A 206058-nucleotide genomic window follows, 5' to 3' on the forward strand; every position below is an offset into this window, starting at 1 on the left:
GTTCCAGAGGCCCTCCGTTAGGCAAATCTCAGTACCACAGACCCCCACCTCTGACCCTGATTCTCTCCAGCTGTGGGTAGAGGCAGGGTAGCTAGCTGTGCGCCGACAAGCCTCAGGCTGAGTAGGAGGGGTAAACCCCAAGGAGGTGGGGTCACTCCGCCTGGCCAGGGGACAGATGAGTAGGACCACAGGACCCAGCCGCAAGCTTTCTGTGCGGGCAGACAACCGTGGCTCCTTAGGAAAAGCGCGGCAGGCCCTGCGCACGCGCGCCGCCAGAGTCGAGCCGCTTTGTTCCAGGGCTACCTGCGGATCCATTCACCTCCTCTGTCCCGCCCACCCCCGAACGGGTACCGCCCTCTCGCGGAGGCCCCGCCCACTTCCCGCGCTGGGTGGAACCGACGGCGGACCCCGCCTCCTTTCCCCACTGTCTCCTTCGGCTGCGATTGGCCACCTGCGCGTCGCACTCCCGCCTACCGCGAAAGTTGATGGGTGTACTGGGAAGGAGGTAGGGAAAAGAGAGCCGATTATAAAGGAGCGCTCCTCCTCCCACCCGCCCCTGTGGAAAAGTCACGTGCCGCTTCACTCGGCGCCTGTCACCACCCCGCTTGGAAAGCTTTCTTAAAGGGCTCGCTCTCTCCTCCCAGGGCTGGTCCTTTCCAGGTTTTCTCCACTCCTGCCCACCGTGGGTGGCGCAGCCCTGGGCCATCCTACTCTGCCAATTGTCCAGGTGGCTCATTCCGGATCAGGCCTGCTGGGGTGAGACCCCTCCAAGGTCTCAGAGCCTGTGGTTATCACAGGGACTATGCAGTCGCCTGAAATGATGACCGTGTCTGGCACGTAGTAGGCGGTCAATTTCCTTTTGTTGAATGAACTCACTGAGAGAATGAATGAATGGGGTTGACAGGAGGAGAGGATATTGGCTCAGCGTGACCGCCCCATCCCCGGGGAAACTCCACTTCTGTGAATGTGGGGAGGGAATGCCAGGCGCAGGACGCATCCAGGGCAGCCCTTCAACATAGGTCCGTGAAGAACTGGGAGCACGGGTCTACCGGACCCAGGAGGGCGTCTTGATCGGGCCCCCTAAGTGGGTCGTACCCAGTTCCCGGCAAGGAGACAGTCGCGGCGCTGAGGCGGGGCGAGGGCCCAGGCGCAGGTCTCTCGGCGCACCCGGCCGCGAGCGCGTCGGCGTACCCTGTGGGGAGGAGCGGTGGCGGCGCGGCGCCTTTAAGGCCGGGTGCCGGCCCCGCAGCCCCGCCCCCCGGAGGACGCTTCGGCGCGCGGCCTCGGGTGCCGCCGTTTAATTGGGGCTGTCAGGCCGCGGCGCGCGCGGAGGGCCGGGCGGGACGGAGGCCGGGAGGCCGGGGCGGCGGGCGCGCAGCTCGGCGGGAGGCGGGCGCCCAGAGACGCGGCTGGGGCCCGCGCGGCCCGGGCGCGGTCCCTGGTCAGGGCTGCCCGGCCCCGGCCCCGGGCCACCCGCGCTCCCCATGAAAAACCAGCTCCGCGGCCCCCCAGTGCGGGCGCCCATGTCGGCCTCGGGGGCGTCGGCGGCTGGGGGAACCGGGGCGGGGTTGGAGCCCGTTGCGGGGTCCGGCGCGGGCACCGGAGCGGGAACGGTGACGGGTGCGGGGGCCATGCCTTGCAAGAGCGCCGAGTGGCTACAGGAGGAGTTGGAAGCGCGCGGCGGCGCGTCCCTGCTGCTGCTCGACTGCCGGCCGCACGAGCTCTTCGAGTCGTCGCACATCGAGACGGCCATCAACCTGGCCATCCCGGGCCTCATGCTGCGCCGCCTGCGCAAGGGCAACCTGCCTATCCGCTCCATCATCCCCAACCACGCCGACAAGGAGCGCTTCGCCACGCGTTGCAAAGCGGCCACCGTGCTGCTCTACGACGAGGCCACGGCCGAGTGGCAGCCAGAGCCCGGCGCACCCGCCTCGGTGCTTGGCCTGCTCTTGCAAAAGCTGCGCGACGACGGCTGCCAGGCCTACTACCTCCAAGGTGAGGGCAGCACCGCGACCCGGGTCCGGGATTAGGGCTCTAAAGCGACTCCCTGACGCCCCCGCCGGAGGCTACTTTCTCTCCCAGCGCTCAGCCTGCCCCGCTGGCGCCACGTCGCCCCCGGCCCGCATCCGCCCCTCGCGGGAGCCCGGCCCCCGCGGTGCGGGTTTAGACTGGCGTGGGGTCCCCCTTTGCAGCCCTTTCTCGGCACGATTCGAGTGGGCTGAACAAACTTCCCTGCTTGGGCTTTCCTTTGTAACTGTTATTGGGGCCATGGCAGCGTCCAGGTTCCAGCTGAGCCCCTCAGAGTAGGGAGGGGCCCCCTCCTGGGACCCCAAAGGCGACAGGGCACCCAAGTCTAGCTCCTCCAGCTTGGAATGTGTGTCCCTGGAAGTCGAGGGGAAAGGCAGGAGCCTTTTTCAGCACCATCCCGGCTCCCAGAGCATAGGGACCATTGGGATTGGGGGACTCTAGGCATTATTGCATGGGTCGTGCTGCTTGGGGATCACTGCCTCTTGGAGGCGCTTGGGGCGCGGCTGTAAGCAGTGTCCCTTGCCCCAGCCCTGGCTTTCCAGGGCCCCCAGTCCCCAGCATGCCGCCTCAGAGCTTGTGGAAGGGGGAGGCAGCGCTGGGGGGGGGGGGGGCGAGTGGCTGCAGCCGGTGTTTCCAATTAACATTCCAAAATGGCCTCTCGCTGGCAGTGGGGCGGGCAGGCAGGGAGGGGAGAGGAGGCCTGCGGCACCCTCGGGCGCAGGGCCCATGCTTAGCAGCAAGGCGCTCCCCATTTTTAATCCCTGTAAAGCCCCCAGCGGTCCTCCCCCTCTGTGGGTCCAAGGCTGGGGGATCTTGTGTTCTAAGGGGGAGTTCTGGAGAGGTGGGGCTAGGACCCCTTTTATAGACCTGTGCCTGCTGGGGGAAAGGGCCAGCCAGTACCTTCACACTATCCTCCCTGACTGGTTGGGGGTGGGATGCAGGCTCTGGACTTCAGGTCAGGAGGCTGGAGCCCTCTTTGCCTTTGACCCAGACACAGCTCTGACTTCTGCAGTCTCATCTATAAGAGGGGTTTGCAGACCCACAGGTGCTGGCCTGAAATGGTGTTGTCTGCTTTTCTTTAGCACTTAGCAATTATTGGGCACCCATGGGTGCTAGGTGCACATGGGAGCTGTAGAAGAGGCGTGATCTAGGGCCTGTCCTCAAGTGCCCTAAAGCTGGTGGTATGGCTGGAGCCTTGAAGCCTTATGAGTAGGGTATGGAGCTCAGACATGTTACTTTACCTCCTGGGGCCTCAGTTTCCTCATCTGTGAAGTGGGTCATAGGGTAGATATGGAGAAAACAGGAGAAGGTACATGTATACCATACTTGGCACAGTGTGTGTTCGCCGTTATTGGTGTTATGGTGCTTGACACAGGGCGCCGGGGCCATCATGGTCTTGTGCAACCCCTTTGGCCTGGGGCCACTGGCCCGTGACACCGACAGTCTCTCACCCAGACCCTGTCTCGCCCTGGCCACAGGTGGTTTCAACAAGTTCCAGACAGAGTACTCCGAGCACTGCGAGACCAACGTGGACAGCTCGTCCTCGCCCAGCGGCTCGCCACCCACCTCAGTGCTGGGCCTGGGGGGCCTCCGTATCAGCTCGGACTGCTCGGACGGTGAGTCAGACCGAGAGCTGCCCAGCAGTGCCACCGAGTCGGACGGCAGCCCTGTGCCATCGAGCCAACCGGCCTTCCCTGTCCAGATCCTGCCCTACCTCTACCTCGGCTGCGCCAAGGACTCCACCAACCTGGACGTGCTCGGCAAGTACGGCATCAAGTACATCCTCAATGTCACGCCCAACCTGCCCAACGCCTTCGAGCACGGTGGCGAGTTCACCTACAAGCAGATCCCCATCTCTGACCACTGGAGCCAGAACCTCTCCCAGTTCTTCCCCGAGGCCATCAGCTTCATCGGTAGGTGTTGCTGTGCTCTGGGCAGGGTGGGTCGGCAGGCGTGTCAAGGTGTGTACCGGACTCCGGGTGTCACCTGCGCCTGACTAGGTAGCTCTGGGCCTGTCGAGGCCTGTGTGTGCCCTGCATGTGCCAGCATGTGCCCATGGGTGTACCCATACCTGCTGTGAGTCACCGAAGCCCTCAGGGCCAGAGCAGTCCCCTGAGCCCTGGGCTCCCCGCAGCTGTCGGCACCTCATGGCCTCTACCGTGCTGCTTGGGATTTTCTGGCTTTGCTGTTTCAGGCTGAGCAAGCTGAAACATCGCAGCTCTCAGGCCTCCCACGGGTCTCGCCGGCTCCGTGTCACGCGTCGGCACACATGTCTCTACAGAATGGGTCTGTCACAGTGCCTTTTGGGCTTCGCTGTGTACCTGAGGGGGCTGAAGGGTGGTCTGGAGCTAAAGGCCTACCCAAAATGGGCAGCTGTTGGAATGTGGGGCCCCAGGTGCTCCCGGCAGCGTGGGGGACTTGCTTGGAGAATAGGGGTTGTAGAGAGAATGTGTGTGAGGGGGAGACTGAGGAAGGCCTGTTCTGCTGTCATAGAGCCTTGTGAGCCCCGACAGCCCCAGCCTCAGTTGACTTGGGCTCCGTGAGTCGCCTTATCTCTGACCGCCCCTCCTGCTTCCTCCTCGGCCAGCTGGAGGCTGTGGCCTCCCCTCTCACCCAGGGTGCTGGAAAGAGACACAAGATCAGGGTGAATGGAAACCCGGGGTTCCCTGAGCCTGGTGACCCAGTGTTTTTGCCCAGCTTTTGGTGGCAGGGAGGAGGTAGCCAGGGCCGTCTTCTCCAACTGGCAGCTGTGTCCAGTGGAGGGCGTTTTGGTGTCAGCTGGGCTGGGCTAGCTTTAATAACAGGAAGTGGGAGGCTCCCCCATCTCATCCGCTTACTGGGAACCAAAACTAGGTGCCTGGCTGGGAGGAAGGAAGGAAGCTGGGGCCTGGGGGAGGGGCTGTGACTGGGCCTGCGGAGCTTCCAGCTCTGCCCAGGAGGGCATGGCCAGGGGCTGTGGTGCTGCCTCAGCTTCTGCGCTGCTCCTCTACTAGGCAGGGGAGTTGAGGGGACCCCAGATTCCTCAGGGCTGAGCCTGGTTTGTAGGTGCCTTTATCCTTCTTGAAGGCCCCTCTACATCTGGGGAGGGGGACAGGACGGGGTGTAAAGGTGGGGGGACCGTATTCCCCATTTGACGAATGAAGGAATTGAGGCCCCAGCACCCCATAGGCTGCAGTGGCCCAGAACCCAGCCCAGCACCCCCACGGCTCAGCCACACCCTGGAAGGGCTAAAAATAAAGCCAGTGGAAGCAGTTTCACTTTGGATCACCCGGAAGTGGGTTTGGGGGCCAGGCGGTCCCCATATCCTGGTGTGTCACCACTGGAGACTTGTCTCCATCACCTCCTTCTGCCCCAAATCTCAAGGTCAGACCACATGGTTCGACACAAAGCCACAGTATCTGTCTCTTCCCCTGCTGGTCTTGTCCCCACTCAGTCCCCAAGTCTGGATTAAGCACCTACTGCATGCTTAGCCCTGGGTACCCTCCGAGGGGGTAGGGGTGGGGAGGAGACGCTCTGCCAGACCAGAGGCAGTGAGCACCAGCTGAGGAACAGTCTGTGACAATGTGGGTCGTCTTGTAGGAATACACTGATTGAGTGCCAACTGTGTGCTGGTTCCCAGTGGGCTCGGAGTCAGGGAGGTGGGGAGCTTGGGGGCCGTAGGGCTGCCTCTTGTTTATCTATGTCCCTGGCACAGCTGAGGCACAAAGAGGCAGCTGCCCTAGGGTCCAGGGGAGGACAGATTACAGGACTGAGTTGTTCAGTGGCTCAGCCAGTATTTATTGAGCTCCTACTGTGTGCGAGGCAAAGGAGTCTGAGAGTGGCACTGGGGGAAGCTGGGAGGGGTGGACGGGAGGGTTGAAAGACCTTGGTTGGTTGTGGGAGATGTCACTGGCAAATGGGCCTGCTGGGGTGACGTATAATACGTGGGGTGGGGGTCCTACTTAAGCAAACCCCACTTGTGAAACCTCAGGCGTGGCCATCACCCCAGTCCCTGGCTATTCAGGAATAGGGCTAAGGCCCTGAGGACTGGCTGGGCAGGGCAGAGTGCAGGGCTGGGCCCCTATTCCCTTGTGGAGGGGCCTCCCAAAGGCCTGTTTCCCAGGAGGGGGTTGCCCGTAGGTGCCCAGGAGAGCAGGCTCAGTCCCCACCCCCAGGTCATGGGCTGGCAGCGGTGGGTACGATGAATTAGGAGGAACCTCTGTGTGGCCTTGGGCTGTTCACTTTGTCTCTTGTGCCCGTTTCCGCATTTATAACATTAGCTTACTAGCCTGGTGCCGAGGACCTGAGAGGGTGCAGGTGACACCCTCAGCACTGTCGCAGCATTAGCAGTGATTACGTCGTCACAGTCAGTCGCATTTGTGGAGCTGTCACTTGGCTCAGGTCCTTACAAGAGCACTGTTAATACGGGGGCCCATTTTATAGATAAGTGAACTGAGGCACAGGGATGTCCAGTGGCTTGGCGGTAACGAGTGGCAGAGTCCTCTCCACAGTCAAGCTCTTGACCTCTGCCCCCAGTTGCAGTCTCACCCATGTGGGACTGCACCAGGTCCCTCCAGAGTCAGGCACCAGCCAGCCCGTGACCATGCCGCCCTCTGTGCCCCAGCCCTGCCTGCTGGCTCCTTGCAGGAGGCGCCTCCCTGATGCGTGCCTGTGTGTTTCAGACGAGGCCCGCTCCAAGAAGTGTGGTGTCCTGGTGCACTGCCTGGCCGGCATCAGCCGCTCCGTGACGGTCACGGTGGCCTACCTGATGCAGAAGATGAACCTGTCGCTCAATGACGCCTATGACTTTGTCAAGAGGAAAAAGTCCAACATCTCACCCAATTTCAACTTTATGGGGCAGCTGCTGGACTTTGAGCGGACGCTGGGGCTGAGCAGCCCGTGCGACAACCGCACCCCCAGCGAGCAGCTCTACTTCTCCACGCCCACCAACCACAACCTGTTCCCACTCAACACCCTGGAGTCCACGTGAGGCCAGGGGCACCAGTGGGCTGGGTGCCGGCTCCTCCCCCACCCTCCACAGGGCCGCGTGGGCGAGCCCGTCCTGCTGTGTCTGTCCTGAGGGACCTGGACACCGCCTGGATCCAGGCTGACAAGTGGCCGAGCTGCCCTTACCATCCTGGGTGGCAGAGCCCACAGCAAGGCCTCCGTCTGCAGGACTTTCTGGCGAGGCCGCCGGCGCTCAGACACGGCTGCGGGGGGTCCAGCGAACCTCATCCTTGGCCCAGGACACTCCATTCTGCTGAGGCCCAGTCAGTCTGGCTGTTTTTTAAAGACACCCACGGACCTGAGTTTACGTTTTACTTTCGGCAGGTAAATCCAGGCTCCCTGGAGCAGTGTTCACATTCTGATTGTTCTTTTTTCAATGAAAAGTGTTATTTTCAGGCTGTACGCAACAGTGGATTGTATAAACCAGTATTTCATCCCTTTCTTGATCCTGTGAGAGAGAGAGAGAGAGAGAGAGGTGTTCTCAGTTTTGTTTTTCTTCCTATCTCAAAAGCGATTGGTCTTTTGTTTTCTTTCTTTCTGTTTTTTTAATGCAAAAGACAAACCCCGTGTTGATCTTGACCAAATGCGTTTTGCACATGTGTGAAGCCTCCGTTTCTGCAGCAGGCCCTTCCTGAAGCAGTGGCTTGCTGCTCTCAGCATCGGCCCCTGTCGGCCCACATCTCCCACCTTGGCCCAGCCCAGCCCAGCCCAGCATGGCCCTGCATGGGCCTGTGATGGCCACTGCAAGTTGTCATGGGTCAGCTGGACAGGTGGCCTTTGCAGTCTCTGCCCTCCCAACTGCCCCTCTGGTGGTCCCTGCAGACTCCCCAAGGTAGGAGACGGGAGGCCCTGCTGAAGGTGGGGCCACGGGGGACTGCCAAGCAGTAGCGTTAGCCCTCTGGGCTCGGCCCCTAGGAGGGCCTGGACCCTGGACCCTTTTCTATACAGACTCACTACTTCTGTCTCTTTCTCTCTCTCTGTTTGTAACTGAGAGTGGAGGCCCAGGGGCTGGGGGAATGTTCGGTGGTGGGGGCCCAGCCTTGCTTCCCGTTTCTGTCCCTCACCCTAGCTGTTGCTTTGGTTCAGCTGCCACCCCCAGCCCGCTTGTCCCCGTGGAAGCCTGCCCAGCGCTCTTCTTGCCCATGCCTTCGACTACCAGGAAAGCCGTACCCATTTCAGTCCCGGGGCAGGCACAGGGGGCAAGGACGGACAAGTGAGAGGGATGTCAGGCTCTGTCCGCGACCCCCACCCCCTCATCCAGAGAACAGTGCCACGGATTCCGTTATCCTCCTCCAGTCTTGTTCCTTCTCCAGCCTCGGTTCTGCCAGGTGTCAGGACTGCATGGGGGCCAGGCAGGGGGAGCGGGCGGCCAGTCCCCGGCAAGCCGGCGCTCGGCATGAGCGAGGCCACGGCCCTCGGCCCCCCTGCATCTTACCTCACAGGGCTTGTTTTCAGGGATTCTTTAAGGCAGCGGATTAAAATCTTGCCACAGTCGAGAAATTGACAAAAAGCTTCCATGCTGTACATGGTTCTCTTTCTCTCTTTTTTACTTTTAAAAAGAAAAACCCAGAAAGATGCATCAGATTTGTGTAAATGAGGGTATGCCAAGAGGGTGGCCAGTTTTGCTTTATGATCTTATGAAGGAAAATTTGTGACCCTACGTATATACACACACACATATATATATCCCGAACCAGCAACGGGACTTTGTTTATATTGCAAATAAATATTATTTTTTCTTTAAAATGAGTTGTGTCTGATAAGGGCAAGGGCTGGGGGAGGCAAGAAGGGACACTGGCTGGCATCGCAGCGCCTGCCCTGTGTGAGGCAGTGGCCAGAGTCTGCGTGGTACTTGCTTTGACCCCTCAGAGGTGCCCATAGCTGAGGGAGCAGCCAGGCCTCTGGGAGAAGCTGTGTGTGGGCATTTCCTCAGCCCTGGGGCACTGGCAGACAGGGGCATCAGCTTTACCTGTTGGCCTTTGCTGACTGGTTGACAGGAGAAGGAAGCTTGGAGAGGTTTCATGGCCCAAGGTCCCACAGCTGAGCCCTTGCTCAGCCTGAATCGCTGAGCTGTCTGCTTGGACATCGTCCAGGGGCCCTGGGGCTGCAGGGGACAGAGCTGCTCCTGTGGGTGGGATGGTGGGGTGTCCATTTATCACCCTCTCCCCCGGCCCCCACAGACCCTGGGACACCAGTGGGACATGAAACTTGGTCAGGGATGGGTCAGCCCTGTTTTGTCCCTTTGGAGCTGGGTGGCCTCTGACAGGTTCCTGAGCCTCAGTTTCCACCACTGTAAAGTGGGACAGATCACACCCAGATACCCAGAGCTTTCTGTGATCATTTCCTGGCCTAGGCCTGCAGGGAGGAATCAACATCCACGCAGTTCCCTCCTGGGGCTCAAGGACAGGCTGTGGGCAAGAGGAGGGAGCAGAAAAGGGGCCTAGAGAAGGGAGGTGGCCATGGCCTGGGGGAGTGGCCCCCAGGGGGCAACACAGCCCCCTGTTACGGATGGGAAGGGCTGAGGTTTCCTTTGCCTCTGGCTGGATTGACAGCCCCATTGGGGACTAGAGGCCTTGGTGCTGACTTGGTTTCTCCCTTTCTTCCTTTCACCTGGCTTTATCCCTTCCACTGTGACCAGCACTGGACTGGCCCTGAGCAGGCGGGTAGGTAAGTGGGCGAGCTGGAAGGGTCAGGGCAACTCAGCGCCTTTCCAAGGATTCTCCCAGCTGAGATGCCCAGGCTCTGCCTTCTCTGTCCCTGCCCCATCTCTGCCCGGAGTGACCTCTAACCAACAAGTCACACCTTCACGCATATGGCGAGGGATAGCGGGCAGGTTCTGTAAACAAAGGGTTCTGGGTTCAGATCCCAGCTGTGTGGCTGCCAGCTCCTCACCCCTGTCCCTCAGCCTTCCCATCTTTAGAATGGGGGAACACTGCTGGGTAGCAAGCAGGCCTGTGGGAGGGTGTGGGTTCTCGCAGCGTCGGCAAAGGGGTGGATGGATGCTAGCTACTTTCACTCTTGGGCTTCCTCGGGACCCCGGTCCTTCTGTGCCAGGGGCGGGCAAGGGGGTGGGAGCCCGAGCAGGCAGAGATGGGGCCTTTGTTCCCTGTCACTGCCTTCATCCAGGGCCGGGGAAGCCCGTGGGTGCTGGGCTGGGGGCTGGGCCCTCGACAGGCTGAGGAAGTGCCTGGCAGTGCCAGCGTGCCCAAGCACAGGATGGAGGGAGGCAGCCCTCAGGAAAGAGGCCACCCCCACAGGGCCCTTCCCAGGCCAAGTGGCCTCTTTTAGCCTCAGTGTCCTCATTTGGAGAAATTTGCACCTCAGCACTGTGGCTAGTTGAGGTTCCCTTCTGGTGAGAACAAAGGCCAGGCCATGGCTGGTGGCTCTCTCTGTGACTTTGGGTCCTTGTTCTGTGACCTTGGACTAGGTTATGCTTACTGTGGATTCTTATTTCCACCCTGGGTCCCAGGTGCTCACTTCATGGTTCCTCTGGTCTGTCTCGTGGTCAGTCCAAGCTCCTGTTACCCCACCTTGTTTCTGCTTTGCTGGCCCCAGGGGCCTGTCCATCTCAGGCCATCTGTGGCTGAGGGCCTTGGAGCCTGTGTCCCCTGAGCTCCTGGACACCGGCTCTCTGGGGTCACAATCCGCTTTGTCTCTGTGCCCTCAGGCTTTCCTCCTGGCCCTCCTAACCCTCCTAACCCTTTGCCTCCCTTTGGGTCCTTGTTTCTGCCTCCACCTCAGCCCATTTCCCAGAGACACTCTTACCCATTTCTTAGCCACTTCTTGGTATTCTCCTGGGAGGAGGGTCTGACCCATTCACTCACTCATCACTCGCTCACTCACTCACTGGCACATTCATTGCGCAGCCATTTCCTGCGGGATGGGCCTTCCCAGGAGTGGGAACATGCCCCAGGGAAGTGCAGTGACATCAGGCAGGGTGGCAGGATAGTGGGGCCCTTGACTTGTCTTCTCATAAATGAATCAGGTGCAACCGCAGAGTGACTAAGGCTGGACCTGAGCAAGAACCTGTAGCACTGCAGAGTCCTCACCCTGCAGGGGGTCGGACAGGAGACCAGAGAGACATGCATATTTCCCTAGGGTGGTCTGCTCTGAGCCTGGCGGAGGGGGAGGCGGCTTCGAGGGAGCGGCCACCCCACAGGGCCTTCGCCACAGTGCAAACAGAGTCATCTCTTATGAATAGGGCAGCAAGCCCATGGTGGCACCTGCTGCCACTGCTGCTTGGCACACTCAGGCCTGCCCCCGGCGCTGTCTGCACTGGGCCTGCGCTCTGCATCAGCGTGGGTGTGGCCGGGAACAGCAGCCCCCATACCTAGCCCTTAACAGAAGCCAGAGAGCCTGACGGGGGAGCCAGATATCTGGAGGGAGAGGGAGGATGTGAATATGTTAATCTCTGGGTGCCCCAGGAGCCTGGGTTACATGGGTGGGGGGGTTCTCTGGTCTGGTCTTCGCCACATTTCCCCTGCTCGTTCTGGGCCTCACCTGGGCACAGCCCTGTCACCTCCTCCCAGAGGCCTCCTGGGATCGGCCCCCTCTGACTCCTGGTACCCAGCAGACATGAGAGCCCAGGGAAGGTCCAGAATCATCCTGCTCCCCTGCCCCTAACCCTGTACAGACAGGGAAAGCGAGGCTCTGATGGGGGGTATAGAGTGAGACCGGGAAGAAGTTCAGCCTCACCCCCTGCTGCCCTGAGTCTTTCCACCCAGGTCCTGCCTCCCCCATCAGGCTAGGAGCCTTCTCCCTCTGGCCCTGTGAAGGACCAGATACACATGCATGGGCGTGCGCATGTACACACACACACACACACACACACACACACACACACACAGCCCCCTCATTTCTCAGACAGAACAAGCCCAAGCAGGTCTCAGAGTGATTGAGAGTCGCCTGCCTCTGACTCCATCCTCCTTTCATCTGGGTGCGGCCTGAGTGAGGTCATCCCTTCCCAGGCACGGCCATTAAAGACCATCATTAGCAACGCTCCAGAAGTAAGATGAGTCGCATTGTCCCTGGCTGGGTCACATGAGCCACAGCAGGCAGCACAGGACTGCAGCCCCTGCTAGAACCTGCCTTGCTCAGGCAGCCAGCTCCCAGAGCTGCCCCACACACCTCCAGGGACCGTCATCTACTCTAGCCTCTGTGTGTCTGCACACTCGCCATCGGCCCCTCCACACACGCACCTCCTCCTCTGGCCCTGGCCTCTTCCATCCCTCTGCAGGCAGAAGAGAAGTTGAAGCCCCTTTTCTAGGGGTGGGTAGACCAGGGAGAGCCGGGTAGTGGTTCAGGGGGCAGGGGAGACCCTCAAGAGCTTTCAGCCCAGGGCTGACAGAGTCTGGTTGTCACTAGAAAGATCCCCTCGCTGCTAAGTGGAGAATAGCCTGAGAGGCAAGTGTGCAGGACGGGACAGTGAGGAGGCTGGGACAGTCATTCACTGTGGGTGATGGGGGCTGGGCCTCCGTGGCATGTGAGGAGAAGGTGAGAGAAGGACCAGCAGGACTCAAGCCTCCTGGGAGGTGGGGCCCATGGTGTGAGCAAAGGGTCCCAGCTTGTCTGATTCCATGGCCCGAATGCCAGCCACCATGCCATGCCGAAGGATGGGGCTTAGCCAGCACATGTGGGATCCCTGGTGGAACCCGGGCCCCTGGAGCATGAGTCCTACTCACCCGCCCCCACCCCTCACTGTGCAGTCTCCCTCATCCTGGAGCCTCTTTTCTGAGACAGCACAGCCCTGGCGGCCACTCTCATGTGAACAGTGGGGACAAGAATTATGGATCTAAGAGGAAAACGCAGGTGAAGGGCCTTCCTCTCAGAGGAGGCCTTGGGAGTGCAAGTCCTGCTGCTGCTGCTTTAACTGTCACCGCCCCCTGCAGAGGGCACCCCCACCCCAGGCCAACCATTGCTGATTTGCTGTGTGGCATCGAACCAGCCTCCCCTACTCTCCAGTCCTCAGGTTCCCTGTTTGCACAGGCAAGAAATGAGAATAATGACCCCAAGGGACTTGGTTCTGTTCCAAGGGTTAGACAGGCTGGCATCAAGAGTAGGCTAGGAGCCACTGCCAGCCTGCGGAGAAGGCTGGAGTCCAGAGCTGGGGGGCCAGGGCTGGGGTGCGGACTTGGGCAGGGACCTGGCTGGGGAGAGGTGGGTCAGGCCGGGCCCCTCTCGGCCCCAGCAGACCCCTTTGCTGCAGGCCCTTGAGGATACTTCCTCCTCGTACCCATTTGCCCTTCCTCCCTGCCCAGGGAACGCCCCTGCAGGGTTCTTTGGTCCTGAGGCCCAGAGAAATTTAGAGTGCTGCCAAGCCAGAGGGCCCCCCCGAGGGGCCGTGGCCCCCGTCACAGCCCCACTGTCCATCCCTCTCTGCCCCCAGCCTCTGTCTGGGGATGATTTGATCATGGACTCTGGGGCATCTTCCTGGGGCTGCCAGCAAGGGCCCAGGTCGCAGTCTGCTCCCTGTCCCTTATTTCTTTGCTCAGCCTCCCTTCACTGTTTGCCCAAGACCCTCCTCACTCTCCCCCAGAACCACCACGTCCTGCCCAGCCTCAGCCTGAAACCGAGGCTGATGGGGGCTGCTGCCTTCCCTCCCCCACAGAGCCAAGAATGGGGGCTGGGGGTGGTGCTCCCGCTCAGCTCCCCTCGTTCTGCTGCCGCTGCCAGGACCTAGGCCCCTGCAGCCCTCTCCCCTGCCCCTGGGAAAGAGGGAGGCTGCACATGGCTGCCCCTCCGTGGTCGCTAGGCACTCAGGTTGTCTGGGTTCTGCACCAGCCTTTCTGTCTCCTGGGCTGGGACTCTGACTGCAGTGCGTTTCAGGCTCTTTCCCTGGGCCTTGTGCCCAGAGGTGGCATTTCCAGGGCAAACACCTGGGATGCATTTGTCCAATTGGTTTCCGAAAGGAAAGCAGGATCGTTAATCTTTTATGTTTGGCTATTATTGTACCATATTTCCCCGAAAATAAGACCTAACCGGAAAAATAAGCCCTAGCATGATGTTTCAAGAGGACATCCCCTGAACATAAGCCCTAAAGCGTCTTTTGGAGCAAAAATTAATCTAAGACCCGGTTTTATTTTCGGGGAAACACAGTAGCTGAAGGAGAGACGCCCCTCGTGGTTGCCCTGCCTGGGAGTTTCGCTGACGTATCCAATCCTCTGATAACTCTAATTTCAGTAAGAGTTATAATAACAACACACGTGCACGGCCCTAGCTCTGGGCCAATGTGTCCGGCTGTTTTGACGTGATACACTCATTTAGTCTTCCCAGCAGCCCTCGGAGGGAGGTGCTGGATTGTCCCCGACGGGCAGACAGGGAGCCAGACAGAGCAGCAAAGCCAGGAAGGGTTGGCACTGGGGTCTGGGCACAGGTCTGGCTGCCTCAGGACTCCACGCTCTCAACTAACTACCCCCAAGCCTGAGAGGTCGAGGGCAGCTTTGGGCCTTTGAGCCTCTGACCCCTCCCAATCCTGATACCACCTGGTCTCCTACAGATGCCAACCCCAGAAAAGCAACATCTCCAGGGAAGGAGTGGAACCCCCTTTAGAAGGGATTGGGGGGCATGCAGGAGACCCCTGGGCCCAGCAGAGAGGCAGAGAAGGAGGACTGGCTGGGAGGCTGGGGAGCGAGTGTCGAGTCAGGGCAGTCCTGGCGTGTGCAGGCTGGAGGGGCAGAGTCAGAGACAGCCCATTGTCGCAGGTAAGGTGGTCTGGGAGGCTTCCCAGGGAAGGGGGCATCTTTCGGTAAACAGCCCCCTGTGGTTCCTGCCTCTAGGACTTTGCACATGTGATTTCCTCCCCCTGGAATTTTCTGCATCACCCACCACCCGCTTCGAGCGGCTACCTCTGTCTACTCTTTCCTCGTGCTTAGCTCAAATGCTTCATCCTCCAGAGAGCCTTGCCAACCTTCCCCCCGCTGGGGCTCTGGGGCCTCCTCTGGCTCCCATGGCCCTCGTGCAGCCCCACACCCTGGAGGCCCTGCTGGCCAGGGTGCTGGGTCCAGCTGGGCATCGTCAACCACTGTCTGGGACACCTCTGGGAACTTGCCCAGCTCTGCACGTCGGGCCTGCGTGACCTGAGCACACGGAGGTGTGTCAGTCCCACAACACACACCTCACTGCATCCTCAGGTGTCCGGGTACTGCTGATTCTGCGCCTGCCGGGCCTTTGGTGGTGCCCAGCAGCAGGGACTGGCATCTCTGCCCCACTGGCTGCATCTCTTGCCTCTGAACCCGTTCTTGCTGCCTCTGTGCCCACCATGATCACCTGCCTCCCGCTTTGGGTCTGGAAAAGGGTCTGGCAGCTCCTGTTTATAAATATCTGCTACTGCCACAGCTAAGTGGCAGGGTCTGGAGGCCACGCTAATTGATTAATTAAACCCTCTCGGTTAATTAGCTCCATCCCTCCGGGGAAAAAAGTCTCGAGCTGGAGCCAGAGCCTCCTCTGGGCTTGAGGAGGTTTCAATTGGCTTGGGTCAGGCTGACCCTGATGCCAGCTGCTGGGGTCATGGAGAGTCGGGAGGAGAGTCGTTCTAGGCACTGGAGCCAGCCAGGCCACCTGGGGTGGGGAGAAGGGGGTTCCAGCTTCAGCCTGAACCTCCTGATGACCTCTGCCCAGCCTTCTGGCTCTTCACCTGAGCCGCAGAGGCCAGAGGGCCCGGAGAAGGAGGGAGAGGGGGGCACTGGAGGGGGCAGGTCATGTGGAAGCATAGGAGTGGAGGCCAGCCCTGGGCAGATAAAAGTCTTTCCTGTGGTCTAAGCCACACTGGTCAGCGATCCCACACAGGAGCTGAACGAGACGCCAGGGTCTGCACAGCGAGGGCCTGACTCTGGACGCCGCAGGCCAGGCAGGTTGGAAGCCAAGAAGGGACCTCATCAGGTGTGGGTGGTGGAAAGATCTCAAGGGAGAGTGGAATGGAGGGGTGGGAGCTGGCAAGGAGGGGGCTTCAGGTGTCCAGAGAGAATGGAGGTCCATCCGGTGTGGCACTTGTGACGAGAGAGGTCTAGCCTAGGTATTAGTAGACCAGCTACTGCTGTGTGGCCTGGGGTCATGCAATTCCCTTCTCTGGGCCTCTCTCCCCTCATCTGCAAGGTAGGGGAGAGGTTTCCGAGGGCCCAGCCTCGGGATGTGAATGTCACTGTCATGTTTCCTTGCCCCAGGACAAAGCACCTTCTTTACTGGTCCCCCAGCTCTCTGTGGCACTTGTGGGCATCCTGCTTGCAGGGTTCAGATGTATGTAAAGAGCAGAACCCAGCCCCAAACACTAGGGCACCCCATTCATGCTCTGCAATATCGTGATGCCAGACAGGAGAGCTCAGGGGAGGGAGCGGGCCACCATGGTGTGTGGACACCTGCGCTCAGGCTGGCCCTGGGGGCTGGGGGCAGGAAACTGGCCATGGGTAGGAGGCCAAGAGCCCAGGACACCGACCGCCACAGGCAGCAGGCAGGGCTGCAGCCTTGGCACAAAGCCTGCTCTGGGCTGGTCCTCCAGCTCCCTGAGTGGCTGCCCAAGTGGGAACAATGACCCTTTCACGTCACGCCTCCTCCAGTCACAGCAACTTTGGCGCCGCAGGACAAAGGGGCCATTTCATCATTGTTGGGCTGGATCAACAGCCCGCCTGCCTGAGCCCTGCTGCCCCCAGCCAGCCCAGACCCAGGCACAGAGGCTGACTGCCCAGCCTGGCTAGAGCCCGGCACCTTCTCCCCATCTGGCCTGGCCACGTCCATCCCAGACACCCTCCTCACCTTCCTAACTTTTCCGTCTAGTTCAGTCAGAGCTGGGTCAGAGAGGGCCACGATGAGGATGCCAGGTTCTGCCCCTGGTCCTTCTCCTCCCCAGCCTTGGTCTCCCTACCTGCGGGAAGGAGGCCAGGTGAGATGGTCTCCCAGACGCCATCCTCATCTGCAACCCTGAAGAGTGAGACTTCCCACCTGTGCTCCTGCCTCCAGCCAGGGCTGGTCCCCATGACGGCAGAGGTGTGGAGGGGCCCCTGGCCCAAGGGGTGGAAAAAGCAGAGGAGGCCTCTTAGTCCAGTCCCTGCCGGGCCCCTGCCTAGCCTCTGCCCCATGACTTCCTGTGGTGTGAGCTAGCTCAGGCCACCTTTGCTTGTCCTCGGGCTAGCCTCAGCCCTCCATGAGGACCTGGCTGTACAGAGGCCAAGAGGGCCAGGACACTACCCAGACGCAGCCCCACCTCCTGCCTCCTTTTGTTAGGGGAGACCCATGATTCCTCCCTTCTCCATTCAGCCAGGGTTTGCTGGGGCTTCCCAAGAGCGAGAGGCCACGCCTTGGGGGAAAAATGCCCAGTCTGGGGGCCAAGACAGAAACTGCACCTCCTGGCCCCTTGGTCAGAGCCGGGTCAGGGAAAAGCCTGAGAATCTGGACATCAGGGCCGAAGGCGCCCTCAGAAATAGGGGGGGCTGTGGGGCAGAGCGGGGGCCTCATGGCAGGTGCCCAGAGCCTTGGCCTGCAGCAGTGTTGATAAATCACCACCCAGTGGAGGGCAGGGAGGCTCAATCAGCTGGGCCAAGAGAGCTCGACCAAGGCCAAGGCTAGGGGATCACCACTGGACACGTCTGCATGGAGAAACCGTCGACACAGCCAGCTCAGGAGAGGGCCCTGCCCTCTGGGCCTGGCTTGCCCCTCCTTCTCAAGGAGGGCTGAGATCTACCCTGGTGGGCTCTTTCCCCCGGACACCAAGAGTGGGCCAGACTGGGAGGGTGGGCTCTTGATGTTGGGGTGGGGGAAAGCCAGGGGCATATAGGTTCCAGTTTTCCCACTTCACAGATGAGAACCCTGAGGCTCATAGGGGTGAGGTGGTCAGTCTAAGCCACACAGTGGGGGTGGGGGGTGCCCCCCCAGCAGACACTCAGCCACTGGTGGGAGGGAGCCAGACACGGGCTGGGCACCGCTGGGGCGTGGTCTCAGGATGAGCCACCTGGTGCTGGCCATAGGCTGGTTGTTGTGTATGGTTGTGGGGGACCTACAGGGCCAACCCCACTCCCTGCTTCCCGCAGCTCCTGTCCCCCCAACCCTGCCCCGCCAGGCCCGGTGGCACTGCACACACATTGCCCATTTGCCCTGTCTCATTTCCTCTAAGACCAAAGAATCACCCTTCAGGGGACTGGAGCCTGGCACTGTTTGTAGGAAATGCCCGGCCCAGCCCTCCCCAGAGCCTGCCTGCCCTGCAACCCCCTCATCTGGGTCCCCAGGAGCACGTGATGGGTTGGAGGGTGCTGTGCTCAGCCAGGGCCTATGTTAGGCAGTCTGGGAGAGCAGGTAGACCCTCTCCCACCCACACATGGCCAAAGACCCCTTCCGTTCCGGCTGCCAGTCTTGCTGACCCCCAACCTCAGACCCCTGGTGCCTAAGGCCTCCCCCAGCCACTTAAGCGCAGGACCCTGGGAAGGAGTTAAGGGCTGAGACCCTGCTATGACTCCAGCAGCAGTCGGCCAAGACGTGGGCTCTGAGCACAGTTTCAACCTCATTCAACTCCAAGGCAGCCCCTGAATTGTGGCCTCCAGGGAACAGAGAGGTTGAGGCGGCCTCAGATGCCTGGAGAGAGAAGTGGGAGGCTAGCCTGGGGTCACTGAGGGCTTCCCCCTGTAGGATACCTGGATGATCTCCAGCTGCCATGGGGGAGAGCCAGGGGGTGGAGCTTCAGGCAACTTCCGGATGTAGGTGGGGCCTCAGCTCCAAAAAAAAACACAAAAAACAGCCCCCAAGTCTCCAGGCTTTGCCCAAACCTTGGACTCCAGCAGCAACAGTCAGCACCTTCCTAAGCTGGAGCTGTGCTAAGCAGAGGAGGCGACTGAGGCCTCAGGGAGCGGCACGGCTGGCTGAGTGTTGCTCGGCAGGGCCCAGGAGGCTGAGGCTCTGGATTCTGGCTCCAGCTCTGACCCTGAAGGGCTGTGAGCCTGCAGCTGGGTCCCCACTCTCCCTGGACCTCAGCCTTCCCAAGTGTAGCCTGGCTGGACTCCTGGGTGCTGCTCCGACTCAGACACTGAGTCTTTATCTAATACCTGCTGGGCCAAACACACTGGGCTCTATGAGCCAAGAGACCCCCAAATGGTTACCCCATCTGCCTCAAGGGTCCCAAGGGTGAACTCCACCCTGTCCTCAGCCTCTGTCCTCGAAGGCTCACTCTGAGGGGGCATAACGATGCTCTGAGGAACCCTTCCCTCAGCCCCAAGACTCCTGAGTGCCTCTCTCTGTAGATGTGCACCCCGCTACTGCCCTGGGCTCGGTGAGCAGCAACAAGCTGTGTGACCCAGGGACAGCCCTGCCATCTCTGGGCCTCTGCTGCCACCTCTCCCCAGTAAGCCCATGGCCTCCTCAGGGGCTGTGGTCAGCGTCAAAGATCTGTGATGAACAAAAGCTGTGGAAACAGGTGGGTCACATATGCAGCTATGTCCCAATAGGTGAGTTCTGTGGCACGGCTGAGTCTAGCTTTGCAGTCAGACTGGTTTGTAGTCCCCCATTTAGAAGGTCTCAGCTGTGTGTTAGAAGGTCTCAGCTGTATGTCGCTTCACTTCTCAGAGCCTCACTTAAATGTGGTAATAAAGATACCTGTTTCCCCAGGTGTGGGAGTGAGTGTCTGAGGACCAGGCCCTGGGGCGCAGTCATTGGGGTGGCTGCTGCAGTGGGGTGCAGGCGCTCTGGGACACCTCTCAGCACACTGCTAGCCCTGGGCTGGGGGTGGGTTCCCAGGGCCTCGCTCCACGGGGAGAAGGCCCCGGATGCACCTTCAGGAGCTGTCCAAGGAGCCCCACTGTGGAGTGGGCCCCGGCCGGAGGGCTGAGGTGGTGGGAGTGCTGTCTTGAAGATGGGAGATGCATTCCGGTGACCCTGCAGGTGGGTGGAGGAGCAGGTTCTGGACCACCACACCCTGGGGCTGGGTCTCAGGGGACAGAGTGCAGGGAGAGGGACAGGGGTCAAGCTCTGAAGGAAGGTGGTCTCAGGTGGTGCAGGAGTGGTGCAAGACTCTGAGTGCTGTGATCCGAGCCTGAACTCTGGATTGGGGGAGTCCTGGGGCTTCAGCCGCACTTGTCCTCCCAGGAGAATTCTGCCTCCTGGGTATCTGGGACCAGCAGTGACCCTTGCTTAAAGTTGAAGGCTTCACACCAGCTCTCCAAACTCCTCTGCGGGGCTCGCATTTTACTGTCTGAGTGTAGAAATTGAGGCCCAGTGAAGTTCCATAACTTGTAACTTGTGGGGGAGAGGGGCCACCCAAACCCCAGCCCTTGTCTGGGCAGGAGGGATGGAATGGGGTGTGTCATGTGGGGCGGCCTGCGGGGTCTCTGGTCCCGCTCCCCACATAAGAACGCAGGACATGGTGAGGCCAAAAAGGAACACCCACGGAGCCATAGATGGGGGAGTCCTACCACTATAGTCTTGCTGGTGGCTGGGTTGGAGACATAGGAAGCAGGAGACACAGAATCCGCCATCCACACTCTGCCGCTTGCTAGTTCAGCCACCATCCTCTTGCTAGCCCCCATTTTCCTGCTAGCATAGCCACAGCAGCTGTATCAGCAGCCAATGGCTCACTGGTTACAGCTGATGGCCAACCAGCCACAGCTGATGGCCATCCAATCACAGTTGATGGCCATTCACTACCTGAGCCAGCACCCTTCGACGTGAGGCCGAGCCTGGAAACTGCACTCCTGGCTCTGTCCCCACAGGGTGGTTGGTCCTGGGGTCAGGCCCAGCCTCAGAAGGGCTTAGGGACAAAGCTGCCCCAAGGCCTGGCTGCATTGACTCTCCCTTCTGTCCCCAGCCAACTCTCTCCTACTTGTGCTGGCATTGTCTCTTCCGGGAAGCGGCCCCGGCCCCAGGCTGAGTTCGGTGCACTGGCTGTGCCCCCGACCCTGCCCACCAGTGCTTCGATGGCTTGTCTATCTGCAGGGCCCCCATGAGACTCCAGGAGGACAGGGCTGGCCTGCACACTGCTGTGTCCCCACAGAGGGAAAGGGTGGGTGAGGCTGTGGGCCTTGACGTCCATGCAGGTGAGTCCTTTTATCACAGGGGAGCCCAGATGGCTTTGTCCCAGGCCACAGGTATAACTGAGCTTCCAGAGTGGGGATGGGGTGACTTCTCCCCCTCATAACTGCCCAACAACCCACCAAGGGCATGGCGCCCAGAGATGCTTTCTAGAGGCCATTTGGTAACTTGAATCAAAAGGCCTAAAAATATGCATAACTTTAACCCAGCAGCCCTGTTCCTGGGAAGGTGCCCTGAAAAATCACCACTTGGAGGAAAGCAGAGCAGTCAGTCTCTAACTCACAGTCTCTAACTGTGTGCTCCATGTGAGTCCAAGGGACAGAAACACAAGCTGCTGGGCCAGGAGTACAACACAGCGACCAGGTAATGAATCCTTCAGCACCATGGGCTATCTCAGGAAGCTGAAGACATACCTGCTTCCCAGGAGCCCACAGGCCAACTGAGTCAGGGAAGAGGAAGCTACGCATAGTCACCCTCCTGTGTACCAGGCTGTCCTAGGCACACGTCACCTTATTGCATCCTCATGGGAAGGGATTCTTCTCCCTATCCTTTGGGCCACAGAGCGGGAGCTGACAAGGAGGCTGAGGCACGAGCCAGGGAACAGTGATCCTGTAGGCAGTGGGAGGGCTTAGAGCAGGGTGTACACTGGGGTGGGGGGTCCCCTCCACACACAGTGCCTTCCGACTGACAGTGCTGTCGCAGGTGCTGAGGGGCTCTGCTCCGGCCTCTGCCAGCCACGCGGCCTCTGCTGCAGCCTCAGGATATACCTGGAATTCCAAAGAGGAGCTGCAGACCGTTTGCCCAGCGCCTCCGGGCTCCAGGCCAGGCCGGGCACGCCCCTCGCTCAGCGCGTGCTGCCACTGCATTGGCTCCAACCTCAGGGACCCCGCATAGAGAGAAGGGGGGTGTATTCAGCTGTAGCCACCCGCTCCTGCACCACGTGGGAAAATGGGGCTGGGGCAAGGGGTTCACCCACTGGGGCCTAGAGCCACACCAATGTGCTTGGTGTTCTGTCAGCTCAGAAATCCTAAGATGCAGCACAGAAAACCCTGTGCAAACTGGCCGCCCTCCGCTGAGGCCCCGGATGCTCTGTGTGCACTGAGCAGGCCTTCGTAGTCGAGTTGTGCCTGTAGGGGCAGGACATCTGCAGCTGTGTGACCTTGGGCATGTCGCTAAGTCTGCAAAGCCTCAGATTCCTATCAGGAAAATGGGGACTATCAGAGCAGGGCCTCAGAGGCTTAGATGAGCAGTGCAGGGTCAGCATGATAATAACACCTCCATTTATTGTGGCTTTGCTCTCTGCAACCAAAAAGTCTCATGAGATAGATGTCATTCTCCCCATGTTTCAGACAAAGAAACTCAGCTCAGCAAGGCTGAGATGTACCCTGTTCTCTGGAAGGAGTGATGGCAGGGGGGAATGGCAGGGAATGCTGTCCTGAGGGGCAGGAAAGAGGTGGGGTCGGGGCCAGGGGCCTGTCTAGGCTACAGGACCAGGAAGGAGGCCGACCAAGCAGGAGCAGGAGCTGGGCCAGCTTGTTGAGAGCACAGAGTGGGGCTGGTCCTGGACAACCTCCCAAACTGCTAGAAAGGGAGGAGCTGTAAGCAGGAGCTGAAGTCCCAGGTCTGTTCTTAGCAGACGTCTCTCCTAAGCCCCTAGCGTCTGCTGTGGGGGCTCCCAGGAGGCCCTGGTCCGCACGGCTCATTAGTGCAGCTCATCCTGGCCACGTACGAGACAGGCCAGTTATAGCTGAGGAGGAGGCAGGCAGGCGCCAGGAACACAGGGATGGGGCCTTCTCCAGACCCAGGCTGCCCCTGCCCCTGGGGCGCCATCGTAGCATCACCTCACCTCCGAGTCTCAGCCCAGGAGAACCAACCACTTCTCTCCAGCATGCACTTTGGATCTGGCCAAGCCCCAATCTGGAAGTCATGGAACATGAATGGACGTGTTGCCCCAGTCCCCAGCAAGCCAACACTGGGGACCTCCTCCTGGGCGGCCTTGTGATGAACCTGGCAGCTTCCACCTACAGAACAAGCACCCACTCCAGCCTGGAGATCCCAAACCAAAGGCCAGCCTCACGTTCTCTTCCCCAAACCCTGCTGGGCAGATGTCCTGAGTCAAGACTCAGAGCAGGCCCACCTCGGTTTCCTGTCTCCAGCCCTTCTCTCTTCTCACCATGTGACATCGTTTGGATGTCCTCAGTCTGGAGCCCCACCAGGCCTGGCACCAGGTACCTGAGAGGCCCCTGTATGCCTGGGGGTGGGGTGCTGGGCATGGGAACAGTCTAGACCTGCTGAAAGGTGCAGAGTCAGGGAGAGCTTCTAGGAGGAGGGTCTGGAAGGAGGTGACCAGCTTCAATTAGGGAAGGGAGGCAGGAAACCATCGTAGTCTAGGAAAGGTGAGGATGGGGCCATCCCTGGGGATTGGAGCTCAGGCTTTGGGGTTTTCCACTGGGACGGTGAGGTGGCCAGACTTGTAACCAGTTCTCAGAGGGCTCTGTGGGAGGTTGATGCTTTCCCACACCCCGTCAGGCTAAGATGTGCAGGACAGCTCTGAGCAGGGTGGGCTGCGGGGACACGTGGGTCAGACCCGGGGGCTTCCTCTGGCCAGTGCAGGGTTCAGGCAGCCATGATCCTGGGCCAGTGTCTGGCCGCCCCTTTCTCCACTCAGGCCACAGGTTGCCTGAGAGAGGCAACAGGTTCAAATCCTGGCACCAGCATTCTCCAGCTGTGGCTTTGGGCAAGTCAGTGTGCACGTCTGTCAGCCAAGGAGAGCAATAGTGTTTAAGCAAAGGCTGTGCGTGCTGGAGACGACGATGGGCAGGAAGGGCCTGGCTGCGGAGCCTCTCGCAGTTGTTAGCAGTTGTCTCCCAGCTTCCTGGTCCTGTCTCCCCAGGACCTGTACCTTCAATCTGCCGATATCTTGCCCCATTTGACAGACAGGGAAATGGAGCCTGGCATGGTGCCCTGACTGGCCCAAGACCACAGCAAGTCTGTCAGCCTGACCCCAGATGGATGCCTGGAGGCAGCGTGGGACTCCAGGGCAGGAGGGAGGACACCGTGTATGACTGAGGCAGCATGACATGTCACCTGTGTGGCTGGTGCCACCAAGGACTCAGAACCTTTCAGAGGTGAGAAGGAGGTGGGAGTAAGCAAGAGAACAGCAGAGAGGAAGAGAGGGAGGAGTGGGACTGCTGGGGCGGGCAAAGCCATGACCCTGCCCTCCTGCCTGGGGAGTGCTAGGGCCCCAGCCAGGACTGCTCACCTGGACCTGCCCCAGCCCACCTGAGCCCCTTCATCCTCAGCCAGAGAGAGAGAGAGAGAGGAGAGCAAGCTCTGGCGGGTGCTCTGTGAGGAGGTCTGTGTGGGCAGAAATGCAGAGAGACCTAGAAGTGTGGTTCTGGGCTCTCTGGGTGCCCCCGAACATGTATGTGCTGGGGTGTCCATCTGCCCCCAGTGCTACCTGGGTTTACGTCTGTAACAACACATGCCCCACATAAATGGTATCGATCTGTACCTGCGGCAGCTGCCTTCCGCCCATGCTAGGCTGGGACCACTTCCTGCGCTGGCTCCCACGTCCACCTCGCTGGGGTCCTGAGTGGATCTGATCGATGGGCATTTCAGGTTACCCACTGACCCCCATGAAGGGTTCTGCTGTCATAGACGCTGTTGCAAGGAGCGTGCCCACGAGCAATGGGACATGCGCTGGCGAGCGTCGCACCCCCTTATGAGTGCGTACCTGGGTGCCGTTAGTGTTATTGGTGCGCTGTGCCTCTGGGCCAGGGGTTTAACCCCTCCAGGCCTTGGCTCCTCATCTGTAAGACAGGGATGAATAATTGTGCAATAACTGTGCAAACCTAACATAATTGGGCACAAGAGCTCAGTGGTAACTACTCCTCGCACTTATTTTATTGTCGATATTGTTATCATATGTCCCCCGAGGGGCTGGACCACTCAGTGTGGGGTCCCGCTGCCAGCAATGCACCCCCCCACACACACGCACACAAATGCCAGGGCCTCTTCCTAAGGGTGGGAATTTTTCTGGGGAAAGCTGCCCAGGCACTTATCTCCTGAGGATTAGAGGCCTGTGCCCCCTTGGGTTGACATGAGGTGACATAATCAATGTCAAAGGTTAAAAACCCTTCAATACCTGAGGTTCCAATGAGCCCAGCTTTGGACAGGTGCCCTCAGCCAGATTCAAGGAAGGGCCCCTCTGGGTGTGGGGACTTCTAGGGGGCTGGGGTGCTGGGCTGGCCTGCTGTGTCTGTCTGTCCTCCCCAGCACAGGCCCTGTGGGCTCCTTTCTGCATGACTGCATGTCCCTTCCCAGGCCTGGGACCCTTTCCTGCACATTCCTGACCCCTCTCCCTGCCCAGTATAGCCCAGGATAAAGAGGGCCCAGAAACCCCAGAAGGTGGTCATGGACAGAAAGGCCCCAGGTTTCCCTAAAACCCCCCAGGCCCCCCATTGCTGCCAGATGAATCCCAAGGCTCCCCAGCGTGCCCCCTCCAACCCTCTGGCTGGTTCTGGGTCAAATCCACTGCCTTGGACATTGGGGCAGAGAAAGGAGAGTCAGAGTTCATCCCTGAAACCAGCCCTGGTCCCTCCAACACCCTGAACACACCACCCCATAGAGACCCCGACAGCGAGGGCTGCAAATGTCACCACTGGGGGGCCATGGTGAGTCCAGCTCCCACTCCAGGAAAGGGGTCACCTCACTCCTTCCTCCTCCCCAGACCACCTCTGCAGTCCAAGGCCTGGGCTCTTTGCTTGGCTCCCCAAAGTGGAACGGTCTCTGATGGGACCAGTGTGAGGATGAGCAGGCTGTGGGCAGGAGTGTCCCAGGCAGGGGGACATAAGATCAGTGTTCACGGCCCCCAGGAAAGGGTTCATAGAAGGGAGCCGCCATTATTTATACTCATGTGTTTGCTCATTATCGACTTATTAATTTGTTCAGAAATGTTTATCGAGCTTTGCTGAGTGCCAAACAGAGAGCTGAGGTGAGCAGAGGAGCCTAGAACATTCTGACAGTTTTGGGGTGTCAGCTTTTGACTGGGCAGAGGGATCCCAGAGCTGTTCTCTGCCCAGTGGGTTTGTTATGGCCTCTGCTGGGCACCTAGTGGGTTTATTCCGGGCAGAGTGCTGTTCAGTGGTCAGCTCTGGACACAGCTCTGAGAGCCCTGAGTATAAACCGTAGTTGAGCCACTTCCCAGTGGTTTGGACTTGGGTTGGTGACCTCACCTCTCTGGGCATTGCCTCCATCTGGAAAAGGAAGACAGGGCAATGCCTGGTCCACAGGGGAGACAGGACAGGACAGAGGCCATCCAGGCAGATACCCGGCATGTAGTGAGTGGCCAGCAATGTAGCACAGTGTGGACTGCCCTCCCACCTTGTGTGGGAGGGCCACGGCCGGGTCAGGATCCTGTGCTGGCTCCCTCCGTCAAGAGCAGCCCAAAGCCCACTCTGCTGGGCTTCAGTTTCCCCATCTGTAATGGTGAGGCAGAGTCACAGAGCCCGGCTGTGGGCACTGCTTATGAGAGAAAGCATGCTCCACACCCGACCAAAGCACAAGCTCCTTGTTCGAAGGGCACCAGGCTTTCCTGTGAGGTAAGACAGTGGATTGTCCAAGGTCAGCAGGGATAGGGGCAGGGTGTCTGAGCAGCCTCAGTGGGGGGGCCCAGTGGCTCAAGGGTGGGGACATAAGCCCTCCCAGGTCCTCTGAGTGACCCCAGGTTATCTCCTCCAGACAGTTCCTTCCGCCAACTCTGCCCTCTGGCTACTGCTTATCTCCCTGATAAATGGCCCCAGTGTCCTGACAGAGGAAGAGCTGTCAGTGTCCTTCAGGGCCCTCCCTACTGGCAGGGCCCCGCTGGGTGAGGACTGGGGCCTCCTCATGTCAGCACAGTGGCCACTGAAGACTCCAGGCCACTGACCAGAGAGCCTTGCCAGGTGGGGATGGGGCTCCAGCCCCAGGCAGGCTGGCTGCCTCACTGCCAGGCGTCCTCTTGGTAAGGGCCCTTGGGGACTCTGCCTGAAGCAGGAGACAAGGCCCTGTCTGGGGAACCTAAGGGGAAGACAAGGTTTTGTTCTCACAGATCCCTCGTTCTCTCCCAGAGCCCACACCCCATGCGCACCCCCACCCAGACAAACGGAACCCTGACCTGGCAGCAGGGAGTGGCTGCTTTGAGCTGTGATGGGCACATGGCCCTTATGTGACCCTTGGCAGAAGCTGGTTGGGGACTGGATTTCACGGACAGGCTGCAGAATGGCGTCCTGTGGAAGGTGTAGGCGAAAGCAGAGGAGGTGACCTGCCTGTCTCTGTGGGGTCCTTTGGCCCATCCCAGCTCTAACAGTAGCTTGAAGGCTGGCCCCAGAGAGCAAGAGGCACTGGCCCAGGGCCCTAGCAGAAGGAGTCTCGAGGGCCCCAGGCTTCGTGAGCCTTTTGGGACCTTGCAGGACAGGGTCAGTCTGTGCCTCTTTGCAGAGAGCAGCTGTGCTCAGAGGTCGCACATCCCCCAGCAGGAAATGTCTCCCCTTCCCTTTAGTCAGAGGTTGAGGCTCAGGTCCATTGATCCTGCTTTTTCCTCCTGGTTTCAGCCTGATGCCGATACTGGCAAAGGCAGTCTGTCTGTCCACAGCCGGTTCCTCAGTCCTCGGCCAATGGGGCTGGTGCTGAAGAAATAACTATCAATGACTGAACCTTGGCTCCACATGAATCTTTGATACCCTAGGTTTTTGATCCAAATATATGTCATTGAAAAAATGTTCTGCATTTATTTGGTGCCTAAGTAGCTCCCAACACATGGCCAGTGTCACCGCAGTTAACTTCAGGGCTGCCCCAAACCAGCCACCGCCAGTGACACTGGGGCGGGCTCAGGTTGGTTACATTTTAGGAGTCCGTGTAACCATCTTTGAAAAACCCTAGGCATGTGGGTATGAACACGCATTTCCAATCTTACTAGCTGCACATGCCTGAATTTAAATTTCTACTAACAGAAACACTGTGGTTTTTAAGTTTACTCATCACTATCTATTGATTGCGCACCTGCTCTGGGCTCATCTGGGGGTGAGACAATGGGACCCAGAAGCAACCAAGAGAACTGCCCACTCTCCATTCTCCATAGTGGGGGCAGAGGTCAATCAATTAAACACACAATTAAAGATCTAATGACAGGTGCCATGAGTGCTCCGAGGAGCAGTATGAGGTAGCAGGGGGCCGTCATGGTCCAGAGGCTGGGAAAGCTGACCCTGAAGAGTGAGGAGTTACCAGGTGAAAAGGGAGAGGTCATTTTCCAGGCAGAGAGAACGACCTGGGCAAAGGCTAGGAGGCCAGAGAGGCTATCAAAGCCTGAGAGTGTTTAATGCAGTTCAGTGGAGGAAGAGAGTCGAGGTCCAGAAGGAGGCTGGGGGTGTGGGGCAGCAATGGGGAGCCATGCAGCTCAGGCAGCAGGAGCAGGAGGCCGGAGGTGACTTCCAGAGGTTCTTCTCTAGCTGCTGGGTGGAAGGTGGATTATGTGGGATTATGCTTCCCAAGTCTGGAGATGATTTTGCTGAGATGCAGGGATTTTTGTTCTCTCTTGTCACCCCCAGGCCTGTCCAGACGGCAGGCTCCTGAGGGCAGGGGTCAGGTCTGTATCTAATTCATTTCTGAGGGCCCAGTGACTGTCACCAGGACAGACACATGGCAGGGGCTGAACAGAAACCTGCTGAGTGAGGCAGCACACCGATCTGGTGCCCCACCTATCTGTCCATCGATGCCAGTGGACCTGTCTGTCAGGCTTTGCCCACTGGCTCCTGTCCTCAGCCAGGTTGGGCCACGCCGGACGTGCTGGACAACAGGCCAGGCATCCTGGAAGCAGACATGTGGTTCTCCTCTCGCTCTGCTCCCACGCTGGCCGGCCGCTGGCTGGGGAATGTCTGGCCTGGGAGCCCTCCCAGCCCTTAGGCACAGAATTGCAAGTACCATCCACCTGGGACAGATCAGATTCAGTGCCATGCAGCTGGCAGAAGCCCAGGGCCCTGCCCACAGAATCCACCCTGGCCTCAGCCTCACCTCAGGCAAAGGAGGTGAAGCTAAGAGGTCAAGGGCAGGGTAGAGATTATGGTACAGAGAACCCTGGATGGGAGCTGGAGGGGAGCAGCACGTCCTCCTCCTCAGGAAGAACTGCCCAACAGGTGCAGCTGAGCAAATTCACCACAGACAGTCGGGAAGCAGTGAGCTCTCCGTCCTAGGCGGTGTGCAAGCAAGAACAGGAGCTGGAGGAACTCCCAGGTCCTCTCCTCCACTCCACGGTAAGAATCACCCACAAACATATCCTGCTCCACTGAGCCCTAAAAGCCACCCCTTCTTGCTCCTGGGGCTGTGCTGTCCTGCCCCCCACCCTCACCTCGCTTGCTTCTTCTGTGACACAGAGTGGGCGAGCTCAGGGAGGTGTTTTCCTGTCATTCTCTGCACTCAGCACCACACGTTAATTGCACTTAGTCTTAACATCTATAATAATTTTCTTCTGAAGCAAAAACACGAAAAGTCCCAAACCAATTAGAAAACACCTAGGGAGGCACCTTAATTTCAGGACACAGAGAGACAGTCATGCTCCCATGTTTTCCTTTGAGTAAACTGGATTATTTCTCCAAAGGCCCGAGCCCATCTGGAAGGGGGACCCCTTTCTCTGCCCCCCACACCCTTTTTCACTAACCAGGAGTCCTGGTGTGAGGCTATGCGCCCAGCTCTGCTTCTGTACACACCTCCATCCTCCTTCACTCCCCTGCTCACAGACCTCCTCCTCCCTTGTACTCCAGATGAAATCCAGTCCCCTCAACATGGCTGACAAGGCCTTCCGGATCTGAAGGAACCAGTGCCTCCACCCACTTCTTGATGCCCACCCCCTCGCTCTCTGCTCCTGGCCTTTGCACCTGATGGTCTTTCCTCCTGGAAATGTCTTTCCCTCTCTCCCCTGGCTAAGGATACATTCATTCTCTGGGATTCAGTTTATATACCTCTTCCTCCAGGAAGCTCTCCCTGACCTCATCAAGGCTTCCCACAGCCACTGTGTACTCCCTGCCACAAGCCTGCTCACTCTGTCCTGTACCTGCCTGGTCATGTGTCTGTCACCTCCATTGCTGCTCAGCATCCCAGGGCCCAGCACAATGCCTGGCACAGAGAATAAGCCAGAAAGTGTTTGTTGAATGAATGAATGAATGAATGACCCCGCAAATGCCCTCAGAACTCTGGGTTGGGCCTTGACTAGACATCCTGGTTCCAAGCTCATTGTAAAACCCCAGGAAGGCACATCCTTGAGCCTGGATGCTGATCTGGGACCTGGAGATCCCTGTACCCCAGGGCGGGAGAGTGTTTGTGCCCAAAATTCTTTTCCAACATGGTCCTATTATTTGAGGATAGACCAACCGAGAGCCCTCCATGAGCAGGAAGCTGGAAGGAGAGCTGGGCCTCTGCTCTCCCACCCAATCCCCAATTTGGAGGACATGCAGTCTGTAATTTGGAAGGCTAATTTGGTCTGGGGTTAGGAAGGAGCTCTCTGTGTGCTGAATGATGCCACACACTCTCAGGGGAGGAAGTATCCTCTTTCTAGGGACCTGAGGTCTTTGCTCTCAGGCACAGGCCACACTGCCCCAGTGTAACCCCCTAAGGCCTAGGCTGAGATCCCTAGAGAACTGGGTAGCGAGAGAGGGAGAAACCTGCGGTCCAGCCTCCTGGGCCACGGACTGCCCAGACGGGTTACCTTGGGTCAGTAGGCCCCAGACATCAAAAAGAACCAGTAGGGGGTCCCCAAGAACCAGGGCCACATGGTAGACAGTTCCCCAGGGTGCCCCAACCAACAGGATGCCCTTTCAGCTGCTCAGGAGAAACACTAGGGAAACGGGCACTGTGAAATGAATTAGATACAGACCTGCCCCCTGCCCCCAGCACCCACCCACCTCCAACTCCTGCTGCTCCCTGAGCCCACCCAGTTACTTACTGTCCCACCCGGTATGACAGGCCATCATGCTCTTTCCAGCCTTTGATCACCTTTCACCTCCTCCCTGTGAAGCCCTCTGTGACCACCTCTGGTTCCCACACCCCTGTGCCTCCCGTTTTGTGGCACTGAACATTCCACCCTACAGGGGCCTGGTTGCCACCCCCATCGGGATATGGGTTCAATGAGCGTGGGACCTGGTCATGGTCACCTTGGTGGCCCAGTACCCTACCCAGGGTCTGCCTCAGCATAGTTGGTGTGACAGGACAGGCAGAGAGGTTGCTCCACTCACAGCTATGTGGCCTTGGGCCAGGCACGGGACTTCTCTGTGCCTCAGTTTGCTTGTCTGTGGGCCAGGCACACAGAAGTACTTCAGTATTTGATGAACAAGTGAATGAATGAATGAACAGGAACTTGGACTAGATGCTCTCCAAATCCCTGGTGACTCATAGCCCCTCCCATGTCTCCCTCTGCATCTGAACTCAAGGCTTGTCTGCTGAGGGACGTGTCAGCAAGGACTGGCCTGGACCTTCGATGAGGAGAACGGGCAGGAGGTCAGGGAAGCTGAGACGCTGGGACCTTGACAAGGTGAGAGGTGACAGAGTCTCAGGGAGGGTGTAAAGACCTCAGGGTGACAGGTACAGTCCCCATCCCTGAACATACTTGTGTTTGAGGACCCCAGCCTGCCTGGGGGCCACACCCCATCCCCAACTCACCCACACCCCAGTGGCTTTTCCCCAAACTTCTGCTCAGCTCCAAGCGTCTGTCACTGGGGCTGGTGATTCACACGCTCCATGATTCTTTCCTCTTCCAACTAATTATAGCTCCTGGTGTTTTTCCCCCTGGAAAAATGTCTTCTTAAAAAATATATCCCCAAGCCAGCAGTAATTAATTTGGTAAGCTTCACGGTGTGCAGTTCAGACTGACGCTGAGGACAGGAAGGTCCCAGGTGTGGAGGGATATCTTCTGTCCAACAGGAAGGAACGGGTACAGGATGCAGGGTGGACACGGCACCCTTCAAGTAACAGAGGCTCAGCCCATCCACCACTGCACCCATCGTGACTCTGGGAACCCGGGGGAATAGTAGTCACAGTAACAGTAAGGGGACTCTGTTGAGCACTACTGTGCTGGGCACAGTGCCACGTGCCCAGCCAGTGCGTTGACACTTCATCCTCTGACATCTGCCAAAGCAGTCCCTATTGGCCCCACTCTGTAGAAGAGGAAACTGAAATTCAGACCTTGCCAGAAGCTCAGGGTCACACAGCCACCAGCCCTCAGTGGTGGGGTGAAATATGAAGCCCGTGGTGTTGGGGGTTGGGACCAGGGGGAGGGACCGTGGCCAGAGGCCTGAGCAGAGGGAGGGCCCAGGGCCATTAGACCTTCCAAGGCGCAGGCAAGCACATGGCCCTCTGGTCTGCGTCTCCCTCCCCTGCCTTCTGGGAATCACAGCAGTTCCCCTGGAACTGGGCCAGAGCTGAGACTGCAAGTGTTGTCTGAGTGCTCCGTGGGGCCCAGTGAGCGGACATTGGAGCAGATGTCTGAGCAGGCATCCAGGCCAGGTGGGAAGCAGACATTGCCAGGAAGGGTCCCAGAGAAGCTGAGATTCCTGACACTGCACCAGACAGAGATAGAGAGGGGCAGAGATGGAGACTAAAACAGAAACGCAGGTCTGAGCCAGAGAGAAAAGGACAAAGATAAACCCAGGGAGAAGAGACAGAGACACAGGGTAGGGGACTGAGCAAAGAGGGGGCAGCCAGAGCCGCAGACTGAGTAGCAGGGACAGCTGAGATGGGAGAAGCCCCCAGGCCTGGTGTGGCAGAGGGCCTGGTTCGGTCAGAACCAGAGGACTGGGATCTAGGATACAGCTGGGAGAAGAAAGTGGGAGGAGAGAGATTGGAGGCCCAAAGCCTTTACAAGGTCAGGCTCTGTTGGCAGGGCCTCTAAGGAGCTAGGGCGATGTGGGCACTCCAGGCCTTCCATGGGAGTTGGGAACATGAACATGGTTCCTCTTCATCTCTACCAATCCAGGAAGACTGCCTGGGGAGGTGTCCCCAGAGTGGATGAGCGCGTGGGCATTAGGAGAGCTGAGAGTGCATGGGGCGAGTGAGCAGGTGGGGCCCATCCTGGGAGAGGCTCCCCTAGAACCAGCTCTTTGAGGCTGGCCTGGCCCCCCCATGTCAATCAGTGCAGAGGCAAAGCCCCTCCCCAGGGCTGAGGAAAATCCAGCCAGGGCTAGACCATTTCTTTTCCTGAGTGAGGAAGTGAAGCCCTGGGGCTGTCTGTGTTGTCAGCCTGAGGCCAGAGGGCTCTTGCCTGGTGCTGCAGAGCTATCTGCCTCTTGGCTGAGTGGGGACGAGGGGGAGGCAGGTCCAGAGCTCTCTCTCAAGTCCAGGATGTTGGGCAGCCTTCTCTGCTGTCAGGCTGGGACAATCCCCCACACCCTGTTCCCCACTGGCCATTAGGGTATATACCCACTTTACCAGCCCCCAAGGCCAGGGCTCTGTCCCCTTCTCAGGTTTCTTGGGCAGGTCTCTCAGCCTAGGACAAGACTGCGTGTCCTTTCCCAGACCCTCAGGACAGGAGCTACCTGCCCCCTCAGCCCCTCCAGGCCAGGCAGGGCCCAGCCCCAGCCCCCTGGCCCTGCTCTGCCTTGGCAGGCCGGGAGGTGTTGACAGCCTCGCTAACCATGGGCAGACAGCCCCCGGTTCCAGCCATCACCTCCCCCAATTCCTCTGGACACCTGACACGGCCGCCGCCTGCCCTGGGTCAGGGCCCAGTGCCCAGGACCTGTAAGCCAGGCAGCTGTCGGGATTTCCGGCGCGGGGGGCCCCTGGGGCTGACGCTCAGCTTAGTCTGCACTCTTCTGGGGTCTATGTCTGAGTCCTGGAGCATCTGTCATGGGAAAGGAGGGGATACAGCAGGGAGCAGGTGGCGTGGGTACCTTTGAGCCCAGAAGACCAGCACAGGCCCCCAGGACGTGCCCTTGAGCCCCAGGAATAGGGGAAGAATCAGCTGCTGATTCCTGGAGGGGTTTTCACCGGTGCTGGAGAAAGGTGCCTGGGCGGGCTCCTCACTCTTGGTCCAGGCGCCTCCGTGGGCCTGGAACGCTTTGAGTGAAACATCTGTTTCACGGGTCCCCAAAACAAACCAAGAAACCTCCTTTTGTAATGACATAACAGGATGCAGGCTCTGGTAGATGGCGAGCCCTAGTTTCTTCATCTATAAACTGAGCTGCCAGGAATTCCCACCCCAGAGAATGCTGAAACATGGGTGGCTATGCTTTAGGCGCCCAGCTCCCACCAGAGGCTGCGAACTTCCTCCTGGAGCCCCCTTCCCCCCTCCTGACAGGAGGAGACAGGCAGCCCTCAGCCTCCAGACCCCAGCCTTGTCGTAGCCTAGGGCAGAGCAAGCTGAGGTCTGAGGGAAGGAGCCTGCGGCCTAGTGGTGGACCCCTCCTGGGTGGGACCACCAGCGAGCCCTCCTCCTTGGGTCTCAGCAATGGGGATTGAACTGGTCCATTGCTCTGACCTGGGCTTCCCAGGCCACTCCCCCCCAGGGCTCAGTGACCCTCTACCCCCACCCTGGCTCCTGCCCCTTTTCAGGCCAGCCTGGCCTTTGGCCACAGCTCCTTGGACAAGAAGAGGAGAATGCCTGGCCCACCCCCACCTCAGATCGTTTTTTAGCCCCTGAGGAACTTGGCGTCCTCCCAGCAAGGGTGCGTGGGTCGTGGCTGGGTATTAATAGCTCAGCTGGAGGAGGTGACCGGGACTTTCACAGCCAAACCCTGGAGGCTTCACGTCCTGGGCGGGCAGGACTCTTATCCACACGTCCTCTGCTGGCTCTCCACCATTCCTGTCCTCTAGGAGTTCTCACAACCCTCCAGCCCCAACCCGCCTCACACACGCCTGCTTCCCCACTTGGTGGAAGCTGCCTGTGTCCCCTTGGGGAGGGGAGACCTCTGGGGTCAGAGCCCCAGTAGTGGGTGAATGGCCTGAGGCTAGTCTCTGACCAGGCCCCGTGGGAGATGAGAACAGAGAGGCCTGTGAGAAGGCTTCTTCCTTGGTGCCCTTCTCCCTGCCCTGGCTTCTCATTCCTGCTGGCCTGCTCCACCCCCAGCTCCCCCACTGGCTGCTCTGTGGGCTTGTCCCCAAATGTCTGTCCACGCTGGGCCCAGAAAGGAGAAGAGGCGGGAAAACCCAGCTGGCAGAACAGAGGCCTGGAAAGGTGCCTGGGACAGTGCTGCCTACTGCTCAGGTGGGCAGCTGGGGCCTGACCTGGCGCACGACCACCTCGCAGGGGCAGCTGGGGAAGTGGCGGGGCCCTGGACTGTGATTGGGGACCTAGAGTCTTGGCGCAGTTCTGCCCCTGACCCCCACACCCCACCATGCCATGGAGGTAGCGAAGGGACATGAGTCCACACCAGGCGTCTCACACCCCTGCCTCGCCATCTGTCCTCACTGTTGGGTCATGTACCCGCACCCCGAAGTTCACAGTCATGAGAGCAGAAGCAGGGAATCCTGGTGGAGCATGATCAACATGGAGATGGGTGCCGTGATCATCCATGTCTCAGAGAAGAGCAGCTGAAGCTCCCATCCCAAGAGCAGGGGCTGGGGCCGGAGGCCAGGCCCCACCTCCTCCCGTGGCCTTGGACACCAGGTCTGCTCCCAGCCCGTCATAGTCTGTGCGGTCCCTGGAAGCCCCGCCTTGCTCATCATAGGTACCCCTCTGACCCTGGTCCTGCCCCAGCTCATTTCTAGGAAATAGGAAGGCTGACCTCTGCCCTCTGCACTCTGACCCTACCTCATCCTGAATCCTGACCTTGACCCTAGACTGAGCTTGGGTCTCCATCCTTATCAGGTTCTGAGCAATGGGCACTGCCCTCGGACCCCTGACTCTGAACAACGGACAAGACTGAAACCCAACCTTCTCATCTCTGACCTCAGCTCCAGTTTAAGGCTCAAGCTTTAGGCTCAGGTTGAATCTGGGCCACCAACGGCTGACTCCCACCCCAGGCTGAGCCCCCAAGCCAGTCCCAGGCCCCGCTTCCCTGCCTGAGCCTCCGTCCTGGGCTCACCCCGGCTCCCAGCTCCCAGTTTGTCATCCTGGAGGAGGCACCACGTGCCCCTCACACTCACTCAGCCACCCCCACTCTGAGTTTTGAAGCAACCTGACACAAAGAGCACATCACACCAGGCGGTTTACGACTTGGACGAGCAGAGGCTGAAAACATATGCTATTTCTGGGCTGGATCTTGTTGGTTTGGGCTGCGGGGGAAGCAGAGTCCATGGCACAGGGAAAGGAAACAGGCAGATGGACCGTCATGCACACAGATGCCACATGGTGGGGTACAGGGACCCTGGGTAACCTGGGGCTGGGACCACACTCCCCTGGGGCAGACATGCAGGCACCCCCACACGCCCCAACCTGGAGGAGAAAAATTATGATTAATGTGACACTCCCCCCAACTCCTGCACCTTGTTTTCTTTCTAGCTTCGGAACCCACATTCCTGGTGGCTCAGAGTGGACACTGGGTCTGAGTCCCGGCTCTGCTTCCCACATGCTTTGAGACCTGGGTTACGCTGCTCAGCCTCAGTCTCCAGTCATCTCAGCACCCTCACCAGAAAACTGGAATATGATGGTACCTACCTCTTGGGGTTCTATGAGGACAGAATGCAATTGTGGAGGCAGAGTCCCTGTGCATGCCTGGCACCGGATGAGACTCACGAAGAAGCAGCTACTAGTATTTTATCGGAGATCAAAGTCCAGCTGCTCCAGCTGGAGGGTCAGGGGCCTCCCCCTTTGCTCCCACAGGAGGGCTCCGGGGGACACAGTTTGGAAACCCTTAACCTAGATTCTAGGCTGGCAATAAGACCAAAAGTAGCATTAGCTGACAATTACAGGGGGCAGAACAGCGTGAGATTTGTCAACATGGAATTCGGTCACAGAATTCTCGAAACAGAGAAGCCCCAGAAGCCAAAAATCTCAATGTCTGAAGACACAGTGCTCCCCCAACTTCCTGGGCCAAGAGTAGTGTGGACTTACCAAGAAAGGACGGATACCTGCTCAGACAGCAGACTGGGGAGCCGGCACTTGCCCATTGGCTTTCTCCTGGGTATCCCAGAGCATCCAGGAAGGGGGGGCCCTCCAGCTCCACAACGAGCCCCAAAGCCCCCCATTTCCTGGCATTCCCTGCTTCCCCACCTCCACTAGGCTCAAGTGTCTGGAAGGTCCAGCTGCTCCTGGACACCCCTCCCCCACCTGATCACCTCTGTTGACCCCTCCCAGGACCCAGCCCAGCTGCTGAGGTCCCTTGGGGTAAATCCCAGGGGACCATCCTGGCTCCCTCAGCCTCTAAGGTCTGTACAGAGGGGCCTCTGGACACATTGGTGACCTTGAGCCGCAGCCCCTTTGGGCCTCCCTTTCTTCACGAGTGAAGAGAAGGAGTTGGCACCATTGGGAGAAGGTGAGCAGCCGTGAGCTGGGCACCTACTGTACACCAGGTGTTTTGCCTTCATCGTCTCCGATTCAGGAAACAGAGGGTCAGACAGGGAGAGGGACATGCCCAAGGCCGCACAGCTGGGAAGTGGCAGGGGAAGGATCTGACCTAAAGCTGCTGCCCTGAGAGGAGAGGCATGAAGGGAGGTCCCAGATGTGGGGCAGGCCACCCCTCAGTGGGCAGCAGCAGAGACCTACAGCCAGCACATGCTCAGCCCGCTAGAGGGGGGACCGCCCAGCCTCCACCACGGCTGGCTGAGCCCCACGCCCGTGCTATTCCCACACGACCTTTCCCGGTGGCTAATGAGGACCTGGGCACCACTCAGTAATTGGCCTCCTTAGGCGGCTGGGGATGCCCTGGGGAAGGGGTGGCGGATGCTAGGCCCTATGGGGACAGGCCAGACAGCCTTCCGTTAATTACCTGAAAACTCCGACAATTAGGCCGCCTGCCACCCGCCTGCCACGTCCTGCTGGCCCCTAATTACCCACGGCTGCCGAGCAGGCTGGGAGTGACCTGGATCTGGATGGAGGACCAGCCACTGCCATCTCCCATCCCCCACCCTGCACGCATCACAGGCTGGGGACGTAGAGCTGGGGTGCGTGTGTCTCTCAGGGATCCTCCCCTGAAGCCCCCATTCCCAGGCTTAGACCCTTTCCATTCACTGTCCTCCCTACCAGAAGGCAGCACCGGCAGAGAAGAGCCGATGCCAGGAGCCCCTAGAAGCCCTCAGGGAAGATGGGTGGGCTGCTGGGGGAGGGGCAAAGACCCAGAAAGGGGGTCCAAGAGGAGTGGGGGGTGATGAAGTGGCTGACCTCCCCCTCTGCCTGGCTCCTCCAGGGAAAAAAATACTGGACCATATTTACGAGTAAGTAGAAATGGCCGAGAAGAGGAAGCTAAGAGCTCTCCCATGCGCCCTGGCCCAGTCCAGAGAATGCTGGGGGTCTCAGGCTTGGCCCTGGGGAATCCCCTCACTCAGAAGGGGCAATGGACCTAGACAAAATATGCCCTGGGTATAGCCTGTGGTGTTGGGGGAGATGTGAAGAGAGGGGCCTGGCCTGGCTGGGGTAGTCCTGGAAGGCCTCCCAGAGGTGGTGACCTTTAGGCCAAGGCAGGTGGCGGTACACTGTACCAGGCAGAGGGAACAGCATGATTGAGGGTCTGGGGTGGATTCACCTCTTCTGAAAGCAGAGACAGAGATTCAGGGCACTCCCTCAGCAAGCACCTACCATATGCCAGCCAATTGGGGGAGACAGGTAGACCAGCTGTGCCCCAGGAGGGTCAAGCAGGAGAGCTGGGATGGACACCATGGGGTCTAGAGTGAGGCTCAGCGGGTGAGTAGATGCACTGTCCCTCTGCCTGAAAGTGCTGGCAGCCGCCGCCTCCGCAGACAAGGCCTGAAGGAGAAAGTCTGATCTGGGGGTGTGGGCCTCCTCCCACGAATGTCCTTAGTCGCACTAAGCTGGCTTGTAGAAAGTACCTGGGCGCCCCTCCCTGACCTATTTCCTTTCCTGGTTTCTGTGCTGGGATTGAAAGTCCCTTCTCTCGTCTCCCTGGGGCCTTGGGAAAGATGCCCACTACTCAGAGGGACACTCCCAGTCCTGAGAGGTCAAGAGGCTGAGCTGAAGTCCCCCAGCTAGCTGGCAGGAACGGGCCTCAGAGCCATGGAGATCCCGGCCCAGCCAGCAAAGGAGCCACTGCAGCAATGTGCTCACCAGCAGGTGACATGCTGGGTGCCCTCCCCTCGAGAGACAGCATGGGGATGGCCCTCAGGAGCTCACAGGTCACAGGTCTGGTCACAGACAGGGCGCTGGCCGGGGATTCCAGGCCTGGGGATTCTAGGTGGAACTAGACTTTGTGGACTTTGCTGGGACTTGCTACCTTCACCTTAGCCTCGAACCCTGACTCCCTGAGCAGTGCTCCTTTTCTCACACCCAATTCAGAGGCTTGTGGGAAGCCATCATCCGAGCCAGGGAAATGGGGGTGCACTTGCTCTGCCGGGGATACCTGGTGGAAAACCTGGGTTGGGGCCCAGGGGTGCCCTTTCCACGCCTGTTCCCTAGACAGCCCTCACGCGAGCCTCAGTTTCCCATCTACCCCATGAGGCTGTAATGGGAGGAATGAAGAAGTGGCAGGAAGGCTTTATGAGCTGCCTTTGCTGTGAGTGCTAGACTCTGAGACTCAGTGTGCCTGGAGGTCAGAAGCATAGTCTGCGGGGCAGAGCCGCTGGACCCCTCCTGTCCTTTCCACTGGTCTGGGCTTGCTGACAATCACTGCGTAACTGCCTTTTGCTCCATAACCCTAATTGCCATGGCTAACCAGGTGTTTCCTGCTAAACACGTTCATTGGCTGTGTGGTGTATGGGGCCTCCAGACCTGGGAGACTGTGACAGGAGCTGGACCTATGGGGACTGTGCCCATGGCTCACAGGGTCCAGGCAGCTCTCCATCCAGCGGACTGCAGGCTCCCCTCTGATTAGGGGCCACAGGGTCACAGCAAGGCCTGCACACGAAAGACAGGACTGGAAACTGGTCCTCTCCTGGGGGAGGGGCTAAGTGCCCATAACCCCACCATCCAGCTCCAAGAGTCGTGAAGACCATGTGCACCTTCCTTTACAGTCTGCAAAGCATAACAATGTAGCATCTCCCAGGTGGTGGCGGTGGTGGCCTTCCTGTATGCCAGGGCCTGTGCAGGGTGGTCTGCAGTGTTCGTTCTCCCCATCTTGACTGCAGCCCTGGGAGGAGGGGCTGCCATTATATTGATGAGGGTGTCAAGACTCAGAGAGAGTTCATTGCCTGAGATGACACATCCTTTTTTTTTTTTTTTAAGATTTTTATTATTATTGGGGAAGGGGAACAGGACTTTATTGGGGTACAGTGTGTACTTCCAGGACTTTTTTCAAGTCAAGTTGTTGTCCTTTCAGTCTTAGTGGTGGAGGGTGCAGTTCAGCTCCAGGTCCAGTTGCCGAACCAGCAACCCTGTGGTTGAGAGCCCACTGGCGCATGTGGGAATCGAACCGGCAGCCTTTGGAGTTTGGAGCACGGAGCTCCAACCACCTGAGCCACTGGGCCAGCCCAAGATCACACATCCTTAATTAAGTGGAGGTACCAGGCCTTGAACTAGGCTCAGCCTGACCCTCGAGCAGGTGCTTCGCAGTACTACCAAGAATGTGGGAGTCATGGCTATTTCTAACCGATGGGCTGGGGTCTCAGGTGGGGGCAAGAGTGTACCTCAGAGGACCAGGGCCATGCAGAGGGTATGGCAGGCATGGGGCTCGAGCTGGGGAGCGGGAATTGAAGTCACCATTCTGGCTGGTCTTGGCCCTTTACCCTCCCTACTCTTTGGACAGGGCCAAGAGCACCAGGTTCCCCTAGGGCTGAGGTCAGAGCCAACAAAGGACAGTGACCCCTAGCGGGCAGCCTGCAGGTGAAGGGCCAGCTGCAGAGACTCATAATTGTATTGTAGTGCTCCCGTCTTGTTCCTGCTGCCAAGAGTCATCAAGCCACGAGTCCCCCCTCCCCCCTCCGCCCCCCACAATCCTTCCCAATCACTCATGTCCCACCGTGGTAGCACTAAGGGCCCTGGACTGAAACCCAGTGATGGGAGCTCCAGGACGGCAACAACTGTTCTCTTTCACAGTTTGGCAGCTGAAACAAAAGCGACACTAAATGAATATTTGTTACATGAATGGATGGTTGGATGGAGGGGCAGCTAGATAAATGGATGGAAGATGGCTGGATGGACTGTTGCATGATGGGTTGGATGGTTAGATGGTGTATTCGTTTCCTATTGCTGCTGTAACAAATTACCACAAATTCAGTGGCTTAAACCAACACAAGTATTAGGTTGGTACAAAAGTAATTGTGCTTTAAGAAGTTAAAAATAATTGGAAAAACCGCAATTACTTTTGCACCAACCTAATACTTACAGCTCCACAGGTCAGAAATCTGAAGTGGGTCTCACTAGGCTCAAATCAAGGTGCTGACAGGGCTGTGTTCCTTCTGGAGACTGTAGAGGACACACTTCCTCACATTTCCAGCTTCTCGAGGCTGCCCGCTTTCCTTGTCTCGTGGTCCCATTCCTTCATCTTCAGAGCCAGCAACGTCAGGATGCGTCCTCATGCTGCCATCACATTCTTCCTTCTGGTTCCCTCTTCCCCCTTAAGGACGCTTGTGATTACATTAAGCCCACGCAGATAACCCAGGATAATATCCTCAGAGGAATTGGTCCCAGGACTCCCCCTCCCCACCCCTTGTGAACACCAAATTCCACGGATGCTCAAGTCCCTTTATGAAATGGTGTAGAACAGTGCATGCAGTCTGCCTTTCGCGTCCACATTCCCAACTGCGGATCAAATATCCTGTTTTTGACCCGCAATTGAGTGGCTCCACGGATGCGAAACCCACGGGTAGGAGGCCCGATTGTACATATACAGATAGGAGGGCCGATTGTACATATACTGAAAGAAATCTGTGTGTAAGTGGACCCGTGTGGTTCAAACCCGTGTTGCTCAAGGGCCAACTGCAGTTCTTTCCTTGGCTCCATGTTATGGTTTAGGGTCCACCCCTGCTGCTGTGGGGGCTGCAGTGAATTTCTCAATCCTGTCACTGGGTATTCGTGCTGATGTCAGTTCCTCCTTAGGAACTGTGCTGCTAAAACCATCCCTGGGAGTGGGGTTATCATTATTGTTCCCATTTGCTTGTTCCCATCGGGGTGAGTTCACACTGCCTCTCTCCCCCACCGCCTGCACCCACAGGCACCTCTAAGGCACACTGTTGCCTAGAATGAGGTCTAGGTAGGGGCCCAGCTGCAGCAACTCCATACTGCTCATGTCTGGACCATACCCTTGCCCCTCACCTTGAGTCACCCCCATAAGCACTGGTCCCCCAGGCCCTCTGTTCAGAAGACGAAATGGAGAACAGACTCTGTAGTCAGCAGTTCTGGGTTCAAAGGTCCAGTCCATCACATACAAGCTGTATCACCTTGGGTGAGTCACATCTCCTTTCTGAGCCTCGGCTTCCTTGTATGTAGAGTGGGGGTAACCTGAGGACCCTCACCGAACATCACAGAGCACTCGGTGAGGGCATGGGGAGCCGCCCTTGTCCCCACTCCTGGTTTCTCCTCGGCTGCAGCTCCCACTCCCCAGCCAGCCCCAAATGCTGTCAGGGGTCTGCAAGGGCATCCGACCCGGCCCTTGTACAGATGAGGAAACTGAGGCACAAGCATGAAGGGCTGACTGGTCCCCCAGCAGTACATCTCCCACTGCCTCTGCAGGGTCTGTGTGTGCGAGGGAAGGCCATGGTGTCCTCTCTCCACCATATGACTCTGGACCTGCCCTTGAGCCTCTTGTGCGCTCTCTCCCCTCCCTCCCTCCTTCTCTCTCTCTCTCTCTCTCTCTCTCTCTCTCTCTCTTTCTCTGGCTCTGTCCCCCCTGAGGTATAAAGGGAGGGATGGCAGTGAGGGCAGCAACAGCGACATCACCATCCTGAAACCAGGGCCAACAGCCCACTGTGCAACATGTCCACAGCCTCCTGCCTGGGCCCAGCGGTTACCTTCCACCCTCCCAAGACCACTCAGATCCCCTACTCTCCCTGACGAGCCCCACTTTGTGCCGAGGACCCCAGGTCCTACCTGACTTAGGGCCTCCTGGACCTTGTTCTGAGGGCAGGTCACAGGATAAACCCTCTCAGCCCTGCACCAAGGGGCTGACAGGGAGCTGATGCCTCCCCAGGCAGATGGAGGAGGTGGGGTTGGAGGCCCCAACATGCCCGGGAGTAAAGTGCTTAATTCTGCAGACACACCCAGTTTTCAGATAAGGAGTCGGGGCTCAGTGTCCCACAGCCGGGAAGGAGAGGGGCAGAAGGCGTCCAGATCTGATCCCCTGCCATACGGCTTGCATTCAACAGTCCTGCCCTGAGTGTATGTGGGGGTCTCCTGCAAACACACTCTGTGCTGTGCTGGAAGGAGCCCACTGCTGCCACTGCCGCCCTCCATGATGCGAGTCTGGGATCTGGGCCAGCCTTCACCCCAGCTCTGCTCCGGAAGCACTGTCCTTGGGGAGCAGGCCTGGAGAGAAGTGGGTGAGAAAAGGCCACGTTCCTTTCCATGTCCTGCAGCCCTTCTCCCCACACCCACCAACGCTGGCTTTTCTCGGCTCCTGTCAGGGAACACCGCTTCACTGCTGCAAAGTTCCCTCCAGGTCCCGCCCCCGCAGCCCCCGCAGCCCCTGGCCCAGTCAGAGCGGGAGCACAGTAATTCCAGTTATTTTTAGCCAAGCCGCATCCTCCAGGAGATGCAAGTCAAGGGGAAGCCGCCCCCACGCCACCAGGAGCTGCTTGCGGAAAATGATCGATTAAAACCAGCACTGCCAGGGCCCCGTGCCAGGCAGCAGCCAGTGCTGAGGCAGCCGAGCCAGGACCCAGGCCTCTCACCCGCTGGCTCCCTGCGCTGGGGCAGGGCGGGTCGTTAGCAGTGGCGGGTCCCCACTTGCCCTCACTGCCACTCAGCAGCTGCTCTGGGGCCACCTTCTCCTGGTCCTGTCCAGCCACCATTGCCCACCGTGAGGAGGGCATCCCGGGCCACACCACTCTCCCATTCCCTTCTGGGCAAGGTGCCTTGGGGGTGGGCAGCCTCGTGTTTCCAGAGGAGATTTTGGGGTGGGGAAGGACCCCATATTGCCTGCCTGGCCTTCTAGCTGTTTGAAGCCTTGTCCCAGGAGGGCTGCCGAGTGGTGACAGAGACTGTGTGCCAGGCCCCAGTAAGTGCTTGCAGCCTCCCCGTGAGCTGCCAAGTAAGTAGTGCCCTCCTCCCCCCTCAGGGGTGAGGACGCTGAACCTCAGGACGGTTGAGTGTTGGCTCATGACCCAGCTGCTAAGTGTCACGGCGGATCTGGGTCTTGTTCTCCAGCCTTTCCCAGTGGGTGGACCATCAGTGCCAGAGAATGTAACTGCCAACTAACGAATGAAGGGCGCAGACATAGAAAGGCAGACTGATCAATGTTGTATTGGGGGTGAGGTAGGCCCCCCACTCTCTGCCATGCTTGCCAGAGCACACTCCACTAGAGGGTCACGCCTCAGGTGATGCATTGCCGTCCTCTTCCTGTCATCAGTGTGAGTCTCAGGCAGAGTTCAAGCCCGGAAGAGCTTCCAGGAGTGGCTTTGGTAGAAGATAAGAAGCTGGGTGACCCCAGGCAAGTCACTCCAACTTTCTGAGCCTCAGTGTCCCCATGTGCAACACGGGATTAACAAGAGAAGCCACTCTGAGGGTGTGGAGCGGACCAGCGATAACTGATGCAGAGCTGCAGGCTGTAGCCTCCTGGGCCTAGCAGGATGCCCCTTCCTGCTCGGGACCCCTGGACTTAGGGTTGTGTGCTGGGAAGGGCACCCACTGTGGGCCAGGCCTCTGGGGCTTTGGGAGGCCCCAATCAGCGGTGGTCCAGTGCCAGAGAGCCATGGGGAAAAACACCAGCCTCTGCCTGTCCTGCCCCCTGTATGCTCCCATCCCCTCCCCAGCTCTGCCTGCTCTTACACAGTCTAATGCATGCCTCCTCTCCCAGGAAGGCCTCCAGGTCCCTCTTCCCCTCCCCAGAGGCTCCTGGCCTGGACAGACCTCTCTCTGTTCTGCATCTTGGGATGCTGTGCCCAGGGCTTCCTCCCTTTCCAGCCCTTCATTCTTCTTTTCAGATGCTCTTTGTGAGAAAGGAGTCTCCTTAGCTCCATTTTGTGTTTTTCACCTCAGAGCAGGGGTGGGAGTGGGGGAGCCACTCAGGGGTGCAGTCCTGCCCTGTCAGACCCCCTCATATACCCACCTACTCCATCCCTCCTTTCAGAGGCAGAGGCCATCACAGAGGATGCCCCCACTCTGGACATCTGTTGGCCAGAGAAGCCAGGGGTTTCTCCCTGTCACCTGGAGGTTAGCATCACAGGGCGCCCTCCCTCCGCCTCACCAGGCACACACCAGCCCATGCTCCTCTGGCTCCTGGTGGGCGTTGGGACCACTGTAGCTCTCCATTTGGCTATGGGACCTCTAGCACCAAGGCCTCCATCTCCACATCAGGGAATCAGGGTGATAGGACCCCCATCACCTCCAGAGGTTGCTGTGCTGTCTCTCGAGGTCACAGCCAGGCTCCAGGGGCTTCCTGCCTGCTCAGCACTGGGTGCTGTCTCCCCACTGTTACAAATGAGGAGACTGAGGCTCAGAGAGGTGAGTCACTCTACCGGTGAGTGGCAATCAGAATTGGAACCCAAGTCTCTGATATCAAAACCTGCTCTTTAACCCCCAACTGACATGACCTCCAGGAACTTGAGGTGGACCAGCAGGGCTCTACCCAGGGGTACCCACAGGCTCCACTGTCTCTGCCCTGACCCCTCTCTGGGGGAAGACACTCCCCCCACCACTACCACTACCAGGAGCTTGGAGCCAGGGGAGACCCAACCTACCCCGGAGAAACTGCTGAGAATAGGGGCTTGATCCTTAGGTGGGGCAGTGCGGGGATGGACACGGGAATCGGGAAGTCAGAGGTCTGGGAGGATCAGAGGCTTCCCGCAGGAGGGGGCTCCCACCTGCAACAGCCCGCTCCATCCACGGTCCCATGCTGCCCCCGTGCGGGCCACAGGCTCACATTCCCATTTGGGGACCTGGGGACGCTGCATCACTCCTGGGCCAGCCCTCCTCCTCCCCCCCAGCCCCCAGAGGGAAAAATCAGAGACCTGGGCTGTGATGCATCCCAAAGGCTGCACCTCTGAACCTCTGCCGGGACTGCCGTCTCTTCCCGACAGCTTCTGAGCCCCAACCTGGCATCAAACGCTGCCCACTGTCTTTCCTCCTCCCAGGAGTTCGGAATCCCACACTCTTGGAGGGAAGTGAACTTAAGGGTTTATTTTCCGACTCTCCACTCCATATTTCTACCTCCATCCCCATTAATTCAACTGCACCCCCCCTAGTCTCAGGGAGCTCACTATCTCTGGGGGCAGCCCATGGTTTGGAGGGAATTCTGATTGCAGAAATGACCCTCGTCCATGGTGCTGGTATTTGCCTCCCTCAGTCACAGCTCTGCCATCTGGGGCCACACAGAACCAGGTGGCCTCTCACTTGCGAATTTCTAAGCAGATCCAAAGATCCAATGCTTAGGGCCTCCTCTTTTCTGCCCCCACCCCCAGTCTTCTCTCTCACAGACAAAACATCCTGGTTCTGGTAACCCACTCATGGTCCCTCTTATCTGGGTACACCGGTGGTCCCTGTCTCTCTAGAGCTCGACTGAGGAGACCCAGCACCCCAGAGGACTGTCACTTCCTTCCATCCTGGCCCTCCCTTGGATCCTGACCCCATAGTTAGCAGTTCACTTGCCATTAACACATTCTTTCCCTAAGCACTGTCCCCCTCCTCAGATGCCTGGAGAGCAGACATCAGGCTCAGTAGAGGAGCTGACTCTCTATGAAATCCTTCCAGACTGACTTGCCTCTTGCCTCCTGATTCTGCCTTCTGCCTGGACTTGTGAAATGTGTATATTTAATTCCTCAGACATTTACCTGGGACTCCTTTGACATCTGGTGGTGTTTATTGACCTCAGAATAATGTTTTTAAATGTGTAAAATAAAATTACAAAGGATTTTCTTGAACAGGAAAAGATGTGCACAAATTATGATTGAGTGAATAAAATCAGGTTATGAAGAGCTTGTATAATGAAGTTCCATTTATGAAGAGAGAAAGGGTGGAAGGGAAGGGAAGGGAAGGAAAGGGAAGAATGGAGGAAGGAAGAGAAAGGAGGCAAGCTATTGCATACATACAGCTGTCTCTGAATCTGCCTCCCTGTCAGACTATGGCTCTGTGCTTTGCTCTGCCACTGTCATAACAGCTTGGAAAAACCGAGTCCTGAGCTGGTGTCACTGCTCACTTTTTAGCAGCCATGAGAGCTAATGCCACACTTAAAGTCCTCACAGCCTCCTCTGTTGGCCTTTACTCTGCTTCTTTTTCTCAAGGGTGCAGCCATCAAACCTTCTCCTCCCTGTCCCAGCCTCTGGCCCCACACCTCCTACTCCCTGGGCTGGCAGGCATCCTGCTACCCCCACCGCCTGCATCCCCATCTCTGCCCACCAGCTCCTCCACCTGTTCTCAACAGCCCTCAAGCACTTTGCTCCTGCAGAGACACCTTCCTCTCTGGCCTCACCTGTTTCTCTGTTGGCACAAGGTCACTCCTTCAGCATCTGAGCCTGCCCCTCATTCTCCTAACTCATACGTGCCAGATTTCTGTCCCCCTTCTCAGGAATGTTCCAGTAAGGAGTGGCTGCACGTTCTGCCTCCATACCCTCCTTTCCCCTCACTCCCAAACTCTGCAATGTGCTTCTGTCACTCTGTGTACCTGCCTGGCCAAGGAATGTCTATCAACAGATGTTTATGAAGCTCCTGTTCTACATCAAGTGCTGTGCCAGGCAATGGGAAATGAAAGTGACCAAGGCAGTCCCAAACTCACGGTGCTTGTGCCAATGGACAAATACACAAGTAAATAAAGACCATCACTAGAGTCTGGGAAAGTTCTATGAAGCAAGCAAACAGATTGAGAGGACACAGAGTAACTGGGGAGATGGGGTTGAGCATCTGTATTTTAGATAGGGAGGCCTCTCCAAGAAAGCACACCATCCAAGGAGCAGGGAGGAGGTGGTCCAAGTGGAGGGAAGTGCAAGTTCAAAGGCCTTGAAGCAGGAATAAGCATTTGTGCTTGGCAGGAAAGAAAGAAGTCCATGGGTTTGGACAGAAGTGATAAGGAGAGGGTTGCCAGGGTTAAGGGAGGTAAAGAATTGATCCTGGGGGCTGGCCAGGTGGCTCAGGCGGTTGGAGCTCCATGCTCCTAACGGTGAAGGCTGCCGGTTCAATTCCCACTTGGGCCAGTGGGCTCTCAACCACAAGGTTGCCGGTTTGTCTCCTCAACTCCCTCAAGGGATGGTGGGCTGCACCCTCTGAACTAACAACGGCAACCGGAACCTGGAGCTGAGCTGCGCCCTCCACAGCTAAGATTGAAAGGATACAATTTGACTTGGAAAAAGGCCTGGAAGTACACACTGTTCCCCCAATAAAGTCCTGTTCCCCTTCCCCAATAAAAAAAAAATCTTAAAAAAAAAAAAAAAAAAGAATTGCTCTCCAACTGAAGGGAAAGTCCTTGCAGACTTTAAATGACAAGATCTGATTTGTATCTTAAAAAGTGCTCTCAGGTCCCACTGCTGTGTAGGGGTAAGAAGTGGAGAGGGCAATAAAGTCGTCAGGAGGCAACGCTTACTCGTTTTGGATGTCCAACAGGCATATCACACATAATGCATCTAAAAAGAAATATCTGGATCTGAAAACAAAGCAACAAAACCCCCCGTCCCTCCCCCAATCTTCCCCATTTTCGTAAACAGCACCACCATTCACCCACATGTTCCAGCCAAAAACTTAGGGGCCATCCTGGCCTCCTTCCTCTCTCTCATCTGCATCTCAAGTCCAGTCTACTCTCTTTCCTTATCCACTCCTCTCCTTCCCTACTGCCCCCACCCGGGTCCAGGTGCCATCACTTTCACACGGAGCTCTGCACCAGCCTTTTCACAGCCCTTCCTCCTCTCTTCTGCCCCTGATGGTCCACTCTCCACGCAGTAGCCAGGGGTACTTTTTAAAAACACAAATCTGTCACTCCCTGTATAACACATCCGTCAAGGATTCCCTTCGCCTTCAGGCCTTTCATGAGACCTGGGCCCAAGAACCTGGACCAAAAGGAACAGGTGGAGAAGGAGTGTGAGTGGAGGTAAGATCGGAAGGGGCGGAGCCAGGCTCGTAGCACCGCCTTCCCGTTTGCTTCGTGCCCTCCCAGCCTTAGGAACCTTTCTTCCTGGCGCCAGCGGAAGCTTTTCCAGTAGTACCTTCCGGCCTCGACGACCCTATTTCCCGTGCTGCACCTCGGTCTTCCTTCTTCTCTTCCGGTCCCAGGGTTTTGGGAGTTGCGGGCTTGGGTGAGTGCTGGCCGCGCGGCATCCGAATCCATCCACCACGCGCGGACGGCGGTGGACGCAAGCCCCGGGGAGGACAGGGAGACTGGCTACCTGGCTGTAGGGAGCGGAGGCCGTGGGACGGGGGCGGTGCTCGTGGGTTCTCGAGGAGTGGATGAAGGGGGAGAACTCGGATTTGGGATGCGAACGCAATCTTGCGGCGGGGGCGTTTGGTTTCGGGGCCCCACTGCCTGAGTTTTCGAGGACTGGCGTCCGGTCGCGCGCAGTGAGTCGAGGCGGGTGGAGGCCGCAGATTCCTGGCATCTGTGCTGCAGCCTCATTCTGGCTTCTGGTCTCACGTTCTTCAGATCAGGGCGGCAGACGTAGGCCCAGCCCGGCGAGTCCCCAGCCCTGATCTCCACTCTGTTCCTCCAGGTGCAGACATGGCCAAGTCCAAGAACCACACCACGCACAACCAGTGTAAGTTCCTCCGGCCCATCCTCCATCGCACGCCCAAAACTCTGGCAAAGATTAGGGATATTGGAGCAGGGCAACGAGGCACATTTCTAGTGTGGCCCTAGTGCTTGTTTTCTAATACTTGTTTTCAGCCGGTATTACCTTTGGGGTTATAGATTTAGAAGTTGGGGTCCTCCGAGATACCCACAGTGCTTTGCACTCCGTGATAAGGAGTTTCTCAAACCTCAAGAAGACCTGCTCTGGATGTAGTGGTTCTCTTAGGCTTTCCAGCTGTGGTGTTGGGTGGTCTAGGTCTTTAATAGGAGAAACTTCTTTTTTTGTCTAATTCCTTTTCTTCCCCACAGCCCGAAAATGGCACAGAAACGGCATCAAGAAACCCCGATCACAAAGATACGAATCTCTTAAGGGGGTGAGTGTGTGCGCGGAATTACATACAGGTGTGTCTGTCTGGCTCCAGCTGCTCCGCTGGGGCCTGTGGTGTAGCCTTTTCCAGCGTCACCATCTGCCTGTGCATCATTATTAACTGCCCGTAGTCTTGCGTGGACTTCATGCTCTGCCAGACCCTAGTAAGCTTTACTTGGCCATTTCCAGCCCAGGATGGAACCCCTGGTCCGGTATAACCTGCCTTCTTAGGGCAGTTTGTCTGACTACGTCCATTGCCCAGCCAGAGCACTTCCTGGGAAGGAATGGCCTTGTCTGTGTGTACCAAGGTACTATGTGTCTAGGGTACTATGCGTCTTCCATGCCACATTGACCAGACAGAGGAGCTTGATCTGACCCAGTGCTGGGCTTGGGAACAGCTTCCCCTCCGGTGCCAGGGAGTGCTAAGGATTAACTGAACAGGCTGAGGCTGTAGGGTCTGAGTAGAACTGAGCCCTGTCTTCATTCTGCTGCTCCCTGTACCCTTGGTGTCTTCCTCCTTGTTTGCTGTTGTACCAGGCTGGGTATTGAACTGACACCTTCCTTTAAGGGGGTGGGGTGGCCCTGAGGAGGTTTCAGGATTCAGCCATAGCCCTGCAACCCTGGCAGAGGGCACAGCTTCTGCACTCACATTTCAGTTCCTGGGCTCGGGGCATGTAGCCCTGAGAATGTGCTGTGTGGCACTAGCAGGTGCAGTCTTGCTAGGGTGGTACGTGTTTCTCTGCAGACACTTTGTTTCAGCATTTAAGGTTGACTTGATGCTGTGTAAACCCTCAATAGGCCTTGGCTGGAGCCTCCCAGTGTCCTCCGTACCCCACTAGTGGTGACTTGGGGGTCCCACAGGCCATACTTACAGCTTCTTGTGCCTGCCTTCCAGGTGGACCCCAAGTTCCTGAGGAACATGCGCTTTGCCAAGAAGCACAACAAGAAGGGCCTGAAGAAGATGCAGGCCAACAACGCCAAGGCCTTGAGTGCGCGAGCTGAGGCCATCAAGGCCCTCGGAAAGCCCAAGGAGGTCAAGCCCAAGATCCCAAAGGGCGGCAGCCGCAAGCTCAGTCGACTTGCCTACATCGCCCACCCCAAGCTTGGGAAACATGCTCGAGCCCGCATCGCCAAGGGTCTCAGGCTCTGCCGGCCAAAGGCCAAGGGCAAGGCTCAAACCAAGGCCCCAGCTGGTCCTGCAGCTGCAGCTCCGCCTCCAGCTCAGGCCCCGGGTCCCAAAGGTGCCCAGGCTGCCACGAAGGCTGCAGCGTAGAGGCCTCTGTCTGCCGATGGAGGACGGAGAGACTGGGGGACCCTGAGCTGCTGTCTGCGTGGGGCTGGTGTCCTCCTGTGCTAATAAAGCTGAGGCAGGATCTGGCAGTCAGCTTGTGTCTGTGATCCCAGGGCTGCAGCTGGGGTTCCAGTGGGGTTTGTACCTCCATTTTGTGTGGGAGGAGTCCGGCCTTCTCTGGATGGAAGGGTGTGTTTGGGCATTGGGAAGTAGTTCCCTGGAGTACAAGAAGGGGACCTAATGAGAAATGGTTGGGGACCTTAGTGAAGCTGGGGCACAGCTTACTGGACTGAGCAGGCTGGCGAGGAAAAGGACAAATCCCAAACATCCTTGTTAGGCTTTGAAACAGCATAGGAAAGGGAAGGGACGCTGCTGAAGAATTCTGCCGCACTCTGGCCTGAGGTGTTCCAGGCCCTTTCTAGTGTACCTGGCCAGCATCCACTGCTCAGCTTGTGCTGGTCCCCCAAGTGCTAGGAGTCCTGGGTGTGCAGGAGGGACTGTTCATGACTTGACTGCTGCTGGGTCACAGATGACACCATTGTATCCTGCAGGGAGGTCTGGCCAGATGAAGGTATTCCTGGGCAAGTGGGCCCCTGGAAGTCTACCTAGATGTACAGCAAATTCTTGGAGAACTGGGCATGCACCAGGTGATCTGTTTACCCAAACCCCCAACCAGTAGGGGGCTGGCAAATTGACTACACAGACCCTCTCCCCTTGAGCAAGGGCTCCTAATATGCTAGTCTGTCGACATTGCCTCTGGTTTAACTCAAGCATTTCCATGTCGGCGGGCTAATCAGTCCATTACCATAAAGCTTCTGGAAAAGGTACTGTGTTTCTGTACCCCCATTGAAGAGAGTGACCAGAGGTCACATTTCAAGAACACGATATACATGAATGGGCAAAAGAACCCAGTACTGAATGGAGGGTCCATCTCCCCTATAACCCACAAGCATCTTGGCTGGTGGGACGGAAGAAGGGTATCTAAGCCACAGATGGGATGGCTAACTGGAAGACCTGCCTTGGTCGGGTGGACAGAGGTGCTTTCCGGTGTCAATACATTTAAATAGCTGACCTGTGGGGCCTATAGCCCCACGTGCCAGATGAGGAACTCGGACTGAGGCACCCAATACAGTAAAGTTGTGGAAAAGGGCACAGCAATAATTCCGACACTTGCCATGGCCCAACGGGTCATGATAAAGAGCGTGCCAAACCCTACTGTCCCTGGAACTGGAACTACTTAGTGGGATCTGCAATGGGACCTTCTGCCTGGTTGCAGCAGTTAACTTCGTGCCCCTGGATAAGGCTCAGTCTCCAGTGGGACCATCACCCTAATGTAGTCAGGACCCATGGACGTGCTATATGTGAACTGGTCCCTGCACCATTGAAAGGGGGTCATGGTCTGGCATATTCTGCCTCCTATTCACCTCACGACAGAAAGCATCACCTCTCTTGGCCAACTCGTATGCTTTCCACGGCCTGGCCACATTCCCAAAGCCACAGCTACATTCACATCCAAAAATCAGGTGACAAGTGTCATTAAATTGGGAGAAGACCTCCCAATTTAAGTCCCAACGGTGTTTTTACCTTCCTGACCTTGGACTTCTGCTGTCCCTGTGGCATCAGCTACAGGGAGGTACCTGTGCCATCATCCAAACAGATGTGTCTCTTACATCAGATGAATCTGCTTATAGCTCTTTGTTAACTCATGAAATCTCGAGTAAAAGCCCACGGGATCCAAGTCTATGTGACCCATTAGCACACTGGTTTGGGTCCTGGGGGGCATGGTGGAAAAAATTGTTACAGGCATGGGTTGCTTAAACTGCCTTTTTTCTTGCATGTGTCTGTATTGTTGCTGTGGGCTGTCTCTCCAATGTGGCCCATTGGTGACCAGATGAGCCGCCTTCCTGCTACTGAAGCCTCTGGCTGACCACTCAGGCCCCTTGAGGGAGAGGCAGGCACGTGAGACTGTAAGAGCTGGTCATAGGGGGTGGGGTGTGGGGAGACGGTTCCATGACATGACCACTGCCAACTGCCAGACTTGTAAACTAGACCTGGGCCCTAACAGAGGTTGCTGCCCGTAAATGCCCTCAGACTGTCTGAGCAACGCCTCCCCTCTGCCCCAGTGTCCTGCCCCTTATCTGGAACAGGTCACGCCCCAGAACCCCTATCCATCCTGCACTGTTCTATATAATTCTTTAACGCCTGCCATGCTGCATGGAGGATATCCATGTCATTTTGCTGCCACCCAAGGTGCACCTCATATGTAAGTTCCCTTAATCAGCTCTATTAATTGGCAGACTGGAGTGGCTGGCCGGTCTTCAGTCTTTCTCCGCTCTCTACTTAGAGAGGTAGCTTTTCTGTCTTGGGGCTTTTTCCTGGGTCTGTGTGTCGTCACACTGGGAGGCAGGGCAGTGGTGGCACTGCCTTATGACTGAGCCACACTCGGCCGTGTCCCCCCGGGTCAACTGTTTCAGCTGCAGTCAGTCCTCTGAACAGCCAGTGAAGGGAATAATAGTACAGAGGTGACTGGCTCCTATAGAAAGCACACTGCTTTTGGTCACACTTAATCCTCAAACCAGCCTTTGAGTATGGTGGTCACGTACTCTGCTCCAACCGTGGGTACTTGGGAGGCTTAAAAATGGTTGCTATTAATTGTGCTGGGGCAGACAGTGCAACCCATGTCATATGGTCCCCCTATCTCTGAGTCGGTATTACTGTTATCTTTGGTTCACAGGTAGGGTAGCTTGTTCAAGATCACGGAGCTAGGAAGGGACGGAGGTAGCATGGAACCCAGGCAGTCCGTGCAGGGCCCCAGGAAGTTTGCCCAACCAGGGTTAGGCAGTGAGCGCTTGACTGTCACCCTGGCATGCTCTGTGGGTGGCCCACTGCCCCCACCAGCTGGTGTCAGATAGAAGGTGTGGTCTTGAGAGGGACCAGGAGGAGGTTTCGTGTCCTGAAGACGGCTTGGCCCAGCCTGAGATCACCTGGTCAGATGGCTTCTAAAGTGAGCCCTGTCCTCTAGTCCCCAGGATGGGGTGGGAAGACGCTCCTTTCCCAAGTCACCTTGTTCCAGTCTGAAAGGGGAAGCCAGACCCCAATCTCAGGAGACCCCAGGTCAGGGGCTTCAACTAGGCTGCCTTAAGGTCACAGCCAGCTTGCTGCCCTCAGCCTCCAGCTTCCACATGGAGCCTCCCTCGTGTTAGGAAGCCGTTCCCTCGTGGGTAGGAAGCAGTTCCCCAGTTCTTGAGTCTTAAATCTTGACTCCATTACCTCTAAGCTGTGTGGTCTTGGGCGAGCAATTCTAGCAGAACTTCTAAAGTGGGGCGCAGTGAAAACTACATCAAAGGGCTGCCGTGCGGGCTCAAGCAAGGTGAATGAAGCTGGCGGAGGTCCTGGCTCCTTGTCAGAACTCCATGAGCAGGGGCCATTATTCCTGTTTGGACTAAGCCTGCAGGCCCCAGAACCAGGCTCTGGGCTTCCCTTCTGGCCACAACGAGCTTCAAAAGCCAGTCCTTGTCAACTGTGCTCTGTGCTCAGGAAGGTCAGAACAGGGCTAGATCAGGTCTCTGGGTCACAGCCGACTCAGCACTGCCCGGGGCCCTAGCAAGACTGACAGACTGAAGCCCAACTTGTGGGCCCCTCTGTACACACTCACCCATGATCCCTGCCCAGGGTGCTGAGGACCCTAAGATGAACCGCCCAGGTTGGCCGGGGCTCCTTCCCCTCTGTGACCAGAGCAGAGGCCACACCCCCTTCCTGTCTACTGGAGGGTTTGACAAATGCTAGCAGTCATACCTTGCCAGCTGTCCCTCTGCCTGCCCCACATCTGGCAGGGGCCCTGCTGGCCACCAGGTCTGGTCCTGTCTCTGGATCCTGAGGGTGCTCCCAGAAAGCCAGGAGTAACTCCCTGGGATCTTTGTCTCGGTGTCCCCTTCAATGCGAATGGTGTACCTGACATCACAAGTCACATATAGATGTGGTGGCCACTGAGAACAGTAACTATGGCCCCTCGTTGCTGGACACAGATGTGGCTAGGTGGTTGGTACAGGACGGGTGTGCTGTGGGGAAGGACACAGCAGCATGGAGTGGTGGCAAAGTGCCCAGAGCCAGGCTCTGTCCTCATCTGTGAAATGGGATGGTAACAGCATGTCCCCAAAGAAATGGGAATCCATGTGCCATGAAGTCCCCTGTCCACACAGACTTTATTGTTAGGCGGGGGGAGGAGGGGTCCTTGGCACTGGTCATGGTGGAAGTTCCGGGGTAGAGGCTGGGAGCGCGTGGCTCAGCTGTCACTGGGCAGGGCGGGCACGCTGGCCAGGGCAGGCAGCAGCTGTGTGTATATGTCGACCCCACGGAGGAACACAGCCTCATGCAGCCGCTCGTCATGGTCGTGCAGCAGCACTGGTGTGCGGTTCATGGGGGAGAAGCCCAGAGCCGGGACCCCCACCTGCAGGCACAAGGAGGAGCTGTCAGGGGAGCAGCCAGCGGCCAGGACCATCCCACTGCCCACCCTACTGCACGCAGCTCACCGCGCGGAGATAGCGGCTGTCAGTGGCAGCGGGGAAGATCTCAGGCTCCAGAGTGAGGTTCCTACAGAGGGAAGAACCTGGTAAATGGGGGACAGAGAGAGGAGAGGGCAAAGGAAGGCGGAAAGAAGGTAAAGAGAGCCGGAAGGGGGAGAGGAGGGCAGGACGTGGTGCTCACATGTCCTTGCAGACGCCGCTAAATGCTGCCCACCAGGGGTCTGAGTCATCAATAGATGTCACTCGGGGCTTCGTCCACTTCTGCGGGGAGGGGAAGGATGGCAGGATCAGGACAGGATCTAGGCATCTTGCCCTGGCACAGGGCACATCCCCACCCCCACCCACCTACCCAGATAGCCAGCTGGCCAGTCCAGCCACAGGCCTTCTGCCAGTTCCTCAAAGGCCACAGGTCTGGGACTTTCCCCTGGCCTCCAGTTACTTACTTCCTGTCCATCCTTCAGATCCTAGCCAAGTGCCCTTCCCCAAGATGGCTCTTCCAGACCTCAGGCTGGTCCAATTACAGGTCTCCGAGTATGAGGTCCCACCCCTTCTGGACCATATGTGTGCATACTTACATAGAAGTAATATGACATAAATATTTGGTTCCTGTCTATTCCCCGCTTCATACTGTAAGGACTAAGAGGGCAGGAACCGTGTAGAAGTTTCCTGCCTGCACTATTTCCCAGCAGCCAACAGTGCCCTCCACAAGAACGTGTCTCAGAGCTAAAGCAATGCACAGATGTGTGCAGGCACACCAGGCACACACTCCTCCAGTGACACTCTGCCAGCCCAGTCTCCCCAGCTCCCACAGCTCCCCCATCACAGGTCCCAGTTGGTACCTGAACAAACTCGAAGGTAACCCCCTCGCCAGCTGCCTGGCACCAGCTCCACAGCTGTTCCTCAAAAGCCTATGAGAGGGGACATGAGATGATCTGTCAGGCTCTCCCTGAGCCTCTAGGACAGGATTGAGACCCAGGCTCCCTCCTCCAAACCCAGGTGGAGATGGCACCTTCAGGTCCACATCCGGTGCCACACGGAAGTCAAAGCTGGCGCTCATGCTGGCAGGTACCACGTTATAGGCCACGCCGCCCTCTAGCTTAGTCAGGTTCACGGAGGTCACAGCCCCCTGTTTCAAGTGGGGGTTTGACTGCAGCCTGCAGTGGGGGCCATGGGCAGGGGCAGCAAGAGGGAACCACAGATAAAAGAGGCTCGGCTTCCCTCCTCTGACACCCTCCTGCACCCACCCCTCTCCCAGGCTGCCTCACCTCTGCCTCTCCTTCTCCCGGAAAGCCAGGATCGAGCTCACAACCTTGTGCTAGGAGAGTGTAAGGTTAGGTGTGAGAATGGCCCCAGGATAGAGCCTTGGGAATTCCCAACTGCCACCCACCAGTCCAGTGTGCCACCCACCAGCTTCTCTGCGGCTGTGTCCTTGATGAATTGTGAGCCGTGGCCAGGCTGTCCAGTGCTTGTGACCCGAACCCCTGGGAGATGCAAGGGGAAGGGGTGCCGTCAGCATGGGAAGTGCTGGGAAATCACTCAGCCCTGGGGCGGGCACGTGTTTGCCCCTCATTTCAAGCTCTCCTGGCAGGGAGAAGGTACAGTATAGGGCTGATATCTGCCCCAAATGAGGGCCTGCCCTCAGAAGCTCAGGAAGGAGAAGCCCAGGAAGGAAGGGGCTGGGAGGCAGAGACCCAGGGTTCCAGGCCTACTTGGGCCCCTGCCTCTTCTGGCCGCCACCTGAATAGTGCCCCCCTCCCTCCAAGCCCATACTCACACCAGGGGCTCCGCTCACTGTAAAAGACAGTGAAGGCGTCAGTGGGGTTGGCCAGGCCTAAGGAGGGAGGAAAGGGGGTTCAGAGGGTGGAGTGGTCCCGCCCCCACTAGCAGCCTGCCCTGCTGGCCACTCAGTGACCTGCCCCCCTGCTCACCCTCATCCAGGGCGAAGCCAGCCCTCAGGGCCTGGAACTCAGGCCTCTGTACAAACAGCTCCATGCCTTGGTGACCCCCAATCTCCTCATCTGTAGAAGCATCAGGGATGTGAGATGAGGGAGCCATTCCCCAACACAGCCGCCCCCTCCCTAAAGGGCCCCTCCCCGAGCCACTCCTACCTGGTACAAAGGTCATGTGGATGGTTCTGGGGAAATGGCGGCCTTCAGCCTTTAGCCTCCTCACAGCCTCCAGGTACCTGAAGGGCAGTGAGAGGGTGTAAGCCAGGTGCTGAGGGAGCCACCAGATGCTCAGGTGGGCAGACTGGAGCCATAGGCCCTGGGCCCTGCTCTGTGACAGTCTGGCAGGGGACTCAGGAAAGTCCCTGTCCCTCAACCTCCCTGTCCATGCAATGGTCACAGCAGTAATGCCTGCACAATGTAAGGGGGACATCTTGAGGTCCCTCGGCCTTGAGGTTCTCCAATCACAGCCCAGGCCCATTGGGTGGTTCCAATGGGCCAGAACTGTGGGGGACTGGGAATGCAGGACACTCACTGGATGCTGACACACTTCATGTCCTGGGCGCCCCTGGCATAGATGTAGCCCTCAGCATCCTTGAAGGCCTCAAAGGGGTCATGACTCCAGTGTTCCTGGGGGCAAGGGTGGGAAGAGGAACCCTCAGTCATTAATCCACTGTGCTCAACAGTGGCCCTGCCCCAGGAGCCCACTGTAGGGTGGGGGTCACAGAGGGAGTGGTGAGGGATCAGAAGGGGGCTGAGGAGGACAGCAGATTGCCATCCCTCATCTCTGCCTCCCCCCTCCACCCTGGGCTTGAAAATGTTGCTGAACAAAGGCTGCTTGAGTGGAGTGATGCTGAATGAGGTAGAGAGTCAGCGCCAGGACCTGCCTTGGGAGGCTCCCCGGGGTTGGTCAGGTTCTGCCTCATCTTTGTCCCTTGCATCACCCCACACACACACACACACACCTTGAAGACAGGTACCACATCCGTGTGGGAGTTGAGCACAAGGGAGGAGAGTTTGGGGTTGGTGCCTGGCCAGGTCAGCACAGTCACCACAAGGCCAGGTGCCACCTAGAGAGGGCCAGGAGGCGGGGTGGTCAGTGCAGTGTGAGCAGGTGTCCCAGGCCCCCTCCCCGCCCCTCCCCACGCAGGGCCCCAGGCTCACCTCCACTTTCTGACAGCCCAGGCCCAGCTGGCGGGCTCTCTCCTCTAGGAAGGCCACGGCAGCCCCTGGGGACACAGAGTCTTGAGGCTGCTTCTGCCTACCCAGGCCTCCCCCTGGCCAGGAAGAGCTTGGGGGTACATCCAGAGAGGGGAACAGACCCAGAAATGGGCTGCTGCCTCCTCAACACAATTCCACATTCCTCAGAGACACCTGCATTTCTGTCCCCAAGGGAGAAGATATTTTTGGCCAGTGACCCTTTGTGGAAGGCCAAGTGGGAAGTTCAGGGTTAGAAGCTGGTGTTATTGTTATCTTCCTTAAAGGTGGGGAAACTATGGTGCAGGGACATGAGAGTCACCCAACATCTCCCAGCTGGAAAATCACAGCAGGAATTTGGACCCGTGTACACAATTCCCAGCCACCAAGTTTTATTCTTTAAGGGCTAGGGCCTTTGTTCAGCCCCCCTAGGCTTCTGGAGGCCTCTTCTTCCACGTGGCTGCCCCAGTCTTCCCCACCCAAGCCCTGGGCAGTATGGTGAAGTTGTTCCTTTACTAGCCACCAGGAATAACTTTTGGAGCACAGCCTCTACAGAAGAGGTTCCTGCACAGTCTGGAGAGACTGCAGAGCAGTGTGTTGACCTAGGGGATGTTTAGAGGAGTTGAGGCGCCATTTGGGGCATTAGAGTGGGGCTCAGATGGGTGACAGGAGGTGGAGGCTGGTTTAAAGCATTGTGCCCACCCCACAGGCCCTGGGACCGCCGCCTTCTCACCGTAGTCGGGCTTGGGATGGACGGTCCGGATGCGCAGGTACTGACGGAATAGTGTCACGGATGGGTGCTCACCCTCGCGACCCTGGCTGGCCATGGCGCTGCGCTTGGTTAGCTGGGGGCAGAGAGAGTGGCTACCTACTCCTCCCAGCCGCTGGAGCCCAGGGGACTCCATTTGTACACAGCCCCTGCCCAGAAGGACACCTTGTTTCGTTCGGAGCCCCCATTCTGTTTTCAGGGGCTGTGCTGGCCACTTTCAACACATTTCCTTATTTAACCCCAAAGGGCCCCACGAAGTTTGTTCCTCTGAATGCCCACTACACAGAGGAGAAAGCTGAGGCTCAGAGTTTCGGGGAGAGCTAGAGAGTAGCTGAACTAGGTTTGAAACCAGACATTGACTCCCCCGCCCTCCTCAAAAAAATTTCTCCCCAGTTGTTCAGATTTCTTGCCAGGGAGCCCCAGACCCCCCTACCCTTCTCCAGGGCCCCACACCTCGCTCTCTGCAGGTCTTGGGCCGGCGATCCCCTGTCAGCGCCCAGCTGGGACTGTGGCCGGAACTCAGGGTCCTGCGAGGTCGAAGGCTCACAACCAGTCCCCGCCCACCACGTGGCTGGACCGGGATCGGGGGCGGGACCGAAGACTGCGAGTGTGGGCGTCTCCGCCCACCGTGGTTCCAGCCTCCGCCTGGTAATCCGAGGTCCGGATTCCAGATCCCGGGGGCCGCTGCTTCAGCCGCCAGCTCCTCCCAGCGGCGGAAGGCGAGCTCCTGGCTGGCCCCGCCCCCACAGGCCCCGTCCCGCCCAACAGGACACGCCCCCCAGGGCCCAGGGCAGCGAGTTCCGGATGGCCCCGCCCCCAGAGGTCTCCACCTCCTGTAGCCTCCGGATTGGGCCGAAAGAGAGGAGGGCGGGCCCTCGCTCTCAGATTACAGCGCGCAAAGTCCTGCGGGAGCTTGCCTTTGCCTGCTCCCCCTACCCCTCCCGCGAGGGGCCTACTTCTCCCCTTTTCATGTCTCAGCTCCTAGGGAGGGCTTCCCTGACTTCCTCGGTCCCCTGGGTGGAGAGGTTATTGGTTAATATCTGCCTCCCACTCTGTAAGCTCCAGGAGGCTGGTTCATGTACCCGCAGGATTCTGCCCCTGCCAGAGCACAGAGCAGACACCCGGACACCGTGCCAAGAATGAAGGATAAATGGACGGACAGACAGATGCATGTGTGACTGCGGTGTGATCGTGTGAACGAGCTGCTGTGTGGGCAAATCTAACATTGTGTGTTAGTGGGTATGGCAGTGTGTGTGGTGGTTGGGTGTGACAGCATCAGTGTGACAGGATGTCAGTGAGGATGTAACCATGATGCTGTATTGACAGTGTAAGAGGTGGGGAAACTACACAGAAGCGTACAGGTAGCACACTCTTGACAGACCCTGTGCCAGACTCCCTAGGTCTTCTGCAGCCACCGGAGACGGTGGATAAAGACACAGGTATCCCCCTGGCCACCCACACACTGCACACAGTTATAGCTGCTCACTTGTGTGCTGGGTTGCCCTTTGCACTCTCAGCCAGTTTTGCCCTCTGCTCCAGGAACTGAGTCAGCTTGGGAATGCAGGGTTGAAGACTTTAACCTCAGGGCCCAGAGGTGGGCAGGGAGGGGAGGGGAGGGATACACCCCAACCCTCCTGGGGTTTAAATCTGGGCTGCTGACCCACACATACCCAGGGGCAAGCAGAATTGTGGTTCACCAGCAGTACCACGTTAATTGTTAAACCACATTCCCCACCCCCACCTCTATACATCCTGCTCCCTTTGGCCTGTATTCCTGACTCTCTCAGCTCCGCTGCCAGGCCCTGGATTTCCCACCAATCGCAGTGGTCATGCAGCAGTAGTAACACCCCCCCCACACACACACACAGGAGCACTGTGTGGCCAAGAGCTTCACTTACCCAGACTCATCCAATCCTCAAGCCACCTCCTGAGCTAGGTGTTACCATCATGCCCATGTTACAGATGAGGAAACTAAGTCACAGAGTGGCGAGGGCAGTCAGCCCACTTCATAAAGTAGCCCATGTTCTTAGCCTTCCCAGGCTGCTGAAGCACTCCCTCCCACTCCCGCCCCACCTGCAGCAACACCAGGAAACAGGACCTGTCACTTCCCGGGCACGACAAAAATACTTTTATTTATTGCGCCTGTGAGATGAAACGAGAGGTCCTGACTGGGCCTGGCCCTGTGGCCTCTGGCCTCTCATCCCAGGGGCTGCCTCCGTGGTGGGGGACTGGTCCAGACCCTCCAAGCTCAGGACAGGCCTGGGGCCTGGGCAGTGGGTAAGCTCAAGGCAGGTGGTCAAGGAAGGCAAGGAGGACAAGGTGGAAGTCTTTCGGCTTGTGGAGGTAGCAGGCATGGCCTGCGTCCTGCAGCTTCACCACGGAGTGGTTGGGCAGGTGGCGGAGCTGCTTCAGTGACTCCCGAGCCAGGACGCGGTCCAGTTCCCCATACAGGATGAGAGTTGGGGTCTGCAGGGCAAGGCAAGGGGCTGTGATCTTGGGGCCTGATGGGGACTGGCCCTCAAGCCACCTCCTTAGGAATTCTTCCCCAAACCCATCTCTTCCATCCAGATCAAGGATGGGTCCATATGTCCTCCAAGTGAGACCTGAGTCCTTACCCCCCCCCCGCCCCGGTGACTTGAGCCATGATAGGAAGCCAGGGCCTTTGGAGACCCTTCTCCCAGTACCTTCACAGCCCAGAATTGTTCCCGGGTGTAGTTCTGGGTGGAGGCAGGTGCGATGGGCACAAATCCGTGCAGCTGGTGGTGGCCTCGCATCAGGAAGGGCAGGGCATAGTGGCCGCTCAGCGAGGGGCTCACCAACACGGCATTCTGCACCTGCAGGTCCCGCAGCACACGCTCCAGCAGCTCCGCCCGCCCTGCCTCTGTGCTTGCCTCTTTCGAAGGTGCTGAGTTCCCAAAACCTGGGAGCAGCAGGAGGCACCAGCTGAGGGAGGCTGGGAAGGGACTTCTGCCCACCACAGTGGGGGAAAGCGATGGGGAGTGGTGGCACATGGCACATGCTGCCCCAAACATCCCAGAAGCTGTTTTTTGTAATATGATAGGCCTGCTAGAAAAACAACTTTCATTCATCATATCAGCACAAGTGAAAAAGACTGGTAATATGCAGTGTTGGAGAGAATGTGGGGAAATGGGTACTTTCATATGTGACTGACGGGAGGATAAGGCCACATAGCAGGGTTTTTTTGGGGGGGATGAAGGGTAAGGTAATATTTGTCAAAATTTAAAAGATGTCTGTCCTTGACCTATCAATTGTCCTTGGTAGCTACCCTACGGGAATTATTGCCCACACACTCAAAGAAGCATGTCCAAAGATGCTTTGGCTTCAATACTTGAGCATTTCAACTACCACTGCAAACTACATCAACCTCCATATTCACCAGTGGAGGACTTGCCAGATAGAACCTGTCCATCCCTCTGATGTCATATAGTGAGGGTCATAGCGACTGGTATGATCCACGAGACATGGTATATGCGGAGAAAACCAAGTTGCAGACAGATTTGCTAAGCAGGCAGGACACCAGTGATGTTTACAAGCCCTACCACACAATCGTGCATATTGTCTCTATGCATCTCTATGTATGGAAATGCCCCAAAAGGGTCTGGGACCCCCAAACTGCTTAGAATGGTGAGAGGGAGAGAAATGTGTCATGGGGCTCTGAGAGCGTCACTCTTACTTGAATTTTTAATGACAAGAGTGGCAGCATAAATCATTTGTACAGCTGAAAAAAAGCTCCCGAGTTTGTCATAAAATATAGTGAATCTCCCCAAGCAGTCACAGAGAAGTGAGTCACGTTTCCATTTGTTCTGTGACGTGCAACAATCCACACTGTTGTTTACAAGGTAGAAAATAAAGACACAGACCTTTCTGTGTTGCCATCTTGTGTTGCGACCTGCCACTGTTTGTTCAGACACTGGGATCCAGATGCCCCCCAGTCACATCTTAGGGTTTTCCTACCCCTCCAATTCCCGCTTCTGGGAAACTGCCCCCTTGTACCTGCTGCAGGCTTCCTCCCCAGACCCAGGGGTGGGGGTTCTCACCTGGGAGGTCAAGGGCCACGGCCCGGTAGCCCCTCTGTGCCAGCAGCTGCAGTGTGCCCAGCTGCTCCCATGTGTGGGAGTTAAAGGCCCTTCCATGGAGCAGCACCACCTCCACCCTGTGGGCACATGGCAGTGTGGGTCCTCAGGGTCTGGCAGCAGCCCACTTTCTTCCTAGGCTTAACCCCTACCCTCCCAGGCCCTGAGCACCCTTAGTTGAGCTGGGGTCCCACATAGGGACTCCCCCTGGGCCTAGTCCTCCCACCACACCCTCGGGTCAGCACCCACCTGCGTGCCCGGTGTAGGGGGAGCACCTCGCGGTAAAAGATGGGGGAGTTGCCAGGGGTCAGACCAGCCAGGATTGTGACATTGGGGTCTCCCCAGAGCCAGGAGGTCTGCTCAGGGAGGCCTGGCAGCCCCACATACAGTAGCAGCATGAGCAGCAGGCCCAGGCCCAGCAGGGCTACCTGGGACCGGCTCATGGAGGTCTGTACCACAGTCTGGAGGAGGAGAGGAGAGGAAGAAGAGGCTGGGGCTGAGCCTCCACGAGGCCCCCTGGACCCTATCCCCAAAGCCCACCCAGAAGCCCCCAGCAGGGGAAAAACTCAGCTCTTGTCCTTTCCCCTGCTCTGGGCAAGGGTCTGAGGGTTCACACGCAACTACTCCACATGCCAGGGCAGGGCTCAGTTACCCCGCAGCGTGAGAAGGAGCATCTGAGATGTCCCCTGGCACACAGCATGCTCAGTGACAGTATCATCATCGTGCCAGCTAATACTACTTCCGTTCATCGGGTGCTTTGACAGCCAGGCCCTGAGCGTGGTCCTTCACATAGAAGGGCTCATGAATTCACACAGCAACATTGGGGAGCAGATATGATTATAGGTCTCTCACAGATGAGGGAACTGAGGCTCAGAGAGCTAAATTCTCTGGCCCGAAGTGCAATAAGCAAGGAGGGGAACTGGGATTTCAACCCAGGGCTGGGTTCCTAACCACTGGGCCACACTCGGTTTGCCAAGGAAGAAAGCATGGTGCTGGGAAGTGGCGGAAGAACTGGAGCCTTGCTGGTGGACAGAGTGGTGAGTGCTGTCAAAGGCGAGACTGTGTGTAAAAAGACATCCTGTAGAGGGCATGTTTGGAAATGGTTCTTTTTATCACATTGCCTATAACAATGCTAAAATCAGAATGTGTTTTACAACTCATGGGAATATTTAATGCTCCACCCCAGCTGATAGTAAGTGGGAGGAGGGCTTGTGGGGAATCTGTGAAGGAGGAAAAGCTGAGGCATGAGGGGGTGTGGGACCAGGGAGTATGGTACCCTTAGAAATGGAAAGGGCAGCATGGAGGCTGGAGAGATGAATGCCACCCGCCAGCTTCATGCCAAGTGACCTGCTCATGGACTCCTCCAGTCTGGGGCCTTTGCCAGGCCAGAGGACAGACCTCTGGACCCGGACCCAGACAGAGCAGTCAGCCCCGGCTTTGAGATTCTGCTCTGCCACGTCCTGGCTGTGAGTCTTCAGTTTGTCAGTAAAATGGGCAGAAGGATAACCCTGAGGCTGCCCTCCCAACCCTCCTGTGAGATTTCAACAATACAGTGGACTCCAATCTGTGTAGTCCTGTCATCATTTTGGGAAGCTAGGAAGAGCATGCCTGCTTGTTCCCACATTCTAGTAAAGACATCTTTATTGAGTGCCAGCTGGGCATTGGCCTGATCTAGGAACTGGGGACCCGTCTCCAGCTCCACCCACCTCTTTGGGGATGTTTCCCGAACTCCCACCCCCAGGCTACCGGATCCGGTGGAGACCCAGGAGCTGAGCGGAGGAAGAGCGCTCTCCATTCTTCCTTCTGACCCGGAACAGCTTAGGATGCACGCCTCCAACGCGGCGTTAGCCTAGACTCCCATCAGGCGGAGCATCCGCGCTGGACGTCTCCTTGTGGTGGGCCTGGCGCGCAGGGACGCCTCTCCCGGAAGGGAGGGGCAGGACATCGGCCGTTGCCTTGGCAACCCAGGCAGCAGCTGGCGCACTAAACCTTAACCCGCGGTAGTGAGCAACCTGGTCTAGCTACAGATACGGGGGGCCGGGGGCTGGAGACGTACCCGCGTTAGGTCCTTGGCATACACATAGACAATGACACAGGTGTACACGCATGTACACAAACTTAGAGTCTTGCCCCCACCCACTTTTGTTTTGCATTAGCTATTCCCTACACGTACACGCAGCTTCTTTGAACATGCACTGGCCTGTGTGCAATCGATGCTTTGAAATACATACCCTCAAAATCAGGAAGACAGACGTATAGACACACACACTTTCAAAATCATATGCAGACCCAAATTTCAAGCACCGTCATACCCACAGCCCTAAAACTACACACGCACACAAGAAACACACATGCACAGGCCGACAGACGGACACACACAGACCCTTAGAAATACACACAGGTGGTACCCTCAAAATCACAAGCACACAGAAATACACACAGTAGATAGTATATACAGACAAAAAGCGGGCGTACAGACCAATACACCATCCAACATAGGCACAAGGAACACTGACACACACCACACGGACACACACGTACACCCAGATGCCCAAGAACACACGCAGGAAAACGCACGCGTGCACACACAGCACACGAACTCACGCACACTCGCTGCCCAGCGCCTGCCCCTCCTGCAAGACTCTGCCCCAGGACGCCGGGGCAAGGGGCGGAGCAAGGATGGCCAGCCCCCGGGCACCCTGCAGACCTCATTCCCCGGGGACACTCACCGGGCGGACCGAGATGACCGGGCCTGCCACCGCGGAGCGGGCCCCGCCCACGCGGAACCAACAGCCAAACAGTGCAGCGACCATGGCGCTGCCTCCGCGGCTCTGCAGGCGCCGGCGGGCACTAGGAGGCCGAGAGCGCGGCCACCGGGGGCGCGCTTGCGCAGTCCGCAAGCCTAGTAGCCTTGATGGGAGTAGGGGTGGGGGGCTGGGGGCGATGCCCCAAAGTCCGCAGGCCTGGTCTCCCCGTTCAGGTTTTTAGCATAGTTTTCGGCCTGAGAGCCAGGGGAGAGCCACCCAGCTTCTTCCCACTGGAGCATCTCCACCTTCGCGCCGTCTTTCTCATCTGTAAAGTGGGGTGAAGGATAAGGGTTGTCTTAAGCACTTAAGGATCGGTCAAGCCTTGGCACAGTGTCTAGCAGCGAGGTCTCGTTGTGTGCCAGATATTATTGTTAGGCAGCAGCTCCAGGTCTCGGCCCAACGACTTCCCTGACCTCACACACGTTCACTCGGTCAGAGTTGTGGTGGCCCCTGGGCTCCTTCACGTCTCTATGACACCTTTCCTGGTTGGTGAGGTGCGACCGACGTCTGCTTTGCCCCTCAGACTCAGGCACTGCGTGCCACCTGGCCCAGCACGGAGAAGCTGCCGGGAGCGCGCAGAATTCACTCTTTTACTGGCACCCTGCGAGGTAGGCAATGTCACAGCCATTCTACAGGCAAGGAAAGAGGCTCCGAGGCGTTGGGAAAATGATCAAGGCTACCTGGCTGGACATTGGCAGAACCTCGCATTCAAACCTGTCTGGCCTCAACTGCATGCCTGGCACACAACTCTGGGCCCTGGCAGTCCAGGCTGGGGATGAGGAAAGATGGGAGGAGAGAGCAGCAGGGATGCGACCCCAAAGCAACTTCTCAAGCCACGCCATATGCATGTAGGCAGGTCGCCGAGGGCCTCGGGGCTGCACCCAGTCTGGTGCTTGGGGCACGTGGTGCCAAGGGGCTTGAGGAAACTGAGGCCGCTGTGAGAACAGCACTGACCGGCCCTGCGGCAGTTTGTGGCCACAAGAGGGCGCCCCAGAGCACGGCCCGGCCCCCGCACAGGGCCGGGCCACCTCCCTGCTTCCCCGCCCCAGCCCCTTCCCAGTTTCCCCGCCCCAGTCCCCATTCGCCGCCAGCACTCGCCAGCCTCCTATCTGCTCGGGCCCACGCAACTCCCCAGGTACTTGCCCTGCACCCCCGACCCTCTCTTCCTCTCTCCAGTGAGAACCTCCACCAACCCCAAGTTTCTCCACTTGCGATCTCGTTTCCTTGGGTCCCTTTCCTTGGGTTTGCCCCTACCGAGCCCAGCGAGCCGGAACCGAAGTCCTCAGAGAGGCGGCGCCGGTGACGGTGCCCCTGACCGCGGCGTCAGCGCGCTGAGCACTCCGCGTCCTTTGCGGGCGGGAACTCCAAAGCCTTTTCCAGCTCAGCACTCCAGTTTCCTCTTTTCAGGGTGTTTTACTCCAACCATGACCCCCACCTGCGGTGCCAGCCTCCCGCCCTGTACCAGTGCCTTTGAAGAGGACGAGGTTGATAAGCAAGATAGCTACTTACTATTGACTGAGCACTTACTTGCTTAGTACTAAGTGCTAGACCCGCTCGGAGTGTTTTACACACGTGGCTTCATTTAATCCTACCAACCACCTATGAGCTAAGTATTACCCACATTTGTAGAAAAGGATAACAGTAAGAACAATAATCGTAATGGGAGGCCCATGTATTGAGTTCTTTCCAGGGACAATTCTTTTCTTAATTTTAGCTCACTAATTCTTGGCGTGGTCTTTATTATCCCATATTTCAGATGAGAAAACTGAAGCCCAAGGCCATACAATTAAGTGAGCGTCAGAGGCAGAAATAACACCTACCTTTTCCTCACCCCCAGAGCATGTTCCTACAGTTCTGGGAGCCTCCTGGAGGCCTCCTTGCTGCTCCCCAGGGACCCCCGTGCTCTCCCTGGCAGCCTTTCTGCTCCACCTGGGCAGGCTGTTCTGTGGGTCACCAGCCTGATCTGAACCGCAGGCACTGCACCAGCACAGCGGCAGTATGGCAGGCGTGGAGCAGCAGGAGGGCACCATCCAGGTGCAGGGCCAGAGCCTCTTCTTCCGGGAGGTTCGGCCGGGCAGTGGGCTGGCCGCCCGCTTCTCTGTTCTTCTGTTGCATGGCATCCGCTTCTCCTCTGAGACCTGGCAGAATCTGGGCACGCTGCACAGGCTGGCCCAGGCTGGCTACCGGGCTGTGGCCATTGACCTGCCAGGTACTTCTGGGGCAGGCTTCTGGACAAAGGTGGTTGGGGATTCACTGGGGACCCATGGCTGGGGGCTGGGGAACTGGAAGGACCTAGCCAGGCGGGGCCCTGAGCTCCACAGGGAGCAGTGCACACTGCAAGGACCTCAGCTTCTCTGGTCTCAACCCAGATGTTGTTTCTGGCTGTGTTGCCAGGAGCAGTGACTCAGGTCTCTGAGCTTCTGTCTCATCTGTGATGGGAGACAACCACACTCCTTTTGAGGTTTAGCTCTAGTGAGAACGCAATGAGATTATCCATATGGGTATGTGATCAGTGACTGACACACAATAAATAATTGGTGCTCTGCCAATTGGAAGGAAAATATTTTGACAGAGCCATACCATAGGCTCTATTAGAAGCCCTGAGGAGTGAGACTGAGTTTCTTGGCACCTTTGGGGGCAGGGCAGGGTCTGGTGGGTGGCTAAGCCCCTAGTCATGATCCCAGATAGAAAGTCCTAAGCTGGAGGGAGGCAGGGGCAGCCCCAAGCTGTCCACCATGACTGGAACTGGCAGGTCCCAGCCCCTGGTGTCAAGTGTGGAAGGCGTGGCATGGCTGACCTGCTGCCCTCACTGGCCATAGCTATAATGATTTCAGTGCCCAAGGGCGGGCCTCCAGGCCCTGATGGGATTGGTTTTGGCAGTGAGTTGGCCTGAGCTTCAAGGATAATGTCTTAAGCTAATCTTTCTAGGGGAAGATAGGGACCTACTAATTGGAGGGGAGGTACGTGTGCAGAGCCAGCCCCCTCAGCTACTGTCCCCAGGCACTCACCCTGCTAGCCCTGCCAGAGGTGCCTGTTAAGTAGTTAACTCACTTAATTTTCACAACAGTCTTAAATGGCAGATACTTTTGTTATCTCCCTTTAAGAGATGGGGAAACTGAGCAGGCTAGAGGGCTGCGGAGATTTTCCAAGGTCACGTGGGTGGTAGATGGAGAATTGGGACTTGGACTCAGCTGTGTTTGACTTCAGAGCCTGATTCTCTCCAGGGCGCTGCACTGCTGGGGGAGATGGGCATAGATATGAGGGAAGTGCCTTATGCTTGCCACAGATATGACAGAATCTAGGCTGTTGTAGGAATAAACTCGGACGTACTGCTTGTTGCAGGACCGTGGCACAGAGAATGACCTAGGAGGGCTTCCTAGAGGAAAGGACCCTTTCTCCCCCATGTTCCCACTCATCACCCTTGTCTTGTCTCTCCCACACCTGAATCCCTGCAGGTCTGGGGCGCTCCAAGGAAGCAGCAGCCCCTGCCCCTGTCGGGGAGCTGGTCCCCAGCAGCTTCTTAGCAGCTGTGGTGGATGCCTTGGAGCTGGGCCCCCCAGTTGTGATCAGCCCGTCGCTGAGTGGCATGTACTCCCTGCCCTTCCTCACGGCGCCTGGCTCCCAGCTCCGGGGCTATGTGCCAGTGGCCCCCATCTGCACTGACAAGATCAATGCTGCCGACTATGCTAGTGTGAAGGTATCACTGTGTGCGAGGCTGAGAAGCCCCTGCCAGGAGCAAGGGGGGGGGCCCTCCCAGGGCCTTTCCTCATGTGGGGGCCAGGTAGCCAAAGGGTGGCTTCTGGGAGGAGCTGAACCACTCAACACTGCCTTTTTGGTTTTCTTAGCATATTACTGTGCCAAACCCTGTGCTAAACGGTGTGCTAGGACAGACAGAAATCCATGCCCCCGGCCCTCGGAACTGGCTCCCTCTACCCCACTGGGCCAGCTTATCTCTCCCCCTCATTTGGAGTATTCCCAGGGAAAGACGGAAGTGATGGGGAGGGCTGGAGCTGATCTCTAGGAGGCTGGGGCTGGTGTGGCTGGTCCTATTGACTCTGTCTCCCTCTCCTTTTTCTAGACCTCGGCTCTTATTGTATATGGAGACCAGGACCCCATGGGTCAGACCAGCTTTGAGCACCTGAAGCAGCTGCCCAACCACCGGGTGTTGGTCATAGAGGGGGCGGGGCACCCTTGTTACCTTGACAAACCTGAGGCGTGGCATACTGGGCTGCTGGACTTCCTGCAGGGGCTAGCATAAGGCGCAGCCCTGCTGAGGGGGTGGGCTGCTTGGCTGCCTGACGCTCTCTCTCCATGGGTTCCTGCTTAGCATGCTCATGCAACAGGTGTGTCTGTCTATCTGGGTTCTTGTCTTTGGGGGTCTATCTGTCTTTTTCTTTTACTCTTTTTCTTGCAGTGAGACTGAGGAGGTGAAATCAAGAGAAAACAACTCAGGAATGAAGGGACGTGATCTGATGGAGGGTAACCCGTTAGATGAGCTTCTGCTATAAGGCTGTCCTGCTAGGCTGTACTCCTTCCTCTGTTCTGCCCAGCCTCCCCCTCCTACATCCCACCTCCTCCTTTGGCTGCTCTACAGCCCCTACCCCGCCTCTCAGGTCACAGATACCTACATGCCCACATGCATGTTTACATATGTTCCCAAATATGACCCAATAACATAGGTACATGCACCTCTGACTGCCATGCATGCTCAGGTGCAGCTTTGCATTGCATATACAGATACACATGCTACTTGTGCTGCCACACAAGCACTTGCACAGGCATGCGTGACCTCCCAACCATGCAGCACCCCACTGTCTGGAAAGGTGGGGACCCCATGGGCCAGCCCTTGCAGGAGATCCTCTGCCAAGCTTAGGATATGGCCTATGCTGAACTCCATTCACCCACAGGTTGCAGCTGACCCCAGATTAGAATTGCCCCCCAAAAAGAGAGTATTACCCCTTTGACCCTCAGATTTCCCTGCTTTTCCTCCTCGTTCTGAATGCTCCACACCTCCCCAAGTTATTAGGCCTGGGTTTTCTCAGCTAAGCTTGTTTCCTGCTCTGAGGTTTGGGGGGTGGGGAGCAGAGTGGAGGTCGGTGAAATAAAGTGATGCAATTAGACCCCACAGGCTCTTGCTGTCTCCAGAGCGCCGCCCCTCCCCCACGCTTGGGACGGCCACTGTGGGCCCCGCCCCCACCCTGGCGGGACCAGATGGTCCCCCTGCCCTTTGTCCTGCAGGCCAGATGGAGGGGAAGGGAGATTGGATTCCCCTCCCCACCCCCACACCCCCAGGTGCCAAGAGACTCAGCTGTGGGGGGAGTAGGTCAGTGGGACCAGGCTGAGCCGATTATGAAGGAGACGGGGAGGTAGATTTGCTCCCCAGGGGGCGGCGGCACGGGGTGCAGTCGGGGAAGAGAGGGCCTGGAACAGCCCAGCCTCTCCCTACCCAGTCCCTACTAGAGTACTCAACTGCGTCGCCTCCCTTGCGACCCTAGCCCCAAAAGGAATTCTGGGGGTAGCTTTTGGGGAATCACGGGCGGGGTGCACGGGTCGCACCGCTCTCAGGCTCCTCCTCCGGCTGCTTGGGTAACCTGGCCTGGGCGGATGAGGGCCGGGCCTCGCGGCAGCCCTAGGATGGTTAAGGGGTGCGCGTCTTGGTGGGCGAGAGCCCCGTGCAGGGATGGATGGCACAGAGCAGCACAGCCGGGAACTCAGCCTGGCAGAGGGTGAAAGCTCGAGCTCGGAAGGGCCAGAACCAGAGCCAGGCAGCGCGGGGGCTGGCGACCGGGCCGAGGCCGGAATGAGGGTGCAGGGGGCTCGGTGGAAGCGCAGGGCAGTGATCCCGCCGGAAGGATGGACTCGCGGCCGGTGCAGCTCCGGCGGCGTTGGGAGGACAGCTGCTGGGCCCTGCGCTTCGGGCCCGATCCACCCTGCGCCCCCCACCCCCAGAGGCTGGAGGAGCTGCAAGGGGAGGGTCGCCCAGCCCTCCCGGAAGCGGCCGCTGCGCGGGGCGCACCGCGGCGCGCGGGGCGGGGCGGGCGGCTGCGGCACTGGGGCGACTGGGGCGGGCCCGGCGCGCTGTAATCGGATCCGGGGAGGGCGCGGGGAGGGGCCGGGCCGGGCGGGCCGGGGGGTGGGGGGGGCGCGGAGCCGGGCTCCGGGCCGGCCGGGCTCCGCGCCTGTCAAACCCCTCATTGTTCGCAGCTGATGTCACTCGCAGTTGTGAGCGGCCGCCTCTCCCGGGGACAATGTGGGACTGAGCGGCCCAGCCGCCGCGCCGCCGCCGCAGGACAGCCCCAGCGAGGTAGGGCGCAGGCCAGGCGGGGCACCGCGGGCCGCGAAGTTTGGGGGTTCGGCCGGGGGCGGAAAGCCGGCGCCCGAGTCCACAGGCCAGGGTCCCGGGTTTGGGGGCCTGGGAGACAGCGAGGACGACGCTCCCTGTCCCACACGGGCCCAGGCCTGCACAGGTGGGGGGCGCTGGTCGGCCAGAGGAGCCCCCAGCACCAGGGAGGAGCTTCCTGGACCGGAGACCCCAGATTGGAGGCCTTCATCCCACCTGCTATTTCTGTCCTTTGGACCTGCTCTTCTTTCGACCTCCTGGCCTGGGTTCTGGTTCTGCTCCATCTCTGTTCTCATCTGCCATTCCCCTTCAGGTCCTGGTTGGGCACACACCCCTTCCCATTTTCTACTGTTTTTGGTGGGACAAAACACAGACTTCCAAGCCAGGGGTGTGCGGAGATGACAGTTGGAGGCTCAAGTGGTCCCTGGTGCCCTGTGGCTCTCAGCCCCTCAGCTCTGATCTGGCTCCTTAGCTGGAGTAGGCTGGGGAGGGGGTCTTTGGCTACTCACTTCAGCCTGGCCCTGGTGCCCGCCTGGTCAGGAGAGGGAGGCGCCCGTCTCCTTACTCCCCTATCCCAGGCCCGCCATCTTGAGACCTGTGGCACCCAGTGCCCCACCTGGTCCCAGCACCGTGGGGAGTGGTCTTCAAGGGATGCACCCAGAGTAAGTTGCAGTCCCTCCTCCCAAAATGTGGGCTCTTGGTCCCCACCAAGCCCAGGATGATTACCTTCATGCTGGACTATCAGGGCATATGTCCCCAGGGGCCCTCTTTCCCACACCCACACGAAGAGCTCTTGGACCCCTGGGAGCTTAAACCTCAACTCTGGCCTTCACTGTTTCTTGGAGTTACCCTCATTGCCTCAGGGCCAGCGCCTAGGATCCTCTGCTTTTCCCATCTGTAAGTCCCCTAGCCCCTCCGGGCCCTGGAACCCTCTCAACCTCCAAGGCGCCCCCATCCCAGCCCCCACCCCCCCACCCCCAGCCTTCATCAGCATGCAGGCTCAGGCTGCCCAAACACAAGGGGATTGTTCTTCTTGCATGCTCAGGGTGGGGGGCTGGGAGCAGGCGGCCCACACACCCTGGCAGGCCAGGCCACAGGGAGGCTGGCTTTGCCCCGCCCTGTGTCCCCAGACAGGCTCTGTCCACCCTCCTTGTTCCTATCACTGCTCCCCCTCCAGCCTCCATCACCGTTGCCCAGTGGCGCAGACCTCTTGAGGAAAGAGCTGTGAGCCGCACAGGTGGAACCCCTGGGCCCTCCCAGCTCTGTCAGTTGCCTCTCATATAGCCTTCCAAACAAGCCCCTTCCTCTCTGGTCCTCAGGCTCCTCTCTCGTGAGGCCTTCCAGCTGTGACAGGCTGTCGGCTTTGTGAAACTTATGCCACACCCCAGCTCTTCTTCCAGCCCCCGTTTCCCATGGGGAAACCCATACTGGGTCCCCAGAAGTCTCAAAGCACAGCACACATCCTTCACCCCAGTGACATGCCCGGGGAGCCCCAAGACCCAGAGAAACAACAGGAGCAGGGGTGCTGAGTGCTGAGGAATGGGAACTGGGAATCCTGTCCAGGCAGATCCTGGCGCTCCCATGTGGCTGGCCCCTCGGTCCCTGGGTCTTCTTACCCCATCTTCACTGTTGCTCTGGGACCCTTAGCCCCATCTCTGGTCCCTAATGCCTCCAGGCCCTGTGAGCCCTATCTTCTCCCTGCACACTGAAGCTGGTTCTGGTTCCTGCCCTCCTCTCCATATTGTGGGAAGATAGGCTCGTAAATGCCCAATCGGGACTCCTTTGAGTTGCAGGTATATCTTTGGGGCACAGAGGCCTGAGTGATCATATTTGACTTGGAAGGTTGGGAGGGGCTTCACAGGGGAGGGGGATTTGAGAAGGATTTTGACAGAGTGGGGAGGATGGGCATTTCAGACTGGGATCAGCCTGGGCAGAGGCCCAGAGGCCGGGAGGTGCCAGGCGTGTTCTGCAGCCTGGTGTGTGTGTGCGGGTGGATGGGGTGGAGATGAGACCACAGAAGTTGGCAGAAGCCAGATCATGAAAGGCCTTGAGTGCCTGTCTATGGAGAGCAAGCTTTATTCCTTGGGAACTGGGGAGCCAAGGATGGCTGTTGAGCAGCAGTGACTCGGTCTCCAGAATGGAAGCTAGAGATCTTTCTCATTTTGGGTGAGGTGAGGGGATGGGTACCAGTGGGTGGGGCTGTACCACAAAACTGCCCTTTCTCCTGGAACCCAGTCTGGGCCTGGGCCTGCCTTGTTTTCCCTTGACTCTGAGGACCCTTGGGGGGATGCCTAATGGTGACCTAAGGAGACTGTCGCATTTCTGGCACCAGCCAGCTTGTTACAGCTTCCCTTCCCTGCCTAGCACTGAGTCTACAAGACAGCCCTGGGTCAAGAGGCTAGAACTGGTGGACCCCGGTCTGCTCCCCTGTAGGCCCCTCCTCCCTTGACTCTCCTAATAAGTAGATGTGAATGGCTTTCCCTGGTTGAGAGACTGGGCGAATGGGTCCAGGTCCAAGGATGTTGGGGCAGTTCTTGTGGAGGCCTAGCTAGTCAGGATGGGTGAGCATGCCCAGAGAAGGGGACAATCAGGGAAGTCGGAGTCCCTCAGTGCCCCCCGCCCCATGCCCACCCCTGCCACGCCCTGCCTCGCTGATGCCGGAGCCTTTCCCCAGCATCACTGGGTGTGGCCAGCATGGCTGCTTTTGGAATAGAAGTAGAAGGGAGCTGCTAGGTTGGGGGCTGGAGGGGTTAAAGGCGGTGTTGGGGGATGTGAGGTGGGGGTGAACTTGGAGACTGGACCCCTCTCTTTCCCCAGCCCAGGTGGGTCTCCAGGCCCTGGTTGGTCCAGACCCTCTGGCCAGCAGAGCTGAGGGAATCCCCCAAGGGGCGGGCCAGTACACTTGAGTTGCCTGGCCCCAGGAGCCCTCCCCTCCCCCGGATTGTTCTTACTCCAGAACAAAGCCAGGGTGGACACTTGATCCCAGCATGTGGGGGGAGCTGGCTAAGCCCCCAGCCCTTTGATTGGGCAGCTGTCATGAGAGAGAGAGAGAGAGAGAGAGAGAGAGAGGCAGCTGGGGGGGAGGGGCAGGAAGGGGCAGCCACCATCGCTTACACAGCTGTCATCCCCCCTCCACCCCCTCCAGCCTGGGTGGCAGGAAGCCAGGGACAGAAGGAGTGGGCACTGGGTCTGGGGAAGGGTCTGGGGAACAGGAGGGAACGCCCGAGGTCAGAGGCCTGGTCTGAGCTGGGTATGATCTGCCAGGGAGCCCTGCTGACCAGAGGGGGCTGGGCACCCCCAGAGGTGAGCTGGAGGTCAGTGTGGCTTGACTCGTAGCTGCCTTGTGGGTGGCCTAGTAGGGACCCGGGGCCCATCAGGCTGGAGCAGCACATAGCTCCCTAAAGCCCCAGTGAGGGCAGAAGGGGAGTCAGTATGCCTAATAGGGCTGCTTGGTTTTAGGGCACCTATGAGAATAATCTGACAGACCTTGTTCTCTCCTAAAGACAGGAAAGACCTTGTGGGTCCCTCAGAACAGGAAGGACAGATAAACCAGCAACTCCCCGTATTCTACCTCCTGTGCTCGCACATGCACACACACACACACACACACACACACACACACACACACAGCACAGGTGGGGAAACTGAGGTCCAGGTCAGGTGAAGGCCTGGCCAAGGTCACCCACTGAATGTGGGGCAGTGGGGCTCTGCTGAAGACCTTATCTCTTTCAGGGGAGGAGCCCCAGTTTGGCCACATTCCAGTCCTTTTGTCCTCCTGTTTTTCCTGGAGACTTAGACCCACAAGAGGTGATGTGGAAATGGTCTGAGGACACTGTCAGGTCTCCCACTGCTTACCACCCCAAAGGGGTCCCTGAGACCCAGAAAATTCTGGAGCTTAAGACTATGGCTCTAGACAAGTCGTCAGTCCTTTCTAAACAACCCACGTCGGCTAGCCAGGCAAGGGTCTCAGAAACTACCAAAGCCTGCTCCCTACCACTGAAGAGCCCCCTTCTAGGAAGAGGACTGACAGATTCAGATGGAACAGCCAGAAAGGGGAGGCAGGCAGGGCCTGTGACAGCCCCTCACTAGTAGGCTGGACCCTGCTAATCTCAACGTGCCTCAGCTGCTGTGACCTTGGGCAGGTTACAGACCCTCTGTAGGCATCAGGTTCTCTTTCTGTTTGGTGCTACCCAGGATGTGCTGAGCACCTTCTCTAGTCTGACTCTGGCCTGAGTGCTGGGGACACAGGAGAAGGTGGCTCTCTTGACTCCTGCTCTAAGGGGCTCCTGCACTCGGCTGTCCAGGGAGGCAGAAACCGAGGGCGTCATCACAAGCGCTTTGCAGGGAAAGTGCAGGCAGCTGGGGGATGTTAGCAAGGACGGCCAGCACAAGGCCGGCCAGGGTGCCAACAGAGCACAGTCCCTGTGCCCACCGCTGACCTCTGTCCTCTGGAGAGCCTATGGGCAAAATTGGAATGGAGGAAGGAGCAGATGCTGGGGAGGCAACAGTTACTGGGCTTGGGGGGACAGGGTTGTCACCACCATTGTACAGATGAAGAAACGCCTCGCCTCGTGCCATGCAGGGGCTTGCGCAGGCTTCCTGAGACAGAGCCAAGCTAGGAGCCCCCTTTCCTATTCCATGCCCACACCCTGGCCAGCAGGAGAGTTCTGAAGAAGGTATTGGGCAGAGCTCCCTGTCAGGGCGGGGGGCTGAGGAGGAAAGTGCCCAGAGGTGTCCGGGTTACCCCAGGCCCAGCATTCCTCCTTTGCCCTCGCACCCCCCCCCCCCCCAGGCAGGAGGGATTTACAGTGTTAGGGCTTGGTTTTGGCTCAGACTTGGCACCAGTTGGTCCCACAACCTGTGTTTCTCCCCTGGTTGTGGTCCCCCAGTGAACTCCCCACCAAGGCTGAGCTTTGGCGGGAGTCAGCCGCTGGAGGAGAGGGATTTCCAGGCAGGATTAAGGTTCAGGATTAAGTCAGGGCCTGAAAAGGGGTCTGATGGGGAGGGCTGGCTGCTGGGCTAATCCCAGCAGCTAATTTCTGGCTCCTCCTTCCTCCATCAGTCACGGGCCTTGACATTCCCCAGCCCCCCAAATCCCTTTCTCACCCATCACTCAGTCCCGAGGAGAAGCATTCCCTCCATTTTATGAGTGAGGAAATTGAGATTCAGAGCCCAAGTGATTTGTTTCTGGCATAGTATAAAGTGCTCCCGGCTGGGAATGTGGTCAGCCTGGCTACTTACCTCCTCAGCAGATAGGAGAAGGCCTGAAAAACCGCTGTACAGACTGCTGGTCCCCAAAACACTTCTCCGTGTCCCCCAGTGCTGAGTGAACCCCGCTCAGCGCTGTCTGCAGGCAGCCTCTGTTTCAGTGAGCTCTAGTGGACAGGAGCAGCCTCTGGGGCTGGGGCTCCCAGCTTGTGCCCCCAAGCCTTTGCCAAGCAGAGGGGAGGCCGGCAAGGGGGCCCTCCTAGAGCCTCACTATCTTCACTTCCACCCTCCTTTCAAGACCTGCCATGGCTCCCCATGGCTCTGGCCCTGCACACCAGTTCTACTGTGTAGTAACCTTTCAACCTCAACTCCCCTCCAAGGCCCAGTCCACATGGCTCCCCTCTTCCAAGAGGTCACGGAGGAGGCTTCCTTCCTCTGGATTCCCAGAGGCCTAGTTCATTCTTCTCGTGTCCTTAGCTCATTTTAATTCTCATAGCCCTTTGGGGGTAGGACTTGGTTTCCCTTTTGTCCAGATGGGGAAGCTGAGGCTCAGATGGGTTAAGTGAGAGGTCCAGGGTTACACAGCTAGTGAGATGCACACAAGCGCACTGGTCAGTGGGACATTTGAAACATGGTGTCCATGCCGTCTCCTTCTCTGGGAGTTTGGCTAACCCAGCCCTGGGGTCCCCGTGGAAGGGCAGGGGAACTGAAAGAGAGCTGGGCTCCTGTGTGACCCGTTTTCTGCTGCCCCTGCCAGAGCCAGCCAGGCCGCAGCGTGGACGTACTCTCAGGCCGCTGCGGCCCCGGCCCCGCCTGACAGGATGAGCAGCTCAGATGCGGGGCTGGAGGAGGAGCCGGAGCTCAGCATCACGCTCACCCTGCGGATGCTAATGCACGGCAAGGTGAGTGGAAGACAGGCTCTGCTACGGGGTGGGAGTGGCAGAGGGCGAGGCCTGGCTACCAGAGTATGATCTCAGGTGTCCTGTCTCCTGCGGGGGGCGGGGGACAGGGCCTGGGCATTGGTACCTCCCTGACCCCACTCTTGTCTTATTTGCAGGAGGTGGGCAGCATAATCGGGAAGGTAGGTGCCCAGTTCTGTTCTGTGTGTCCCCTTCAACCTGAGGCCTCTGTCCAGGAAACGTGGCACCAGCCACTCAGGCTAAGAGCTTTTCTCTATTTTTGTCTCCTGCAGAAAGGAGAGACTGTAAAGCGGATCCGGGAGCAGGTGAGGCTGGGGTGTGGGGAGGAGCCCAGGGCACCTGGTTTGGAGGGGAGGGGTGATTCCTGCCCCACCTTCTCCCTGGACCCCACTGTTTGGGACGACCAGTGAGTGCCCCTAGAGAGTGGCGGTTTACGGCTTTGCTGGGGCCTGTGAGTGGGGCAGGCAGACATGCTGCTGGCGAGAAAGCGGAGAAGCCCCGCTGCCCGGCACTTGTTCTGTACCCTCAGAGCAGCGCCCGCATCACCATCTCTGAGGGCTCTTGCCCCGAGCGCATCACCACCATCACCGGGTCTACGGCGGCTGTCTTCCATGCAGTCTCCATGATCGCCTTCAAGCTGGACGAGGTCTGTGGCTGGCTGGGGGGGAGGCCAAGGCTGGTTCCCCGGGAGAACAGGGGTCCGACTCCATATAGTGGCTGTGGTAATGGGGAGGCCAAGCACAGGCAGAGCTGTCACATAGGACGGGAGCTGGGGGACGGCCTCCCTCCATGGTAGGCAAGCAGCAGGGGTGGGCAAGGGCCAACCCACAGCCTTCCTGCTCAGGACCTCTGCTCGGCTCCTGCCAATGGTGGGAACGTCTCAAGGCCTCCAGTGACCCTGCGCCTCGTCATCCCCGCCAGCCAATGTGGCTCGCTGATTGGGAAGGCTGGCACCAAGATCAAGGAGATCCGAGAGGTGAGGGAAAGGGGACACCACCCCCAGGGAGCCCCACCGTCCAGTTGTGAGAAGGGTCCTGGGCTTCTGGCATCCTATCCCTTGGGGAGCTCTGAACCTGGGCAGCCCTTCTCTGGGCTATGAGAGCAGCCAGACGTGGCCCCTGTTCTCTGCTTGCAGACAACAGGTGCCCAGGTGCAGGTCGCAGGGGACCTGCTCCCCAATTCCACAGAGCGTGCTGTCACCGTGTCTGGGGTGCCTGATGCCATCATCCTGTGCGTGCGCCAGATCTGCGCTGTTATCCTGGAGGTGCTGCCCTGGGCAGGGGGAGGGGGCAGGGGCGGGGCCTGGGCCTGCCTGTGTCAGGCCCTGAATCCTGTGCACGTGACGCCACGTCAGGACAGGGCGGGGCTGCAGGGATGAATCAAGCTGCAGGATGGGGGATGCATTTACCTGGGGTCACGGGGAGGGCCCTTGGGAGGTCAGGGTGGCCTGAGAGGGTCCTGATAGAGCTGCCCATTTGTCCCTTCCAGTCCCCACCCAAAGGAGCCACTATTCCGTATCACCCAAGCCTCTCCTTAGGTACTGTCCTTCTGTCCACCAACCAGGTGAGGGGACTAACAGGAGGGATGGAAGCATTACTGGAGAAGGGGGACTGAGATGGTGGAGGGGATGGGAGGAGGAATCGGGGGTTCGGGGAGAGGCAGCCAGGAGTGACTCTGGCCAAACTGCCCTGACCTGTCTTTGTAACTCCTTTGCATTCACTTTGTCCCCACAGGGCTTTTCTGTCCAGGGCCAGTATGGAGCTGTGACCCCAGCTGAGGTGAGTGACCACAGCCCAACGCACCCCTTCCCGAACCAAACCTCCTCTGACTTCTAACCCCTCTTCTTTGGCACAGGTCACCAAGCTCCAGCAGCTCTCGGGCCACACAGTCCCCTTTGCCTCACCCACCATGGTGCCAGGTGAGCCGCCCCTGCAGAAGGAGGCAGGGGCAGATCCCAAGGGGCCGTGCAGCCCTCCTGGAATGGATGTGGGGAGGCAGGTAAGGCCCAGAGCCACCCTCAATCCTCTTCTCACCCCCAGGCCTGGATCCTGGCGCACAGACCAGCTCGCAGGAGTTCTTGGTTCCCAATGACGTGAGCAGGGGAGGGGGTGGTTGAGGGTGGGTGGGGGCCCCAGGCCTGGGCTTTCCTAGGGTTGAATTCCGCTCTCCCTCCAGCTGATTGGCTGCGTCATCGGGCGCCAGGGCAGCAAGATCAGTGAGATCCGGCAGATGTCAGGGGCACATATCAAGATTGGGAACCAAGCGGAGGGCGCTGGAGAGCGGCACGTGACCATCACAGGTTCGCCGGTCTCCATCGCCCTTGCTCAGTACCTCATCACTGCCTGGTGAGTGTAGGGTTGGGGGTGGGGGTCACAGGTCACGGGGCTCATGTGCACAGGGAGGGTGGGGAGAGCTGACCACCCCTGCCACCTCTAACCTGCCCCATTCCCTCCCTGCTGCCTCATCTTCCCCGTGACATCACCCCCCCCATGTCCCATCTCCCCATCCTTGGTTCTTCTCCCTGGGTCTTTGGCCTCCCCATTTCTCCCCTCACCCCATACTGTATCTGCTTGTCCTTTCTTGCATCCCCACTCTTCCACCTTTCCCTTCTCGCCAAACACATCCACCGCGTGTCATTGTTTTCAATTCCCCTCTCCTATCTTTCATCTAATCTCACCCCTGTATTTGCCCTCGTTGCCCCCTGTCTCCTTGCCACCTTCTCCTTCATCTCCTCTCTCCAGTCTAGAAACGGCCAAGTCTACCTCTGGGGGGACACCCGGCTCGGCCCCTGCAGACCTGCCTGCCCCATTCTCACCACCCCTCACGGCCCTGCCTGCAGCACCCCCAGGCCTGCTGGGCACGCCCTACGCTATCTCCCTCTCCAACTTCATCGGCCTCAAGCCTGTGCCCTTCTTGGCTCTACCACCTGCCTCCCCAGGGCCACCGCCGGGCTTGGCAGCCTACACTGCCAAGATGGCAGCGGCCAATGGGAGCAAGAAAGCTGAGCGGCAGAAATTCTCCCCCTACTGAGGCCGGCTGAGGCACAGGCGTGGGAGCAGGCAGGACCGCCGGCAGGGGCTACCTCTGCACCCTACCTGCTCAAGGAGACTCCAGCCTGGGGTCACAAATGCCACTAATGCCCAGAAGCATGGATGCACCCCTGCCTGGCCCTGGTCTGTGGAAGTTCCTGTGCTCAGAGTGGGGGCAGTTTCTGGCCCAGGGTTCTGGGAGCTGCAGTTGCCCCAGGGTAGGGGGCTCCACCCCCTCTAGCTCTGTGCTTGGATGCAGGGAGTATCCTTAGTGCCCCTATTTTGGGGGTCACTCCCTATCCCTTAGGGCTTCCCAGCCAACTGCCCCCTTGTGGGGATCAAGGAGCAGGGCTGGGGATGGCTGGGGGCCATGCTTCTCTTCCCACCTCCCTGCAGATTCCTACTGCTTCCACTGATACCCTTTTGACTGGAATGGACTGGCTGGGCTTGGCAGAGACAACCCAAAGAGGGGGCACTGCCCAGCAGCTGGGGGAGTGGCATGGGGGCAGGGCTGAGTTCTCAGCAGCAGACACTCTGTACAGTTTTTTCAATCCCTGTTTTTGAATAAATATTCTGCGACCAGGAAGCTGTGAAACACTGTGGGTATTGGCGAAACTTCCAGATAATGGGTGCAGCCGAGGCCCCAGGGACACCCATCTGTGAATCCACCAGGCCCAGTTGGGCCTCAGCCCCTTGCACATGCCAGTTCTGGAGCTTCAGGACCTTTTGGGGGGACGTGTCCAGTCTCCTGCCTCTAGCACCATATTGATCCGGTTGTTTTCTGGGCACTTTAGAAGCTGATGGAGGAGATCCAGTAGCTTTGTCCAACCTCTCCTTGGTTCAGCTGTCAGGGAAGTCTTTGAATGTCTCTCCACTGGTTCCTCCTGCTGTGGCTATAACCTAGCGCCCGCCCTGCTTCGTCCATCCCTTTGGCTGTGAGCCCGTAGGGCCCTCTTTGTGATCCTGCCCATCTCTGCTCTGTCCTTGGCCTGGGCATCATCCATGGGTGTCCAAACCACTGGACACTGGAGAAGCCCTCAGAGATGGTCCAGGGTCCAAAGGGAAAACTGAGGCCTAGGGAAGGGTAGGTATGTGCACAAGGCCATGTACAGTTAGGCCCAGAACCCAGGATTCCTAGCTCCCAGAAGCCTCTGGGCCTCACCAGGCTGAAGGCCCCCTTTCTTCCTGTTCCAGAGCCAGAAGTCTAAGCAGGATACCTGCCATAACCTGTGCAGGAGGCTGGACAGATCCCTTCTGATACCAGTCTCTTTTCTCCAGTCTCAGTTCAGCATATGAGACAACTCTCCTTTCAGGTGGGCTTTGGCATGCTGAGGCTCTCCCCTCCTGCCAAATCCGGATCTTGTTCTGGTGCTTCAGAGGGGCCTAGGGCAGGGCCCTCTGGAGGTCCCTGGAGGTGCTGCAGGAGTGCCCGCGGGTGCCAGGCCCGCAAAGTGCAGGCTCGCGGAGGCCGACGCAGCGCTTGGCGGGCGAGGCGGCCCAGTCCCCGGCGCACGGGGCGCTGCAGCAGTCCATACAGGAAGGGGTGAGCCGCAAAGGCCGTGTAGGCTACCCAGGTGACGGCCGCCTCGGCCGCTGCGGCCTGCGCAGCGGGCGCCAGACACGCACAGCCGTACGGCAGCCAGCAGGCTGCGAATTGGCCCACGGCCAGTGCGGGGGCCAGGGCTGCTTTGCCCCCCGGCAGGCGAGGCCGGAGGGGCGGCAGGATGGAGAGGCGACTATCCAAAGAGTCGGAGCGCGGCCGGGCTCCGCGCGCGGGCGGCAGAGGCCCCAGGGCAGCGCGGCGCGCCACCAGGAAGATGCTGCCATAGGCGCCGAGCAGCAGGAGGGCGGGTAGCGCGAAGGCCAGCATCGCCCAGAGCGGTCGGAAGGGCCCGAGGCCCCCGGCCAGGACAGAGCAGCGGGCTGGGGCTGGGGGCGGTGCGGGCGGCGGTCCGAGCAGGGAGAGCGCGCCCAGCAGCACCGCCGCGGCCCAAAGGGCCGTGAGCACGAGGCAGGGCGGAGGCCGCGCGCCGGGCCGCAGCGGGTGCACTATGAAGCGGTAGCGCGCGAGGCCCAGCGCCGCCACGCCGAGCGTGCAGGCCGGCAGCAGCGCAGCCGACAGGAAGCGCGCGGCGCGGCAGGGAGCGGGGCCCAGGCGCACGCGGCCCAGCCCCGGCGGCGGCGCGGCCAGCAGGCCCAACGGCATGATGGAGGCGGCCGCCAACAGGTCCACGATGCACAGGTGCATCAGGTAGAGCGCGTCGCGCAGTCCTGGCGTGCGCAGCACCACGACCAGCAGCACACCGTTGCCCAGCAGCGCTGTCGCCTCCACAATAACGGCCAGGATCAACCCCATCGAGCCTGAGACTTCGGTGGCGTTCAGCCCTGTGGTGTTGGCCATCCGAGAGCTCAGGCTTCACCCTGTGCTGGGATGCAGAGAGCGAAATGGAATGCCCCCCTTCCCCGTTCCCATCACCCGGTCCTTGCTCCTTTGGCCCCTCACCTCATAGGCTGCCCAGGCCCTGGCTCCGCTGCCCAGGCGGCCATGCTCTTGGGGGCTTGGCTCGCCCCATGGAAGGGTGCAAGGCTGGGACTGCAGCTCTCTCCTCTGTCCCAGTAACTCAGCCCCTGCTGGAGATGGTACTGGCTGTCACTCTGATGTTGCCCTTTACAGACACACAGAGCTGGCAAGGGAGGGGCAGGACCTGGCACCAGCCCCCTGGGTCCTAGCAGCTGCCAGCTGGAGGCTGGAGGCTGTGCTGTGTAATGTTGGGGGTGCCTCTGGAAGGGGCCTAGAGGTCGGTGGGATTGGACGGAAAGGGCAAGGACATGAACACTCTGAGCACGCAGTTGTGTATAGATTGGACTTTTGGGGACTATGTTAATGTCCTATGTATTGAAAAATAAATCAGTGAAGATGAGGAAAACCCCCTAAAAGTGAATATAAGCAGAAACAAATGAACCCGCCTGTATTTCAAATGAATAACATGACCACACTGAAGGGAATTAAGTAACTAGTCCATGTAACATTTGAATTTTCAAATTCATTGACCTCAATCTAAAGACAGACAAAGAGAATCTTGAATAAAATTCCATAAATCTTGATCCCTGCTTAGAAAGTTTGTTTTTTATAATGGTATGGGTGTAGCAATTCGGAAACTCCTTTTTGTGTGGGATTGAGCAAACAAATAAATAGATTGACGTTGATGGAAACCAAGGTTCTTACTGTTAGAGGCGGGAAGTATAAATATGGAACTGGGCGAGAATGGAAGATCCCTGTGGCGTTGGATTGGAGCTGGAGAAATAGATGCAGATGTGTTTGTTCATTTACACATACGTACTTCCTGGCTCTCTTGCCACAAGTAGGTATACAAGAGTATAACTACGGCCCAATCTTGGATTCTAAATACCATTTCCTGCGCTAGGGAACTAGGGCTCCTTGGAGAAATGGCTGATTCCAGGATTGTGTAAGATGAGCCTGGAACATCTTGTGATGCCAGGAAGTCAGGAAGTGCTCAAAAAGTGATGGAGACACAGGCGTCAGCTTGAAGGACCTTCTTCTAGCCAAATCTGGGCCAATTTGAGGCTCAAAATAAATAATGATAGCAATGGATTATAACCCATTGCCTCAATAAGTATCCACAAATCAATACTGATGATAAAGGGGAATATTAATTAATAAGTAGAAAAGAAATAATGGAATTAGATAACTACCATTTGCAACCATATTAGCAAAAATCTATTCAGGTTATTGATTTAAGTAAAAATCATCAATGGCTGTTCAAGCTAGTGGGTGACAGACGATAAAGAATGAAACATTTACACTTCAAAATATTTGCCCACAGATTACTGATTAATTAAAAATCAGAGAAATGGTAACTTTCCAGTGGAGAAAACTGGTGGCACCACCTTAATTAAGCCATGAAAATTAGTTCACATCACCAACAATGGAACATGTCCCTCCAGGTAGAATGCCCTGAGGACACATCAGGTATGTTATGTTTCCACCCAAACTGCAGTACCTGAATGTAATCATGACAAAACATCAGACAAACCCAAACTGAAAGAGATTTTATAAAATAACTGGCCTGTACTCTTCGGGAGTGTCAAGAATGTCAACATCAGGGCAGGCCCAGTGGCTCAGGTGGTTGGAGCTCTGTGCTCCTAACACTGAAGGCTGCTGGTTTGATTCCCACATGGGCCCGTGTCAGATGGCTCAGTTGATTGGAGTGCGGGCTCTCAACCACAAGGTTGCCAGTTCAACTCCTTGACTCCCGCAAGGGATGGTGGGCTGAGCCCCCTGCAACTAACAATGGCAACTGGACCTGGAGCTGAGCTGCGCCCTCCACAACTAAGACTGAAAGGACAACAACTTGAAGCTGAACGGCACCCGCCACAGCTAAGATCGAAAGGACAACAACTTGACTTGGAAAGTCCCAGAAGTACACACTGTTCCCCAATAAAGTCCTGTTCCCCTCCCCCCACAAAAAAAGAATGTCAACATCATAAAAGAAAAAGGCTGAGAAATGGATTCAGATTAAAGGAGACTGAGAGACATGACAACCAGATGCAGTGTATGACCCTGGCCTGGGTCCCCACCTCTCTAGTCCGGTACCTTGTGTTTGGATAGGGTCACCTGGGGTGGTAACGGGCACTCCTTTCATGATGGCAGAGCTGAGCCCCTTGGGTATATGCTCAACTTGTTTATCATGCTCAGATGTAAGACACCCATGGATGTTTGATGGCAAGATGTGAGGAATGTTTGATATGCCTGGCCATGTCTGGGCTAAAGGACCCAATCACCAGGTGGGTCCCCAAATGACCAACAGTTCTGAGCTGACAGTGAGGGTCACTTTTGAAGGCTCAACGATCCGAGGAGGCAGTTTGTTGCAGTGATGGACGTAGATGGACCAGGGTGGGTGGGGGTGAGTGTGGGACCCACATCAAGCCTGGAGTGGGGCTGGAGCTGCCATGTGATATGATGAGAAACAAGGCCCAGTTATGGTGTAGCCGCAGCATGGACAAGCAGAGACTGGGGCTGAGTGGACGAAATGTTTAATAAACTTGCCTGTGCCTCAAGTTCAGCTTACCTTGGTGACCACACCCCTTGGATGAATGGTCTGGGCCAGGGTGGACGGGTGGGGGTGGGGTGGGGGAGGGGATGTGGGATCGCGCCCACTCTCAGCCTGTGCCCCTTTCACTACACAGCATCTGTGTCCCAGTAATAATGCCATTCCTTCATGCCATCACCTTAGGGGGTGAGATTGTGAGGCAGAGCAGTGCCAGGTTGGGCAAGCATTGGAGTGTGGGGGATCACTGGGACCCAGCAGGGAGATCTGGGAGCAAGAAGGGGTGATATAGGGGCACCAGAGATGGGCAGGATTTGGGATAACAGTTGGACCCCCCCCACCCCGGAAGGGCCCCGGGGGCGGGGGGGAGAGGGAGACAGGCAGCTCAGAGGTGCATCTCCAGCAGGTACCGCAGGCGGCACTGGCTCTCCTGGTAAATGAGGTACTCGCTCTGGGAGAATGCGGAGCGGTCAAACTCTGGGCAGGGCACAGGCCGGCCCTGGGGCACCGCCACTTGCCAGCCGTCGATCTCCAGCTCAGTGTCCTGGGTCGGATCTGCAGTGCACACCAAGGGTCACTGGTCCTTGGCCTTACCAGTAAGTCCTACCCCTATGTTCCCCACTTCTGCCACAGGGAATACGTGCTCATTCCCAACTTGCCAACCTCCAAACCACGGCATAGACTGAGCTTTCTGCCTGGACTATCCTGCCCCATTTCTCTGACTGGGAAACACCTACTCATCTTGCAATGCTTAGTCAATGACACCTCTTCTTTGAAGCCCTCCTGGATGACCAGAAATGATTTGGTGAATGATTGCAGTGAAGAAGCCTGTTTCTTTTTGTGCCTCTCCACAGCCCCTTCTCTGCTCACCTCCCCGCTGAAAGCATCCTGGTCCCCTAGCTCAGCCCCATCTCTATCCTCAGGCCTGCCCAGCTTCTTGGGACTCACCGGGCTCTGTGCGGCCTCGGGCGATGACACTGTCAAAGCCGGGGGGTGGCTGCTTCAAGCTGGGCTCGTCCATGGTGATGTGGTGCTCTCTGCCCAGTGCCACCTCACTCAGGAACATGTAGCCAATGCGGTGGCCGTCGCAGTGCATGCCAGTAACTGGGGGACACAGAGGCTCAGGCTGGGAAACTCAGCCCTCCACTGTATCTCCTTTGATTCTGCTGCCCCAGCTCAGGAATGTGCCCACTCTTTCCCCGTCCTTGAAACACCCGCTTGTCCTGGCCTTGCTCCCCCACTCCTCGGCTCCCTGAGGCCAGGCCTCTGCAGCCCCTGCCGCCCTCACCAAGGTCTGCAATGGCCTCCCAGTGACCAAATCCGGGGCGGGGGCTTTTCTCCGTGACCTGCTTTGCTGATTTTGCCACAAGCGTCTTTTACCTCCTACGCTAGGACACCTTTGCACTGGCTCTCCTGAGGCCACCCTCCCCTCCTTCTTAGGCTCTGTGCCCTCCTGTTGGACCCCTTGGCCTTGGGCAACCTCAGACATCCTAGAACATCAGTCTCATCTGCTCTTGGACCTTGGTCTCTTGGATGGGTGGGTATTGGTGGTCTCAGACGATGGCATCAGGCTGAGCTGAGGAGCCAGTCTGGGGGTCATCTCAGTGAGGATAAGTCTAGACAGAGTCATCAGACTGCCCATCTCTGGTGCCCCCATATCACCCCTTCTTGCTCCCAGATCTTCCTGCTGCATCCCAGACACTCCAATCTTGGGGGTCATCAGACACCTTTGACCCTTTCCACGTGCTGCCATACATTGTACACATTGCTGTCTTGGATTCTCTTCTCCCCACCCCCACTGCCCTGGCCTGATGAGAGCACCGCCCCCTGGTGCCTGTGGCCTCTGTCACTCTCCCCATGGCTGCTGCCACTGAGATCCTGCTATGTACACGTCCAAATGGGCTCCCCATCGCTCTCTGGACAAGGCCCCCTTTACGCTCCCAAGCCCCCGCCACACCAGGCATTTGCTCTAAGCTTTACTATCAGGACATGCTCGAAGGCCCTGATAGCACAGCCTCCCCGCCTCTGTGCCAACCCCGGGCCGCTTCACCTAGAAGGTTCCTCTTTCACCTCCTTCCCAGGTCTGGTTGGCACGATCTGCATGGCATGGCCTTCTCTAGGAAGCTGTAGCTCTGGGTCCCCCAAACCCCAGGAGGCTGCACAGAGCACTTTGGTCAGTAGCCTTTCAGGGTTCCTCTCCAGGAGCCCCCACGAGCTGGGTAAACACTGTGCCCCATCCTCCTCAGTCCCCACACTGTCCCAGGGCTTGGCCCGAGGGCGCCTCACCATAGTTAGCGGACTTGCTGTTCTCCGAGGCGAAGTAGATGCCTTTGCCAACACGACCACCGGAATGCGGCATGATGCGGAGTCCACTGGTAAGGATGGCGGCCACCACAGCCACGTTGGTGCCATGCCACAGTAACTTCCGATTACCCAGCTTGGAATGGGCCTGGAACCTACTTCCCTGAGCAGGGAGGAGGTAGCAAACGGGAGGGCGAGGCCATCCCAGCTCAGGTGCTTCTCCTTGCTGTTCAGACGACCCAACAAGGCGGGGTCCCTCGGGTCACTCACACTGACACACACACACACACACACACACACACACACGACCTGGGGCTGGCGGAAGCTGGTCAATGCTAAGACAATTCACTAAAGGGCAGATAAGCCAAGGTCATCTCCCTAAGAGTGAGGGTGGTGACAGGGGAGGGAGGTGACAGGTGGGGGACTCTGTCTCACCTCTCCTTCTCGGTTCACTTTCCAAACATGTTGAAGAGTAGGGCACCTGTAGTTGCCAGTCTGTTGTAAGTAGGTATGTATCACCTGCAGGGGGAGCAGAAGCTGGGTGCCGAGGGCCAGAGACGTGTGGATGAGCCCGCGTTTGTTACCCTGTCCCAGAGCGCTCCTCAATCCAGAGAGACATGGGGAGAGAAGGCCAAGGGAGAGGGACACCTCTGGGTATCTGGAGGGTACATGGGTAGAGGGGTGGTGCTCACTGCCAGCTTGGCTCCTCCGGGGTCCCAGTCTACCTTGTATTCGGGCGCCTCTGGATCCAGCAGCTGGAGCTGGCACTTGAGGAGCTGGTAATTTCGGTCCAGTGGGTGTGGCACCTCCTCCACCTTCTCCTCCTCGGGGGCTGCCTGCAGGGTCTGGGCCAGCTCGATATCGGCCAGCACCTAAGGCGGCAGGCACTGGCAGCTTGTCTGTGCACTTGACTGCTGGGCTCCCCTCTCCTTCCCACACGCCTGGGACCATGGCCCCCCACTTGTCCGCCCACTGTTCACTCTTGCCCCGTCTGTCTGTCAGGCCTTCTCCTCCCATCCTTTGGCCTGCCCATCGCGGTCCCTCACGGGGCCCTCTGGCCGCCACCTCCCTTGCGCAGTCTGTCTGCTGGGCCCCCACCTCCTGCCCACCTGCCGGCCCTCACCAGCAGCATGTCCTTCTTGGCCTGCAGAAGCTCGGAGGAGTTGATGGGTGGGGGCCGGTTGCGGCCAAAGTTGTGGGGAATGACGGTGTAGAAGTGGGAGGACAGCTCCTCCAGGCTGCGGCCACCATCGGTGGGGGCTTTCAGGGCCACCTCCAGTGCCTCCAAGGCCTCAAAGCCCCGGGCAATCTGCTGCTTGCTCAACTTTCCCAGGGGCATCTTCTTCACATCTGGGGAGATGGAGAGAGTGGGGAGACTCAGCTCGTGCCACCCCTCGGCCCTGGCCACCCTGCCTGGCCCCTCTCCTCTCACCCAGGTTCATGAGGGCCATGGCGTCATTGAACATATCCTTGCTGAAGATGTTGGCAATGAGCTTCTGTGTGGCTGCGTCCAGGGAGCAGGGCCGCACCTGCTGAACCGTGGTCTTCACTGGGCCTCCGTCCACCTAGGGCAGAGGACACATGTAGAGGGCAGGGGCAGCCAGGCAGGGCACCTGCTCCTGGAGCAGAGCCAGGCAGTAGACACAGATGGGCCAGACTGAGGCCAGAGGGGGGTGGTCTGTGCCTGAGGTGGCACAGCTGGGCAGTGGCAGAGCCCAACCGGCTGGGCCTCTCAGTCCTCTCCCAGCCCAGGGATCACCCCCCCTCCCTCGCCACTTCACCTGCACCACGGCTTCCTGGGCTTCGTCCTGTCCGTGCACTTCGATAAGTGTGTACTTGCCCGGATGGGCCACAAATTGGTCCCGCTCCGCCCAGCTGTTCTTGGTCTTGTCCCGAAATTTCTTCTCAAAGTCCTTCTTTGCATCCTCCAGTGACTTGAAGGAGCTGAGCTTTGACTGGCCCACCTCTCCCTGCAACCAACAGCCTTCAGGGTATGCCCATCACAGTGCCCACCATAAACACTCATGCCAGGCCCTGTGCCGAGTAAGCTGTGGCGACCCTGGGCAGCAGGGGACAGAGGTGCTGAGCAAGGAGAGGCGGAGAGGAGGCAGGCGCGGGGTAGGCAGGTGGCGCTCACCACACGGCCCCAGCGGTTCCAGCAGCTGAAGCGGCCACCCTCCTCCAGCAGCTGGATGATGTAGAACTTGTTGTTGTTATTCCCGATGTTCGTCTGGTTCAGGGTACAGTCGTAGTCTTCATGCACCTGGGGCCGGAGGGGTGTGGGGACGTCAGATTGGCTTGGGCTGCCCCTGGGTGGGACAGGGTACACGGCTGCACACTGACAGAGGTCTGACGGGGACAAGAGGCAGACTGTACCGGAGGGAGGCGGGCCCTGCCTGAGAAGGCTTGAGGGGGTCATGGTTCTGCCCTAAGGGATGAAGTCTGAGGGGACATGGCTAAACTATTGGGGGAAGTTCTGGGAGGACACTCTGTGCCCTGGGTGGGGGAATCGGAGGGAGACATGGTTCTGCCCTGGGGGTGTGACAGGGATACAACCCTGCCCTGTGAGGGCTCTCAGGGGGACATGGCCTTACCCTGTGGGGCTGGTTTGAGGGGACAGCGGTGAGCCCTGGGGAGGCTGAGGAAGTCAGAGCCCTGCCTTAAGTGTGGTAGGGGAGGCCTGAGCAGCTCAGAGGACCACCCTGGGGTCTAAAGCGCAGACACGACCTGCCCGGATCTGATGGGATACAGCTGTGCCTGACCTGTGGGGTCCTGAAAGAACACAGCTTACTTGGGAACCTTGAGCTACGTGGCCAGAGCCAAGCCCCAGGGGAGTGGGCTGAGAGTATTTGTCCCTCGGAGTGAGCAGGCACCAGGCCTCTCTCAGGACTACAGCTTACCTGGGTCCCGGGGCTGCTGCTGAGTGGACATGCTGTGTCCACTCGGATTATGCGCTTCTCCCTGGGTGCGGCCCTGAGGGCCTCAGCAGTGGAGTGGAAGCTGTCCTCCTCTGCGTCCTGCTTCTCCTTTTTCTTCTCAGGGCCCTCAGGCTGGACAGGGAGCTTGCGCTTGGGAGCCATGGCTGTTCTGGGGCACCGAGGGGGACCTCAGGCTACCATGGTCTCTGTACCCACCTGTCTGGTACAGTACCAACTTACCCCAGGTGACCTCCCACTGTCTACCCTGCCTTCATTCCCATTCTCAGCCCCAGACCAAAACCAGTTCTCTGCATCCCAGATCCACCTCTGTCCCCAGTCACGGGGGCCGGGCCAGAACCTTGTCCTGTCTGCCCACTCCAGGCAAGGCAGAGTGGTTCCTTCTCTCTAGCTCTCCGGTGTGTAGGTAGGTGGTGGAGAAAGTGAAAGGAGAACCTTCCCCTCCCTCCTCTGGGCTCCTCCCATCTCCAGAGCACTCCTGCGGCACTGCATACTTCTGCCCAATCTCAGCTACCTCAGACCTGGCATGGCTGCTGGGCTGAGTCATCCCAGCTATGGAGGAGAGTGGGCAGTGTCTGCTGGGGGTCAGCACCCCTGGGGCCAGATCTGGCTCTCCATTGCTTGGGACCCCGTGGTACAAAAACCCTTTCCAATAGGCTCAAAAGTTCTGGGGTGCCAGCCAAACCCCCAGACCAGTGGCCTTGAACTGCCAGCAGGCAAGGGCAGTCCCACCCCGCCCTGCCCGGTGAAGAGCTGTGGGCAGGGCCATAGGTCACTCACCTAAGAGAAGCAGGGACTTGGGAGAGGTGGTGGCACCGGGCCCAGTATCAAAACCTCCCACAGCAGTCCCAGTTCTAGGAGGCCCTCTAGCAATCCTCTGTCAGCCTTAGGTGTGACCTAGGGAGGGACTTCCTGACAAACGCCAGAGGCTGGGAAGAGTGGGAGTGGTGGTGGTAAAGGATTCCAGCCATTTGGCTACTAGTCGGGTGAGTCAGAGGGCAGGGTCAGGCCGATGCGGGAGGCCTGTCCCACGAATGGGTGGACACTTGATCTGGACCCTGCTAAGGCCCAGGGGACTGACGCGTCCTTGGCGCTGCTTGTCTGGCCTGAGGCAGGCAATACGTGTCCACCTGTTGCCCAGTGACCCTGGGCCCAGATGCAGGCACTCCCTTCCTTTCTCTGGGGCTGCCTCAGTCATCGCCCCCCTGCAATTATCTAGTGCCAGACTGGTACACCCTTGTCACCGCCCCTGGCGGGGTGGAGTCACGTTCCGGGACTTGGAACCCCTCATCTCTGGCTCCCCCCAGCGTCCAAGGGGCGAAAACGCAGAGAAGGCCCCCTGGTCCATCCCTCTTTAGACGTCATCTAAGTAGAGGCGCGGACGAGCCACAGCTTTGGACCGGAAGGGCGGGGAAGAGGCTTGCTTCCAATAGGAAGCTTGGCACGGGAGCCTGTGGGAGCTCTGGGAGGCGTGGTCACGAGCGTTAACCCAATGGGCGCTTGGGGGCGTGACACAACCTAGCGAAAGCTCCAATGGAGCCGTGGGAGGCGGGGACCGCCGGGCGGTGGGAGCCTATCCCTGCACAGAGTCTTGCCAGGCAGCGGGGTTCGGACGCCACGTGAGTGCTGTCCCGGCGTCTGCAGTACACACGGTGGGCAGCATGTCGGCCACAGCGGTAGCTCGAAAGCGCGGAAAGCCGGCCACGGGGGCCCGGGTCGGTTCAGGGGCCGGCAAGCGGCGGCGAAAGGTGAGCATGGCGCTTCTGCGGGCCGGGATCAGATCTGCTACTGGGACCACTGTCATTCCACCTGTATCCCACCTTCGTCCCCTCCCATCCCTTTTTCTGTCCCCTCCCGAGCCTTCTCCCCGGACTCCACCTGGAGTCAGCTTGTGGCTCTCTCTGCTGGCCAAATCCTGGAAGGCCTTGCACTTGAGCCGGGGCCACCGCCTTTCCCAGTCCCGGGGCTCTTGAGAGACCGGAAGGGGTCCGTCAGTGCCGGAGTGGTTGGGACCCCTGACCCAAGAACGGATCATATAATTCCCAGGCCGACTCTGCTGGGGACAGGGGCAAGACCAAAGGTGGCGGCAAGATGAATGAGGAGATCTCCAGCGACTCCGAGAATGAGAGGTGAGTTCTTCCTTTCCACCTGGTGGAAGGCAGCACTGAGGCCCATGGTGTATGGAAGAGACTCAGTGAATCGGGGCAGAGCTGGGCCTAGAACCCAGGATTCTGGCCCTTGACTCTCAGGTCTTGGCTCTTTCCTCCAGTTTCTGACCCTGAGAAGTCTCATCTCCTCCCCTGCACAGTGTCTGTGTGGGGAAGACCCCCTCAGCCCCAATGGGAGACCAGTGAGGACCTACCTCCCTGGCTCATGGCAGGTAGCTGAGCACGGGCTAGACTGACTTGCAAGGAGGGAGGGATGGAAGAAATGCTCGCTAGTTCTTCATTCTCTTTTCCCACAATTTTACAATTACTGATCTCCCTCCTGACTGGGAACATCAGCCAGGGACAGGCTTCACTGTTGAGAGTACAGAGATGGGCAGGTGAAGACTGAATGTGTTGTAATGGGATGTATGTCTTACAGCTGTGTATTCTGGGGATGGGGCCTGGGGAGATGAGGACAGTCCCTCATGGAAAGGTAGGGAAGGCATTCAGGGATCAGAGACAGTCTGGGGTGTGAGTGTGCCAGAATGGGAGATGGAGGGGACAGGAAGGCAGGTGGTGAGTGCATCCACATTATGGAGGGCTTTGAATACCTCCCCCTCATTGTGTAGGTGATGGGGGTGGGGCATGCTGCGAGGTTTCACAGGGGGCCAGCAAATGTCAGGCCTGACCCTGTGGAATGGAAGCTCTCAGACCAGAGAATCCTGGGCCTTCCTTAAGAGTTGGCTTTAGAAATTCTGCTTCTAAAACTGATTACTTGTTGGCCTTAACCTGCTCACAGAAAGACTTAATATACTTTTCTTAGTCCCGAGGTTATTGTGGGTGTGCGTGTGCCAAGCCCTCTGCTAAACACTTTAAAATATTTTAAAATGTGTTGTGAAATATGTTAGATACAGAAGAGTTAGTGAAATGTATTTGTACTACAGAGAATAATGAGGAAATGACGAACCTCTGCACCTACCCCCTTGGTTAAGAACTAGACCGTTTAGACATTTAGAAGCCCCAACTGCCATTCCTGATATGAGTTAGTCATTTCTTTGGTTTCCTTCCTTCCTTCCTTCCTTCCTTCGTTCCTTCCTTCCCTCCTTCCTTCCTTCCTTTTTCTCCTTCTTTATTTTTTTTTTTTTTCATTTTCTCATTCAGGTATAATTTATATACAGTAACATTCACCTTTTGTGAGTGTTGACAGATGCATATAGTATAAGTCCCACCACTGTCAAGATATAAAGGGTGTCCTCACCCTCCAAAATTCCCCCACTCCTTTGTAGTCAGTTCTTCTCCTTCCCCACTTGTAACCATGTCCCTAGAGTTTCGCCTTTTCCAGAATGTCATGTGATTAGAATCATACAGTGTATACTTGTTTCGATTTTCTTTAGAGTTCTGTCTCCTGTGTGTGAACCCCCAAACAATAGATTGATTAGTTTGGGTAAACCAAGTAGAAGTCCTAACCTTGGCTGTGCAGGGAAGGGCAGCACCAACCCTGTTGAAGGCTTACTGGGCACCAGGTACTAACTGGTCTCAGGAGCATCGTCTGGTGTTGAGAGTTTCCAAGGTCATTTCTGGGAAAGTTTAGGTCAAGGTCATAAATGAGACCTGGGAACCAGGTGGGCACCTGACAGGGACTAGATGTCTGTAGGCGTGTGATCAGAGGGAATGGACTGCCCTGGGTTTTCTCCTGAGTTCCCGTGACCTACCTCCAACTCCCAGGAGTAAGTCAGAGGAGGACTCAAGTGAAGTGAGTGTCTCAGCTGGTCTGGGGTCTGGGGCATAGAGGGGAAACCAGCACAAGTTCAAGCCAAGACGAACGAAGCTTCAGGACAGAGGATAGCGCCTTGGTAATGAGGATGGGGTAATGACAGACCCAACATGTCTGCCTCTGGGGTCCTTGCATCGGATCTGGGCTGGCTACTCCACCATGTCTGGGGGTGGTTGTTATTCCGGGAGCTACCTTCCCTGTTCTCCGGGTTGGGTGTCCTGTTTCCTGTCTCGTGCTGTCCTCATTCTTAGTGTACCCTCTTGTTTGGGAGCCCATCCTCCATCCTTAAAGAAGGAGAAAGGACCAGTTCTGTGGCACCTCAGACATCTGACCATATCTTCTCTCATAATTGATGGTTTTGCTGGCATTGAATTCCGGGGGTTAGCATTTTCCATCAGGATTTTCGTGTGCAGCACGCGTGTCTTCCTGCTGTCAGTGTTGTTGTTGAGACGTCTGAAGCCATTTTGATTCCTGACCTGACCCTTTGTACACGACGTGATTTTTCTCAGGAGCCTATAGAACCTTCTCTTTCCCTCTGGAGTTGAGAGATTTCTCAGTGATGTCTTTGAGTTTTGGGTCTGTTTTCACGCTTAAGTCGGGCACTGGGTGGGCCCTTTCAGTTGGTGAGTCATGTCTTCAGTTTTCTGCATGTGGCAGCATCGGCCATGAGGCTTGGTAAGGATGGGAGCGGGGAGCTGGCCGGGGGAGCAGCCAGGAGGCATGGTCCTAGTGGCCAGAGGAGTGGGGTGAGTCTCCTGAAACCCACACCCTTCTGCCCACAGCCTAACTCCCAGGAGGACGGAGGAAGAGGAGGGTGAGGAGCTGGAGGAAACCGCACAGGAGAAGAAGCTGCGCTTGGCCAAACTCTACCTTGAGCAGCTCAGGCAGCAAGGTGAGCATGTGGGCTGAGCAGGTGAGGGGCGGGGCCTGACCCTGAGCCTGCCTGCTGTGGCCCCAGCCACCTGATGGCTGACTGACGCAGGTACGCAGTGGGTGCCCTGTGGGAGGGCGGCCAGGAGCTCTAGTGGGCTTCTGGGGACAGGCCAGACCTTCAGGGGGCTTTCACTGATCTAATAAGTAAATGCCCTCCCTCCTCTTTGCCCGAGGTAGCCTGAACGACCCGAAGGACACAGCCTGTGTTCTGGGCCAAGTCTGAGGTGACAGGGGAGGATGAGAAGGGAAAAGTGGGGTCTCGGCCTGGGTTTACGTGGTCTGGTCTGTCCTACAGAGGAGGAGAAGGCAGAAGCCCGTGAGTTTGAGGAGGACCAGGTGGCAGGGCGCCTGAAGGAGGACGTGGTATGTGTGGCTGGAGGGTGGTGGGAGGAAGGGGTGGGGCTGGCCTGGCCCCTGGGACCTCACCCCTCTCCTCTCTCTGCAGCTTGAGCAGAGGGGCAGGCTGCAGAAATCGGTGGCAAAGGAGGTGAGTGGGCAGAGCGCTTTGGTGTGAGATTGGAGGGAACTGGTGGTCCCACCCGGGTAGGTGGGCAGATGACCCAACTGGGGATTCAGGTTGTGGGGGTCTTTCCTCGAGAATACGGTGGCACTTCTACCAACAGGGCCAGGTCAGGGTCTGGTCCTTATAGCCCTGGGTTCAGTTTCCATCTGGGCAGGGAGGTGGAAGGGGTGGCATGTGTGTGTATACGTGTGTACATGTGCATCTGTGTGTCTGTGTGCGTGAGTGTGCGTGTGTGTGTGTGTGTGTGTGTGTGTGTGTGTAGGGTACCTTCCCGCCCCCAGTTGCAGTGACCCAGCTCTGCCTGCCCAGATCCAGACCCCAGCCCCGGCCGACATTCGAATCTTACGGGGTCACCAGCTATCCATCACATGTTTGGTTATCACCCCCGACGACTTGGCCATCTTTTCTGCTGCCAAGGACTGCACCATTATTAAGTGTGAGTGGGTGCCTGGGTGGGGGTGCAGCCCCCAGGGCTCATCCGGGAGGGCTGGTCTGGAAGGAGGGAGTTATCAGGGCAAACTGAGGCCCAATAGGGAAGCTGCTTCTGGAGGCTGGTTTGCTCCTAGTGAAGTGTTTTCTGGGTGGCATGGAAGCTTCTGTCCAGAAGTGGGGCTCATCAGCTCCCTGTCACTCATTGGAGACGATTGAGCAGAGGCAGGATGATGATTTAATGGGAACTGACGCTACACGTGGGCAGCTGGACTAGCGCCCCCTCGAGGCTCTGCACAGCCCTGGGAGTGAGCTGGTGCTCGTGGGTTCCCAGCCGCCTCCACCCACAGGAGTAACAGGAAGAACTCACACGTCAGTCCCAAAGCGGTTTCCTGTTCCTCCTCTTCTGGGCTTCATGGCTGTCCTTTAGGGTTATTGTCCCCATTTAACAGAGGAGGAAATTGAGGTGACTGGTCCAGGGGCTCACAGTGCCTGAGCCACGTCTCCTGCCCTGAGGCCAGGACTTCTCCCAGGGCCCCATGCTGCCTTTGAGTAGTTGCCGGCCAGTCCTGTCCCCCATCCCAGCAGCCTCTCTTCCCCCGGTGTCAGGGAGCGTGGAGAGTGGACGGAAGCTTCACGTGATCCCACGAGCCAAGAAGGGTGCCGAGGGGCAGTCCCCCGGCCACAGCAGCCACATCCTCTGCATGGCCATCTCCTCTGACGGCAAGTACCTTGTAAGGCAGGGCAGGTCCTGGGGGTGGGGGAGAGGTCTGGGCACACAGTGGGTGCCCGTGGCCATTGTCCTCGTCCCCACAGGCCTCCGGTGACCGCAGCAAGCTCATTCTGATTTGGGAGGCCCAGAGCTGCCGGCACCTGTATACCTTCACGGGACACCGGGATGCCGTGTCGGTGAGGAGCTGGGCCTCCTTGGGCGGACATTTAGCAAGCACCTGAGTGGGCCAGGCTTGGTGCTGGGTCCTGGGGAATGGGATGAATGAGGCAGAGCGTACCTGTCTTCGGGGGCCCTGTGCTTTGCTGTAGTGAGCAGCACTGTAAAGGACCAGAATGGGGTAAAGGGACAGGAAGAGCTGGGGGGACCAAGTCTGAGAGGACTATACCTGCTCCAGGACAGGTGAGGGCAGGAGAGCGTTCCCCTGGCTCCAGGTAGGGCTGCACAGAAGTGCCCCACAGAACGCTCCCGGGGAGCTGGCTCCCTGTGCCATGTGACTTGTCTTTGGGGAAGTCCTCCTTGGGCCTGACCTCTGCCTCGCCTGCTGTAGTCCAGGCCCCCTTTGCTCTATCCCTTAGGGGCTGGCGTTCCGTAGAGGCACCCACCAGCTCTACAGCACGTCCCACGACCGCTCTGTGAAGGTGTGGAATGTGGCAGAGAACTCCTACGTGGAGACGCTGTGAGTGTGTGTGAGGAGAGGGTGTGCGGGTGTGTGTGTGCGATGTCACTACTGACGCCAGGCCTCTCTGTGCCCCCTCCAGCTTTGGGCACCAGGACGCTGTGGCAGCGCTGGATGCTCTGGGCAGGGAGTGCTGCGTGACAGCTGGGGGCCGGGACGGGACTGTGCGCGTGTGGAAGATCCCTGAGGAGTCCCAGCTTGTCTTCTACGGCCACCAGTAAGGCGGTGGCAGCCGCGCAGGGCGGGGCTCCATGGGCGGGCTGGGGCTGGATCATGCCCCTCACTGCTCCTTTCTCCAGGGGCTCCATAGACAGCGTCCAGCTCATCAACGAGGAGCACATGGTGTCAGGCGCAGACGATGGGTAAGCTGCCTTGCGGATGTCTCCCACCACTGCCCTGCTCCTGGACTCCCCTCGTAGGGTCGCTCCTGCTGCGGAGCTGTCGTAACCTCTTTGCACAGATGGGGACACAGGCAGAGACCTCTGGTGCCCTTGTCTGCGTCCCACAGCTGGTGTCCACGTGACCCTTCCCACTGTGTGGCCTTTCTGCCCTGACCCCGGCCCCCTCACTGACTCTGCTCCCTGCTCCCTGTTCCTAGCTCTGTGGCCTTGTGGGGCCTTTCCAAGAAACGGCCACTTGCCCTGCAGCGTGACGCCCATGGGCTGCGTGGGGAGCCGGGCCTGGAGCAGCCCTTCTGGGTGTCGTCAGTGGCAGCCCTGCTCAACACAGACCTTGTGGCCACAGGTGAGTGTCCTGTGTGGCTAAGAGGGACTCCCAGGGTGGGCTGGGCAGCGGTGCTCACCGGCTCCCTGTCCCCCAGGCTCCCACAGCTCCTGCGTGCGGCTCTGGCAGTGTGGGGAGGGCTTCCGGCGGCTTGACCTTCTCTGCGACATCCCCCTGGTGAGTGGGGCTTGAATGCTCGGCCCGTCTTGGCCACACTCCCAAGGCCCTTTACTGTTTTTTCTGCCAGAAGGGCGCCTCCTCAGAGCAGGGCACTCTATGACTTCTCTTTAGTCCCAGCTCCTAGCGCTGGGGCACGGCAGGAACCCTCCCTCCCTCTCCCTCCCTCTCCCTTTTCCCCTCCACTCCCCTCCACGTCCTGGCCCTGTCCTCGGTGCTGGGTACAAGGCAATGAACTGTGGGCAAAAGCGTGGAGGGCCTGGCCCTGTGATCAGCTCCGCATGGCTGGTGCCAGATTGATGCCACGCTAGGGAGTGTGGATTTTGGTGACCTAGGGGAGAGTGGCAGGTTCTGTCAACGACATCTGGTGACCGTGCAGAACTTACGTCAGTGGGGATGGTCGTGGGGTCCCCGGGCCTCACAGCCAGGAGCCAGGCCCTGGGCCATAGCGACACTTGGTGGGTGTACACTGTCTCCTTAATCCTCGAAATTGCGAGGCTGGCGCTCTGCTTCCCCTTCTCAGCCCTGTGGCGACTGAGACCCTGAGGGGTGAAGAGTTGGCCCAGGTGGTAGGAGGCTGAGCGGGGACTGAACCCAGGCCTGGTAGGCCAAGCCCTTGACCAGCATGCTTGGCCTGTGGTGGGGGAATCTGTTCTCACATCCTATTACGTTGTCCCTCCCTCTTCTTAGGTGGGCTTTATCAATAGCCTCAAGTTCTCCAGCGCTGGGGACTTCCTGGTGGCCGGGGTGGGGCAGGAGCACAGGTATGAGGCACCCCGGGAGGGGTGAGGGTGGGGCAAGGGGGCACTGGCTGGGCGCTGGGTGGGAATGGCAGTGGAGACTGCGTGGGGCGGCACCAGACCTCAGCTTCTTCCCTCTCCCCTGCAGGCTCGGCCGATGGTGGCGGATCAAGGAGGCTCGGAACTCTGTCTGCATCATCCCACTCCGGAGGGCTCCCAGGCCCACGGCGGTGGGCTCCTGATGGTCCCATCCCCTTTATTTAAGTCCTTCCCAGGCCATGCCCCGCCCTCTTTGTATTAAAAGCATGCTCTTTTGGGCCTTGTCTCCTGCAGCTTCTTGGGTAGGGAGGGAGGAGGGCCAGCAGGGACTGGGTTGGAAAAGGCCTGGGGCGGACCAAGCCTCCAGCAGTCTGTGCTGCCCGTCTGCTGGCCTGCGGGCTTTTTGTCCTTTTCCAGGGAACTTGAGGATGGAGCCCTCAGCTGACTCCTGGTCCCTGCATGTCCTCTGTGCCTCATTAGGCCTGCTCCCCACCCTCTGCTCTGCTCTGGGCTGGTGGGGTCAGAAGCTAAGAAGCCCCACTGTCTAAGTGTGTAAGGGCAGGCTGTGGGGTCTGAGAAGTGACGTGAAGACAGCCAGGCCTCCAGGTCAGGCTGCCCTGCCCCACTCAGGCCAGATCAGGAAGCTGAGGGGACAGACTGCCCTGGGGTGGCCGTGGGACACTGTACGGCTTACTGCTGGGGGCAAGGGCAGAGTTGGGAATGGCTCTGTCCTTGATCCAAGTGACAGCCCTACTGCATGAGCCATTGCAGCAGTGACCCTGGCAGGTAAATGTGTCAAAGGAATGTTCTGTCTCCTGACTTCACCCAGTGGATAATTGACTCCTGCCCTGGGGTGAAGTGAACGGGGGGAGGTAGAGAGGCTGACTGCAGGTACAGAAGTGCCCGGAGGTCTCCTCGGTGGCGAAGAGCTGGGGTGGTAAGGATTCTGCTCTGACGTTTTCCTCCACCTGCTGAGCCTGTGGTTCTCAAGGGGCACCGTGGTCCTCTTGGGGTGGAAGCCCCTCACTCTTGAGGCCTCCCCTTGCCTTACATTCTCCTGGTGCCACAAGGGTCTGGTTCAGACTGAACCCCTGAAAATCCTCTTATTGCTGATACAATTCACTCTCCATGTCCTGCCTCAAATTGAGCTCATGATGGCATAAGCTTACCACCTGAATAACACGCAAGCAACCCTGAAAGGCCCCTTAATATATGAACCGTTTTCCTATGAGCACATTCTCATGAAGAAGCTCAAGTTCGAAAACAAATGTCCTTGAAGTTGAAATAAAATGATTTCTCCTATGGCTTCTAGTCTCAGCCTTGGTCAGCTGAGACTTCTTGTGATAGCTGGATTCTTAGTTACAGTGAAAAACAAAATATCCCATCTTAACCACCTTTTGAGTGTGCATTTCAGTAGTGTTAAGTATATTCACATTGTGCAATGGATCTCCAGAACTTTCATTGTGCTTCTGAGACTATAAGCATTAAATACTAACTCCCCATTTCCCCCTGCCCCAGTCCCTGGTAACCATTCTACTTTCTGTTTCTATGAATTTGAAGACTTCAGACAGCTCATATAAGTAGAATCATACAGTATTTTTCTTTTTTCGCTTATTTGGCTTATTTCCCTGAGCATAGGTCCTCAAGGTTCATCTACTTTTTTAAGGCTGAATACTATTCCAGTGTATGGATATACCACACTGTGTTTATCCATTCTTTGGTCAATGGACATTTGGGTTGCTTCTACCTCTTGGCTATTTGTGCATAATGTTGCTATGAATGTGTGTGCAAATATCTGAGAACCTGCTTTCAGTTTTCTCGGATATGTAGTCAATCTGTATTGCTGGATCAAATGGTGGTTTTACTTTAATTTTTTGAAGAACTGCCATACTGTTTTCCATAGTGGTTACACCACTTTGTAATTACACCAACCGTGCACAAGAATTCCAATTTCTCTACATTCTCGACCATATATACGTTTTGATAGGCATCCCAGTGGGTGTAAGGTGGTATCTCATTGTAGATTTGATTTGCATTTCTCTAATGATTCGTGATGCTGACCGTCTTTTCATGTGCTTACTAGCCATTAGTATCTCTTTGGAGAAATGTCTGTTCAAGTCCTTTGCCCATTTTTTGAATCAGGTTTTTGTTTTTGATTGAGTATATCCTTTTCGGTGTTTGCTGAGGTTCTTGAATCTATAAATTTATACCTTATACCAAATTTGGGAAGTTTTTAGCCTTTATTTCTTCAAAAAGTTTTCTACACAATTTCTTCTTCCTTTCTGGGACTCCGATAACATAAATGTTAGACCTTTTGATACTGTTCCACAGATTGCTGAGGCTCTATTTTTTCAATATTTTTCTCCGTTCAGATTAATTTCTGTGCTCTATGTTCAAACTCACTGACTAATTTCTCTGTCATATCCATTCTGTTAGTGAGCCTGTCAGTGAATTCTTTATTTCAGATATTGTAGTTTACAGTTACAAAATTTTCATTTTATTTTGTTTTTTGTTTTATTTTTTATGTTTCTTCTGAGAATGCCTCTTTCCATTCATTGAGAAAGAGTTTGCCTTTATCTCCTGGATGATGGTTATAATAACTGCTTAAAAGTCTTCATGTGATACTTCTAACATTGTCTTTTTCTTGAGAGTCAGATTTTCCTGCCTCTTCATATGTTGAGTAATTTTGGATTGTATCCTGAACATTTCCTCTATCAAGGAGATGGTGTTTCAGGAGCTCCTAGCACCACCACAGTGGCAGTGCAGCTATGGTACTTAACCTGAGGGCAGAGCCATGGGAGAAAAAAGAAAAACACCAAAAAAAAAGTTAAAAAAAAAAAAAGGAATGGACGCTGTCCATAGTCTCTGCCTTGAGGTCTCTTCGTTCTTTCTTTCTTTCTTTTTTTTTTTGATTCTCTGTTAAAAAAGAGGGGCTTTGTCTTGGATTATGTGCTGTCCATACTTGTATAGTTCTGTACTTTGGGCTGCCCTCAAATTACCTGGAAACTGGATCTGATCGTTCTTCAAGTTTTGACTTTCTCCCCAATCCATCCGTTATTGTTTACTTTTTAGAGTCTGGTTGCTTTTTGTATTCTAGTCAAAGTTTTTGGTTGTAATCATTGAGAAGGATTGGATGTAGTACACTTAGCTCCATCTTCCTAGTACTGGATTCAATAGTGTTTAAAGAAAATTTTAAATATGAACTTTTCTCTTTACCCACACATTTACCACTTCTGGGCTTATACCGTGTTTCTCCAAAAATAAGACCGGGTCTTATATTAAATTTTGCTCCAAAAGACGCATTAGGGCTTATGTTCAAGGGACCTTGTCCTGAAAAATCACGCTAGGGCTTGTTTTCCGGTTAGGTCTTATTTTGGGGAAACGATATTCCTACCTGCTGATCTGGGTTTCCACTTGGGGTCTCACTGTATATTAGTTTTGCATGTTTTAAAACTTCTTGTAAGTTGAATTGTACTATTTGTGTGTGTGTGTGTGTGTGTGTGGCTTGTTTGGCTCAACATGATGTCTGTAGGATTTATCCATGTTGTTGCATATATCATTAGTTCTTTGTTTTTTATTGTTTAATAATATGTCATTTTATGAGTATACTCAAAATTTATTTATCCATTCTCCTGTTTATAGTCATTTGACTTGTTTCCAGTATTTGGCTATTACGATTATAATGCTGTGAACATTCCTGTACAAGCCTTTTTATGGACATACATTTTCATTTCTCTTGAGTAAATACCTAAGAGTGGAATTGCTGAGTCATAGAGTAGGTGTAGGTGTAGGTGTGTGCTTCATTTTATTAGAAATAGCCACACTGATTTCCAAATTGGTTGTTCCATCTTGGCAACCTTTGGTTCTCATTTTTTCCTTTTATTTCAGTCAATCAATGCGAGTATGTTGCGGTTTAAATTTTGCCTTTCCCTAATAAGTAATGATGTTGAGCAACTTTTCATGCGTTCAGTGGCCATTTGTTTATTTTCTTATATGAAGTATTGGTTTAAGCCTTTTGACCATTTTTATTGGGTTGCTTATCTTTATTATTGAGTTGTAGAAGTTATATTCTACAATTATATTCTGGAAGAGTCCTGTCATGTATATGTATTGTAAATGTCCTTTTCCCAAGCCTGTAGTCACAGGCTGTCTTTTGATGAACAGAAGGTCTTAATTTGGATGGCATCCAATATACCAGTATTTTATACTTAGTGCTTTAGCTGTCCTGTCTAAGAAATCTTTGCCAACTCCAAGGTCACAAATTAATTCTCATGGGTTCTCTTCTAGAAACTTTATAGTTTTAGCTTTAGTTTTCTTTAGGCCTATGATAGATCTTGAACTAATTTTTTTGTCTACGATGTTAGGGGTCAAGATTCTTTTTCCATTGAAAAACGCATTTCCTTTTTGCATTGAATTATCCTGGTACATTAAAAAATCAATAGATTATAAATGTGAGTCCATTTCTGCCTTCTCTATTCTGTTTCATTGATCTGTTTGTCTCTTCTTACACTAAAACCACGTTGTCTTGATTACTGTAACTTCACAGTTTTTTAGGACAGTAAACCATTGTCTTGAAATCAGATAATGTAAGTCCTTCATCTTTGCACTTCTATATCAAGAATTTCCCAACTGTTCATTGATGTATAGAAGTACAGTTGATTTTTATATATTGCCCTTGTATCTTTCGATTTTTGGGGTGCTTTTTATTTTTATTTTTAAGCAGCATTATTGGGATATCATTCATATTCCATACAGTTTACCCATTCAAAGTGTATAATTTAATGGATTTTAGAATATTCACAGATATGTGCAAATAACACCATGGGTACCATCCATGCTTGCTCGATTCCCTTACTCTAATAGTTTTTTGGGTAGATTTCTTTGGAAATTTTAATGTACATATCATATTGTCTGTGTATCACTTTAAAAAATTTTAGGCGTTTTATTTCACTTTCTTGCCTTAGTGTACTAGCTAGGACCTCAGTCCATTGTTAAGCAGAAGTGGTAAGAGCAGACCTTTTTGTTTTACTTCCATATCTTTATTTTTTAATATTTTCTCTGAGTATAGAATTCTAGGTAGACTCCTCCGGCAACCCTGCCCACCCCACCTCCATTTCTTTAGCACTTTACAACGTCATTCCATTTTCTTCTGGATTCCATTTGTTTCTGATGACACGCTATCTGTCACTTTAATTTTTCTTCCCCCAAATGTAATAAGACCTTTTTCTCTGGTTTTTAAAGATTTTTAAAACACTTTTTCAGTAATTTCACTGTTGTGACTATATGTGATTTTATTTGCATTTTTCATGTTTATATAATTTTTTACTTGACTTTGAGCTTGATAATGCTTTCTTTTGTTACCCTATCCAGTGAATTATTTATTTTGGATATTGTAATTTTCAGTTTTAGAATTTCTATTTAGTTTTTGTTCTGTTTTTTAGAGTTTCCATTTGTCTGCTGAAATCCTCCATTTTCCCTGCCTTTTCCTCTAAATTCTTTGTCCATTGTATTCATATTTACATCATATCAGTTATTTTAAGTCCTTGTCTGCGAATTGCAACATGAGTCGTTTATGCTCTGCTTCTGTTGATCTTTCCTTTTGATTACAGGTCACATTTTCCTACTTCTTCAGGTGTCTCACTTTTTAAATTGTATGCCGAACATGGTGGATAAAAGCAGAAGAGACAGAGGGAGGTCATTTTTCAACTAATCAGGAGTTCAATTGGGTTAGGCCTTGGGATGCCACTTTAGTTGCTTCTCATCCAGCTCGTTTCAAGTGTTTTGAGGGTGGGATAAGACCTCTCTCTTCCTAAGAACTGTGGAATCAGCACTGTGAGACCTGAGATCCCTTTCTGCCATCCAGCTCAGCCACTGGCTCTGTGCTGCTGCCGACCCAGCAGAAGTCGCATGGGGAGAAGGATGTTTGCAGAGAACTCACTCTGTGTGGGGCCTTCCCAGATTTCAACAAACCTAACAGCTCATATGCAGCAATTGAGAGTTCAGCTGGTTTGTCCCCTACCCAGCAGCATTTCTGTGTATGTGGAAGACCCACCCCTCCATGTCCCTGTATCCAGAAACTTGGTAAATATCCACAGGCATGAAAGCAGCCATCAACCTCTGTGCAACTAGAAAGCAATAGTCCCACTCTGGAATTTAGTTCATTTATACTTCTCTTTTTTCTCTCTCCGGCTTTATTGAAGTATATTTTGTTTGTTTATTTAATTTATTTAAAGTGTACAGAAATGATTTCATATAAGTATACTTTGTGAAATTGTTACCAATCAGTTTGATTAACACATCCATCACCTCACATAGTTACCTTTTTTGTGTGTGGTAAGGATGCTTAATATCTACTCTTTTAGCCAATTTCAAGTATATACTTGTATAGAGTATTATTAACTACAGTCACTGCTGTACCTGAGAGCCCCAGAACTTACTCATCTTATAACTGAACACTTGTGTCCTTTGACCAGCATCTTCCAAATTCCTCAGTCCCTGCTTACCACCATTCTGTTCTGTTTTTATGAGTTTAACCTTTTTTTTAAAGATTCCACATATAAGTGAGATTATACATATTTGTCTTTCTCTGACTTATTTCACTTAGTATAATGTCCTGTAAGTTCATCCATGTTGCAAATGGAAGGATTTCCTTCTTCATGGAACGATAGATAGATAATATTCCAAAATCTACCTACCTACCTACCTACCTACCTATCTATCATCTATCTAGCTATCTAATTTTCTTTATGCACTCATCTACTGACAGACACACAGGTTGTTTCCATATCTTGGCTAATGTGAATAATGCTACAATGAATATGGGTGTGAAGATATCTCTGAGTTAGTGATTTCATTTCCTTTGGCTATATACCCAGAAGTGGAATTGCTGGATCATATGGTAGTTCTATTTTTAATATTTTGGGGTACCTCTATACTGCTTTCCATAGTGGTGGCACCAGTTTACATTCCCACAGTGCAAAGGGTTCCCTTATCTGCACATCTCCAGGACTTGTTATGTTTTGTCTTTTTGATAATAGCCATTCTAACAGGTGTGGGGTGGTATCTCATTGTGGTTTTGATTTGCACTCCCTGATGGTTAGTGATGTTGAGCATCTTTTCGTCTACCTGTTAGCTATTTGTATGTCTTCTCTGGAAAAATGTCTATCCAGGTCCTTTGCCTATTTATTTTTTTTCCCAAGTCAAGTTGTTGTCCTTTCAATCTTAGCTGTGGAGGGCGCAGCTCAGCTCCAGGTCCAGTTGCTGTTTTCTAGTTGCAGGGGGCACAGCCCACCATCCCTTGGGGAGTTGAACTGGCAACCTTATGGTTGAGAGAACGTGCTCCAACCAACTGAGCCATCCAGGAGCTCAGCGGCAGCTCAGCTCAAGGTGCCATGTTCAATTTTAGTTGCAGGGGGCGCTGCCCACCATCCCTTGCAGGACTCGAGGAATTGAACTGGCAATTTTCAGAGTTAAGAGCACAGAGCTCCAACTGCCTAAGCCACCGGGCTGACCCCTTTGTCTATTTTTAATCAGGTAAGTTATTTTCTTTGCTATTAAGTTACATTTTTATATTAACCCCTTATCAGATATATAATTTGCATGTATTCTGTGCCATTACATAGTTTGCCTTTTCATTCTGTTGATTGCTTCCTTTGCTGTGCAGAAGCTCTTTAGTCTGATCTACAGGAGCCCCTCCTTATCCACAAGAGATATGTTCCCAGTGCATGTCTGACCATGGATAGTACCAAACCCTATATAGACTATGTTTTTTCCTATACATACATACCTATGGTGAAGTTTAGTTTATAAATCAGGCACAGTAAGAGATTAACAATAACTGATAATAGAACAATGATAACAATATACTGTAATATGAGTTATATGAATGCGGTCTTGCTCCCTCTCAAAAGATCTTACTGTACTGTATTCACCTTTTCACACAAAGGAAGCACTTTATAGGTTCTCTTTGGCGTATCCAAATTTACAGCATCATGACTCTTGTACTTTGGGGCCATTATTAAGTAAAATAGTGTCACTTGAACACAAGCACTAGGATGCCACAATGTCAATCTGATAACTTAGATGCCTACTGAGTGACTAAGGCGTGGATAGTGTATACAGCTTGGATACGTTGGATGAAAAGATGATTTGTGTCCCGGGTGGGGTGAGTGGGACAGCACAAGACTTCATCACACTACTCAGAACCATGCACAATTTAAATTTTATGAATTGTTTATTTCTGGAGTTTTCCATTTAATATTTTTGAACCATAGGTGACCACAGATAACTGAAACTATAGAAAGTGAAACTGGAATTAGGGGGTGGGTGACTTGTTGATTTTTGCTTTTGTTATTTGTGCTTTGGTGTCATATCCAAAAAATCATTGACAAGACCAATGTCAAGGAGCATTTTCCCTGTTATCTCCTAGGAGTTTTATGCTTTCATATCTTATGTTTAAGTCCTTAACCCATTTCAAGTTGATTTTTGTGATTGGTGTAAGATAGGGGTCCAATTTCATTCTTTTGCTGTGTATATCCAGTGTCCCTAGCACCATTTATTGAAGAGACTATCCTTTCCTCATTGTGTATTGTTGGCTTCCTTGTCAAATATTAGTTGATCATATATGTAGGAATTTATTTCTGGGCTCTCAGTTCTGTTCCATTGATCAATGTGTCTATTTTTATGCCAGTACCATACTGTTTCAATTACTCTAGCTTTGTAATATAGTTTGAAATCAGGGAGTACGATGTCTCCAGCTTTGTTCTTTTTCAGATTTGCTTTGCCTATTCAGGGTCTTTTGTGGTGCCACATAAATTTTAGGATTATTTTTTATTTCTGTGAAAAATGCCATTGAGATTTTGATAGGGATCGCATTGTACCTATAGATGGATTTGGGTGGTATGGATATGTTAACAATATTAACTCTTCTGAATCATGGGGTATCTTTTCATTTATTTGTGTCTTCTTCAATTTCTTTTATCAATGTCTTAATAGTTTTCAGTGTAAAGATCTTTTACCTCCTTGGTCAATTTTATTCCTGAGTATTTAATGTTTTTGATACTATTGTAAATGGGATTGTTTTCTTATTAATAATTTCTCTTTCCAATAGTTTGTTGTTAGTATATAGAAAGGCAACTGATTTTGTATATTGGTTTTGTATCTGGAAATTTTACTGAATTTGTTTATTAGTCCTCACAGTTTCTTGGTGGAGTCTTTAGGGTTTTCTAGATTTAGGATCATGTTATCTGCAAATAGAGATAATTTTATTTCTTTCTTTCCAATTTGGATGCCTTTTATTTTATTTTATTTTTCTCCCCTGATTGCTTGGGCCAGGACTTCTAGTGTGATGTTGAATAGGAGTGGTGAGAGGTGGCGCCTTGTCTTGTTCTTGATCTTAGAGGAAAAGCTTTCCGCTTTTTCACCATTGAGTATGATGTTATCTGTGGGCTTGTCATATATGGCCTTTATTATGTTGAGGTTCATTTCTTATCTACCAAATTTGTTGAGTTTTTATCATGAAAGGATTCTGAATTTTATCAAATGCTTTTTCTGTATCTACTGAGATGGTCATATGATTTTTATCCTTCATTCTGTTAATGTGATATATCATGATTATTAATTTGCATATATTGAAACCTCCTTGCATTCCATAGATAAATCCCATTTGATCTTGGTGTATGATCCTTATAATTTGCAGTTGAATTTGGTTTGCTAATATTTTTTTTTTTCCTGCTGGGTTTACTTTTATTGAACAAGTAGTTGGACAGACAGCAGTGTGATCAGGAAGTTAGCAGAGCACAGATTGGGTGGAGATGTCTCTGTGCCTTCCAATCACAGAATCGATTAATACAAGGAAAGACGGAGAAGACTGAAAGTCCGTGAGCCCATTCCCCCAACAGCTCTCTATTGTTTTCTATAGCTAATAAGATGAGCTCTGAAGAATTCTTTGTATATACATATGGTGAAGGCAGGCAATTCAGAATAGAGGCATCCATTTTCCCTCATGGCTTTCACCAATCCTTGCAGCATTTGTCAGAGGCTAGCATGCTGAGAGGTGTTGTTCCTGGGCTGCTATTCTCACACCTCCCTTTGATGCATGTGTATGTATTAGTTTGGCGTATTAGGTTTTCTTGAGAGAGTATGCAGGGGTTGTTGCATGTCTGGCCATCATTACCACAGACAGACTTTAAATTCTTTGGGCTAAGGGAACCCATCCTGGGCAATACTTGGTAGTGTTTGCACATCTCAGAATCTTCTTGTTGAGCATCCCCAAGCCCAACACCGCCGGCAGCTGGCCTCAGCTCGCCACCCAGCCACTCGCACCTCCAAGCCCAACATGGGTGGCTGCCATCCACAGATTCTTCTGTGGCCCACCCCAGGCGGCCCAGGCAGGACACACACTTGGTTTGCTAGTATTTCTTAAGAATGTTTATATCTATGTTCTTCAGGAATATTGGCCTGTAATTTTCTTTTCTTATAGTGTCCTTGTCTGGCTTTAGTATCAGGGCAATGCTGGTTTATACAATGAGTTTGAAAGTGTTCCCACCTCTTTAATTTGGAGAGGCAGGGGGGAGTTGAGAAGGATTGGAATTAATTCTTCTTTAAATGTTTAGTAGAATTCACCAGTAAGGCCATCAGGTCCTGGTCTTGTGTTTGTTGGGAGGTTTTTTGTGTTTGTTGGGAGGTTTTTTGTGTTTGTTGGGAGGTTTTTAATTACTGCTTCAATCTCCTTACTCACTATTGGTCTGTTCAGATTTTCTATTTTTTCATGATTTAGTCTTGGTAGGTTGTGTGTTTCTAGGAATTTATCAATTTTTTTCTGGTTATCACCTTTTTGGCATTTAGTTCATAGTAGTCTCTTATGATCCTTTGTATTTCTGTTCTATTGTCTCTTCTTGCATTTCTGATTTTATTTATTTGAGTCTTCTTTCTTTTTTTCTTAGTCTAAAGTTTTGTCAGTGTTGTTTATCTTAGTTTTGTTGATCTTTTCTGTTGTGTTTCTCATCCCTATTTTATTTATTTTTGCTCTGATCTTTCTTATTTCCTTCCTTTTGTTAACTTTGGGCTTAGTTTTTCTTGTTTGTTTTTTCTTCTAATTTTTCAGGTGTGAAGTTAGGTTGTTTATTTGAGATCTTTTTCCTTAATGTGTCATTTATTGCTAATAATTCTCTTTTAGAAATGCTTGTGCTGCACCCTATAAGTTTTGGTATATGGAGTTTCCATTTTTGTTTGTTTTAAGATATTATTTAATTTCTCTTCTGATTTTTCTTCGATTCATTTGTTGTTCAGAAGCGTGTTGTTTAGTTTCCACATACTTGTGACTTTTCCAGGTTTCCTTTTATTATTATTTTCTAGTTTCATATCACTGTTATTAGAAAAGACACTTGGTATGATTTCAATCTTATATTTGTTAAGACCTATTTTGTGACCTAACATGATCTATTCTGGAGAGTGTTGTGTGTGCACTTGAGAAGAATGTGTATTCTCATGCAGGTTGATTAAATATTCTGTATATGTCTGTTAGGTCCATTTGGTTGAAGTATAGCTCAAGTCCAATTTTTCCTTATTGATTTTCTGTCTGGATGATCTATCCGTTGTTGAAAGTGTAGTGTTGAAGTCCCCAACTATTATTATATTGTTGTTTATATCTCCCTTCAGATGTGTTAGTAGTTGCTTAATATATCTGGGTGCTCCAATGTTGGTTGTGTGTCTTTAAATCATTATATCCTTTTGATGAATTGATCTCGTTATCATTTTCTATGACCTTCTTTGCTTCTTGTTACAGTTTTTGACTTAAAGTCTATTTTGTCTGATATAAGTGTACTAGCCCTGCTCTCTTTTGGTTTCCATTTGCATGGACTATCTTTTCCCATCCCTTCACTTTCAGCCTCTGTGTATTCTTAAAGCTGAAGTGAGTCTCTGTTAGGCAGCTCATCCTGGGGCCTTATAGATTTCCCTGGGCATTGTATGGCTAGGCAAGCAATTTAACTTTATCCCTTATGGGACTCATTGGTAGCACTTTGGTGTATATACCTGTCTTTCGCTTTATATACATTTACAACATGTATGTATAATTATGTATCTTGATAGTTTTATTTACTTAAATGGGCTCATAATGATCTTCAACTTTTTCAGTTATAAATGCATCTTGTATACACTTCCTCACCAGTACATATAGATCACATTCATTATCTTTAACAGTTATTCCATAGTAGGAAGGCACTGTAAACCATTAAATCAATCCACAGTTTTACCAGCTGGAGATAGTACCAATGACTGACTATACACCTTTATATGAATGGGCGAGTATTTCTGGTATCTTGCTTTTGTAGTCAGGGCTTTGGCCATTTCCAGCAGAAAAGAATGGACAGATTTTTGTCTTTTCCTTGGAGGGGGCTCAACCGTTGGGAGCCATCCTGGTGCCTGAGTCATAGCTGCCCTTGTGACATCATAGGTCTCCCCCTTCACTCTTTCTACCCATTCCATGGCTAGAGGAACACAGATCTGAGGGGATTTGAACCATCTATACACTCAATCCATGTGGGACCAATGGTGAGTAAGAGATAGACACACCAGGCTTTTAGGGCTGTCCTGGTAGACCTCTCAGAATGGGGACTCCCTGACATCTGAACACTCTTGGAGGCCCTGGAAGCTGGGGATGTATGGGACACTGAATGGAGAGAGCGGGAGAGCAGTCTAACTCTTGCCTTTCCCCTAATTGCTGATTGCAGGAGACAGGCCAGCCTAAAAACGTTGATGAGCACACTAAAGATGAGCCTCAGCAGGTAGGGGAGCCCCCGGGTTCGTCCTCGGCACCACGGACCTCAGAGAAGAAGGAAGAGGTAGGAGGCGCACCGGCGTGGATGCCTCTGGCCCTTGTGTCCACTGCTTGTGGCCAGTGTCTTCTGCATGGTTTGGAGTTAAGAACAGGCATCAACTCATTCTTGTCTGTCCTCTTTCTTCATGTCTTTTTCAGCCTAACAATGTGAATAAGGTTGAAATGAAGAGAGCAGATGATGCTAATAAGAGACCCAGAGAAATATGACCCTCTTGACACACAGGGCTGGGGCTGAGAATGTGGGGGCCATGTTTATAGAATGGAGTGGCCAACATATGGGAAGCTGGGCTTAATCAGCTGTGTGTGTGTGTGTGTGTGTGTGTGTGTGTGAGAGTGCGTGTGTGTTTGCTTGTTAATTAAGATTTAAAGTGTGAAAGTCACGAGAAGTGAAGATGGGGAAGAAATAGGACAGAATTTTATGGGGCAGAAGAAAGTTTTAATACTATGACATGCCGAGGAAGACAGCATGTTATGGACAAATGAAAGTGCCGGATTAGCAAAAGTTGCTGCTTCTCCAGCAGGTGTGTGGGGTCTGAAGGGAAGGGTCATAGACCCTGGTTAGGTAAACATGGTAATCCTTTGACCCATAGATCCTGGTGTTCTTGCCCCAGGCTGGCTTAGTCCATCCATGTTAAATTGGGAGCCAGGGCAGATGTCCCCAATTTTACAGATGGGGACTCTAAGATTCAGATGTCAACATGCTATGTGATGTGCCACGTCCACTAACCAGGGAAGGACAGAGACAGGTCACCTACCGGGTCTTCTGGTTCCAGCCAGTGCCCTGCCCGGTGCTCTGAGGTTTAGAAGAAGGGGTGATTGTTGATAGGGAGCCAGGGTCCCTTCCTGGCAAAACCTGGGGCTGAAGTGGGTGGGGACCATTCTCTGAATGCCCTCTCTTTTTCCTTGCAAGAACCCAGGAAACCAAAATAAGCTCCGCACTAGTAATCTGGCAGTAGTAAAGATCCAGGCCTGGTGGCGGGGCACCCTGGTGCGCCGGACGCTGCTGCACGCCACCCTCGGAGCTTTAGTTATTCAGCGCTGGTGGAAGCAGATCCTGACGAAGTTGCTGGAGAAGAGGCGGCGGGCGGCGCTGGAGACCTTCACACGCGAGGAGTGGGCGGCGGTCCGGCTGCAGTCCTGGGTCCGCATGTGGCGCGTCCGCCTGCGCTACTGCCGTTTGCTCCACGCCGTCCGCATCATCCAGGCCTTCTGGCGGTGCCGCTCCTGTGCTTCCCGGGGTTTCATTAAGGGCCACTACCGCGTCACGGCCAGCCAGCTGTATCTCGAGATAGAGATCTTGCTGGCCTCGGGGCCTTGCATTGTAACGGAGTGTATTCCCCTCCCAATAAAGCAGTGAATTGGTCTTTTCCCCACCTCTCCTTGTTGGGCAAGCTCCAGGAGGTCAGGGCAAATGATGGCAGATACTTCGCATCCATGTGCCTGCTCTGAGCAGCGGGCAGGGATTGTCTGAGGCCCGAGGTGCTCTGAGGAGAAGGATTCTGGGTCCTTGTCCAGACTGAGCAGAGAGGTGATTGACTGGCAATGCCTGCCGTAGGTAGGACAGTTGAGGGTACAGATCTGCCATGTTGGCCAATGCAGAGGGCATTGATCATGTCTGTCTGTGTAAATGGTGCCTCTCCCCAAGGCTGCGGATGATGGAAGGCTTGGGGCGGGTGGTGGCCAACGGCAATGGCGGCACATTTGCCAGGAATTCACCCACCCAGGTCTCCTTGCTCGTGCTCATGCTATGGACGGGAGGAGGTGAGCAGCCTCCGATTGCCTGCGCCCAGCTCACAGGTCAGCCAGCAATCACATCCTCTCAGTGACCTCCTCCAATAGCTCCCGACTCAACTGGGGCCGTATCCTCCTACTTGGCCCTCAAGTCAGAATCTGAGACCCAAACTGGAAGTCGTTAGAGTGCATAGCCCCAGGTCCCATTCCAAGTTCAAACTCTGTCCCTCACGCTCCAGCCCCAAATAGAGGCTGGAACTCAGACTTCTCCAGACCTGGTTGGTGTGGGAGGTTCCACAGATGTGGCGATGGAGAAAAGGCATTCATTCCACTGCTAGCTGAGCCCTCTGGTGAGTGGCAGGCCCCAGGCTATCAAGGACCTGGAGCTGAGAAGGCATCAGCTATGTCTTCCTCCCTCTCCCCAGGCCCAGTCTCTGCAAGGGCTGGTCCGGGCAGAGCGGGGACTTCTGCCAGTCCCTTCCTGTGAAAAGCTGCCATTTGGGGTGGGATTGGGGCCTAGGTGATGATAAAGGGCCAATTAAGAGGTCAAGGTGAGGCTGTCCCTCTGCCCATCTGGGCCCTGCCGTCCCATGGTTTTCTGCAGGGTCTGGGGTCTTGGGCTAATCTCCATCAATGTTGCAAACTCAGAAGCGCTTTGCTTGGCCATGCTCCACTTTCTCTGCCCTGATGAGCTGCTTCCTCAGCTCACAGAAGTTCTGAGACAGTGCCCAGAGGCCTCAGGCTCCAGCTTTCTGTTTTGTATGGGGCCATGAGCTCTGTATTTATCACCCTGTCCCTTCATGTCCTGCCCTGTGTCACTCAGGCCCTGGTCTCTCGCTCTGAAGGAGTTCTGCTTCCTCTCCTCGCCTCCTTTCTCTCTTGTGTCCAGTATCTCTGAAGAAAGAGCAAGGACTTTGGAGCCAGACCGACCGAGGTCTGAGCCCTCTCTCTCCCACTCACTGCCATATGGCCGTGAACACGTCATTTTCCCTCCTCTGATCCCCAGTTTCCTGAGCTGTGAAGTTGGGCTAATGAGCCTCACTTTTCAGTGTGAATGTCAAGTGCCATAAAAATTCAGCATCAGCAACAAAACAAGGAAAGGGGTTGCACCCACAAACCTTAAAAACTGGCAGCCAGAGACTAACAGCAAATTCTGGGGTGGAGTGGCAGCCCACTGAACACACGGAGGTGTGCACATCATTACTGGGGCCCAGGCCCCCTCAGTGAACAGGGATAGGGACGATATGTGTGTGCATACACACAAGCACACACATTTCTATGTCATCTGTCTGTATTAAAACAGATGAGTTCACACTGATACCTCCAATCCCAACCTAAAATCAAAGTGTTCCTGCTAGTCTCCTTTTCTTATTTCTAGCTCCTGTCTCCAAGATGAAGAAATTATCCTTAATAAGTTTTCTCCTACTATCCTTAATCATTAACTTTCTTATTTGATCTTCCCTGTATGTAACTAATCTTCCATGACTGCTGCTGGCCTCGTTCCCATGCAGACCCTGTCCCCACCCTGTTAGAGCTCTGACCGCCTGCTGGGCCCTTGCCCTCTTCGTGTAGCTCAGGCTCCCGCTTCCCTCACTGGTGCTGTCCTGTGTGAATGCTGCTCTCATCCAATTGGGCTGACAAGAAATGTCAGGGCGTCCTCTGCAGACATCCTCCTCACTGTGCTCAAGTTCTGACTTTACCACTACGGATGCCCTCCTCGTCCTGCCCCAGGACAAAACCCGTTAACACCATGACCTTGGGCCCTCGTGCTTGGACTCCCCGTTCATGCTGCCTGGGTTCCCACACTCTGCCAGCAGGCCCCTGTGTGGACCCCTCCTCCCCGGTCAGGGTTCTGTGCTGGGCAGACCTGATGCGAACCCCTCCTCACCCTTTTGAGATCCACACCCCACTCTGGGCCACGGTGGCTCTGTCCCCACCAGGTACACCTACGATGCACACACTGTCCAGCCTAGTGACTTTCAGAATGAATTGTACAGGAAGGAAAGGGCTAAAAATGAAGGAAAGAAGAGGAAACTAAGTTTTCAATAAAAAAACAGAGAGACAAGCCACCTGAAAAAAGAAAACTGCCAGTCACTGGCTAAATCTGCTGCCATGTTTTGATCCCAAATCTCAAGGCAACATGACCACAAAGGAAACTCAGAAAACATAGTGAGAAAATGGGTCAAAATGTTTGAGCATAGGCTCAGGTCTTTCTCTCTTAATATCAATTCATATGCATAACAGAAAGAGCACTTTTTTTTTTTAATCTTTAAGAGTACCTAAAAAATTAGTTACTTCAGTAGACAGAAGTTATGTTGAGTCATTAAAGGACAGAAGACAGGTGTGAAAAGAACAAAAGAAAATTATTCAAAACTCTAAAAAAGTGGAGAGTGGCCATGAGTCCCTCCAAGCTTGGAGTTAACTGGTCCAGGGAACAGTAGGGGTCATGGGCTGCCTTGGGGGCTGGTTGGAATACACTTATAGGGATAGTCGCCGACTCTCCAGATGAGCTATGCAGTTGGCAAGAAAGGGCCTGTTTCCAGGGAGCCATGACTGGCCTGGGAAGAGAGACGGGGCTGGGTACCATGTAACACTCTTGAACAGGAAGACCCCTGTCCAGGAGACTACCCACTCACATCCTACCCCTGACAGCCCACATCTCCCCTGCAATCCATGGAGTCAGGGACATGACACAAATCAACAGGCACAGGGGAACTATCAAAACAGATGAGCACCCAACCATGAATCACCAAGCTTTGAAGGAAACCAATGGCGTGAAAAAGCACCCCTACACTCAACAAGCAGAAACAAGATGGCCAAGGGAAAGACTAAGAAGGCAATTTAAAGACGTGAAATTAATATTCCCAGTGGGTGGGAGGAGACATCTTAGGTATGAAAGAACACACCATTATTAAAAAGAGCCATTTATGGATCTTAGAAAGAAACAATGTTAAAACCTGATGGATGGGATGAATGGCTGAACGGATGTAACTAAAGTTCAGATTAATGAGTGGCAAGTTTGACGCGAGGAGCTCTTCTGGAACGCAGCACAAAGGGCAGAAAAATAAAAAGGTTAAAAAAAAGTAAACGAAAGAACCATTGATCCAGAGGTTCTGGTCATGGTTGAATTGGTGTTCCCAAGAAAGGAAGTCCAGAGATGGAGAGCAGGGACAGTCAAAGCATTAATGAGTTTCCCAGAGCTTAAAAAGACTCAGTTGACCCCAAAAGGTGAAGGAAAACAGATGGAGCGCCAAACGGGTCACAGCACAATCTCAGAACTGATAAAGATAAAATACTTAAATATTGAAAGAGGAAAAAAATTCAACAAACTCTCCACTAAGGAATAAGTCTCAGATTGACATCAGTTTTCTCAAAAGCAAGGAGAAAGTGGAGAGACATCCTCAAAGCTCTGAAAGAAAAGGAATTTACGCACTGGATGATATACCACCTAAAATGTCATTCAAGTGTAAGGGCAAAGTGACATTTTTATCAATTCAAAGACATTTTTATTAATTCAAAGTTTACATCAAACATCTCTGAAAATATTTCTGGGACATGAACTCTATGACAAAGAAACATGAATCCAGGAGAATGACACAATAAGTAGTGATGGGTACAGATGCCAGTGAAATTTATTTTTACAAATAAGATTTTTCTATTAAAAATATGTATATTTGTATGCCATATGTATACTATCTCAGAGGACACCAATATGAGAGGTTGCTGGAGGCAGAGAAAAGAAAATTGGCCTAACATCCTTATTTGAAGCGATAGATACCAATTTACTCCAAGTCCTCCACAACGTAAAATAAAATATGTGTTAAAACCTAAGTGTAAGTAGAAGAAAAGGAATAAGATGCATAGCTCCTATATAAATTAGAAATTATATTCAGCTAAAACAGAATCTAAAATATAGTGAGTCCAAAAATTTAGAGATTTGTTTTTTACATCACATAAAAGAAGCCCGGGTCTGGTATGGCGGCCTGGATGCATCCTGGAACTAAGCTACAATTTTCTCACCCTCTCCTCCCTACCATCTTAAGGAGGTAACCCTTGTTCTCAAAATGGTTATTGGAGAATGCTGGCCATCACATCTACATTTCAGGGAAGAAGAGAGTTAAGGTAAAATGACAAAAAGGACCCCTTTGAGTCCTGAAAGAGCTTCCCAAAAGACACACCCATTGACATCTGATTGGTCAGTGAGTATCACATGACCACTCCATGCAAGTGAGGCTGAGTAATGTCCACCCTCCCAAAATCAATTCTTTTGGTGAAGAAGAAGTGAGGTGTGGATATGAGTATGCAGCTTACAATTTCAAAAACAGTAGAAGGAAAAAACTCACCAACCACAAAACGCACTGAAAACTCAATCCATCTAACAAGAGACAGAAAGAAAAACAGACCGTAAGAAAATACGACAGATTTAAAGCAGAAAATAAGATGGCAATGAGTCCACACATATTAGGAATCAATGAATGTGAATTGGTAATATCCACCTATTAAAAAACAACGCTCTCACATTGGCTTAAGTAGCTCTTGCTTGTGACGGATGTGGAGATGCTCTACCCAGACTCCCCTTCAGGGACGGACCTGCTACCTCAGCTCCCAGGAATGCTGGCTGCAGCTGTCAGCCCCTTCAGGGGTTGCTTCAGTTGCAGAGTCTGCCTCACCTTAGGTCTAGCCCTTCAGTCATCACCCACGATGACTGATTCAGGTGGGGGTACAGCTGTGTGCTGCTTAACAACAGGGATACACTCTGAGAAATGTGTTGTTCGGCGATTTCATTGTTGTGTGAACATGACAGAGTGCCTGTACACAAACCTGGATAGAATAGCCCACTACACACCTAAGCTCTGGGGGAATAGCCTGCCTCTCCTAGGCCTGCTACTATACTGAAAACTGTAGGCATGATAACACAATGGTACATACTTGTGTATCTAAATATATGTAAATACAGAAAAGGTACAGTAAAAATATGGTATAAAAGAAAAAAATGGTACACTTGTATAGGGCACTTATCATGAATGGAGCCCGCAGGACTGGAAGTTGTTCTGGGTGAGTCAGTGAGTGACTATGAGGCCCAGGACATACTGTGCACTACTGTAGGCTTTATAAAAACTGTACAAAAACAACATGAGATTAAGTCAAACACAAGCAAAATTATGCAATCAAGAGATGCAGCGAGCAGGAGCTGTATGAGGCTGCTGCTGGCATAACCTGGCACACTGTTTTACAGCAAACTGTTTTCCAATAAGTAGAAAGAGCACACGCTAAAGCAATGATAAAAAGTATAGTATAGTAAATACCTAAACCAGTAACATGGCCATTTACTATCATTATCAGGTATTGCATGCTGTATATAATTGCATGTGCTATACTTTTGTATGACTAGCAGCTAGCAGTGCAGTAGGTTTAGCGATACTAGCATCACACAAACACGTAATGTGTTGTCCCACGATGTTACAATCACTACCATGTCACTAGGTGATAGGAATTTTCCAGCTCCATTATAATCCTATGGGACCATCGTCATATGCGCAGTGTCAGTGACCAAAAAATTATGCGGCACATGACTGTATAAAGATCTGACCATTTGTACTCAGTGTGGGGCAATTCTGCTGGTCCGTTTCAGCATCAGAACTTTCTGTGTTGCCTGCTGAGGCTGTCCGTCACGTTACAGGATCTTCCTCTACCCATTCTGGTGTCCTCCCTTTTCCTCCCATAGGTGTTGATCCCAAGGACATTCTGTAATAAACATCCTGAACACTAGACTCCATGGCAGGCAGTGTCTCAGCTCCCGCTTCCCTCATAAGAACGCAGGATATGGTGAGGCCAAAAACGAACACCCGTGGAGCCACAGCCAGGGAAGTCATACCACTATGTTCTCGCTGGGGCTGGGTTGGAGACACAGGAGGCAGGAGCCACACAATCTGAAATCCGCAGTCTGCTTTTCTCTGCCCACCAACCAACTTGCTAGCAGCAATCCGCGCTTGCTAGCTCAGCCACGGCAGTTATATCAGTGGCTAATGGCTAACCGGTAACAGCTGATGGCCAACTGGCCACGGCTGACGGCCATCTACTACCCAAACCAGCACCTTTCCATGTGAGGCCAAGAGCCTGGAAACTGCACTCTGGGACTCTGTCTCCACACTCCATCTCAGGGTCCCCTTTCCCGGAGAAGCCAAATTGAAATGACTGATGCAGAGGTTGTCTGAGAAAGCAGGTTATGAGATGGGGCTTTGAAGTAGGGTCACTCACTTCATCTTTGCCTGGTTGGCAGTGAGGCCCCAACACTGGTGGTAAGTGGAGCACATATAGGCTAACTTAACGTGGTGGTTTAAATGTTAACTCTTTCACAGGTAGTGAACTGGCGTCACATACAGGAGGCAGGGAAAGCACTAGCTGGTGTGACATAGCAGGTATTTGAAAGGTACAGGGCAATTAATTACAAAGGAGCTGGTTTCTATTTCTAAGCTCCATTTGAGCTCTAGAAAAAGACAAAATGCTGAGAGCAAGTAATAGTCAATTAAAATCAAATGTGAAAGTCAGAGGGCCTGACTGATAGCATATAAAGAAGCTCCTATGTGCATTGGATGGATAAAGAAAGCTGAGGGGCAGGCCTAGGACTAGGACTTAAGCTTCAGAGTAACCAACCTCTTACGGTTAAGCTCTCCACCAAGATGGGGTGCTTTGCCAAGATCAGGGCAGGAGAATGAATGAAACTCTGACACATGGGATGGAATCATTTGGGTTGATGGCTCCCCCAGACTTGAATTCCCAAATCACCCTGAACCATTTGCGTCTGAAGAAGTGTGACACTCCTCCCTGAGCTCACGGATAGCAATGGGAACAGACGTTGGGAAAGTGAAGAAGCAAATGACATAGGCAGGTAACCTAGACTGTCAATCACCCCCCTACTGTTTTGCTACCATCCCCTCTCAGCTCAGATGGGCTTATGGGGAATCTCTTGGGACAGCTGACATAGAGGAAAATGTCTGAGCCTGGTTTATGGATGGTGAAGCTTACTATGTTTATGCCATCCCCAAATAGATAGCAGCTGAGCTACAGCCTCACGCAAGGGTAGACTTGAAAGGCAGTGATGAGGGAAAGGCCTCTCAATGGGCAGAGTTTCAGGCCGTGCACCCACTTTGTGTAGAAAGAGAAGTGGCTTGAGATAGGAGGTATATATTATATACTTTTCAGCATTGGTGAAAGACTTACTGGTCAGTTTCCTGGAAACACTGATGAATTATATGATGATTAACCATAGGCTTTAAGTTCTTTATATTTTCATAAACTTTGTAAATTTGTCCAACCAAGCCTTTTTTTCCCAGTCCACAACCACAATCAGTTTTATCACATCTTAGCAGATTCCACTTCAGGGTGTACTGAGTTAGTGTTTTCTCAACCTCTTCAACAAATATTTGTATTTGCGTCATGCAGACTATTCATAGAGACTAAATTCCTCAGTCCCTTCAAACTTGGCCTTCACCCCTTCAATGAACAACAGTTGAACTGTGTTGGTAACAGCTGTCAACTCACCAAGAGTCAAGGAAATCCACTTGAAATCATTTAGCTTGTTTTTTTTTTCATGGTCTAATATTTTAGTTGTGGGGAGATTTTAAATTATTGATTCAAATTAATTTTGAGTTACAGGAGGCTTGTTTTTAATTGATTATTGATTTTGTTCCAAACGTCTTCAACTCTTGGAGCAGCTATTCTCATTGAAAGGCTAGTAGTATTAAGTTTATTTTCTCTGGACACACTTTTTTTTTTCAGCTGCTGCAATTAAACATGATTTAATTAACTCACCACTAGTAAACATCTTTTGTCACTTGGCTAACAAATGAACAATTTGGAAACTTACTTTGCTGGCAGACTCATTTTCACTTTTTATTTTTGTGAAGAAATCCTGCTGCGATGAAATTTAAAGTTTAAAAATCCCTAAATGTTATGTTCATTGCTATTTTGGGAGTTAGGAATATTGTGGATTGCTTAGTCTGGTGATGTAGATGTATACTGTTATATTCTTTTAGCACAGCTATAGTGTCATTGCGTAATGAACACAATGCTTTGCCATTTTAAAAGTGCGACATTTAAAGTCCACTTTCCTTGTTTTGACGTGATGGATATGCACTGGTAATAAAATCTCAGTTACAGCACAGCAATGTGTGTGGTTGCTTGAACCCTTATCATCAGGGGGAGGGGAGGGGCCTGCTGCCACACTGCGGGGGCAGGGAAGACCACGAGTGCTGCTTGGGTGGTCCACTGAAAGATCTGGTGCTTTGCTGCCCAGGTGTAATGGTAGATGGATACAATCATGGCCTGGGAAGAACATGGTAACCAGAGAATCAGTGCCCTCAAGGGCGAGGGTCTGGATCACTGTTCCCCTCACAGGCACACTGCCTAGACCAGCAGAAATGCCAGTCAAAGGTGAGGGGAATCTAGAAAGGGTGGTAGAGGAAGGCAAAAGGAGCGCGGGTAATGGCCTGAAAATAAACTAGCAGTGGGGACTGACGTTTGTCCTCCTCACTCTTCACCTCTAAGTTTTCCCAGCAGACAAGACTGACTTGACTCCCGAAGAAGCGATTTTTAAAACGTACAAACTTATTATGGGGAGCAAGTAGATCTGAGTGACATAAAGGGGTGCATTGTAGTGGATGTAGGGGGTCCTCTCGGCACAGCTGATGGGAAGATTAGCTGCTGCTGGGTCACTGCTGTGTCCCTTACTGGGGCCTGCCTTGGCCATGGGGAAGAGATTTGATCAAGGATATGTCCTCTCCTAAGGGGAAGCCTGCAGCCAGTGACTGACTGGCTTATGATTGGTGTTATGTGTTATGGGTTGAATTGTGTTGCGCCCCCCCCCCAGCCCCAAAATATATATTGAAGTCTTAATTCCAGTGCCTCACAAGGGGACCTTTTTTGGAAATGGAGTGTTTGCAGATGTAGTCAAGTTAAGATGAGGCGATTAGGCTGGGTCCTAACCCACCAGGACCGCTGTCCTTGCATAAAAGGGAGCAGACACAGATGTGCACAGAAAGAAGACACGGGCGTGCTGTGTGAAGGCGGAGGATTGGAGTGACACATTTATAAGCCAAGGAATTCCAAAGATTGCCAACAATGAAACCACCAGAAGCTAGAAGGAAGCAAGGAGAGACCCTTCCTTCACAGCTCTCAGAGGGAGCTCGGCCGGCCAAGATACTGGTTCTGGACTTCGATATGTTCCTATCTTCCCCACCCCCTCACCCCATTAACTCCTTACTGACACCCCAGCCTTAAATGGCCTCCTCCTCTTCTCTACACCCCCCACCCCCGCCACAGCTCCACACTGACCTTCCCCATATTCACTCTACACATTGCAAATGTGTTCTTCAGTGACCCTGGAGGCTGTGCCCCTGGGAGGGGACCAGAGCCTCGTGATGACCAGGTGGGGCAGAGGTGGGGCCCTGCATGTGCAGTGGCTGATGCTTACCCATCTCCTGACTGTGACCTTGAGGGGAAGGGAAGGACAGTGGAGTACTTGAGGCCACTTGAGCCTGAACTGGGGGCCCTGGCTGGTCCTGGGGGGGCTTCGTCGGTTTTCTGGCCTGTGTGGATCCAGCTCTCCCAGGGGCCCGATAACTAGGTCACCTACAGATAGGCCAGATGTCGGAGGCTCAGCCACGCGAGGGAGTTTACTCTGTTCCCCCAATTCCACGAGCCTCATCACAGATAATCATTGCTAATTTATGCACATGTTTTCCTAATCTCCACCCCCTTTTAAAATAATGTCTTTACAGGGCAGCTGGTTAGCTCAATCGGTTAGAGCGCGGTGCTGGTAGCACCAAGGTTGCTGGTTTGATCCCCACATGGGCCACTGGGAACTGTGCCCTCCTTAAAAAAAAAAAATGCCTTTACAACATGTGTATAAATAGATGCTTATATTGAGTTCTCCGTGATTTGATGAACTTGCTAATCGTGCTAAATCTCGTACCGAATTCTGTATCAGCACCAAGAGCACACTCCTTCTTTCCCCTTGTTACCCAGTATTCCATTGTTATGAATTGAAATCCATTTAGTGAATACCAGCCAGGCTCATTATACACTTTTGTGTCAAGGGTCAGTATTTGGGGCGTTCTTTGTAGCCAGGATCCTGGCCATGTGGTAGGAAGGAAAAGAAGGTGTCTTAGGTTTTCCTTAGAAGGGGCTCCGCTGTTGGGGGGCAGCCCGGTGCCTGCGTCATAGATGCCCTTATGACATCATGGCTGTCTCCCCTCCTCCTCTCCTGCTTCCAGAGCTGTGGCTGCAGGAGATCAGACCTGAGGGCGATGGGAACATCTAGCCCCTAACCATGGGTAATTTAGTGCAGACCTGAGGGGACTGGGCCATCTACCCCAAGCCATGGGCATTTAATGTTTTTTAAGAGACAGTCAGGCGCTTTCAAGCTTTCTGGGAGGGCAGTACGTTTCCCATAGTCACCTCAGGATGGGATCCCTGTTCTGTGCTGAGGTCCTAGGAAAGGTCAGGAAGCTGAGTGTGTGGTTGACTTGGCACCTCGTGGTGGGGAGGGCACTTTTACTTTCTCCCATGTTTTTCTCTCTAGACTCTGATTACAGAAGGATAGCAAACCTTCCAAATTCTAATCAAAGAGAATGATGAAGTTATAGTGATAGAACAGAGCTTGAAAGAGCAAAAGCAAACAGTGACTCCACCCTCACCACTGCCACTTCCGTCCCCTCCCCTCCACAGGTGGCTGGGTCTAGTCTCTGCTGTGTTGGGGAGGGGCTTGACTTGTGACATCTCTGACCCTCGTAGTCCAGTGGAGTGACCCAAAGGTCTGTGACCGTGTAGTTTATTGTCTAGAGATGCTGCAATGTGAGAACAGGGCACATAACGTTATTTCAGGACAAGAGACGTAAATCCAGGTGTGCCAGGCAAACGAGAATGAGTGCTCTCCATACACAGAGCTGGAATGACAGAGATTGACGGCCCCCATTTCCTCCTTAGGCTGAGACACGTGGGTTTACCAACATGTGTGGATTGTGTCGGGGCAGGTGGGGGGCAAAGAGTGTGCACCCAGACCACACAGGCCTGGGAGTTACAAGCTAGGGGCTGTGTTTGGGGAATGCAAAGTCCAGTGCACAGAAAGACTGGGTCTAGAAGTGTGTGTGTGTGTGTGTGCGCGCGCGCGCGCTTGCGCTTTGTACTGATGCATGTGTTAACTGGTGTTTAAGTTCTTACGTGTGTGAGGTGGAGGAATCTTAATACTTTGGTGAGGGAGAGGGGAGGCAGCAAGTCTTGGGTTTAACCTGAAATTAGAGGTGAGAGGGCAGGGGGAGCAAACGATGCTGTTTTTCCAGCAGATGGGAGGGGCCGGAAAGGGAGAGCCCTGGATGTCAGGTAGTGGTCAGATCCAGGTTTCACCTCTAGATCATGGTGTATCTTGCTCTAGACTGGACAACCAGGTCCATGTAAAACCGGGTGAGGTTGCAGGCACAGGTGTACCTCCATTTTATAGAGGGAGACCCTGAGACTCAAAGGGCAAGATGATATATCCATTCATCAGAGTGGCATAAGCAGAACACTTACTAGGTCGCCTGGGTCTAGCTGTTGTTAATAGCTCTTCTGAGTGGCAGAGAAAGGGGCGATTGATGATAGGGGATCAAAGCCCCTTCCTGGGAGGAATGTCTGAGTTTCCTAAGTGTCCATTTTCTCTTACAAGGCTCCAGAAGAGTTAAGATCACTATAACGCAAAAGGAAGCGGCCGTGTCCATCCAGGCCTGGTGGCGGGGCACCCTGGTGCGTCGGACGCTGCTGCACGCGGCGCTCAGAGCGTGGATCATCCAGCGCTGGTGGAAGCAAAAGCTGGTCACGCTGTTGGAGAAGAGGCAGCGGGCAAACCTAGATTCCTATGTGCGGAAGGAGTGGGCGGCGGTCCGGCTGCAGTCCTGGGTCCGCATGTGGCGCTTCCGCCTGCGCTACTGCCGTTTGCTCCACGCCGTCCGCATCATCCAGCTGTATTGGCGCTGGCATATTTGCCATAACCGTGGTTTTATTCAGGGTCATTACGACGTCAAAGGAAACCAAATGAATCTTGAACTCGAATTCTCTTTGGGCTCACAGGCTTGTAGGATGCAACAGTGCATACCCCTTCCAATAAAGGAATGACCAGGTCTGCACTCTCTGCGTCCCCAGCCGTCAGGTCTATTGCAAGGCGATCATTGAGCTAATGAAGGCAAATACGTGGCACCTCATAAATCAGGTCTGAGGAAGCTGCAGGTCCCGAGCGGAAGAGGATCCTGAGAACCTGGTGCTGGATGAGCAGGGCGTGTGATTGATTAGCAATGTCTGCCCTGGTGGGACAGTTGGGGATTCAGGGCCACCGAGTCAGCCAAACCCAGGAAACACCTTCAGTGTAAATGGCACGCTCCAGCTGTTTTGCAGCATGGAGTCCTGTGTCAGCTTTTGCTCCCCAACCAACCTTTAGAATACACTATTTTAAAATTTGTGGTAAAGTACACATAACATAAAATTTACCATTTTAACCATTTTTAATTAAAGAGCTCAGTGGCATTAAGCATACTCACATTGTTGTACAACTATCACCACCATCCACCTCCAGAACTTTATTCATCTTGCAAAATTGAAACTCTATCCATTAAAAATAATTCTTCACTCTCCCGTCCCCCATTCTAACTTTCTCTATGAATTTGATTACTCTAAATACCTCATATGAGTGGAATCATTCAGAATTTGTCCTTTTGTGAATGATTTATTGCACTTTGCATAATGCTTAAGGTTCATCCATGCTGTAGCATGTGTCAGAATTTCCTTCCTTTCCGTCCCTGAAGAATATTTCACTGTATGGATGGACCACATTTTGTTTATTCATTTGTGGATGGACACTTGGGTGGCTTCCACCTTTGGGATGTTGTGAATACTGCTGCTGTGAGCATGGGTGGACGAAGATCTCCTTGAGACTCTGTTTTTCAGATTCTTTTGGGTGCATACCCAGAAGTGGAATGGCTGGATTACATGGTAATTCCATTTTATAATTTTTTGAGAAACTGCTATGCCATTTTCTGTGGCATCTATACCATTTTACATTCCCATCAACAATGCATAAGTGTTCCTATTTCTCCACATTTTCATCAACACTTATTAATCTCTTTTTTGTTTGTTTTGATAATAGCCATCCTGTGGGTGGTGCTGTGGTAGCTTATTGTAGTTTTGATTTACATTTCCCTAAAAATTAGTGATATTGAACATCTTTCCATATGCTTGTGACCATTTGTATATCTTCTTTGGAGAAATATCTATTTACATCCTTCACCCATTTTTTGAATTGTTATATACAAGTATATATTTTTTAAGTTGTAGGTGTTCTTTATGTATTCTGGATTTTAACACCTTATCAGATATATGATTTTCAAAGATTTTCTTCTATTCTATGGATAACTTTTTCACTCTGTTGTTTTTGTCCTTTGATGCACAGAAGTTTTAAATTATGATATAATCCAGTTTATCTATTTTTTTCTTTTGTTGCCTGTGCTTTTGGTGTTATATACAAGAAATCATTGCCAAATCCAATGTCATGAAGATTTTCCCCAATGTTCTCTTCTAAGAGTTTTATAGTTTTAGCTATTAAGTTTAGGTCTTTGATCCATTTTGAGTCAATTTTTGTATGGTTTAAGGTAAAGGCCCATCTTCTGAACCCTTCAATATGTGGATATCCAGTTTTCCTAGCACCATTAGTTGAAGAGAATGTCCTTTCCCTATTGAGTGTCCAGACACTCTTATTGAAGACCATTTGAGTATATATGTAAAGGTTTATTCTCAGCTCTCTATTCTAGTCCATTGATCTATATGTCTGTCTGGTTTTATGCAGATATCACACTGTTTTGCTTACTGTAGCTTTGTAATAAGTTTTGAAAGCAGCAAGTGTGAGACCTTCAACTTTGTTCTTCTTTTTCAATATTATTTTTGCTATTCAGGGTCCCTTGAGATTTCATGTGAATTTTAGGTTGGATTTTTCTCTTTCTGCAAAAAATGACATTTGGATTTTGATGTCTTTCCGTTTATTTGTGTCTTTACTTCTTTCAGTAATGTTTTGCTTTCCAAGTACAAGTCTTTTACCTCCTTGGTTAAGTTTATTCCTAAGTATTTTATTCTTTTGGTACTATTGCAAATGGGATTGTTTTCTTAATATCGTTTTTTGGTTTGTTCATTATTAGTGTATAGGAGTGCAACTGATTTTTATGTGTTGACTTTGTATCTTGCTACTTTGCTGAATTCATTAGTTTAAGCAGTGTGTGTGTGTGTGTGTGTGTGTGTGTGTGTAATCTTTTAGGATTTTCTACATACAAAACCATATTATCTGCAAACAGATAACTTTGTTTCCAATTTGTATGACCTTCATTTCTTTTTCTTGCCTAATTGCGCTGGGTAGGACCATCCAATACAATGCTGAATAGAAATGGTGAAAGTGGGCACCCTCATCTTGTTCCTGATCTTAGAGGAAAAGGTTTCGGTCTTTCCCGTTGAGTATGATATTACCTGCGGACTTTTCATACGTGGCCTTCATTTTGTTGAGGTGATTTCTCTCTATTCATCATTTGTTGAGTATTTTATCAAGAAAGGGGGTTAAATTCTGCCAAATGCTTTTTCTGCAGCACTTGAGATGCTCATGTGTTTTCCCCCCTACAGTTAATGTGATACATTACATTGACTGATTTTTGTATGTTGCACAACCATTGCATTTGAGGAATGTTTCTTACTTGGACATAGTGTATAATCATTTTACTGTGCTGTAGAATTCTGTTTTCTAGTATTTTGTTGAGGATGTTTGCATCAATATTCATCAAGGATATAGGTCTGGAGTTTTATTTTCCTATAGTTTCCTTGTCTGGCTTTGGTATCAGGGCAATGCTGGACTTATAAAATCAGTTAGGAAGTATTCCCTCCTTTTCAACATTTTGGAAGTGTTTGAGAAGGATTAGTAGTAGTTCTTTAAGTGTTTGGTATAATTCAGCAATGAAACCATCAGGTCCAGGGCTTTTCTTTGGCAGGAGTTTTTAAAAAATGTTTTTAAAATTAAATTTATTGGGAGTAACATTAGTTAATAAGCTTATATAAATTTCAAGTGTACAATTCTATAACACATCATTTGTATATTACACTGTGTGCTCACCATCCAAAGTTTAGTCTCCTTCCGTCACCATACAGTTGACTCCCTTTACCCTCTTCAACCACCCTCCACCCTCTAGGAAGTTTTTGATTACTGATTCAACCTCCTTACTAGTTATGAGTCTATTCAGATTTTCTATTTCTTTGTAACTCAGTCTTGGTAGGTTTTGTGCTTCCAGGAATTCATCTAGGTTATCTAATTAATTGACATATAACTGTTTATAGTACTCTCATAAATTTTTAATTTCTGTAGATTTGGTAGCAATGTCTCCACTTTTATTTCTGATTTTAATAATTTGAGTGGTGTCTTTCTTTCTTAGTCCAGCTAGCCAGAGGTTTGTCAATTTAGTTGATCTTTTCAAAGAACCAACCTTTGGTTTCATTGATATTTTTTCTCTAATGTTTTTCTATTCTCTACTTGATCTCTGTTCTAATCTTGTTATTTCTTTCTACTAGATTTTGGTGTAGTTTGTTCCAAAATTACTTTGAAGGGTGAACTAGGTGCTAGCATTGGTGCATAGCTTCCCCAGGGGGGTACTTCGAAGGTGACCATAGTGATATTCAGCAATGAGGTGTGTAGCACTTTTCTAGGATGAGTTCATGAACTTAATTGTCCGACCTCGTATATGTAGCCAACATTGGAGCACCTAAACATTTAGAGAAAACCTTAACAGAACCAAAGGGAGAAATAGACAGCAATACAATAATAGTAGGAAACTGCAAACCCCACTTTCAACACCTAGGCAGAAAATCAATAAGGAAATAATGGCTGAATAACCCAATAGACCAAATGGACCTACAGACATATACAGGACAGAATACACAGAATTCAACAGCACCAGAATACGCATTTTTCTCAAGCATGCGTGAGACATTCTCCAGATCATATATTAGATCTCAAAACAAATCTTAGCAAATTTAAGAAGATTGGAATCATACCAAGTATCATCTCTGATCACAATGGTATGAAACTAGAAATCAACAACAAGAGAAAAATAGAAATATTTACAAATATGTAGAAATTATACAACACACTCCTGAATAGCCAAAAGGTCAAAGAAGAAATAAAAATGAAAATCAAAGTTCTTGAGACAAACAAAAATGGAAGTACAACATACTGAAACTTATGAGATATACCAAAAGCAGTTCTAAAAGCAAATTTTATAGCAATAAATACCCACATTAAGAAAAAAGAACGATCTCAAATAAACAACCTAACTTTATACCTTAAGGAACTAGAAAAAGAAAAACAAACAAACAAAGAACAAAGTGAGCAAAAGGAAGGAAATAATAAAGATTACAGGCGAAATAAATGAGAATAGTATGACAATAGAAAAATACCAACAAACCTAAGAGTTGTTTTTTTTGAAAAGATAAAACAATTTTGGCATGTCTTTGGTTAGACTAAATAAGAAAAATGAGACAGGATTCAAATAAAATCATGCATGAAAAAGTGAATATTATAACTGATACCACAAAATACAAAGCATCATAAGAGACTACTATAAAGAACTATACACCAACAAATTGAATAACCTACAAGAAATGGATAAATTCCTAGAAACATACAACCCACCGAGACTGAATCATGAAGAACAGAAAATCAGAACACACAAATAATGAGTAGGAGATTGAAATAGTAATAATAATAAAAACAACCTCCCAGTGAAGAACAGCCAAGACCACATGCTTAAATTAAACATGTAAGGCCAATTCTTCTCAAACATTTCAAAATAACTGAAGAGAGGGAACACTTACAAACTGATTTTATGAGGCCAGCACTACCCTGATGTCAAAATTGGACAAGAACACTACGAGAAAAAAAAAATTACAGGCCAACATCCCATATGAACATAGATGCAAAAATCCTCAACAAAATAGTAGCAAACTGAATTCCACAACATATTAAAAGGATTACCTACCATGACCCAAAAGGATTTATCCCTGAGATACAAGGATGGCTCACATATTCTTATCAATCAATAAATACACCACATTATCAGCATGAAGGATAAAAATCATCTGATCATCTCAACAGATGCAGAAAAAGCATTTGATAATATCCAACTTCCTTTCATGACAAAATTTTCTACAAATGAGGTATAGAAGGAACGTACCTCAACATAATAAAGGCCATATATAACAAACTCACAGCTAAGATCATACTCAACAATGAAAAGTTGAAGTCTTTTCCTTTAAGATCAGGAACAAGACAAGGGTGAGCATTCTCACCCCTTCTAGTCAACCAAGCATTGGATGGTGGTGACAGAGGCACTTTTTGCATTTGTTTTGAGGGAACTTGCAATTAGTCGCTGAAGCAATTTTACAGTGACCGTGTTAAAATTCTTGTCAGATAGTTCCAATATCTGATTGATTTCAGCATCAGTTGATTGTCTTTTCCCATTCAAGTTGGGATTTTCTTGGTTCTTGGTATGATGAGTGATTTTCTGTTGTATGCTGGACATTTTGGGTGTTATGTTAGGAGGCTCTTGGCGCTATTTAAATGTTCTATTTTAGAAGGCAGCTTCCAGTTTAGGTTTAGCATATAGATTCTGGCCAACTTTTGTGGGTTCTGTTTCCAGATCTGCATTTTTTTGGTTCCACTTACAAGGGGTTCCCTTCTGGTGCCACCTGCAAGGTGGAAGGCATTTACCTGGGTCCCCTGTTGTCATTAGAAAGAGAGTTAAGAATGTTGTACCTCTGGGATGGAGAGCAATACCCTGGTCTGTTCTCTGATCACCTGAAGGCAGTGGGTTTCACAATCTATCACAGGCAGTGACACTGGAGGAGGAAAGGGCCTTCCAGGACTACATTTTGCTGTTGGGTGGAGGGCCAGCAGATTCCTGTTCTGGATCTTCTGTGGCTGGAGAGACAGTCAGAGCCCTGAGTCTGGATTGTCTCTGTCACTGGGTGGAAGGTCAGCAAACACTAAGCCTGTTGGAGCTGAGGTGCAGGAGGGTCCCCTTCCTCTCCGCATCTAGTTTGGGTGGGTGATAGGTTGGCCTGTCCAGCTTCTGCTGTTGCTGCTGTGGGCAGATGAGGCCTGCTTCTGACAGCAGATGAGGAATTAGGTGGGTTGACGCCCCTGGATTCTGTTGTTACTGCACGGAGGACAGTTCGGGCCATGCTGTCAGCAGATGTGGGGTGTGGAGTGGGTGGACAAGCCTGGGTTCCACTGTTGGTACTGCTGTGGAAAGATCATGCCTGCTACTACCAGTGTGTGGGGTGTGAGATGGGTTGGCTCAGCTGGGTACTGGTGTAACTGCTGCAGGCGGCTCAGTCTGCCACTGCCACTAGCTACGGGTCTCCCTGCTTAGTCTCCGCAAGGCTTCCCCTTCCTTTGCCTAGAGATCACAGGCTGTTACTGTTTTATTTCCCCTAAGCCTGTTGGTGGTTCTGGGTTGCAAACATCTTTAGTGTTAAGTCTGAGATATACAATAGATAAAAAGAAAACAGCAAATTCATCACGGTGTACCTTTTAAAGTCTTGAAGTGCCTACATTTCAGAGTCCTTTTATGATTGTCTGTTGAATTATTTTCAGAGTATTTAGCTTGTATTTAGGGGGGACAAGAAGGGAAAAGTGAGCCGACACCATTTGTGCCAGAGCTGGAAGCTCCCACTCTTACTTTTTAACCAAACAAACTGCAAAACTTTAAGTTCACACACACACACAAACTGTACCCATAGAAGATTCATTTGTAATCACCCAAAACTGGAAACAACCCCTAGGTCATCCAAGTGGTGAAAACCTCTGGTAACATCCATACAGTGGAATACTACTCAGCAATGAAAACAAGTGAGTACTTACAACACCACTGAGACATCTCAAATTCGTTATGCTCAACGAAAGAAGCCAAACTATTGTTCCTTTTATATGACATTTTGGAAAAGGCAAAGCAGTAGGGCCAGAGCACAGATTAGTGGTTGCTAGTCTGGTGGTGGATAGTAGCTGACTACAAAGGGGCACAGGGGACGTCTGCTTTATGTGTTTTGAAGCTCAGTTAGGTTCATACACATAGTCCAGGGTGGTAAGGGATTACTGTGAGTGTAGAGAGATATAATATTGAGTCATATTTTTACAAAGTTCTCATCTATTAAAGATATATATATATAGTATTTCTGGATTACATTTTTGGATTACATGATGTGCTTTTGTTGTTTGCCTTTAAAAAATATTATGTATTTCAATGAGGGAGTAGTTAACTCTGTAGCCCACTGCAGAGAGGATACATAAGGTAAGAATAGAGAAATAACCACTGGAATATTGGTGATGTTAATCAGTGCGGTCTCAGTGGAGTGGGAGGGATAAAAGCCTGTTTGGAATGGGTTGAAGAGAAAGTGGTAGGAACAGAAGCAGAAACAGTGACAGCGTGTTTTGCTATAAGAAGCAAAGAAGTTAATCAAGGACAAGTCCTTAAATGAATCAAGGACATATTTTTTTAAGATGTTGGAGGTAGACATTGATAACTTGGGTCATGGGGTTATGGGTACAGGTTATCAAATACCTTTAAATGGTAGCAGGGGAGGGGAGGAGCTGGCATTTTGATGGGATCAAAGACCATTTATTTCAACTGGAGGGAAGGCAGTAGTGTGGTCCAGATGGAGCTGGGATGTAGAATGAGGTGGTAGGAAGATGGGGGGGTCCAGTTTGCTCTTCGGTTAAATGTGTGGTAACATACATCATCATCGAGTTCCATAAAAGAAGAAGTGGAATTGGACATTTGGAGAGGAGGTGGAATGAATTATTCAATGCAGAAAACAGAAATGCACACATACCAGAGGAATTTACTGGGAAATTTGTCCAGTGGAGATCTGTAGTCATGAATGTAACTGAGACCATCGCTCATGGTTCTTTGTTTTGCTTGAGCCATGCTTGCTCTGCTAGGCACAGAGCAGGTAGATGGTTGACTCCATCCCACACGTTTGCAGAGAAAAGGCCAAGGGAAGTCAAGATGACAATAATTAACTGTAGAATCTGAACTGGGTAAAGAAAGATGCAAAGGCATGTCAAGAGTGAAGTCTGTAAAAAAAATTGGTAGAGTCCATACAAACATTGCTGAACCGGAGGGAGAGAGTAAAGCCGTCAGAGAAGGGAACACTAGAAAAAGTGATGGGGGCAATAGTACAATTGTTGGTAATGGTGAGGTCGAGAGCCATGCTGTCCAATGGAGTAGCTAGTAGCCACTTTGGCTATTTAAGCTTAAATTAATTTCAATGAAATGAAGGTAAAAGTTCAATTCTTTAGCTGCACTTAGGCACACTTCAAGGGCTCCACAACCCTGGGTGGCTAGCTGCTGTCATATTAGATAGCAAAGACATAGAACATCACAGAAAATGCTGCTGAATAGCACTTTGCTTTACTCTAACCATAGGAGCGAGGGGCTGAGGAGGGTAGCAAAAAAGGTTTATTAGAGGTAAGAATTAAGATTGGTAGGGTTATCTTGGCCAATGATAAAATCACCAAGAACGGAGACACGAGTCGGGATGGGGGTGAGATCAGAGGGTGCTCTATTGCATAGCCCTTGAGGAGTTCGGGTGAGGGAATTATGGAGACAGAGATGAAGTGCCATGAGTTCTTGTTTGCCACTAATCCCAGGGTTACCACCAGCTCATCAGGGTGCCCCGACCCCCTATCACTAAGGCCAGCCTCCTGTCTTTCTCCTGAGGCTGAGTTGCTTTGCTCCCAGACGGGTCAGCCAAATGTTGGCCTTTTCTCTAGTGCTTGTCAAAGGTACCTTGTCTGAGGTATCCCAGACCCCAGCCAATCCCCGACCTCAGGCGGACAGAGAAGAGCCTCAGAGTCCACTCTCGTGTGCAGAGGCTCCCGGAGTCTTCAGGAAGACGCAGCCCACCTGTTTCTCAGATCCCTGGGTGAGAAGAAAGGGCTGGGGCTGGGGCTGGGAACCAGAGCTTCTGGCTCTGTGGTCAATCAGTGCAGGTTAGGACCTCGGTTTCTGTTTTGACAACTGAGTAAGTAGCACATGGTAATTGTCAGTCCAGAACGGGGTCCATGGGCACAGGAGGAAAACCACGTGGGAATTTTTTCCCAGGGAGAAGAGGAGGCAGCATGGCCTAAGTCCTACAATTTCCAATAGCTGGGGAGGACCATGAGACACACCACACCAGGATAGACATTTACTGGGGACGGGACAAACTCCCCCTTCTTGCTAGCCCTTAGGGGTTGATTATTTCATTGTGGAACTGCAGGTGAGTGGCTGTGACGACACAGTAGCCCCGGAGGAGAGCACAGGTCTGGCAGTTTTGGCATTGCCAGTGGCACTGGATGAGGTAGATGGCGTTGAGCACTTGGCGGAATCGTCAGTGGATGCACCACATACTGACCAAAGACTGGAGCTTGACCACTGCCCTCTCTCTGTGTAGTTAATCAGTGCTGCCCTCTGCTTCTTATGCAGCAGCCTTGCCAGGGTCAGCCTCCACCAGCACTGAATGACCCTGGCCCTGAGCGCTGCATGCAGCAGTGTCTGGAGTACCAGGGGCCCCACCACCAAGCCTGATCTCTGTGGCTGCATTTATTCTTTTTTCAGATTTTTTTCTAGGCAGAGATAAAAGAAACCACTCAGGGAACATCTTGCCACCAACTTCCAGGGTCTTCCTGGAAGGATCCTGGGTTCCCTTAATAGTCAGCCCTTCTTAGGAGAATTCAGAGGAATTAACAGGAGGTGAGTTCTCATCTGCCACTACGGACATATCACCTTGCCCTCAGAATCTCGGTATCCTCCTGTTTAAAGTTAAATACTCCATGGACCTCACAGGTGCATGGATCAAAGGACAAGCCACTAGTAACTAGAGGGGTGCATTAGGGATGTGAGGGCCTTTGTCCATTACACTCTATCTCTGCAGTGCTTACGGGTTTGGGAAGTTTGACCTCATAATGTTTTCACTGGTATTCTCTGCTAACCATCATCGGCTGATTTTTCTCTGTCACAACTATGTATTTACATACTGTGGTGGGGTTTCAGCACCCTGATCCCATCCTTTATCCCAGCCTTCCCACATTTTGAATATTCTACTCTCTAATTCAGAGTCCTCACATTCTCTCCTCCTGGCCCCATGCATTTCTTAATGGCTTTCATTCTCTCCATTCACTCTTCATGTCACAGTCACACCCAGACCCAGACAGCCCATGCTGAGAAGGGAGCGGAGGAAAAATGAGCGGACATTGAGTCAATTCCTGATTATTTTAGACTCTGGATCCATAAGAGGCACAATTCCACACCCTCATGACACAGACAGAAGTGTTCTGGACATCGCTTCACTACATGGAGACTTCATTCACCTCAACTTTCTTTTTCCTCTTCTGCAATTTAATTATTTCTTCCTTGTCCTTGGATGAAATTAAAATTACATTGCCTTGTGTCTGTCATCAGAATTAAACGGGGAAATGAATGGATGAATTAAGACTGCTGTTTCTCACTAGGGCTCTGCGCAAAGATACCAACTGCCTCAGCATCCCCTCTTTTCCTGAGACTTATGAAGTCCAGGGCCATTCCCACCCACCCCTAGCCTGCCTAGTAGATCTGGCTATGTCTCTCACACACAACTGAATCCCCATGGCTTGCGCCTAGATGGTTCATTAGCTTTGATTTCTCTATTTCCCAAGGTTTGGCATGAGTAATATGAGGGGGAAAGCTATGAGTTCACAGTTGCATTATGACACAAGGATTAGAATATCTGCCACACAGTTGAGTATTCCTTAGAAACAAGCCCCATGGGAACTTGTACTACCTGTCTACTCCCCCCCCCCCCCATTAAAGATGTAACAGTTCAGTGGAAAGGTAGGGCCCTTGAATGCCATTCCATACCAGGGCTCTCCTCCAATGAGGCCCATTCACATCCTCCTCATTACCAGTTACAGAGGAAAGCAAGAGGGACCATGGCAGTATATCTCCTTACAGCTCTCCAGTGTGTTCTCAGACTTAGCACTTCCTGTCTGCCCTTGATTCAGGTTTCAATATATCAGTACACCATAGGAAACTAGAGAGAGAGAGAGACCAGATGAATGTAGAAAGCAGTAAAATAAAGATAAAAAACTTAATTAAATAGAAAACAAAAGTGGGTAGTAAAAAATAAAGCCCACCCATGTCGGGCGTGGGGCTACTTAGCAAGAGGTATGTGGCATGCTGAGACCAGATGTTGCTTGTTTTGGGTTTGTGAACCTTTGGGAGATTTTAGGAAGGGCCATAGCATGAGCCCAGACAGGACATTTGTCTGGAAAAGCCACTGGAAGCAGCTTGGGTGGGCCTGCAAATTGGATGGGGTGGGAATCTCAGGGAATCACCAGGGTAGAGCAAACAGTGTTAACCAGGTCGATGGAGAATCAGATATGGTGGCCTCCTGCATCTGTACACTGGGAGGGCTCAACAAAGGAATTATGGCTTCTGCCAGCACTTTTATACCAGAAAAATGACTTTAAAACAAAGGCTATAAAAAGAGGCAAAGAAGGACTCAGTAATCCCACTTCTGGGTATCTATCCAAAGAAATCCAAAACACTATTTCAAAGGGACTTATACATCCATATGTTCATTGCAGCATTATTTACAATAGCCAAGATATGGAGGCAACCTCGGTGTCCATCAATGGATGAATGGATAAAGAAGTGGTATATATACACAATGGAATATTACTCAGCCATTAAAAATGAAATCTTGGCATCTGCAACAACATGGATGGACCTAGAGCATATTTTGCTGAGTGGAGTAAGTCAGACAGAGAAAAACAAATGCCATGTGATTTCACTTTACTTATATGTGGAATCTAAAGAATAAAACAAACAAAATAGAAACTGACTTATAGATATAGAGAACATTTTGATGGTGGCCAGATAAGGCTATTCAACTGCGGGCCCTAAAGGATAGAAAGTCAGAGACTGGGATGATTGAAATCAATATTGTCACTGTGGTCAGTTATGAATGATGACAGGACTAGGACAGTGCCACCCTAAGTGGGAAGGAAGCATGTTGTCACCACTGAGATAAGAACAGAGATTGAGAGCAAGCATTTAGAAACTGTTACAGCAAATTAAAATGGTAATTTTATGTATGGCACTTAAAAACAAGACTTGTATTTTGAATGCCTTTTCCATTTATTTTGCTCACAACTCATTTTTGTTGTTTTATAAAATAATTGGTCTATGATGGATTGGACATTTTTTTTAAAAAAAGGTCCATCCTCACAGAGAGCTTAAGAAGCCATGGTCTATATTGCAATCGTAGTAGCGGGTGACTAAAGTAGGATGGAGGTCAAGGTCGCTGGAGGTGAGAGGCAAGGGGCTTGAGGACATCATCCATTCAATGCTGAAGTCACATCTACAGTGGAGGTAACATCAGTGGGAGCCCTATTTGTGTTCAGCACCCTGGAGAAGCTGGTTCTGAGGACGGTGGATGGAGGCAGAGCTGACGTTCCTTAAGAACATGAAATCTATTTCCTAAATAGTGTCCAACTTAGCAAGAAGCTTGCAATGCCCTGTGCCGAGTCATCACTAAGGCCAGCCTCCTGTGCTTTCTCTGGGCTGCACTGCTTCCAAGACAGCGAGCCAAGTGCCCGACTTCTGTCTGGGGCCTTGCCAAGTAGAAAACTAATGGGTGCAAGCCCCCGCTTGCCTGATGGCAGGCTGATGGAGACAACTGTCATAGGAGGAGATGCCCAGAGTCTTCAGGTATACAAAGCCCAACCCCTCACAATTGCAAATTCAGGAGGCAGGATGGTGCTGGGTTGGGACACCTGGCTCTACCTAGAAGAGGACAGCCTTAGGCAGCAGCTTCTGGTTTGGACAGAATCAGTGGCATATGGTCACTGTCCAGAACTGGGGCCACAGACACTGAGGGGTGGGGCAGGGGCGAGGTATCTGCATTGAAGTCTTTCTCCAAATAGAAGAGGAGTGGCAGGGCCTGAATTTGGGGGATCCCTGTGGTGTGGGAGTCACTGAGACACACACGACCTGGTCAGAACTTTACTGGGCAGGGGAGCCACTTTTCCACTCTGCAGAACCATTAGATTGATAGGATCTTGACGTGGAACCCCAGGTGTTTGACAGCACTTTCATACCGTGCCTGCAAAACCTCGTGGTTCTGGAAGGCGAAGCAGCTCTTTGGGGCCCGGAGGATGCAGGCGATGTTGCACATTTGGCAGTAACGCTGATAGCACTGACACATGCGCACCCAGGACTGGAGCCTGAGGGCCGCCGGCTCCTGACGGCCATCTAGCTCTTCAGCAGGGCCGGCTGCTGCTTCTGCACTCGCCTCCACAGGAGCGTTCTCCACCAGACCTGAATCACCCAGGCCCTGAGGGTGGCCGCCAGCAGGGTCCTTCGTACTAGCGTGCCATGCCAACAGGCCTGGAGCTGGCAAGCCTCCTTCACTCTTGCTCTCTGGTGTTGTTGTGCAAGACACTAACCAAGCAAAGCAGGGGACTCCCAGGGAATTTGTCGCCATCAGCCATAGCTCTGGTGTCTGCCACTAAGGCCCTCCAACCTTTTCTCTTAGTCGTTAGCCTAGGAGACCTGGGTGGGGCTTTGCCTCTACTTCCATCTTGTCTGTGGTGGGGTACACATCTGCTCACCCCTGAGTCACAGTGTCCTTGTCTATAAAGTGGGGCTATGCTTACCCCGTGGCCTTCACAGCTTCGTGGAAACAGTGGAAAGACTTTCTGACCCAGAAGACCCGACGTGGGTGTGAACCTCAGCATTTACGGCCTGCACGTCAGCCCACGTTCCAGCCTGTGAAGCTGCCTCCCGATGCCTCACACCATGCCACAGCCCCCTGGGGGTCTTCCCCTCACCTCCCTTCTTTTGATTTCCGCTACTACCTCTCAGTCACCCCACATCCTTCTGCACGCATGCTACCCCTTCTGCAGCTTTCCAGTCCCCACTGTTCTGTGCCCACCTCCCACATGGGCGGTTGGCATCCTGATCACCTATTCTCTCTCCACACTTAGCACAGCTCACTCAGATGGGGACGGAATTTATGGGGACAGAAGAGCAGCACTGAGCTGACTCCTGCGGGACCAGAGATGGATCCTCCATGTCCAGGGACTCTGGGATCAGAGGGTCAATGGTTTGTGGTTCTCTCATGCACCTGGGCCCCACCTACCTTTCGCCTCTCTCTCTTGTGCATTCTTATCTAGCTCAGACTTCTGCAATCAGAATGATGGAGAAAGCACAAGTGAGGGCCAGCCTCTGTGCAAAGTCCCCACTGCTACAGCTCTCCATTCTTTCCCCGAGTCCTTTGAGGTCATCTGGTGCTTCCCTCTGCCATGGTGCATCTCCCGCCCCTGGGGAGGGGGTGTCTGACTAAGTCTTACACAGCATCTATTGCCCATGGCTCGGGGGAAGTTGTTCAGGTGTTTCCACCCCTTCTGGTTGCTGCTCCATTGGCCCCGGCAGAGGCAGGAAGGGTGAAAGAGGAGGAAACCGCAATGATGTCGCCAGGGCACCGATGCCCCAGGGACCAGGTTGCCTTCTCCAGGCTCACAGAACGATCTGTGACTGCGAGCTTTCAGGGAGCTGAGTTGGCAGAGAGGGCTGGAGGCCTCTCCGTTCAGCCTACACACTTTCAATTAATCCCTTCATTTTAGCATAGTGCTTCACTTCTGCCTCCAATCATACCTGAAATTCCTGGGTCCTATTTCTGAACTTCTATAGGAAAGAGGTATGTAGCACTTTTTCTAGGATGAGTTCGTGAACTTAATTGTCTGACTACATATATATGGTAATATATTGAGAGAGAGAACCCACTGTTCCAGTTCCTGGGAACACCTCACTGAACCCCGAGTCCCTGCTGTCCTGGAGCTCACCCTCTAATGCTGGGGAGAGAAAACAGGAAACGTGGCAAAATAACCTCAGGTATTGCTGAGGATTTTCCAAACAGGAAAGCAGAGTGAGGAGCTAGAGCATACAGTAGAGGGAGGGGCAGCTGTTTTCATAAGGTGGTCAGAGAAGGCCTCCCTGAGAGGAAGCATGGAGCAGAGACCAACCTGGTGAAGTAAGAGCTCCATCTGGAAGACCACCCAAGCAATGGCAGCAGCAAGTGCTGAGATGGGACTGTGCTGGAGACAGTGAATAATCAATCGCCCAGCACTCAGGGAGGATTGAGAGCGTGAGATGGCCAGGCTTAGACTGCGCAGGCTCCTGCAGACTGCAGGGAGGGCTTCTGGAATTGTTCTAAATTTAAGGGGAGGACATGGAAGGGTTAAGAGCATCAGATGACACAAGCCTTCATGCTGCACAAAGACAGAGGGCGCCATTCACAGAGACCACACTGTGAAGGAGCCTTGCTGGAGTTGGCAGACTCAGTGGTCCTGCAACCCTAACTCTCCTACCAGGGCAGACATTGCTAATCAATCACAGACCCTCTTCATCCAGCACCAGGTTCTCAGAATTCTCCTCCACCCTGCACCCCAGACAACCACTGCTGCTTCCTCAGAGCTGACCTGCGAGATGCCCGGTGTCTGTCATCATTTGCCTTGTCCCTTTGCTGAGACAAGGACTTCCTGGAGCTTTTCAGACAGAAATCTGGTGACGCACAGTTGGAGCAGACCTGATCAGTTCTTTATTGGGAAGGGGATGCAGTCTGTAATCCGACAAATCTGTGACCCCAGAAAGATTTCAAGCTCAAGTCCCAGCTTGTTTGCTGTGAGTTCGTACCTGCCTCGGAGAAAGCCACAGGTGTGGCAGTTATGCCACCGCCAATACACCTGGATGATGCGGACGGCGTGGAGCAAACGGATGTAACGCTGGCGGATGCACCACATGCGGACCCAGGCCTGCAGCCGGACCGCCGCCCAGGTTTGCCGAGCGTACAACTCCAGCGCCGCCCGCCGCCGGTCCGCCTGCAGCTTCAGCAGCACCTGCTTCCACCAGCGCTGGATGATGGCAGCCCTGAGCGCCGCGTGCAGCAGCGTCCGGCGCACCAGCGTGCCCCGCCACCAGGCCTGGATCTTTATGGCTTTCTGCTCTTTACCAGTGTTTTTCTTTACCTTTGAGGGGAGGTGATGCAAGGAAAAAGCAGAGATACTCAGGAAATGTTCCCCACCCACCTCCGGCCCGCGTGTGCCAGGAAGGGGTCGTGATCCTTTATCAGCAATGGCCCCTCCCTCAGAAGTTCAGGAGCACCGGGCATGGCCCTGTCTGGAGCCAGAAGACCGGACAGCGTCTCTGCCACTCTTGGCTAATGGATGCAGACACATCACTTGTTCTCGGAATCTCAGTGTTCTCATCTGTAACGGGCACACCTGCCCTACAATCACTGGGTTAGGTGGACTGGGTGGGCAGGCCAGAAAGAGACCACCACGATCTCTGGGTCAAAGGCTATCATGTTCCACCTGGGCTTGACCACCTACCTGCGATGCAGACCCCTTCCCTTCAGTACCCCCCGCCCCCAGGCTGCAGAAGTGGCATCCTTTGCTCTCCTTTCACGCAGGACTCCAGCTCCAATCCACAACCTCCTGTGCCTCTCTGCGAAGTCACAGAAGTCTCCCTGCTCCGTGCAGTCTCGTCTTTCTCATTTATTTCTCTTGCTTGTTATTTTTCTTTTTTTTTTTGGTTCTCACATTAATCTTCAGTCAGCACACATGTGCACACACACACACTCCTACATGATTCTAGACTTGGGTTTCCCTTTATTTGGCAATGTCTTCCCCAAACACAGCCCTCACCACCCCACTCCCCAACTTTGGTCTGATTCCCACTTGCCAGGGTTTCTCCCCGCTACAACCAACTCTCCATGTCTCAGTCACCCGCCTTTCTCAGACAGTAGCAACTAGGAGAAGAGGAGAGCCAAGGAGGAGTCAATCCCTACACATTCCAGGTCTGGATAGGACAACCATTCATCCTGGCTGACCTGAGACATTCTCAGCTTATGATTGTTGTTCTTGCGTCATAATTCATGGCATTGTCTTTCACACACAAATGTGTCCTGGTTTGGATGACAATTTCCATAATGATCCCATGCTATGGGCCACAGACATCACCTATCCCTCCTGGGTGATTTGGGTCAGAGACAGTGCAGGTGGGGGTCACTCTCACCCTCAACTTGGAGGGCCTCCCCAGACCTACCTTTGGTGGAGGAGGTGGCTTTTCCTTTTCTTCTTTTTCTTTCTTTTTCTTTTCGCTCTTTTTTTCATCTGTCCCAAACTCTGGTATTACGATTTCACAAAACTGGCCGTCCTTCTGTAACCAGAGTTCAGAGGGGAAGGTATGGGCAGGTTGTTCTCTGTACAACACTGTGCCACGCCCACCATCTAATCAACTTCCTGCCTTGCCCAAAGCCCTGGATGCAGGACTCACATCCCAAGTTAACTGTGGAAATCACCTTCCCCTGTTAGCACCTTGGGTGGACTGGCTTTCTCTTACACAAAATCGAATGCCCATGGCTTGGAAACAGATGGCTCAGGTCTCCTCAGGTCTTTGATCCTCTAAGTCGTCCATAGTTGGGAGCTTGATGGTTCCATTGGCCTCAGGTCTGAGCTCCTCCAGCCATAGCTCTGCAGGAAAAGAGGAGGAGGGGAGAGAGCCATGATGTCATAAGGGCAGCTATGACGCAGGCACTGGGCTGCCTCCCAACAGCGGAGACTTTTTTTGGCAAAAATGTGGAACATCTGTCCATTCTTTCCTGCCCTAAATGCCCCAAATTTGGCTAAAGAGGCAAGACTCTCGAAATACTAGCCCATTGGCACAAATGTGTATAAAGACAATCATTTCAACCTGGTTTCAACCTGGATGAAAACATAAATTTGAGACAATTTAAGCACTATCAATAAGGAATTCAATTACATGGATTTCAGTTCAATCAAATAATGGAACCACATGATTAGAAAGAATGAGTTTGGAGTAAAATTCTTAAAAGGAGATTTACAAACGGGCTAAGAAGTACAGGAAAATACGTCCAACCTCATCAGTCACGAGGTCAATGAAAATTAGAACCACAATGAGATACTTCTAAACACAATAGAGAATGGCTAAAATAAAAAATGTTGAGAACACCAAATAGCGGCAAGGATATACAACCACTGGGTCTCTTATGCACTGCTGGGGGTGGGGTGGGGGGAGATATGAAACAGTAGAAACACTTTGAAATGGTTTGGCAGTTTCTAATAAAGTTAAGCGTATATCCACCCTATAACTCAGCAGTTCTACTCCTCGGGATTTACACGAGAAAAGTGAAAACTCACATCCACAAAAGATTCGTGTATGATTGCTCATAGCAACATTATTCAAATAGGTCAAAATAATGTTCACCAATAGGTGATTAGACAAAGAAATTGTGGTATATTCATATAATGCAATAATAAGCAGTGATAAAAATAAACAAATTTCAGATACACACAATAACATAGAGGAATCTCAAAAATCTTATGCTAAATAAAAGAAGCCAGACACAAAAGAGTACTTAGAGGATGATTCCATTCATATTAAATTCTAAAACAGGTAAAACTAAATTATAGGTAAAATAATTCAGAATAGAATTTATACTTAGGGTAGGGCTATAAGAAGCATTGTTTGCAACCAGCACAAAGAAACAAAGAGAAATGTGTTATATCTTGTTTTGTGTGGTGATTACTGGGGAATATAGAATTGTGAAAACTCATCAATTAAGAAGCACTTAATAGAACCACAAAGAATGAGTTTGTTCACTATGCATTGACATTGAAAGTGTAAGTAAAACAAATTGAAGAACAATATGGTCCCTATCTAGATACATATTTGTATGTACGTGTTATAAAGGCACTATTTTTAAAAGGAGGGGATCAGAGAGGTATACATTATAAAAACTTAACCATAATTACCTTCGATAAGGATAGTGGAATTAGGTGGACAGAGTAAATTTCCTTGTTTTATCCCCTGTGTCTGGCCCATCTGCCAGGTACCCAGTTATCAGCCTCCTGGGAGAACTTGAAGCCCCCCGGGACCAGCCAGGGCCCCCACCTCAGGCTCAAGTGGCCTCAAATACTTTCCTGTCTTCCTCTTGCCCTGAGGGTCTCAAGGTCACAGTCAGGATATGGGTGAGGTGCAGCCACTGCATGAGCAGGGCCTCATCTCTGCCTGCTCCTGGGCTTTGAAGACGCACCTGAAGCCACAAGGTCAATGCTGAGCAGAAAGGCCCCTGGGAAGGACTGGGGGTTATCGAGAGTACCTGGCTCCCCCTGAGTCACAGCCCCAGGGGTCACATTTGGAGTGTGGAGGGTAAGTATGGGGAGGCCGGTGTGGGGCTATGGGAGGATGTAGAGAAGAGGAAAGGCCATTTAAGGCTGGGGGTGTCAGTGTGAAGTTAACGGGGGTGGGGAGGAAGAATAAGTTGGAAGATGGGGTAGGTGGTGGGTGGTTGCACCAGACAGGGAAGGCATGGGAAGCACCTCCGTCCGCCAGGCTTCTACCTCTGGATTTCTTTCTTAGTTTATATCATGGCCTAGAAATTTTAAAAATGATATTGTTCCTTTCCAGTTCCTTCAAGTAGAAATTTAAAACATATTTTGATTAGCTTTTCCAGTTATTCTCAGCAGAAGGATTAATCCTCGTTACTTAGTACACCATTATCAGAAGTGGGAGTCTCTTCTCTGCTATACTTTTCTTCACTGCTTTATTTTCAACTTCTCATCTCCTTTTGTTAGCAAAATATAGGTGAGGTGTGTTTGTTTTGATTCAGCAAGAAAATCTCTGTATTTTTAATAGAGGAATACTGCAAATTTACATTTATTATGATTTCTAATATGCCTAGACTTATTGCCATATTGTTTCATGGTTTCTATCTAGCATCTTCTCTTTGTCTTTTTTCACGTTCCATATCTTTGTTGAATTGGTTGAATTTTCTTTGGGATCTTATTCCTTTAACTATTTTAGAAGTAGAGACCGAGACTGCTAGTTGCCTAGCCAGTATCCATTTTTCTCATTTTCCTAACTAATAGAACCATAATAATTTGGGGTAGCAGTATGTCCAGATTAGGGAGGAGGGGGAAAAGATGACCTTCATCAGCCTCCCTTGCAGCTAGGGATGGTCATGTGGCACTCACTGGCCAAGTAGATGTCAGCAGAAATCACTGGTAAGACTTTTGGGAAAGCCTGTAAAGACGCTGCCTCATACTAGGTTGGTCTTCTTGCCCTTTGTATTTACTCTTTGTTCCTGAAGTGTACACATGAAGGCTGGCACGCTGGTAGCCATATTGAGAGTATGACGACACGGATCCACTCATGAGCATGGGAAAGTAGGGCGATAGAATAAGTCTGGATACCAGCCAGGGAATGTCCACATCTTGGCTTTTTCTATGTGAGATAAAAATCTAGTCTTTTTCTATGTGAGATAAAAATAGTCCTCTAATTTGTTTGAGCCGCCATTGTCTAGGTTTCTATTGAAGCAACCAAATACAATTTGTAACTGACATAAAAGTGATATTCTTTTTTCCAAATGCACTTCAATATTAATATTTACTGTCTTTTGTAATTTGCTATTAACCTCTGGAGCAAATCATTATCTATTGCCTCCTAAATCAAGCAAGAACTTTAGCCCAATTGCTGTTCCTCTACTCACCCTCCGAATCTGTCATGGTGTTATCATGTTGAATATTATTTCGGAACTGACATGAAAATTTTTACAGTGAAGTTGTTTAGACTTAAGAATGAATTTTCCTGGCTTCTCTGCTCACTGCTGCTGCTGTGCCATTCCCGTTTTTCACTGTGATGGAGCTATTGCTCGTAAATATTTCTGGTCAGTATAGTAAACTTTCTGGATCTTCACATATATGAAGTGGTCTTTCATTTGCCATTACATTTTAATAATATTTTGAGTGAGTTCATAATTCTGTGCTGACAAAGTTATTTCTTCAGAAAGTTGGGGATGTTTCTTTGTTTTCTTCTTGTACCCAGTGCTGCAGCTGAGTTAGCTGATGTCAATTTGATTTACGCTCTGGTGGGTAAACTTTTTGGTAGGTTTTATTTTCTCTTTAAATATTTACTTTCATCAATTGTGACTGTGTCACAACATGTTTTGGGTGCATCTGTTTTAAATCATCTTGGTGCAGTTGGTCAACTGTCTTAAATTGTGATTCTTTCTAAAGAATCTTTTTTTTTTTTTTTTTTTAAAGATTTTATTGGGGAAGGGGAACAGGACTTTATTGGGGAACAATAGTCAAATTGTTGTCCTTTCAATCTTAGTTGTGGGGGGTTCTCTTCAGCTTCAAGTTGTTGTTCTTTCAGTCTTAGTTGTGGAGGGCGCAGCTCAGCTCCAGGATTCGAGGAATTGAACTGGCAACCTTGTGGTTGAGAGCCCACTGGCCCATGTGGGAATCGAACCGGCAGCCTTCGGAGTTAGGAGCACGGAGCTCTAACCGCCTGAGCCACTGGGCCGGCCCTAAAGAATCTTTTTAAAAACTCTCTCATTAATGATTGCAAACTCTCTCATCAATGCCTTGAATGTTGCTCCCCACCACTTAACTTAATTCAGAAAGAATCTGGTCCAGCAAATTCTTCCTTATGTACCTTGTGTCACCCTAGACCATCTCACATCTCCTGCATGTGGGCCACGTGGGAACCACCCTAGAGTTGTTACCTCGCAGTCATGATCACACTCCTTCTAAGGACATGGTCTCTGAGAAGGCAACCTGGAAACTAGCTTTGCAAGCAGAGGAGTCTGTGGGGGGAAAATCCCAGCCCTGCTTTTGCCCCTGACTCACAAGTTCCTTCTGCATTGCTGGAAAATTCTCAACCACTCTCTCTAGGAATTTCACATCTCTGTGGCACATCTCCCAAATTGATCTTTCTGACTTCTTCCCCCTCCCTCACCCCTTCCCTTCTCTGCTTCTGCCACACCAGCCCCCTTGATGTTCCTCAAACATGCTGGGTACGTTTCTGCGTCAGTGCCTTGACACTCAGTGACACGCTCTCTGATCACCCATATAAAAGTGAGATCTCCTCTCCATGCAGCATGTTCTGTCTTCCTTGCTTGATTTTTCTCCATAACAAACATTACCGTCTAAACACTTTCTAAATAACTGTTCCATAAGGGTGGGAATCTTGCCTGCTTTTTTCCTTAGCCCCCACCACTTCGTGTGGCACTGAGTGGGTGCTCAGTAAACAAGTGATGAGTGAATACATTTGGTCTAAATAAATGCCACTGAACATAGGCCACTTAGTCCTGGGTTACAGATTAGTGCCTTCCCTTGGCCACAGGACCTGGTCGTGGATTCCAAGCAATACCAAGCAACACGAACTTTTGGTCAGAGCGTCATTCATTCATGCATTCATTCATTCAGCAATTGTGGAACCCCTACTACGTGCCAGTTACCATTATATGCATTTGTTAAAGCAAAGAGTAAGACAGGCAAAGTCTCTATATGCATGGAGGTCATATTCCAGTAAGGGAGACAAACCAACAGATAAATGTGCTTTCCATGAGTTGGGATAGGTGGCCATTTGTGTTTCTGTGCACTGACAAAGTGTTCATGGATCGCACTATCTAGTTTTAACACCAGCCCTCACCACCATGGGTAAGTGGGTTAAAAAGTTTCCTGCAAAAACCTTAGGCTGAAATCTTACTAACTTGCAAGCAGAAGCAACCAAGATAACCCTGGTGCTGATAAATTTCTTGCCTCTAGAGGGAACTCTTTATCAGCCAAAATAGGTAACATGGAAGAAGCGTTCAGAAAACATGTTTTGAAACATTTCCTCCTTTATGTGATTTTGCTGCCAAAAGGAACGTGGTTCACTCATAAAAACTCTTATAGCTGAATGCTTAAAACTTTATAAGTATAATTTCCTCACCTACTTATTAGTTACTTATCTCACTCCCCCAACCCCACAAAAATTGTATAGGTTTTAAATCTATTTGTTAAAAATATCAAAATGTAACACCTTTTGATTTGTTTGTAGAATAGCTGACTGTCATTAGGAATATCACAAATTTTATCCAGATTTCAATAAAAAAAACCTTTACATAATTGGTGGATACAATTAGAAAATGAGTGTCCTGAGGTCAGAGGCAGACTCAATACCACCAATTTGCTTCCAAATCACAGGTCTTTGCCAGTTTCAGCAGCCATTACAATCAATACCAAAGAGAGCTGAGCTTACAACCCAGACCAGAAGATCACTGTAGGACAAAGGGTTAAATCAGGATTTCCCTCAAATGAGAAGAAAAACCAACCACCCAGGCCAAGGACATGAAGAGACAGTTTCATAGAAAAGGAAACAGTAAGGAAAAGAGGATTCTGAACATATGCAAAAATGCTTAATTCATCCATAAAACAATCAAAGGAAGATCGGTGCTGACAGGTCCTCTATTTTAAGGGTAACGATAAATAGGCAGTATAATATATTGTTGGTCAGAATGCAAACTGGCAAAACGTCTTTGAGTAGCAATTTGACAATATACATCAAAACTAAAAATGCACAGACTCCTTATACAGCAATTCTACTCTGCAAATTTTTCCTACTGAAATATTCCCAAAAGTTAACACCCACTTGACACGAAAATCAGATTAGGTCAGGACAAGAAGTGAAAACTATAGGCCAGTTTGACTTATATAAACATTAGCAAACTGAATTCAATAATGATTTCAAACAATACTCAAATCAGGATTTATCCCATGAGTACAAAGGCATTGGTCATTGTGTTCTGAACTACAAACAGCATAAGCTGATCCATATTTATTTAATCAGAAAATAAAAGTACCGAAAGAATATTTAGTAGTTCACCAGATTTCCAGGAAGCCTTGGGGACTAAGCTCAGACAAAGGCACATGCACAAACTACACATCCCAAACCACAGAAAATACCACACCACAAAACCGGGTGGAAGAACATTCCACCACTGGCACAAGGAATGCTCTCTTGGTTCTCTGGATCCAAGCTGTCGATTGTAAATCCCTAGTGGGTACATTTGATTGGCCAAACCTGGTCATACGTCTGCCCAGCAGCCAGGGAAACTGGGAAAGCAAGAAACTGGCATTTTTCAGCTCTATAATTAGAAGCAGGTTGTCTTCCATCAAGCCAGATAAGAAGGATAGTCCCCAAACATGGGGAAGGGGTTCAGGTGCTAGGTAGTCTAAAATATGGCCAAGGCCCACAACTGTGAGGTTTCCACAGTAAAAAAAATAAAAATAAAAAATCTAGTGATGAAATTTATATTAACAGACTAAAGAGGAAAATCATGTAATCTTCTCTGCAGCTGTAAAAAGAAATATTTAATAAAATTCTTTATTTAAAAAAAAACCATTAGCAAACAACCTAACTAAAAAATGGACCAAAAACCTTAACAAATACATCATCAAAGAAGACATACAGGTGAAAAAATAAGCATATGATATTTGTTCCACATCATACGTCATCAGGGAAATGCAAATTAAAACAACAATCTGCTAAACAGCAGCTATGAAAACCCCACAAATAACATCATACTTAAGGGGAAAACACCAAAAGTTTTTTTCTCTAAGATGAGGAGTGAGACAAAGATACCTGCTTTCATCACTGCTATTCAACATTGTACCGGAAGTTTTATCCAGGGAAGTTAAGCAAGACGATAACAAAAATACATAAAAAATGGAAAGCAAGAAGTAAAACTATCTGTATTTACTATTAGTAAAACTAAGTGTTGGTAAGGATGTGACGATTGGTGGCAATACAAAATAGTTCCCCTACCATGGAAAACAATTTGGTGGTTCCTCAAAAAGTTAAACAGAGGAACAGATCCAAGATGGAGGAAAAGACAAACACTGTGTGTGCTTCTTTCTGTGAACACATTAAAATTACAGAACAATCAACCAGGAGAACCATCTGAAGTCTGCCAGAACAGAAGTTTTATAACTAAGGATATAAAGAAAAGCCAAGTCAAGACTGGTAGGAGGGGCAGAGATGCAAAACGGGCTGGCCCCAAACCTCTGTGCAGCGGCTGAGAATCAGGAGGGATATCTCGGCCATGGAGGTTCCCCCAAGAGGACTGAGGGACCCCAGCCCCACACCAGCTTCCCCAGCCTGGGGTACTGGTTCCAGGAAGAAGAGCCCTGCATAACACCTGGCTGTGAAAAACAGTGGGGATTCTGACCATCCAGGTGGGACGGAAGGCTGTGGGAAACCCAGAAGTCCTCTTAAACAGCCTGCGCACAAACTCACTCGCTCGCAGCCACTCACCTTGGGCTCTGGCAGAGGGACGGTGGCTCAGGAGGTGTTGGAGGCATTTCAAGACGAGGGCTGGAGGACAGTTGCCATTTTCCCTATGAAGGGGCCTTCTCCTTGCAGCCAGCAGGCAGACGCCATCTTTCCTGGGTTAAGCCCTCCCCGACAGGCCAAATCTGAATCTGATTGGCGTGGTGAGCTCCGCTGCTCCACCTGGTGAGCTCTGCTGGGACTCCACCCCAGCCAACGCTGGAGGCACTTTTCTCATGAGCAGCCAGCCTGCCCAAATTGCGCTCTTTCTTGGAAAACTATCAGAGTCCATGGGCCCCAGGCAGGCAGTGACTGACGTTGGTGTGCTCTGAGACTTTTGTTGAGTAGCTCCAGGCTCAGCACTGGCACCAAACCGGAATCTACGTTAACCTGGTGACCACGACTCTTCCCACTCTAGTGACTCCCTGAGACCCTGCCTCACTCAACTCGCCTACTGCACGAAGCTTTATCAGTGGCTGAATCTTAAGGAGCCAGCAGGTGGCAGCAGGCCTTGGTGTATCCTGACTTTTTGCAGAGCTACTCCAGACTCAGTATTTGGGGCAGCCAATCTCAGTTCATAGCGTGGCCTCTCCCATGTACCTCCAACTTGAGCACAGGAAGCAAACAACCGCAGATCCCTTTGTAGTGCCTACCAGGTAGTCCCCAGCCAGTCACAGGCAGTGGGTGACCTGGGCTGCACCAAAGCCCCTCCCAAGAGGCCCCAGAACCAACATACTTGGAGTTGGCCTCACACCACAGCAGAGCACCAGCTACTTAGCCCCACAAGTGGCAACATAAAGGTGGATTCAACAGGTACCAGAGCCTGCTGGGGCGAATCCCACCCAGTGGGGTAAGCTCCCCTCAAGGCAGCCTGTATGCTGTGGGCGTGGCCAAACGCCACAGCCAATCAGCCTGAAGGCCAATCCCACCCACTGATGTGCCACTAGCAATCAAGGCCCAACTATAACAGGGGACACACACAACCACACAAGGGACACTCCTGGAGCACCCATAACAGGTGACCAGGGAGACTGTGCCAGGGCCCCACAGGGCACCTACTACATAAAGCCACATGGCCAATACTGGGAGACATAGCATATCTACCTAATACATAGAAACAAACACAGAGAGGCAGCCAACATGAGAAAACAAAGAAATACATCCCAAATGAAAGAACAGGAGAAAACTCCAGAAAAAGACAAAATGGAGGTAAGCAACCTACCAGAGACGGAGTTTAAAACACTGGTTATAAGGATGCTCAAGGAACTTAGTGAGAACTTCAACAGAGAGATAGCAAGCATGAAAAAGGACATCAAAACCATAAAAAAAGAACCAGTCAGAAGTGGAGAATACAATAACTGAAATGAAGAATGCACTAGAAGGAATTAACAACAGTTTAATGAAGCAGAGGATCGAATCAGCAATTTGGAAGACAAGGTAGCAGAAAACACACAATCTGAACAGCAAAAAGAAAAAAGAATCCAAAAAAATGAGGAAAGTTTAAGAGGCCTCTGGGACAACATCAAGCGTAACAACATTCACATCATAGAAAACAACATTTACATCCAGAAAGAGAAGAGAGAAAGCAAAGGATTGAGAACCTATTTGAGGAAATAATGACTGAAAACTTTCCTAACCTGGCAAAGGAAATAGACCTACAAGTCCAGGAAATGCAGAGAGTCCCAAACAAGATGAACTCAAACAGGTCCACACCAAGACACATTATAATTAAAATGGCAAAGTCTAAAAGCAAGGAATCTTAAAAGCAGCAAGAGAAAGGCAACTAGTAATTTATTAGGGAGGTCCCATAAGATTGTCAGCTGATTGCTCAACAGGCACTTTGTAGGCCAAAAGGGATTGGTACAAAATATTCAATGTGATGAAAAAAGATAATGGCAGGGCCCCCCAAAATGCTAGGAATCAATAAATAAGGTGACTGGTTAATCCACGAAGAGACACAAGCATGGGAAGAGGTGAAAAAGAGAGATGTGGCTAAAATGTGTATGGACAGGACCTGATGTGCAACCTTGTGTGCAGGTGGGCGGAGCCTAGTGATGGGCGTGACTAACAGTTGAGGGTGGGGCTGAAGACTAGGGTGGCCTAACTGATACATGAAGAGACTCTAAAGACCAGGGCCATGGATACACAAAATTTGAGTAAGGCCAGTACAGGATGGATCTGCCCAGAGGATAATGAGCAGTGTCTAAGGGTGAGTGGAGGGTTGAAAATAAGATGGACGGGGCCTAGAAGTGAGAGGGCAGGGCCACCAGGACTAGGCCCCCTTTCCTCCCGCACCAGAGGTGGAGATAGGAGTAAGAGGGTCCTCCATTGAGCGTCTGTGTGTTCTTCCTCCCCCGATCAGTTAGAAAAGGCAGCCGTAAAGATTCAGTCATGGTGGCGTGGCAAGGTGGTGCGCCAGACGTTACTGCACGCAGCACTCAGGGCCTGGGCCATCCAGTGCTGGTGGAGGTCCATGCAGGCCAAGATGCTGGAGCAAAGACGGCGCTTGGCACTAAGACTCTACACCTGCCAGGAGTGGGCAGTGGTGAAGGTACAGGCACATGTTCGCATGTGGCAGGCCCGCAGATGGTTTCTCCAGGCACGCCAGGCGGCCTGCATCATCCAGGCTCACTGGCGATGGCATGCCAGCCAAACCCGAGGCCTGATCCAGGGCCGCTATGAGGTCAGAGCCAGCAGGCTGGAGCTGGACATCGAAATCCTCATGGCCTAGGGCGCTGGGGGGCCAAGGAGACTGGATCTGTCTTCTAATAAAGACACTCCCTGAACTCAGTCTCGCCCTTTGGAAATTAGCCCCGTGGACGAGGGATTGGCCCCTAACCTTCCTGCTTTCCACCCCAAAATGGTTCCTTTGCACGGTCTATTGTCCATCCCAGGGCAATCCACCCTAGGCCCTCACTCCTAATGCAAACCTGACCAATCTTGTACCCCAAAGAGACTGCAGGGCCCAGGTCAGGCTCAGTCACTTCAGCCAGCCTGATCCCTGAACCCTCCACAAGTGGGGGTGGGTAGGCCCTGGGCTTCAACTTCCTGTAGCCCCTGCACACACATCTCCATTCAGGGTAGGTCACCAGAGAGTCTGGCTGCAGCCAGAGCCAGCTAGGAAGGCCAGGGTTCCATAGGCTGTGCTTGGCAGGGCCCTCGGGGCCACTGCAGCTCTTGGCAGGGAGCCAGGAGGACAGGGCACTCCAGCTGAGCAACAGCAGGACAGGTGCTGTGCCTCACTGGGGGATAGCCAGCCAGAGCCAGCCCCTGGGGGAGGCCAGGACGGGAGCTGAGGAGCAGCAGCTCTGCCTGCTGCTTCCCTCCCTGGGGGCTGAGAGACAAGGCTTCCCTCCCCTCTGCTGGCCACTTCCTGGGAGAACCGGGCATAGGGTGGGGGAGAGGGGAGAGAGCAGGGGGAGAAGGTGGGGAAACAAGCGGAGGAGAACTAGGGGTGGGCAGGGGGAAGGGCTGTCCCTCTGCCCTTGGAGGTCACTGGTTTGGGGATGCAGCCTCTGAATCCTACCACATCCCCAGGAGCAGCTGCGCTGGCCTCCCCCCAAGATCCCCTCGCTGTCCCCGCCTTCCACAGACTGCCACACCCTCTGCTTGGCCTGCCTCCAGTGGTGCTGATGGTGTCTGCTCTGCTGAGTCTCCTGTCATCTCTTGGCATCTATGGCTCAACAAGCTCTGTACATGATCTCTCAGTCTCTGCTTTGTCGTCCATGCCCAAGGTCCCTTACTCTCAGCCTGTGTCCCTCAGGTGCTTGTCTCTGAGCCTACATCCCAGAAGTCTGAGGTACATGACCCTCCCCAAGGTTTTGCGATGGGCGGCCTTGCACAAGAGGTGGGAGGACCAGTGTGGGGTTGCCCAGGGGTCAGAGGTCTTCATGGGCCTCGCAGCTGGGTCAGGCTTTCCCTCTCTCAGGCCCCTGTGCATGTGCACGCATGTATGTGGTTAGGGTTCAGGGGAGGTGTCTCCAGAACAGCTGTGGCAGATGTGCAGATTCGGGGATCAGCCTGACACCCATCACCTCCAGTAGCTGCAGATGGCAGGGATGCAGCCAGGTACCTTGGAAAAGGGACCCCCGTCAGACACAGCTCTCTCCTCCCCCTCCTCACAGCAGTGAATGGTAGGAAAGGAGTGCATGCTGAACAAGACCAGCCTGGTAGGTGCTACTCTTGTAGTGAGAGGTGTTTAAAACATGGTCTGGCAAGGGTTTGACTCTGATTGTCAGCCTACACTGGACAGTGGAATCCCCTGAGACACAACAAATGCCAATGCCTCGGCCCAGCTAGAGGTTCTGCTTTGACTGGGTTTGAGGAGAGCCCGGCCCTGGAACTCAATGGGTGGTCACAGATTGGAAACCTCCGAGTTAAGCCCTTCCTAGCAGAGGTTATACATCTCCACTCAGCCCACGTGATTCGTATCTGGTGACGGGGATACAAACTAGGTCTGACCTGGGCAAACCAAGAGGTATTACCAGCTGATTGGTAAGCCTCAGAGTGCAGAGGAGGGCAGGGGACAGGGCAGGTAGAGGAAGGTCCAGCCACACAGGAAGATTAGAACCCAGGACCAGGGAAGCTGAAGTTTAAGGAATGGCGGTGACCTGCAAATACATTAGATATAGAATGAATATTAAATAATTAGTTACTGTTACAGAATAATTTAAACATGATAAAATTCGAGAATGAACACTAACTAATGCTATTTTCTCAATTTCTCCACAAGGAATCAATTGATACGGTCTACAATGAAAATGTGGTTAATAAAAAACATGGTGCTGCAAGGCAGCCAGAGTGAGTCTCAGATTTTGTGAATCAAACTCACAGAACAAGAGGCTGCCCAGCCTCAAGGTTATTTTGCTTGGAGAAGGGATCCAGAGCGGGGAGCCCCGGGCCCCAGGGCTCTCAGAGACCCAGACGCAGCGTCTCATGCTTCATCCCTGAAGGGGGGGAGCTGATGTGAGCGCGAGCCGTACCAGCAGAGAGAAGTTACCTAGTACCTGTGGGTGTCTGCCTGGCTCCCATTGTTGGGTACAGTGCGTTACTCCCAGGCCGGATGCAGCTGGAGGGCCTGGATCACTGCCTTCCGTTCATGGAGCAAGAAGGTTGACAAGGGCTCAAACTTCCCTCAGATGCCCTGAGACTAAAGGCATGTTTGCCTCCAGATGTCACTCTGTCTCTTTTCTTAAACAGGGCTCTCTGCGGGTGGGGTGGGAGGGAGAATCTCTTTCGTGGTGAAGAAATGTATGTGAGGTTCAAGAATTCTTCAGTATCATTTCAGATTCATTTTCTTCAATTAGAATCAAGTAAAATTAAATTGTCTTCACTGAAAAAATAGACAGATGGCATGATCCCATTTTTACGGAAGTATTTCTCTCTCTCCTTCTATCTGTAAAAATGCACAGAAATCTAAGAGGCTATACCAGAAATGATAATGATGGTTATATTTGAATGATGAAACTGGAGGTAATACTTTTATTTTCTTTTTGTACTTTCCTGCAATGCTTAAACTGTTGATAGGGAGCATATATTGTTATTACAGAAAAAATAAAGTGATTTTTCTTAAAGAACAAAGACCAAACCTGACTTTTTGGTGAGAATCCTCAAGGTTTAAATCTTCCATGTTTTACTTTCTGTCTCATTTCCCTCTGCCCTCCCTTTGCACCCTCCCAGTTTCTACTTCCCTCTAACCTCCCACCTTTCTTCTGCTTTCTCCAGACCCAGCCCCTCTCCCCCAGGCTGAGAACATCCATCTTTAGTGGCCCAGGCAGGAGTGGTAACTCCTTTCCTTTTTCTGCAGGAGGTTAGGGCGGGGACACTTTCAGAGGGCTTTGATACCCTCAGGGAACCCTCCTGTCCTCTCTATTTCCTGCCACCCCCACACCAGGAGAGGAAGCAGGGCAGCCAGGGTGGGTGTTCTGGTATGAAAGAAGCTGGGGGGCAAATTTTCCCACAGGGTCTGGGGTCCTACCGCCTAGGTGGGCGGCAAGGATAGAAAGAGATTCTTCACTGAATACGCTTTGTTCCCCCCTTTCTGGCTGTGAACCATATTAATCACTACCTTTAAAAAATTATTATTGGGGCGGCCGGTTAGCTCAGTTGGTTAGAGCGCGGTGCCCTTAACAACAAGGCTGCTGGTTCTATCCCGCCTGGGCCACTGTGAGCTGCGCCCTCAACTACTTGATTTGGAGCTGATGGGTCCTGGGAAAACACACTTAAAAAGAAAAAAGTTAAAAAAATTATTATTACATTTTAAGGAAAATTCCCCTGAGCCATGCGAAGGGGGGTGACTTTTCAGGTGTGAGAGGATCAGAGCCCCATCATGGCCTGTTCTCAGGCTGGGGCAGGGAACAGCACTGCTGCAAATCCCATGGGGTGCAGTGCTCCCAGGTCCGGCTGCTGCGGGCTGCACCCAGGCCTGGGTCATTCGGACCAGGGATCTGGAATAGACACACCCCAGGAAGGTTGCCAAAATTAGCAAATGAAAACACAGGGTGCCCCGTTAAACCTGAATGTTAGATAAACAGCAAAATTGTTCAGTCTCAGTATATCCTAAGTATTGCATGGGATGTACTTATACTAAAAAATTATTCATAGTTTATGATATTCAAATTTCAGTGGGCATTCTATATTTTATTTGGTACTCCAAATATTGGCTGGTGAGGAAGAGCCACTCCTGCAATTTGCTTTTTTCAGGTTTCTGTTTTCATGTTTTTAATTGTTAACCCAAATTTCCACAGCCTCTCCTGCCTATAGGTTGATGCAAAAGGATTCACTTAAAAATGACGAATGTCCTTGGCCTGCCCGTGTGCCATCGCAGGCCCTTGTCCCTCTGAGATACAGTAATCTGGGGCCGCCCCAAAGCTGCCAGGTCCTTCTCTTCCTGTTTGGGGTCAGTGCCCGCCTGAAAGGTCACAGAAAGGGCGGTGGTGGCCTGACAAGCCGTGTGGCCAAGACTGTTCCTCTGCGCCCTCTGCTGGTGAGCCCCAGGCCTCACATGGCAGGATGCCCAAGGGCACGGGTCTGCAGGACCCTGCCACCAGGCCCCAGCTCCTCCAGTGACTGGAGCAAGGCGCCCTCTCCCATCTCTCCTGGGCCGATCACCTCTCCCCTGCCCAGTCTCTGCCCTCCCTGCTCATCTCCTCCTTCTCACAGCTCTTCCTGGCTTCGTAGACACCACCTGGTCCTCCCCATGCCTCTTCTAGGTTCCCTCACACCAAATGCTCAGCCTGACTCCACGCTGACAAATGGCTCCTCCAAGTGCCAGACAGGCCCGCCGAGGCAAAGCCCACAGTTCCCGGGGTACAGTCAGCTGCCCCTCCTGCCCCATTACCCACGCCACCCAGCTCCTGCACTGGACTGCCAGAGGAGCCTGCGTGCACATAAGCCCCTGCCTTCGCACCTTGGCTAGTCTGAAGTGGCTCCTTTAAAAGAAGATGCTCATTCATTTCTGTGTCCCCACCAGGCAGGGCTGGGTCTGGAGCTGGTGGCCACCAGGTCCTAACATCAGGCACAGAGCAGAGACAATAAACTGGCAGCATGGAGGTTACGAGGCTGTGGCTGCTGTGACGGACCTCACTGGGTCACGGGCAAGGAGTGATTTTTTAAAATAAAGACACTTTATTTATAGATAATACAAAATAAACCACAGGACAAACTACTGTGCAGGGGGAGGGACAGCCCCCATAACGACCCCCTCCCCACCCCAGAATAACTTACATAAAAAATTTGAAAGGCCCAAGGAGCGGGGAGGGATGGGGCTGGAAGCACCTTTGTTGACGGGGTTCGGGGCCTGCAGTCCTTGGCCACCCTGTTCCAAAGCCAGGTGGACTTTGGCTTATTCCCTTCTGAGCCTGGCAAAGAGGGGACACACTGCAAGGGCAGTTGGTGGCCGTTGCAGAGGCTCCCTGGCCAAGGACCTGACTTCTGACTCTGAAAGGTTGGAGTAAGTAGGTGGGTAAGTGGCTTTGGGGGCGGGCGTGGGGTTGGCGTTATTGCAGTGCTCCAGCCAGCTTCCTCCTGGCTCTGGACATGTGTCTGCATGGGGTTCCGGGCAGCAGCCATGCCGAGGCAGGGGTCTGGGGTCCTCAAAGCGATGATGTTGTTGAGTCCACCACCTCACGGCCATTGCAAACTGTGGGGACAAACTGGGAGCCAGACCCTAGGAAAAGGAAGCCGGAAGTTGGGATACAACCCCAAGGCCCTGCATGGAGGGCGGGAAGCAAGGGTGACAGGGCTGCAGAAGGAGGTCCCCAAGCCCTGCCTCTCCTGTCCAGCCTCATCTAGGGGCACTGTCCCCAGGCAAGGAATCTCAGCAACCCAGGCAGCGGCCCCCATGCGGAGGAGCAGGTGGGGAGGCGCAGAGGTGGGGAAGAGCTTCGGGCAGACACTAACCTTGGCCGAGGCTGGAGCTGGCCCTGGTGGTGGCGCTACTGAAGCGGCTGGTGGGTGCACGGTGGCTCACCACGTTCTTCTGCGGCTGGAAGAGGATGATGTGCAGCTTGGGCGCGAAGAGGCAGCCGAGCACCACCGAGCCGCTGAGGCTGACGGACACGCACATGGTGGTGGTCTGCACCTGCAGGGGGAGGTCACGAGTGAGCCTGGCCCACAGGCCTGGGCCTGACCCAGGAACCCCTGCCCAGGATGTGGGGTAGGGTGTAGGGGGGACAGTAAGCATCCAACACTGGGCCTTGGTCCATTCGCCAAGCCCCAAGGGGTTTCTAGGAAGCTTGGGCACAGTGCCAGCATCAGCCCCAGTGGAGCGTCTTCCCAGGGAGACCGAAGTTCCAGCTGTGGGGGTGAACATGCAGGGGAGCTTGTCCATGTGGGGTGTGTGTGCAGGTGTGTGTGTGTTTGTGTACAGGCATGCAGGTATGGAGTGCACGTGTGTAGGTGCATGTATACGAGGTGTGACAATTAAGTTCGAGAACTTGTAACGATGTTGCTAACCTTTTTTGATATCAGAGGGATTATTCATTATGAATTTGCACCAACTGGACAAACAGTTCACCAAGTTTACTATTTGGAAGTGCTGAAAAGGCTGCGTGAAAAAGTTAGATGACCTGAACTTCTCACCAACAATTCATGGCTCTTGCATCACGACAATGCACCAGCTCACATGGCACTGTCTGTGAGGGAGTTTTTAGCCAGTAAACACATAACTCTATTGGAACACCCTCCCTACTCACTTGATCTGGCCCCCAATGACTTCTTTCTTTACCCAAAGACAAAGGAAATATTGAAAGGAAGACATTCTGATGACATTCAGGACATCAAGGGTAATACGGTGACAGCTCTGATGGCCATTCCAGAAAGAGTTCCAAAATTACTTTGAAGGGTGGACTAGGCACTGTCATCAGTGCATAGCTTCCCAAGGGGAGTACTTCAAAGGTGACTGTAGTGATATTCAGCCATGAGGTATGGAGCACTTTTTCTAGGATGAGTTCGTGAACTTAATTGTCCGACTGTGTATCGTGTGTGTGTGTGTGTGTGTGTGTGTGTGTAGGGGGCTGAGTGTGCAGGCACGTGTGTGCAAGTATGGGATGCATACGTAGGTGGGACAATGTGGGTGTGTGCCAGGTGTACCAATGTGTGCACATGTGAGTGTAGGAATACATGTATGTGTGTCTGCATGCATATGTGTACAGGCATGTGTGTTTGTGCATGCATGTGTATGTGTTGCAGACACATGTGTGGGTACTGTGGGTATGTCCCAGGTGAGTCCTTAGCTGCCTGTGATTGGCATGCAAATGCAAATCATATGCAAATGCAGGCTAAGTCAGAGCATTCCCTCCCCAGCTCTGGCCTCCGCCACCCAGGCAGGTGGCCCAGCAGGTGCAAGAGCAGCCAAGCCCAGCCTCCCTGGCCCCCAGCACTGCCCACCATACCTCTGTCCTGGGGGAAAGGGCCTTTGCAGGGGCTCTTGCCTTGATTTTCCTGTTCCTTTAATTGTTAAGATTGTCAGTTCAGACCCTGCTCTACACTCCCAAGCTGAGTGACCTTAGACTCTCTGAGTCTCCGTGTCTTCATCTGTAAAATGGGGAGAGCCACGGAGTTTACTCCAGAGTCCTGAGGATCCACCCAGATGCCCCTTTTATCGTTCAGAGGCCAGCTCAGCTGTCACCTCCTCAGAGAGGCCTTCCCTATCATCCCACCTGGAGCAGCCATTGCTCCTTGAAGCTGAGGAGACCCACTGCGACACTCAGTGTCAGCTGGAACTTAGCTTGGAAGCCACCGACTGGGGTCCTGTATTCACCTGCTTTACCCCTCTAGCCCTGTACCCCAGCTCTCCTCCCCCTTTGCTTCACCTTCTCTGCCTTCCGTGGTGTTATCTCTCAACCCCAGAGTTGCAGTCCCCCAGGGGGCACCGTGCCACACTGCATGGCTCCAAGGGACATCAGAGCATGGTACCTTCTGGAGCTGCATCGCTCTGTAGCCCTGCCATTCCCATTCCAGCTGTCTACCTTCACTTCCTCCTCTGTTTCCACCATTTCTGCCTTCCCTCCTCAGTGCACACCCTCTGCTCCAGTCACCCGCCCCCATGTACTTAAACCTGCCTGTCCTGCAGAACCCAGTTCCAGGCTCCTCTTCCAAGAAGCCCTTCCTGGTTCTCTACACACACACCACCACAAACACACCCTCTCATCTCTACACCCACTGGGGCCTTTTGTCAACCTAAACCAGTCTAGCATTTCCTGACTTGGCTCTTTAGTCAATCCCCTGGTCACCCACTAGCCCAGGAACTCCTGGAACAGAGATGAGGTCTCCCTTTCTACAGCCAACCTCGCAGTGGGACAGGACAGAGCCTCTGCTCATTTGGACATAGCTTGCACCCCCATCCCCTCCCAAACTAAGGGATGACATCTGAATCCTGACGTCTCTTCTCAGCTCCCTGTAACTCCTCCCCCTCCCAGTCGATTTCCCCAGGCCCCACTCAGCCTTCCCACCTTTCTCTGCGGTCCAGTCCCAGCTGGGCCGCCACAGCTGTGTACCCCAGGGTGAGCATTAACCTGTTGGAGCCTCCGAGTTATCAGAAGATTGAATGAGGTACCAGGAAACAGAAGGCCCGTGTCGTCCTCCCCCCACCCAGACTCTGTGATGGGCAGCTCACCCGGTAGTCGCTGGAGGTGACGTAGAAGATGGGCAGGAAGGCCAGCCAGATGATGCACGTGGTGTACATGGTGAAGCCAATGAACTTGGCCTCGTTGAAGTTTTCAGGGCACTTGCGGGTCTTGAAGGCGTAGAGCGTGCAGAGCGCGATGAGAAGCACGTTGTAAGCCAGCGAGCCCAGCATGCTCGCGTCACCGTGGTTGCAGCGCAATGTCACCACCTCCCGCCGCTCAGGAGCGGTCTCCTTGCCTGTGCCCGGCGCCTCCACCACCAGCCAGGTTACCACGATGAGCAGCTGGCCGGAGATCAGCGCCAGGCAGATGGCCACCTGCGAGGCGGGACTGATGAAGCGCGGCCGCTGGGCTCCCTCCCGGGCCCCCCCGAAGATGCGTGCGATGCGGTTGGTCTTGGTGAGCAGAGCCGAGTAGCAGACGGAGAAGGCGGTGCCCAGACCGAGGCGCCGTAAGGTGCACACCACCGTGGATGGCTTGGCAATGAAAACGAAGGTCATGCAGTAGCAGAGGAAGACGCCTCCCAGCAGGATGTAGCAGAGCTCCCGGCCTGAGGCCTTGACCACTGGCGTGGCGTTGTGCTGCACGAAGACGCCCAGCACGAAGAGGGTGGCCAGGGCGCCCAGGCACGCGATGGTGACGGGGCCCACGGCCCAGGCGTCGCCCCAGCGGATGTACTCCTGGGGCAGCTCAAAGCAGCCCGTCAGGCTGGCGTTGGGCCAGTAGCCCAGGCCGCAGTCGGCGCAGGTGAATTCATCCAGCCGGTACTCGTAGGGTTGGCAGGGGATGCAGAGCCAGCAGCAGACCTCGCCCGGCTGCACACTCTTCACCTCATTTTGGAGGCAGGGCTCACTGCAGCGAGAGGCGGGCAGGGGGCCGGCTGAGGCTGAGGCCCACGGGATGAGGCTGGTGTCCAGGCTCAGGCCTTCTGCCCAGTAGCCCACCTTCTGGTAACGATAGCGCCCACTGCCTGCCCGTAGGTAGGTGAAGATGTTGTAGCGACCAATGCCGTCACCATAGCGGTCGAAGCGGACCTCGCTGTGGGTGTCAGCCGGGCGGAAGGGGGCTAAGGGGCGGACGGAAGGAAGAGAGGCTTAGATTGGAGGGCCGTCCTGACGTGACCTCAACCCTCTCCCTAACATGGACCCCAAAACCCAGAGCTGAGCCCTCTCCTCGTCCTTCTGGTCCTCACCCCCACACTAAAGCTGGCCTTACCCCCAGCCATTTTGCTAAATGAGAAGCTACAATAAACCCCGACCCTAACCCCCAAAGCCTAGGCATCTCCCCAAACCTAAAGCCACACTCACCTCCAACCATGAATCCCCCACACCCCGCCTTAGACTTAGTCTCCAATACCTTCCAACCCAGACCCTAGACCCCAACTGTATCACAACACACACCACGTCCTGTGCCCCAAACTTCATAAGGAGACCCCCAAAGCCAGACTCAGCCTTAGGTCCAGTCCTAGATCCACAGAATCCTATCAATGACAATGCCAGCGCCATCCCAGTGCCAGCTGAATGCCAATCTCAGCAGTCAACTGAAATCACCGAGGGTCACAGAACATGCCTGGCAGGCAGCTCCCAGATCACTTCTACTTCCCACCCCCCAGCTCGTGTAAACCCCCTGTCTTCCTGCCAGGCTCAGGAGCAGCACCCCTGTCGTCCCGGGTCCCAGTGAGAAATCAGGGTTCAAGCTAGCAGATGACGTACGTAAGGCCCGTGGTGAATGGTGCAGCCTGGAGATACATACGGGCCCCCACAGCCGCTACTCTTGCCTCCAGCGTTGAAGTCCTCAAACTCCAGCTCGAGCCCCACCATAAATCCCACCAAGCCTGAGCGCTGAGCTTAGCCCTGCTCCAGCGCCAGCCCACCAGACCTGATTCTCCCAGAACTCGGAATATCAATCTTGTCGGATGACGATTCATCTTGACCTTGGGCCAGCGCTCCAAGCTTTGTCATGCCTGGCACCCTCTCCCACTGTTCCCACAGATCCTTCCTGAAGCACAGTGATAACTCTGAGGCATTCGTTTGCCTTAAAACTGGAACTTTTATTTTAAATTATATTAAAATAACTTTTGGGTTGAAGAGACTGTGGCCACCTTGAGTGAAAAATCAAGATTAGGAATAGAAATTTTCCCGGAAAATAGTCATCCTGCTGCTCCCTCTCACCAGCCTTGTCCTGCCTCTCACTGGTGTCTCGCTGCCTGAGAAGGGGCTGGAGGTCTCGTGGTCCCTCGCCCTGTATGTTAAACAGGCAGGAGAGAGAGGGCAATGCCCACGCAGGACGCAGAGACCCTCAAAGTGCAGGACCAGGCCAGACGCCTATTCTCTGGAAGGGTCTCAGCAGGTGGCACCTTAGTCCTGGCTTCAGCTGGAGTCCCTTGTGCCCTAGTCATCCCTGTCCTGCTTGTGACACCATCCCCTGCAGTGAGTCCCCGATTTGCTGTAGGCTATGTTTTTGTAGCCACGTAATGGAACCTGACAACCTGCTCCCTTCCACCGTCTGACGGCCAGCAGCCTGGTGGACACTGGCCAGCACCATTACCATCGAACTTGACGTTGAGCACGAAGTCCTTGTAGAGGCGGCGCCCATTGACAGGCCGCATGGCGTCACAGAGGCGGGTGGTGTTGGGGCAGAGGGCGCGCTGCATGTTGTGCAGGGCATGGGCCATGGCGTACACGGCGTTGACCACGAACATGATCTTGGACTCCTGCTCGAAGGGCACAGCCCGCAGCGAGTGGGCTGCGCAGTCTCGCTGCCGGAAGCTGCAGCGGAACCTCTGCTCCCAGAACTCACGGAACCAGGGGTTCCGGCTGTTGTTCCAGGGGTCCAGGCTCCGGAAGTAGGAGGCAAAGTCGCTGATGGGGTAGGAGGCCAGCTCGATGGTGATGGCACCCTCAGCAGCCCCCTCGCTTCCTGCCACCACGCTCTCCAGGGCCCCCCAGCCATCGCTGGCCACCCAGGTGAAGCTGGCGTTGAGGCGCTGGGTGGCAGCCAGGAGCTCGCGGGCGTCCTCGGACCGGGTGAACAGGACGGCCACGCGGGCACTGGGCTTCTGCAGCAGGGCACGCACCACGCCCTCGAAAGCGGCTCGGTTCATGGCGCGGCCCACCTTTTCTGAGGTGGCCACACAGATGTTGCGGGCGCGGGCCTCCAGCTCAAAGGCTTCGATGCCTGTCTCGCCGTAGTCACCCTCAGATGCCACAGTGGACACATAGGTCCAGTTGAAGAAGCGGAGAATCTCGGCCATGGCCTTGGCTTGGAAGAAGTCGGGGGGCACTGTGCGAGCAAAGTAGTCATAACGGGACTTGTCACTCAGCTTGGCACTGGTGGACGCATAGCTTATCTGTGGGATCTGAAATAGCCGCAGGAGGTTGGCCACCTGGGGGGGGGGAGGGCAAAGGTCAGAGACACAGCTTTGGGACCTTGAGATCAAGTGTCCAGGTGGTCAGCCCTGAGGTTCCCCTCACCCCAAAGACCTCAATCCTGTTTTGATGTGTCTTCCCCCTGGGGACAGGGAGTTTTCCACCCCTTCTCAAGGGCTGGGAGAGAGAAGACCCAGGGCCGAGGCACAGAGTCCTGAGCCACGCCTGAACCTCTCTGCAGTCCTGCTGCAGACACGTGGCAGCAGCAAAAGTGGGGACCCAAGGGAAAAAGCCCAGCTTGTGGGTTGGAGAGAGGTTGGTGCTTGGCTGCACAGGGAAGAGAGAAGCACCAGATGGCATCTGGGATGCTCAGGGCTCTCTCCACCTGTTTGGGGCAGGTAACCCTTCCCCAAAGTCAATCCTGATGGGATGACGCAGAAAGAAGGACAAGGGACCCTGTTAGGAAGACCCAGGTCTGAGGGCCCCCATGGCCGTGACAGCCCAAGGGTTGGTCTCCAGTGGATGCCTGAGCCTGCCACAAACAGGGCTTCCGGCTTACCACTGACTGCCTGGCAGCCCAACCCCCACCCTCAAGTCGCTGGGACCTGCCCCTAGGAGTGAGGTGCAGCCACGGACCCGGTGGGATGGTGGGAAGGTGAGAGCAGGCAAAGCTCAGGTTCTGCAGGTGGGAGCTCGGTGCTGTATTTGCAACTGGGGCACTTCCTCTGACAGTCTCAGTGCCCTCTCCTCCCATACTTTCTACCTCTGTGCCCCTGGGCAAGTCAGCAGACCTCCCTGGGCCTCAGTTTCTCATTCCTGCCTTCATAAAAATGACGGTACATGTGAGGCCACAGTGCCTGGCAAACGGAAGAGGATGGGGGTTTGCGGAAGAGAAGGGGCAGGAACGAGCAGGACTCACTCATCAGTAGGCAGGTGCTGCCTAAGGATGAAGGGCGGGGCCTTGTTTTGACCCAGACAAGGGAAAAGCAGACTGATACTGAGGTGCGGGCTCTGCTGCAGGAGGCAGGCTACTTGGGGTGGGAGGGAGGTAACTGGACTCCTGGAGATGAATGCACGGCGCCCTGAAGAGAACTAGGGAGAGGGCCATGCTGGGAAAGCACCCCAGAGGCTCCTGAAGACATCAGCAGGTGAGAGGCTGCTCCCCCATCGCAGCCCCCAGCCAGGGTTGCAATGTAAATGCTGCCACAGCCACACCTGTCTAAGCTGCTACTGGCTGTCTCCAGCAGCTGGGGCTGGCAGGACCAGTAATTCATTCATTGCAGTAGGAGGATGAGCAGGCTTCCACCATCCCACGCCAGAAGCTGCCTACGTTGTTCAGACTTCTGCTTAATTTCTCCTGGAGAAGTGTTCACAGTCAGGGGTCCTGGCCCTGCCTCTGACAGCAGTGCCCTGAGCCAGCCTCCTAAAAGGAGCTGAGGCCCCAGCCAAGGCCCTCCTCGCAACCCCAAACCCTGACCCAGTTACAGCCTCATCTTCCAGCAGCCTATGCTGGGCACCAAGCAAGTAAGTGTCCAGGCAAGAGATGGGACCCAATCAGGAAGGGGGAGGACCCCACCTGGGCTAAAGCAGCCAGGTGTGCCCAGAGACACCAGGTGGGCCGGTACCCTCTCCTGACCCTGTGGGAGAGCTGGCTCCCTCACCTTCCCACCCTTCAAATCATGCACCCCTGGAGACCTTAGGCAACCCTCCTCCCACCTCCTTCTGTGTCCCCCACTCCTTACTCTTCTCTGGGCTGCTTCTGGCTTCTACTACCCCTTTCCCATCCACAGAGAGATGATCTGAGACCCGGAAGCCCTTGGTTGAGAGCCCTAGGTTCCCGTGTCCACTTTGCGAGGGCCTTGACTTACGGCCTGCCTCTCTCCACGTCTCGGTTTTCTTATCTATAAAATGGGTTAATAATAATAGCAGCTAATATGGATGATTCCCTTAAGACTTACCAGGCCCTGGATACCTGCTTTGCATGCATTATCTCATTAAATTTGCACAACTCTAAGAGTGACAAGTGTTACGAGTTCCATTTTATGAGGGGGAAACTGAAGCACAGAAGAGAGAAGTAATGGTCAGAATCACACAGTAAGTGGGCGAGGCAGGATTCAAACCTGGAGTTCTGACTCAAGAAGCCTGATTAAGCTTCTCAGATGTGTGTGTGTGTGTGTGTGTGTGTGTGTGTGTGTGTTGGAAGTGGGATGTTTGACCTATACAATCTCTAAAAATCGACCCCCATGATATGACAGGGGCACCTCCTTAGTCTTCTGTAAAAAGCTACTCACAGGAAGCTTCTAGTTCCTCTTCCAGTGCATGGCAGCCCAGAACCCCTGCTCCGTGGAAACCTGGGCCCCCGCCTCAGGCCTCCCGCTCCAGCCCCCATCTGAACAGCCCCCACGTACTTGGATGGAGACGTCGCTGTAGGAGCCGCCAATGACACCAGTGATGGCAGTGGGAGCATCACCGTGGGTGGCATAAGAGCCGTCGGGGCAGATGTGGCGCGAGCCGTCGGCACCTCGGCTGAGCGAGGCACGCACGAAGTCAAGTGCCTGCTCCAGGGCATGTGTGTCCTTGGAGCAGCTGTCCAGTATGTGTGCACCCAGGCGCACACCCGGCAGCAAGTGTGGGTCACGGTTGATACGGTCCAGCGCAAACAGCATGGCCTCCAGGCGCTGGATGCCGCGATGCTCATTGACGGGACCGCACTCCTCTGCTAGGCTGCCTTTCTGGTGTACTGGGAACAGCCCACCCAGCACAAGGTCCCCCTCTAGGGTCAGCACCTTCTTGGCTGGGCCCTCAGCACCGGCGCCCCACAGCAGCAGCAGTGCCAGGAGCCCAAGCAGTGATCCCATGGCCCCAAAGGGGATGGATGGGTCCAGCAGACCTGAGACTCCAGAGGTTGAGGGTAGAAGCAGCAAAGGCAAAGAGAGGAGATAGCAGGGAGCAGGAAAGGACAGACAGGAAGAGAGATGAGAAGTGGCCCAGCTCCTGCAGAGAGAGACAGACAGACAGATAGGGAGAAGTGCAACTTGAGGGCAGCTGCTCGTTCTGACTCTGCCTCCCCCAAGCCCCTCTCCCAGGAGCCAGCGAGAGGTGGTGTGACTAACTAGGCTGAGAAACTCCTGTGTCTCAGCCCTGCCCTGATCTGGGTCTGGAGATGAGCCCTGCGCCCATCCCAAACTCAGCGGAGGGTGGGAGACAAAAGTAAACAGGAACCCCCAGCCAACACCGATTCTGCTGTGAACTGAAGAGTGTCCAAGACCCTGCACAAATCTCCCAGGACCCCAAGGTCAACACCTTTGCAGCAGAGACCAGGTCAGAGTTACAAACTTGGGGTCCAGTGCCTATCCAGAGCCTTGGAGTTCCTGAAAGGGGACATTGCTGGCTGAGAACCCACCAGGAAAGAGGGAAGAAAAGTAACAGGGAGTTAGTCTCTAACTCCTAGGGAGACTGGAGCCCCGGTGAGCACCCAAGTGTCCCAGCCTCAGGTTCTTTAAAAGCCATCTCCAGAGCCCCCTGACTAAGGAAGTAATAGAGACTCTAGGCCCTGGGAGTTAGACAGCAAAGTGGAGAGGCTGGCTCCAGGGGGAGACACCGGAGTGGCCACAGGCCTTAAGTCAACAAGAAAAGTAGATGTGAGTATATGTGTGTGGCCAGGGTGGGGGGCGGTTCATCTGGTCCCAAACTCAAAACAGTGCTCAAGGTGAGACTTTGAACACCTTAGCTCTCTACGGAATGCTGTCTGAGACTTTGCCTTCGTTTTCTCTCAGAACCAAGCAGAAAAAGTCCTCATCTCCAGCCTCAGGGCCCTGTTTCCTGGTCCTGGCGCTCAGAGACCCTTCCCTCCGTCTTCCACTCTGCACCCCAGTACTTGGGCCCCAGTTGCCCTCCCGGACGCCTACTCCACACAGGCTCTCACAATCATGCAGGCTTGGGAAGCTAGGAGAGGGGAACTGAGCCTGAAGAAGGGCAGCAACTAATTCAAGGACCCCATTTCCTGGGTACTACAGAGGCTGAGGCTCTTCACTTTGCCCCCTCAGCTCTCCAAGGTTAAACTGCTGGTGTCAGGGCAGGGGTCTGGGACCCCGTGGGTAAGCCCAGAAGCAACAGCTCCACCAGGCAAACAGAGAGAGAGAGAGAGAGAGAGAGAGAGAGAGAGAGAGAGAGAGAGAGAGGCTTGAAGACCAACACAGATGGGGACAGGGACCCGATGGGGGCTGAGGCCCAAAGCAGTCAAGACCAGGAGCCTCTCAGGGGTGGCCGGACCCCTGCCTGAGGAGGGCAGAACCTGGAGGGGAGGCAGCACCTCGGAGGCGGGCAGCCCAGGCACCTGGTCCACAAAACCCAGGCCGGCAATGATCCAGCCAGAGAGGCTGAGACAAAGACAGAGGCACAGACAGAAAGACGGACCAAAAGGACGGAAGGGCAGGAGAACGAAAGAACACGATGCAGGGCGTGCTTTTTCTGGGGTAGAAAGGCGGGACGCCTGGGGCTGTCTTCCCGTTTCCCGGAGCTCCTGGCCAGCGCTGTCTGGATGCCCTGGCCCCTCATGGCCCGGGCACCCCAGAACTCGAGGGCCCACGGGACTTCGGGACGTGGGGGTCAGAATCTGATAAGGCTGGCGGCGGCCGCGGCACTACGGGCTTACCCTACCTGGCGCGCCCAGCTCTGGCGCGGAGAGAAACGGAAAGGAGCCGGGGCCGCGGGGTTCCAGCTCCCGCTCGCTCGCTCGCTGGTTCCGCGGCTCTGCGCTCTCCGCCAGCCCGCTGGACCCGCCGCTTTCAATCGCGGCCCGCCCCGCCCCCGGCCCGGCCCGCCCCTGGCCCCTCCTCCGTTCCTCCCCACTCCCGATCTTCGCTCCCAACCGAGCCTCCGAGCCTCCGCCTCCCTCCAGACTCGTCCATGCTCCTTGCCCTGTGCCTCCGGCTCTGGTTCTTCACGGGGCCCCCAGGCCCGGAGCTGTCCGCCGCGTGGTGCTGAATCCTCGGGCGCTCCCACTGTGCGCTGGAGCGGGTGCCTCACGGTGCCATCCCCGCCTGGGTCAGACGACGTCCTCAGACGACGTCCTGGAGAGCAGCAGGCACGGGCACGGGGCACGGGGCACGGGGCTGGGAAGGTCACTGAGCCCTGGGAGGTGGGCACAGTGTTCGGGGCTGGCCCTAGGGTTATGGGGTGCCACTGGGGGATAGGTAAGGGGGCATGTGGGAGGTGGGTGAAGCACTTAGACAGCCATTCCCTCCACTCCTGGACTTCAGCTTAGTCCACATGCCAGGTCCAGGGCGGCGCCATGTGTCCTCCACCCCATGTGAGAGAGCTGGGGCCTGAGTCACTAGGAGGAAGAGATGGAGGGGGGATCAGGGGAGGATGGGGCCTCTTCTTCCTCCCTGATGACCTTTAAAGCTGCTGCCTTCTGCCCCCTATACCCACCCACCTAGCCCTGACCACCCCCCACTAATCCCTACCTTCATGTGCAAAGGGTATTATGTCAAAGGGCAACCTGGGCTGGGCAAGGGGTCAGTGTGAGGGACATGGGCTGATGCTATCCGTGGGCTAGAGAAGAGGCTCCTGACACTGACTGCTGTGTAGGAGGCAGCAGGAGCTGGAGCTGGAGCCAAGGAGGACAGCTCGCAGAACATACTCTGGACTCCTCTTCCCTCCTGCAACAGAATGGGGAAGGACGCCCCTGGGCAGGGGTGGTGGAGACACTGCGGCACCACTGTGCTGAAGCATTAGGGGAAGGGGCCTGTGCTATCCACCCCCTATACCCCTCCACACACACTAACAAGCACTAAGGAGCACAGCATCCCCACATGTCCCCTGGTGCTGCCCTGTCTCCCACAGGTGTCAGTGGAGGCCAGGCTAGCTCAGCCACATGCTAATGAGCACAAGCCAAGGCCGGGCCCCTCCAGCACACACACCTACATGTGTGCTTGGCAGTTGGCGGGGGGGGGGGGCGGGGGGGGTGTCAGCAGGGAAGGACAAGCTTTCTCCCTGGACATAGAAACCCGATGCCCCACTGCTCTGGAAAGAGCAAAGCTGTGAGAGACAAACACGTCAAACCCAAACAAACCATCTAATGGGAGGCGATGTGGCAGCGGGATAGGGTTTGGAGCTGTCAGACGGGCTGGAGAAACAGACAGGCTGTCTTCCAGCGCGGGCTGCTCTCACCCTCTCTGGCTGACTCAGACTGATTGCTCCAGGGGCAGGTGAGTGATGGGCCAGGCCCCTGGAACAGGGGCTGACAGCAGTAGGGTGCCAAGGTAAGAGGGGCCACCTCGCAATCCCAGCCCACTCACCAAGGCAGCCCCACAAAAGTCACAGCGCTTTCAACAGCGCCAGCCCCGGAGGCCCTTTACACGGCCCACAGCAGGGGGCTGCAGTGCCACCAGAGCATGCAGACGGTGTTCCACACCCAGTCACACAGCCACAGCCTTACACACAGAGCTGCACATGGGGACACAGCCATACACAGAGCAGTACACCTGAACACAAAACCGCAACACAGCTGTTCACGCAGACACAGCCCTAATATGCAGCATTACATGCGGACACGCACGCAGCTGTACACATGGACACACGGTCACAAACATGTCTACACATACATAGCTGTACTCGTGGACACACAACTGCAGACCTACAGCTTCACCTGTAGATACAATAATGGAACTACACATGAACATAAACCACAACACACACAGCTGTACACAGACACACAGCCACACACAGATACAATGTACAGACAAAGCCCCCACAGTGACATTCCTAGCCAGGCAGCCTCAGACCCCCAGAACACAAAGCACAGTGACACATGCACATGGCCACCCACACAAACAGCCATCCCATCCTGATGCCCACATGGGCACAGCCTCAGGCGGGACCCCCACCAGCAGATCTACCCGTGGTTCCACACAGAACCAAAGGCGTGTGTATGCACGTGGGTCCAGAAACTGGTGGGCAGAGCAGGGATGCCCTTACCGGCCGGCAGGGACGAGCAGAGCACACACTAGGGCCACAGACACAAGCACCCCTTGGAGGTGGGCAGACGCAGGCTGTGGGCTCCCCACTCCTGAGCCCTGGAGGGCAGCCCACGCTCAGCTCCAGCCCCCTTGCCCTGCTCTCCAGCAGCCTGGGGGAGCCTTTGGGCCACAGAGCAGGGAGTGGAGGGCCTCTAAGACCCCTTCCTCGCCCACCCCTGGGTACTGGGCCCCGTTCCCTTCTTTCCTTGGGCTGCGGGTGCCTAACCGCACAGGGCTTCTCAAGGTGGAACAAACAAACAAAGGCACAGCCCAAATCCAGCTGAAACAAGAAAATCATTTGCTTTATTCAGAGTCCTGGAAGCTCCCATGTGAATCTGAGAAAAGATGTAACAGAGGCAACAGCCCCGGGGCCAAGTGCAGAAAATGGCCAGTGGCTCCTTCTGTCCTGGGAGCCAAGAGGGCAGTGCAGAGAAGGCTTAGCGAGAGGACTGGGGGCAGGAGTCCGGCCCCAGCCCCGCCTGGAAGGTGGAGGAAGAAGAGGGCTGAAGAGTCTACTCAGTTCCTCAGTGACTGCACCACAGGAGGGGGGGCACACATTACTCCTCACCCTTCTCAGGGGTACTGAGCTCCCGGGGCCACTTGGGAGCCCCCATGAGCTCAGCCTCAGGACTCAGCCTTGGCTCCCCTAGGGGTCCTTCGCCCTCCAGGTCCAGCTCCTCAAAGGATGAGCCGCTGGCACCCGACTCGCTGTAGCTGTGCTCACTGCGGTTGTCACCGTCGTCCCAGCCACGGCCGCTGCTCACCCCAGGGGACAGTGTGGCAGCTGAAGTCTCCCGACTGCCAGGACCCACCTCCAGGCTCACAGAACTCGTGTCACTCATTGTGTCAGCTCCTGGGTCAGGAAGGAGCACAGGTTAGCTAGGAACCCGGCCCCCTCCTCCAGGGAGAGGATACAGGCTCCACTCGACATGTACAATGGCCTCATGAATAATAAAGCCACCCCAGGCTCAGGAGGCTCATTCTGGCAGCCCTCTGCCCTCTGCCCTGCCTGGAGCTGCAATGACAGGGCAGAGAGAGAGAGGGGAGAGAGGGGAGGGAGGGAGGGCAGCCTGCTGTGTACTCCTCTCGCTACCCTGAATTAGCTTCAGCTCCCAGCATTCCAAAGCCTGTTGCCAGCCCCCCCATCCCCCCCACCCCAGTCCATTAAGGACCACTCAGCCCTGAGGTGAGAAGCTGAGGGTAGAACAAAGAGGGTCCCCTCCTCCACCCTGGCCTCCACCATCAGGCCAGCTCCAGAACACTGCCCACAGGCATGAGGGCAAGAGAATGGGCCAGGAAGCCTGTTCTCCTGCCCCCTTCCCCCATGCAGGGTTCCCCAAGAAGCAGCCATATCCAGGAAGTCAGCTGGCCCCTGCCTCTGGCCCATGTTGAGCCCTGATTTGAGGAGGTTGAGCAGAGTGAGCTGGAGCAGTCCTGAGAAGGAGGGTGCTGGGATGAAGCACTTCAAGGGCTTTCTTCTCCTATGCCTGTGTCACCCCAGAGGAGCCCTTACCTACCCCCAACCACTGGTGGTTCCGGAGCCACAAAGTAGCCCTGAGACAGTGCTGAGCTGGGCTGAGGGTCCAGGTCGCCCCCAGCCTGCTCCTCCCACCCCAACATGTCCTCCAGGCAAACAGCCCTCATAGGCCCGTTCATCTTCCCAGATCAGAGACACTGAGCAGCTGAGGAGCAGCAGGTGTGTGCACAGAGGGGCAAAGAGCTCAGGCCCACTGTGTGGAGGATGCTTTCTTTCCTGTGTGAGGGAGGGGGCAGCTGTCGCATATCACAGAAGGTGAGGGGTGGGCCAGATTCCCCAGATCCTGTCTCCATGGTGATGAGCCAGGCGCAGCTGGGAACTGCTTGGCATTTGGACTTGGCCTAAAACTTTTACTGAACCTCAGCTGGGGTCTAGGGTGGGGGTGAGGTCTGCTCCCCCAGGCCCCTCTGAGCCCTACTGGCAGAGGTAAAGTGAGCCCTGGAAGTGCCAGGCTGCTGGCCCAGGGCCCTCTTCTTGCTGGTGCCCCACTCCTGGCTCCCAGGGTACAGGCATTCAAGAGTGTGCCAGGGCCATACCCCGAGATAGGGTTGGTTCCCTCTGACCCTGGGTCAGGACTCCAGCCCCTCACTCGATCCTTAAATGATGATCAGTGCCCCAGGGGCTGCAGGCCTGACAGGAGCGATAGACAGTTTCTCCCTGGCCCCATTAAACTGTCATGCTCTTCCCACCCATCCACGCACCGGCCCTCGTGGGACCTGGGTTAGGAAATCTCCTTCCTCTCCCAGCTCCTGGGTTAGCAGTGGTGAGAGGAAGGAGCCCAGGGGTGCCCCTTCAGGCCAGGGCCCAGCACGCTGGGATGAGGGCAGCCCCTGGGAACACGTGGACATTTCTGGCAGGGCAGCGCTATCCCTCCCGCCTCACCAAAGCCCCATAGAAGGAGGTCCCCGAGTCCTGGGTCTGTCCCAGGACACCTAAATCCACAGGGCTGCTGGGCAGGGAATGAAGCTGCCACCTTCACCCCAGTCCCTGCCTCCTCCACTGCCCACAACCAGCGCAAGGAGATCAAAAATTCATCGCCTCTCTGGAGCTAAATAATACATCAATGTAATAACAGGCACAAGGCAGCTAATCACCCCCTTTCCCCTCCTGGCCCAAGGGGGGTCCCAGCAGGGAGGCAGGCAGGCAGGCACAGACCAAGCCTTGGGCGGCCAGGCTGCCATGCACTGCCGTGCAAGTGGCATGCACCTGGCAGGCAGACAGCTAGGGTCTGCCCCGGGTGTCAGGGCCGATGCTGTCAGAGGCAGGCAGACCGCTCGGACCCCACACCAGGGAGTGGGCGGGCAGGCTGGCGGCGAGGGCAGGCCCAGGAGCTGGGGGTGTGGGCGCTTCGCCTGTAGTCAGCTGTAGTGGGTGCCACACCGTCCTCCACGCCCCCCAGATGGTGTTTGGGAAGGAGGCTGGGTGGGTGGGCCAAAGGGGGGGGTAAGGCAGCAGAGGGGGGTCAAAGGAAGGTCAAGGTGCTCCCCTTCCTGTCCTGGGGACTTCTTGGGCTTGCTGATCTTGTGCCACATCCTGTGCCCACAGCAGGGGCACTGAAGAGTGTCTGCCAGGCACTACTAGGCGGGTGGGAGCAGTGCCCCATGGAGGTAATTAAATGGCAGATGAAGCTAACTGTGTTGGACACAGCCCCTAGGGAGCGGACGCTGCCTCAGTGCCGCCACCCCTGCCAACACATGCCTCTCTAGGGTGACCTTGGCTGTGAAGATTGGACGGACAGAGGGAGTCTCGTAGGGGAGGAGGTGAAGGGGGCGGCTGCTCTCCTCCCAGCCTGCGGCACCGCACAGCTCACGGCCTCCAGACTGACAGGAAGCTCCGGCATCGCCAAGGGTCGGACCCCCTGGGACGACGTGGGATGCTACCAGCAGCCTCCTCACGCTTGAGGGCAGCCACAGACGTGAGAGGTCATGGCAGGGGTCTCCTGGCCCCACTCTGCACGCCCTCTGGCAGGGAGAAAGTGGCTGGCTTGGGGTGGGGCCCCATACTGGGGAGAGGAGACCACCTTGCTCCCCTTCTTACGTTCCAGATCCAGTGCCAATCTTAACAGCCCACCCAAGTGACACCTTTCCTGAGCAGCCTCAGCCCCCTCCCATGAGCACCCAGCTGTCTGTGATCTGTTTCCAAAGGTACTACTGTTGCATCTGAAGGCAACCTGGGCAGAATCTTGGCTCTGTGCTGCCAGGGGTAACACGTACGAATCCACACCTACATGGACCCACGTGTCTGGGAATAGATAACTGCCTGCGGGTCCCGGGGCGGGCAGCTCTCCTTCTTCCACCTCGGTCAAGCTCCCCCAGTGCAGCCCAGCCAGGGAGGAGCCTCCTGACCGCAGCACACATGCCCAGAGAGGGCTCAGGCAGGCCCACCTCGCTCCCCCGCCTCCCGTACCTGTGCCGTCCATGTGGGTGTCACTGGCCTCTGCAGGGCCCCGGCTTTTCCGCTCTGTCTCCTTCACCTCGGGCACATAGAAATCTCCCTGCCGTGCCAGCGGGCACATGAAATAGATCTGGTCCTGCTGGTAGATCTCCAGCCGAGGGTGGGCACACAGCTTCCGCTCCTTATTGGACAGGGGTGAGAGGAGGAATGAGCCCTGCAGGGCCTTTTGACTCACTTGTCCCTGCGTGGCCCCCAGAACTGGTCATTGTTTATTCCCTCCCCGGAGACTGGCTCTGCCTCCTGCCCCAATCTCCCTCAAGTTCCAAACCCCTACCGAGGGAGGCACACACAGAGCACCCTAAGAGCAGGGCCCCCCACTCCAGTGTCCAGCAGTGGTCTGATGACCCAGGAGTCCTTGGGACAACACGGTAGGACAGGCGCTAACAGAACCCAGGAGTCTGCGCTGCTAATCCTGTGTGTGTGTATGGGACCCAAAGGCCGTTCCAGAGAGGACTGGTCTTACAGAGCCATGAAGCTTAGCACGCCGGACCACCCCAGGACAGGCAGCCCACAACAATGGCCCTAGTGGCCAAGCCAAGCCAAGGTCTGACCAGCCACATTTTCCATCCCAGGACCGCCTGGCCCTGACCTTCCCTCCACCCTGAATGACCCTGAACGACAGTGACAGACCCAGGTACCAGGAGGTGCCAGTGCCCTGAAACGTAGGCCTCCAGCCCCTGCCCTCGCAGACCTGTCACCACCCAATCCTGGGAAGGGGTTCCGGGCTAGCTAAAGCCCTCTTCCTCTCCCATTCCCCTGCAAATCCAGGTCTCTGCCAACCTCGGAGACTATGGCATGGTTGGTTCCCAGCCCTTCTCCCACCTAGGTCCAGAGTTTCAGCTGAGGGGGCCCTGGCCCTGGGGTATGAAGGCTGGCTCTCGTGGCGGCAGGCCATAGGCTGGAGGGTCAGGCAGGACAAGTGGACCTCACACTGGACCTTACCCTGACTCCCCAGTGGGATGAAGTACAAGCTGAGAGGGCCCCAAGTTCTGAGACAGGCACTCCACTCCCCTACCCTCCGCCTGGACCCGTCCCCCAGTGTGTGGAAGGGGACACACACACGCGCGCACACACTCAGACGCACTCACACACGTGCACACACACATGCATGCACACTCGCGCACACACTCGCGTGCACACTCACACGCACGCTCACACACACTCACACAAGCGCGCACACACTCAGATGCACACACACGTGCATGCACACGAGCACACGCAATGCACACACACCCCCCCACGCCGGCGCTGCCCCAGGCAGGCAGGAACAACCAGGGCAGGTTCAGGTGCGTCTTCTCCTGAGCCCGCCCCCTCCTCCTGCAACAGAGCAATTATCCACTAAGAAGACTGAAGGCCCCTGCCCTGTGGCTGGTCACCCGCCAACCTTTACAACATGGCTATTTATAGCCCCCGCCTGGCTCTCACTGCCAGCTCTGAAGTGAGCCTTCCACTTAGTGGTAATGAGAGACTTAGCAGCCGGGGGGCAGAAGCCACTCCAGGACTCCACTTGTCTGCCTGCCTGGCCAAGCTGAGCTGGAGGAACCCCCACCAATTAAACCAAGTGAAAGGGGATAAAAATGAGCTCCCCGGGGAGAGAGGAGGAGGAGGGAGCCTGAAAGATTTCTCCAGCCAGGGCCCTGAACGGCCAGCTGGAGGCAGGGTGCATCTAGGACGGAACACGGGGTGGACAGCCTGGCCCAAGGTCAAGCTGCAGCTCAGCCTGACTCCACGGGTGACCCAGGCCAGGCCTTTATTCTCTCCCCCTGAGCTCAAACGCAGAGTGGGACACCCTGGCCCTGACACTTTCAGGGTCAGTGAAGCCAAGTCACCACTTTGAACAGTTCTAATCCAATCCTGTTTGGCCACCTGGGGGCTCCTTGGACCCTCTTAGGAGTCCGTGCCCCACCTCTGCCCATCTCTGAATACGGCGATGGCTGCCTCTGCTTCTCCACCTGCCCACACACACTGCCCCCGGGCCCTGGTCCTCAGGAGGTGGAACAAGAACACGTCAGAGGCAGGAGAGCTCCCAGCCTTTGGGGCCCTTCTAATGCCACCTCTTGGGGGTGGGCACCTGCCAAATCTGAGCCCCACTCAGTGAAATGGGCCATGTCACCAAGGCCAGGTGGCTCCCTGAAGAAGGTCCGAGTCCTTCCCTGGTAGCCAGAGGAAAGAAAGGGGAAAAGGGCCCCTGAACCCAAACAGGACTCGGCCTTCACCAGTGTCCCCATGCTCTGGGCATTCAAAGGGCCCAAAGGGAAACTCCTTAGTGGCCATCTGTTACCTGGTGGCCCATCTCTAATGGCTGTAAGCAGCTGGCTTTGGGGGACACCTCCAGAAACCAGAGCCTGTCCTCACCCAGAAATTCCAGAGACAGTGGAGCCCTACCCCAACCCTTGCCAACACTCGAGCCACCTGCCTAGCTTCCCTTCTGGAAGTAACAAGGATGGTAAGAGGGAGTAGGGCTCTTTCCGCCCTCCCCAGTAAGCCGGGCATCAGGGTGGGCAGCACCAGGCAGCCACCCTTGCCACCTGCTCTGCCAGCCCCCTCATTGGCAGGCAGGAGGCAGCTCTGCGGCTGCTTTGTGCATCTGCCTCCTCCGGAGAGCCCGGCTCTGAAGTTGCCTGGCAGTGGACAGCCCCGTTGCCATAGAAACTGCATCCTCCATCCTTGCCGTCGCCTTCATCTCAAAGCCATCGGGGAGAACAGAGGACCGGGAGACGAAGGGAGAGAAAAGTGTGGCCTGGCGACACAGCCCCTCCTTCCCTGCCCAGCCCTCTCTCCTCACAGCATCCCATACTGGGACCGCCAGCTGCCCAAGCCTGCCGCCAGGCCCCTGGAGGGCAGCCTCAGACCCAAGCCCAGCCTGGTCCTACCCCACCACCTGGAGGCCCCGAGCACTCCCTGTTGGAGGGAGGCATGGAGCTAATTAAAATCTCATTGACAGCTCAGCCCGAAATCATTTTAACACCTGCCGGGTCCTGTCAAAATTCAGACTCAGGGACAGAACAGAAGGGGCAGGAAGAAAGCAAAGGTACAAACTTCCAACCCAGGCCGAGAAGCATGGGACGGGCTTACAGATGTCGCTGCAGCCTCTCTTGGGAGACCCCTCTCCGTATTCTGATCACTGAGCAACAGTGAGTGCAGTGGTAGCCGGGGATGGAGGCTGAGGGGCAAGACTAGCCATGTGCCCTGTCCCTAAGGAAGCAAGCAGGAAGGACAAGGCCCTCCCTCCCAGCCAGGAGCAGCCTCTGCGGGGAGGGAGGGAGGGTAGCCACAGGCCAGCTCCCAGGTACTCACTGCACAGCAGGCGCTGTGGCCTGGGTGGCATGTCAGCGAGCTGGTAAATATTGGAAAATTGCTGAAGGAAGGCAAGGCCAGCTGCCTCTCTCTCAGCTGGCCCCAGGGAGCCCTCAGAGAGCAGACTGCCAAAAGCCAAGGACAGCAGGTCAATGCCACACCGGGCTGGTACTGCTGGTGGAGGGGCCTGGCGTCCTCCCGGCCCTGGGTACATCCTTCCCCAGAGCAGACAGCCAGAGGCTTGAGGAAGCATCCCTGGGACCGGGGCCTCTGCTCTGGCCACTGAAGCCACTGGCCATGTGATCAGGCCACAACCCCAGGGCAATTCCCTCTCACACAGACTCCAGGGGAGCACAGGGTCCTTCTCCAAGGGGGGAGACGCAGATACCCACAACCCTCCCCGCCAAACAGGAAGAAGCCAGCTCATCAGGACAGGTGCCACCAGATGCTGGAAACGACACAGGCCTTCTTATCCCTGAGACATACCTCCAAGGTTCTCTCCTACCTGCACCTCCCACAGGCAGAAACAAGGGGTGACATGGCACGCCACCCCTAATGCAGGGATTTCCAGAAGACTTCAGTCCCTAGCACTTACCTCCCCATCCAGCACCCACACGGGCTCACCCCCCAGGGTGGACAAAGGCTATCACGGTGCCACTGCCTCAGCTACCTTGGGGACACAGCATACACTCCTACCTCACCTCATGGGGTGCTCATCTCCTGGGCGGGGGCAAGCATTCGGCGCACGCAGCTCAGGGCTCCTGCAAAGGGGCTCGACCGGCACGCTGGATGCAGCGGCCCCCTGGTAGTTCTGAGTTAGGGGATGGGGCGCGGGAGGGGAGCGAGAGGACCTGCACTGCCTCACTTGGTGTTCTGCTGCTGCTGGGTGGGGGCAGAAGGGATCAGGCCCAGGTGGACACTCAGGGTGGCTCCCAGTCCTAACTACCAAGAGGCTGGGTTTGCTCGGAGCTGCATGACCCTACATCTCCCAAGGGACAAGGGCTGGGTCACACGTGAGCTCTGGGCCCAGAGAGGGATGAGGTCTGTTCCGTCTGCCCCACCCCATCACAGCCCCTTAACGCCTACCTCACTGGGGGGGGGGGGGCCCTCCCTGCTCACCCTGCGCTGCCCAGTCCTACCCGCCCGTCCATGCCAGGCTGGACAGCTGGGCTGCCACACAGCCAGCACATAGCTGTTGCACGCCACGCGAGGCGATGGCATCTCCACTGGTGAAGTGAGGCATGCTCATTTTTAATTACACAGACACGGCCACGCAGCCGCCTGCCTGCACAGCGCAGCCCCTGTAAGGGGGGCTCAGACCCCGGACGCCCCCGCGGCAGTTGGTCTGCATCGCACGTGCAGTGATGGGAACACAGCGGGGGCTGCGGCTGGAAGGTGGCACGTTGTTATTATTCTGCCCAGAACTTCTGTCAACTTCCCTCTCATCCCCACTGGGCCTCCCAGCAGCCTCTGGCCCTGATCCTAAACCGGTCGTTGGGGCGGAGGTGAAAGCAGGAGACAGCTCTGGGGCCTCGCAGTGCCAGCAGTGAGAGCCTGCAGCGGGCTGGTACACGCTCCCCTCTCTAGCAGGAGCGCCCAAAGCTCTGACAATGACAGGCGAAGGAGACAAGAGACATGGGCCTGCGGGAAGTGGCAGAGAGAGCACTAGGCAGGAGCCAGAGCTTGGCCTCGCTACTGACAGCTGGGTGGCTTCTTTCTGGATCTCAATCTCCCCAACTGTAAGATAAAAAGATTAAATAGAGGATCCCAAGAGAAGTGAGGAACTCCAAAAGATGAATAAAAACACCATTATTTAAAGATAAGACAACTGTATTCTTGAAAAACCCAAAAAGAATCAGTGGAGAAACTCACACAAACATTAAGTTCACAAAATTCACGAAAGCACAGCCCATTTTTCTGTGCACTAGTCAGAGAGTTAGAAAACGTAATGGAAGCAGGAGAGGAAGGCCCTCTGGGGCTGGGTCTAGCCCAGGGCCCATCTAGGAGCTCCCCTACCACCCCCAAACCCCCAGAATGGCAGAGGAGTCAGGCCTGGGCAGGAGCCAGGGGAAAACTGCAGAAAGGGGAAGGTGTGAGGGAGTGAGGGGGAAGGCGTGCGCTGTGCCTGGCACCCCAGCCTGCTGTGCCTGCCGCTGCCGCTGCCTGAAGCTTTTCATTTTCACCTCCGAGTCGCAGCCTGCCGTGCAGTTTACACCTCTGCTCATGTTCTTGCACAGCCAGGCCCCGGTTTCCTGGGAAGCCCATGACAGGGCCTTGGTGGCGACTGAGACCAGGGCGGGCTCGGGCACTGAGGAGCAGGGGAGGGTGGTTCCCATTAAGCAGACACAGGGGACACAGCCCATAAGCACGCTAGTACCTGGGTAGACGAGGAAGTGCCTGGCCCTATAGCCACGCCCAGCCCTTCCCTTCCCCAGGGCCCAGCAGGCAATACCCAGCCAGCTCAGCAAGGCTCTGGCTTTCCCGGGCCCTGTGGAGCATGGTGATCACTCCATAGGGAGCTGGGGACTCAGTCCTGGGACGCACCACTCTCCCTTCCACAGCTTCCCAGATGACACTGCTGCCATGGCAGGCTCCACAGGCCCCTCTCCAGGACCCATCTGCGCAGTCAAGGAGTGGGAACCCGGTCTGGACAAGCCAAAGAAATGCTGCTGACTGACCACGCAGCAGCAGGAAGGCTTCTTGGTGCAGATGGCAGCCAGGAAGCCAGGCACCTGAGAGCCAGGAACCAGAAAGTGACAGAGGGCAAGGACAGGTGGGTGAGTGTGGATGGAGAGGAGCGGAGGAGGGGAGGTGGGGGAGGAGAAGGCCTGGGATGTCTTCTCAGACGGGCGCCGCTGACCTCTGCTGGGCCTCAGGGAAACCCTTCCCTCTGGAACCTCAGGTTTCCCGTCTGCATAACCAGACAGCTAGCTTCTCCTTATCTGAGGGCTCTGCTGAAGGGCACAGCTGTTCTGCTCTGGAGGGCAAGCCCCGGCCTTGGAATTCCTCCCTTCTCCTTGTTCTCGGAATCCCAAGCTTTCTGGGAAAGAGGAACAGAATTTTTCCTTGGTAAGTCCCATCTGCCTGGGGAAAAAGGCTCCCTCTGGGTTGGTGACGGCCCAACCCCATAGCACCGTGCAGACAAGCCTCAGCCCCCAGGGTCCTGCAGGGCTGCCAAGCTACCGTATCTGAGCTGGTATTTTGAGAGTGGTGGCTCCCACGCCCGCCCCAGCAAAGGCTGGCTTTGTGCTTCTGTCCTGGGGAGGGAAGTGGGGGGGGAGGGGTGAGCCAGAGAGGCTGAGGAGCAGGTTCCAGGGCCTAGGCCTGCAGAGGGGAGAGGCCTGGCCTCCTGGGGGGGCCTCCCAGTCTCAATATCCAGGGCGTGCTGGGGGTCTCCCCTCGGCTCGGGGGTATCTGGGAGTAGAGTCCCTGCTACCGTCAGCTCACTTGTTACCCTCGTTCAGACTTCGGCTGTGGCCTCGGGCGCTGCCTCCGCATCTCCCCTGGCTCCAGTCCCTTCCAAAGCCCAACCTGGACACGACACTCATCTGTTCAGACCCCATTCGCGGCTCCCCAGGGCCTACAGGATGCAGCGTCATCTCTTGGGCCCAAACTCTGGCTCCTCCCCTGTGCGCCCAAGTCAGCGCTCTACCTGGCCTGCCTTCCTACCTGGAGAATGCTACCCCTCCTCAAGGCGCCCCCAAGGCTGCTTTGCCTTTCCCAGTAAAGGCACCCTCCCCTCCCTGCCTGATTCCCCTGGGCATGGCTAAGCCCTGCGGCTGGGGAATATGGGAGAGGAAAGAATTCTGGGGGCTTGTCACTCAGCCTCCGGTCCTGGCGCTGCTGACTGCGCCCTCCTCCCTGACCAGGCAGGCCAATTAGCAGGGGAGCTGGCCCTGGAGCCTGGAATGGAGTCATCTCCATCTCACTGAGGGAGAGGACGTGAGGCCCAATAAGGCACCTGCAGCAGCTGCTTCCTGTACCGTGACAGCTGCCACGGCCTCCCGTACCAAGTGCCTGCTGGGCAAACGGGCAGCGGGCTCCCGGCAGTGTCCCAGACCAACGGGCCAGAGCACCAGTGTGGAGCAGCTTGGTGCTGGCAGTGGGAATCCAGGGGACGAAGCCCTACCGGGATGTGAAATCTGGGGTCATTTCTCTCTTCCTGTCTGTCACCTTTGCTGAGCTAATGTGGGAGGGCTCTGAGCCTTACTTTCAACAAGGGAGGCCCTCCTGGCACCTCAGTACACTCACTCCTCCAGACAAAAGCTCACGAGGTCCCCTGGTCTGTAAAACGCAGAGCCAGATCTAGGCCCCCATTCCTGGCTTCCAGCCAAGGGGGCACCTTGGCAGAGCTCCTAGGCTGCTGCTCAGAGAAGTCTGAGAACTGGGGTCTGGAGTCTCTGCCCACTTTAAACTCCATCAGCCCAGCTGTCCCACATAATAACCATACAGCAATCCTAAGATTATCATATGAACTATTTATTTAGCAAACACTCATTGAATATCTTGTTGGGTGCCATGATAAAACAGGATGAGGCATATGAATGGCCGTGGCAGGTTGGGTAAGGGGCATTTTCCTCAACTGAATACCTAGCGTGAGAAGACAGAGCAGATGAGATCTGCCTGCTGGTTCCACCCCTCCAGCCCCCCTTCCCCCAGCTTCTCTCTAATTCTATGCAGAAAGAGCCAATGTCTGACCTCCAGGGCCTGCCTGCACTTCCTAGCCAAGCAGCCTCCACTGGGACAATGCCCTGTGTCTCCCTCAACTCAGGAGAAGATGCCCAATGTTACCAGGACCCTCAACCTGAAAACTCCTAGAAAGCAGAGACCCTGGGGAAGGGGGTTTGTGGAAAAGATTATGGAGCCTGCTGCCAGGAAGTCAGGCACGGGGGGCTTAGCTGCCAGTCTAACACTCTCAATGAGCCCCCTGCCAACTGCTAGACAGACACGAGTCAGGTACAGGGCTCAGCGTCCTCATACATGGGGTCCCCAGGCCTCTCACTCAGTCCTGTCTGCCCGATGTTCCCCCAGCCTCCCCATGACTCGTTACGGCGGGTTCCATCCTGAAGTGAATTTGGGGGCCTTTTCTGTTGCTCTGGGCTGACATCCGGGCCCCATCTCTTCTGCGGCCTTGCAATTCTGAGGAAGCTCAGTTCCCTCCTACAGGTGCCAGAAGACCCCCTTCTTGGGGCTCAGGGAGTGATCTCCTCCTGCCCTGGAGACCACTTCCTTGGATGCTGGTGGAGCCGCCTGACAAAGCGGGGACATCTTCTATACAGCCCAACAGTCACACCATCCCCAGGGACCCCTCACACACACGCTGTCCCACAGTGCTCAGTCTAGGGGCCCCCAGTGGTTTCCATGAAGACGGACAGAGTTCCGGCCCCGATCGCTCGCTTAGCTTGGCAGGCTGCCTGGCTGGGGACAACTGGCCAGAGGGCCAGGGGCTGCCACACAGACCACTAAGCAGGGATCCAGCCATCCTTCCCAAATCCCCAGAACCTTGACAAATGCTTCTCTCTGGGTTGCTCACAGTGGCCCCGAGGACCCTTGCTGGCCCAGGCTCAGGCCTGTCTCTCATGCCAGGACAGAGCTGCTCTCCCCTCTCACCCAAAGCTGATCCTGAAGCCACTGATCCTGCCCGGCCCTGCCTGCCAAGCCCTCCATCCCCGCCTGAAACAGCAGGCCAGCAGCTTCTGTCATTCCATCTGAAGCACCTCCACAGCAGACCCAGCCGCAGATAGAGAGAGAAGCCAGGGAGGCGGAAAACAAGAAGGGGAGCCTGGGCACGGACATGTACTCACGCTTCAAGGCAGCCAGCTGTCAGGGCTGGGAGAGGCAGGGAGCCCAGAGTCTCCCTGGTCCTATGGCCGTGGGGAAGAGGGCAAGTGAGGGAGGGAACCCCGTATTCTCCTCTCTCTGTCCCCGGGGCTGCGAGAGGCACAGGCCCACCCTTGTACACTGCAGGCTGACATCAGCAAACAGAACCAGCCCCTTCCTCCCCTTTCCGGACTTTGTTCCCCAAGACGCACGGTCAGGTTAAACGCAGGGGCAGAGGTGACACCTGCCTCTATGGTGGGCAGCCTGGCATCTCTCACTCTCCCAGCCGGTGGCCAGGCCCACAGCACGCCTCACAGACACCCCTGAAGAAGCCTCCTGCTCCCCCCTTTACTCCTGCTTCCTCGTCCCAGGGGGGGAAGAGGATGGTACTTTCCCTGCTCCAGCCCCATCCCAGGAGAATCAAGCCCAGAGCACAGTGGACAGGCTCCCACAGGGGGAAGGGGCACGGGAGGGAGGAGGGGGAGGGGGGAGAGGGGAGAGGGGAGGGGGAGGAGGGAGGAGGGAGGAGGGAGGGCTTTCATCAAAGAGGTGACGTCAAAACCAGGCAACTTGTGAAGCTGTCAGGGGCCGGGAAATTTGGACAAAGGTGTCTAAAAATAAACTCCTGGAGCCAGGAAAAGGCTTTGGTGGCAGAGTCGCTCGCCACCGTGCCACATGCCACGCATTCTGTTCTGAGGTCTGGAACCCAGAAAGCCTCCTTCTGGGGGTGCTCTTCCAGACTGGCTCTTAAGGTTGAGGATGGCACAGATAGGACCAGGCACACCACACACCAGTCCTTGCCTGGGTGAACTGGGGGAGCCCCCACCCCCAGGAGGCATGCTGGGTGGCCTGGGGCACTGATGTCTCCCTCCCCGCACCCCCCACTTCTGACCTCACCCTGTCCCTCAGCCTCCATCCAGTACCCTCCTCCTTTCTGGCTGACACCCTCCAGCTCACAAAAGCACCTCAGTGCTCTCTGGGCCCCCCCCTTTCTTCTCTTCCTGTCCTTGCCCATCAAGGCCACCACTGGTGACCAGGGCCCCATTTATTCATTCCCAGCCCTGACACCAGACTCTTACACCTTCTTAGCCAGGGCCTGTCTGAGCTCCCTGGCTCAGCCGGTGGCTGAGGCCCTGTCCCTTCCCCAGGCTTCTGGAAAACAAAGCTGCCAGGTTCCTACAAACCCGCCAAATTCACACATTCCTGCTGCCTTTCTTCTGGACCTTGGACCTGCCCTCTGCTCCACCTGTGCTGCCACAGGCCCCCCCTCCCCCCGCCCCTGCAGGCAAATATTGTCAATAGGCTCCCGTCCCCAAGCACAGGGCCAGCCCCACCCTCTCTGAGCTCCAGACTCCACCCCCACCAACATGTCTCTCAGGCAGCTCCCCACAATGCTGGCTGCCCCCCAAACCAGGCCCCCCCCCCCAGCTCTCCGTATCAGTGAAAAGCACTACTACACGCCTGCCCACCTAGACACGAAGGGGACCTAAGCGTGCTATGACTCTTCCCACTCTCTCCCCTCCCCACTTCCAACCCATGGGGAAATCCATCAGCTTCACCCCCAAACACATGGTAAATCTCTGCCCTGTCTGTATCTCTACAGCCACTGGCCCTGCCCAAGCCCTGCCACTCACACTAGGATTCATGACAACCTTCTACGCACGGCCACCTGCCCCCAAGAGTCATGCTCGGTGGCCCCCTGCCCAGCGTTGGGACAACCTGTGCTGTACAGGTGTGGTGGCTCAGATCACACTCCTTTGGTGTAGAAACACTGCAGTGACTTTCCACGGCCTTTCCATCAAACCCATGTTCTCTCTGCTCTGTCCAGAACCCTCTTCCCCCCTCCAAAGGCTCTTCTAGGATTCTGCCTAAGGTTGCTCCTCCAAGAGGCTGTTCGTGCCAGCCGCCTGCCTCTTCTCACCCTGCGCTTTCCCCATTTCTGTCTGACATTTATGACCTATCTCCACACCTCACTATAAATGCCTGTTCACACCCCAACGTCTCACATCGTGTCCAGCACAGCACCAAGCTCACACACACATTCAATAAATACAAGCTGAACAGATGAATAAACAGTCACTTCCAAGCCCACACTGGGGTCATTTCCCTAGCACCCATTTATAAAATGTTTTAGAGGAAGAGGGAAAGTTTTAAAAAATCTCAGTGGACACAGAGACGCCACCAGACCTGTGGCTGGCTCTCTTGCTTCCTCCATGCGGACTGGTCTGCCTGCGCTGCCAACGACCAGATGGGGAACTGCAGGAAAAGGGCCTGCCACTGCTGCCCCAGCCCAGGGCGTAGGGAGCAGGTACAGAAGCCCGTGCGCATGCGGGACCAGGCACAACCCACGGACAGCTGGGGCGTGCCAGCCCTGGGAGCCACGGGCTTCCAGCAGTAGGGGTTGGGGGGCCTGTCCACCCATCTGAGTCTGGAGTGGGGCCTGAGCACTAGGGGTGTCCTCGAGCCAGAGCTGACATGACCAGGCCAGGCTTCTGAACAAGCCCCACTCCGTTGTCCACAAGGTCTGGGCATCTGGAAGCGATGCCAGCAGACTCTGCCCATCTCCCTCGCTCCACAGGGCTCCAGGGTGCTGCCCTTCCCAAACCACCAGTCCTCCCTGGCTCCCGGCCTAAGTTCTGGCTGCCCACCCCCCAAAGTCCCCCCAGGCCTGTGTCTCACCTTGATGTAGGCATCCAGGGCAGGATGGACACGGCGGGTAGCCAGCCAGATGGACAGGGCACTGGTGTAGGGGAAGGTGGCCGTCACCACGTGGCTGGGCGCCGGGAAGGAGAACACCTTAAAGCCAAACTTCTGGTAGAGCTGTATGAGCTCAGGGGAGGGTGACTCCACGCCTTCACTCAGAATGCTGCCCACCGCACAGCGGCACTTCTCAGGGGACACCTGGGGAGGCAAAGCAGGGCTGTCAGTGGTGGCAAAGTTGTCTCCTGGGTTCTGTGCCGGCTGTGGCCTGGCAGAACCAGCAGCTCCAACAGGCTGCCAGCCCGACACCAGCACGGAGAGGCCTGTGTTCCTGGGGAACCCATCCGTGGCCCAGCGTCCTCGACAATCGTGCAAGGCCCCCTGCTGCTGTGCAGGGGCTGCAGGAAGTGCTGGTCAGTGAGCGAGGCAGCAGTGGGCTCTGGGCAGCTGAGGAAGCTGTGAGCTCCTCTTCCCCAGTCCCTCGGGCAGGGCCAGATGCCATCGGACAGGCCTTCAGACTCCTCTCCAGCCCAGGCCCCTTCCTGGCTAAGCCAGAGACTGCTGGTTCCCCTCCACGTCTCTCTGGGCCCCTAGGACCTACACTACACTCTGCTCCCTCCCCTGGCTCCCACAAACCTCAGCCACGTGGGGCACCTATGTGAGTCTCCCACACTTCCTAGCCTGACCCCAGGCCTACAAGGCCCAGTACTCACTTCTTCTGGCGTCAAAGGGCCCATGTGCCTCAGCTCCAAGTCTGTACCAGGCCCTGGGCTGAGCCCCCAGGGCTATCTGCTCCTGAGTCCCAGAGACTCCCACAGACCTCATGTTCTCAATCCCAGGTTCTCCTTGACCTAAAGGGCTCTTTCCCCTTGACCCAGGGCCCTCTAGCCCCTAAATTTAAATTCCCTCCACTTGCTCCTGTCCCCAGCCCAGCTTCCCAGCGCTGTGACACCATTTTCACAGTCCTTGCCTCTGCCTCCATCTGCCCTTCCCGGCCTTCTCAACAGTCCCCTGGGGGTTTCAGCCCCATTCTGCCTCTCTGTGCCGCCAACCCAGCCCTGTCCTTGGAGTCTCACTTGGGCTGGGATGTGGGCACTCACTCCAGACTCTCACCTCTGTGCAGTCCCTGGGGGCCACCCCCAGCTCTCCGTCGCTCTGGTCCCCTTGCTGCCCCTTGAATCCTAGGTCATTAAGCCTAGCTCAGGGCTTTAGAGGCAGGTAATATGGTGCAGTGGTCGGGACCACACATCTGGAAAGAGGCAGGCCTGGGTGTGAATCCTGAGTCGTGTGATTCTGGACAAGTCCCTTGGTTTCCTGGAGCCCCACGGCCTTGGTATCTACTTACAGAACTGTTGTATTAAATGAGAGACTTTGCATGAGGACTCAGGTGGGTGTGGCGCTCGGCAAACGCTCCATAATTGTTGTCGGTTATTAGCAGGTATGACACAGACCAAACAAGTGACCTTGGCCTAGACAGAACTTCTGCCCACCCACCCAAACCTCTGAACGGGCAAGCCCCTCCAGGCCCATCCTTCAGGTTCAAACACTTTCGTGGGGAGCCTTGCAGGGTGGCTTGGTGGCGCCCCCTCCCCCCACGCCCCCAATGTTTTGCTATAAACTCTTACCCACATCAAGTCTGCCTAGCAGAGTCACTTCTCCCTGCCTGGCTCCTCCCACCCGCCCAGGTGCAGGCCTGGGGATCACAGCAGTTCCTCCTCCTGTCTCTAGATGGTGCAATTGCTCCACTCACATCCCCAAACTTGAGGCAGGCCAGGCAGGCAGGCGGTCCTGGCAGGGTCAGAGCTGCCCCAAAGCCCATCTTCTCGTTCCTGACCCTAGCAACCCACGCTGCACCAAAGACAAGACCCAATATAGGTTACACGGAGAAATGGGTGGCGCGTCACTTCACCTCTCCTCCAGCCCCTGGCCTGCCTGGGTTTGGGCCCTAGGGTCTTTCCTGGGACCACTTCAGCATCTCAACATTCTCCTCGGTGCCCAAAAGGCACGACAACACCTGTGACGATCCTGCTTAGAAGCTCTCAAAGGCTCCCAACTGGCCTCGAGGAGGAAACTCCTGCCCAGCATGCACTGCTGCCTTCAGCCACCCACACGACACTGCCTGGAGCTGCCAGCACACTCACCGGGACTCCTCTTCTGCATTCCCAGGCCCCAGCAGGGGCCAGAGCCCAGGTGGGCAGGCGCCCACTGAGCATCTGAGTGGCAGAAGGAGGGACAAATCCAGGCTCTGGCCCAGCCCCTTGCCAGCCCCCACTCCCACCACACCCCCGCACACGCCCACATGGAACTATTTGCAGCTCCCCAAACATGCCATGTCCTCCCATGCTTCCTGCCTTTGCGTAAGCCACTTCCTCTGCCTGGAATGTCCTTCTTCACCCTACTCCAGAGTCCTTCTGCCTGGGAAACTCTTGCCCATCTTTTAAGACTCAGCTCAACCCTCCTCCTCAAAGCCTTCTATTGCTCTTCGCCCAGCAGCCCCTCCTCTCTGATCCCAAATGCCCACGGCGGGGACAGAGTGCTGTACTCTGATGGCCTCTCCATCTCGCCCCACACTCCAGGACTCGAGAAGGCCCAGGATCCCATGCGCGCAGAAAATTCTTGGGATGTGCTCAGACAGCACATGCATACACACACACACACACACACACACACACACACGCACACAAGGACCTAGCACCACGAGCAAACATCCTCTCCCTCCATCCTGCAAAAAGTGGGACTCCTGTCACAGGGCAGGAAAGCAGCTAATAAGGAGCCGGGGCTCCTGAGAGCCTGGAGGAGCGTGGGGCACAGGTGCTCCCTTCTTGCCTGGGCATCCCCTCAATTCCATAAATGAGGACACTTCCTGGCCGCTGCCCTGGTCAGTGACGAAGGGGCAGACTAGGAGCTTACTCCGCACGCCCACTTCCTGCTAAGGCCTGGACCTGGCACCAGTAAGATGAGACAGGCCCTAAGGCAAGGCTGGGCTAGGAGCAGGGGCAGGCTTCTCTGGACTCCCAGAAGAGCCCAGACTGGCCTCCAGGGGACTGGCCCACTGAGGCCGTAAAGGGCCCAGAAGGTGGGGGTGTGCCTGGATTTGAACCATCACTCCATCACTGCCCCCGAGGTGGGGAGCATGCCAAGGGTGCTAAGCACCTATTAGGGGCTGGGTTCTGGGCCTTGTTATTTAGTCCCCCAAAAACAAAAAGCTGAAGTAGGGATTCTCAGAGACCGAGTGACTTGCTCAGAGTACACACTGGTCAGCAGTGAAGCTTTGGTTCCCATCCAGAAAGGTAAGTCCAAAGCCCTCTCCTCCCACCCCTCCCTTCTCCTCCCTTCCCAAGGCAGCTCTGCTGGGCAGACAGGCTCACCTTTCCAGGGCTATGCCATGCACCTAACCAGCTGTGGAGCAAAAGCCTAGCCTCCATCTGAAGAAACTCATCACAGGGTAACTGGGGTAGGGGCTGGCCTGGGCCCTCAGGACACATCAGCCCATCACCCTTGTTGTGGGGTCGGTCCTGGGAAATCCTACTCCCTCACACCTTCCCAGGCTCCATGTGACCTCAGTACCTCCAAGGAGTGGGGGGCGCCCACACCCTCACACACTGAAGTTCTGAAAGGCCTACGTCAGAACTCTTCCCGGCCTCAGCCCCTACACATTTGGTGGCCCCAGGCTGACTCAGTGACTCGGGGAACAAAGGAGCTTCATGGCAGTCCAGCTACTGAAGGCAGAACCAGGCACCACCAGTTCCCCCGCCCACTCCATGCCTGGGCCAAACACCCCTCCTAGGCCTCGGCCACGTACAGAACCGGCTGCCCCACCCCCTTGCCTCAGCCAGGCTCCCCTCAAGGGCAGGCAGGCAGGTTACTTAAGCCCCAACCACGGCAGGGCAGCGGGGGCAGTGGTGGCGGAGGGTGGGGCAGGTGGGGGAGGGCCGGTCTGGCAGACAGGACGGACCCACAGGCACAGTGACAGCAGCCCAGCCACTAGGGCCTGTCCACAGGCCAGAGCTGACCAGGACCAAGTGAGGAGCTCAGGGTCCTTCAGCTCCTCCCCTCCTTCCCCCCAAGGCTCCCAGAGGGACCAGGCCCACACAGACCCTCAGGCCCCTCAGAAGCAGGGCTGAGGGCAGAGCACTTGCTGCCCTTTACTAGCTGCACGTGGACGAGGCAGCCCTGGGTCAGTGTGTGTACACACGCGCGTGTACTCTGGCTGGGGGACGGGATGGCAGGACACTGACTGACTCTGGACCTCTCCCTACCCCCTCAGCACTTGGAACAGGAAATGGCTGCACTCTGGGGAACGCTGGAGAGGAGAGGGACACCTCCAGCCACTCCCAGGGTCTATCCACTTCCTGCCGCATGCTCCCTCCTTCCTCCCCACCCCTCCAAGGCCCTCAGGGAGGGAGGACAATCCCTCCTCTTGTCCCACAAGAACCACTCGCCCAGACCTGCAGCCGCCTCCCTACAGAACTCCAGGACATAGGGCTGCCTGCCACACAAACATTTACCTGCCTGCCTGCCTCTAGGACGTATGCGCTCAGCAGCATCTGCTAAGAGGGTGCACAGCAAACGCATGCTCTTGCCTTGCAGTGCTCTTTCCTGTGTCACTTCCTGGGCCCCCAGCCAGACCAGGTGACAGGCCTTTCTCAGGAACCAGCTTCCCCGTGGCCAGCGGAGGCCAGGAAGGGAGCTGTCAGTCTGCACCAACAGGCGGTGGGCAGCAGCCACAGCAGGTGGCCACCTCCATCTATCTGGTCACTCACTGCCCCACTCAGAGCCTGAAATAGCCTCACTTCCTCCCCACACTCAGAGAAGCTGGTTCTGGCTCCCGCTGTGCTGAGCTGAGCTGTGGGGATGGGACACTTCACAGCTCAGCTGGCAGCCTGTCCCTCCCTCCTGGGAACCACATGCAGGGGGAGGCAGCCTGGGGAGCAGAGAGCTTGGGTGCTTAGCCTTCCCCAGGACCGGACAGTGCCTCTCATCCAAGGTCCCGACACCCCACACAGACAGGTCCTGAGGGCTGGGCCCCTTGGTCCCCACAGTGCCCTGGGTCCAGCATACAGTGGCACAGATCAGGTGCTCAGATGTTTGTGGATGAACAGAAAAAAGCATGAGTGAACGGTGTGTGGTAAGTGCCTCCACTCCTGCTATCTGATGTGATGTGTCTTCCTGTCTATGAGCCGTGCGGATGCAGAGGCCTCAGAGCCTTACGTGCAGCCGTGAGCACCTGGGTCCACGGGTTCCTGAACCTTTTAGGATCTCCGCCGGGCACAGAACACACCGCCCAGCTTCCAGAGTGGGTAGGGATTAAGCATTGCTGACACATCCAGGTGTCAGGACGTGACCCAGCTCTGAATGGGGACACAGGTGTGTCTAGAGGAACCCAGGACTGCAGAGCACAGGCCCAGAGGGGCCCGTCCATCCTCTGTGGGCCAGACGCCCAGTCAGGCCACAGGCCGAGGCACTCAGCCCTCAGCACACTTAATTGGCACGAGTTGTCTTTTCCACCCTTTTTTGTTGTTGCTCTCACATATCTATTGAGATGTTCACTCCAGGTGCTGGAGCAAATGCCTCACCTATGTCACCTCATTTAACCCTTGCGAGTCTACCTATGAAGCAGGTGTTTTAACACTACTCTGCAGATGAGGAAATGAAGGCTCAGAGAAGTTGTATAATATGCTCCAGATCACACAGCAAGACAGTGAAGAGACAGAATCAGAGCGCAGGGATGCCGGCCTCAAGGCTATACTCTCAGGCCACGGTCCCCACACTGGCACCAAGTTGGGCTGTCCCCAGACAACCCTGGACACCCGAGGCCCACTCCGTAGGGTCTACCACACCTCTAGGAGAGCTGCACGGCAGCTGCCTGCAGACAGTGTTTGGACCAGGAGGCTATGTGGAGAACAACACATGCCAGGGTCCTTCTATCTCAGTTTTCCCTGGACCAGCCCCCAGCACTACCTCAAGGTATCCTGCTGGCTTGACCCTTTCCCACTCGAGTTAGCACCTCCAAACCAAGACGCGACATGCTGCTCCTGGGACCGGCAGACAAGCCGAGGAGGAAAGAGACAGCGGCACAGACCCTCCTCCTTTCCACTGAGGTCTTGCAGAAGGTTCCCAACTGGCTAGGTGTGGAAGGAGGGGCAGGGAATTAGACAGCAGACTCTGGCAGGGGTGCAGGCCAGGCGTCTGGTCCAGGAGCTTCCCACAGGCCAGTGCCTGCCCCATGCCACTCGGGCCCCAGAGCTCTCCACTCCCACTTGGTGCCATCTCCCAGCCACGTGACGTCAAATCCTCAGTGTCTACTCATCCTCAACCAGGACCCAGCCCAATATCCTCAATGGCCTCCTGCCTCATCTTCCCTCCTCCACCTGCCGTCCACTTAGCTTCCTAAATCGCAGGTGGCAAACGGTGCCAAACCTTTCCTGCCAACCTGCTGTACCTCCCACTGCCTGGACCAGCGAACCTTTCTACCTCTCTACCCACCACATGTCCACTGGTCACACTTCCCCGGTCATCCTATGTCTGCTGCAGTGCCCGTAGCCAGGAGGCCCTTCCTGCAGAGCAAAATTCTACTCAGGGGAGAAGGCCCAACTGAAACCTACCTCTCTGAGCCTCCCCGGCAGACTTGAGGCACCCTCCCCGAACCCACAGCTCAAAGTTCTGTGGGCATTGAGCATGGTGTCTGCGTGGAGATTCATTTGTGGGGGGCAGACTTGTGGGGCTGCTGCTGTTCATCTCCAGAGTGCTGGTGTTCAGCAGAACCTGGCACAGAGAGGGAGTCAGCACCCCTTGTTCTGACTGAAGGCCCCAGTGAGGACTGGTCAGGAGACGATGGGGAGGCTGCAGACCTGACCACGTGAGCTCTCCAGGCAAGGAAACCAGAGCTGGGGATTCCTAATGCCTGGTGTGCCAAGGCTCAGAGCTGGACGCTGAGGAGCCCTGGTGGAGCTGCCAGCCCATGCCACTGTGAGCAGCACCACCCATGGGACGGCGGGAGGCCACATCGGTGAGGCCTGACTCACTGTAGGCGGTAAGTGCAGCCGCACGCCCACAGGGTGCCAGTGATGTTGGGCTGGTCCCTCACTCAGCATCTTAGACATTCTGGGCAGTTCACCTGGCTCCACTTGACCCTTGAGGCCCTCTCCAAACCAGGCCGCTTGACATCCAAAACAACGCCATATCCCTGAGCCAGGCGCCACTGGAATGGCTGGAGAGGTGGGATTCTAAGCCCCACATCCAGGGCCTACCCGCTCAGCCCTTGAGAACCTGCAGCCACAGGGGAGCTGAAAGAGGGAAGGCACGGAAACAACACAATTCAATCCCAAAGAGAGGGCAGAATCTGAAAGGCCCAACCTTAGAGCACTGGCCTCAAATGGGGATGGAACCGGGAGGGACAGCAAGGAGAGCAGCAGGGGACCAGAGTCCCGGCAGAAGTTAAGGACTCACAGGGGTATGGCCCCCCGCACTCAGAAGTCCACGGGTAGCCATGAGCCAGGGGAGCCACACCTGGGCAAGAAGAAAACCAGCACACACTCCTAGAAGGGAGCAGAAGTCCAGGCAAGCTCTGGAGGGAGCTTCAAGCTCACACAGGAGGTGATTTGCAGGGCCAACTCGAGGATTTTCCCACCCCTTCCTTAGAAACCCAAACACCCCTCCGTCCATAAGCCCTGCCGCATGTCCATCTATGGGGCAAAGTCCAGCCAAGGCAGAGGGCTCCTTACCAGGTGTGGGTTGTCATAGTAGATGGCCACGGAGCGAAGCCTGGGGCAGACACTGCAGCTCTCGGTGAAAAGCCGCCCAGTCTCGCTGTAGGGCCCCCTGTGGAACTTGTAGGCCAGAGTGACATTGCGGATGGGGGGTGAGCCGGCACTCACGGTCACCTCGGCCAGCAGCCCTGAGTACCCAGCAAAGGCCAGCAGTGTCAGCAGCAGCAGCAGACTCAGGCCTCCAATGAGGCCCAGCAGGAGCAGGTCCGACATGGCTCTGTGCCCCCCAGGCCGCACCCCAAGGCAGCTGCAAAGGAGGCAGAAGAAGAGGAGGCTGGTAGCCTGCTCTGACCACTGTGCCCACCTGCCCGCCAGCCAGTTCTGGTCCACCCTCAGCCCTGCCTTGGGTGCTGACCCAGGAGAAGGAGTGGCCAGAGGTGTTTACACATAGAGTGACCTAGAAGGGAGCTACAAAAGATGACTGAAGCCACAAGCCTCCTCATTTCTTAACCACAACCGCCGAGGCTCTTGGAGCAGCTCTGCCTGTGAGCTGGCAGCTTTGGTCATACCTGGGGAAACTGAGTCATAGAGGGCCGAGGAGTGAGTCAGCCAGGGACATACTCCCAGCCCTGACCAGCCTCCCCCAAGGTGGGCCAGATGTCAGCCAGCCTGTCTTTCCCCCACATTGCCTCTTCCTTCCCACAGCTGAGCTGCACTGCCTGCCTCGCCTCCCCAAACCTAATGGACCACTGTCAGAGGGGGGATGGGCAAGTGCCAGGACCCAAACACTTATTAACACACAGGGAAACCATAAGGAACAGCCCCAGGAGGGAAACGTGCCACAGGAAGAGGCTCTCACAGGAAACGCTCCTTTGCTAAGCACACTGGCCTGCAGGGTCCGGCTGTCCAGCAAAGTCACCCGTCCAGAACGAGAGGAGGCCAGATCCAAACAGGAACAAAGTCCACCACTGTGCTCTCCAGACTCGAGCCACCAGTGCCCACAACCTTCATCAACTTTCCCAGCCCATAGATTAGAAACTGCGAGGAGGAAAAGGCTGTTCGAAGTGGAGACACACAACAGGGAGAACTACCAGTTCCTCCTCCTGGTGCTGGCCTGGGAGGGAGCCACAGTGGGGTCCACTTGCTGCCCGTCCCACCCCGTCCCCGACATCTCTGGGTGTTTAGAAATTGTTTTTTTGTGGTTTTGATCTCTTCAACCTACTTCCTGTACTAGGGAGTTCACAGAAAGTAACTCTGGGGTGGGGTGGGGAGGGTCCTTTTTCCTTTTTGTGTGTCCGTCATTTATCTGACAATTCTCTCTCCTCCCCACTGGCCTTTCCCCATTCCTCCTATTTGTACAGCAAAGGGAATAAAGACATCCACGTCAGGAAGAGAAAAATAGATGGGAAGAAGCTATCCTAGAGCAGGCCCAGGGGCACAACCCAGGTGGGAGTGCGAGCCACTCAAGGCGGGTCTCCAGCCTCCACAAAGTTTGGGGTCAGAGGCCTAACCCTCATACAGAGGGCTTGACCTGAGTCACCCAGGGGGGAAAACAAATCACAGAACAGAGAAGACTGTTTTAAAGAGGAAGGGAAGCATGTGACTCAATGAAGGAACATTCCCATCCCAAGTACTTAACATTTAAAAGTTTTGGGAGCTGAAAGTCAACACTTCAGCCCGATGGAAAACTTAACTCTATGGAATAATTTGTTGCCTGTGGGTTCTGTATGTCCCTTCCCGCCCCCAATTTTTTGCTGAAATACTGTCTTTGGAGTCAATGAGCAGAGAGAGGCAAAGCAACTTCTGAAACTTTGGTGCCGTGACACTGAGGTGCCTGCACTGGTCTCACCCACGCGTGTTCCTGCCCCACAGTTGTACTATTTTGTTTTTTTTGGACGCACATGCTGTCCTACTCAACTTGCCTCCAGTTAGTTTCATTCCTGTTGTTTTTTTTTTTTTTTTTCAAGGTGCCGTGTTCAATCTTAGTTGCAGGGGGCGCAGCCCACCATCTCTTGCAGGAGTTGAACCGGCAACCTTGTGGTTGAGAGCCCACTGGCCCATGTGGGAATCGAACTGGCAGCCTTTGGAGTTAGGAGCACGGAGCTCTAACCACCTGAGCCATCAGGCCGGCCCTCATTCCTGTTTTCTTAAATGATGATGACAAATCTTTCACTGAGTACCTACTATATGCCAGGCATTGTGTAAATATCGAAACACAGCTACTTCATTAGTCCTCAAGACAAGGTACCGTGTTTCCCCGAAAATAAGACCTAGCCGGACCATCAGCTCTAATGTGTCTTTTGGAGCAAAAATTAATATAAGACCCAGTCTTATATTATACCCGGTATTATGTTATTTTATATTATTATTATACTATATAAGACCCAGTCTTATATTAATTAAAATAAATTTTTGCTCCAAAAGATTCATTAGAACTGATGGTCCAGCTAGGTCTTATTTTTGGGGAAACACAATAGGTACGGATCCGGAAACGATTGCGTAGAGGTTAAGAGACTTGCCCAAGGTCACACAGGTACTAAACAGACCTGGATCAAAATGTAGGCAAAGGGAACCCAGGCCTCAATTTCCACTTCCTCTCTGGTGACAGAGTTTCCACAAAAGTCCAAGCATTTCATCCATGTGGGACTTCGCTGAACCCAAGGCTTCCAGCTGGACGCTCTCAAAATCTAGGGCTCTCATTTGCCTTGGGAGTGACCAGCCCTCCCTCTGACCTACCCTTTCAGCTGCACACTTCCTGTCCCCTCCAAGGAACTCAGTTCCCACCTTTCTCTTCCTCACCTCCTGAACTTCTCAAAAAAGGGGGGAAATGAACCTGGGGTCCAGCAAGGAGGCGAGGCAATATGAACGTCCCCATACTCAAGAGAAAGGGAGAAGGGCTGGAGAGGCTCACCTGAAAAGTCAGGTCACTTTTAGCAACTCATGGCATCCAGCGCAGCAGGGGCAGGGTTCCAAGCCCTCGGGTGCTGGGGGCAGAAAGAAAACAACCACTGGGCGGGGCACCATGCCCTGACTGCTCCCTTTCCAGGGAAAGCCCACCGGGGCCTCTGTGAGAACTCCCCCTCACCACAGGCTGCACCCCTACCACGTCCTGGCTCCCTAGGGAAATTAGAAGCCAAACTCGGCCTCGCAAAGTCAGCTCTTCACTAGGGCCCTTTCATGTCCCCGTTCCTGGAGAGCCCTCTTCCAGAAGGACCCCAGCCACCCCACCTGGCACTGCAACAGCCCCTGCCGCTGACCTTGGGCAGGCGAGGCCCCCTCTCGAGCCGCCCGGGACGGTTGCCTCCGGCCGGCCGGGTACCGGCGAGCGTCAGGGGCTGAGCCACGCCCGCTTCCTGCAGCCGCTCACGTGCGGCGGGCCGGCCCTTAAAGGGCCCGGCTGCTGGCAAAACTTCGGCGCCAGCGCGGAGCGGGAAGCGCGGGGCTCCGAGGGGCCTGCGCTGGGAGGAGGGGACGCCGCCTCCCCGTCTCGGCTTCCAGCCCGCGCTCAGCTCCACCTCGCCTCTTTCCCCAGCCCCTTTCTTTTCAGCCACAACTTCACTGGGGCCTCAGGCCCCTCCGCAACTTAAGGGACGCTAAAGTTTGCAGCCAGGGAGGAGAGGCGCGGTCTCGGGAGACGTGGGTGGAGTTGAAATGCGGCTCCTGCCTCCGTAACCCCCCCCACTCCCCTCCAGCTCCACTGGCTCGGGACGTGCCCGGGACCCGCGGCAGGGGGCGGCCCAGGGTGGTAGGGCTGGTCCAAGGTCGCTTTCGGGCCCTAGGACCCGGCCAGCTGTGTGCGAGTCGAGATGCAAAGAGCGGCCTGGGCCGCGGGAGTCACGGAGGGGCCGCGGGGGGCCTTGAGGCCGCGCCCGGGCGGACGGAGGTCCCGGGTCCTGGACGCGCGCGAGGCAGCCCAGGCAGGAATGCTTCTCCTCCCGCCCAGCCCTCACCTCAGCGGCCACCCGCCGCGATCGCCGTTGCGCGCAGGCGGCTCCGGGCTCGATCGCGGAGCCTGCGCGCGCCTGCCGCGCACGTTCGCTCCTCCCCCTCTCGCGGCGGGACGTGGCCGTGGCCGTGGGCGCCTGCGCTCGGGACCCGAAGGGCGGAGGTCTGTCCCGCCCCATCTCCATGGCAACGAGTGTGCGTTTATCCACTGGAGCTGTCAGGGGCGGAGCCTACCCCGCACCTTCCTGCTGCCCACAAACTACCGGGTTGCCGAGGGTGACTGAGCAGGAACCCCTTGGCATCTGGCTTGGCGAGCGCACGACTGCGCGGCCCCAGGCGTTGGGGGAAGTCCGCCTGGTGAGTCGCAGGAGAGAACCAGGCTGGGGTCCGGGAAGCCGGCATCAGAGAGGAATGTTTGAAGTTTGGGAAGTGCGGCTCAGCAATATCAACCTCTGGCATTTGTACCGTCCGTGGTCCTGCCACTTTCTCTCGCTGAGGTTCGCGACATACCTGAGAACCGAGCAAGGCAGGGCCACTTGCTTCCGTTTTACAGCTGAGGAAACGGAAGCCCAGTCTGGGCTCAGGGAAGATGCTAGTGGGTCCCACCTCTGGACAGCACAAGTATCAGCCTCCTGCCTCCAACACTTCACCCCACCCCCCAACCAGAGCACAGGGGTGATCGGTCACCCATTCAATATTTGTGGGGTACCACTCCCTGCCAGGACACTTCTAGGGATACTGAATAAACAAAACCAAGGCCCTGTGCTCTGGGAGCTCGCCAAGGGAAAGCCTCCTTCCTGGGCTCCTCCCTCAGTGCCCTGGATATGGCTGGTCTGCCCTTCTAGCTAGCGCATACCAGGTAACTTCCAGCTCAAGTGTAAGCTCCTTGAAGATATTTCCATCTTCAGTTCCTATTTCTGAGGACCTACAAATGACGAAGCACACTTCTAGGGTCCCAGAGATAAAACCTTACCCCACTGAGAGGCCCAGTCTTGCAGTGGAGGAGGTGGGTCAGAGGACAACGCTCATAAGCTTGCCCTATAAGAGGCTGGGCCAAGTTACCTGGTGCTCCTGACACGGAGGATTGACACTTGGGAAGGCAATCGTCTTGTTGCAGAACCCACGGCTGCACTAGGAAAGGGCAGACTGGGCAGAGGCACTCGTCATCCTGGCTCCCTTTCCCTATGCTTCACACTGTTCCCTCCACAGGCAGGAAAGATTGAACCTCATCCACAGGGTCAAGACTGTCCCAGCCATCTGGGCAAACTGGCAGAAGGGGCAGCTGACCCCTTAAAGGCACTCAGGGCTAGGCTGCCAGGGTCGTGGCAGTTCTATTTTATGAACATCAGGCACCTGATCAAACCCTTTGGGTACCTCAGGCAAGTGGGCTACACACTTGGAAGCATTTTCTGTGAGTCAAGGAAGGGCCAGTGCACTGGCTGAGACAGACAGCCAATGCCTGCAGGGTTTGCATGTCAGTTCTGCTTCTCAGAAGCTGATGAACTTCTCCCAGAAAACCACTGTCTGGAGCTGCCCTTTCCCCATCTTGTCCTCTCTGCTCACTTCCTTTACCCTGGTTGGGGAACACCAGGGCCCCACGTCAGAGTTTCGGGTGTGCCTTAGGAGGTTCAGCGCCACTGTTGTGGAAGGAGTCAGTGACCGGGACTGCAAGCCATCAGCGGCTCTGGCTTCTCAGGGTGCTCCCAACAGAGCAAGCCCGCCCTCGGGAGGATCCCTGCAAGGTCTTCGCTGGCTACCAGGAGGCAGCAGCCAAGGCACTTTCCTCTCCCCCTAGAAGCCTGTGAGCAGAGGGCTCACCGAGCCACACCCACACTCCACTCCCAATCCTCCCAACAGTACATATTCTCTCAGGTGTCTGGATTTGGCCTTTATGTCCTCCTGCTTTCCTCTGTCCAAGGAATCCCCACAGAGGCTCTTTAATTCTCCCTTAGTAAATTTCCAGAGAATGTTCCCCAAGGGCTCCTCCCCTTAAAGGGAACAAACTTGGGAAACCAAAGAGTGGACGGTCCCCTTCTTTCCACAGCTCATGTTCCAAAGCCCCGGTTAGTTCTCTCAGGCAGTGGTTAGATCCTCCAACTCAGATGACAGAGAACACACATGCGCTGTAAGACACTGCAAACACTGCCACCAATCATCTTTCACCCTCTGAAGGCACCGAAACTACAACCAGTCCCCAGCCATTCACAGCCTGGTTAGGGTTGCCCCTGCAGGACGTACCACGCCTGAGGACCAGCTAGCCTCCAGCCACCCCGAGTCAGCTTCACTAGAAGCTTCCTCTAGTCAGTTTCCTCTAGAGCAGGGGTATCCAAACTGTGGCCCGCGGGCCAACTGCGGCCCGCAATCCATTTTTTATTGGCCCACAGCAAATTCCAAAAATATATTTAGTTTACTTAAATAAACCAGGTGAGGCAATACGTACTTCACCTCGCGTGAGTGGCCCAGCTGTTTGTGTATTTTACCGATTATGGCCCTTGGTGAAAAACGTTTAAAAAAGTTTGGACACCCCTGCTCTAGAGCCTGGAAATGCAGTCCTCTTCAGGTGAGCAAAGGCAGAAAAAGGCTAGTGAACCCACAGCAATCTGTCCGCTGTTCCCACCCACCCTCCTCCCACCCCACAAGTGCCCTCCGGCGCCCACTAGGCTCCCTTTCACCGCCACCCAAACAACTGTTCAGACAATTCCGTGATCAAACAACACTGCCTTCTTGAGTTTAAATTTTATTTTACAAAAAGAGAAATAAAGAAAACTGATAGGCAGTTATACTGACTTACAATTGTTCTGTTTGCTTTTTTAAAAAAGTGACATGAAACACAAGTAAAAATAAATACGTCATAGAAACAGCCAGTTGCCCAGTCTCTGGGGCAGGAGCCCCTGCCCTGCCGGGAGGAGGGAAGCCCATGGCCACGCCAGCGGCTGGGGCACCAGCCACAGAGGCTCCTCCGAGCCAGGCGCAGGTCCCAGGCCTCAGGGGCGTCCTGAGGAAAGAAGACGGAAAACCAAAGCCAGGTGCCAGGCCCCTGCGGCCACCTCATCTCCTTCCACTCCTCCTGGCAGCAATGTGGCCTTAGTGGTTATCCACTGCGACCCCCTCAACCCACCTGGACCCCCTTCCCCTGAGCCCTCTGGAGAGGGTACAGGAAAAAACCAGTCTGGGGCAGGCCAAGGGGATTCTTCCGGTGAGTCCCCAGCCTACCCTGAGTAACACAACCAGATAACAGTCAGTTTACACCCACGTGCATACACACACACACACTCTCTGACACACACGTGCACACATACACCTGGGCTGAGCTCTCTTCCAGGGGAGGGTCCTGGATCAGGTCACAGTATGAGGTCCCCTCTCTTCTGAATGTCACCCCAGTAGTGGTAACAGAAAGTACCCAAATCTATCCTAGCCCTCTGCCCTGCAGACTCTGCAGCCTACCTGGCTACCTCTCCCCAATGCACAAGATTACTGTATCAAATAGGCCTGCGAGACAGGAACGGGGCAGACTCGGGTCCCTGAAGAGCAAAGAAGTTGGACACTGCCTGCTCAGTAAGTTCATCGTAAGAC

General features: G+C 54.4%; 16 protein-coding genes and 1 pseudogene across 37 annotated transcripts; 8 read left to right on the forward strand and 9 right to left on the reverse strand.

Moving 5' to 3' along the window:
* The first annotated feature begins 1319 nt into the window (after positions 1–1319).
* On the forward strand, positions 1320–8760 carry DUSP7 (dual specificity phosphatase 7). Its single transcript, XM_019753296.2, has 3 exons — positions 1320–1995; positions 3507–3941; positions 6690–8760. The coding sequence occupies exons 1-3, from the start codon at positions 1485–1487 to the stop codon at positions 6995–6997; spliced, it is 1254 nt and encodes a 417-aa protein (XP_019608855.2). The 5' UTR covers positions 1320–1484; the 3' UTR covers positions 6998–8760.
* Positions 8761–49339: 40579 nt separating this feature from the next.
* RPL29 (ribosomal protein L29) lies at positions 49340–51684 on the forward strand. 2 transcript variants are annotated; one of them, XM_019753244.2, is made up of 4 exons: positions 49340–49449; positions 49861–49905; positions 50247–50311; positions 51200–51684. In XM_019753244.2, the coding sequence occupies exons 2-4, from the start codon at positions 49869–49871 to the stop codon at positions 51575–51577; spliced, it is 480 nt and encodes a 159-aa protein (XP_019608803.1). In that variant the 5' UTR covers positions 49340–49449; positions 49861–49868; the 3' UTR covers positions 51578–51684. The 2 variants fall into 2 exon arrangements, with proteins under 2 accessions (XP_019608803.1, XP_019608804.1); XM_019753245.2 differs by having other exon boundaries at positions 49423–49449; positions 49794–49905.
* A 4089-nt stretch (positions 51685–55773) lies between these two features.
* Positions 55774–60748, reverse strand: ACY1 (aminoacylase 1). Of its 2 annotated transcripts, none has more exons than XM_019753270.2 (15): positions 60484–60748; positions 59995–60106; positions 59229–59293; positions 59030–59134; positions 58600–58694; positions 58227–58303; positions 58047–58136; positions 57893–57949; positions 57526–57599; positions 57384–57433; positions 57128–57272; positions 56958–57026; positions 56300–56379; positions 56125–56185; positions 55774–56042 (listed from the first exon to the last, which is right to left on the reverse strand). In XM_019753270.2, the coding sequence occupies exons 2-15, from the start codon at positions 60086–60088 to the stop codon at positions 55878–55880; spliced, it is 1227 nt and encodes a 408-aa protein (XP_019608829.1). In that variant the 5' UTR covers positions 60089–60106; positions 60484–60748; the 3' UTR covers positions 55774–55877. The 2 variants fall into 2 exon arrangements, with proteins under 2 accessions (XP_019608829.1, XP_074168337.1); XM_074312236.1 differs by having other exon boundaries at positions 60464–60742.
* A 1387-nt stretch (positions 60749–62135) lies between these two features.
* On the reverse strand, positions 62136–68300 carry ABHD14A (abhydrolase domain containing 14A). 3 transcript variants are annotated; one of them, XM_019753273.2, is made up of 6 exons: positions 68186–68300; positions 66854–67196; positions 64374–64585; positions 64089–64204; positions 62715–62950; positions 62136–62496 (listed from the first exon to the last, which is right to left on the reverse strand). In XM_019753273.2, the coding sequence occupies exons 2-6, from the start codon at positions 66935–66937 to the stop codon at positions 62314–62316; spliced, it is 831 nt and encodes a 276-aa protein (XP_019608832.1). In that variant the 5' UTR covers positions 66938–67196; positions 68186–68300; the 3' UTR covers positions 62136–62313. The 3 variants fall into 3 exon arrangements, with proteins under 3 accessions (XP_019608832.1, XP_074168342.1, XP_019608830.1); XM_074312241.1 differs by lacking the exon at positions 68186–68300 and adding an exon at positions 68075–68169; XM_019753271.2 differs by lacking the exons at positions 66854–67196; positions 68186–68300 and adding an exon at positions 66729–66846.
* On the forward strand, positions 67989–72051 carry ABHD14B (abhydrolase domain containing 14B). The gene is made up of 4 exons (XM_019753274.2): positions 67989–68066; positions 68906–69140; positions 70387–70628; positions 71010–72051. Exons 2-4 carry the CDS (start codon positions 68930–68932, stop codon positions 71187–71189), a joined length of 633 nt encoding a protein of 210 aa, XP_019608833.1. The 5' UTR covers positions 67989–68066; positions 68906–68929; the 3' UTR covers positions 71190–72051.
* A 451-nt stretch (positions 72052–72502) lies between these two features.
* On the forward strand, positions 72503–83014 carry PCBP4 (poly(rC) binding protein 4). 3 transcript variants are annotated; one of them, XM_074312237.1, is made up of 14 exons: positions 72503–72657; positions 73136–73235; positions 79237–79381; positions 79537–79560; positions 79672–79704; positions 79929–80045; positions 80244–80375; positions 80535–80663; positions 80888–80962; positions 81133–81177; positions 81254–81317; positions 81439–81491; positions 81575–81744; positions 82141–83014. In XM_074312237.1, the coding sequence occupies exons 3-14, from the start codon at positions 79301–79303 to the stop codon at positions 82427–82429; spliced, it is 1212 nt and encodes a 403-aa protein (XP_074168338.1). In that variant the 5' UTR covers positions 72503–72657; positions 73136–73235; positions 79237–79300; the 3' UTR covers positions 82430–83014. The 3 variants fall into 3 exon arrangements, with proteins under 3 accessions (XP_074168338.1, XP_019608847.2, XP_074168339.1); XM_074312238.1 differs by lacking the exon at positions 72503–72657 and adding an exon at positions 74947–75064 and having other exon boundaries at positions 73045–73235; XM_019753288.2 differs by lacking the exon at positions 72503–72657 and having other exon boundaries at positions 73044–73235; positions 82338–83014.
* On the reverse strand, positions 83012–85094 carry GPR62 (G protein-coupled receptor 62). Of its 3 annotated transcripts, none has more exons than XM_019753290.2 (2): positions 84932–85094; positions 83012–84813 (listed from the first exon to the last, which is right to left on the reverse strand). In XM_019753290.2, exon 2 carries the CDS (start codon positions 84782–84784, stop codon positions 83738–83740), a length of 1047 nt encoding a protein of 348 aa, XP_019608849.2. In that variant the 5' UTR covers positions 84785–84813; positions 84932–85094; the 3' UTR covers positions 83012–83737. The 3 variants fall into 3 exon arrangements, with proteins under 3 accessions (XP_019608849.2, XP_074168341.1, XP_019608848.2); XM_074312240.1 differs by having other exon boundaries at positions 83012–84849; XM_019753289.2 differs by having other exon boundaries at positions 83012–84854.
* A 2373-nt stretch (positions 85095–87467) lies between these two features.
* Positions 87468–93715, reverse strand: PARP3 (poly(ADP-ribose) polymerase family member 3). Of its 6 annotated transcripts, none has more exons than XM_019753279.2 (11): positions 93515–93715; positions 92699–92932; positions 91936–92061; positions 91580–91768; positions 91231–91363; positions 90922–91148; positions 90524–90670; positions 90234–90317; positions 89784–89961; positions 88446–88601; positions 87468–88052 (listed from the first exon to the last, which is right to left on the reverse strand). In XM_019753279.2, exons 2-11 carry the CDS (start codon positions 92876–92878, stop codon positions 87883–87885), a joined length of 1590 nt encoding a protein of 529 aa, XP_019608838.2. In that variant the 5' UTR covers positions 92879–92932; positions 93515–93715; the 3' UTR covers positions 87468–87882. The 6 variants fall into 6 exon arrangements, with proteins under 6 accessions (XP_019608838.2, XP_019608837.2, XP_019608839.2 ...); XM_019753278.2 differs by having other exon boundaries at positions 92699–92936; XM_019753280.2 differs by having other exon boundaries at positions 92699–92880; positions 93515–93714.
* Positions 93716–94320: 605 nt separating this feature from the next.
* On the forward strand, positions 94321–101906 carry RRP9 (ribosomal RNA processing 9, U3 small nucleolar RNA binding protein). Its single transcript, XM_019753283.2, has 15 exons — positions 94321–94482; positions 94781–94863; positions 97438–97547; positions 97884–97951; positions 98034–98075; positions 98421–98547; positions 99150–99274; positions 99357–99449; positions 99849–99949; positions 100032–100166; positions 100249–100311; positions 100548–100693; positions 100770–100849; positions 101540–101613; positions 101738–101906. Exons 1-15 carry the CDS (start codon positions 94396–94398, stop codon positions 101829–101831), a joined length of 1428 nt encoding a protein of 475 aa, XP_019608842.2. The 5' UTR covers positions 94321–94395; the 3' UTR covers positions 101832–101906.
* A 155-nt stretch (positions 101907–102061) lies between these two features.
* On the forward strand, positions 102062–115834 carry LOC109459089 (IQ domain-containing protein F1). 2 transcript variants are annotated; one of them, XM_074312242.1, is made up of 4 exons: positions 109177–112291; positions 112334–114180; positions 114360–114470; positions 115377–115834. In XM_074312242.1, the coding sequence occupies exons 2-4, from the start codon at positions 114178–114180 to the stop codon at positions 115821–115823; spliced, it is 561 nt and encodes a 186-aa protein (XP_074168343.1). In that variant the 5' UTR covers positions 109177–112291; positions 112334–114177; the 3' UTR covers positions 115824–115834. The 2 variants fall into 2 exon arrangements, with proteins under 2 accessions (XP_074168344.1, XP_074168343.1); XM_074312243.1 differs by lacking the exons at positions 109177–112291; positions 112334–114180 and adding an exon at positions 102062–109161 and having other exon boundaries at positions 114360–115834.
* Positions 115835–116121: 287 nt separating this feature from the next.
* On the forward strand, positions 116122–128344 carry IQCF5 (IQ motif containing F5). The gene is made up of 2 exons (XM_019753248.2): positions 116122–116263; positions 127899–128344. Exons 1-2 carry the CDS (start codon positions 116122–116124, stop codon positions 128342–128344), a joined length of 588 nt encoding a protein of 195 aa, XP_019608807.2.
* A 9192-nt stretch (positions 128345–137536) lies between these two features.
* IQCF2 (IQ motif containing F2) lies at positions 137537–138935 on the reverse strand. The gene is given in 5 exon segments (XM_074312799.1): positions 137537–137739; positions 137742–137864; positions 137867–137915; positions 138660–138740; positions 138918–138935. Coding segments are annotated over 5 exon segments (474 nt in total).
* Positions 138936–141039: 2104 nt separating this feature from the next.
* On the reverse strand, positions 141040–142495 carry IQCF3 (IQ motif containing F3). The gene is given in 3 exon segments (XM_074312800.1): positions 141040–141574; positions 141577–141771; positions 142472–142495. Coding segments are annotated over 3 exon segments (420 nt in total). The 3' UTR covers positions 141040–141373.
* A 1426-nt stretch (positions 142496–143921) lies between these two features.
* Positions 143922–153627, reverse strand: LOC109459074 (IQ domain-containing protein F5; annotated as a pseudogene).
* Positions 153628–155644: 2017 nt separating this feature from the next.
* IQCF6 (IQ motif containing F6) lies at positions 155645–156238 on the forward strand. Its single transcript, XM_074312801.1, has 2 exons — positions 155645–155663; positions 155874–156238. The coding sequence occupies exons 1-2, from the start codon at positions 155645–155647 to the stop codon at positions 156236–156238; spliced, it is 384 nt and encodes a 127-aa protein (XP_074168902.1).
* Positions 156239–161110: 4872 nt separating this feature from the next.
* On the reverse strand, positions 161111–172814 carry GRM2 (glutamate metabotropic receptor 2). 4 transcript variants are annotated; one of them, XM_019753260.2, is made up of 6 exons: positions 172661–172814; positions 170410–170995; positions 167181–168018; positions 164624–165699; positions 161908–162088; positions 161111–161674 (listed from the first exon to the last, which is right to left on the reverse strand). In XM_019753260.2, exons 2-6 carry the CDS (start codon positions 170857–170859, stop codon positions 161601–161603), a joined length of 2619 nt encoding a protein of 872 aa, XP_019608819.2. In that variant the 5' UTR covers positions 170860–170995; positions 172661–172814; the 3' UTR covers positions 161111–161600. The 4 variants fall into 4 exon arrangements, with proteins under 4 accessions (XP_019608819.2, XP_019608821.2, XP_019608820.2 ...); XM_019753262.2 differs by lacking the exon at positions 170410–170995 and having other exon boundaries at positions 172661–172797; XM_019753261.2 differs by lacking the exon at positions 172661–172814 and having other exon boundaries at positions 170410–172650.
* A 2484-nt stretch (positions 172815–175298) lies between these two features.
* TEX264 (testis expressed 264, ER-phagy receptor) lies at positions 175299–202685 on the reverse strand. Of its 5 annotated transcripts, none has more exons than XM_019753263.2 (6): positions 202491–202631; positions 201452–201524; positions 198556–198847; positions 190811–191032; positions 178967–179135; positions 175299–175876 (listed from the first exon to the last, which is right to left on the reverse strand). In XM_019753263.2, the coding sequence occupies exons 3-6, from the start codon at positions 198811–198813 to the stop codon at positions 175581–175583; spliced, it is 945 nt and encodes a 314-aa protein (XP_019608822.1). In that variant the 5' UTR covers positions 198814–198847; positions 201452–201524; positions 202491–202631; the 3' UTR covers positions 175299–175580. The 5 variants fall into 5 exon arrangements, with proteins under 5 accessions (XP_019608822.1, XP_019608823.1, XP_019608825.1 ...); XM_019753264.2 differs by having other exon boundaries at positions 201798–202504; XM_019753266.2 differs by lacking the exon at positions 201452–201524 and having other exon boundaries at positions 202491–202623.
* Positions 202686–206058: the final 3373 nt, after the last annotated feature.

The sequence above is a fragment of the Rhinolophus sinicus genome, linkage group LG10 (assembly GCF_036562045.2).
Source record: "Rhinolophus sinicus isolate RSC01 linkage group LG10, ASM3656204v1, whole genome shotgun sequence".
NCBI lineage: Eukaryota > Metazoa > Chordata > Mammalia > Chiroptera > Rhinolophidae > Rhinolophus > Rhinolophus sinicus.

What these genes read in the sequence shown, in the direction of transcription:
- IQCF5 (XM_019753248.2), top strand. Translation starts at nt 116,122, where the DNA reads ATGGAAGGCTTGGGGCGGGTGGTGGCCAACGGCAATGGCGGCACATTT. An exon ending in TGCCTGCGCCCAGCTCACAG is followed by an intron (nt 116,264 to 127,898) that starts GTCAGCCAGCAA and finishes TTCTCTTACAAG; the next exon opens with GCTCCAGAAGAGTTAAGATC.
- LOC109459089 (XM_074312242.1), top strand. An exon ending in CCTCAGAGAAGAAGGAAGAG is followed by an intron (nt 114,471 to 115,376) that starts GTAGGAGGCGCA and finishes TTTCCTTGCAAG; the next exon opens with AACCCAGGAAACCAAAATAA.
- TEX264 (XM_019753263.2), bottom strand. Translation starts at nt 198,813, where the DNA reads ATGTCGGACCTGCTCCTGCTGGGCCTCATTGGAGGCCTGAGTCTGCTG. An exon ending in ACTATGACAACCCACACCTG is followed by an intron (nt 191,033 to 198,555) that starts GTAAGGAGCCCT and finishes TTGCCTCCCCAG; the next exon opens with GTGTCCCCTGAGAAGTGCCG. An exon ending in CCCTGGATGCCTACATCAAG is followed by an intron (nt 179,136 to 190,810) that starts GTGAGACACAGG and finishes CTGTCCAATAAG; the next exon opens with GAGCGGAAGCTGTGTGCCCA.
- RPL29 (XM_019753244.2), top strand. Translation starts at nt 49,869, where the DNA reads ATGGCCAAGTCCAAGAACCACACCACGCACAACCAGT. An exon ending in CCACACCACGCACAACCAGT is followed by an intron (nt 49,906 to 50,246) that starts GTAAGTTCCTCC and finishes TCTTCCCCACAG; the next exon opens with CCCGAAAATGGCACAGAAAC. An exon ending in GATACGAATCTCTTAAGGGG is followed by an intron (nt 50,312 to 51,199) that starts GTGAGTGTGTGC and finishes CCTGCCTTCCAG; the next exon opens with GTGGACCCCAAGTTCCTGAG.
- PARP3 (XM_019753279.2), bottom strand. Translation starts at nt 92,878, where the DNA reads ATGGCTCCCAAGCGCAAGCTCCCTGTCCAGCCTGAGGGCCCTGAGAAG. An exon ending in GCAGCAGCCCCGGGACCCAG is followed by an intron (nt 92,062 to 92,698) that starts GTAAGCTGTAGT and finishes CTCCGGCCCCAG; the next exon opens with GTGCATGAAGACTACGACTG. An exon ending in CCGAGGCCGCACAGAGCCCG is followed by an intron (nt 88,053 to 88,445) that starts GTGAGTCCCAAG and finishes TGTGCACTGCAG; the next exon opens with ATCCGACCCAGGACACTGAG.
- GRM2 (XM_019753260.2), bottom strand. Translation starts at nt 170,859, where the DNA reads ATGGGATCACTGCTTGGGCTCCTGGCACTGCTGCTGCTGTGGGGCGCC. An exon ending in ACAGCGACGTCTCCATCCAA is followed by an intron (nt 168,019 to 170,409) that starts GTACGTGGGGGC and finishes CCCCCCCCCCAG; the next exon opens with GTGGCCAACCTCCTGCGGCT. An exon ending in TCACCTCCAGCGACTACCGG is followed by an intron (nt 162,089 to 164,623) that starts GTGAGCTGCCCA and finishes CTCCCCCTGCAG; the next exon opens with GTGCAGACCACCACCATGTG.
- ABHD14A (XM_019753271.2), bottom strand. Translation starts at nt 66,836, where the DNA reads ATGAGGTCTGCAGGGTGCCCGGGGGCTGGCCATCCTTGCTCCGCCCCT. An exon ending in CCCCTACACCGGGCACGCAG is followed by an intron (nt 64,205 to 64,373) that starts GTGGGTGCTGAC and finishes ATGTGCCCACAG; the next exon opens with GGTGGAGGTGGTGCTGCTCC. An exon ending in AACAATTCTGGGCTGTGAAG is followed by an intron (nt 62,497 to 62,714) that starts GTACTGGGAGAA and finishes CTTGCCCTGCAG; the next exon opens with ACCCCAACTCTCATCCTGTA.
- DUSP7 (XM_019753296.2), top strand. Translation starts at nt 1,485, where the DNA reads ATGAAAAACCAGCTCCGCGGCCCCCCAGTGCGGGCGCCCATGTCGGCC. An exon ending in CCAGGCCTACTACCTCCAAG is followed by an intron (nt 1,996 to 3,506) that starts GTGAGGGCAGCA and finishes CCCTGGCCACAG; the next exon opens with GTGGTTTCAACAAGTTCCAG. An exon ending in CGAGGCCATCAGCTTCATCG is followed by an intron (nt 3,942 to 6,689) that starts GTAGGTGTTGCT and finishes TGTGTGTTTCAG; the next exon opens with ACGAGGCCCGCTCCAAGAAG.
- RRP9 (XM_019753283.2), top strand. Translation starts at nt 94,396, where the DNA reads ATGTCGGCCACAGCGGTAGCTCGAAAGCGCGGAAAGCCGGCCACGGGG. An exon ending in GGCGCCTGAAGGAGGACGTG is followed by an intron (nt 97,952 to 98,033) that starts GTATGTGTGGCT and finishes CTCTCTCTGCAG; the next exon opens with CTTGAGCAGAGGGGCAGGCT. An exon ending in GGACTGCACCATTATTAAGT is followed by an intron (nt 98,548 to 99,149) that starts GTGAGTGGGTGC and finishes CCCCGGTGTCAG; the next exon opens with GGAGCGTGGAGAGTGGACGG.
- PCBP4 (XM_074312237.1), top strand. Translation starts at nt 79,301, where the DNA reads ATGAGCAGCTCAGATGCGGGGCTGGAGGAGGAGCCGGAGCTCAGCATC. An exon ending in AGATCAAGGAGATCCGAGAG is followed by an intron (nt 80,376 to 80,534) that starts GTGAGGGAAAGG and finishes CTCTGCTTGCAG; the next exon opens with ACAACAGGTGCCCAGGTGCA. An exon ending in TCTGCGCTGTTATCCTGGAG is followed by an intron (nt 80,664 to 80,887) that starts GTGCTGCCCTGG and finishes TGTCCCTTCCAG; the next exon opens with TCCCCACCCAAAGGAGCCAC.
- ACY1 (XM_019753270.2), bottom strand. Translation starts at nt 60,088, where the DNA reads ATGGCCAGCCAGGGTCGCGAGGGTGAGCACCCATCCGTGACACTATTC. An exon ending in CCACATGACCTTTGTACCAG is followed by an intron (nt 58,137 to 58,226) that starts GTAGGAGTGGCT and finishes ATGCTTCTACAG; the next exon opens with ATGAGGAGATTGGGGGTCAC. An exon ending in CACCGGATGTGGACCTGAAG is followed by an intron (nt 57,027 to 57,127) that starts GTGCCATCTCCA and finishes CCCCTCTCATAG; the next exon opens with GCTTTTGAGGAACAGCTGTG.
- ABHD14B (XM_019753274.2), top strand. Translation starts at nt 68,930, where the DNA reads ATGGCAGGCGTGGAGCAGCAGGAGGGCACCATCCAGGTGCAGGGCCAG. An exon ending in TGTGGCCATTGACCTGCCAG is followed by an intron (nt 69,141 to 70,386) that starts GTACTTCTGGGG and finishes GAATCCCTGCAG; the next exon opens with GTCTGGGGCGCTCCAAGGAA. An exon ending in CCGACTATGCTAGTGTGAAG is followed by an intron (nt 70,629 to 71,009) that starts GTATCACTGTGT and finishes TCCTTTTTCTAG; the next exon opens with ACCTCGGCTCTTATTGTATA.
- GPR62 (XM_074312240.1), bottom strand. Translation starts at nt 84,829, where the DNA reads ATGGCCAACACCACAGGGCTGAACGCCACCGAAGTCTCAGGCTCGATG.